General features: G+C 38.4%; 1 protein-coding gene across 3 annotated transcripts; it reads right to left on the minus strand.

The window, feature by feature from the left end:
• Positions 1-17,139: 17,139 nt before the first annotated feature.
• On the minus strand, positions 17,140-147,726 carry CTTNBP2 (cortactin binding protein 2; the record flags this gene model as incomplete). 3 transcript variants are annotated; one of them, XM_084230951.1, is made up of 24 exons in its annotated part: positions 17,140-17,385; positions 21,391-21,492; positions 22,378-22,510; positions 23,468-23,531; positions 25,769-25,954; positions 26,315-26,520; positions 28,416-28,594; positions 31,549-31,736; positions 31,875-32,027; positions 35,863-35,962; positions 36,045-36,131; positions 43,671-43,750; positions 45,338-45,433; positions 47,537-47,812; positions 51,087-51,204; positions 57,926-58,177; positions 62,892-63,042; positions 64,867-64,966; positions 66,356-66,559; positions 68,072-68,111; positions 72,625-74,121; positions 86,525-86,749; positions 134,008-134,115; positions 147,646-147,726. In XM_084230951.1, 24 exons carry the CDS (start codon positions 147,724-147,726, stop codon positions 17,140-17,142), a joined length of 4,872 nt encoding a protein of 1,623 aa, XP_084087077.1. The 3 variants fall into 3 exon arrangements, with proteins under 3 accessions (XP_084087077.1, XP_084087076.1, XP_084087075.1); XM_084230950.1 differs by lacking the exon at positions 68,072-68,111 and having other exon boundaries at positions 72,462-74,121; XM_084230949.1 differs by lacking the exon at positions 68,072-68,111 and having other exon boundaries at positions 72,462-74,121; positions 147,631-147,726.
• Between the last annotated feature and the right edge of the window lie 140,632 nt (positions 147,727-288,358).

Raw genomic sequence — 288,358 nt, forward strand, 5'->3', positions numbered from 1 at the left:
TTGAGATGTATTTCAGGCAGGTTGTCATGTGATTCACTCATTTCAGACCAGCGCAACTCTGGTTTTTAGTATATTTACAGATTTGTGCCACCATCACTACAATTAAGAACGTTAATCCCAGTGCCTCCTCCAGTCCTAAGAAACCACTAACCTACTTTTTATGTCTACATATTTGTCTTTTTGTCAAAAATTTAGTGTTCTGTGGAAAGATTTCTTAAATGTTCTCTGCTTGCATTTCTCCCTGTTTTAATTCCTTGGTGTGAATAAACAAACACTGAGTCTTTTTCTGTGCACGTCTATTGGCAATCATAACTTAACACACCGTTTGCTTCAAAATGAAGACAGAACAAAGTATAATTTTCTAAGTTTACTGCTGAAGAGGGAAAGAGCTGCATGACAAATTAGTGAGTATCTTTGACAAGCTTAGGTAGGACTTTCCTTTTTATACAACATGATCAGATAAGGTGTGGTATAGTAGAAAGCTGCATCAGTCAGAAATTCCAGTAACAGAAGTTTGACTCACACGGGCATTAAGAAAGGGACACTTATTGGCTTATATGAGTCCAGGGTCTGTTGGGCATTGCCAAATTGAGATGCTTAAATGCTACTATCAAGGCTCAGTCTTGCTCTGTGTGTTTGTCTTTGTGTGGATTCCATTATAAGGCAGGCTTGCTCCCAGAAGTGGTAAGGTAGCTGCCAGAAGCTCCAGGCTTATCCTCGATGTTCTCAAACACCTTAGTGGTGGGAAAAATGCTTCTACTTGAACCTGAACCACAGTCCTAGAGTTGAGTGTCTCTTACCCTGATTGACCTAGACTAGACTAGGCCACATGCCAATTCTTGGATGGAGAGGGAGTAAGCTCTCCCTGGTGTATTTGACAGAAAAGGGAAGGAACTGCCTCCCAAGGAAAATCAGATATATTACCAGAAAAGGTGGTTAAGGGGATGGATTTGAATCAGATGAAAACAAAGCATCATGATTAAAGAGTGTGCAGCTTGAGTCATAAAGCTAGGCTTTAGTCGAATTTACCACTAAGTCTTTTCATTACCTTAAGCAAATCAGTTAATCTCTGTAGGCCTTGGTTCCAAATTCTGTAAAATTACAGAGTCACATAAGAAGTCCTCAGAGGTCTGTACTAGTCTAAAATTCCAGTTCAGTGATGAATTGGCTAGATATTCTGGTATTAAATATGTGCGACTAAATCTGATTTTATAAGATCAATACAATGCTTTCATGGAAATGCATCATGTCCTGCAGCAGATGTAGTGCTTTGGGGCCTGATAGGTTGTGTGCTCTTCGATTCTGAATATTGCCTAGAAGACTGGTAGTTTACAACCACATTTTTTGAACTCTCCCACTGTTCATAGGACTTTAAACCTGTGCTTTTCAGAAGAGGCCATACTGGATATCAAGCTGCTTCCAGTAATTTCCTTATAACAACCCTTGTAGTGTTATAGAGAACAAATGAATTCTTGAAAATAGCAGGAATGAATTAGATAAAATGAAGGGCCTCCCTGGTGGCACAAGGGGTTAAGCGCCACACTATGAAGCAATCCGCAGCCTCTGCAGCATGAGTTCAATCCCTAGCCGGGCAGGGAGCTATCCACATGGTGCAGGAGACCTCTCCTGTCTCGCCCACTGCTCCCACAGTAGTGCGTTTCAGTCAGTCAGCCTGTTCTATTCCCCACTCTGTCTCTGGTGAATCCTCTTACCCCCCCACCCCACCCTGCATCTCTGGCCTGTACCCCAGCTCTTGTATGCAAAAATGAATACATCTTTAAAGAATTAGATAAAATGAGATGAATCAGGTTGCTAGCCCAGTTGACTCTTCTGAAATGCTAAATTAAAAAAAATCACATGTTAGGAAGTACAGATCAAAAATCTTAAGATTTTTGAGTGTCATTTCTGACCCTCAATATGGATGGCCTGGCTAGATAGTTTGAGAGGAGCAGGGATAGACCTTGGGGCTAGGTGGAAAGCTCTTCATGCTGGGTCTGGCGCATGAATTTCCTCAGAGATTCTTGTTTTAAGCCTTTAATTAGGTTTATTGAGTTCATGTTGATTGACAACACTGTATATGGTTTAGGCGTATGGGTTCACACTTCCATACATGTATGTTATCACACAATACCTACCACCAAAAAGGCCCAACATTCTTCCAACATAGTCCATTGGGCCATCTCTCCCTTTTGCTTCCTACTTTCACCCTCCCCTTCTGATATCCCTAGTTCTGCAGTGAGCTTTCAAGGGTTTGTTTTGGTTTGGTTTTGCCTGTTCCTTTATATTCCACAGATGAGTGAAAGCACCCAGTCTTTCTCCATGTGACTGATTTCACTTAGCATCATTCCCTCCAGTTCTATCCATGTTGCCACAAGTGGCAAGGTTTTATCTTTTATGTAGGTGAGAAGTATTCCATTGTATGTGTGTGCATGTGTGTGTATATATATGTATAATATATAATATATATTATATATATATGGCACATCATCTTTATTCATCTGTTTTTGAGAATTTAGGTTGTTTATATAGCTTGGGATTGGCAAATAGTGCTTTAGTGAGCACAGGAATGTATATATCTCTTTGAATTAGTGTTTTTGTATTCTTCAGGTAGATACTTTAGGAGTAGTATTGCTGGATCATATAGAGGTTTACTTTTAATGTTTTAAGAAAATTCCACGCATGCTGGACTAATTTACATTCACACGAACAGTGAACGGAGTTCCTTTGTCTCCATACCTTTGCCAATACTTGTTGTTTCTAGTCTTTTTCTTATGGGCTATTCTCACAGGTGTGAGGTGGTATCTTGTTTTGATTAACATTTCCCTGAAGACAAGTAATGAGTGTTTTCTTCACGAGCCTGTGAGCCATCTGTATGTCTTCCTCAAGTGTTTATTTAGCTCTTCTGACCAGTTTTTGATTGGGTTATTTGTTTTCTTTTTGTTGAGATGTACATAGTAGGTTTACAGTATAATTTTAATTTTTAGTATTTTTGGGGAGTCAGAATTGTTTTGACTATTTGAGGTCTTTTGTAGTCCCATACATCCACTTGCTGGATGTATGATGAGCAAATATTTTCTTGCATTCTGTATGGTGTCTTTTAACTTTAATGATAGTTTCTTTCACTGTGCAGAGTTTCAAATTTTAATGTAGTCCCATTTATTTTTATTATTGTTTACCTTTGTAGTAAAGCCTCTACAGACATCTGTGAAAGCAATGTTGTGGATTGTTTTGCCTTTGTTTTCTTCAGTGTGTTTTATGGTTTCAGGTCTAAGATACAAGTCTTAGATGCATTTTGAATTCATTTTTGTATATGTTATGAGAATGGTAGTGTAGTTTCATTCTTTTGCATAAGGCTGTCAAAATTTTCCAACAGTGCTTCTTGGATAGATTTCCTTTCTCCATTTTATGTTCTTGGCTCCTTTGTTGTTAATTAACTGTCCATACAAGTATACATTTATTTCTGGTTCTTGTATTCATTGATCTGTATGTCTTTTTTTGATGTGTTTTTACTCCAAATCCATAACCATTTTCAATGTTGTTGCTTTATAGTATAATTTTAATTTTGGGTACATAATACCTCCATTCTTTTTTTTTTTTTTTTTTTTTTGAGTCAGAATTGCCTTGGCTATATGAAGTCTTTTGTAGTCTCATCAAGTTTCAGTAATGTATGCTCTTTTTTCCTTAGAGAAAGTGATTGGACTTTTGACAAAGATTGTATTGTATTTATATTGCTTTGGTAAAATGACCATCTTAACAGTATTAATTATTCCCACCTATGAGAATGGAATATCTTCCCGTTTCATTGTGTCATCTTCTATTTCTTTTAACAATGTCTTATAGTATTCATTATAGGTCTTTTACCCCCTTCCTTAAATTAATTCCTAGGTTAGGTACTTAATTCTGTTTGATATGATTTTTAATGGGATCATTTTCTTGATCTCTTTCTTTCTTTCTTTGTGAAAAGGAACTCAATGGTTTTCTGTGTGCTGTTTGTAGCCTGCCACTTTATTACTTTTAATAGAATTTTTAATGGAGTTCTCAAGATTGTTTTCTATATATATATTATAATGATGTCAGCAAATGGTGGTTGTACTTTTCCAATATGGATTCCTTTTATTTCTTACTAGCTACAACTTTCTGTACTCTGTTAGACAGTAATAGTGAGAATAGACATCCTTGGAGGATGCCTTTCCTGGAGGAGAAACTTTCCATTTCTCACCATTGAATATAATGTTAACTGTGGGTCTGTCTTTTATGGTCTTTGTTATGTTGAGGCATGTTCCCATTTTAGGACTTCAGCACCCCACTTTTATCAATGAACCGATCAACTAGACAGCACAGCTGCAAGAAAACAGTAGTATTAAATGAGGAACTAGACCAAATGGGATTAATATATATTTATATGGTATAGCACCCGAAAAGCTGAATATACATTCTTGTCAAGTGCACATGGTACATTCTTGAGAAATATCACATTGGGTCACAGAATAAGTGGAGTAAACAGTGGAAGTAAAAAGAAATTAGTAAGGTATGCATAGCCTTTGCTATCAAGGGCGAAAAAGCATTTTTAGGCTGATATGAAATATTTGGCACAATTTTTACCCCTCAACTTTCCTGAACTCAGCCAGGATTAGTTGGATGAAATGATCTTCACAGAAACTCAATACTCAGCCTATGTTTCCTTTTTAAAAAAAAACATTTATTTATGCATACAAGAACTGGGGAACAGGCCAGAGATGCAGGGTGGGGGGAGCGTATGTGTGAGAGGATTCACCAAAGACAGAGTGGGGAACAGAACAGGCAGATTGACCGAAATACACTGCTGAGGGGAGCAGCAGACGAGTCAGGAGAGGTCTGCTGCACCATGTGGGTAGCTCCCTGGCTGGGATCGAACTTGTGCTAAAGTGGCTGCAGACAGCTTCATAGATTGGGTCTTAACCCCTATGCGCGCCACCAGGGAGTCCCAGGCCTGTGTTTCTTTTTCTTCCCTCCCTCCCTCCCCCCCTCCACTCTGAGCTCCCACATCCTCCTTCCTTTCTGTCTTACCTTTCTGGGTTATGATCTGTTTTTTTCGCTAGCTTTGTTGCTCCTCAATTCATGTTCCATCACTGGTTTTTCCATTACTTCCCTCCCAACACCATGCCCTTGGATGTCACTTGGCATTAAGAGCTTCATATCCTTTATCATAAGCGATTTCCTACTGAATGTAGGGATTCTGATTCAATCCCTGAGTATTTGGCTGGGCGGGGGTCACTGACACTATTTGAGATATTTGATTAATTATGCACTTGAGGCCACCGAGGCGGGCGCTCAGACCAAACCAACCAAAAAGTGTCTTTGGGGAAAAAGAGAAATATCACATTGTATTTTTAAATCGTGTCCACGCTCGTCTCCAGCCCCTGCCACAGAAGAAAGACTGGACGGGCGTTCCTGGCTGTGCAGGCGAGTCGGCGCCCCCAGACGGGAGCCCCAGTGCGTATTAGCACCTGCTGGCAGCGGCTAGGGCCACCAGGGCTGTAAACTCGAGGCCCACTTGAGTGCAGGCTCCCAATGAGCAGATGCCAGACTGCGTTGTTTACCCCTCACGGCCCTCTCAGGACATGAGCTACACCTGCGGACACCGAGTTTATGAGGCGTTTACATCATCTCACCATTGCCGAAGCAGACGCGCTCCCTCCAGAGAAGTACTAGTAGCCTTAAAGCCAGGTGGTGAGAAGGGCCTCCCCAGCGGCCTAGCGGGTTAAGGCTCAGTGCTACAGTGCTGCTGCTGCTACGGCCTGAGTTCAGTACCCAGCCCAGGGAGCCAACCCACGTAAGGTGCAGAAGGGCCTCTCCTGCCCACTGCTCCCCTTAGTGCTGTAATTCAATAATGTTCACTCCTCGAGTCGTCTCTCCCTCCCTCGTGTGTCTGTGTCTCTCCTTCCCCCCTCTCCCCCAAAACAGGTAATCCAACAACATTAAATATGTAGACCAGCTCTAAGAAATGTGTTGGAAACATCAGTTAGTTGAAAGAACTGAAAACAAGGGGAGCCTGTCAACTTGGGAGCAAGTGTTTCATTAAACCAATGTTGTCAGCTGATTAAAAATACACACAAACCTATGCTTACAATGCAAAAAAAAAAAAAAAAGTATTTTCATTCTAAATCCAAAATCTGATCCGGAAAAGTTAGGTCTCACAAGTCATCAAGGGCAGAACAGGGGGTCTTATTACTTCAGTTTCTGTGTCATTGTGGCACAAGATACCACAATATATTTAGAAAGGGCAGTTCAGAACAAGGAAAGAGGCTAGAATATCTTGTCTCACCTCAAATTCCATCATACAGGTGCTACACATTACAGTAGATCCTGTCTTTTCTCACAAGGCCAGTTTTTAAAATTCCAGAGTCAATTGTCAGATATGTCTGAAAAACTGGTTTGACAAAGCCAACTCATGCTGCTTTAAAAAAATATTTTAGTGAAAATATTATTATATTTGGACTTAAACACCCTTTGAAGGGTTTATCAGGAAGAAACTATGTTGCTTGGCTCAGAGGCCCAGAAACCAAATTAATTTGATCAGTTTTTTTTCATTCTGATAGGGACGTATATGCCCTAAATTGCTATAAAAAATTCGGCTCTAACCCCAAGAAAGTCAGGTATCTGGATACTTTTCCAGTTCAGGGAACAAGGCAAATGCATCAGAAATTTCTGGCTGAAAGAGAAGTCATGTGTTTAAAGAGGCTGATTTGTTTTAAAAAAAAATTCCTGCTGAAATTTTGGTTGGGATTGCTTTACATCTCTAAGCTTGGAGGAATTTGACTCAACATTGAGTCTTTCTAGTCAGTAACATGAAGTAGCTTTACATTTGTTTAGGCTTTGTTTCATTTGTTAGCAATATTTTGTATCATTCAGTGTATATTTTACAGTCATGTCTTATTCCTAATTACCTCATATATTTGATGCTATTGAAATGATACTGTTTTCCATTGTTTATTGGTTGAATCTAAAAAGCCAATTGAGAGGGGCGGAGCAACATGGCGGCGAGGAGACGCTGCGAGTAAGATCTCCCATTAAAAAAAGTTAATAGGGAGGAAAAGCGACAGGTCCCAGTGAGAACTGGGACACGGAAGATAAACGGACGACTCCAGCAAACTGCCCAAAGAAGAAAGTGGCCATAAAAGAGGACCAGAAGGGAGGGAAGCGCAGAACCCTGCTCCCCTCCCCCGCCCACAGAGGCGGCACTCTCCGACCGGCAGAGAGGAGGGAAACAACAAACCAAAACGGCCAACAAGAAAAATGGACGCAGCAAGTGGGACTGTGAGTGGAAAGGAACTATTTCAGCCACCACACCCCGTGAACGGGAGCTGTGGAGAACCCTGCAGGATCCGCCGTGGAGGTGAGCTCCAGGCGCCATTAAAGAGAGCCCCGCCCCCCAGGAGGAGACCAGCACCAGCACACAGCCCTGGCTGCCCGGTAAGCTTGGCGGAAAGCAGCTCGCTGAAAAAGCAGGCGCGGATCCGGATTGGATCACAGCTGCCCAGGTCCCCGCGCCTGTGACCTAGGCTTGCGGGGAGATGCGCGGAGGCCCTCCCTGAGTGAGCAGGAACAAGGCGCCCGGGCAGGGGAGCGGGATTCAAAAGGCGCCATTCCCGCGCCACTGATCTGGGCTACAGCCCGCGTCCTGGAACTGAGGGCTTTGGAACTGAGACCCGGGGCACGAAATTAGGGGCGTGGGTTCCCCACGACGGTGGAGCACAAGGCAGACACAGCACCCCAAAGCCGTTGAGGTGTACCCTACCATCCCCGCTCTGCTCCCTGTCCCACGGGGTGGAAAATCAGCTCCCCAAGGGCTCTAGGAGAGATCTCTGGCGCCACCTAGCGACTTGAAGCCAGCACAGGCTCCTGAAGGAGCTAGTGGCCAGCTGGGGAGTTAGCCCACACCGGGCCCCTTCCGAACAAGTAGTCTGAGCCCACAGGCAGAGCGAGCACCCACAGCCGGGGCAGACCAGGCGCGCAGAAGAGTGTGCCTGAGACCAGACGCGCAGGGAGTGTGTCCCACATCACCATTTTAGAACAGGGACATTTCTTCAGTAAAGACTACCTGCAGAAGGCTTCCTCAGGAGCCAGAGGTGAGCGGGGGAAGTTCGCCCACGCCAGACCCCCTCTGGCCTGCAGTCCAAGCCCAGAGGGGGAGCAGGAACCCACCGCCGGGGCAGACCAGGCGCACAGGGGAGTGTGTCCCCACATCGGCATTTTAGAACAGGGACCTTTCTCCAGTAAAGACTGCTTGAAACTGACAGATGACTCCTGGAGGAACCAGAGGGGAGCAGAGAAGCCCACCCAAGATGCCGGCCAGTCCCAACAACACAGTGTCCCAACGCATACGGCAAATTAGAAAACAGACAGTAGGGAGGAGAAGAACCACACGCAACCTAGCAACTCTCCAGAGAAAAAGCACACCACAAAAAGAAAACCAGCCCCCAGATTGCAACGACAATAACTTGGAAGAATTTCTGAGCCTTCCAGAAAGAGAATTTAAAATTGCCATGATTAAAAAACTGACAGAAGACATAAAGGAAAACAATGATAAGGGAAAAATAATCAACGATCAGAAGAATGCAATTGAGTCCCTAGAGAGGGAAAACAATGGTCAGAAGAAAGAAATTGAGTCCCTAAAGAGGGAAGTAAAAGAAATGCAGGAGATCAAAGAATTAATGGAAGAACTAAAGAATTCTGGGAAAAGCAATGAAAGCAGAATAGATGAAATGGAAGAATGAATAAGTAATCTTGAAGACACAGAAATAAAAAGAACCAAAACAAAAGGAAAGAGAAGTACGAAGGAAAAAGAACGAGGAAAGACTTCGGGAACTATCTGATTCCATGAGGAAAGGAAATATAAGAGTTATAGGAATACCAGAAGGAGAGGAGAGAGATGTAGGAACAGAGAAAATATTCAAAGAGATAATTGAAGAGAACTTCCCAAATGTGAAGAAGGAGCTGAAAATTGATATACAAGAAGCACACCAAACTTCCACGACGAAAGGAAAAATACAGCAAGACACATAATAGTAAAGCTCCCAAGAATCCAGGACAAGGAAAAAATAATGAAGCTGGCAAGAGGGAAGAAACAGATAACATTCAAAGGAAAACCAATCAGGCTGACATCAGACTTCTCCGAAGAAACACTACGGGCAAGGAGAGAGTGGAGGGACATAGTCAACAGACTCCAAGAAAACAGATGCCAACCAAGAATACTCTATCCCGCAAAGCTCTCCTTCCTCTTTGAAGAAAGAATATGGACCTTCCCAGACAAACTGAAACTCCGGAATTTCATTGCAACTAAACCCCCACTCCAAAAAATACTACAAGGAGTCCTAAAGCCAGAACCTCAGAGGGACGAATAACAATGAAAGAAGGCCAAAAAAAAAAAAAGTTATTAAAAGAATAAATAAATAAAATCAAAGGAAAGACAAACACAATGGCAAATACAGCTGCTAACATATCAATATTAACTCTAAATGTAAATGGACTAAACTCTTCAATAAAAAGACATAGAGTTGCAGCCTGGATTAAGAAACAAAACCCAACCTTTTGCTGTCTCCACGAAACACATTTAGCTACAAAAGATAAAAATAGGCTCAAAGTTAAAGGATGGAAAACAATCCTACAAGCAAATGGACCAAAAAAGAAAGCAGGAACAGCTATACTTATATCAGATAAAACAGATTTCAAACTCAAAAAGATAAAAAGAGACCCCAATGGTCACTACATTGTGATCAAGGGGACAATACTTCAAGAAGAAATAACACTCATTAACATATACTCACCAAACGAAGGAGCACCAAAATATATCAGACAACTGTTGTCCTCTCTGAAAACAGACATCAGAGAAAACACATACGTAGTGGGAGACTTCAACACACCACTATCAACAATGGATAGATCAACAAGACAAAAAATAAGTAAAGAAACCAAAGCTCTAAATAAGGACCTAGAGCAATTGGGCTTAACAGACATCTATAGAACACTAAACCCCAAAAAAACGGAGTACACATTTTTCTCAAGCACACACGGATCATTCTCCAGGATCGATAACATACTGGGGCACAAGACAAACATCAACAGATACACCAAGATTGAAATCATATCAACCATCTTTTCTGACCATGAAGGCATCAAACTAGAAATAAACCATAAAAAGAAGGCAAGGAACTTTCCTACCTCATGGAGATTAAAAACCACACTACTGGAAGACCATTGGACTAATGAGGAGATCAAAGAAGAAATTAAAAATTTTTTTGAATTGAACGACAAGGAGGACACCAATATCCTAAATGTATGGGATGCAGCAAAAGCAGTAATAAGAGGAAAATATATAGCAATAGAAGCTCACATCAAGAAACAAGAAAGAACGCAAAGAAACAACCTAATCTCGAAGCTCAAAGATCTAGAAAAAGAACAACAAAAAACCCCAAAACCAGTAGAAGAAAAGAAATAATAAAAACCAAAGCAGAAATAAATGAAATTGAAACTAAAAAAACAATCCAAAAGATCAATGAAACCAAGAGCTGGTTCTTTGAAAAAATCAATAAAATAGACAAACCCCTAGCCAGGCTCACAAAGGAAAGAAGGGAGAAAGCACAAATAAACAGGATCATCGGTGAAAGAGGAGAAATCACAACGGATACAGCAGAAATCAAAAGAATAATCAGTAACTACTATGAACAGTTATATGGAAACAAGTTTAACAATCTAGAGGAGATGGACAAATTCCTACAACTCTACAATCACCCAAAGCTAGATAAAGAAGAAATAGAACACCTAAACAGACCAATTACAATTAGCGAAATTGAAATGGTAAAGAAAAACCTCCCCAAAAACAAAAGCCCAGGACCTGATGGATTTACAAATGATTTCTACCAAACATTCAGAGACGAATTAGTGCCTATCCTTCACAAACTCTTCCAAAAAATTGAGAAGGAAGGGACAATACCAAACACGTTTTATGAAGCCAACATTACACTAATACCAAAACCGAACAAGGACAACACAAAAAAGGAAAACTACAGGCCAATCTCCCTAATGAACACTGATGCAAAAATCCTCAATAAAATTTTAGCTATCAGAATCCAACAATGCATCCATAAGATAATTCACCACGACCAAGTAGGATTCATTCCAGGGACACAAGGATGGTTTAACATCCGAAAATCAATCAACGTTATCCAACACATCAACAAAAAGAAATATAAAAACCATATGATAATATCAATAGATGCCGAGAAATCTTTCGACAAAGTGCAACACCCATTCATGATAAAAGCCCTTGAAATTCTTGGGATACAAGGAACATACCTCAACATCATAAAGGCCATCTATGACAAGCCAACAGCCAGTATCATTCTCAATGGTGAAAAGCTGAAAGCAATTCCATTAAGATCTGGAACAAGACAAGGATGTCCACTCTCACCACTGCTTTTCAATATAATACTGGAAGTCCTAGCCAGGGCAATAAGACAAGAGAAAGTCATCCAAGGAATACAAATAGGAAAAGAAGAAGTCAAACTATCACTATTTGCAGACGATATGATATTATACATAGAGAACCCCAAAAACTCCACAGAAAAGCTAATTCAACTCATCAATCAGTTCAGTAAAGTGGCAGGATACAAAATCAACACGCAAAAGTCAGTAGCCTTCCTATACACAAACAATAAATCTGAAGAAGAAGAAATCAAAAAAACCATCCCTTTTGTTACTGAAACAAAAAAAATCAAATATTTGGGAATAAATCTAACAAAAGAGGTAAAGGACCTATACAAAGAAAACTATAAAACACTATTAAAAGAAATAGAAGAAGACACAAAGAAATGGAGAGACATCCCCTGCTCATGGATTGGAAGAATAAACATTATTAAAATGGCCATCCTTCCAAAAGCAATATATAGATTCAATGCTATTCCAATCAAAATTTCAATGTCATTCTTCAAAGAAATAGAACAATTATTGATGAAATTCATATGGAATCACAAAAAAACCCCGAATAGCCAAAGCTCTCCTGAAAAAAAAAGAAGGGAATGGAGGCATCACACTCCCAGACTTCAAACTATACTACAAAGCCATAATCATCAAAACTGCATGGTATTGGAACAAGAACAGACATACAGACCAATGGAATCGAATAGAAAATCCAGAAATAAACCCATAGATTTATGGTCAACTAATCTTTGACAAAGGAGCAAAGACTATGCATTGGAGCAAAGAAAGTCTGTTCAATAAATGGTGCTGGGAAAACTGGGTCGCTACATGCAAAAGAATGAAGCTTGACCACTACCTCACACCATACACAAAAATCAACTCAAAATGGATTAAAGAACTAGACATAAGACCTGAAACCATAAAATACATAGAAGGAAATATAGGCGAAACACTACGGGATTTGCACATCAAAGACATCTTTACAGACACATCACCCAAAGCAGTGATAGTGAAGGCAAAGATAAACAGCTGGGACTACATCAAATTAAAGAGCTTCTGCACAGCAAAAGAGACAATAACAAAAATAAAGAGAAACCCCACCGACTGGGAGAACATTTTTGCACCCAACACTAATGATAAAGGACTGATCACAAAAATCTGCAAAGAGCTGATGAGACTCAGCAACAACAAAGAAAATAATCCAGTCTAAAAATGGGCAGAAGAGCTAAAAAGAAACTTCTCTGAAGAGGAAATGCAAATGGCCAACAGACATATGAAAAAATGTTCAACATTACTTGTCATCAGGGAAATGCAAATCAAAACTACCATGAGATACCATCTCACACCAGTGAGAATGGCACATATTAAAAAAACTAGCAACAACAAATGTTGGCGAGGGTGTGGAGAAAAAGGAACTCTTCTGCACTGTTGGTGGGAGTGCAAACTGGTCCAACCACTATGGAGAGCTGTGTGGAGATTTCTGGACCTACTAAACCTAGAGCTTCCATATGATCCAGCAATTCCACTCCTAGGTATTTACCCAAAGGACACAGAAACATCAATTCCAAAGAACACCTGCACCCCTATGTTTATAGCAGCACTATTTATAATAGCTAAGCTTTGGAAACAACCCAAATGCCCAAAAATAGATGACTGGATCAAGAAGATGTGGTACATATATACCATGGAATATTACTCAGCATTCAAAAAAGATAAACACATGCAATTTGCAGCAACATGGATGGCGCTGGAAGGGATCATGCTCAGCGAAATAAGCCAAAAAGAAAAAGAAAAATACCGGATGGTCTCACTCATAGCAGGAATCTAGAAAACTTAAATAAGGGACCAGGAAAAAGAATAACTATAAGAAAGTGAAAATCAAAATCAACAAAAAACTATGAACCAGAGACACTTTTAGGGGGGCGGGGGCGGGAGGGGAGGGATTGGGGTCAGAATGGGGGGGCTGCAATTGTATGGGGAATATAACAATAAAATTTATTAAAAAATAAATAAATAAAGTCTTAAACTAAAAAAAAATAAAAAGCCAATTGATTTTTGTATACTGACCTTATATCCTGGCCCCTACAAAAGCCACAGTTCTCGTAGTTCCTTCGTAGTTTTTTTTTAAAGATGTATTTATTCATGCATACAAGAACTGGGGTACAGGCCAGATGTGTGGAAGGGTGAGAGGATTCACCAGAGACAGAGCAGGGAACAGAACAGGCAGACTGAAATACACTGCTGGGGGGAGCAGATGGGCAAGACCGGAGAGGTCTGTCATGCCATGTGGGTATCTCATCGGCCAGCGGGGCTCGAATCCACACTGCAGAGGCTGTGGACAGCTCCACAGAGCTGAGCTTAACCACCTGCGCCACCAGGGGAGGCCCCCTTCGTAGATTTTTGTGGTAACGCCAATATTGCATTTCATAGTGGTTTTATCAATTTATATTCCTGCCAACAGTGCATGAGGGTTCCCTTTCATCACATCTTTCAAAATTCTTTGTTTTGGTGAGAGCCATTCTAACAGGAGTAAGATGATACTTCATTGTGTTTGTGATTTGTAGCTCCCTGATGTACCTGTTGGCCATTTGTATGTTTTCTTTGGAAAAATGGCTCTCTTAATTCCCCTGCCCAATTGAATTTAATTTTCACTAAGGATTAACTGCCAACAAAATATACTTATTGTATTAATGAAAATTTGACCATGTCTATCAAAATTACTTTTCATGACAGTCTGGTTATGAGGTCTCTACTTCTTTTCTTTTGAGGTAACATAGGCTTGTAACATCACGTGATTTGGATGCATGCCCCTCTATGACCAAGCACCACAGTCTTTCCTCATCGTCCATTGTGCCCCTTCCTCACTGTTTTTTCCCTTCCTCATCTTGTGCACTCGATTCCTCAGTCAGTTTTCAATGGCTTGTTAATTTTGTTTTATCTGACTGTTTCTCTATATTCCACATATAAGTGACACCAAATGGTATTTATCTTTCTCTTTTTTTTTTTTTTTTTTGCCTAGTATTTTCTTCTCCACTTGTATCCATGTTGCCCTTTTATGTAAGAAACTACAAAATGAGTTAGTATGTTTTAGAGAAACTCAACTTTAAGCCAACAAGAGGAATGGGGAAATAGCTCATGTTTTAAAGTTACTGATTTCCAATGATAGTCCTAAAAATTGGCTCTTCATAGAGCTATATTTTAGTCTGATTATGTGTGTATTAGTATAATGCAGCTACCAGAATTTATTTGTGAATTAATTTTTTAAAGATTTATTTATATAAGCACTGGGTACAGTCAGAAGCATGGGAGGGTGCGAGAATTCACCAGAGCCAGAGAGGGGAACAGAACAGGCAGATTGACGAAATACACTGCTGAGGGGAGGAGCGGGCACAGCAGGAGAGGTCTGTCGCGCCATGTGGGACCCTCGCAGGCCAGCCAGGGATCAAACCAGCACTGTAGAGGCTGCGGGCTGCTTCACAGCCTAGTGCTTAACGACTGCGCTACTGGGGAGGCCCTATTTGTGAGCTGATTACATCCTGAAATGCTAGAATGCCACAAAAGTTCTGGGGTATTTATTCACTAATTTTCTGAACGAAAGATGTCATTTAATACCTTATTTATTACTCATGGAGAACTCGTAGGGTGGCAAATTCCCATTTACTACTTAGAAAATTGGATCCAAAAGATTAAGTTGTTTTAGGCGAAATAGTTATGAAATGGCAGTACATAACTGAGCCACGTGGCTCTTCACCATTACCCCAGAATTACCTCCACCACTAACATTCCATATGGTGTCGACTTTCAAAATTTTTGGCTGTGATCCACAGAAAGGGTTATACTTTACATCACAACCCACTGTGTACATTCATACATCTGTATAATGGAAACAAAATCGTCACAAGCAGTGTTTACTTTTAGACTGTGATATTGTGATGTACTGGCATTTCCATTGTTTTTAAATAGTGATGCCTCAGTAAATTAATGACTTCTTAGTAGGTCTGTACTTGTATTTAGAAAGCCTCTTATCTAAAAGCCCTAATTAAACATGCTTGTAGTCTGCTTTCCAATTATTAAAAAAAGTGTACATGCTGGATTTTATGCAGATCAAAGCTGCATTGGTGATTTTTCTCTGGACCTTGAGTACACTAATGGAATCTATCTTCAGAAAAACTAAACACAAGGCCTTATCACTAAGAAATCTAATTATATATAATCTAAGCAGATGTATGAAGGAAAAACACATCATAACCACCTGAATCTAGGTACGTGTCTTTGATTCTGAGAACATTGTTTGGTTCCCAAGATTAATGTCTTCTTGTGAAAACAGAATTTGAGTGCAGCTCAAAGGAATGATTGTTTGCGCCTTAAGGCTCTTTCCTCCAGCTTCTCTTCTAACCCCATCCTTTGTCCCTTTGCTCAGTCCCCTCATCTCAATGCTTACTTCCCTGTGCATTATTACAGAACTGTATACCCCCAAGACTGGCCTTGCAGTGATGAAGTTGGGGAGAATGCTCTTAAGTGTGGAATTGTTCTTCCTGATAGACCTACTTTCCTCTGTTTTTCAAGTAGACATTTTGATCGTTAAATGTAGCATCAAACACGTGTGTGTACTTCAGTGTGAATCATTTTTACCAAGTAAAGGTTTTAGTTCTTAATTCTTAGACATGTAAATGATACTTGGTATAAAATAACTTTGGGTATTTATGGAAAGAAGGTATTTTGTTCAGTGAACATCTAATTCCTAGTTTCAGTTACACTTTGCATCAAGAGTGAATCTTTCTGTGAAGTTTGAACAAATGTTATGAAAGTTACAGAAGATACAGCTACGTTTTCATTAATTCAGTATTTTATTTGGTGTGAAAGCATCTTATTTGAGTTGTATAAGTAATTTCATTAATTTTAGAAACACTTCTGTTACCAATTTTAGTTGTGCTACTAGACTTAAATGGAAGGCATTAATGAATTTATTGAAGCATATATGCAGTTATTTTTTATAGCCACTTAGGTACAAAACTTTTGTAAGAAAGATAAACACTTTTATTGCATTATATAATTTCATATTTTACAACTCATAATGCAAATTCATAAGCATAAATAAATGTGATGCAACCAATTAGCAATGTTAAACATTAAAAGATTTTAAAATGTAAAAACTAGAATTTAACAGGCAAAATACTTAATATGGCTTTTATGGAAACTAAGGTAACTATTTAGAAGTGACTTGTTATTGCCCCATTCTAGTTATTCATGTGAACATAAAATTATGATTTCCATTTAAAATGGTACATATTTTAGCCAATGTTGTACAGATTTTGTAACATAATGCAGTTTGATTCATGGACTTTAAATATACATATGTACATATATAGTTATAGATATACAGTACACACAATTGTTTTAATACCCCTGAACATGTTGATTAAAACTATTACAAGTTTTCTATTATAAAACTACTTGAAAAGTAAGCATAACTTCTTGATTTTGAAATTCAATCCTACAGAATTGGAAAAAAAGCAACAAAATGTTGGTTTATAAATACATTCTTTACAAAAAATTGAATAGTGGTCCCGCACTCATACGTTATAATACAGTGAAAACAATTTGTTTCAAGGTATGTACATCTCGTTGGTTTTTGTGTGAAATATACAGAACTTGTTAAGAATGAGAATATTGTAGGCAGGCCTATTTGTGAGGTTTTTCTACTTCATTTTTGCGTAAGTTCCAAATCTCTTCTTTTGAGTTGTTGTTTAATTCGATTTGCCTTGTATTACTGCTGCTGCTGCTTCTTTTGGTGTTCTGGGAACACTGGGTGACTTTACTTCTAGGAACAGGAAGAAAAGATTTAACTCTTGAAATACCCAACTCAGTCTTTGATTTATTGTTGCTGCACTCGTTGGTAGTTTGTTGGCTGCTGAGAGGACTCACCTCCTGTAAGAGAAATAAGACAGTTCACATTTCACACTGCTGTCAACTTCTGTCTCTCAGTCCCAATTCTGCCTCCTTTGTGTCACTGGGCTAGCACTAGGAGTTTCTTCCTAAACACAAGTTCTCTGCAAAGTCAAACAACAGAAAGAAGTTGAATGAGTAACTTGCTATATAACCACTATTCATTAGGGCCTTCCTGATGTCACAAAAGTGCAAGATGAGCAGTCAGTGAATCTGGGATCTCCTCACCAACAAAACCTTCACCGTGAAGTCCTTGGCCTGATGAAATCACCAAATTCACCGAGTATAACCACCTATTTGTAAGTAACTCTACAAATTATAATACCTTAAGTAAGTCATAACTTTTCTGCTTTCTACTTTAAACAGGTAAACTAAAAATCAAGCTATTAGTCAATACACTTTTTTGGGTGCTTGTCCTACAGCAGAGGACATTCTTGCCCTGATAGTGCTTACTAGACTCCCATGAAACAGTGTTATGTGGCTCAAGATATTCTATCTTGAAAACTGCATGCTTTCAGGTTCCCAGAGTTTTATAACTCTATCACCTGGTCCGTGAGGAAGCGAAGGTGATCTGCCCACTGTCAAAGTGGTGAAGCTGGGACAAGTGTGCTTCCCCCTAGATAGCACAAAAATTTCTGATGCCTCTGACCTAGTTAACATTACTTTCCCTTTAAAAGACTGAAAACTAGAATTTACCAGGCAAGATAATTAATATGGCATTTTATGGAAAGTAAATGGTTGGCCTCAGTTGAAGACATCAAACAGAATATTGTCAAGTGGAATTTAGTCATGGGCTGAGTAAGGTCAATCCCAGCAAATTCACCAGCAATTAACTACCCGTCTAGTTAATTGCTAGATGGTTATTTTGCCATGGTCTTTGGACTCACTCTGCACATCCACAGGAATATCACCAAGGCCCAAAGGGAGGAAAAGGAGATATGCGGGGTGTGGTCTGCATCATAAAGGTAAGGGAGAGAGAGCATCCTCATGGCCTAAGGAAGGATATGCCCACATCACATGAAGTTCCAAGAACCCCCACAACAGCCAAAAGTGTGGTTGGGGGGTGGTGGTGGAGGCTGAATGTAGATATGTGAGGCCAAGTCCCTGGAGGTGAGACCCACACATGGAGAAGGACTTTGGCTTAGTGATGGCCACAGCAACTCAAGTCTGGGAGTGTGGGAACAGAGGCAGTGACTGCCCACACAATGTTCCTGACACTCGAGCAGCCAAGCATACAGGTTTGGAGGTTTCTTCCCAGTGCCGGGAAGAGAAAGCATACTTAGCACGTCCTACGCTTAAAGAGTTCTGTTAACCACTACACTGACTGTGTTGCTGTACACATTAAGCTCAAAGAGCACTCATTTGTCTGGAAGGCACGACTGCTAAAGTTTTAATGGTTCAACCTTGAATTGTTAAATCAGAGCAATTCACTAATCCAGCACTGAGCAGCCGGAAGCTATGAGAATACTCTAGGTGGGAAGGTAGAGGGGAGATGACATTGGGGATGGCTGTCTAATAACAGTGACAGGTGAAGCATAAGAAAGGCTTTGTGGGAAGGTGGGGTGTGAGAATAGTATATTAATGCAAAAAGTTAATTAAGTGAAAGTATTATCAGCCTTTCTGAAGATGCATTTGTAAAGAAAGGAATGTGGTAGAGAATGAGGGTGACAAAGTGGGTCTAAACTGTGGCTGCATGTGAGAATAATCAGGAGCTTTTCAAGTTCCCAGAACCTCTAGGGCACAGAGTCCAGCAGTGGGGATAAAAAGAAAAATGGATTTCATTATGCAACCCAAGGTGAGTGCTCCAGGGGAATTAGTCTGCATTACATGAGAGGAAAACATCAGTATCTGCTCTTTCTACTGCTGATTTAAATGTATTTGTATTTTTTTAATTTAGAAAGCTAATGTACCCCATTACTAAACCCAACCTGATTCCCTCCCTGTTAGGGCAGAAAGGAGTTATATTATGGCAAATGGTAATTCACTCATTCTCATCTTGTAAGGCCCCTCTTTGGCCAAAAAAGAAAATGATTTCAGCTAACCCAGAGATCTCTGACCTCTTAAGGGAGTTTCTTCCCGATAACAGAAGAAACTGGGCATTTAACCAAGAAATGCTAGTTGAGTTTCATCAAGTGGATGGAGAAGGTATGAGTCTACTATGAATCTTTCAAAGGTTGGGAAATGAGTGCTACTTTGCCCTCTGCTGGCACATTCTGAGAAAACAACTTCTAGCTGTTGAGGAAGGGTATCCCTCAGTAAGTTCAGGGGAGAGAGAAAAAGACAGCAGTTCTAATATCTACACCAAATCCCACATTTAAACAACCCTATCATTCTTTTGTAAGAGCCTTGGGCTCTTACAAAGAATAGGACCCATTTTTTCGAAGTTCCCTTTTAAAACAAAGCTGTCCCAAGCTGATCCCACTTTCAGTACTATTTTTATGGACAGTACCTTATTGTAGCAAACCCAATAGGGTCATGTGATAGAAGTTTCCATTAGTCATTTAAACAGTGGTTCCAGTCACTGCCAGTCAACATTTTTATATAAGAAAGTGGGGGCCCTTGAGGCCTCACTGGTGACGTAGGGGTTAAGTGTCAGCCCTATTACCCCCAAGGCCTGAGTTCAACTCCCAGCCAGGAAACTAATCCACATACGGTGTGGCAGCCCTTTCCTGTCTCACCACTGCTCCATCCTTGCACCTCTGGCCTCCACCCCAGTTCTTCTACACAGTACCCCTTAATGTGATTTTAAAGTTGTTGTGATAGGCACAAAAGATGCTTATGTGTTTTTGTATGTGATCATAAGCCAAATTAAAAATTCCTTTTTGGAGGTTCAAGAGTAAAAAAAAAAGTGGGGGATCCCTTCCTCTGATAGATACAAATTATGCTGAGTCAAAAGTTCAGGGATTGCTCCTAAGACATGTTCTAGCCAGAATTTGCAATAGTGACCCTAGGTCATCTCCCCTTGAATGCTCTCTAAATTGCTCTTTGTGCTTAGAAACTGTTCCCAAATGGTGGGAGGGGAGGCAGACATTGTGATAGTTAAGCCAGAAAGGTCACACTTTTCTTCAGATACCATTATATAATTTTTAATCAGAAGCTCAGCCTTGCCAACCCCCACTGTCACCCCAGCCCCCACAACACAGCTCGCGGAGTTTCACATATAACCAATCAGGACTGAAACCTAATAAAGCAGTGAGAACAGGGCAGTGGTGCTCAGGGCTGTCAAAGTATTAATCCTCATCTTATTACCTAATAGTCTTACCAAGCTCACTGCATCCCCACCCCCACCCCCCGCCCCACAGGCCTGTGGAACCACCATGGGAATGAATGAGAACAGGATGTGAACCACAAACCACATATTGAGTACTTCTGTGAAATCTGCATCCTCACAAAATGTCTGCTGGGTAAGAAAACATGTTATTGTTTCTGTTCACTCAGGAGTACCATATAGGGCTGTCTCTTGACATTTATTAACCAATCAATCATGGAAGCTATTTTGAGAGGGGGGTAAAGTCTATTGGAATCTTGGCTCTTCTATCACATTCTGATTTTAAAGGGAAGACTTACTGGAGCAAGTTAGGAAATGAAAGATAGAATGTTTTGGGCATGTAAAGGACCTTTATATATTCTCATTCCTTTGCTGAACTTAATTTTACAAAATGCTGGAAGTCGTAAATTTCCTCCAATACATTTAGCTAGATTAAATTTCATTATTTCTATTCTTATTATATACAGCAGCGGACACAACAGAGGACCTCTTCAAAATTTTAGGCATCAAGTAGGAGGGAAAGGAGTGCTTTCCCTCTGTCATTCTTTCAAACTGTTATCCCAAACAGTCATCTTTCTAACCTTGATTGATTAAATTGTTTAACTATTTTTAAACTGTAGCTAAAAGTGAGATAACTGTGTAATTCACACTGAAAGATGTGTGAAGTCAATTTCACAGCAGTCTTCCTTTATCCCATTTTTGAGGAAAGGAGTACTTACTTTTTGTGACACTGGCATTCTTGAATTATTAACAGTTGCTGAAAATGCAGGGTTGTTTCCTGAACTGTCAAACCTTCTTAAATCATCCCTGGAATCAGCAATCTATAAAATACAGAATTTATCAAGTCGTTTTCCAGTTGCAATGGGACATACTCTAGGCACAGCTTCAAAGTCACTAAAGTCAGGAACACCTCACTACATACCCTAAAATCTTGCATTATTCAGTTGGAGAACCTGAAGCCCTAATTCCACATGCAGGAGAAATAATCTCTAAGGGAAGGGGGTTTATTAAGGTCAAGAGCAGATAAACCCTATAGGGGAAGAAAAAAAAAAAAGCACTTGGCAATGGAAGAAAGGATTTAAATTTTGCAAGATCGTAGCCACTGGAAAAATAAGGTAATGATTAAGTGTTTCATTTGCAGCAAGGTCAAATAAGATAGTCCATTCTACTTTGTCTCACAGATTATGACTGCTCAAATATAATAGTTGAGTCAAGAGGCACCTGCTCCAATTGTAACTACCTTTTTACCACTCCCTTTCAAGTAAAAGGCATTTATGAAGGAAGTTTGGTGAAAGTTGCTACAGCTACTGGTGTGCCAAAACAGGTTGGACGTGATGTTAATGCTTTCTTTGAGATCTCTGGTCCCTACTTCTGTATTTTGATCTCAAATTTCAGTTTATAATTGTACAGACCAATTATTTGTAAGGACAGTTGTTGCTCTATGTATAATGATCTTACTAACAGATGATTGATAATATGAAAAGAGGCCGAAGGCAACTTAAATTGAGGTCTGTACAAATACTGCCCAAATGTGATGAATATATTTTTTGCATTAATGCAATTTTAACTTCAGGGTTTTCAGAGGAGTATGGCAAAACAAGTTGTACTAAACAGAGGTTTGAAGGCAAGGTAAGGGCTTCCTTTCCTTGTTATGAAGTGTCTGTGTTGGGTGCAGCCATTCAAAGTCCACCCATTGTACTGCTCACCTTGCTTATATCAGATTCAGATTTGCTGGAGCACATACTCTGAAGTTCCTTGACAAGGTCTGTTTCATCATCCGAACCCAGAGAGAATCTCTGATCCAAATTCAAGGTCAGTGATAGGTTGGTCTCTAAAGATCTAACACAAAGTTCAGAGCAGAGTTTTTCAAAATGAGAGCAACGATCCAATTCCCAATATAGAAATCTAGACAGTTCGCCTTTTGGGGGGTGTCAGTGTGGGGTAGGAAAAGCATGTTTAGTGTCTTATGAAGGCATTCATAAGTGTCATGTAATGTGACAACCTGTTCCCACACTGGGAGAGGCTAAACTACTAAGGCAGTAAAATTTCCGTAAGATTTTGAGAATCTTGACAAAGATACCTGCTTTGACACCTAGCACTCCAGTCTCCTTACTCTTACCTTTCCTATTTTGTCTCAAGGCTAAATAAAGCTAAGACCCTAAACACTGTGGCATAGGGAACAAATAATTTTCAAAATTGATCTGACTGACCACTTAACTGGCCAGGGTCAAGTTTTCTTTTTTACCTTAACACCTCTGTGTCCATATTCCCTTCTCTACCGAATCCTTAAATGACTGGGAAAGTGACTGGGAACAGTGGGCCTGGCGAGAAAGAGCATGTGCTGCAGCTTCCTTCTTTCTGTAGTTTTGAAAACCAGGGTCCTCTATGTTACCTGCTAAGTTCTAGGCCCCAGTCTGTAAATAGGGACAAAAGGTCCCCGTTGTAACTCAAACTGATGATGAACCCAACCAGGCTTCATACCTCAAGACTTCTAAGCTGAGACACTTCCGTGGGAGCAACACATGAAATTATCATGTCAATATTTAGTACTTTCTGTAAACCCAGGATTAAAAAGTTACTGAAAGCCTCTTTAAAAATTCATAAATGCAAGATTTCACTGCTTTTATGCAAATGTATTAAGTTATATTAACCATAAAGATCTGTCTGCTTTGGTTTCATTCCTTAGATTTCAGCTTAACATGAATCATCCCTATTGCTTTTTAAAAATAGTTGCAAAAACGAATCATGAGATGTGTGTGTGGTTTCCTACGTGTTAAATCTGAAAAGAGAACTTACTTTTGTTTTGACAGAGAGGTATTCTTGTTACAGTTCGATTGTGATATGGTCTTATTTTTCATACCTGTTTAAAGAAAAATAATTATTTTCAACAGAATGAATCATTGTCCCAGTGCAACTTAAACTCTGTATTTAAAAGAAGCAGACTTTCATTTTGTTTTTGGATTAAATCCACACTTAAGTTTTCCTCAGGGTAGCAGCTCTGGATGTAGCTTCCTGCCCGGCAATGCAGGAAGGAACCAACTCCCTCCTGTGTATTTATGACTGAAGTCACCACCCAGAGCTCAATTCTGAAGTGCTGAATTTTGCCTTTATCATGGCCCCTCTTCTCGCTAGTCAAATCTCTTTCTTTAAGCTTCAGTTTTCAAAGTGCCTCAAGAGCATTTTAATATCTGCCTTTTGAAGATGGTAATTTGTCTACTTTTGTTTGCCTTCCAACATCACTGACCCTGTAAATCAAGTTTAGTTTTTGATCTGTGGGCGCCTACAGTGCAAGTGACACTGCAAGCATACTTAATAGAAATTTAACATTTAATTGTTTGCGTTACATAGAAAATGGAAAGAGCACACAAAAGCCAAACAATAGTAATGTTTGCTATCTATACACACAAATAGGCTTGCACTGATTACATAAAATATAAGCCATTTCTGATTCCTATAAAATGTCTATTTTTATAACTACATTTTATAAGCGTTTTAAAACATTAGCTGCTTCTGAGCGAATCGTGAAATTGTTTGAATATTTCTAGCACAAATGATCTCTAAAAATGAAGTAAATTGAATTTAATATATTCTCATTAAAAGCAGATCATCAGAGAAGTCTCTAGCGTTTTCACTTTTTTACCCACACTTTTTTTTTCACTTTTTTTCCCCCTGTAAATACAGGGACTTGGGCACAATTATCCAGAAGACTGTAACTAGAAACCACTGACTTTTCTATTTTAAGTTAGGAAAGGGCTGTGTCTTCACCAAGCCTTCAATGATTTGCATGGAATGAAAATGGGTTCTAATTTTGGTGTAATTGATAATAGTGTCAAAAAACAAAAAAAATCAATCCATATATTGTTGTAATAATCCTATATCAAAAGCAATTAATTTTTTTCTCTAATAGTAACCCATGGTTCATTCTCCTAATCGGTTTAGATTTTATAAATCTGTTAAAGGCAATATAAACTATGATTGCACATAATTTTTATTAAGGTTTCCTAGAAAATAGCAAATAATTCTATGAAATAATGAAAATATTAATCATTTAGTTTTTTTTTTACTTTTTAGCATAAGGTTTTAGTTAGAGCTATGTTTATCATATTGCTATAAATTCACATTTATTCTATTCATATTGTCAATGCTATTTAACTCCAGAAAGAAGCTGATCCTAAATGTTATAAAAACTGATCCATTGGGAAATGATTGTGAAGAACCTGGATGGGTGTCTAATGACCTGCATGTCCATGAATACATGTGCCACAAGGACCCCATATTACCAGCAGGGGATCTGGAGCAAGCAGGGGTTCTGAACCTCAATTTTGTTCTCTGTAAATGGAGAGAATTCCCTTGAGTTCTTTTGCATACTCTCAAGGCTTAGGGTCTTCTGATGAGGAGTCTATGTTTAATATGAAAGTACATTAATGCACAAAAGCAACAGCAATTCTTGGAGACTTTAATAGCAACCCCATGCTAAGTTGGCCTAAATTACACAAAATGATTCGTAGGATTCTCAATGCATAAAATTGTTAATAAGCCAAAAGGAATAGGTTTAACATAATGGATAGATTGATTAGAATAAAACCTTCCTATTCCTTTTATATATGACGTTCTCCTTCTATTTCAGTAACTAGAAGGGCGGGATTTTGGCTGAATGCACAGCTCTATTCCCAATGCTTATAATAAAACCTGGCATACACCGTAGATGAAACAGAAACAAATAAAAATGAAAGGCCTTCAACTAAATAGTATAAACTGTACACATACATCTAAATATTACGTTTGGCACAGAGAGGACATATAGAAGGGCAGAAATGTGCCAAAGTGCAACTCATATAAGTTGTGACCACCACAAAAATCTAAAATGACAATCAATACCATAACTTAATTTCAGAATTCTATAGTGAAGGACTATTTTTCATATAGGGGGATCCCAAATATTTTTGGAAATGTACTTACCATATTTGTGTACTCCATGAACATGTGCACTGAAATACTCAGAATTTTGTTGAAAGATGAAAAGTACCTTTTATATTCAGAAGACAGACCCTGGATGCCAGTGTACTTGTAGGTGGCATGCCAACCCCCCTCCCTTACCTTCCTGGCTCAGGTCCGGCTTGATCCAGATAGGGGAAGAGAAACGGCCAGACTTCTTGCGAGGACTGGTGCTCACCTTCCTCCAGGCACCAGGGTCTGCTTTCTTCTTGCTACAGCTGTTGTAACTTGAAACTATGGACAGAGGGAAACTTCCTCCTTTGAACTCAACTGTATGCTGGTCTAGTTCTGAAATAAACCACATTTTGTCAAAACGAAGACATGGATCATGCAGTTTCTTAAAGTCGAGCAAAACCCAACATTTCCAATTCTCAAAGACATAGTTTCTTGCATTTTTCAAAAAAAGTCATGGGGTCTACCTAATAGCAAAGCAAGGGTTTTGTGAGTCAGCTCAAATTTTACTTGGAGATCTGCAATTTAAACATGAGCCAATCATAGAAAACCAGTTCTGGTGCAAGGTTACAAAATGGCCATTCATGTTCAGAAGATTTCTCTAGTTACAAAGAAAAGGCAGCTCACTAAAAATAAATTCAAACAGATAATACACAAGGGTGTGAATTTCCTTCCCTCCCAGGTGAATGCACATACCTGCTCTCTGGAGGGGACAGTCATGCAGAACAGCTTTATTAAGCAAGATGCTGAGCGCAGCTTTCACCACAGCCTGCTGTCCTTGGCTAGGGTGTTTTTTAACAACTGTTTGTGCGAAGCCAGACTGTCTTTTCACAGAGGCTCTGGACAATATTGCTTCTTGAACTCGGGGTGCAATGACCGCATTCCACAGCTGAGACATCCACCTGGGGGGAGAGAGGCAGATTCCCAGTTGGGACCAGGCCTTTTGCAAATCACACTTGATACTACCATGGGCAAAAAGAAGTGTTTGCATAGATGTTAACTTGTTCAGTAACTTTAGAATTTATCCAATACCAAAGGACTTTGCCTCAAATATACACTGCCTTTCAGATGAAACTGTGATCTCTTTTACTTTATCAAGTCCTTGAGAACAGAAACAATGTTTGCATATTTGCTGAATGAATGAATGCATGCATGGATAAATACATGGAAAGCAAGGTTAATTTACAGATTGTAACTTGGAAAAAAGACTTCTGGAAAGTGTGTAAGTAGCTTAACCTTATTTGCCATATTTCTGTAAGACACACAATGTATTTTAGTATATTTGAAAATGGACCATACCTTACCTCAATGGTAAATTAAATCTGCCTGCCCCATGGCAAGGGCTCAGTGTTGGCATAAGGTGGGCTCAGCTTGGCGGGGCGGGGGGCAACCACCCATTGCCTCAGTTGGACTCTTTACACTAGTAGCTTATAGCAGTGGGACTTTACCCCAAGTTTGCAGCACCCAATGCCAGTGACAATCCTTTAACAAAGACTACACTTTGTTGCAGCACTGGGAACAATTACTGTGGTTAAAGGTTGTAGAAGCAAGCTATTGAATGCTGGCAGAAATCTTTCAAATACTATTAAAACTCTCACCTCTGTATTAAGTACCTATATTGCAAGTTGCTCTGTTAATGTCTGGTGATACAAAATTCAAGGAAAAGTGAAACTAGAATAAGGAAGGTAAGTTGTAAAAATAGTATGCTACATCACCAAACACGCAGTTTAGCACCTAAAGGCGCTAAAGGGTAAAGATGATAATCAATTGTCAGTGGCATTTCTGTCTTGTTCTGGACTATCTTTTCAAGGATGTAGGGAGCAATAGGATCCTTCCGGAGCAGAGGGCAGATCTGAGTGAGATAAAGTAATGTCTCCTTCCAGGGCAAAGGATTTGCCAGTCCTTCTAGAACACTAGGGAAGCTCTAAGCTCTGCAGGTGCGATGCAGACAGGATCTCCCTGGGCATCCAACATCAAGGTGAAGCTCAGGCTGTTGTGCTGAGGGATGAAATGCTGGCCTCAGACCTGACACCCTGAACGAGCAGCAGGAAAACTTGCTAGGTTGCAAATGGGGTAAACATCTCAGGGCCTCTAGTTCATGCCCGTGATGGCTCTGTACAGGGAAGGCCAAAACTGGCTCCTAAGAATCCTGAAACTATGGCTGTAAAAAAGGATTCAATTTAATCAAATACTGAAGGGGAAAAATGGGCAAATACATAAATTCATTTCTGGCAAGAAAATGCTGTGTATGTTCTAAGAGTATACTTTTCCTTTTCTCTCAATTAACCGTTATTAAGTTGATAGTTTGGCTTACAATATAGAGCATAAATTATTGTGTACCTTGTTTTTCAAGAGGATTTCTGCCCAGGATGTCAGAAAATGCAGAATCAAATCTAAAAGCTAACCACAAAATCCTCACTAGGTTGGATGGTGAAAAATTTTTTTCCTCCTTTTAATTTCCTGATTTTCTATTTCATTAACCTTATTGAATGTATGTTCTCATAAGCTACTATAAAGGAAAAGACAGTAAGTGTGTAAGTCTAGGCAGCTTTCCAATGGAACAATGGAGTAATATGGGGGGTGAGTCAGTTGTAGGATACCTGACAAAATTTCTCATATGGGCCTTGCCGAGGAGACACCTCCCAGCAGGCCACACATGACTCTCCAACACACAGGGCGCAGCCATCCTCTGACAGGAGGTGGCCATAACGTAACCCCTTGAGCTTCCTCACTCTCAAACACCCCAAGCGGCCAATGCTCTATTTTAAATAGGCAAATAAGGAGAGATGACACTTACTTCACAGTTGCATGGGCGTGGCCTGGGACGACAGGACAGGACAGGAAATACTTTGGCCCGAGCAGTGCTTCAGGTGTGCCCAAGCGGGCCAGGCAGGCATTGAGCTGGTGCCAGACGGCCAGGGCCCAGTCGACTGTCTGGCACACGGGGTCGCAAGGAGAAGGCAGCTGACCTCTCAGCTACAGAGACAGGGGAGCGGAGCACAGGAACTAGGCTGAGAATGGTGCTAGTTTATATTTGACATTTAAATCCAGAACACAAAAATGTAGATGAATCTGATTTTAACTTCATTTTCAGAGCTATTATGTTGTTCTACAATTCCGTGTGAGTATGAGATGCAGACCCAGATCTGTAGCTTATTACACGGAACAATGGGTACAGACACAATAGAGCAGATATAGAAGAAATGTTGGGTGAATTCTTAATCAGGTCAAGGAGACATTTCCCTGTGAATATATGGTACTTCACTGGACCTTGCAAATAGATAGTGAACAAAAGTTTCTGAATTAGTGATATAAAAGGCATTTTTATAATCTTGGTAAAAATAGTAATAAATCTGTATGTGACAAGTTCACCTTGTATTCATTTTAATTTCATAGCAATGTCTTAGCTGAAATGTTAACTTCACCAAATGTATAGAAATTTGTCTGAATTGTAAAATGTGCAAATTCTAAATATTATGTAAACATACATGGTTTAGTGGGAACAGTTCTTTAGAATTTTTATAAAATCAAGCCCTTTTTTGGGCAATACAGGGGGGTTCACAAAAGGACAAAGATTTACTCACTATTAGAACTATCCCTCCCATTTTTAAAGACAGCAATTATTTAGCAATCTATTTTATAAGAAAGGAGATGCACATAAACTTTTGCTTTACAAAGTAACTAAGACCGAAGAAACCAGTGGTTGCTGGTGTGTCCTATGCCAGGGGATCTATTTTGGCCTCGAAGACAGGAGAGGTCAGTGCAAGTGGCATCTGTTATAACTTCCCCCCTGTTCAAAAAGGAATATTTCTATTTCTCCTTTTCTGATACTCTTCTAAGTAAAAATGAGATCATGTATTACAATGACTGATAGGTGAATATTTCCTACTAATGAAAGTATAATTATTTCTTATCAAATCCTTGTCCTGAAAGAGCTGTTTCCTTATATCCCTGGATGAAACTGGAAGAAATTGAATCACATGGCCATGTGCTGCTCAGGGCCCCCAAAGATTTGATCCCACTCTGCAGTTGAAGGTTTCTGATGTTTTGCAGTCCCCTTACACACTCACCCTGGAGTCCATTTTTAATAGCCTACTTGAGATGACTTGTGGTAAACAAAAAGCATTAAGAAAAGCATTACCTATTTTCCCTCTTTCTAGTCTACGTAGCACAGTCCACAGCGCTACTCTTGAACACAATGGAGAAAAGAACAGGCTTGAGGCTTGTAACTCTCCTTTCAAAATAAGGGAAATCAACCCTTTTCAAATTATGCATAGCAAAGAGCTGGAGGGAGCGTATGAGGGAAGAGCATTTTGCTTGAAATGGTGCCGCATCTACACCATACAACGGTACCTTTAAGAAGATTGGCGTGGCCCCTGCACAAGGGTGGCATATAGATTCCTGGTCTATCTCCCATTTTCCCCTTAGGTAAAGTAAAGATGTTGGGTGATTAGCGGTCAATGCAGATTCATCCTTGGTCAAAAAATGTACCATTTTTGTGAGATTGCTAATGGGGACTGTGTATGTGTGGAAACAGATGTGTGGGAAATTTGTATTTCTTCAATTTTATCATATATCTGAAACTGCTCTTTCAAAAGTGCGTAAAAAAGGGTACCTTTTGTGATGGTGTGACATGTAGAAAGATAATGAAGTGAATAAAAGTTCTCTGATTATAAAAGCTGCAGACCTGAGCACCTTCATCTCCACTTTCTTCCTACTGTTTGAGCTCACACGTTGGCTGGGCTTTGGTCAGAAGCATATTTCCCAACACCCAATGACTTTCACATCGCTTGGGATAGATTTTTCTCATTAAATTAGTAATTCGGTTACTCAATTCACCAGTGTAGACACGGGTCACTGAATTCCCAACGCCATTTCCAGCACTTCCCCCCCTCACCCAGCAGACATAGAATTTTGTTCAGGTACTTGGTGGAGAACTATGATCTTGGAAAGGAGCTTTGCTCACATGAAACCAGTTCTGGCTAATGAAACACTAAGGGGAAGTCTTATGTTGCTGGGAGTTTCAGAAAAAGATGCTTTCCTTCCTGTAAGGAAACTAAGGAAGCCAAAGTGCTCTCTCGCCAAGGCGCCCACCCTCCTTCGGGCCCTTTGAACATGTTTGTGTAAGAGAGGGGGTGCTCATGTCCTGCAATCTTTAAGGGAGTTCAAGAGACTTCCCCCCAAATCCAGGGGTCTGACATCAGAAAGATGCTGACCAAAGGTCAGCAACACCCACCAGAGACATCTGGTCATAAGGGCGGGGACTTCTCTTGGTGAAGCACTGGCATTTGGGTACTATTTGCTGCTTGAAAATACTGTGCTGATACAACAAAGATAGTGTCCTCCAAACGTGGCCCTTAGTATGGGATTAAGTAATAAAATCTTGCTAAATTGAGTTGTTATTTTAAATCCAAACTGACACTCAGCTCCTGGCCCCATTCAAGAATATTAAATTAAGTAGTGATTGGCTATTTTGATGAGCACTAAATGAATTTTGGTATTTGGGAGACGACAGAAAAACCACTAAAAGATGATTCCTCTTGAAAATGTGTCAAAATAGAGAATTCCATGCTTTCATGTGACTATTTATACTTAATACCACCTAGGCTAACAGTTGTATGTACAACTACCTTGAGTGGCTGGATGATGTTGTAATAAGGCAGCAAAGTCTTTTTTTCTTAAGAGTGCTCAATTTTCTAATCTAGCTTTCTATAGTACTTAGCACTTGGGGAGACTCCACAAAACCAGTTCAAAATAGTAAAACCTATGGTCTAAAAGCAATTAGAGGTTTTATGTGCATTGTTTTACTTAGCCCTTGAATATGCAAAAATGTTTCTTGCCCGAGGCCATGGGGTGAAGGGTCGAATTTTGCCCAGAGCTGATACTACAGTGCCCTCTCCTGGCAGCAGGCCGCAGCTGCAGCAGGTTACCTTATTCACGACCTGCCTCCGTAGGAAACGCTGCAGTAATCCGCGCATGGGCTCGCCGTCCCAGCGCAGCTGGACCCAGCGGAAATGCTGCTGCACCAGCAGGTCGGAGCCCTGCAGACAGGCCTTGGCGATGGTTCCCATCAGAAAGCAGTTCTCGTGAAAGTAATAACATTCGGATGTTCCATTTCCTAAGACAAACAAAAGCACACCATATTAGGGGACAATGGCAAAATGATGGGAGAAGCCTAACTCATACTCTGGGGAACAGCGAGATTAGTCTGCGCTCACAAGCATGCTTCTCAGCACGCGTTCTCCTCTATTTTTACCTTTTTGAAAAATATAGGGGCTCTCAGTGCTGCGATTTTCCAGAGGTGCCAGAAAGTCTCCCAGTAACTCAGACAATGAAGATTTTTCCAAATTCTCTAAGATGACGATGATTTTCTTGTTGACAGGAGACTGTTTCACTGGGATCAGACAGGCTGTGGCATAAAGGAAACCCAGTGATTAAAGCTTTTGCAAAGACCTGTACAAATTGGCAAAAACAAAAATGTCTGAAGATGTATTAGTAAAGGTGAGACACAATGGGAAAGCTCTAAAGTCCCCGGGGCACTCGACACTCTGGTGAATGGTTTGGCATTATTTCATACAGCTGCAGACACACACATGACAACCCATCACTGTAACGGCTCCCCAGTGGAGTAAACCCCAGTGTCTACCAGTGATGGCGAGGGTAGTCTGTTCACATACTCGGTATGAAAGTGAACAAATTCCAACTGCAAGCAGCACCATGGGGACTCATAGCACACTAAGAAGCAAATCACAAAGCAATATACTATTTTCCCGTTCAGTTCAAAAGCAGCAACACTAGATGTGTAACTTAGGGACACACACATAGATAGTAAAACCACAAAATAAAGCTAAAACAATTATCACAAAAGATAGACATGTGGTTACCTCCAGAAAGGGGGAGGGACTCATGGGTACCTTCTGGAAACAGAATATTCTATTGTTTTTCTTGGTCAGTGATTATATGGTTATTCTGTTTACAATTATTCTCCAATCTGTATATGTAGGCAATATTTTCATGGGTGTATTTTTCATAATACAAAAGGTCAAAAACCCTTAAATTACCTTGGACTAAAGTTTCAGAAACAGCAGTAAGGAAGGATCAGAATCTAGGACTTCATCTTATTTTACTGGTGCTCTCAGGAAAGAGGGAACTGAACTGCCTAATCCACAATGGAAGATGGAGAGTGAATGGGAGACGATTATAGGAAGGAAATGAGTCAGCCACAGACAAAAAGTGGTAGATCCAGAGTGTCAGGTTGGGAGTGACAAAGTCCAAACTCTGGGAATAGTGGACATCTTAAAGGAGGGAAATAGGACGAAGGCCTGCTTTGAGCTGTCACTCTGATGAAGAACTGACAGGAGAAAGGTAACAGAAGAACATTCCTACAAGCTCTTATTACTGAGGGGAAGGCGAGAGGTAACAGGCCCCTCATCAGAGCCAGCACAGAACAGGAAGGTGTTTGGAGAGAGCAGCAGGACTCGGTGGGGTGGCCGGCGGTACTGAGAGGGAAGGACAGGAACCATCGCAGACAACTAAAGAAGTTTAAATATAATGAACATGGCACAACTTTAGTTCAATCTAGATTCTTTTATACTCTTTAAGGTGACCCCAAGTACATGGTCACCCCTTTGGGCGTGGAAAGCTGTGCATCCTTTATAATGCCCCCTTAGAACACGGCTCTGCAGGGACGGTGCTGAGAGTGCAGATGAGAAGCAAGGAGCGAACCTTCTAAGAGCCTCCATTATGACAGTGCTCTGTGACCACATTCTCCTATCATTATTACAACTCTACTGCAAAAAGAAAGTTCACTCAGGAATTTAAAGCATCACTTTAAAGTTCTGGCCTGGGCCTCCCCTGGTGGCGCAGCGGTTGAGCGCTGGGCCTTGCTAGCGTTAAGTGCCATGTCATTCTTTTTATAGTTGTTTTTGTTATTTTTAAATGACTTTCTTTTCTTGACTGGTTACACTGAGTCTCCATATACATTTTAGAGTCTTAAAGAGAAACACTTAACATAGCTTTGCTGCTCTTCCCTCTTATATTTTTTGCTCATCCACTTCTTTTATTCATACTCTGAGATCTAGGAAGCAGATTCAAAGGAATTCAACACTGACTCATGGGAGATGAGACAAATGGAGGAATCCACACTAACGCTCAGGTTGCTCACTTGGACAAGTGTATTCAAGGTCTTAGGATCTTCATTTGACTCTGTTGTTATTAGAAAGAAAAGAATGACAGCACCAGATAGAAACACCCTTTCATATTTAGAGATGATACACCATTTCCTACATAAGTAGTCAGAATGCAGCCTTTTTTTTTTTTTTAACCACAGTCTGTAGTTCCAAAACCACATTTTTCAATTCCTGTTCACTTTCCTTTATGTCCTATCATCGGTTATTCCTTTAAAATCAACTCCAGCCCTCTCTAATCTTCGCTCTTTCTACCTCTGCTCCAAGCAAGTTCTTCTGCTTACTGACACAGAATATAACGTCGCAGTTTCTGTCTTTCCCATGCTATCGACTGCATCAGGACATTCACCCATTCATTCAACCGTTACTGGTAATCGTGGAAGGAAAAATCCAATAGCCTATACTACTGTCCCCCAAGTGGCTCACGATGTAATGTTGCGATCAAGACAAAAGCCCAAATGATGGCCTCTGTGCCTTGAGTTACAGTGGGGGGGGGGGGGCGGGCGGGGGAACTGAGGTATAAAAGTTTCCTGCTGCCCATTAGGGGAGCAGTCATATCCGGAGGGAGCACAGAGGCCTTCATTTGAGGTCTCCTTAGAGCATTTAACAGGGTCCTTTTCTGTAGTTCCCAGAAGGCCAGATCTGATTTTAATCAGACTGTACAATATTGTACTTTGCATAGTGCCTGCCATGTGGTAGTTATAATGTGTGTGTGGGCTGGGAGGAGTTTGTGTGTTTCCTCTGTAATTCTAGATGAAAAGCTGCAGCACGAACAAAGACAGTGGAAAAGCAAAGGACACCCAGGGAAGACGCGCCATCTCTGGCTGGGGCACAGGCATCTGTACGAAGGACAGTACACGGGTATCCTAGCACAGAAGGTGTTGACTTAGTTCAGTGGTCAGTGGAGGGGGGGTGGGGATGGGAATCGCAGAGAGTGTTTAATTGGTAGCCAGTGAAGGGGTAGAAGGGGTAGAAGCAGAAGGCAGAGCAGCCATTTTCAGGAAAAGTAGATGAGCTCCAAGAAAGGCGGCTTAATGGAAGATGGTACCCGTGAGAATGGATGGAAAAGGAGACCAGTGTGTGAAGATATGATCCCAGGACTGACTGCAGGCCAAGGCTGAGGGGGTCCATGAATGAGAGGACCTGGTGGGCGGGTCTTTGTGTTCTTCACTGCTTTAAAATATGAAATATTTGACACCATTGAGAGAACAAAACCCCAAATTTTCACATTAAAACCTGGGTTTCTGGCTTTTCCTAAAGTCACAAGACCTTCTGTCAGCAACATGGCACTGGAGCTGAGCGGCTGCCTCATGTAGCGGGAGATAAGTTCCCCTCCTGCACAGCCCCATCCAGCCTGCTTCGCCCCCATGTGCCTTGTTGGAATTTGTTTCCAAGCCTGGGCTTCAAGTAAGTGGGGCCAAGGAACCTGTGCCACTCACCAAATTGGGAAATGAGAAAGAGGAGCTCTGCTTTGAGGTGCTCCCCATGGATTAGGGATGTTGAGCTGGACACTTTTACATTCTTCCTGACCTAATTCACTATTCTCCAAACTTCTGTAGTTACTAGCGAGAAAAATTATTTCAGCATCTTTACATTGGGATATAAGCCTAGTAGGGTTTGTTGTTTTCTGTTGTTGTAATTATGCAACTAAAGTGGGAAACAGAATTTCAGCACAGGGGAGATTTTGAAGGGGTGGTGGCTGGCAGTGAGGAAGGGCAGGGTCAAAGGCCTGACAGGCCGAGGTTGAGTCCTGTCCTTCTGTGTCCTCACATGGGGTTCTGGTGGAGGGTGCTCGACTTCTTGCCGCAAGTGTTTTCACGTGTATAAGTCAGGGTGTTTGGACTAGCATCTACCAGGGTCAGAGCTCAATAAATGTTAGCTATTACCAGCAACGGCAACTGAAGAAACAACTTTCTCTAGCTCGCTTTTGCTCGTTTCCACGCAGAGACTGGCCCAGGCAGTATAGCAACGGTCAGATTCTAGTGGGGTTCTCCTGCCGTCGGAATGTGCTTCTATACAGATTTGTGGAATCCTTGGGCCCTCTCCAAGTGATCTTACCGCTAGTGATGAACAAGTCTACTAGCTGTTCCTTGGAGAAAGCAGCATCCACTTCGGCTCTCACTATCTCACAGGGGAACCCTGCAGCCATCTGTCTGTGCTGTGATAAGAGAGCAGAGTGATTAGTTCTACACACTTTTGAATTTTCAAAGAAAAGGAGAGGGCACGCAAGCAATCGATACCTTCATGCAGAGTGCAAGCTGATGTGCTATGTAGTCTTGCAGGCTTCCTTCTGGGCCATGGAAAATGACATTATGATATTGTTCAACCTATTAATAAACCAGAGAGACACGTTAGGTGAAAGTGCTAAGGAAGAGAAAATAGTGGTGGGTTAAGTGTGAAACTCCCTTTCTGGTTGTCCTTAGTCTTTAAAAGATTACTGTTTTAGGGGCAAGTTTTATTCATTGGGCACTTGAAATCTTTCATTTTAATGTAAACAACTAGCAAATATAGTCTTCATATAGTATTATATGCTTTATACAGTATTTATATATTTATAGCATGATCTGACATTTCATGAAAAGCATTTTCTTCTCTTTTCTAGAATGAGGTTCAGCAGTAGCTGGGAAACACAGATTGCAGATGTTCTGTTATTTTCCTTTATGCTCCCCACCAGGTGCTCTATAGTTTGAGTTTTCCAAATGCTTACTTTACTTTCTAGTGGCTAAAACAGCAATGAGATTCATTAAGGAAATTTCAAATACAGAGAAACTTAACGAGCACAATAAAACTCATGGATAGTATCAGCAACCTTCTACCTTTCTTCTGTACACAGGTGATGTGTGTGTTCATGTAGTTCTGCAGAAGGATATGAGTATAATCTTTTTACATGGTGTATGTCAGAGAATATCTTCGATTTGACTTTTTACATAAAAGATATCGTGATAAGTATACAATTCTTCAGTCAGCTGTCTTTATTATGCAGTTGGTGTTTCAAAGAAATCTGGCTATAGGCTGGCCACTTTCACTTTGTGAAAATAGAAAATCTGCTGCCTGCATGTCCCGTGGAGTGATTATATGACACACTTCCCAGATGCACTACAGGCTTGCTCACCCACCGAATTCAGGCTCAGCTATTTCTGGGAGCATTGCTCTCCTACAAGATGGGAAGGACCTATATAGACAAGGAGTGGAGGAGAGCATCATGGGGCTGTAAAAGGCAGAGACAAAGGAGAAAAGGTCTCTGCCCAATTTTCTAACCATTGTAAATCTTGCCTTAAAGAATCATTAGGATGATCGTTAAGAAAAGGCTGAGAGTTTCTCTACCTGGTTTCAGGTAGGTCTCAAATAAGTGGGCCTAACATTTCTTGCCCCTAAAAATAGAAATTTTTTTCCTGATTCTTGTCAAAAGGAAACTCAGTTCTATTTTTCTCTATTATTGTGAGGTTTTATATCACTTTGCAAAAGCACTTTAGTGGGAAATTGTGTGTTAGGTACTGCTAGCCAGATGCAATTTTAGAGCAGAATGTTTGAGCACTCCAACTTAATCCCAAACTGCCATGACTTATTGAATAGAAATTCTCTCACAAGGAATGGATTGTTTCACACCAGTGAAATAGGATACAGATTTTCAAGATTTACTGAATATTCTACCCCTGAGACTTTCAACTAGCATTGCTATTTAATCTTGTCTCACTTCTGAAAACAAGAGTACTCTGTTCATTATAGCTATCCTGTCCAACTACCTACACTTTCTTAAGATTGATTTTGAAATCATACAACGGCAAGAGACCCAGCGTTATAGATAAGCTGTCTTCAATTTCAACACTCCGTTTATTTTCAGATTGCAGGTTCTTATAACATGCAGACAGGAAGCATTCAATTTAAAATTTCATTGAAAAGGCCATTCATCAGCAGCAAGCACTTTGTATTCTTAGTCTTACACCCTTTCTGTAATAAGGTAAAATATAAATAAGCATATTAAGAAATAAAAGGAAAAACAGGTTTCTTGATCATTCCTTCATTCTAAGGCATGCATTCTTAGTAGCTTTTCTTAAGTAATATCAATTTTTTTGTTAATGGGATTTTTATATCTCATCAAATGATGTAGTAGTGTTGGTTACCATTGGGATCTGAACAAAAAATATTAATTACTTGGAGTCTGTTGCTCTTCTGAGACTGGTAAAGACATGTAAAACCATGCCAAGAAACATATTTATCTGTTTAATGCTAGCAAACTCTGAGATATAATACATACACCTATTCCATGCTTCCAGTGGAGGGCTCTGAGATAGAGATAGACAGATATAGATAGACAGACAGACAAGTCTGTAGGTAGAGAGGCGGGCAGAGGTGGAGGGGATATTTTTAGTGTCTCGAAAGGCAATCTGTTCTTTGAAATAAAAGGTCACACTGAACTTCTAATAGGTGAACTGTAGTTACCAGAATTATGCACAGTGCAGTTTACAATGTGACATTTTTGCTTAATATAAAGTGAACACTGGTCATGTTGTCACAGCTGGTACCAATCCCTTTTATTCTCGTATCTTCACAGTCTATTCAGGAAGCTCTTATCACATGTCAATGAGTGCTTTGTGAGGCAGATGGATTCTGTGTTAATGGAAACAATGATCTTCACAAAGCGCTTTTTCTGTTTTTCTACATAACAGTTCACTAGAAGAGTAGTGGTCGCTGCTATGATCAGTGTGGCACCTATGATGTGTTTCCAGACTTGTGGCATCATTTTAACACAATAAACCTCAGCTCTATTGTTTGGAGTTTTACTCATTAGTGTCTGTGGGAAGCATCCCCTGCCCAGAGACTGTTAGGCAAAGTTGTGCTGATGAGGTGAACTCAAAAAATTATGGAAAAGTTCTTTACTGAGGGCCTCCCTGGTGGCGCAGTGGTTGAGCGCTGGGCTGCGAAGCTGCCCGCAGCCTCTGCAGCGCCGGTTCGGTCCCCGGCCGCTGGGCGAGGGTCCCACATGGTGCGCAGACCTCTCCTGCCGCCCGCTGCTCCCCTCAGCAGTGTACTGCGTCAGTCTGCCTGTTCTGTTCCCTGCTCTGGTGAATTCTCTCACCCTCCAACGCTTCTGACTGTACCCAGTGCTTATATAAACAAACAAACAAACAAACAAATAAATAAATAAAAGTTCTTTACCGAGCCAATAAAATTGAGAGTGTACAGCTTATAGTGTCATGTTTAATAGTTAGGACTTTCAGTCTCACCTTTTATGACACTTGATTTTAAAGAACGAATGTATTTGTCATTATAGTCCCAAACAACAGTTGCTATCAACTCATATAAAATCTCCCCCAAACAATATTTGCATATCCAGCATCAGAGAAACAAACTGGAGCACTTCATGGTAGAGAGGATTGTAACCATTTGCTGAGGTCCCTTTTTTTAGAATAGGTATAAAAGAATGGGAACTGAAGAGAAATTAGAGCATATGTGTGCTAGTTGCGTTCACACATATACATATACATACACACACACACACACACACACACCCCTTTTTAAAAAATTAGCTTCCACTGTAAAAACTAAGACCAGACTTGGTTATTAATAAAGACAAGCCCTAGTTTATTAACACGGGCATAATACTTTGATATTGTCAATCTTGAAAAAATGAACTATATAGTGTAACTCTTGGTTGTAAGAGTTCTCCCCCAGCATTCAGGCACTGTCCCTGCTCTACACCCACTCTGGGCAGACACTAATACCATGGAGCCAAAGGATACACCTGCATGGAGCCACATCTTTCTCATAGCAGAGAAAGCCACTTCCTCCTCCCACCACCCCCATGTCCCAACCCTGAAAAAAGTCCAAGCAGAATTGCCAACTGATGAGGCGCCGATAGAGCTTTTGTGGGCTGGCTTAGACCATCATTCACAACACACAACAACAACAACAATGCTTTTGTGGGAAAGCAGCAAATGTCTTTTAGAGATGGATGAAAAAAAGTAGAATCTCCTCGTGCTGATTCTTAATGATTACTACATATTGGCGTAGACAGTCAACAGGCAGAGAAAATCACGAGAAATGATGTCCTAAGGGATTCACAATCCTATTTTAAAATAGGGCTCAGCTCTGAGTGACCCATTTAAGTATTTTCTAATGCAAAATTATTAATAGCTACTGAATTATTACACAAGTCACTAATAAACTAACAGAATTTCAAACTGGCTCAGTGAGATGATGCAAAAAGTTCGACAATTTTACATCATTAACGAGTCAAAATGCAATGAAATTGTTACCTTATTAGCTCAGGGATGAAGAATGAAAATTTACTGGTATTACTGTCACTACTTAAAGTATTAAAAAAAAACTCTAAGAAAACAAAATACTTAGTTTGAACTCTTCTCTAGATATGGTTTTCTGCATAAGGACTTTAACACATGTATTTTATATAATAGACTTATGCACATAATAAAAACTAGTCACTGCAATTCTTTAACCAAGAGGTTAAGCACCGATATCAAGGATGACTGATGATTATATGGACGAGAATGGAATTCTGCCCAGACTCAACTCCGGAGGCCCTACTATTCACTGAGGACCTTGGGTAAATAGAGGAAATAGGTGTGAGCACCTACAATGATTAAATGAGGCAATCCACATGCTTAGAACACATCTTGGCGCATAATAAGTATTCAGTGCAAATCAGGAATTACTTGAGTTCCATATCTTCTGTACATGTTTTCAACCACTCAGACACACATCACAGTGAGCCTATGGTTACTGTGCCACTGGACTAAGTCATTTTCTGCCTCAGGTCACACCAGTGGCTTCCTGAAGCACCTGCGATAAAATCCAGGCCCTTGTCATGGTCCTGCTCTCACTGCTGTTGAAACCCTGGACACCTGCCATTCTCTCTGCTTCAAACACCTTTCTTAAAGCTGATGTCTTCCTTTCTTTTGGTTCAATGATGGTCACTACAGGAAGGTCTTCACTAAGAACTCTGTCCCAAAACTCTGTCTTCTAACTCCTTATCTGTTTTAATTTTTTCTCTAAACTATAGTTTAGTGCTGGCTCTCACATATGTATTTATTCATTTGATTTTTATCTGTCTTCCCCCACAGGAAGGCATCTTTAGTACACATAGCTGTAACCTAAGTTTCTAACACATTACCTGCCTTTAAGGGGTGCTCAATTAACAGTTGTCAAACCACTGAATTAAATAATTAAGGTAAAAATACTTGACACGTGGGCTAGCTCTTTAAGGGGTTTATTATCTCCTATGAAGGAAGGCCCTTGCAATCATTATGCTAGTGTATAGTCTGACTCACTTGAAATTTTGAAGTGATTACTAAAATGACTGATACTGATACTCGCTTGTTATCTTTATCCAAAGGTTGTTAAAGGAGTCATCTGTATATGTGCATTAAATTGACAAAAGAGCTAACACCTGTGCTAATCTAGTCTAGTTTGCTGGTCATTGTCGGATGGTCATTGGAATCTTCTAACTAGGACAAATACACAAACCAAATGTATCTGGAATATTCGATATATCCCTGTGAGTAGTAGACATTTCATTCAACCAACCTGCTCAGCTAAGGCTAATCTGTAGCTGTAATTTAGTAGCATTGCCTTCCTATTCACTCTATCATCTAAATAGTGAAAAGCTCTGACAACATGGAGGAACTGGGGGCAATGATGCTTACGAAGGAAAATTAAGTCAGGAAGAGAAAGACCAGTACTAATGATATCACTTAAATGTAGACTATAGAGAAACAAAGGGTTGGCTAAAGCTGAAGCAATACGAAATCCTAGAAATCTGGCTGCAGAACTGAGACTACCAGAGAGGGATAAAAGGGGGAGAGGGAAGTGGGGAGGAGGCCCAATGGCCAGTGGTAGCAGAATTTGGGGATCTTGGTGGTGAGTGTGGTGTGAAAGGGGTGATCCTGTACCTCTAAATCATATGCAATGTTGGAAAACCAATGCTACCTGAATTAAAAATAATAAAACACTAAAAATGAAGAATAAAGGGTAAAGTTCTCAGCCAGAACCTTGCCTGCTACAGAGAGGCAGAGAAGGGAAAAGGGAGAGAAAGTGGTTCTACCAGCTGATTCTGCTACAGCCTGAGGCTCACATTGCTGAAAACCAGTTGGTTAAACTTCTTCAACCTTCACTAGAGAATGAAATAGCTTCCCTTCCCATTTATAATACCCTGCAGGCATGCTTTGATGCTTTAGGGAGAGGGGAGCAAATCCCAAAGAAAAAAAGTGAAAGCATCAGCTTTAGAAGACAACATTTCTCCCAAATTGTAAGGCTTTTGAATATGTCTGCTACTGTGGCTGCTTTTACGAAGCTCAATCTAGACTCTGAGCTTAGCTATAAAAGCAATGAAATCATTTGAATACTTCTTTTCATCAGCAACAAAGACACTGATTCAGTTAATGAAAACAACTTTTGTAAAGGGTCATAGACAAACCCATTCATATTTTTTAAGGCTTTCTAAATTAAAGTAGTGGGCCCTCCCTGGTGGCGCAGCGGTTGAGCGCTGGGTTGCGAAGCTGCCTGCAGCCTCTGCAGCGCTGGTTCGATCCCCGGCTGCTCCCCGGCCACCGGAGGAGGGTCCACATGGTGCGCAGACCTCTCCTGCCGCCCGCTGCTCTCCTCAGCAGTGTACTTCGGTCCTTCTGCCTGTTCTGCTCCCCACTCTGGCTCTGGTGAATTCTCTCACCCTCCCGCACTTCTGACTGTACCCAGTGCTTGTATAAATAAATAAATAAATCTTTAAAAAAAAAAAAAAATTAAAGTAGTAAGCACAGTGGTTGTTTACTTACTGTTTTACACCAGCAACATTAGTTTCAGACATATCTCACACTCTCTCTCTCTCTCTCTCACACACACACACACACACACACAGAGTGAGACACACATGGATCCATCTGGGACTTGCACAATTCTGGCTTCATCATCACAATCTCAGTGACCTTGGACATATTACTTTTATTTCTCTGCTTAGTTTCCTACTCTATAAAATGTATGATTATTTACTACATGGGGATGTTTTGAAAACTAGGACATGTATAAGCTCTCTGCATATTGCTTTGTTCATAGTATCAGACAAATACAAAGCATTATGCTTACCATTTTGCAACTAGATTTTGTTGCTTGATGATCATACTTCCCCTTTTTCCTTGAAATAGCAGAATTGCTTATTATTATTAGCTCGGTGCATGATTACAGAGCAAAAGATCATACCTCCCAGGGAGGCCGGGACATGTATTAAAAAGTGACCCACTCCCTGGAACTGAAGGCACTGACCCTGCGGCCCCTTCCCTTAGGCTAGAACCTTGCTGTGAGGAAGTGACTCTTTTTGATCAAGGTCATACAAGCAACAAAGGACATCAGAGGAACCCCTTTGAAGGAAGGTGCTAAGACCCTGGTCTGGTCTCCTTCATCCTCCCTGATCTCTCACCTGCTGGGACTTACATATTTGAGAACAATGTGTCTCCTGTCCAGTCATAATTGGTTTCTGTTAAAATAGCCAAATCAATAGTCTAATGCTAGCATGTTTACTCAATATTTAAAGTTTTAAAGCAAGGCATTTTAGTATTTACCGGCATGCTCTTCCGCACTGATCTATTACTGGATGTCATCTTTCTTAGACAAAGACAACCTGCTTTTGCCCAAATTGTAATACTTACAAGTCACAGTACTGTCTGGGTGTGGGCAACCAAATATCTGGATGACAGGGACAGAAATCTGATAGAATGGCAGCCAGGGACGCTAATGGGGTCAGAGCACAGGGAGCAGAGGGTGCTCACACTTTTCTATTCTAAACATAAGAATGGGTGACACAGTGTTCTAGTGTTGGGGATGTCAGTGTGCGATTCCACTGGGCAGTGCCCACCTACCAGCCTGAGGTAGTTCTGCAGCATCTGAAGAGGGATCATCGATGCATAAGTCACGCTACTGAGGCAGCCTTCTTGAGGTCCTGGAAGAAATGAATACACCGAAAGAAAATTGGCTCTTCCTTGTTAAATATAAATGGTCAAAACACAATTGAACCTGTCAATAAAAAGCACATTGTTTGCTGACTTATGGAGGGAGAGTGCACATTTGTCCAAGTAGCAACAGTTTGCCTTTATCATCTTGAAAACACTAACACTTGGGTACTTGCTGGTAAGCAGACACTGTTCCTGGCCTCCCAAGAGTTCCCCAGCTGCCCCCTCCTCCCCTGGGGAAGTCAGCCATCTCCTGTCAATCATGGCCAAGCCTCCAGAGCCAAGCTCCAATATATTGGAGCTGTTTCTTGCTCTGATCACCATATCATACTCTTTATAAGCAAATGTCAGAAATTATCTCATGCCTCAGAAAGTTCTGGCCTTAGCCAACACAGCACAGGTCTGGGTCTCCTTTAGATTCATTTCCCAACTCTGCCCAAGCTTTCCAACTATTGCCATTCTCTCAACGTACTGCTTACACCTAAAGGAATTCTCTGGGATGGTCTCACACTGCCCCCAAGCCCGAAACTTCAATACATTCAAATATTGAAATAACACAGTTAGATGAAACTGATTTTTTAAAGACTATTTCTAAGAATGGAAAAATACATGATGAAATCAGTAACTTTTTAGAGCTATGGACTGAGAAATTGAGATTTCCTGCATTACTTACTAGCTGTATAAACTTAGACAAGAAAATTAGTTTTTCTGAGCCTCGACTTCCCTGAAAATGAAGGTGAACTGAAATCTCAAGGGATTGTTCTGAGGATTAATGAATTTATACTTCTTATAAACAACATCACCTACAACTGCATAGTAGGTGATCACTAAACATTAGTTTATAATAATTGTGTTCATCATATATGGTACTTAACAGAACATTTCTTTTAACTCCGTTTCCGTCACTCTTATCAGCATGTCAGTTTGGCCTCTGGTTTTCCTAATGAAAGACACATTCTGAAGAGAGAGAATCTGATTGCAGGAACCAGTGATCAGGAAAGACATCCCCACAAATGTCAGAAATATGACACCTGATTTCGCCTTTCAATCAAACGTTGCAAAGGCCATCATGTTACTTAGTAATGGGCCTTCAATTTGCAACGAAGGAGAATACAAAACCAAGCCTGCACATTGAAAAACCAGCACAGACCTTCCTACTTCAGACTGGGTTGCACCCCGTCAATACAATGTAAATTGAAAATATCTTAAATTGAAAAGCAATTAGTATATTGCGAACACAGGTGCTTAGCCTAGCTTACCTTAAAGTGCTCAGCACAGTTATGCTAGCCTTTGCTTGGGCAAAATCAACTCACGTAAAAGTCTGTTCTAAAACAGAGCAGTGAATAACTCCATAACCTATTGAATAGACCTGGAACTACAGGTTGACTATGGTCTATTGTTAGCCCAGGAGAAGATTAACACCCGAAGGATGATTTCTACTGAATGTGTATTGCTTCCATACCAGCCTACGGTCAAAAAATTTTTCAGTCAAGCTGTCCAAGTCAGGGGCCATTTGTACGGTGAAACGATCCTAACACCAACACTGTCAGGGTTACCTCAGTTGGGAACATGTTTACCTGACAAAAACACAGTGACGTGCTCTGCTTTATTTTTCCTCATAAAGTCCCACGGGGATAGGGTGAAGCTTTGACCTACTGACCATGGCACATTTCCTAGTTGAAGAAAAGAAAAGAAAATGTCAAGAGATGTTTAAAAGTCAAATTTCTAATAAAGGGCAATGTGTGACCTCCTCTGTGAGAATCCCATGGAGTCCAGACATTAGACTGTCAAAGAATATGTAAAGGGTCACACCAGGGGTTAACTCTCTAACACAATTTTAGTTGAAGATGAAGAGGAAGGTCTTCAAACTATCAACCTCTCCAAAGCTATCCTTAGAGTGACTGAGAGAATAACCTGAAGGGTGGAAAAAATCCCTAAATATTTCTAGGGTAAGCTTTCCAAGAGAGAATCTGATCATAACCTTTCATGGTTCCTCCAATACCTGCTTCATAAAGATCTGAGCACTTTAGATGAGGCCACTGGGCCTTCACAATATGGTTCCTGTCTCCCTTCCCAGCACATGTGTAGATTCCAAAAACTCCAGCTCAGAGTAAAGCTGGCCTTCTCAACCTGGGTCTCTGCTCTTTCTTGTTCAAAAAGGGTCCCATTTCATAGATGTCTTCTTTAGGGAGGGATTAGTAACAGGTACATGTTTTCATCTCTTTCCCTTCCACAAGTCAGTTCTTAAATACCTAGTATCACATGCCCCAATCGACGGGCATGTCTCACCCCGAACTCTGCTTATCTGCTGGCCTGAGTTGCTTTAGTTTATCAATACACTAAACTTAACTTACATACAGATATTGATAACAATGATGTTAGTGTCACCAGTTATCAAGCAACCACAGCTGGACTCTAACTCTTTTACCCACAAAACTCAGTGTTTTTTTGGGGTCACAAATGGCACTAGGATGCCCCACATCTCAGTGACAAGCATGAACAATGGCGACATCCGTCTTAGCAGCCACTGCTTGGAGGCACAGTTCTGTGATGGTGGCGGGTACCCTGTGCCTTTGCCAGATTGCAGATGAGCTGAGGAGGGTTGACAGCGCAGAGTCACTTCCTTTAAAACATGGCTGTGCTGACTGTATCAGCTCCCTCAGCAAAAGCACACCTGAGCAACATGCTGCTGTGTGAGTAAAATGGGTTCCTGAGAATCATTTATGACTTATTTTCTCAATGTAATTATCTAATTACATAATAATTCTTCTGTAATAATTATAGCAATTTTAATGATTTTGCCAAATACCCAGGAAATTAAGTTGCCATGAATAATGTGCTTTGAAAATTAGTGGTAATATATGTTTTGAAGGTGAATTAACACGTGATTGAAGAGAATAAAACACTTTTTGATAGAATAAGGTGATTCATTAATAACAAGGCAAAACCCACCCTCACCCCTCATCCTGGACATTCTTTTTGCAACCTTATGCTGTTAAGAGTACACAGAATTTCCCAGCAGACAGAGGGGGCTTTGACTGCTGACTGCTTTGCTCATTAGCTGTGTGACCTCAGGCAAGTCATCTTGTAACCAGTTCAATTATCTATAAAATGAGCCTGTTCAAGGGGCTCGCTGAGGTCTCATATTTAAAGTGCCAGCAGCAGATTCTTCACAGATGTTAATTCTCCTGGGTTGAGGAAAGGCGCTAACCAAGGACAACATTTATAGTTCCCCGCTATGTTCACCAGAAAGCAACCTTTATCTTTTATAAGATTTCTGATGTCTGTTTCATGGGAGTCTGTCAAACAGATAATCAGTCACCACTGACTCTTCCCATGCTGGAGTCATCCTTTATCACCCGTATAGCTCGAGACTCCATCAGGACTCCGTCCTGGAGGTGAGGTGTTAATGTACCACGGCAACTCTGGCTAAGCTCAGGCATATATTTGGAGCTGTCTTCAGAACTTGTGCATTCAACAGCTGCAGTGTGGCTATTTCCTTGCATTTACCTAGAATAGCAAGTGCAATCACAAAGCCTCATCAAGGGCTTTCATGTTCTTTACTTTCTGAGTATTATTTGAGGCACAAAAGCATTTATACACTACCAGACGACATTATAAATGGCTGCACTCTGAATACTCAAGGTTTTTAGCATCAGCAGCTGTCACAGGCGAGCTCTGAATGTGTTTAATCAATGAACTAAGTATCAGGTTATGTAGCCCATAAACATAAACCCAGATAGTTAGTGTTCTCTTTATCACAGAGCTGTTGATACCTAGCGTGATGGATCGCACGCTGCTTGCACTGAGGCCAATGCTGGAGTCAGTGGTGTTATTAAACGTCACGTCTTCCAGACGCCACCATCCATCAGAAGAGATTGCTTGGAAGTGATTTGTCAGAGCTTGACTCACTGCTTTTGAAAAATCATCCCATGATGTCTGTTTGCGGATATTTAAAACACATATTGTGTTTTCGCATTCAAAGTCATCAGACCCATAATGGCCTGGTTGAATCTCACCCACTGAAATCCTTAAGGGTACTTTAAGAGCATCTGTTGGAAAAATAAAAGTAATAAAAGTTAAAAAAAAAAACTCTAATAGAAAATAACAGCAAAACTCTATTTAAAATAAGTAGACATAGACATTTTGAAAACAAATCAAAGGGCAGCTATCACATTCCCTTAAATAGCATGAAGTGAATGTTCCTATCATGGAGTAAATGTTGGTTTTCAAACGCGTTATGGTTTCATTGCAATCATATTCTTGATAATATGGAACTGTTTCTCTTCCCTTGTATCTTTTTTTTTTTTAAAGATTTATTTATTTATTTATATAAGCACTGGGTACAGTCAGAAGTGCAGGAGGGTGAGAGAATTCACCAGAGCGGGGAACAGAACAGGCAGACTGACAAAGTACACTGCTGAGGGGAAGCGGGCGGCAGGAGAGGTCTGCGCGCCATGCGGGACCCTCCTCTGGTGGCCGGGGAGCAGCCGGGAAACGAACCAGCACTGCAGAGGCTGCGGGCAGCTTCGCAACCCAGCGCTCAACCGCTGCGCCACCACGGAGGCCCCAACTTCCCTTGTATCTTTGACCTTTTCTACTTCATTGACTCCTTGCCTTCAGCGAGGTTCTCAAGTTCTTTAAAAAATCTGAGAAAGCTAGAGCCTTCCTTTGCCCCTGAATTCTCTATCTCTATCACCTTTTTCCCTCGCTTCATAGATAATGATAGGCTATCTGATGAACCAGGCAGGTGACAGCTGTAAAGGTCAGTGCGCTTAGGAGTGAGCATGGCTTCTGACTCACAGGCCTTGGTGTGAGCCACGCATCTGCCTTCTACTTGCTGTGTGTACTTGGAAAATCACGTCCATAGCTTTGTATCCCAATTTCTTCTTCCATAAAAGGTGAGGAACATGCATTGAATTGTTATAAAGATAAATGAAATAATGTTCAGCATGGATTTGACACACTATCTGTTACAGGGAAGGTAGGGAGGGATTATTTGGTAAATGGTACTCAGTTCAGTAGACGTTCTTAAAAGAACTTTCCAATCTCTTTGTGACACCACTGAGGGGTCAGGACCCCATGAACATCTGTTCTCGTGAACTGATTTATATGCTTACCCGAAATCACTTTGCGTATTCCCAAACTCTTCTCTGTCTGCTGAAATCATTACTATAATTAGTAAATTAAGTATTCTATAAATGGATGAACTATGAGTTACTATTCCTATGAAAACCAAATTCAACACTTTAGAGACACTGAACAAAAGAGTTGCTAAAACAGTCATCTAATGAAATATGGATGAGGTGACTACATAAAATTAGAAAACATGTAATTATCTCTAGACAGATACTGCCTTTAGTTTGCTTTACAAATATGTTTAAGTCCATAAGCACTAGAAATCATAGGTTAGAGCATTAAAGGTATAGTTTGTTCAAGCTAGAGTAAGTGGAACTATGATCAGCAGAACCATACCACAATAAGGACCTCTACCTGAAAGTTGTTGACATGAATTACCTCATATGTCTTAAATATCCTTTAAGTGACCAGCTACAAATAATTTTATTTTCCAATTGTCAATTCTCAATCACCATCTTATTTACCAATAGACACAACTGATCTCTCTGACACCCTCCTATTGAATTGTGTCCTATCTCATTGGTTATTTTTCAATGTTACTCCTTTGCTGCTCCCTCCACTTTTTCAGTAATTCTTAATGACATAGTGTCTCAAGGTTTGTTTATTTTTTCTATCTGTGTCAACTTCGTTAGTGATCTCATCCAGTCCCATGACTAAAGACTGCTGACTTTCAGGTTTTTATATCCAGTTCATACTCATGTCTAGCATTCTTGCTGACCAGACAGCTCCACATAGATGCCCTAACAGACATCTCAGATGCATACATCCAAAACAAAACTCCGGATCTTCATTAGCAAAATCTGCTTCATTCATAGCCTTCCCAGATTGATAACTCCATCCACCCAGTTGTTCAGGTTAAATATCTTGGAGTTATCCACGGATCCTGCCCCCCTTCACACTATACATTCATTCCATCAGGAAGTTCTGTTGGCTCTACCTTCAGTAATATCCAGAACCCAACCATTTCTCACTTCACCTCTTACAATCCTAAATTGAGCCATTATCATCTCTCACCTATCTATACACTATATTAAATGGGCTCACATGTCTTCCCAATTCTTCTTGTGATTTCTCATTGAAGTAGCCAGTGAGATGGCTAAATGTACACCAGACCTTGTGACTCCTACATTCAATCCTGAAATGGCTACCTTAAGTCCATATAATGGCCGGCAATTCTCAACAAGATCAGACCCCATTACTACCCCATCCTATTACTGCTCTGACTTGTTATCCAACTTCTCTTCTCACTCATTCTAACCCAGTCACTCCACCTCCTTGTAGTTCCTCAGACACCCAGGTATGCTCCTACATTAGGGTTCTATCTACCCAGTGTTCTACCTGGAAAGCTCTTGCCCAAGATATCTATGTAGCTGCCCTTCTCATCTCTTTCAAGTGTTTGCTTAAAGGTTTCATCAGTAAAGCTTCTTTTCACCATTTAAAAAACTGAAATCCATCACCACATCCCAAATCCCTGTCTTCTTCAAGGCACATACTACCACCTCATGCACCATTTAATAGATTATGTTTATTATTCATTTTCTGTTTAGACAAGATATAAGGTACAGTAGAATTACTGATAGTTCTAGCTAACTGAACAGACTGGGAGATAATTTTGATATGAGAGGTCACATTATTTTGTACAATCTAGCACTTTCTATTCATAAACCCACAAATGAACTTTTTATAAAATGTGCTGAGGCGCACATACTCTCAGAGCTGCAAGGGACCTGACAGATCATCAATTATCTTCATAGACAGGTAGGCAATTAGACACTGAGAGAGAACCAGCCTGCCTAGGGACAGACTAAGAGGAAAGTATCCAGCCATGATTTCTCATATTCTGCTAGTCTTATGTCTAGAAGCTCATGTAAATCTAAAGAAAAGAGCAGTAATTTCAATATTGTCCAGCATCAGTAAAATACAAGATCTCTTGTCCAGCATCAATTACACTGTGCCCCCAAACACAAAGATTTGTTACTTGGAGAGTAACTGACTATAAAAAGCCAGTCAATATAGAAAATGAAAGAATTACTACATTTATGGTAAGAAATTTTTGGTAATAGCTTCAGTTCCAAAAAGGCTAAGAAGAGAATGAGAACACCGTAATTGCAGTAATATTTTCCCCATCACCCCAGAGGTCGTAGCACTGTGGCTGAAAGACAAGCAGGAAGCTGTGCACACACTTACGTAGGTTCTCCAGCAAATGCTTGCAGTCATCAGTCGCCACATCATGCGCAGTCCGATGGCACTTATCTCTTTTTTCCGGCTCCAGCCCTCCGTGCCTACACAAGATTTCTAGGCAGTCCTATAAAGACAAGAGCTCTGTTAACATGCGTCCAAAGGAATACATTTGAGCGAAATACCTAAAGGAAATATCAGTTGCCTATAGCAAGCAAATCAGGAATTCTCAGCTACAAAACTGACTTCAATTTCAACAACCTAAATATCTGGATAAATCTAAACAATATCTTGAAATGAAAAGTAAAGAGTGTTTCATGTGAGTCAGAGATTCAAAACATTGCTCCCGAGAACAGCCTCTTAGACTTCAACAGAAAAAATATAAGCTTACTAATCACTCAGTTTGCAGAGTGAAATAAAAAAAATTGAATTCTGCAGACAGTATTCTCTTATGTAATTTGGCAATATAAAGCAAAAAGACTTTTGCTACAACCCAAAGTTTCTTGCCGTCTTCTAGACCATGAACTGCTTTCCTAAGTGCAGGGCTCCAATTTCAACCACCCAGTCCCAGAGTGCTTGTAATCACATTTACAATGGAGATTTATGCTGTCCTTTTTATAATTTGAAAAACATGAACATCACACTGGTTAAGTTTTTAGATAAACATGCCCAATAGATATTGAAGTTCTATTTTTCAGGAAATTTCCATTAAAAAATATCAGTAACCTATTAACTGAAAAATCTCACACACTTTTCCAAAGTAGCAGTTAGTCAACAAACATGCAAACATTTTCTAATAAATAATGGCACAGCAGAATATTACATGAGGACATTTCCCTAGGAACTCTGCTATAGCAACGTTTAACATGTCATAATTTGTTTACTGATTTTCCACAAGAATAAGCACAAAAATGAATAAACCAGAAACCATGAAAAGCAACAACCAAAGCAAGCAACATCCTTTCATCGTGCGCGCGTGCAAAGGCAAACAGCAAATGCAAACACGCGCGCACACACACACACACACACACACACACACGTGCGCTTGGGCTGAATTCCACTTCTGACAACACAGTAACCCAGTCAATCTGGAAGCCTTCTCTAACTTTTCTGTACAACACCCTGTTTTCTGGTTTTGTAAAACACACTTTTCCCCTTTTCTATTTAAATACTTGTATCAAAGTATAATAGCCACATAGATCAGTACACAAAGAAATGAGCCTCTGCAGTGCCGGTTCGATCCCCAGCTGCTCCCCGGCCACCGGAGGAGGGTCCCACATGGCGCGCAGACCTCTCCTGCCGCCCGCTGCTCCCCTCAGCAGTGTACTTCGGTCCTTCTGCCTGTTCTGCTCCCCGCTCTGGCTCTGGTAAATTCTCTCACCCTCCCACGAATATGACTGTGCCCAGTGCTTGTATAAATAAATAAATAAATCTTAAAAAAAAAAAAAAAAAGAAATGTACAACAACATGAAGGATCACAAGAAAATGAACAGACTGGACTAAGAACTTTGGAAGCCTATGGCTCCACTGCTAACCCATTCTCTTCCACGAGTATCCGCTATTCTTTTTAATATCAGAGATGGGTTTAGGCTCTTTGTGAACCTTATATAAATGGAATGATTCTGCAGATACACTTTTGTTTTTGGCTTCTTTCTCTCAACATAGTGTCCATAAGACTGATCCATGTGATGGGAATAGCTATAGCCATTCTTTTTAAAATTACTGTGTAGTAGCCTATGATAGGAATATACCATATGTGACTGATCAAATCAATGTTTGATTTACTTATGTTCTCTTATTATGGACATTTGAGATTTACTACAAACATTCTAGTGTAGGTCTTTTGTTTGGCACGTGTACACATTTTTGTTGGGGTTATGGACCCACATTGGGTTGCTGGGTCCCAGGATATGTATATGTTCTACACCAATCTATACTGCAAAGAGCTTTCAAAAATGATGATACCAATTTCAACTCCTCCAAGAGTATATGAGAGTTGCTTCAATCGCTCCCAAAACAAACTGTAAATGTAATCATGAGTTGACAAGTAAGTACAGGCAATCCCTAAGGGTCAAAAAGAAAAACAAAGAGTAAGCTGAAACCACCAATTAAGTGAAATCTGAACAGGAAACCAGTACTGGTTTGAGGGTAAAGTTGATAGACTCATTTTAGATACTGGCGGGATAAGAGACAAGACCTCAGGATCCACAAAATGGTGGCACTAAAACAGAGGACTCCAGAATAAAAAAAAAAGTTGGCCTACAAAGGGAACTGACTTGAACGTTAGATTCTCACTGTCTGGGCTCAGACTGGAGAGATCGCCTCCAATGCCTGTGCAACATCTGGCTGCCATGGGTCTCGGGTTCAGATTAAAGAAATCACTAAGCTAAGTAATTAACTGGAAGCAAAGTCAAATATATAAATCATAGTTTCTATCAAATTCTTATTACTTGTAAATCCATATAAAGCATAAGATAATGACAAGCTCAGAAATGTTGATTGAGAAATTAAATCGAGTAAGAGGATTAAATAGAATGCAATCTGAGCACTAAACTGTGAATTCCCAAGGTTATAGGAGACAAAAATAACATATTTATTATATAAGTTATTATTTGCTAAAAAAAAAGGGCTAAGGCCTGGATTCTAATCCTGCCAATATAAATGATATGATTTTACCTACAACCTTTGGTAGCCATTTATTTTTCTGTTTCAATTTCCTTCCCTGTGTTTCATAGGGTTGTTCTGCAGTTTAAATGAAATGATGCATACAAAGTTCTTATATTCTTGGGACATACTAAACTGTCAATATTTATTAGTGGTTATTATTATCATAACATGGTCATCACCAATTAGATTTTCAAATATTCATTTAATAGTCAGGTGCAGAGCATATTAATACATATCAGCGATTTCAATATAATCAGAAATAATAAATGTGACAGAAATATGCAGTATTCTTTGATATTTCTGACCTTCAGAGTGTATTTTATCTAATATTTACTGCACTCAGGTAAGTTAGTGGGCAATATAAGTAATGACTTTCTCTTTAAGGAAACTGAGGAGTTTGGATGTTTCTCTGTAGGGTGGCAACTTGGGAAGCTCTTCTCAAGGTACAAGGCCATGATCAGTCAGGGAAATGCCCTCTCAGCTCTGTTCTGAAAACCAAGTGATGCATTTGGAAGAAATACTGAAAAGGAGAAGGAACATGGAGGGAGGCCCGTGAGGAGAGAGGCTCTGTGGGGCACAGTATACACCAAGGTAGAAAGGTATGATTTTTTTTTTTTTTCCCAAAGTGGAAAGGGAGAGTGAGGCATGCAAACAAATGGTAAAAAAACAAGCTCTTAAGTGGAGTGTGGAGAAGTACCCTGGGAAAATCTAACCTCTGAAAGTCAAGTTTAAGCTGAGCTGTTTTTGAGGTAGGGCAGGACAGGGAGAAGAGGCCATTTGAGGTAATGGGAAAAATAGGTGCAAAGACAGGGAGAGAAGAGAGCACACAGGACATCTGCATAGAAGCCAGAGTGCATGATTAGAGCATGGACTGCACTAGGGGTGGAGACTGGAAGTATGCCTGAGGAGGGAGACGGAGGCCAGATGAGGAAGGGACTTGTCTGACATGATAGAGGTCTGGCATTTATCTTGCAAGTGACAGAGCTTGGAAAGATTTAGATAAACAGACAATTACATGACCAAGGCCCCCTATTAGGATGACCCCTCCGGGGGCAGTTCTAAATAAGACCACTGCAGGGCCCTGCACTAGCCCACACACACAGTTCCTCTAATAAGAAATCTTTTTGCGTAGGAGTTTTAATACCAGAGATGCTCAGATCCAGAAAATCTCCTTAACTGTTTCTGCTGTAAGAACCTAACATGTCAATAGTCACTAAGAAACTTCTATTTATTCATCCTAAATGATAAAAACAAAGGTTTATCTTCAGTGACTAGTTCTCTCTAGAGTGAGTGGTCTCAGGCAGTTTTAGAGAGAAGTATTTATATTACCCAATAATGAGATGATGATTTGCATAAATTGCTTAACCACTGGGGAAAAAAGACTAAGGGGCACAGAAAAAGCACTGCTTTAAGAATCTGATCTTTATGAATTGATGTTGGAGAATTAGTTGCTCTGTTTTCTAAGACTCAGTGTTGTCATCTGCAACTGGATGAACTATTGTCCCTTCAAGCTCTGAAACATGCCACTTCTTTACTGAAAGGCAGGTGGAGATGGAAGCAGTTTTCTTTGGCAATGATGGCACTACCACTCTCTGGAGATTGGACAGATACATGCTACTGCAGAGAGGAAAAAGTTGTCTTTTAACTTCCACTTGAGGTGAGTGAATGTAGAGTCTTTTCTCCACACAATGATTATCTCAGCATTGTAATTAATTTTTCAGAAAACTGAGCTTAGCAACTTAGTTATAAGTGGACTGCCTTTCTGGAGAATTGTTTCAGTCAGGTTCTAACATTGCATTGGGTAAATGATGCAAAAATATTTTCCAATACCTTTGACAAGGAAGGGAGGAAGGCAACATGATAAAGCACAAAGAGTAATGAAATCAGGCAATCTGGGCTTCATTCCCAACGTCTATCTATTAATTCCCTCCAGAGTTTAAATGTCCTAATCATAAAATGAAGAGGTTAGGCTGCAAGATTAAGTATCCACTCCAGGGCTTAAAAAAAAATCTATTATTTGAATCTATTATTTTACTGAGCAGTGCGTGGATATTGTCAATCATGCTCACTTTAAAATATTTCTCTTGTTGAAAATTCATTATGCTTAATGTAAGCATAATGAATTCAGAGTCACACTACATGCCAATAAAGGTCAGATTTCCCTTTACTCAGTAATGACAGAGAATCCATGTGTTCCAGGACTCTGGGAATCAACAATGATACCATCCTGGATTATAGAAAGCACCAAGACTAATAGAGTTTATAGTCATGGAGCTGAGCAGCAACATAAGGGCTTTAAAGCACAGGGCAACTCGCCCTGGGAAGCAGTTTCCTTTCTCTGGCATGGAAAGTTCGGCAGCTGAACGCTGAATCAGTGATGCCTAGGTTTTTCTTTTCCTGTTCCCCCCAATCTCCCTGTCCCCAGGCTGAGCTCATGTATGACCCACTCTATCCTGTATCCTAAGAGATTTCTCTTAGGGGGGTGGAAGCAGTCACAAACCATCCCACCCCATCATCAAGTGAGATTTACTAGCTTAGATTAACTCTACATTTTCATATTTAAGCATTCACATTTCCCATCTTTGCCTCCAAAGAACATTTAGGTCAAAAGCTAATGCATTCCATTCCAATCAACACATATATTTTTAGTTTACACAATTTTTGTAGGTTATTTTTTTGTTCAAAGTTAAAACGAGAGAAAAACTAACACACAATACCTCCATATTGAACCGAATCATGCTTTTTTTTCTCACTTTCTTTTTAAACCAAACTCCGAAATGAACAGCTTCTGCTCTCGATCACAATAACAGGAAGTTACTCAACCAGGAGTTGTGAATGCACATTCCAAGCTATTCCCAGATAGCTCCATCTGGATGAACATATCACAGCACTTCAGCCCAGCACACCTAAACCCATACCCAGCTTCTCAGGCACAATGAGCCTCTTCTTTTCCCTTTCTGGGAATACCACTAGTGTCCTTCTATCCCGTTTCCTCATTTCCCATATCTAATCTGTCTTCTAGCCTGGATTTTTCTGGTCTGTGATAGCTGTCATTATCTTCACCACTCTTACCAGCTTCACCTCGTCTCTCTCCTGGCCATGCCTTTCTTTGTAATCCCAAATCTGTGTTATTGCAAATTCATCAGTTTAGACTATAGAGCGGATTATTTTGCCACTTTGTGCAAAATTCCTTTCACGACTTTACTGACCAGTGAATGAAACCCTAACTTAGTATGTCACTGAAGGCCCAGACTACTGCTTCTCACACTGTTAGCCCAATGGGAGCTGTGACCCACTTCCCGCTTCCAGTCTCTCTTCCCACTGCTGTCGTCATTGAGCTACTCTCTCTCCCAGTGATGACTGGCAAGTTTAACACACTCTGCTGCAAGGTCCCAAATCTTGTCGCCTCCAGAACGAGCCATTTCTGAGCCCACCATTCTAGCAACTCTGCTCTTTTCATGCCTCAAAAATAAAAAGTTGCATTTTATACTGGTGCCACCAGATGTTTATCCTTGTTTTAATTTTTGTGCTTATCTTAGCCTATCCTTGTCCTGATCCTGTACTGCTGACTCTGTGTCCTGATCCTGTACTGCTGACACTGCTGACACTGTGGCATAAACAATCCTTGTGAATGTCGGCAAACACAGTGTCTTGCACTCAAGAGCACTCTAATAGCCTGCTATTACTAAAGCATAATATTGTAAAAGTGCTTTAAATAGAAAGAGCAACATGAGTGAATGGCCTACTATATTAGGATATTTTCTTAATAATCAGAATCTTTTCCTACTCTGACTGGTGAGTGAAATCTAGTGCTCCCTCATATAATAGTAAGATAGCCTAAGTGAAGGCCTGCATTGGATCCTGGCCCTCCTTCTCACGAGTAGCATGGTCTTGATACAAACTCAATAATCCGGTGAACAAAATCACTATCAAACCTTTCTTTATTTGGGATAAAAGTGCTCAATCATGAATCATGCTCACTCACACATCTGTTAACAAACTGCAAATACAATTTTGATGAAAAGTCTTATGTACTTGCCATAACTATCTGCTGGATAGTATAAAGTCAGTTTATATTGGTCACTAATCATCTTATTCAGCTAAGTGCACACGTCAATAGTGCACGCCTTTGCCTCTCAATGCATAACAACTATGTAATGATGCTAGCGGCTACCACACACCTTAAAGCCTTTTGAAGCAGCAATGTGGGCAGCAGTCCAGCCCTCTCTATTGGCGTGGTTAATGAGGTCTGCGGGAATGACAGGCTCAGACGTGATTTCAGAACTCTCTTCTTGATCCAAGTCAAAGACACCTGGCTCGAGTTCCCCTGCATTCAAAGGGTTTGCACGAGCTGGTGCTCTATGGTACAGAAGAAGCTTGAGACTCTCCACATTGCCAGTGTCCACAGCTGCATGAACTGGTGTCCAGCCATCCTGAAAATAAAATCCAGGGAGAAAGGGTTGAGAACAGTGTAATTTAAAGTTCTTGAGAGGCCTGCCTGGTGGCCTAGGGGTTAAGTCTCAGGGCTACCACAACAGCAGCATGAATTCCATCCCTGGCCAGGGAGCTGATCCACATGGCGCGGCAGACCTCTCCTGTCTCGCCTCAGCAGTGTATTTCAATAGATCTGCCTGCTCTACTTCCCACTCTGTCTCTAGCGAATCCTCTCGCCCCCCACACCTCTGTCTTACACCCCAGTTCTCCTACTCAAAAATAAATCATTTAAAAAAATTTCTCTTCAAAAATGTTCTTGGGCATGGACCACTGAGCTGGGAACAGCAGGCACTCCATCCTGGAGATCACTCAGGAGCTATGCCAAGTGATCTGAGCTCTGTCAGTCATTGCATTTCCTACTCCCATGACTCATGTTTGCTGGTGTGTAGGAATTCCCACCTGACAATTAACCATTCGGTGTGAGCAGGTATGGTAAGTGAAATCCTCTATATTACCAGAGAGAATTTTAGCCTGAGGAGAGCTTTTAAGATGTATATTCGAGTGTATTGTTATTAGTGCAGTACTAGATGAAAGCTATTATATGCCAGTTTTACTTAGAGGATGGAGTCCTGACTCTAATGATCCTAAAATTTTATGCCACTGGTTTCAGAAGAGCAGAGTCTCGATAATAGTAAAAAGGCAGACATATAGGGGGAAAAGCATCAAATAACTTCATGGGGATGTCTATGGGGCTCTTTGGGTGTTCCATGGTTGCAGTAGGATATGAATAAATGCAAGCTTAGGAAATGCTCCAACTAATATCACCGGGCCCGCTTTCTAGGTTGTATCCCTTTGATGCCTCCATCAACCTGGTAGGTGTGGCAGACTCAGAACTCTCCTCTATGGCAGTGGGTCTCAGGAGTGGTCACCTAAGTGAGCAGTGTCAGAGTCACCAGGAACTTGTTAGATATGCAAATTGGGGTGATTATCACCCCAGACTTACTGAATCAGCAACTCTAGGGGTAAAACCCTCCGAAACTGTGTGTTAACTAGCCTGCTAAGTGATTCTGATGCACTAAAGTTTGATAAGTGCTATACTAGGAAAATCTTATTCCCCCTCTTTTTTATATAGAAACGGGTCTGCCTTCTTCTACTCAGGCACTAGTCATCATAGGATTTTTATGATTTTCATCCAAAAAAACCCCTAGGCGTTGTTTTGGTGATTTGCATTTTGGCTCTAGTTTATTTTTCTACCTTTATTCTACTTTGGCCTACTTTTCCATATTGCTATACTAAAAATATTTCAGAGAGCTATAGCACACTTTTAAAGAAAATAATAGGAAGAAAAGAGGGAGAAAAACAGACAGTAAGTGGTAGCAGTCTACAGTTTTGACTGAGTCATCAGGTCATTTGCTAAAGCTGTCCTGACAGATGGCTTTTTTTCCTGGCTCTATATCCTATACTAATGAAGTCGACCTGGCTTAGACCAGACCACAGAGCTGGGTAGTAACCAGAATACCGTTTGGTTCTAGGGTGAGCTCAGCTAGGTGAAGCATTTCATGGCTGGTTCTCTATTGGCCTGGAGAGATCTTTACTTGGCTGGATATCAGCCTTACTCAGGTATCAAAGGTCTAAGAGCTTTTGTCCTTCTCTAAATTACACTACAAAAGCCACCTAGGAGTTCCTGAAAAACTTTATTATAATTTTTCATTGAGGTAACACTGCTTTCGAACACAATATGCATTTTAGGTATACATCATTAAAGATCAACATCCATAAATACTACATTAAGTTTAGCACTAAAAGTCCAATTCTAACCTTCCCCATATAATTGACTCCTTTTACCAATTTACCCACTATCCTCTCCCCACCTTGTCTTCTGGCTATAGTCTGACTATAGTCTTAATGTCTAAAAGCTTATTTTTGTCTTATTTAGGTAATATGTTTTATTCCTCTGTATCAATCATCCATCCTCCTTTGATTTCTTATTGAAAAATCATAAGAAATAATTATTCCCTGGAGATCCTCTATCAATTACGCTGTTTATCTCTACTTTAGAGTCTCTTATGTTTTTAAAAATTTTGTTCAGCTCATTATCAACTAGTTTGAGTCATGGATGTTCTCTAATGAATTAGATGTGATTTATATTTTTATGTTTCACCAGTTATTTTTCATTCAGGTTAATGATATAAAATTCATTTTTCATATGTAAGGTTGAAGTATATAACAAACATATTTCTTAGATGAAACATAAAATAACATGAAATGTAATGGTGAATTATTTTTTAGATTGAAAAATTAAACAGAAAAGACTTTTCCCCAAAAAGCTCTAGCAACAGAATTCAATGGAAAATGTTTGCACTTAGCTTATATAATGCCATGTAGTACCACAAATTATTGGTTCTCTTTGGGGAATTATTTAAGAAAAACAGGATCTAAAAGTAATCTGCAAAATACATAATGTATCTTTTTTATCCTAGAAAAATTTTAAGGCTGTCTTCTGTGAAATGCATATACAATACGGCTAATTATCTACTAATAGAAGAGATCCTAGCTACAATAATCTTTGGAAATTAAAAAAGGGGGCCTCCCTGGTGGCACAAGGGGTAAAGCACCGCACTATGAAGCAATCCACAGCCTCTGCAACATGAGTTTGATCCCCAGCCGGCCAGGGAGCAACCCACATGGTGAGGCAGACCTCTCCTGTCTCGCCCGCTGCTCCCCTCAGCAGTATATTTCAGTCAGTCTGCCTGTTCTGCTCCCCACTCTGTCTCCAGTGAATCCTCTAGCCCCCTGCATCTCTGGCCTGTACCCCAGCTCTTCTATGCATAAATAAATAAATCTTTAAAAATAAATAGTCTATACTTGTTTTTCATCAGGAATACGTTTTGGAGGGTGGTGGTTGTTACACCTTTAACATTCTGAGAAGCTGCAGTTACAAAAATCAATGAGCCTGAGTCCAGTGAAGGGTGGATCAGGGTGGAAGCTCCTTAATTCCTCCCGCTGTCACTTGGGCCCTTGTGAGAGATAAGCATGTCAGTGTGTCTGTGAGTGTGTCACAACACAGTGAGAAAAACCAGTTTTGGAAGGCTTATTGAGAAGTGTTATTCTTATGCATTTGTGTGTGGCTGAACCGGATGTATTACCCCAGGTCTCTTCTGTGTATCAGATTCTAAATTCCTTCAGTTCCTAAATCTCTGACTTCACCTGTGCACTTTATACAGGAGACGTTACAACCGCGTGGTGCGATATCAACAGTTGCATCAACACGTCAGGCTTCACTGTGGACTTCTACATACAACGTTTCAAGTTCTGAGGCAAATTAGGCAGAGATCCCAGATTGTGAGGTGCTGTACAATGTTAGCGATAACAAGCCCCAGTCCTAACCGAAACAGAGAGCACAACTAACTCCCCTCTAAGTGCCAGCAATGGGCACCAAACTTGGTTTTGTTCACATATAACACAGCTCAGAACTAGTACCGGTGGCGGCAGTGATGATGACAAAGCCCACGGTCACAGCTAATGTTTATGGTCTGCTTAGAGTTATCACAGGCACTATGCCAACTACTCACAGAGATTAGCTCATTTCATTTTAATACCCCTGAAAGTGCTGTTATACTACTGGCCTCATTTGTAGAGGTGCCCACAAATGCACAGAAAAGTAACATTACTTGCCCAAGGTCCACAAAGTTTTGTAGAGGCAAGGTTCAGGCCCACCAGGTTTGATTTCAGAATTTGATTTCTCAACCATGAGATACTTTTCTATCATCCCATGACGACCTCTGTCATAGTTTATTCTATAGTTTTTAAAAGGATATAATGCACTTCGAAAGTATGTCCAAAATTACTCCATTTCCCACCATTTCCACCCCTCAACCTTGCTCCAAGCCACCCTTTACTTCTCCACTGGGTTAAACAGACTCCTGACAGGCTTCCTTGAATCTGCTCTGCCCCATAGTTTATTCTCAGCTCTGCGGCTAAGTGATTCTCTTGAAAATGAGTCAGTTCAGGTTCTTGCTCTGTTCAAAACCATCTAAGAGCAACCCACCTTGGTGGCCCTCCCCAAGGCTCTTTGTGGCTGGCCTCTGCTACCCTCACCTCCAGGGGATAGGCTGAGGGTGCCACCAACCTTCCAGTTCAGAACTTTGCTCTCACTGTTCTTCAGGCCTGGCACTCTGCCACCCTTGTCTCTTTATGGCCCATGTCCTCACTTCCTTCAGGGCTTGGCTCAACTGCCACATTTTCCCTAAAGACCTTTCTGTAACTCCTCTAAAGTTACCCTCTCTTCCCAGTACTCTCATTTCCCCAAATCCATTTATTCACAGATTTGTTTAGTGCTCCATGTCCATAAGGGAAGCAAGAGCCATGAGGGCAGGGGCTGTTTGATTGCTGCTGTCTCTCCTGTCCCTACTATAGCTGATGCTCAGCTAGTATTTGCTGAATGTACACAAACCTCCACCTTCACTATGTCCCCTGGTTCTGAAAATAGTCAGGACACAGGTGTTCATTTCCTGTTTTATAACTAAATCATCTGAGTTCGAAGGATAAGGGCTGGTTAAGTTAATAGAGAAGGTTTTTAATCATCAGATTCAAACAGATTGTCCATACTTGATACCCTAAAACCAAACCAACTGCTGTTTCAATATATTTTGCCTTTTTACAAGTTTGCAGACACAATGTAAATTATGGGATTACCCATAAACTGATACTCACTCTGGTTTTCACACTTCGGTCAGTTCCAGATTCTAGCAAGATTTTAATGCATTCTTTATTTCCATTTTTACAGGCCAGGTATAGAGGTGTCTGTCCTCCATCAGCAGCATGATTAATGTTAGCGTCAAATGCAATTAATAATTCTACACACCTAAAAACAAAATTATGATTAATTACTAAGACCTGGCTATGATTTCTTAAGTACCAACTGACCAAGATATTAAATACAGAATACAATGCCAAAACAATCCCATATCTTGATATACATTAGTTATTTTATTTACATATATGTAAAAATGTATGTGTGTGTGTGAAAATATAGAACAGCAAATTTGATCAAGTGCTAAAACCTGGCTTATAACACTTTTCTTAACCACCTTGGAAAAGTGAAGTCCTTGGAATATTTTTAACCTTTTAGGATGAATGGTTTAATTGTACTTGACATATATATTATTTGTGATTCAAAATAGTTTGAACCCTGAAAAAGAGTCAGGCTGCTGAGTCATTGAGCTTTTCACTTGAAAAAATAATTATAAATAGTGCAGACAGCAGGGCACCAGGTGCCTCTACTATAAAAGGCGGAAGGGGGGCAGAACAGAGCTGCCTTGGGGAGAAAAGACTACAAGGCGTCCTAGCTCCTGAAATGGGCTAGTTGAGGGGGGAAAGACACAGCTAAGCAGAAACTCATTGCCTTGAGAATCAAGAAGGAAAAAAAGGGGATAAATTGAAGATTTCTGGCCACTTACTAACTAGCTAATCACCTAGAGATTAAGTTTGAATGATTAAACAAGCAAAAACTTATTTTAGAAGGGCTAAATCATAATAAATTAAGTAGCAATTCTTATTATCTTTGTTCTTTGACTCAGATGCATTTTTTTCCTTGGCTTTCCTTGGCAACATTTGATTTGTTTCCATACATTTTAAAAATAATTTACATACTGATGTGTATTTCACATATATTTAAATTAATCAAGTCCCTGGTGTCCTTCCTTATGTAGAGCTCTCCAGGCCTCCATTCCCAGGACTGTTAGTAGCCAAACAAGTGTCCCAGTGACAGTAAAGACAAAAGCAGAGCTCACAAGAAGAAATCCATTCTGGAGGACTCAGGATAAGGGCAAAGAGTAACAGCAAAATCAGTCTCTCTGGTCCTCAAAAACAAACTGAGAGTGATGAAATATGCATTAGACAAGCAGGAAAAAAAATAACACTATGCTTTCAGAATGTATTTTAAATTAAAAAAATTAGTGTGAATCTAAAAACCGATATTGTAAGGACCTGAATTTTAAATAACATTTCTATCAAGATAGTAAGTTGAAAATAGTGTGTATTCCCCCACAACCAGCTATTTTAGCACACAGGGAGCAAGTTATCTCTGTTGTAAAGTGACTCAATTTTTAAAGTCATGCTTCTGTTCAACTAAGTCACTGATGAGATCATTGCTAAAGCTATATATTTTTAACTAATTGACTTTGCTATATGTGTATATAAAGTTACTGCTTTAGTTTTTTTCTTTAAAGATAAATCAAGGTGGGATTTAATAATCAATAAATTGCTACTAAGATTATTACCAATAACTTATGTTTCACTTTTACTGCCACTTTAAATAAAAAGGTTTCACTAAAATTGAAAACTACTTTAAACAGGTGAATTATATCTCAATAAAATTATTATTTTAAAGGTAAAAATAAATAAAAAGGTTTCTGTGTGTGTTGGAATGGTGGAAAATAGAAAACACCAGTCTTTAATAGTCCATTACATTACCATACATACTTTGATATACTATGAAATAGACTGTCTTCTAAGAAAGAAATTCACTTTGCATTTAAATCCCCAAATATGTTTCATTAAACCGAATTGCCAATGGATTATAAGTAGTACTTTATACATTCAGCCAGAGCAAAAATGTGTGCAAACTATAAAGAGGCTTTTTTAAAAATAGGGAATTTAAAAAAAAAGGATTAAAAACAGTGCTTACTTGAAATGTCCCTGAGCAGCTGCAGCACACAAGGGCGTGAAGCCATTTTTATCAGCAGCATTGACTTGGGCTTCTGCGTTCAGCAGCAATCTCACACAGTCTGTGGATTTTAATAGAGAGCCACTTAAATTCCCCACTTAGAGTTATGATGAGCAAATCCTATACAAGTTGGAGAGAGAGGCTAACCCCAAAGGACCACTCCCAACCCATTCAGTTCATAGCTCCATCACAACTGATGTGAAATTCCACAGGCTGTTTTATATGCAAAAAAGCCTCTTTTCCCCAGGACTTGGAATACCCCAGACTTACCGACACTTTTTTTTTTTCTCTTTGGTCTATTGAGAAGAGTGGCTGATAAGTGAAGGATTGTCATGAGTCAAAAAAATGCTTTACCAGATTTTCCCACCAATAACATCCAATCATGTGATTGGATGGAGAACCAAATTCATTTCATAAATGCAAATTCAATAGCATTCTTTGCATTTAAATAAATTTTTACTTTGTAATGTTCTATTTAATCTTTAATATGCTTTCTTGTGATCAAACTAATTCCAAGAATGCGAAGAATCCATAGTAATTTATGACTGTGACACATAAATATCACTTAGACCTCGTTTCTCATTTTATTTACTAGATTCAATTTCTCTGCATTAAAGATTATTACTATAGTGTTTTTAAAACAAAGAATTCCAAAAAAACTTTTAAAATAATATGCTATCTCCTTAGCTTACCAGATATTCTATTTAGTTCACTCAAACACAATGAAGTTCTGAAAACTTCCAGCTAAGCCATTTTGAATTTGAATAAATTTGAATAAATCAACAATCACAAAACTTACTTATGCAGTCTTACTTGACTTTGCCTTTGCAGTCAAATCATATTTTTTTTTGCAATACCATATGTTTTAGTATATTTGACTACAGGATTTGCATTTTAAGGAACAAGAATAATTCCTATCTCTCATCAATAAGTCTTTTATAGCTGTTTGTCTCGTTTCTCTTAAAAAAAAAAAGGTAACTATAAATTGTTCCACATACAAAACAACTTTAGACCCATAACCTTTCCTAAATACAAAAACTTTTCCTCACTGAAACAAATGTCTTGACTTTAGACACTTCAGTAATCTCTAACAGACAAATTAGGGCTACTTTGTCCTGACCAAAGTGATCACAGATGGAGGACTGTTTTCTAAAGCACGCTTTATAGTTACTAGACCTAAATTTTCTACAGACATAATTACATTTCCTTGTGCATAAAACATACACTACTTCTTACTGGCTGCAGTGAAATTTTACATTACTTTTGAATTTTTTTTTAATGCTCACAAAAATCTATTAAATCTCATGGGGGGGAAAAATGTCCATTACTATATATGAAAGGAAATTGAAACCAAATGAATCTTTTGCTCATAACAATGGTCTCAAGTGCCTTTGACTCTCCATCCTTTGGCAAGCAGATATAGAATGAAGTCAGTTTCCATCCTCTTTACCTGTATGTCCATTCTTAGCAGCAGAATACAAGGCAGAATGGCCATCTTCACAGGAGTAATTAATGTCCAGTCCTTCTTCATTAAGCAGCATTGATAATAAAGTGACATTTCCCTGGGCAGCAGCTTGCTGAAGAAGGGTGGGCCTGCCAGCCAGGGGGGCAGGACCACCACTCATTAGCAAAGGGGTTAGGGAGGGTGACCAGCCTGTGGGTTAAAGTGACCCTAGTTAGATAGGAGCAAGGAGAAAAGACAGATTACCTACTCCTTTCTGAATTACACACACAGAGACACGTGAACACGTATCCTTAGAGGATTATGTGGTTGCTAACATTATCAATCGTTAATATTTACTTAACACAAATCTCTATTGTTATGTCAGATCTTTTATCTGCTACCAATTTAATTAACATACATAGTAACAAATTATTTTTAGTTGTCAGTCTTACACAGATAAGGGTTAAAGTGGAGATTGGCTTTAAGGAAACTAAGATGGCAGTCTCATTTCAAAAGTCCAATTTCCTCAAGATTGTAAAACAATTTGAATTTTAAAATTATGTATAGGACTCAATTAATTTCCATATCAATCTGGAAAGCTACACAAATAACTGCAGGTATAAGACAGAAATTGTTTTAAGAAATCTCCCCCTTTAAAGCTTTCCAAGGTACATATTTCACATAAACCATTAAGAAGGACCAAATACTGTCAAGGAATCCATTTACATTCCTTAAATTCTCTTACTTGGGAATAGAAATAAAGCAGGGAGAGAAAATCACTAATCAGTCTCAAGAGCTCACAGAAGTGCAACAGACAGTTGGATTAGAATATACTAGCACAAATATTCACTGCAAAATTTTGAAGACTTTATCATCTGGCCATCTTTACAACATGTGTACCAGAAACTTAATCAGTCAATAAAACGGGACACTCTACCATATGGTTTTAACAAAAATCATAAAAGTTATTATAGTTAGATATTTCTCATCAGTATTTAGCAGCTTTAGAAGAGAATCTGTTAAGTATGTGAAGTCGACTGCAAATAGCATGGAAAATTTTCTGAATTCTTCCTTGATCAAAAGGCTGTAAAAACAGTAAAGTAAAAATGTTTATTTAATGTGATTATATATTTTGTGTATTATGCTTATATACAATTAACTTTCTAAATAAGTCATTTACTTTCCTCCTTATGGAGACCCAAATACCATAAAGTAATGCTGGTGTGCCTATGGGGAGTACAGGTGTACATTCTCACTCTTTGGGGTAACTTTCTACCTGTATCAGCATTCTCTCCAGCAAGACACAATAGATTGATCTTTTATACTTCCTGCACACTGATATCAGTATAAAATTCTAAATATATATATATATATATATGGGTGTCATATTAATATGTAAAAAATTCTTATAAGTGAATCTTAAATTATTGACCTTTATTTTAATAAATATTAAAAAGGTCTGTATCAAAGGATTTCTCAGCATTTTAACCATTCTTTAAAAAGAGGCCCCAAAATGTATAAAATTAGACTTCTTATTAAAAGCTGGATAGTACATATTTTCTTAATTATTTGGGTCCATGGATAATTTAGTGTTTTTACCCTAAAAGACTGCAATGACATAGAAAATTCAAATGCTTATACAATTAAATATTTATCTAAGGTCTGTATTTCCCACTGATATTAGCTCTTCTTACAAAAAGAGTATTTTTACTTCATACTTACAAGAAGGCTCCTCTCTGGTACATTTTACCTTTTGTATTTTCTTAAAAACAAACAAAAAAAAAACAAGCCCACAAAAATTAAATCAGTACTTATTAGAAATGGATGATAAACAGAGAAATTATAAACACCAAGGTTTAAAACCTTGACTGCAAAGCAAACACAAAGGCAATGTGAAGGCATCGCACTGGTCCTCTGTGGAATAGGAAGGAATCTGGCTCAAGCAAGGTGGTGTCTGCCTGTCTGTCTCTCTCTTCCACTCTCCCACCAATTCCCTCTACAGCAACCCAGCCCTCTGGCTACACTCATTTCCCCCACCTCCCTCTATCTCATCCAAAGAGTCTTGGTTATTGATATCCATTAAAGAATATCAACAAGTATCTATTAAACTGTTTGCTATTCTTTGGGGATTTGTTACCATTTTTATTTCTTCACTATAATTCTAGGCCTTACATGCACTATAATTGTAGCCACTCTAATTCTAGGCCTTCTAATTGCCTTATATGGAAATACTCAGTTATGGATATTTTTGGGAAACCCTACGTTAAAGCTAACCTATCTGCAAGATAAAATATTTTCTTCAAATCATTTTGCACTCTTTAGACTCCTCAAGAGTTTCAGAGTTCACAGTTAAGCAACGTTACAGCAGAATGTATTTATTTTCTTAAAGGATTGCAGTGTGATTTTAAAAATTTAAGAATTTAAAAATTTATTTTACAAAATATTCTTTAAGTATAATATCTCTACTATCACTTCCAATTTTCTCTAGCACATACAAGCTTAAGTTCTTTCAATAAGTCCTGCTGTAAGTATGGGAAAATATAACTTCACTCTGAGACTACTGCTCATTTGAAATTCCTGACAATGATAACATTGGTAATATTTAGTTAACTGGTTAAGTAATGACAGAACAGACCTGATGTCATACATGTTAGAAAACGACCATTCGGCTTCGGAGTGACGTATGCAATCGTTAGTCAAGGTGAGCATCTCCAGAGCATGCAGTGAGGAAGGGAGCAGACAGGGCGTGCAAAGGCAGACGGGAAAGGAGCTGAGAACAGCTTCTGGCATCAGCTTCAGAGTGTGGAGCAGGTTAATGTCATAGCTTAGATCATCTCATTTTCTGATTTAGCCTTCAATCCAATTATATATGGATGTTCATTTTCAAAATATATATTTAAGGGAAAAAGTCTGAACCAAATTACATAAACTCCATTAAAAAAACAAAACAAAACAAAATAGAAAAAAAAAAGTTCCAAGGGTATGGAAACTCAGTTGCTTGCGTGATTTCTGATTTAGGTTTCTGTTCATCTAACTGTTAAAATGTGTTTATCTGACCAGTTCAGGGGAAACAAGAAATTCTCATTCACTTGGAATTTAAAATGTTATTTAAAATGAACATTTGGCCATAAAAGTTGCTTAAAAAGCTAAGGTAATTATAACACCATTCATTAAAATGGTATCTCTGATCATTCCAATTTTCCCTGGTGCTTTAATTATAATTGTATGTCAGGTATCAGCTGACACAGAAACAAAGTTTAAAAGATCATGGAATCTAGAGGCTCTCCAAGGAGAGAGAGGTAGTAATCTGTTCTAAAATCCAAAAGCCAAGTTTAACAAATCTTTTACTTTGGAACTAATAATTTTTTTTTTTTTGGTTTGTTGTTTTCATTTTGAGATGGGAAATTAATGGCTCAGAGAATTTGCTGTTCAAGGTGACACTAGCAAAGGCCAGAAATGGACTACCCTTGCCTTTTTATATTCAATCCAGTGCTCTTTACATCACCGAAATTGTAACAGATGTCTTAACAGGTAGGAGGCCGATGTGCTCTGTCCCTATGCACTGCTCTTACCAACCACAATGGCATTAGTGGCTATTTAGAAGATTAATACCCTTCAATGAGCTTATGATCTGGAGAGGCACAAACTTACCCAGGCACAGATAGGTTAAGAAGCAGAATGAAGAGAGTGCTGGTGCACCCTAGTTGCAAAGGATATGGGGTAAAAGTAAGGCAATCTATGTGGAAAACAAGAGTTGAAATCCTGCATCTTCTTTGGAAAGTTTAGGCTGACCTACCCCCCCAGTTGAGTTACATACCTCCATCATGTAACTGTAATAACAGATTGATTCCCCAAACAGACTAGATCCTCAGTAAACGGTTGCTGAATGACTGACAACTTGCCCTGCCTTAATTTCCTCTAATAAGCCACATCTTATAATCACAACACAATCCCTCCAGAGGCAGTCCTGTAGTTCTGGGGATCAGACTAGAAAATGAGGAACCAGTTTCATGGATAGTCAGGGGCTACTTCTTTGGCCTCACTATTTATACCCTTTTGCTCTCTGGACATTAGCATACGGTATTTTTCAGAAGGCTTATAGGTCCTTTATTCAATATTCTTCTGTATCCTAGGCAGGACAGTCTGGTGAATATATAATGGACTACGAAATCTGTCTTTAAAGGTTAATTTACAATCTTGCTGGCAAAAATGTTTCTCAGTCATGGATAGTAGTTTCAAAGCTTTTCCACAGAAACCAAAGGGTATTAGCAGTTGAACCCCGGACCATAGTAATTATCAATGTAACAACTGGCAAAGCATGAAGGAATCAAATCAAAGATGGTCTGGTATTTTTGAAAAACTGAAAAAATTTATATATCCTGGGAAGGGTTTTCTGCTTTATAATCCATGCATTTATGTCAACAGCACTGACACTGCTCCTATTTATTTATTTATTTTTTGGGACTTGTGCTGTGAGACTGTTTTAAGACATTACAGCACATTCTCTGGTTCTTCTGAATGGTGGCAACCCCCCCACTCCCATCCCTTTGAGAGAGAACTGAATTCACAGGAAACAGCCAACACCATTTTAGGCTGTGAGAAGGGCTGTCCCGTTCAGGAAAAACTATGGGATGAAAACTTTGGGATAAAAACTATGGAATGCTGAATGCTGTAAAGATATCACAAAATAATACTAACCTCAGTTCTCAAGGGAAATGTTCAACATTACACAAATTCATCAACAAGATTTCTAAACAAAAATTTCAACACTCCTGAAGCGGTAAGATCACCTTTATGTATTCATCAGTCACGCGATCCTAAGTGCAACACCAAGCTCCTTTCACATATTAGGATACTCAATACTACCCGCCACCCTTTCCCACTTAAGGCCACAAACTCCATATTAAAAGAGAAAACTTGCTCAAGAAAAATCAGCAAAAATCTTCAGCTGTAAATGAAGACCCAACACAGACCTTACTGACATCCATGACCCTGCTGTTTCCCCTTCCCTATTTTGCCCTCAAAATATGAACCTAGACTCTCAAGCAGCTTAATTTCAAGAAGACAGCATATAATTACTACATAAGTCCTAGTGTGCTGCTCTCATTACCTGATAATTAGCAAGCACACTACCACCTGTTTTTCTCCCCAACTAAGTTTTAAATAGCACTGGCCTGAAAGCTTTAATTCAAGTTTCTTTGCACTGGTACCAATAGTCTGTGCTCTCCACTAAGATTTCATGATCAGAGAGACTCCTCCCAGGTTTCAGCAGAACTTTGAGACTGTTATGTTACATTAGAACCACATTTACTCCGCGATGACCAATCCAGTTGGGTCAATAAGCATCACCCTCTCGTCTAGTACCTCAGAACAAAGGGAGAAAGTCCAATTCCTTCTGGACCTCTTTGTTCAAGAGCCCCAGATTAAGCAACTTCATAAATAATATCTGCAATGGAAACCTTTTCTCATATACCCTATGTGTTCTGCTCCCCACCTCTGCTCCAAGTTGGAAGACAGCAACTTGATCAGAGGAAAGGTTTTGAAATAAACTAAAGCTAGAACTAATGTTTATAAATAGACAAGTTAAAACACAACAGCAAACTCATATTAAAGCTTAGACTATCTCCATTTCAGAACATCTGATCAATTTGCTCATCCAAGGAAGACAGTGGTGTTCATGCTACATGAACACATCCTTTAAACTGTCATCTCAGAAGAGACAGAACACATACTGTCTGTCCGGTGATGCCATGCTAATATGGAAGTCTTGTGAGATAAATATTTAATAGAAAGGGGTAATATTTCCTCCCATGGAAATGCTTTATTCTCTCTAAATTAATGTCTCCATGTGCTCCAAACCACTACTTTCAGATTATTTTGAAAGAAGAAAGCACTTAGCATAATGAAACCACAATTCATTTAGCAAGATGAATCACCATACCCCGGAGCCTTCAAAGAAAAATTAAAAAAAAAAAAAAGAAGAAGAAAGAAATAAGGGGAAAAAGTATCAAATGAAAAAAAAAAGTTTCAAGGCAATGTGAAGGAAATTAAGGCAAAAGTGAGAGGACAGACCGCATTCTTAAAAATGGATATAATATTTCAATCCCTTTACCTGATGCTGTTACCAGGAGGCTGTCTGAGGCACCTGTTCTACAGGATGAGGCACTAACAGGACTTATGGAAGAGCAAAAGGCAATGGCGGTGGGAATGACAAGGGAACTTTCTGAACATGCAGATTGGTTCAGTCCAGGGGTTTCAGCAGGCCAGGCACCCACCTGAGACGTGGCCAGGGCTGAAACGGCACAGCCTGCAGGTGCCACAGTTAAATCTATGGATGGTTTTGGTGGCAGCTGAGGGGAAGATGATTTAGGGAGATTCTCCTCATTTATTACCCTGTTCCCTTGTGGCAAATTGGAAGGAGGCGAAGCTACAGTTTTGTTATCAACTTTGGCCCCTGCGCTGGAGGCCCTGCTGCTATCCATAATAACTTTGAGTTGGGGGTGTGGGGGAGAAGGAGTTTGGGAGAGCCCTGGCTTTTTTGGAGGGATAGGAGGCGGGTTTCCTCTGTCAACTCGTGTTACACCAGGAGTCTTTAAACTGGTCCGACCCACAGGAGGGTAGGGGCCAACGTCCCCCGTGGGGGACGCTCCAGGCCTTGGGGATGCTCCTGCTTGAGGGCCTGTAAATCTTGACAGTGCTTGGGTCACGGTATTCCGAGCTAGTTGTTTGGCCACTAGGTTGTCACGACTTGTAGGGGAGACATCTCTTGATGGAGGACTTTGGGTGGTATTTCCATTTTGGTCTGGGTCATTATTAGCATTGCCCTGAAACCTAAATCTTGCTGCTTGGATGCGTGGGTTTAGACCTGGATGCAGAGCTGCATTGGCACACGGTGATTGTAAACTGTGCACAGGTGGAGCTTGTGAGTAGCTCTGGGGAGCTGTGCCTGGCGTTTGCGTGGCAGGAGGGGCGGCGTTACTAGGAAGGGGTGGTGTGCTGCTTGTTACATCTGCTGTTGAGCCAGGGCTCGGTCCGTTTTCCTCAACTTTGTGTGCACTTGGAGGTGGAACGGCGGGCGGGGTAGAGCCCGTCAAGTCACTGTGGGAAGCCTGCCTGTCAATACCTGGTCTCACCAATGCGGCATTGGGGCACACATTCCCTTTTACATTTGTAGGAACTAGGGGGCTGCCTGTGGAAGGCTTTAGAGGCACCGTCAAAGGCGACTTCTTCCCAGGGTCAGTGCTTTCTATCACTAGGTCTGTCTGGCAAGCAACAGACTTGGTCATAGGTCCTTCTGTTCCCACTGATATGGAGACCAAACGCCTATCTTTTGTCTTCTGGGGGAGAGACAGGCTTGGTTTGCTGTCATTTCCTCTTTTCAGTTGCTCAATCATTTTCTTCATCTTGTCTATCTCCTCTTTGAGGTCAGTGGTATGTGCTTCTTCTCGGTGCAGCTTGGCACGAAGCTGTTCCCGTTCGGTGTCAAACTCAGAGAGTTGTTTCTCCATCTGAGCTTCCATGTCTGTGCTTCTTTGCTTCTCGGCAGAGAGTTCCTCTTCTAATGCACTGGTCTTCTTCTTTTCCTCTTCGAGTTTGGCCATTACTTCTTCGAGCTTCTGGGCCTCTTCTATGACTTTGCCCGAGAGCTGTTTGCATTCCTTGACCAGCATCAGGACCACGTGCTTGTTCTTGCTGCGCTCCTCCTCCAGGCGGGTGGTCAGCTTTTTGTGTTCCTGCTCCAGGGCTTGGAGCTGAAGCTTTTCCATCTCCAGCTGAAAGAAATTCACAGGAAAGTCCTGATTAATATGCAGAGAATTCTTTGTAGCCAAAAGAAGGGCTTTTGTGAGATTTTTATCCATTTTTTGACAATTACATGGTTTGGGTTATTACAAAATGTGCTGCAACATGAAAGATATTAAAGACTCAATTAAAATGGGAAAATAGATGTAAATGATCTCACAAAAAAATCTAAATCACATCAGAGGATTTTTAAAACTCTATTAAAGTTGACTTCAGAAAAGAACAGCAATTGGATGCCTCAAGTCATAGCAGCCAGCTCAGAAAGGTCTGCTTTGGTTAAAAAACAAAAAACAAAAAACAACTCTATATATACATATATGTACATATATATATATATATATATAGAGAGAGAGAGAGAGAGAGAGCTCTATAAGGGAACTGGTGATATAAAAGAATATTGCTTCCAATTTACTTAAGTACTCTTTCAGTAGAGTATAATTTAAAGTGATGGAAACAGAACTTCAGTTAAACTTTTAAACCCCTATATTAGCTAACTATATTACTTCACTTCATTTTTTAAAATCTCCTTACGATGGGTTGCTGTACAAATCATAAAATCTTACATGAAATTTCTCTAAAAACTGTGAAGAGCTGAAAAAGAAAAAAACACATTAGAACTATAACCAATGTCAGTGAACCTGAAGTTTGACCTCATGTCCTACTTCAATTCCACCGCTCGCTGAGATCCCACACATGCCTCCCTGGTATTTCTTGAACATTCTTGGACTTGGTCCTGTCTCAGGGTCTTTAACCTTGTTTTTCTCTCTGCCTGGAATTTAACCACTCCCTTCACATAGGGCTCCTGCACCAGGGCGACCAGTTGGAGCGGGAAGGGAGGTCAAAATTCAGCTCTGTCTACTCATCAGGAAGGTGCAATCTGCTCTCCAAGCCACAGGCCCCCTAGGGTATATGCTTCCGCCCCCCCCCCCGGCCCCCCCCAAAAAAATTCCTAATTAATGACTGTAGAAGCAACTTTTCAAAACCTTTATGTCTCTGATGGACTTTTCTAATATACATAAGATCACTCAAAAGCCTGAGAGGCGGGCCTCCTTCATTTCCTTCAGGCCTCTGCTCAGCCTTCTCCTGCGCACTGAGGCAGCCTACACTGCCCTGTTGGAAACAACAGTCCTTCCCACCCTTGCACTCACAGTCCTTGCTTAGCACCTTCTGGCTCCACTGGAACCTGACTCCAGGAGGACAGCGATTGTGTCCTTTGCCACTGTGTCCCCAAAACTTACAGCAGTGTCTGACACACAATGGTGCTTAATTAACTGTCACAAATGAAATTATTGTGGTTCACAGAAACAAGAACCTTCCAAACAGAGGGTCTTTTTGGTCTTACAGCCCCACAGATGCACTATTCTAAATATTATTGGGGGTTTTTCACTTCTCTTCAGGGGAGTGTCTGCCACCAGCTACTCATGAAGGACTCAGACCCCAACTGGGCTGCAGCAGTGAAGTCAGTCCAGATGCATCACCTTCCCAACCAGAGGAACATTCCACCGGTGGTCATAAAGTGCTTATCTCCATAAAGGCTAGGGTACATCTAAGGACATAGAAAGGACCCCTCCTACTGCCATGTTAAATATAAATGAACTATCAAGGGAGCCAGTACTTATTTAAGTCATTTTTTCATCATCAATAACAGAGAAAAGAGATACTGCCATGATCCATGAGCTTAAGGATGTGCTCCTCTCATCACCCTGCTGCAAGAATCCCTTACTTCATCTATCTCTCCCCCAACCCCGGTGGAGTCAGCTATGGGATGGAAAGGAGCGAAAACCCTGGTGCCCGAGGAAGAGTCAGAGGTATTATTCATTTACTTTGGGGTGTTCCTGCCTTGAAGAAGTTCAATAGGTTTAGGATGGGTCCTATAAATAGGTAATCAGGAATATAGATAAGTCCCAACAATAACAAGAGATGATTACTTATGCGCATACACTATTCCAAGATAAAAAAAATTGGGGGGTAACTTCTTAAATAGGCTAGGGAAGATCTGGGGAACAACAGTGTGTCATCATGCACAGGATTTATATATGAATATATTAGTCATCTGGGTGCCAGCCAGAAATTTTTACTTATTAATAAAGCACATTTACCTCCTCCAAATGCATTGGATAATAGGTAGCTCTTGGGAGGTATACACAAAGACAGTTTCAAGATCTATATTAGCCCCCATTAACTTTTTTTTTTTTTAGCAATTTAAGAAAAAGCACAAACTAGGTCCATTTTCAGCTATTTTTAAAGTATGAATTTCATGATTCACCCCTGAAGGCAGAAATATAATGTCTTGTAGAACTTTAAGGACTGCCTGCATTTTTCAAAGCAAATAACTCGAGGCCAAGTTAGGAATTTCCCTGATGTCATCTGGTTAATCAGTGTCAGAATCATGTTATCATTCAGGGTTCCACTTGTCAAACTTTTCTCAACACACCATACATCCTGCACATGAGATTTCTTCATGGTGGGCCACCACATTTTTTTTTTTAAGATAACCTTCATCCTACACTTCAAAATCACACTGTAAACCAGCTTCCAACAGATCAAATCAACTAATTTCATATAGTTATACAGATAATTATATTACTATAAAAGCACCCATAATTCTTTTCTATCATTGTGCTCCCATCACTCATGCTTTATAAATCCTCTGACTTAAATGTTTTGTAATCTGACCACCAAAAACAAAGCAGAGAAAAAACCATACAATTACGCACCTAACAAAGTCTTGACTCTAAACTCAACTGAGTTCTAAGTTCCATTTACTGCAGGGAAAGTTAGATCTCTGCCTAAAATTTCACCCAAAGACTATCCTACTGATTCACTGTCTACTCTAACAGATTGTTCTATTAAGAAATTCAGATGCACTGCCTCTACATCCTGTCTCTTCCCTCATGCTTTTTTAGAGCCACACCAACCCATATGTCCTTCCCTCCACTCTAAGGGAGAAAGGTTCCATCTGTTAAAGGTCAGATGTGCTTCAGCAATTAACTTAATGCTCTCCTGTCACTTCAGAGACTTGCTCCATCCGTTATCACTGTGCTTTTTATAAATGTTCAATACCTTCCTTTCTTCTAGTTTTTTCTAATCAGTATACAAACATGCTCCCATACTTAAAAAATAATTTTTATAATAAAATATTCCTTGATAAATTTGGCTGAGACAAAATTATTGTTCGAGAGATTAAGAATTATAGGGAGAAGCTCTGACCTCTTAGCTGTGTGATCTTGGTAATAAGTTTTCTCTCTAAAGATCAGTTCTGTTGGGTTCCTTTTTCTGCACAATAGGGCAATAATGGTGATTACAGGATTAAATGAGGCAAGGCATGTAAAGCACACACCATTGTGTCTGGCAGTAACAATTCATAACATAATAGCTATTTTCAAATGGGTCACTATGCACAATGTTTATTCCTCTGAAAACACATGAAGAGGCAGAAAAGGATCTAAAGAATCAATCATATTAAACCAATAGATGGATGCTTTTCTAAGTTAGACAGGGTTATAACTCAACAATTACAAAGTATAACAGAGAAAGGTCCACTACTGGTTAAGTAACTTTTATTAGACTATCTCTAACAGATATCTCCATATAGACTATCTTTGATAATTATAAACCCTTGAAAAAATACAAAAAAATAATTATTTGAAGGCTTTGGAAAGCAATGAAAGTGGTAGAAATAAGAGAGAAGTACCCCCTCCCATTGAAAAGGAGGGTAAGACTTGCCCTTGCATAGCTTTTCAAGTGAAGGCAGTTCCCTGTCCTAACAGCAGTGGCAGCAGAGACTCAAGAACACAGCACCCATTATACACCCATTTGGAAACAGAGCTTGGAACTGGGCTGCCACAATTATCCCTAGCAGCATTCTTGGTTGATTCTTGAATTATCTGTTCATGGGGGAGAATCTGTAATGAATCACACAGTTGGCTTCTGAATGGTGGAGAGAAGTGAACAAAAATTTCAGCTATTGCCAACTGCATGGTGACAGAGTTTAGAGTATAAATCTAACCAGATTATTAGAACAAAATACATTCTTCCCAGGATAATGAAATCTAGAATCTCTGCATCATATGCATAATATCTAGCATGCAATTAAAAAATGACAAGACAAATAATTTTTTAAGGAATCCACAGTAAAGCGAAACATGGCCACAAACACTGGACCTACGATGATGCAAATTGTAATTAGTAGACAAAGACTTTAAAGCAGCCATTTTTGAGAAAATAAGGTCACAGCATATGGGGGATTTGGCACAGAAATGGAAATTTAAAAGAGGAAAATGTAGAAGTGAAAAGTGTAATACATAAAATGGATAAAAATCACTCAATGGGCTTAACAGCAGATCTGAGAGAATAAAAAGGTCAATGAATTTGGCAATAAAGCAAAATAAATTATTCCATTTGAGGAACACAATAAAAATGGTTAAAATAAAAAGGAAAAACACTTCAGTGACTTGCAAAACAATATAGAGTGATCTAAATCCTACATAACTTGAGATGCAAAAGGAGGAAAGAGAATGGAGAAAAATGTATTAAGAAAAAAGGGTCAAAAATTTAACAAGTTTGGTAAAAAAAAGAAACAGTTACAGATCCAGGGAGTTCCCCAATACCAAAGCAGAATAAACATGAAGTCACACCTAGCCACATTACAGGAAAATTGCCAAAACCAAACAATTTGAAAGCAGAAAAATATAGCTATATTACATACAAACTGTAATATAAATTATTATGACTGAATTATTATCACTAAATGCAGCAAAAATTGCCAGGAATAAAGTAAAATAATATCTTCTTTCATTCAAGTATATAGTAGATATATATCTGAATAACACTATAAAAACCACCTGACCTAATTGATATTTTCAAACATAACACCCCAAAACTACAGAGATAGTCTTTTCAGATGCAGTTGCTGAGCTTTAAAAAGCAAAAATCTGTTTCAAAAGTCTAAAGTTTCACAAGATGTTTTCTAGCCACAGCAGAAATTATAAATATAGCTTATGATGTTAAGAACAATCCAAAATAAAAAATTAAACTTTTTAAGAAAAAATATCACAAAGGAAATTAGAATGTATTTTGGGCTGTATAAAAATAATACATCATACCAAAATCTGTGGCGTGGGGTGAAAAGAGGATATAAAAGTAGCTCAACAGGAAAAAGAAAAATACCGGATGGTCTCACTCATAGCAGGAATCTAGAAAACTTAAATAAGGGACCAGGAAAATGAATAACTATAAGAAAGTGAAAATCAAAATCAACAAAAAACTATGAACCAGAGACACTATTAGGGGGGCGGGGGTGGGAGGGGAGGGATTGGGGTCAGAATGGGGGGGCTGCAATTGTATGGGGAATATAACAATAAAATTTATTAAAAAAAAAAAAAAGTAGCTCAACAGGGCCTCCTCTGGTGGCACAGCGGTTGAGCGCTGGGCTGCGCAGCTGCCTGCAGCCTCTGCAGCGCCGGTTCAATCCCTGGCCAGTGGCGAGGGTCCCGCATGGCGGCGCATATCTCTCCTGCCGCGCCTGCTGCTCCCCTCAGCAGTGTTAAAAAAAAAAAAAAAAAAGGTAGCTCAACAGAGGATAGAAATTTATATCTTTAAATGTTCACATTAGAAGAGTTGTCTCAACTCATCTAGTTTCCTTAAGAAACTAGGAAAAGTTAAAGAAATGAAATAAATCAGAAATGAATGTTAGAGAAATTAACAATGTTAAAGTTGCCTTTCAACTAAAAGATTAATGATACTTTTAAATAAACATTCAGAAAGTCAGATTAAGAATATATAGAAAAACACAAATTACAAATAAAAGGAATAAAAGGGGACATAACTACTGAATATTAAGTAGATAGCTACAACTTTGGGGCAATAAATTCAACAAATCAAATTCTCCTGAAAATATACAACATTTAGAATTGACGTAAAATGGCACAGAAAGTTAGAATGGCTTAATATCTGTTTTAAAGAAGCTGAATTCACAAGCATAACCTTTCCTCCAAAGAAACTCCTAGCTCAATTGGCTTTACTGGTGACTTGTGCTAACAGTCACAAAAAAACAACGCCAAACTTACATTTATCTTTTCAGAAAACAGAGGGGGAAATGCTTCCGGTTCTTTTCATGAACCCAGAATTACCTTCATATCAAAACCAGTCTTTTTAAAAAAATATAGTCACTCATGACCAAACTCCTTATGTAAATGAATCAAACAACATGAAAAGTAATAAAAGGTGACCTACTAAAGTTTACCTTAGGAATCCAAGTTAGTTTAATGTTTGAAAATCAATTCATGTAATCCATCATTATCAAAACAATACAGATCAATAGAAGGATATAAACCATTTTACAAATTTCAAAACCTTTTCATGATAAAAACCTCTCAACAAATATTGAAACCTCAGTGAGATACATGGTGGGGTCTTCTCTCTGTCTGTCTGTCTCTCGCTCTCTCTCACACACACACACACACACACACACAGCTAACATTATGTTAATACTTAATGGTGAATAGATTATTTGCTCCCCAAGGAAAGAAAAAGGTAGTCAAGTTCACTCTCACTGTTTCTATTCAACATGTGCTGGAGGTACTAGTCAGTGCAAATGATGCGGGAGGGACAGGCCATTTGAGAAGAAAGAATTAAAATAGGCTCTATTCACAGGTAACATGTTTACCTAGGAAATCATATGCCACTTATGAAACAACTAATAAGGGAGTTCAGCAAGGTCACAGGATGCAATGTCAATGCACAAAAATCAACTGAAATCCTATAAGCTAGTAACAAACATTTCAAAAAAAATTAAAACGTGATTTAAAATACAAAATTCTTAGGAGTAAATCTAACAAAAGACAGACTACCGCCCTGAAAATAAAGTGACATTAAAAAGAATTATATAGATCTAATGAAATGAAGAAATATACTATGATCATGGAAGACAATTTTGTTAAGATATTGATTTTTATCAAATTAGTTTAAAGATTCAATTATATTTCTATGCCTGCAAATTGATTTCAAATGTTTATGGAAATGGAAAAGTTTAGAATATCCCAAATTTTTGTAAGAAAAAGAAATTTGGAACAGCTACATGTAAGGGTTATTACAGCAAGACTGAGCCATGAGGAAAAGACCAGAAATGTGTTCAGTGGTTGCCTCAGTTGGGGAAGAGTTTTGTGGGGAGGTACTCCTGGAAATTTTCTGCGGTGCTGAAAATATTCTGTATTACAAGGGGTACTGATTATACAAGTGTATCCACTTTAAAACTCATCAATCATACACTTAAGATACATAACTTTCATTTCATGTAAAACTCTCCTTGTGGTATAAACATTAATGAATTCCAGGTTTGCATGTTTGTTCGATCCAGGGGTGTGGATTAGCAATTCTGAAACTCATCTCTGTGTGTTCTAGGCTTTAATAAATATGCAAATAAAATATACTAAAGTAGAGTGAAAGTCAGATTTATTGCTGTTGGAAAAGTTTTAAGTAGAGAAAGGACAAGAATGAACCCTATGGTTCTGAATTAGAATCAGAGGTGTCAAAATAAGAATGAACTCATGGTTTGATGCAGAGAGATATACAGATAAATAAAATACAATTTATATATATTTGTGTGAATATATAAATATGGACATGATAAATATACATAATTCCCTACCTCTACATTTGTTTCTAAATGCCACTGCTCCTTTAAAAGGAAACTCATTCCCCACTGGGAACAATATCTAATTCCAGTAATTGGACAGGGAAATTATGAGTCCAGAATTACTTGCTCCAAGAAAGTAAGGAAATGCTTAAAGTGTGATGGGGGACCTATCAAAAACAATTAGTTTTAAAGGGCGCATGGCCAAATCTGGGACAATTCTGGGCAGTCCTCCAGAGACTGTGGACCTAATGGGTAGGGGTAGGGATAGAGGACCTCCCCCCGCACCTGCAATTCAACCTCATACTACTACATACAAAAGTGCCAAGACTTCCTTTATACAAAGATTACTGCAGTCCAGTTTTAACCTACTCATAAACACATTCACATAGTGGCTGAGGAAAACTGTGCATGGAGCAGTAGCACCAAACCCTTTTGCACAAAGCATGGCTCATGTGGGCAGGGTTCGGAAGAACACAGCTCCACTGGTAGTGAGCAAGTGGGTGGCTGCTCCAAGAATAGCACCCAGACTGGGAGCCCTGAATGGAGAGGCACCAAACAAATGTTTTTACAGAATGAGAGGGAAACTACGTAGGTGGGTACAGAGCTGCAATGTAAAGGCAATTAGATCTAATTCAATGTGGAAAACAGAGAGGAAAGCAATTATGGCCATTTGCAAAATGAGAAAGCCGAGTGTATGTTTGTCACAACCACAAACTGCTCTTATGACATTTAACTGTATTCCTTATTAGATCCTCCCAAATCTATTAACACTCATTGATTGCATCCTTGTCTCCTCTACCTGGTCGCTCCCCCGAACCCCACTTGGCCAGTTGTGGTAAACAAGTATATAACAATAAGACATATTCAATCCCCCATCCCCATAGGGGCTGTAGCTACCAGTCAGGAGTGTGGGCTCTGGAGTTCTCACCGGCCTCTTCCTCTGGATCTAGTTTCTAGAGTCGGAATGCAAGACGTGGATCAGGCCACCTAAATCCGTCTCTCCTCTCCTCACATCTCAGCTTAAAGCCACAGCACTCAGTCTCCAGATCCCTTTAACACTGACTCTGCAATGCTCCTGGGATTTAAAATGCATTCTGAAATGTAACACTGAATTATACAAAAAAGATTTAGGAATAAGTTGGAATCATTCATATATAAAATCCTAAAATCTCTTCTTAAAAATGTTATTTTAGATATTTCTCTACCATGCTATCTTTGAATCAAGTGTGGAAAGCAACTTAAAATGAAAATGTATTTATATAAGTTATAAAGCAACCATTATATAACAAAGTAGAGAGTACGGAATACAAATGAGAGAACAAAAGTACAGTTACTTATAATAGGAAGAGGAGACATAAGAAACAAATTGAACGGAATGATGATTGTTCCTTTCTAGACCAAGTAGCATTTCTTCAGTTTTCTAGAAACTCCTAAGATCTTAGGAGAATCCTCCACTTTATCATTTCCTCCCCCTGCAAGGTTCACTATGCCCAGCAGTTGCTTTGTCTGTTTCTTGTAGCTGAGGTTGGACATGGGGCTTAAGCTTGGCCAATCAGATGCACCCCACTTAGTACAGGCAATGAGAGATGCAAAGGAACCGGGTCAGAGGAGGCACCCCTGGAGACCAGAGCAGTGACGGTGGGGTGCCTTCTGGTGCTGGGAGTACACAGTATCCAGCTGTCATCAGTGGAAACATCGCCCACTCTGCCTAGCTCTGCAGCAAGCATTCGTCTGTGATGCTGGCTGGAAAGAGCGAGTCCTCTAGTTGTCTCAGGCATGCTCTCCCAGGCTGTAGTTCAAGCAATAAAAGGTTTTTTCCTACTTTCTCAATGAATGTTGACTTATCTCACAAGTATGAATCCTGTCTGATGCATCTTCGGCCATGTGACTGACCTCGTTAAACTGAGCTGCCTCCTAGAAGAAGCTGCAATGTTTCTATTTGGTTTGATTTGGTATATTATTTATTTTTGTCTAGAAACACTCAAAAATTATTCCATTTAAATTAGTAACAGGACTTCCACACACAAAAAGTAACCTACCAAATCATACCAAATAGGAAGGCTCTACTTTGGATAGCAAGGGAAACTCTTCTAACACACAAAGTTATGTTTAGATTTTTCATTGGTGAAAAACACATTGTTCCCTTCTGGATTTCCTAGTTACTGTTTTGGCTTCTTACTTTTACAGACTCTGCTCAAATTAAAAGGTCTTTCCAATTTCAGGGTTAGAAATTATACTTTCTAAGTATGAATAAAATGACCGGAGAAATTTGAGTAGAAATTCCATTAATAGATGATGCACAAGATAATAAAAACCCAAATATCATTCTGCCCTAGGGTACTGTCTGAAAAGCAGGAGGACAGTACCAGGGGCTAAATTCCCCACAATGGTTACTCATTAGCTTATTCAGAGTGGCTTTACAGGCACAGTCCATTTGCCAAATTGACTCTTGCCCAAATTTTCCTGGCACACAAATTACCGACAGTTAACCCTCCTATTAGTAGTCTCAGCAGGACCCAATGCATGAATGAGCACAGAGCTCTTCTGCTTCGAGAGGCCAGGGCAGTGTTCAGGCCCAGTGTCTGAGAATTATCAAAGAACTATGCCTGGTGTCTGATAATAAATGCTCGAATTGTAAGTAATTCGGTCTCCACTTTCCCTGACTTTTGCTCCAGGGGTTGTTTAAAAGAACTAGATTCATTTAAACGATGACCCTTTTTTCCTCTCCCTGATTTTAGATTTTTAAAGCTGCAATTTATTTTAAATGCAAGGTAATTAAAGATGTTGGTTGAAAATATTTACTTGTAAAAAAAAAAAAAGAAAATATTTACTTGTAGAACAAAAGGTGACGGGTAATTTTGTTGCTTAAAAAACATGGCTTCTGGCTATTCTGAATATTTTCTTTGGAAGTAAAGACACAGAAGAGTATAAATTGTAACTCTTCTCACATGGCACAAACCACCAGAAACTACCTTTAACGAAAAAGAGTACCCATGCACCCATGCTATCGGAGAGCCCTTCCACTTAGACTACACAGCCAATGAACTGGACCATAAAGGACTTCTGTATCATTGTTGTACATGAGAGACAGATCACTGGCTCATTTCATATTAGTCTACTAGGACTCATAGGACAGAAACAATTTCCTTTTATTTCCAGCCAGGTTGGAACTAATCCAGTCATTCAGAAACAAACAGGATATAAGTTGATTTAAAAAAAAAAATAGCTAGATAATAAAACCTTTGATTCAACAAGAAATGAGTTTCTTCTTTTTCCTATGAGAGAAATAATGGATAAAAATGTGAAATTGAAGTAAAATTTAGGGATGCATACATTTTTTATAAATTAAAAGAAAGTTTTGATTTTTGGTAACTCAGCATAAAACCCACCAGAAATACTTTATTATGAAATAGCTCATTTGACAGGTTAAGAACATAATTGAAATGTATCTCATCCAAGAAATATAAATGAGCTTTAGTGACATCAGCTGAAATACACTGGCTTTTGCGAATGTGGTTTGTGGGGATTTCTGAAAATCTCCAGAGACCTTAGTGGTTGTCTGGAGGGCTTTGTAGAGGGTTTGCAAAGTCCAGAGTAAAACTGTTTGATTTCGTCTCACATCCATGGAAAGCATTCTATCCTTCTCTACGAAGAGAAACTAAATGCCTTAGTTTCCTACCAGGTGACATACTGAAGAAAAGGTTTGCTTTTATTCAAAACCTGTACTAGAACAGTGGCATGCATATGTTAAAGCAAAGACATAACTACAGGGAAAAAACACATATTAAGTGACAGTATCATAAATATTTAGTGTATTCAGGATAATTATCAGCCAGGTGTTAAATGTGAGCTAGAACAAACTCTCTGAAAGACACAAATTGAAGAAACATTGCAATAATAATGGTTGGAAAAGCATATTACTTCTAATTCTATTAGAATTATCTTCTCTGACTTCCTCACTCTCTTTGCTGATAAAGAAAGCCAATCATCTCTGCAGCCTATCAGAAGGACAACATTTCAACTATTATTTCCTTATGACTGCAGTTACGTGTTTATCACACTTAGGGCTCTTTGAAGGGTGTACTCACGTGCAATAAACATGTGTGTGTTGGTAGAGGAGGTAGGGAGAGGAGGAGGTTGGTTTAAATGAAACACATGTGAGCAGGAGCCTGTGGGTCTGCATCAGACACAGCCATCAGCCCCCAGAGGCGAGTTTGACATGAAGCAGGACCTTGAGCTGACACACTGGGAGATTTCATATACTGTGCAAACCTTCATTCTATTCTCTGCATGCTATTTTCATTCTCTAAAGAAGCAATTACAAAATAATTTCTAATTGCAAAGAATGTGTGAGACAGAAGCCGGCTAAAGCTGGGGGTGTCACCACATGATTGGGGTTCTGGCTGCATTACTGGATTACCCGCCTAGCAGTTAAGCAGGTCTTGTGTAGCTAGGAAAGAAGTCCAAAAAGAAAAAAAAAATCTGTATTTTAAAGCATCAAAGTAACCATTATAGGAAACACAATTTCTTTGTCAAACTTCCTTTTAAGATTACATATTATATTTGAGTTATACTTGAAAATGGCCACCAGAATCTGTCAGCGTGTTGTACTTCTAAGTAGTTATCCTTCTCGAAATTATAACCTTTAAGAATAAAAAAAAAAAAAAACCAGCCTCAGAGATGGTTTCTTCATTCTATACCATACTACGGAGAATGTGACAGTCTAGAAGTCTCAGTACCTTCTTTTGTCGGCTCTCAGCAGCAGCCAGCTGTGTAGACATCCTTTCTTGCATTTTTCTGCAGTGGGCCATGACTGCTTCAAGGATGGAAAGGGGGTTGGTACAAACTGGCTTCTTCTCTTTATCGCTGGCACCTGCTTCATAGTCTCTCTGCAGTGCCAAGAATGGGTCATTTAAATTAAATCTCCCATACCGTTCCTGGATAAACACCTCCTTCCTGCGAGCCTAGAATAAAATCAGAAGAATGCATTGAAGAAAGAAATGAAAATATACAGAAAGATGTTTAAGGTTTTGTGACTATTTTTTCAAATGGCATTCTCACCATTGTGAGTAATGACTTACACATGATATCCAGACAGTGAGCAAGGCCACACTCAGCTGACCCCAGTGTGACACTTGTGGCCAAAATGACCCCAATTCCTGACTTGCAGGCATGCCATTTGGCCTACTGTTAAGTATTCCTTTGAGAATATTGTCTTTCAGCATTAAAGTCAACCCTTGAAAGCTGACCATTGATCTGAGGCATCCAGGAGGAGAAGGGATGCTGCAAAATGGGGGGAGAAGAGCACAATGGACTATGATGGGAGATTATGGGTGTTTTGGTGGTGGGAGAACTGAGGTAACCACACCTGAGAGGAGAGTGCCCATATTGTGCAAAATTAACAAGGATGTAACACAATGGTACTTCACTAAAATACATGTATTAAAAAAAAGTTTTTAATGTCTCTCCAATTACAGATGATAGTGTTCCCCCTATAATGCTCATTCCTTCCAGGAGCTCTATTTTACATGCCATATTTGCTAATTTAAAGTAAAATCTGATATGTCCAACAATTAAAATCCTTTTTAGTACCAATTCAAAATCATCTCTCTGTTGATAGAACTTGTATTTCATAGAATATTTTCATGGTAAGTCATTAAGTCATACAAAATATAAATTCTTAAAAGTTTAGTATAGCTGGAAAGAATATCTTTTGATATTCTCTAAAGAAGAAAATGCTTTGTGCATTTTATCTCAAAAAAAAAAAAAACAACCCAACAGTCACAGTTTATGAAGTTTGGCCAACTACAAAACTCTCTAGAAATTTAAGAAGTTGCAAATATCTCCTATCCTTGAAGGGCACTGAAATATAGTTCACACAATCCCAGGAAAGAACATAACCTCGTTTTACTCTAAATGTCAGTCCATCAGCATCAAAGTTAATTGCACACCCACATGGCACTAAAAGTAATTTTCTATAATTAGCACACAACAGTATTTGTATAAAATGGAAAATGGTAGTAGAAATATATTGAAAACTAGCAACGTTTTCCTAACTCAGGTTTTGGAACAACCACTAGAAAAATATATTCTGTGTCACTGCCAAGGGAAAAACTAAATTACAATAAATCAAACTTAATTGTCCAAAGTATTTTCTAAAGAAATATTACATATATTCCCTCACTTTGAAAGCAACTGCATTAAATAACTAAACATTTCCATTTTTAGATCAGTCAGCAAGCCAACAAGTAGATAAACACAAGTGCTATGACAAATGGGAAAATCCAACATTTCTTTTCGATTACCAAATTAGATTCAGAAATACGATTTTCAGAGTCCAGTTTCACCACTAAGGTTAAGCTAGTTGGCAGAGGATCATTTTAAACTTAAAAGCAGTAAGATTTATAAGTTAAAGAGCAGTCAGTATTCCTAGATTGTTCAAATTCAATTATGTAATCAATACATTGACTAAGTATCACTCATGATAAGTAATCAAAAGCAATTTCATTTTGTCCTTCACTTTTCTCTTAATTTTTATTGAATGTAGTAGTTCTTTCCCTACTCCTAGTGAAAATGTGGGGCAGTCTCATGGCTTGTCTCATTACTTTTACTTAAAAGTAAAGCTATTTTTTTAAAGATTTATTTATTTATTTTATACAAGCACTGGGTGCAGTCAGAAGGGCAGGAGGGGGAGAGAATCCACCAGAGCCAGAGCAGGGAACAGAACAGGCAGACTGACTAAGTACACTGCTGAGGGAAGCAGTGGGCGGCAGGAAAGGTCTGCGCACCATGTGGGACCCTCGCCCAGTGGCCGGGGGGCACCGGGGAGGCTCCTTAAAAGTAAAGCTATTTCTTAACCACACATGTGATTCTTAAGTCAGAGCAAACTTGGTAAATGGGTTAAAACTAATTTCCATGTAATGTAAGAAATAAATACAGTTAACATCAACTATTTCCAGTTTAGAAAGATTCTAGGGTCTAAACTCTTCTTTTTTTTTTTTTTTTTTTTTACTAGTATCAACATTTTGTGTGTTTCTTTTTTGTTGTGCTTGGTTTCACTTTAAAATCACTAGCTATAAGTTATGAGTTTGTTGTAGGTTCTAGGGTATTGCATCAGTGTTTCCTGATGCTGCTCATCACCTTGTGCCCATGTTTACAAGAAAAGCAGCAAGTATTACAGGCAAATGACACCATCTCTCAACTCACTGTCAAATGGCTCAGGAAAGAAGCGTGTATGGAGAAAGAAAACAAATGGGGCAAAGTGTTGACATATAGAGGATTGAGGAGGTGGTTAATGGGGAGAGTCTGTGATGTTTTTGTAAATCTAAATTTTTCAAGATGAAAATGTCAAAATATTTCAGAATCTGAAAAAATAAAATTACAGGCTAGCTTTAACTGCTAGCCACACTGTGGCATTATTAAAAGTGGGCAACTTATTTTTCTGTTGAAAATGTTGTATAACAATGTGTGTAGAGTCATAAACAAAGTTGCCAATTGATTTGCTTGAAAATGTGAACTAATACTTAACTTTCATGACAAAGGGCAAGATACATACATTAGATTCAATTAAGAGTAGGAATATGGGTCTGTATTTGCTGTTAATCAGCTAAGCAATTATGTCCGTGATAGCTTTCATTTTCAAAACTCAAGATATGAAGTAGTCTGATGTGTTCTCTTAAATACCTTATGCTTAGACTAAAGTTCCTAAGTCACTGAATGCGTAGGTAAAGTGAATGTCAAAGACCACACATGCACATTAACATTACAGTGACCCCTGGCCCCATGCTTGTTTTCAGAGATACCCAGTCATAGATTTATTCTATGACAGAATTTGTTTATATGCTACATATATGCAACATGCATTTTTTAATATCCTTGTCTTATATTTATCATCAGAGTTTCTAGAAATAAGTAATTCTAAGACTAAAATTGTGCTTTTTATAGCTTCCTATCAGGTTTATAAAGAAGAGTGCAGTGATCTATCTTGATTCCATTGTTAAAAGTCACAGATTAAAGGAGAATATGACAGGAAGATGCTACAAGTAGAATCCAGAGTATTCATGATGTGGAATAGAAATGATTCACTAAAAACTGATTTTTAAAATCTATTATTAGAATATAATACATAAATATACCAATTAATTTTTTAATTATTACCAGGGAACAATAAAAATTATGTTTATCAATACATTCTATCCCAAGAGGGTGAATTTACCCATTTAGGGAAAAGAGAATATAAGTAGATCCAATTATCCAACTGGCAATTTTCAGTGACTTGGAAATTTCAAGATTCAGCAAGTTGTTCCCCATACTGGGCTGCTCGGCAGAGGTGACATGCTCCAGTGTGTGCAGGGGTGAGGCAGCCAACACCAGTGTGCAGAGTTGGCAACCCATCAGTTGGGGTGAAATGGGAGACTCCTAGTAAACTAGTGACATGCTCTAACAAAGGGCGCATGAGATTTTTTTTTAATATTTATTTATTTATTTATACAAGAACCAGGTTCCAGGCCAGATTCGTGGCAGGGTGAGAGGATTCACCAGAGACAGAGCGGGGAGCAGAACAGGCAGACTGACGAAATACACTGCTAAAGGGAGCAGCGGGCGAGACAGGAGAGGTCTGCCATGCCAGGTGGGACCCTCGCCAGCTGGCCGGGATAGAACCAGTGCTGCTGAGGCTGCAGACAGCTTCACAGTGCTGTGCTCAACTGCCTGCGCCATCAGGGGAGGCCCGGGTGCCTGAGATTTTTAAAAATTACCACTTTACCAAACAAAATGCAACTGTCAGGACCGTAGCACACCTGGTTAGTAATTTCTGAATTATGGGAAGAGTACAGTCACTTTGAGCTGAGTTAAGCTCTGTCTTCTAAACATTTTGCTTTGAGCTCCTTTCAGGGGGGTTGGGGGATCTGTTTTATTTGGCGGACATCCTTCCACCCCATCACAGGGCATAGAGTGGGTGTGTCATGCATACTTGCTGAATGGATAAATGCTGCCTCGAACAGACTTGGGAAAACAAAATATGTAACCCAGAGCTTTTTGAGAAGGGAACTTAGACCACATTTCCTTGTTGGAGGAAATAAAGTCTTGGTCATGACAAAGGAAACTACAGAGGGAGTCAGACCTCTCTATAGAACTAATTCCAGAGCAAATGATGACCAAGGATCAGTTCACCTACAGGCCCGGGCAGAATTAGGGGACCTTAGGAAGGACTCAGTTGAGTCTCCAATCTAAAGCAAGGTAAGTACAGTTTTAGGGGGTGGCAACTGGTTTTATTTATTTATTTATTTATTTTTATAAATTTTTTTTTTTTTTAAGATTTATTTATTTATTTATACAAGCACTGGGTACAATCAGAAGCGCGGGAGGGTGAGAGAATTCACCAGAGCCAGAGCGGGGAGCAGAGCAGGCAGAGGACCGAAGTACACTGCTGAGGGGAGCAGCGGGCGGCAGGAGAGGTCTGCGCGCCATGTGGGACCCTCGCCCGGTGGCCAGGGATGGAACCGGCGCTGCAGAGGCTTCAGGCAGCTTCGCAACCCAGCGCTCAACCTCTGCGCCACTGGGGAGGCCCGGGTGGCAACTGGTTTTTTATGGTTCATGATTCTTTGTACTAATTACATCCCAAACTTGGATAGTATATAATAGATGTTCGTTTACCACAGAATTGTTAGAGTAGCTTTCCTAAAATGGAAACCGACTCAGTTGTCTCTCCACTTAAAGCCCTATGTCATACGTCATATTCACTGTAAGCACCCTTTCTCCCCCATGCCTTGTCTATTTGACTCTCTCTGGTTGGAACAGCTTCCCCTCATTCCCCCAGGAAACTCCCACAAACCCCCAATCCTTACTGCCACCTCTTCTTTTGCCAACCCAAAAGTTCAGAGTTAGTTTAATCTGAATTTAGGAAAGCTTCTAGAACCATCTGAAGTCCCATAACTTTACCCAGTTTTCAATTGTTAATGTTTATTCCCTTTAACGTTTTTATAAAAAGAATTACCTTTCTTAGGCCATCTTTATCGCAGTGCTCATTTTTACTGTACTACCTTCCTTTAGTAAAGGCAGATCAACACTACACATGTTTTAATATTTAAGAAAATCATAGAACAAAAAAAAAAATTGGTAGGTTTGTCATGCTGGGTATGAAGAGGACTTCCTCTAAAAAAGGAAGAGCCGAAAGTGCAGATAAATTCTCAGTTTATGCACCAGAATTACTTGAAAATTAAATGCACTTCAGGGAAATGAGTCATTATGAAGACAGACTAACTTCAATTATAAAAACAGACTCGAAGGAACACTTAAACCTAGCTAGTTTAATAAAAAAGATATATTTTCACCAGAATGTGAAGTTTTATAAAATCTTATTGAGAAGTCATAAGCACAAAGTAATAACAGCAAAGGTAGTATTCCTACCTTTGCTTTCATGGTTCAGTAACATCAACTGACCTAGGCAGGACTTGATTAGCAGTAATGAAAGAAAAACATTCAACTTCTCCTATAGCATGTAACCCTCTAGGATAAAAAAGAAATACTCTAAAATGTGCACTGGGGTCACAACTGAAACATAAAACATACCAGCAATTCATTTTAAAAAATAACAACAAACATCACTAAAATTACTTCAACTTCTGAAAAGCAGCAATGAGTTAACATTTAAAAAAAAAATATACCAGTAACTTTTATTGAGAGTTATTATCTATTGCTGCCCACCCTTTTAGGCACTAAAAGATGATTATGACTATACTGTTTTGGAATGTTAGGAAATACTTCAAAAATAAGTACTGTTTATGGCACTATTCAAACCAATGCAAGGAAATGGGATTAAAAATAAATATGAAATATTATTAAATTTAGTATGTTCAGTATGTATTTTAATACTAGACCATAAACTAGTACAATTTAATCCAATTTAAGGATTTTTTTTGGTAAGGGTCTTCAGAGAATATAGCATTAAAATGCAAAATACAATTCAACAAAAATGATTTCTAAATATACTTTTCCCAAAAAGCACTGATCACCCAAAAATTTATTCCAAACCCACCAGTATTTAATATAGCTCTGACAGAAACAAGCCCATTGAGGAATTCTGTCACAGCTCTAGTCTACTCGTCATAGCTGCCACTCTTGGTGTCAGTGGCACAAAATGATATAAATCCACAAGGGATGGTTGAAATAATGAGCCCAGTCAGACAAAATGGAATCAATGAGTCATTTCTTGGGGACAAACACAGAAGTATAAAAACACTCAGGGGGTTCAATCAACTTGATATTCAAGGATTGAAAAGTGAAATGGAAATTGCCTCTCCCCAACATCTTCAAATAAGCAACTCAACCCCATGCTTTGCTAGTGAATAGAAAAGAGATGTCAGAACTAGACAACCCCTAGATTACTGGGTCCAATTCTCAGTGAACTGTTTAAAGAATAATCAATGGAACAAGGACAGAAAGCAGGACTGATTATAAAGAGTAGCGGAAACCAAGATGCTTAAAAGAGAAGACTTAATGTATCGTGACTGTGACTGCACATTCAATAGCTGAAGGCATTTCGTGATTAAAGAGGTATTTGACTGTTTACCTTACTCCTAAGGAACAGACTTAGGCCCTTATGATAAAGAAATTTTAAGGGTCAAAGGTGATCGAAGGTACAAGAGTTTCCATTGGATTGGTGTGACAGCTGTCTCTCTCTGGCTGTGTTTCAAACAGGCCAGAAAGACCTCTATGAAGAAATCCTCACATTTCAGGAAGGACGTTAACGTTTGAACTATCAGACTCCTCTCGAACTATGAAATACTATTAATTCAATATCAAGAGGGATGGAAAATACATAGTTTGTTTTTCCAAACAGCAACATAAGGACTTATCTATCCAGTTCTAAATCTCCATCTTAATGGTGTGCGGGTCAAACAGACCAAGAATTAAAGAAACCTAAACTTAAGAGCTCTTCTAAGAAAGATGTGAGTTGACACATTCAGGCACCCCCCCACACACACAGTGATCACAAAGCCTCAGATATTCACTAGCAAGAAATAAAATATAACTATCTGGCTTATAAATAAAATGTCAAACAGTCTGAATAGCCTATTCCAATAAATACACTTCAGACACTACTTATATGTGGGACACAATCATGGGGTGTCATGATCGCCAGGCAACCGTGAGGTAGAGTATCAAAAGAGAGGCTAGTTTTTCTGCTCTCTCCTCGCACCCTCACATTCCAACCTTTCTGCCAGCTACAATGTCCTACATGCTCATGGATACATACAATTATCTGGATGTTCATAATTGTCATACCAGGAATATACATAATGTAAATTATGAGTCATATATTTCAAGACTGACTTAGATTTAGTCCCTGAGGCTAAAATGCGGAAGACATATTTCAATAAACTGCCAATTTTCTCTCAGAAAAGCAGACCATTCTAACAGGATTCATGGAATGGCTTGGTTTCATCGAGGTTAGCTCCAGAAATAATCTCCAATCTGAGGTCTCCTAATCCTTCATTCTGACTTTGAATGCTCTTACATACACCGGCACGCATCCATCAGTGCTCATATGCCATAGATGCAGCCCCATGCTCATCTGTAAAAATAAGATTATCTTATTCCCTAACTAGATCACAAGTGGAACACAAGTGTCACACTCTTACACTGTCTCACTCAAAGCAGACAGTAAATTACCAGCAACTTTAAACTGAATCACAGTACAGCCTCACCATTTGTCTTAACACATCTCATCAGGCAGCCACCACCAATCCATCAGAACTGGGACACAGATGAACACACCTGCCATCTCTGCCCTGAGCATTTAATTGCCTTGGCTTAGCTCTCTCTCTACCTCCACTAGACAGTTAAAAGCATGCCTGTATGTCCTTAACTTCAACAGCTATTAGGATGAATACCCCACATACCAGTTATTTACGATTATAAAAGTCATGGTTTCCACTTAGATTTTAGAATCATAATGCCAATTTCTATTAAAATGCCTTCTGGGGGCCTCCCCTGGTGGCGCAGCAGTTGAGCCCTGGGCTGTGAGCAGCGCTGGTTCGTTCCCTGGCCGCCGGTGAGGGGGGAGGGTCCCACAAAAAAAAAAAATGCCTCCTGGTATTTTGTTTGGATTTGAGTAAGTCTTCTTTATAGTCTCTCTTTTAAAGTTTTCAACACAGAAGCCTCTTAGGTGTCTTCTGTTAAATTTATTCCTAGGTATGCTTGGTGTTACTGTAAACTTTTAAAATATTTTACTTTCTAATTGTCTTCTGACTAGCATAGAATTCAACTATTTTTAAATAAAAATTGTGTTTTCTGAAAACTTTATAAACTGATTAATGCTAATAGTTGCTTTTGAAGACTCCCTGAGATTTACAGATATAGATATCTACAAAAGTGATTGTGTTACTTCTCCCTTCCTGGTTTTTGTCTTATATGTTTTCTTAGGTTCTTATAGTCTTATTTTGCAATGGTTAGGACTTGTAGAATAATGCTGAACAGAAGTGCTATAGGCAGGTACCCTTTTAGTCAAACAAAAAATTACAACATCCAATTATGATGATTTGGCTACATATTTTATGCAGCTTTACACTTTGAAGAATTTCGCCAATATTCCTTTGGGTTGTTGAAATTTTTCAAATATTTTTCTGCATCTATTAATATGGGTGTGTGGGTTTTCTCCTTTATTTGATTAATATAGTGCATTACATTGGTGTCTGAATAATAAACTATCTGGCTATATTATACTTTGGAATTCAATTTGCTAAAATTTTGTTTAGGTTTTCTCCATCTATAGTTATGAGGAATATCAGAGCATCAGTGTATAATATTCATTTTTTAAAATTATCTTTGCCAGTTTGGGGGTCAGAATACAGTTAACCTTTATGAAATGAGTTGGGCTATGATGATCCCTCCTGTTTTTTCTGAAAAGGTTCACATATATAAATTTTATTTATTTTTTGCATGTTTGGTATAATTTTACCAGTGAAACCATCTGGGCCTGGAGTTACCTTCTGGTGAAGGCCTCTTATAATGAATACACATTTTATAAGGAGATATGGGTCTCCTAGGATTTTAATTTTTTCTTCTTGATAAATTTTTAGGTTGTATTTTTCAAGAAATTTACTAACTTCATTCAAGTTGTTGATGTTGTTCATAGTATTCACTTTTTTTTTTTTTACTATCTATAGGGTCAGAAGAAAGGGTCAATTTCTTTTTTCATCCTAATATGGATTTGTGTTGTTTTGTTCTTGCTCGTTCTAGCTAGGGGTATGTCCATATTGTTGATTTTTCTCAGTGAGTTAGCTTTTGATTTCATTACTTTTCTCTATCATCTATTTTGTATTTCATTGTTTGCTGTTCTTAAACAATTTTTTTCCTTCTCCTACATTGTGTTTACTTTCCTCTCCTCTTGTTTCTTAAAGTAGAAGCTTAAACCATTGGGTTTTTTTTTTTTTTTTTTTTTTTTTAGATCTTTCTCCTTTTGAAGGTCAGCATTTAAAGTTTTAAGTTTTCCATTAGCACTGTTTTAGCTGTCTCTCAGAAATTTCAATTTTTTGGTGCCATATAGCAAAAATTATTTTCTAAGTCTTCATATTTTTTTTTCACTCGTGAATTAATTTTTTTCAAACATTTCTACATACATGTAGTTTCCCTAAATAAGTTATTAGCATTGATTTCTCATCTAATCCCACCTAAGTCACTGAATATATTCTATATGATTTTGATGTATTTAAACGAAGAGTCTAGCAGATGATCTACCTTAGTGAAAGTGTCATGCTCACTTTAATTTGTTTTCTGTAATTGTTGGATATAATATTCTACAAAATTCAGTCTAGTGATGGTATTATTTCTGTTTTTCTGTGTTTTTAGTGAGTTTTCCTCTAGTTACTCTATCAACTACTAAGAGGTCTTAAAATTTACTATGATTATAAAACTGCTTATTTCTTACTTTAACATTCTGACAACTTTGCTTCCTGTATTTTGAGACTCTTACTAGTCACATAAACATTTATGTCTTTGTGATGAATCATCTTCTGTATCATTGGAATTGTATTATCTCTGTAATACTGGATCTATTTTTTGCACCCTCTATTCTCTTTCCTTTCCTTTCTATTCATAATTTGCCAGTACAATTGTTTTCATTTGTGTTACAAAATGCTACCAACCATAGCACAGAACCCTTTCCATAATCATTTCTAAAATTGACTTTGCTATGCAACTAGCCATTCTACATAAACTCTGAGTTTATTTATCAACCTCTAAAATAAATAAATTATAACTTTGACTGGAATTATGTAAAAGTTAAAGATGCATCAGAGAAAAGAGGGCTTTTTCATAAAATTGTCTTTCCACTGGAAAAAGATTTTTTGTGTTCTTCATTAATTAAATTTTACTTTACCTTAGAAAATTTAGTATTTACAGGTCAATCAGCAAAAATCTGAGAATAAAAGATCCTTTTTACATATCTTTGGCATTATCCTGATTTTCCTAATTATCTGTGTACCTATTTTCATATTGATTAAAATCACCAAGGCAGTAAAAATCACCTGCTGTAAGAATCACCTTTGTTAACTCTGCAAACTCAGGTTTGGCCACTCAATGGGTAAGCCTGTCATGGTTCTAAGTACTGTGATGATGCAGCCAACAGTCAAAACTAATAACCATTTTCTCGCTCCCCTTTATTTTTATGCTACTATTTGCATACTTGTATGCTAATTTCCAACTAGGTAAATCTTCAAGTCATTTAGTTATTTTTCAAGCAGTGTTTGGATGGGAGCATTCTACATTCTTGCCAGTCTGAGGGTGATTTCTTTTCCTTATCACATGCACATCCCACTTTACTTGGTTAAAAACATAAATAGTATCTATCATGCACTAGATACTATTACATCACCTGCTGTACAGAGGGGCCAGTTCAAGACAGGTGGATTTTTCTTGCTGTTTGGTAAGTCTTCTGATTTTCTGCCAGATGAAATCAATTCTTTTTCTAACATTAAATATGATAACACCAAAGATTATTCCCAGTATATTCCTGGCCTGGAAACTTTTTAACCCAAAGATTCTGCCTCACCTTGGTTGTAGAAGCTATTCCATTTGTTCAAGTCTCTTCAAAAACACATATTTTTCTTTTTTCATGACTTTACCAATATGGCTTAATAATCTTCAAAATTGTTTTTATTGAGGTAACATCATTTTAAAACCACTGTATATGATTCAGAGATAATGCTCACATCTGTTATGATGCACGATACCACAACATCGACCGTCAAGGCACCATGGGCCGCTGGGCCTCCCCACCACTTCACTCTACTCCCCTCCCATTATGGTGACCTTAATTCTATGGTCGTATTTCTAGGGTTCAGAAACATTAACTTTTCTCCTGGTGGATCTCTACTTGCCATCTTCCATGTTCAGGTGTCTAATTCCACTTTATCTTAATTCTTTCCTCTGGGTTCTGGGAGATCTTCTGAAGCTTTTCATGGATTCAATTTTTTTTATAGTGTCGATTTTCACATGACTCCTAACATGTGCTTTATTACTTGCATTTTAAATTCTCATACCCATTTTTAGGTAGGGAGTACTATCCACACATTCCAGATAAGAAAACCGAAGCACTGAGAGAAGAGGGACCCGTTCGAGGTTGTACAGCTAGAAGCGGTGGAGCTGGACTCACTCTCAGCAATCTGCTGCTGTGATCTGCGCCCCACTCTGTGCTTGCCTCCCCCTCTTCTCTTCCCCTCTCCCCCGGCCAGCTTCACAGCCAGCCCTCTCTTCATCACAATCTGGCTTACCCACCATTCAGTCTCACTTCAAAGCTCATGTTTCATTCAATTTTAAGACATAAAACAGATGCTATCTAAAAATTACTTTCTAAAATTTACTTGTTTCTCATAATAATTTTGTCAGATGTAGGTTGTTCCTTTGCATTGCAAGTGTTATCTTCCTTGCTCTATGCTGTAAAATCTTTCATAGACCTTATGGTTTCTTTTTCTTCTGTTTACTCCATCTTTGAAGCAGTAGGAGTCGACCCAGATCTGGTGTTTATCCATAAGCAGGGCAGGTAAACTCTCCCCAAACAACTTTACTCTCCATCTGGTTTCCATTAAAATGTTTCTCTAATATCCAAACCCTGGCTGGTTGCATGACTCCCTACTTACACGAGAACAATAGAGCACCTGATCTGGATTTTGTTATTGTTTTGAAAGTGCAGTGAAATAATGCATGGGAGGCACTCCCGGCTAGATACTGGACAATAGCAAAACATAACAGTGAACAGCTACCATTTCAGTAATGAGGACACTTTGGAGCATGTATTTTTTTGCCTACTTTTATATCTTTCAGTTTCTCACATTAGAGAAATGGGAAGCTGGGAGTCAGATGCATGAGCCATTCATTTGCTGAAGTACTTTATATTAAGTTTTTAAAGCTTTGAGATACTGAGTAAATTGCTAGAATTTTCCAATAAAGTAAATAGCCCCATCAAAAAACTTATCAAAGTTTGTGACATTATAGTGAACTAACAAACTAGTTTCTGTTAAAGAGAAGACTTAGGATATCACTAACAAAATATGCTTCCAGTGATTACAAAAAGCAAAAGTTTATTTAGCCTTGATCTTAAAATAAGTGTTTGGAAAAATGTGGCTTCTGTAGAGTGGTCTCTTATTGTCCAGGGAAGCAATCATCACATTGTGGGGACTAACTATTCCTGCACCAAGCACACAGTAAGGGGTTCAGCAGGTACCCAATCGTGTGTGCTGGACCAAAATCCAGTTTTATAAATTCCCAGACAGGGTTTTCCACCACTTGAGTTATGTACATCGTTATGAGGCCCAGAGGCATTTATCTGGCTTTAACCATGTATTTATCATCTAGAACTTTTGATTCACCATCTTGATCAAACATCCTGGCTAAAGTGAACATATCAACAGACATCAAAACAAACAGGCCTCAAAAGAATGCAAGGTAGCTTTCTTGAAATGTTTCATTATTTCAGGAATAATATAGTTTGCCAATATGATAATTCTGGAAATGCTTACTTATTTGAGACTCGAGAAAAAAAAAAGTTGAAACAGCAGTGGCTGTGGGAACAGTGGGAATGGAAGTACCCCCACACAAAAAAGATTTAAAAAGGGAAAAACAAAGAACTAAAGGCAGCCTCTTGTCTACTGGGGATAAAATAACAGATAATTTCTGTGGGCAGAAGTTGTGATTAAAAATTTTAAATACACTCCCTTTTATAGCTGCAGGAAACATAAGTTGGCTTGGTTAAAAATAAACCTCCCTAGGACATTAAGACAGAATGGGGAGACAGTTTTGCTCTCGGTGCTGCACCTCCTCCCTACTCCCGACAGAACCAACCTCGATCACTGTGGAGTAGCTCACCAATGGCCTAGAAGAGCTGAGCATCTGGAAAACATAAACAGAAAGATCGTACCATTCTCACCTTCTACCAGCTGAAGATGACTCACTCCCTACCAACAACAATCCAGGGAAAAGGAATGTCAGTGGCTTGAAAGCAGTCTTTATTCAAACCCTGCCAGTAATTTTACCACCATTAAATGTTCCCCAGTCACTGAAAGAATGTATACCTTTCAAAGCAAACCAGAAAAAAGCTGTAGCTGCCAGACCAGGATCACTGCACAGATCACAAGACCAGCCGGGGAGAAAGCAGAGTGCTTGGAGGGGAACCTCATCCTATGCCTGCCTTGAGGGTGTGTGCCCCTCACATGGGTCTGAAATGGTGGGAAAGGTGCCGACCATGGGTCAGACAGTCTCCAAGCCAGAGGTGCAGGGACCCTGGCATGATAGCTGAGAGCAGGAGTCTAAATTTGGTTCGAGGGACCAATATCTTAGCGGGACAAGTGTAACTCACAGGAGTAGGATATGAATCATTTCAGCTCATGCAATTTTGTCTGCCTTTATTGTATTTGACTTGGAACAGTTTTATAAAGTGCTCAGTAAGCCATCAAGTGTGGTGGGAAGGTTGGTTGTTATTACTAATATAAAATCAAATCGGTCACTTATCACAGGTCTGTTTGTGTTGGTTCACAGTGGTGAAAATGCTCAACTATTTATGTTTCTGCTAGACTTTTCTTTTTACATTACATCATTTGTGCAATGAGAATTCACCGAGCGATGCCTGGCATCGCCCATTCTTCTCCAATGAACAACTTTGCGTGTCTTCTTTATTCTGCTGGGCAATTGTGGGCAGAGCAGGAAGGGGGTAGTGCATCTTAGTAATGGAGGCTGAATTATAGAATACTGTAAACACGTGCTATGCCTTATGAAAGAGTAAGATGTGGTGTCTCCTCCGAAGGAGTTTAAGCCAAGATGAACGGTAATCATTTCCTGAATCTCCAGTCTGATTTACTATTGGCTGTGATCAATTTCTGAAAAGAGCAAACCTGAACTATATTTTAAAAGTCTATCCTTGTAAGAATTCATTTTCTCTTCACCAAGCTCTGCCACCCACCTTCTCACTAAAAGTGGAGCAAGAGACTGAAAGCCTTGGTGGCCTCCGTCCAGATGACACCACTCTGTGTAGGTGGCACATGACAGTGCTTGCTGGAATTTGCAGCAGGAAGGAGACGAGGTCCCTGCCAGTCCCACCCACTCTATCCTGGAGCTGCTACTGCAGGCATCTGTTTCTGTCCTTTAATATACTTAATCTCCCATTAATATTCCTGGAGGACACAAGGGTTGTAAGAATAACAAAGTTGGTTAAGACAGACGGTACTAAGGTCCTCAGCCTCTTCCTAAAACAGAGAACTGGACTCTTCCCTGACTACTTGGCTCTGGAGGAAATAAACAAATCTTGGTCAGTTTTAAAACTCTGGTCAGTTACACAGCAGTTTGCTTCATCAGAACTGAAGCCCAGGTCACAGTCCCACAGCCAGAGTAGACAATGCCACCACTCATGTCAAAGGTGATCACTTCTGTTTCTTCTGAAATCCTGTGCTTGGTATACAAGATGACGATGATGTCAAACTTCCCAAGACACATATGTCCCCCAGAGCAATGGGACTAGAAATGGGACATCCATGCAAGCTTGTTCACCCATTCCTGCAACTGCCTGTCTCTCCATATGGCTTGGGTAGGAAGGACTTGGTATAACTTAACTTCCCCAAATAGGATTCATATCCACAGCCCTGGTCACAATAGCTCCTCACATGATCCAACCGACCTAGCGATAGATCAGATTTTATACAGCATGAGCCACCCCAGTACATATGAAGCATCCTGATAAGTTGTTTGAGCCAAACGGGGATAGAGGCACTTGTAAGATACCTCTAAATAAGATCATGCTTGCCAGTGAGTGCACAGACTATGTGGCCAGGCACAGTCTTTTTTTAAATACTAGTACCAGGCACACAAGTACTGGCAATTGTGTTTTTGAAGTAAGGGTAACATGGACTTGAGATTAAACCTGCCATCCATAGAAACTATTCCTATTCCACTACATATAAATAACAGTAACAGGTGTCCACCAAAAGTCACCAAGTCAATTTATACCAGGAAAAATCTTAATAGCCCATTTCCAAAATAATTGTGAAGCTGGTTAGTAAACAGCCTTAGTTCTACTCCTATTTCTCATGGAAATGACCCTTAAACACAGCAGACCTTTTTATCATACTCATAAGCAGCATAGATTGTGCAATCAAATTCCCTGTATCAGGGAGGGTAATCACTGAATAAACACACATCTAAAAGGCGATTTATATTACAGTGTTTTTGCTGTAATTCTGTAGAGCCGCAAAATTGACAGTGGGAAGCCAACAGCAAGGGCTGCTTGGATACTTTTTTAAGGTCAAGAAATTCACCAGCTCCATATGTGAAGAGCCCCCCCAAGGGTTAATAAACCCGTTAGCCAGGGTCTGGAAGGATGGGAGACACATCAAAACACATTATGCTTCTGGTATTTCTAGTTAATTTTCTCTCATTCTTCAAGTGATTTGGAAACAAGAGAGAATTATATAGGCCCTGGAAGACCTGTTGTCCTCAGAGCTGATACATGATTCAGGAAAAGGAGGGACCCGGGAAGGCATTAGTGTCACTCAACCAGCTGGTAATTTTTCCAATTAGGTGACTCTTGCTTTTTTAAGAAGACCTTGTTGGTAGAAAGAACTGGACTCTTCCCTGACCATTTGGCCTGATCTATGACTTTCGTCCCTCTATTCACTGAAAATGCCCTGAATAAATGCAAAATAATCAAAATCCACCATTTCTTAATACCCTTTGCTCCAACAGCCTTCACTAGATCTCCCCCACATTCCAGTCCTTGGACTTCACCATGACTATATACAAAGACCTCAGCACCTTCTGTTTCCCCCAGTTTATCTCCCACTCCTCAAACGCCTTTTCTCTCCATTCAGGGAAGAAGTCATAATGCTTCACCCCCAGAGGCTTCTATTTCTTCAAATCATTATTTCTAAATATTGTAAAGTGAGGCTGAGCAGTGCTAAAGAAACAGCATATTTTAAGTCAATACCTATTTGAAGTCTCCAAACCTAGGCTGGGTCCAAGTTTGCCAAAGACACTTACTTCTATGTAGGTGACAGGAGGCCTCTTCTCCCATGTCTACGTCCAGGTGATCATTCTGAACTTTCTCTATACTCCTAACCCATTCTTATCCTGCTCGTGATGTTCAACCCTGCTTTCCACTCCATGCTGTAATCTTATTTTTATTCTAGTACTCTCAAAATTCTGTTATTACTTTTCTCAAAGGACATTGTTTCTTTGTCTTTCTCTAAGATTATTAATCCTACCTATGCCTTGTCTTCTCACTCTACTTCTTTTTATCTCTAAACAAACAGCACTATATGACCAAAATTACTTTTTCCAGATCTTAAATTCAACTTGCTAAATAAGATTCCTTGGGTGTTACAATAAACCCATAAAGCTCAAGCACCAAACTGACTCTTCACTTTCCCACAAATACCTTTTACCTCATATATCCCCCTTCTTCTTCCTGGTGTGGAACCACTACCCTGCTCCCCCAAAATCTGAACTCCCCACTTCACCTCTCAAGTACCCACTGCTAACCTGTCAAAGTCTATCCTGGTTACATCCAAAATATTGCTATTTCTCCTCCCCTTTCTCTCTGCCACCAGTCTTACTCTAGCCCCTTGGCATTTCACACCAACACTGGCAACATTTCCCCTGCTCAGTGCCCCCATCTCCAGACATGACATTCACCAATCTTCCTCTTTGCTAATGAGGATGACCCTGAGAAGCAGGTCTGAGGTATGACTGCATCACTCAGTCTGTCAAGAGCTCTTTATTGCTTGACAAGACAGCTCAAACTCTCATCACAGTCTTCTATCATCTGACCCCTTAGTTGCTCTCTACTCAGTTTTTTGTTGTTTTTAAAGCTGAAAAATACACTTTTTCTTTTCTTTTGGTTTTTTTTTTTTTTTTTTTTTTTTTTTTTTTTTTTTTGTTATTCCTACACACAACATTCTTTCTGTAATGACAACTTCATTATGCCTGACAGGTTATAACAAAATAAAGTTATGTGTATATCATATTGGATTTTTTAATTTTTACCAGCATGCAAATGTTTCCTACAGAAATATAGAAATAGTATATCATCCATAAGCCTCCAACATTATTAACATTTTGGTGTATTTGTTTCTTCTACATGCTTTTCCCCTGAACCATTATAAAATAAAATATAAACATTAAGATGCTTTAAACTCATTTTTTATATGCTGCTACCTCCCCTCCTCCTCATTAGCTCCTCACTTTGTATTAATTAATATTCCTAATTTTCTGTTATCTGGGCCGTCACAGACTAGTGAAAAGAATGTTCCTTTCAGAGATAGCAAATGACTCTCCAGAGTGTGACTTTCATATGCAAACAGACCATCTAGAACCCATATCCCCCTCCCCTCAACACATCCTTTGTCTATCTAGCTCTCCTCTATCCACCTCTCAAACATCAAGTCACTATTCCCCAGCCCCAAACTCCCTAAGGCCACATATCAGACAAGAGGGGCGGTCCCTATATCCCTGAGTCTTCTGAAACTATTCAAACTAACCAATCCTACACCTTCTTACCTCGAGTTACCCATTCCTTGCCATGGACATCATCAAGATCAAGACTTTTAACCCATTCACAGCTCCTTCTGCCACACTAAGTGACCTTGGTGCTTCCCCATGTGGCCCGGCTTGGCAATGCTGTGCCTTCTGTTTGTAGGGATCTGAGTATACAAATTCCTTCCTTTATGATAGTCATTTCCATGTCACCTTACCATATCTGATCAAAACAAACCCTGGGAACATTTTCAAACAAACTTCAGCTATAAGACTATAAGGCACTGCGTATACCATGCTGTTTCATGCGGTGTGTGTGCAGCTGAGAAACTGTATTCTCTAAGACCCAGTTTCTAGTTTATCTTTCTCTATGAAGTCTTTCCTGAACAGCCCAGTGCAGAGTCCCTTCTCTTTGTGCCACCACTGTGCTTTATATTTAGCTCTCAGCTGGACATGTGCTTTCCTACTAGAACATAGTGATTTGCTTGAAAATCTCTCCTTTCCATCAAGGCCCGACTGGGTACTCTAAGAAAGGACTGGAGCTTGTGTTTGTCATGAGCACTAAGCCCAGCACACAAAAACCATTCAATGAATTCTTTATGAATTAATTCAATGTACATCAACAATGTTAGTATGAGTAGTGCTAATGACCCACTTTGCTGCTTGAAGTGGAACTTTAAGATTAAGAATTTCCAGCTGGAAGAAAGATAACCACTAATAACCATAGACACAGCTTATTCTTAGTCATTTAAACTATCCTCCTCCCATGCGCCCCCATAAATATAACTATCTTTATATACCCCATAAATATAACTATCTTTATATACCCCATAAATATAAATGGTGGTTCTGTTAGGGGGAAATGATGTCCTGAGCTAATCCCATATAGGCTTTGTGGACTCCACCCCCACTCCAGACTAAAGCCATCAAGACATTGGGAAAGACAAACCTCGTCACCACCAAATGGAGGGTGGCAGGGACCTGAGGGTGGAGTTAAGCAGCCAGGTTGGGTATAAAAACCAAACACGTGGGCCCTGGGGTGGCTCGCTGTTACTCGCCTCCTGGCTTCACGGCTCCTGGCTGGCGGCCAGCTCTCAGAGTGCCCTTTGGGATTCCAGATCGGCGGATCTGGTAGGACGCATTTAAAACTTTGTCTCCCACTTTTCTCCCTGAGCTGTACATTTCCTCATTTCCCTTCCCTTGTAAATAAACCTTTTATTAACCTTTCGCGTGTGCCTGCAGTAGAGCATTGATAAGTCCTTTTAAGTGCGCGGGTGAGGACCCACAGTCAGGCACCCCGTTTTGTATCGGGGCTGCCCTATAACAGTTAAACCAGTTAAGTATACTGATTTTAGAGTGTCTATCCACATACAAATTTAGCTAAGGGAATGTGATATAACCCTAGAATCCAAAATACAATACCTCTAAAAACAGAGAATACAATCTAATTCCAAAAAGGGAAATTAGCATAAGTTCTCATTTATCTCCTACTTAAGATTCTTTTATAATTCACTCCAGTTAGCAAATGAGATAAGGCACAGATCTAAACAAATTCATCTCTTTTCTTCCCCATGAAAAGGCAATTTAAAATTTCAATGCTAAGTTGTTAGAATTCTAGATAAGTACTTAGTTTAAGGAAAAGAATATCTACCTATGTCAATTTATTAAAGAACTATAATAACATTAACATTTTTTAAATGAACAAACATCACTTATTAAAATGTTGATAATAAACTTTTCCATCTTAACATTCGGAGACTTCTCATTTAGCACATTCAGTTGCTTTCAGGAAGTGATGAGTTTTTATGGTGTTCTTTTTTTTTTGGACACGCAAACAGGAACACACAACTTTTTTGGCCCACATGGAAGGTACTAGGGTTGAGTTTACTTATGTTCTCAAAACAAAGTAATTCTTTTTTTTTAATCTTTATTTATTTATTTTAAAGATTTATTTAATTTTTATATAAGAGCTGGGGTACAGGCCAGAGGCGTGGGAGGGTGACAGGATTCACTAGAGACAAAGCAGAGAGCAGAACAGGCAGAAGAACGAAATATACTGTTGAGGGGAGCAGCAGGCACAACAGGAGAGGTCTGCCACGCCATGTGGGAATCTCCCTGGCTAGCCGGGAATTGGACCCGCACTGCAGAGGCTGTGGACAGCTTCACAGAGCTGCGCTCAACCCGCTGTGCCAAACAAAGTAATTCTAACCGCTCAAAAGCTACCCAATAAAAAGGTCCAGGTCCTATTGTTTATTTAGCAGTAACTCTTGGAAATGCCTCAAAGTTATGCAGCAATATTGTAATTTTCTCACTCTCTTAATTGCCAACATCAATAGAAGGACATCAGCTTACCATGTTCACGTTTTCAGGTGAAATTCTAAACCCAAGCAGGCCAGCTGCCAAGCATGCATGGATGTTCTAAAAGCCAAGCCTCCCACAGCGGGTGGCTGAGGTTGTAGCTGCTGTGTTGCAGAAGCAATCTCCTGAGTCCCACCACCACCAAGGTCAGACACCAGTGTATCATGCCCACATGAAAGCCAGGCCACATAACTCACATGACTCATTTACTTAACACTAGAGTGTCGGGTTGAGGATTCTAGAGATATAAAGTCACATAATTCAGAACAGAGGCTCTGGTTTCTAACTGCCTAGTTTTGAATTTTGGCTCTAAAATGGCCTCGTCCTGTATTCTCTGCCAAGTTGCTAAGCACCTAAGCCTCCATTTCTTGTGTGTCGAATAGAGATAATAGCATCAAAGTCATAAGCTTGTTGTAAGGCTGAAGGAGATAATGTACAGTGCAGAGCATGGTGCCTAACTCAGTTAAGTGAGAGGATAATTTATTCAGCACTTAGGAACTATCCAGGATAAGTACAGGCTTGAGGGTTGGTTACCAGGACCAATGTTTCTACTTACTCCTACTACCATTTTTAAACCAAGCCATGTTCTTGAATTATTAGCAAGAACTGCTGCTAATATTTTTGGACTGCTTTTTAATTCAGTTTTAGGTTCACAGGAAAATAGAGAGGACAATACAATACAAAGATTTCCCATAAGTCACCTGCCCCTACACGCCCCCATTATCAACAGTCCCCATTAGAATGATACATTTGTTACAGCTGAAGAAACTACATTGACACACCACCCAATGTTTACCCTAGAGTTTGCTCTTAGTCTTGTATATTCCACAGGTTTGGACAAACGTAAGGCATATACCCATCATTATAAGATCTATCATAGTTAGTTTCACTGCTGTATATATCCTCTATGTGCTACCTGTTCATCACTTTCTTCCTCCCACCCTGTCACAGATCTTTTTTGACTATCTGTTTTGTTGTTCCAGAATGTCATACGGTTGGAATCATATAGTATGTAGCCTTTCACATTGGTATCTTTCACTAAGTAATATGTATTTAAGATTCCTTCATGTCTTTTTCATGAATTCATAGTTCATTCTTCTTAATGTTGAATACTATTTTATTGTTTTCATGTACCACTGTTCATTTAAACACTCACATACTGAAGGACAGCTTAGCTGCTTCCAAATTTTAACAATTATGATTACATCTGCCATAAATCTGTCTGCAGGTTTTCTGTGGACATAGTTTTCAGCTCCTTTGGGTAAAATACCAAGAAACATGATTGCTGGAGTATAACGTTTTATAAGAAAACCTCCTCCATGGGCCTCCCTGGTGGCTCAAGGGTCTAAGTCTCAGCACTATGAAGCTATGGTGGCCATGGCAGCATGAGTTCAATCTCCAGCCAGGGAGCTGACCCACATTGCACAGCAGACCTCTCCTGTCTCACCCACTGCTACCCTCAGCAGTGTATTTCAGTAAAATCCACCTGTTGCACTTCCCATTCTGTCTCTGGTGAATCCTCTTATTCCATCCTCCGCACCTCTGGCCTACACCCCAGCTCTTGTATTAAATAAGTAAATCTATAAAAAATAAAAAAAAGAAACCTCCAAACTGTCTTCCAAAGGGTTATCACCTTTTGTATTCATCAGCAATGACAGTTCCTGTTGCTTCACATTTGTTGTCAGCATTTTCAATTTTGATCATTCTAGTAGTTACGTAGTACTGCTAAATTTTTATCACTTCATGTTTTCTTTACAGAACTGAAAAGAGTGGTTTTGAATACTGAGAAGGTAAGTAAATGCAACATTTATAGAAAATACCCTACATCCTCCAATTCTACCAATGTTGTACTCTGCCTGAGTAGTTAACCTGAAGAAATCAGAATTGATAAATAGAATGGGAGTGAGTTCTGGATGACATAATTTGTGACATAATTTAGGTTTCACTATACCTAAAAAGTAATTCCTCCTGTACCTTTTCAGTTAGATAAACCCAAATCTTTTTTAGTAGGTGCATGATTTTTGTCACTTGTAACCAAAACATTTCTCAATAAGGCACTGAATTCCATGCTCTTGTAGCGACAATACTACCAATGATAACAAAAATAGGTACTTGCTAACATCTGCCAGCCTGATAAACTTGAACTACTTTCCTCACTATCATGAGGGCTCACTAACAGCATCCTTTTCAGATTCATACTGATTTCTACTTCTTCTCTAAATTTAGGGACATCCTGACTGTATTCTTTGCTTTTACACTCTTCCTGTCATTTGCCCTAATCAGTCTCTATTTAAGGAAACACCAACTGCTTGGACATAGACGGCCTAAAGGCCCAAGAAAGGTGCATGGACCTGAAGCTGTAGCCCAAGAGGTCCTTCCACATCTGACCTCCATCTCAGCCTCACCTCCTCACCTTACCCCACACTAGCACAGCTAAGCCTAGACAATCTTCAGAGACCATAACATGAACAAATCATTGTTTGGAATCACAAAATTTTTGCTATGGTTTGCTTTGTGGCAATAGAGAACTGAACTATAAGTCTAAGAAATACAACTTCTAGTACAGAAGTACTAGACTCCACCTAGAAGTTAGTATCATTGAACAAGATGCCCAGTAGCACTCAATAGCCTAGTGCTTTCTACATATCTGCCCATGCATAGGTGTTCATATTTGATGTTAGCAACCACCTAAGGTGAAATGGAAAGGAAAAAAAATCTAAACTAAACTAGATTCTGAGTTCAAAGATCAGAATTTTTTTTTTAAAGATTTATTTATTTATTTATTTATACAAGCACTGGGTACAGTCAGAAGCGCGGGAGGGTGAGAGAATTCACCAGAGTGGGGGAACAGAACAGGCAGACTGACGAAATACACTGCTGAGGGGAGCAGCGGGCAGCAGGAGAGGTCTGCATGCCATGTGGGACCCTCGCTGGTGGCTGGGGATTGAACCAGCGCTGGAGAGGCTGTAGGCAGCTTTGCAGCCCAGCGCTCAACCACTGTGCCCTCAAAGATCAGAATTCTGCCACTAAGACCAGTGAAGAACTAGCTGACTGAGATGCAGTCTCTCATCTGGTAAAATGAACATGCTATAAAGAATGCACACCACAAAACATGAACATGGACTCTGTTGCTGATATTAAAAAGCCTAATACGCTACCTGTTGTCTTCTTGGAGGAAATAACTGAGAAAGCCTAAAGGCAATTCTACTCTTTAGGCATCACTCATTAAAGAACAGAATTTAAAAAATTCACTAACAATTTTGCATTCATTGCAGGTCTAATTTTTTAAACAATGCTAGATATTAAAAGGATTTACAGATCCAAATTCTGTCTTTAACCAGTGAGTCAGCTTGGGAGATTTGAAGCAAAAAAATCTCTAAATTCAACTCTATTTTCATAGGGTTCAATTCTTATATAATCACCTTGGATTTTGCCTTTGCAAAATGTAAATGGTGGCATACAAAATATTCAAAGAGATCTGAACTAGAATAAGATTTCGAGACTTACTGTTGTTTCTCTAGGCTTGTTCTTATCATTCTTTTTAATAATAAGCAGTTATGTCACAGTTGGGAACTACTGTGCTATTTTATTTAGAATTTCTTTATTTCTTGAAATGGTTTTCAATTTTTGTTTAATAATGCATATGAATGTTCCAAATGGAAACCTTTAAAGAAATCCTCCAATATGTAATTTCCACAGGTTTATGGTCATTTTCCAGAGAAATTCATTAAAATTCATTTTACAGTTTTCCCTAACCAGCCTATCTAAACTAGAAACCTACCTACTACTCTGAGTACAAAATATTGCCACAGTTAATAACTATTTTCAGTTTGTTCCCCTCACCCCATCTTCCTGTCTGGTACATCATAAGTGACAGGTAACTATTAACTACTACTATTTCAGTTTATAGAAGTAGCCTCACTGAATTATGTGAGAATAATAGCTGCTATTTATACTACGTTTGTCAAAGTGGTAAACTGAGATTTAAGGTCTGGGAGACATTTCTTAAAGTGACACAACTAATAAAGGCAAAATCTAGATTTACTCCCCAAGCCCTGGATTTGTACCACAAAACCTAGCTGTTTAGTAAAATCCCCTAGTAACAGGTAAAGGAATCAAGATAAGTAAAAATCTTCACCACCCTGAAAATGTGACAAATCATTATATTTAATGTTAGTAGATTATTCATTTTTATTTAAATTTTCCCTCATTAATGTGTTTTTATGAGCATTTCAGTCTCACAGCTAATTTCATAAAAATGTTACTTTTGTCTAATGAAGAAATCAGGTAAAACCTTTGATTTTAGGAGCTATACAGCCATGGCAGGAGCCTGGAGCTTAATCCTGGTTTTAGTAACTGCTACAGTCCTGACCAGATGCAGGACTCTGGACATGCCTCCAAGTCCCACCTCCACTTTGGCATCTGCAGTGCTATTACCTCAGGATCCCATGAGGAAGTTAGTTAGCCAGGAAGTTAATGAGGGAACAACAACCCCCAAACATCAAACATTGTGGTGGTAGCCTCAGGACGCAAGAGTCTCCCTCATCTCTCTCCAAGGATAAAGATTTACTTCTACAAAATGTCAATGAAATGATTTTGAAATGTTTACTCCATCAAATGCTTTATGAGTATAAACTATTCTATTAACTGTTATAGTTGATATAGCTGTATTTTGAATTTATAATAATACAATATAATAACAGAATAGTAAATTACCAAATAATCAAATCTGATTGAGCTAAACTTCTAAGTAAACTTCTGAACTTGACCAAATTATTTTCCTGGCTCTGAAAGATTCACTTCTCCAATTTATAAAAAAAAAATCAGTAAACACACAATGTATAGTGTATATATACATACAAAAAACTACACACACACACATACATGTTCATGCATTCCATGAATATTTAGGTCCTGTTGTAAAGATTACAGAAGAATGAAAAAAACAAAATTGTAACTAATTATCACAGCTCTATAAAACTCATGGCTTTGGAAAACATCTTTAGTTCTACAAATAGCCTAAAAGGTAATACTTTATCTTTTGTGAAATGCAACACACTCAGCAGCAACCGGCCCCTCTGTCAAAAGTCAGGGTGTAGCACAGATGTCTGATTTCTGTCAGCATCTCCAGGGTCAAGTTGGGATCAGGCATATCACAGGATCAAAATCAAAAATCCTTTCTGTGCACCTTCCAACATCCTGCCAATGGAGGTAAGCTGTTTTCACACCCCGCACAGTCTACAAGCACCTGTTGGGGAGCTGCACAGTCAGCTTGCTGTGATGCAAAGAGGACGTTCTTTCTTTGGAAAGGAAACTGGGTCCCCCAGGAGGGCAATTATTTCTAGCATTAATGGGAAAAGCTTAGCTTTCTAGCAGGAAATCTGAATTGTGAGGGCAAAAACCACTTAATCAAGAGACTGCTCCATATGGGCTCTGGAGGAAGAGTGGTCTAGGTAGTGGGGGCACAGTGCAACAGGAGCGAGCTATATTTTAAAAACCCAATTACGAGCAGTAGTAGTTCTCCAACATCTTGGTCTCAGGTCCTCTTGAGACTATTAAGGACTGAACACCCAAAGAGCTTTTGATTATGTGTGTTATAACTATTGCCACTTACCTTCTTAGAAGTTAAAATTGAGAGAATTTAAAGCTATGCATTAATTGACCTGAAAATAATATTATACACCTTGCATGTTAACATAAATGTTTTATGGAAGAAGTTACTATATTTTCCAAACCAAACAGAATGGCACTGTTTGATATTCCTGCAAGATTCTTTGAAGTTCTTTATTTGATCTGTTGCAAAATCATAGATCATGAAGCTTCTGAAAAACCTCAGTGCACACTCATGACAGAATGAGAGTAAAAAAAATAAAACGTCTATTAGCAAAATTGTCTTGAGCTCCTGGACAATTTAAAATCTTGGGGATTCTGGGTTCCCCAAGTTCCTACAACTTCTGAGCTGTTGGATTAGCTCTATTTCCTCTTTCTCTATTTTCCTTTCACTCCCACCCTTTAAGTCTTCTGGAACATTTCATCCTTGTATTAGTTCTGCAAGTAAATATGAAAAGGCCTCATACTCCTTGTGCCAGGAAGTTAATGAGAGAACAACAACCCCCAAACATCAAATATCATTGTGGTGGTAGCCTCAGGACACAAGAGTCTCCCTCATCTCTCTCCAAGGATAAAGTTTCATATACAAAGCTATGGCCTTTCATTTGAACCCCTTTTCCCCACTAGAAATTGCACATATAAGAACGCAGAAACACAAGTGGAGGAGGTGAATGGCTTGATGGAAGCATGATTATATGCCACAAGCAGAAAGTTAGACGTGCACTGGAAAGGTCAGACAAAAGATTACTTTTTGCTCCATGACTGTTGAAAAAATGATGGGGTACTACAAAGCATAGAAAGTTAAATATAAAAAGAAAAAAAAGGTCACATAAAAAAAAGCCTCATAAAACTGGAGGTAGTTGCCTTTGGAATCTACAACCAGGATAGCAGAGGGCAGGAATTCTACTGGCAAAGAAGAAACCAAAGGCATCAGCTCCCCCTGACTTGAAGGAGAAAATGGGGAAGGGATCTGGGTTGGACAGTTTCTCAAGTGTTCCTCCAAATTTCACGGCACCATCAACTAATTTCATGAACCATCAAGTAATCTCTACATATGCTAAAGTAAAAGGAAAAAAAAGCATATGGAAAAATACTTTATGATCATTAGACATAGACTCTCAAGTAACAACAGAACAAAGGAATGCATAAAAACTAGCTTTTCCAATGACTATTATCCTCTATCGATGAAATCAGAAAAATATTCATCTAAAATCAGAAAATGGCCATCCCTATACATGGAAAAGGTAAAAATGAGATACAATACATGTCTATGTCTATCAATGTTCATTATTTAACCTCCTTGATTTAAAGATGCACCTGTACTTAAAGGGATTTTGGATTCAATCCAAAGCTGTTCATTCAACAAATTGTAATAGACTCAGGTACAAGAGAGTAAGACCTTCTATGTTGGAAGGTCTTTCCTTTTACTCTGAAAGTGACAGCAACCACTAGGCAGAAGGTGACATGATGTGACACCTGTTTTAATAAGATCACTCTGGCAACCCTATAAAGGGGGAAACAACTAAAGAAGTGAGGGGCCAGTCAGAAACTATTAGAACAAACAGCAGAAGATGACACAATGGCAGAATAATGACTCCAAAGATGACCACCTCCTAATCTCAGGAACCTGTGAATGTGCTGCCTTACCTAGTAAGGGGGCTTTTTATGTCATGATGATCTTAAAGATCCTGAGATGGGAAAATTCTATCAGAGTATATGGGTGGCTAAAAATAATCATGTGGGTTCTTGGGAGAGGGAGACAGAAATGTGAGAGAAGGAAATATGACTACAAAATGAGAGGGGTGGGGAGAGGGAGAGAGATTGATTAGAACATACTACATGACTGACTGAAGATGGAGGAAGAAACCGTAAACCAAGGCATACAGGCAGCTATTAGAAACTAGAAAAGATATGGAAATAGAACCTCCAGAAGAATATAGTCCTGACCACCCATTTTGGACTTCCAATCTGCAGAACTGTTTAAAAAAACTGTTTCTTTGAAGTCATTAACTTTGTGACCATTTATATAGCAATGCTATAGACTGAAGGCTTGTGTGCCCCAAACGCCTTATGTTGAACCCTGATCCCCAGACTGATGGTATTTGCAGATGGAGCCTTTGGGGGGTGATGAGTCATGAAGCTGAAGCCCTCTTGAATGAGATCAGTGGAACCCAGAGGGTTCCTTTACCTTTTCCACCATGTGAGGACATGAACCAGGAAGTGGACTCTCAGTGAGTCTTAATCTTGGACTCCCCAACTTCCAGAAGAGTGAGAAGTAAATGTTTGTTGTTAAAGCCACATGGGCTGAATGTTTTGCTATAATAGCCCCAAAAGATTAAGGTAAGCAACTACTATAGAGAGATGTCATGGCGATGGTGAAAATCAACCAGGTTGTGGGTATATCTTACAGTTAGATGCAATGAGTTTGACAGAAAGGGGATGTGGGGTGTAGAAGAAAATGAGGAACCAAGTCTTAATACAAGGTTGCTTGTGTCCTGGCAAACAACTACAATGGATTGACTTTCAGTTGGGAGAGTGTTAGAAAAAGCCTGAGTAGAGCAAGTTCAAGGGTGAAGGGAAGAAAAAGAATAGCATCATCTAGCAGACAACTATTTCAAGGAGTTTAGCTCTCAAAGGACAAAGGAAAATGCAACAACAGATAGGAGACAGGTCAAGTTGAGGAAAAACTTGTTACCAGAGAAGGCCAGGGTTAACTACTGAAGAGAGGTCTGAATAATTGAAGAGGGCAGAGAACAGATCAGCATGAGCCAGGAATATGGACAGCCTGCCCACAGAGGGAGGACAGGTGAGTCTGTGGGTGCGGCTTTTGGTGAGCTGGTTGATATGTAGACTATGGTTTCCATGCTTAGTGCAATTCAAAGCAGCTGAGAGTCAAGCAAAGAGAGTAAAAAAAGGTCTCAGAAGAGAGAACTAAGTGTGAAACAATGAAGCAGAGCAGGTGAATAAAAGAAATGATACAACTGCCAACCAGCATGAAGAGTCAATAAGAGGAAATGATCTTGCATATAAATGAGATGGGTCAGCAAGGTTGGGTGGGTTTTCTCCAGCTTGTACAAACCTATTGGTGTGAGTACAAGGAAGGAAGAGAGTAAAGTTATCTACAGGTATACATCAGGTTTTGCCAAGTGAGCAGGGCAAATGGAAGGAATTGGAAGTATCTGCCAAGGAGAAATTGCAACTATTGTTCATGTGACCTAAATGACAATAAATAAAAGCTACACAGGGGTTACAAACCACAATATTGAGTATCTAGTGACATGTTCAAAATAAGGAGAAAATGATCAGGGTCCACTAGTTACCAACTGGTGTGTAATTTCATTTTGAGAGATACACTAAGTCCTTGCTGTCACAAAGGTTCTTGGAAACTGGGACTTTAAGTGAAATGACAAAACCAGGTCACTAAATAAACTTCATTTAACATTGGCTATGTTTTTTTCTTCTTCTCATCAACATTTTAACAAAACAGCATCACTCAAAAATCTGTGTATTTATTATGTATGTTTATTAATGCTGAGAAACTATATTTGAGTGATGAAAAAGTTTCCCTTTTTGTGCCTTTCAAAGACATTCTATAAAAAAATTAATTGTCTTAATAGGGGGGAATACATGCTACTTTAGATAGGATAGTTGACATAATTACAAGGAATTTTAAAATTTAAAATTTAAATCACAGGTATTATTGTGTATGCAGGGGTCACCCTAACACCCAACAGGTTCTACCAACACACATTAGATGACACAGAATTTTAATAGCAAATGTATTTGATTGGGTTGTGCGTCCATGTGGAAGGCTTTCCAAGCTGAAACATGTCTGCAAGATTCCCTTAGGAAAGGCGCTTTTCAACCCATAAGCATCAAGATGCTATAAGGGATGTCATCTTTGGCTCGCTAAGCATCTTTTTTACTCACTGGTACCTGTGTGGTTTCTGCTGTTAAATATTTTGAGTGTCATCTTTGCCCATAGCTAACAGAAAAACAGTTGAGTATGTAAAGAATTAAGTTTTAGTTCTTTGCCCATATGAAATATAGTATACTCAAAAGGCTATAACTTATGACTACTAGAAACACTGATATTTAAAATGCTTGCTAAAAATGGAGATTATATAACTATGTTGAATAATTTGGTTACAATTATGTTATGATGGTAAGATTATAGGTTCATATTAAGTCAGTAATTTAAAAGTGAAATGACATTTTCATCAAGAAAAAGTAGTTTAACTTTCTGGACTATACATGGCACTAAAATTTAGTAGGAAGGAGAACAGAACCATGGAGAAAGCTACATAGGTCCCACATATCATACAATTTTTTAAAAATGAGATGAATTTTAAAACAATCACAACGTTATCTATGTAGTTTAGACAAATGTGAATGAAGAGCAATCTGAGTAGTCTACTGAGCAAATGGCTATATTTTACAAAGTTGATACAAGCTTTCATTTGTCACAAATTTTTGCTCCATTATTATTGCTATATGGTAATTATGATAATCTTCACTCGCTTAAAAATATATCAAGATTAAAAAATTAACTCCTTCAACAATGACCTTTTCCCTTAACCTGATATGTTTTCTCACTACTTTCAAATACTCTCATTTTGTTAGGGGGAGCCTTACTTGCTGTGAAGCCAAAATGGTGGTGAATGTTTACAAGAAGTCTACTTGGTTAGTTACAATTTAAAAATAAACTATCCGCTTAGTACCACAGAAAGTCACAACTAAATCCTATAAAAATCAATATACAACTCCCTGGCAAGGAGACCCAAAGAACAAAATTTTAGATTACAGTGTTACCAAAGTGTTGTAACATTTTAAACCACTTGCAGTGCCAGAAAACAAGGTGGCACAAACTGGTTTTCAAAGCCTGAAGAGTAGAATAAGGGGAGTTGAAAAGTCCAAAATCAACCATGTGGAAAACTGATAAGCTTTCAAACTGATGAACTTCCAAACCGAAGTAAGTTGATCAGATTTAACAGTTAGCAAAATGATTGCAGTGCCCCGGGAAAATGTATGTCAACTAACTACAAAAGACACTCATAAATTTGTAACAAAAATATTTGTATTATAGGCAGCCATCATACAGTGAGGAAAAATGTTATAAATCAAAATTATCTGATATCAACTCTTGCTTTCTTTTGGAAACCTCAATGTAACTGTTCATGTCTTTATTCCATGTTCAACATTTTACAGTTCTGGCTTTGCCTAACCATATTTGAATACAGATGATATACTTGTTTAGTCTGAAAAAAGGCATACATAAACTGATTAAACAGGAACCATTAATAATGAGATCATACTGGCAAATGGTTTGAAAGTTGCACAGCCCAACTGTTTGTTTAGAAGATCTACAGAATGTCAGACCATCAGTGAGCCATGCTTTTAAACTCACATTGGGATGCCCATCTCTTACCACCCCCCATTCCCTTCACATCCACTGCAACTTCTTCACCTAAGCATTCTCCTTCTCGCTGTGTTCACAGTTTGCACAGTCACCCACTTAAACCCAGCAGCCACATTTTCAACGGCTCCTGTTGAGAACAAAGCCAGATTTCATTACCCAGTACCTCTAATTTGAAAAGACACAAACATTTTAGATCTCAGTACAACAACCTTGCCATTCCTGAGGAAGTAACTGCCACAGCTTCTTCCCATGTGAACATACAGATAATTTGCCCTGTTCCCGTTTTATTTTCACTCTCAGGAAGCTTAGTCTCAACCTTTGCTTCAACTCAAAGGTTCAATTTCTTTTTTATGTGCTGGGTCTCAGTTAAGGTTTCATTTGAAGACAAAGTCTTATGACTATATTCTATCCTAGTCCTTAATCTTGGATTTCTATGTATTTTTGCGTTTTTTTTTTTTTTGGGGGGGGGGGTCTTGTAAGCTACCTCAAATCCTCTGTGGAACAAGCAGGGGTGTAAGTAATGAAAACAATTATAACACAATATCAGCTTATTGCACAGGGATTTTAATGTCTTAGAATTTATGTTCTGTTTTAATCTGACAATTCAAGTAAGCTTCTTTAAGTGCTATTTCCATAGGCTTCTTTGAGACTGTGTCTGCGCTGAGGCATTTGGTAATGGCTTTTGGAGGTGTCCTGAGACCATCTTTTTCTCATCAAAATCTCTTTACAACTTAAACCAGCATCAGCCACCAATTTGCTGGCCTTTCTGCTTACTGAGCAGAATGCCTTTCCAGCTTCTAGAGACTTTAATCAGCACCAAGAATTTTAAGTACACCCTGATGCTGTGTTATATAAAACACACCTACTTTGCAATGACTGACCATCCCTCAGAATCAGAGTTCTCAAACTTGAGTAGGCACCAGAATCAACTGGAGGATTCATAATGACAGATACTTTGCTCCACCCCAGAGTTGGTATGGGGTCCCTGGGGGAGTCATCTAAGACTCTGCCTTTCTAATCAGTTCCTAGGTGATACTACTACTAGTGGTCTAGAAACCACACTGAAAATGCCTCAGGTCATTCCATTTACCTGCTTAAAAACCTTCAGGGACTCTGTCTTAACATATTAAGCACAAAGATGCTTCAGTTTGGCATTCAAATCTCCTTGAAGGAGCCGTTTCTATCACTCCATCAGTCTGCAAGCCTATGCCCCAGGCCCACTTACCTCAATGTGTCCAGAGCGCACACAGATTCTATGCTTGCTATCTTTCTGACTAAAATCTACTTCTTGTTACTCTAGTCATCAATATATTCATTCTTCAAATGATACTAGGAATGCCACTTCTTTGCAGAAGCCATACATGATTCATCATTTTAGAGCTCTTCTCTGTTCTAACCTGCCTTGCTTCATAGTTAGCAATTACTGCAGTTTTCTCCACTACATATGTAGGTGAGTGGTGAAGAAGGCAGATTTGGAATTACAAAGGTCTGAGTCCAAGTTTTGGCTCCTTACCTATCAGTTGTGTGACACAGAACACATCACTTAACCAAAGTGACTCTGTCATTCAGATTTTACAAAACTGATAGGTTCTATTTCCTATCTCTTAGGAAGCTCACTGATGGACAGCAGCTTTACTTTGGGACCCTGATGCTGTGTTACATAAAACATACCTACATTACAATGACTGACCATCCCTCAAAAGTAGAGTTCTCAAATTGACTAGGCACCAGAATCACCTGGAGGATTCATGATGACAGATACTTTGCTCTTCTATCAGCTGTGTGACACAGAACACAGCACATAACCAAAGTGACTTTGTCATCAGGATTTTACAGAACTGACAGGTTCTATTTCCTATCTCTTAGGATGCTCACTGATGGACACCAGCTTTACTTTGGGACGAGTAAGTAAGCTGCCCACAGGGAGGAACCCAGGCCCCCAGTCCATAATCCCCACCGACTTCCCAGCAGTCAGCCAGCACAGGAGGGAGTCATCTTAAAAACAGAGCTTCCAACATCTTCATTGCCTCTCTCCCGCTGTCACGTGATATGCAGATGGTATGCTGACCCCACCAAACCCAGCCTAAATGGCATATTTGTGAGCAAAATAACTACTGCTGTTGAGGCCATTAAGTCTTGGAGTGGTTGGTAACATGGCAATATTGCATCATTTCTCCCTTCTGGCATTGGGAATCACAGGTTAGGACCATAAAGATGTTCATCACAAGATTTACACACTTTTGGAGTGAAAATTCTCCCAGGGGATCTCTTCTTGTGAGCAAACACAGAGCTCCCTGAGAAAGAATTCACTTAAATGCAAGAGAAAAACAAGCTTAGCTCTCACCTGCCTAACCCTCCAGAGTTATGGCAGAACACTAAGCAAGGCCTTAATAAATATAAATAGAGCTCAGAAACAACTATAAAGTCAATAGTGTAAATAGTCATGCCATTTTGTAATCTCAGAATGCTAAATAGAGGAAAATAACATCACTTTGAAAAATATGAAATCCATTGGGCCAACATCTGCATGTAAGGAAAGACTAGGAGACAGCACAGCAACTGATACACAAAAAGAAACAACTTTTGGAAGGAGCTGCACAAAACTGAGAGGCACAAAAATAAGTAGGGAAGGAACCAGAAAACAATTATTTTCCTTTCATAAAATATATTAAAAATAGTATATGCTACATAATTAGTGTGCTTATTTTGACTATGTTTACATGGTCCTCCACAGTGGGTCTTAGAAAAGTGTCAGTTACGGTGCATAACCTTAGTGTCCAGTACTTTCCTTTTGCTGCCTTATCACAAATGGTACTTGTTAAATGGTCAGTCTCTTTCCCTAGACAGTAAGTCCCAACAGTACAGGGACTGTCCAGTTTATACTCTCTCCCCAGTGCCCAGCAAAGCATGTATGTTATATGAGAACACAATAAATATATTAACGTTCAGTGATTATTAATAAGTATGTGTTATCTAAGTATGAACTCAATGGGGGCAAAAACACAAAAGTCTTAAGAGGGAAAGTTTATACTGTGGCACTGACCGGGTACAGCTTCAGAAATAACTGGTTGCTGTCACAAGTTAGGAAATGATACATAGAAGCTCGAGGAGTTATTTTTATTCACAATCTTCTTTCCATCTATTCAAGTCCTTCCCATATTCCCTCACCTATATTTAGAGTCATCACCCAAAATTTAGTTTTCTAGAACCCATGCTTTCATAAAAGTTCATTGAAACTGCTCTCTTCTGTCAATCTACTTCCAAAAGTGGTTAACAATCTCCCTTAAACACATTTTAAAATCATATCCTTTCCCACCTTAGAGCCCACAGTGAATCTCAGTTATCAACTGTTTGAAATTTAAACTCATTAAGAATTAAATCCACTGAAAATCCTATTAAGGATTTCTAAAATTCTTTCACTGTCTTACATACCATCCCTCCAAAGGAAACTCACATCTTATTACCATGCCCCTAACAGGCATAAAAATTCATGGAATTTTTATGTAGCCATGCAGAGATGATATTAAGGTTTCTTTGCAATCACATCAGTGAGATTTCATTATTTTGTGAAGACATTCCAGAAGGAAGCTCATTGCAATGTTCAGAGTGTCTACCAAAGAGTTCTCTTAAACATTGAAAGGAATTATTTAGCAGTTTATTTAAAATTACCTGACAAGGGGTTAATATCCTATATAAAGAATTCAACAACAGCGTCTCCCCGATGGCACAGTGGGTTAAGCTGTGAAGCTGTTGGCCACAGCCTCTGCTGTGTGGGTTCGATCATGGCTGGCTGGCGAGAATCCCACATGGCGTGGCAGACCTCTCCTGTCATGCCCGCTGCTCCCCTCAGCAGTGTGTTTCTGTTATGTGCCTGTTCTGCTCCCTGCTTTGTCTCTGGTGAATCTTCTCACCCTCCCCTGCCTCTGGCCTGTACCCCAGCTCTTGTATAAAAATAAACCTTAAAAAAAAAAAGAATTCAACAACAACAACAACAAAATCTGATTAAAAAGTAGGCAGAGAATCTAAATAGACACTTTGCCAAAGAGGACACACAGATGGTCAATAGGCACATCCATCCTCCTAACCCCTTATTATTGGGAAATGCAAACCAAAACAGTAAGATATCACTAAACAATGGTAAGAATGGCTAGTATCCATAAGACAAGAAACAAGTGTTGGAGAGGATGTGGAGAGACAGGAACCCTTTGTACAAATAATGGGAATGTAAGCTAGTATAGCCAGTATGGAAAGCAATGTGGAGTGGCCTCAGAAAACTAAAAACAGAAATTCCACATGCTTCAGTTATCTCACTTCTGGGTATTACCAGAAAAATTCAAAACCACTAACTTGAAGAGATATATACACTCCCATGTTTGTTGCAGCATTATTTACATTCCATTATTTACAACAGTCATGAAACAGAAACAACCAAGTGTCCACTGATAATTGACTGGAAAATGTGTAATGGAATACTACTCAGTTATAAAAAAGGATGAAATCCTGCAATTTGCAGCAACATGCATAAAACTAGAGGGTATTTATTCTTAGGAACATTAGTTAGATGGGAAGGACAAACAACATATGATTTTACTCATGTGGTATACAGAGATCAAACAATGAACTAAAAAAACAAAAATAAACTTTTAGACCAATTAGTGGTTACCAGAAGGGAAGGGAAAAAGGAGTGAGCAAATTGGGTAAAAATGGTCAGTTATAAGATGAAAGATAAACTTGGACTTCTAGTGCTATCTTAATATAGTATAGGCATGTTGATTTTTAATAAAGCATACCTGAGATCTGTTATAATATAGTAAGTTACTTTAATAAAAAGTAAAAATTTTAAAATAACCTATTCAATTTTTTGATTCAGACTTTGTAAAAGGTAACCTGATCCTTCTAACAAGTTCAATAATACATCTGTATTTTAATATACTAATTATTAAGAATATTGAACACTCCATTGAGAGTGAACTGATCACTACCCCAGCTACATAATCCACCTTTACAAATTCCCTGCAACACTTACTGATTGGAGAAAAACATCAACGGATTACAGAACTTGAGGAAATCAGCACAACAGCCTTTCATGGAAATTAAACTGAATTCCTATTTAATCACTCAGTTTACCACCTGCCATTTTCTCAGATACAAATTAAAAGAAAAGCAAGTTCATCAAAAACAAATAAAAAAAAATGAAATGTAGCTACAAAAGACTGACTTAATAATGACTGAAACATGGGAAGCTGATTAGGCCAGTTCCTTATTGAATCCTTAGGGTAAACCTGGAACATCCACACATGTTTCAGCATGTTCTCATCCAGAAGATGCTGTCCTAATTATAGAAAAGTACAAACTTCTCTGTACTTGGCATGCTAATTAGTGAGGGAAAAAACCATTAAGAAACCAATGATGCTTTTCTACATTATCATAATTGCCATTCAATATGATCTCAGAAGTCTTGAAGGAGTTACTTCTGTTTATAATTGCCTGCAGCCAATTGGGAGAGAAAATATGAATGATTTAAGATAGAAGACTGTGCAGCAAATAATTTCTGTGTAGCTTCCATTTCTGTGCAGCTTGTGATACTTACAATTGATTACAGGTGTGTGGGAAATGTTCCAGGAATTCACAGCATTTAAAGAAAAATAATCCATGAATGACAACTTCCAGCTCTAGAAAAATTCTTAGTTTCACTGACATTGTGTTTGAAGTCGAGGTATAGTAAGAAGCCATGGTTAGGGGTCAAAGAGAAAATAGCTTATTTATTCTGAGTTTGCTTCCTCATTCCTAAGCTGGGGTACTGTCATGATCTCAGGGGATTTCATAGTGGTGACAGGAGATAATGCATGCGAAGTGCCTGGTACATAACAAATACTCAACATTGTTAAATCCTATTTCATCTCCATGTTCTGCTCAAACTTTAGCCTACTGGAAATAGCAGCAAACCTCGGGATGCCTGCAAAGCATGAGCCAAATAGAAGCAATGCCTGTTTCCTCTATTTTAGTTTGTGTGCTGCCTAATCCACAATCATGGGGTAGAGGAAAAAGGCTGTAGGAAAAAAATTATCTCAGTTTAGTTTAGTTTAAAATGATTGAACTCTCCCTCTGTCCTTCACATTCAGAGGGTTGCAAACAGAGGTGGCTGCAAACAGAATTATTGATGTAAAGTTTAAAATGACAGCAAAATGCAAAGACATTCACATAGTAAAAAATATACCACCTAAATATGGAGACATGGGATAAAGACTAGCAAGCTGATGTTTATAATAATTCACAGGTGTAGCCTTTATCATGCCATTTCTATACACTCAAAAAGCCATTTTTAAAAATAATTAACTATACATATTGTATCATACCCAAGACTTCGAAACATTTCCTAAGTTTCTAAGTCCTCTTTCAGGGAGGAGGAGTAGTTTTATTTCAGAAAACCCTGGTGTCTGGACAGCACCTGATGAGTCACTTCTTTTTCTCTCCAAGTCACTTTCACAACTGGGTACTCAGTCGCACAGTGCCAGGCATGCCATGGAGACAATACTGTTACCAGCCCTGCCCAGCCCATGATCCTCCAAACTGACTTCACATCACTGCTTATTTTCCCACCTGCCTTAGGCTTACAGTGAGGATAAATTAATAGAGTACATTAGCTTTAGTTTCCAACTGGCAATTCTGACTTAAGGATTGGATTCTACCCTCAGGAGTAAGCCAATGCCTACTTGATGAGTCAGGAAGCAGACGACCAAGATCTGTCTTGCAGCTTTCAAAATTTGAGAAGGAGACAGTTCAAGGGGGAATATTTCTACCAAGACAAATTTAAATTCAGATGCAAATATTTACTCAAGCACCTACTATGTGTCAGACCCTGGGGGAAGTGCTGTAGCCTATTATCTTGTTTACCTTACAATTCAAGCAAGTCTATGACTATACATTAAGGTCAGAGAGAGATGTGGCATTAAGGCATCCACCCATCCTCAGTCATGTAGGGACTTAAAGGTTGCAAAGTCCAGACATCAGTACATATATAGCCCTTCCCCTTTCATTTGGGAGGGGGGTCTCAGCCTAAAAATTAATGCCTAGGCTTGAATATACAAAACCATGTCTGATGAATTTTATGGGTAAGCTAAAGCTTCCCAAGGGTTTATTTACTATCTGCAAAATTTTAACCATTCAAACCTAATGCTTACTTCGCTGAGCATGATCCCTTCCAGCTCCATCCATGTTGCTGCAAATTGTATGAGTTTATCTTTTTTGATTGCTGAGTAATATTCCATTGTATGTAAGTACATCTTCTTGATCCAGTCATCTATTTTTGGGCATTTGGGTTGTTTCCATAGTTTAGCTACTGTAAATAGTGCTGCTATAAACATAGGGGTGCAGGTGCCCTTTTGAATTAAAGAAAAAAAAAACAGATGATCTCACTCATAGCAGGAATTTAGAAAACCTAAATAAGGGACCAGGAAAAAAGACTAATTATAATAAAGAAAAAAATCAACAAGTAACTATAAACCAGAGACACACTACGGGGGCGGGGGAAGGAGGAGAGGAGGGATTAGGGACAAAATAAGGGGGGTCGGAATTGTATGGGGACTATAACCAAAATGAAAATGCATACATTGTGCAAAAATGAAAAATGTAAGAATTATATAAAATATTAAAATAAATTAAAAACTAATGCTTATAGGAGACACAACTCCACTGTGATACAGGTAAGGTGTTGAACTCCAAGAGGCTTTGAGCATGGTCTGTTTTCCACAGAAGAATTTCACGAGAAGGATTCAGGGCTGTTGGAGAGTTTGTCAGTGCTGGCCTTTTATTATTGTAGAGGGTAATTACGTGAACATAAGCCTCGCAATCTTTCACTTAATATAAGGCAACATGAGGTATTAGGTCAGAACAAATTCAGATACTGTTGAAATATATTTTTCAACTCACCAGGTTACTTTTAGGATGATGTGAAGCTGTGTTCTGCTACTTTATGTGGAAAAATGTAATAGGAATTTGATTTTATAACAGATATGCTTTAGAAATATATAGTAATCCTAATTTCAGAAACAGGCTTTGAACAATAAAATTTATTTCATTTAAAAATCTAAATGGAGCTGAGGTGAAATTAATTGGAAAAACTGTATCTGAAGATACAATTTTGCCTTAAAAAGGTCTAGAAACATCTTAGTCTTATTTTAGATGCACAACATGTTAACTAAAAACTTAGCAGTTTGAAGAAAATCACTGTTCAGTACTAAGAAAAATAATGAGGAAGCCCATTTTTTCATGCCCTTTCTAAGGGCAATTAATTATGAGTATATGAGACATTCACTTTTCTAGACAAACACAGTGAGTCTTCTCTCACTCAGTTCTCTGGCAAATTTGTCTGCCTAGTAGCTAGAGTAATCTTTATTTCTTCCCCTAAAAATGGTGATAGATTCTAAAATTTTGCATTAAATACATTAAATCATTTAAAATGTTTAATGCAAAAAAGAAAATGCAATATAATTGTGAAATTAGAGTGATATTTAAAAAAAATGCAAATCAAGTCACAGGCACCTCAAGCTTCAACACTGCAATGCCTACCCACCTGGGGAAGATTAAATCCAACCTTCCCAAGGCCTTCACCTTCTAGCATAGTCTGGCCCCAGCCTCATGTTCCACCCAATCTTGTGCCATTCTCTCTTGCTCTCTGACTTCCTACAGTTCCTATAAATTGCCAACTTCCTCTCCCAGGGCCTTTGCATATGTTTTCCCCTTTGCCTGTAGATTTCTAACTGGGTTCTCAGTATCCTAGAGAAGCCATTTCTGACTCTATCTTTGAATAAATGGCTACATGGATCCCTTCACTATGTTTAAGTACCAGGTTTAGGTACCTTTTCAAATCTAGGACATATATATTTCCTTTCTATTTCATTTGTTCAACTACTCAGATAAAAGTAGAAACCTCCACATTTTTCCTTCCAAAATAAACAGCACCAAAGAGATGGCAAAATTTTGAGAGCACTGCTTTAGAGCCTTGTTTCCTCTTCTAATCAATATTCAGAATTAATCACAAATGTGACAAAGGAAAATCCCACAAGAACCCATGACTTATAGTTGAGCTACTGAGTACTGAGCTGGTTTAATGGTTATCAGAATGCCACAAAGGAACACCCTATATTTTCAGAACAGAAGGAACTGTTACTTGAACTGACAGTCCCCAAAATTATAATAATCAAAGTGCACAAAAATATATTCCTGGTTTCATCCCATCTGTAATGCTGAATCTAACCTGTACCCAGTATGGATCAAATGGTGCATCACCGAGCTGGAAAAGCTTTCCGCCTCACAGACATCTGATCATTTATTAATAATATTCAGTAATAAAATATTGCTCAAGTGACTTTATTGCTTATTAAATGAGTTGGAAATGGAAAAACACTTTGCTTTCATGGCATTATCACCTTCATTTCCTGATACCTAAAAAGGCATTATTTTGCCTGGCGTTCTATTTTTTTTTTTCCTTCACTAATAGTAAATGTTCTTTAGGGAAAATAAAATTTCTCAGAGGACACAGCATTTATATTTCCTGTGTTTGTCCTACTGAACAAAATATAACATTATTTAAAAACTCATCAGTTCTTTGTATTTTTACAAAAACTGGTTTGCTTGCAGAAACATCACATCTGGTCAACTGTCCTCTTCCTTTCTCTAGACATGGAACAAAGGCTTTATCTCAGCAGACAGGGAAGGAAACAATTTCTGTTTTCACCAATTCAGCTCTGTTCAGCAAATTAATTCATTCATTAAAATTAGCAGCACAAAAAAGGGTACGTTTTGGTCAACTGCTTGTAACCATAGGAGAATTCTGAAATACAAAAGGCAGCATGTCTTACTTAGCTGAAACCAGAATGTTATTCTTTTATCATTATCCAGCAGACATGTCCTATGAGGAAAAACTCTCCCAATATTCTGGTGCATATCAGTAGATGCTTATAGAACTAGAGTGGAAGCAAAATGCTATTTAATAATAATGCTTTCATTTATTTTACTAGAGTGCCTTTGTTCTATGTAAAGACTCCAGCACTGAGCCATATAACCATAGAGGTTTTTTAATTTATAAAATAAAGCATTCAAGTTCTGCCTAAGAAACCGTAATACAATTAAAAAAAAAAAAGTGGTATGTTTTGAAAGAGTCATGAAATTGTTAAGTGGGCATTTTTGGATTAAGTTTTAGCTTTGAGGGTAAAATATTTCATAAGAAAATCATTGTATCCTAAGAAAATGTATTTGACTCATTAACTTCCTCACATTTTAGCAAATACGGTTTTTAGCATGGTATTTCCTTGACAAGCATTATTTTCTCAAGTAGGGGCTATTGTGCACCCCAATGGGAGATCTTTTTGACTATCACAAATAGAGAGGGGCATCTTTTGAGTAGTCAGAGGTCAGGGATGCAACTAAGATCCTACAGTGAACAAGACAATAATAAATACCTGATCCTGAACACCAATAGTGCTGAGACTGATAAAAACTGCTTTAAATAGGCAAAACCATTAAAAACATGTTTTAAAATGAGTTTCAAATCCAATGAACTGGTCAGGCTTTCAGAAAGATCCCTCTGGGCAAAATCTGAACATACTGATTCAGTCTGAGAAAAGTAAAAACATAGGCCCAAATGACACTACTCAGAACAATTAATTTTTACATCTATAAAATCAAGATATACAGTTTTCTAAATGGAAACAATTTTGGCCTAGTAATAAGCCTCCACTTACACGCACTTCCAACTATCAACTTTTGTGGCCTGGTAGACAGCCACATTCAATATTTAGAGAGGAAAGAAGGAGGGGAAGGATCTATTGTCTTGTTCCACACTCCAGGCCATCATATAAGTTAAAAACAAGGGACTACATTAGGTTATTCAGGGTCCTCACTGTCTCTATGGGATAAAAGGTAACAACGCGCCAGCTCCATCCCCAGTCTCCCTGACAGCCAGTGTGTGCTGCCCAGAGGCTGCTTGGCTTGTCCCTCATGTTGTATCTTGCCCCCTTTTCACAGGTTAGGGTGTGCGGTGGCACTGACTCAGCTTCAGCTCTGAAAATTGAGGCTAATCCGAGGAGCAGTGCAAGATAGGTATTATCTGGGTTGCCGAATAACTGCTGGCAGAGGGCTGCCACTCCGATGCATATGAAAAATAAACAATATATTTTGGGTCTCCTTGTTACAGTTGTTTGCAGAAGGCAATTCAATAACTTAATTTCCCCCTACCCAAACAAGTACTATAAATGCCTAGATAATACAGCCATTCCATACTGACTATAGAAAGAAATGCCACGTCTGCAATACCAGTGATTCTTGTGTGTCTAATCTAAAAGAGAAAGAAGGTATAAAAGAAACTTGGAAGTTAATTGCTCAAGGAATTCATTGTTTCAGTGACATTTGTGTAAACTTATGTTAACAATAGCAGGCTAAACCCTTTAAATGTAGGCTAAAGTACATGATTTTGACTTAGAATTTTATAATTATGGCATTTTCATCTTCTCACTTTTGTCTCCCTTTGACTAAGACACTCATTTTAAAAAGACTAGTAGCAAGAAGGAAAAGGCAGTGAATGCCAGAAGATTCCACAAACTAAGCAGTTAGCACTGAATCAATGCTCTCTGGGTAAGCTGTATATTCAATTTTTGGACAGTCAATTCAGTTCAATTCAAAGGCTCGGAATCTATCTTAATTTTCAGAAAATATAGCTGCTTCTCTCTGAGCATTCTCTATTAAACTTCAAAATAGTTTCCTCTAGACTCTATTTGACATATATTTAATATAAATTGTTTATATATATATGAGCAGTATAAGTTGTTTATTAAAAAACTTTAAATTTTTTTTTTAAAGATTTATTTATTTATACAAGCACTGGGTACAGTCAGAAGCGAGGGAGGGTGAGAGAATTCACCAGAGACAGAGCAGGGAGCAGAGCAGGCAGAAGGACCGAAGTACACTGCTGAGGGGAGCAGCGGGCGGCAGGAGAGGTCTGCGCGCCATGTGGGACCCTTGCTGGAGGCTGGGGATCCAGCCGGCGCTGCAGAGGTTGCGGGCAGCTTCGCAACCCAGCACTCAACCGCTGTGCCACCGGGGAGGCCCAACTTTTAAATTTTTAATATGATAAAAAGCTTTAAAAATCTCCAAATACACCAAGTCCATGCATGCCACATTTGTGACCTACTTTCTACAAATGAACAAATGAAAATCACTGAGAAAAAATATTTCTTATGCAATCCAATTAAATATATTTTAGTTAGGCAGCTTTAGCCAATTCAGATTTTCCATCAATATCACTATCCTTAAAACATAATTTCCCCCCAAAAAAATTAGTGTCTTAAACATCACATCTATCATAAAGCCATGCACCATTTATGTTGGAAAATATTTTTACCTTAAAACATAAAAATAGTGAAAGCACCATGATTTATAATATAATTTCCTAACATCTTTTTCCCAAAATCATATTTTTAGATTATTCTAAAATATCTAATACCTTTAATTCAATGACCTATGTAATTTTTCATGACGAAAATCAAGTGTCAGGATAACATGATATAAAAAAGTAAAATAACATGGTCTGAAATATGTTTTCTTTATAATAATTTTTTTTTTAATGTTGGATTTTTCTTTTTGCATAAAAGAACTGGGTTATGGGCCAGAGGTGTGGGGAGTGAGAGGATTCACACGAGATAGAGTAGGGAGGAAAACAGGCAGATTTACTGAAATACACAGTTAATGGGAGAAGTGGGTGAGACAGGAGAGGTCTGCTGCGCCATAAGTGGGTTAGCTCCTTGGCTGGGGTTCGAACTCAGGTCACAGTGATGATAGCGGTGAGACTTAACCTTTAGGCCACCAAGTAAGCCCTGAAATATCTTTTTAAAGTTTCTAAAATTCTAAAGAATTTGATTATCACAGAATAGAATCATTTCTAAATTTTAATGAAGTTTAGGATATAAAGTAGATATCTTTACATCTGGAAAAAAATCATAATTTGTATATTATGTTTAGCATAATTACTATATTCAGAAAAATATCACTTTTTACTTTTAAGAAAATATACTTCTGTTCCTTAAAAAGAAAAATGTGTTTCTGTTCCAACTGAATAGCAACATACTGATTACTATGTTGGGCAGATTTTGAAATAAAATGTTTCAATCCCCCCACTGCCAAATTTCATGGGGCATAAACCAGTCACTAAATTGTATCTCCTATTAAAGGAAAAGTCAACTAAATGATCCATCTGGAATCAGGGAAATATTTGACTAGTGTCACTAGTCCAGTGAATGTCCCCAAGAGTTAGTCAATCAGTAAATCACCACTGTGAGTCTATGACAACTATGACAGGTATGTGGCATGAAAACTTACTCTTAAAACACAATCATCTAAAAATCAATCGGTCACAACTCTCAAATTTCAAAAATGACAAAAAGCTCTGAGAACCTCCAAAGAGACCAAGTTTGTGCATGCCAAGGGCCTGAGACAAGTCACAATCTGGGCTTCCTTTTTTGTTTGCTTATTTTAATGTATAAACAAAGGACTCTGCTCTCAGCCAGTGGTTCTCCAGAGGGGCAGTCCCCTAGGCAGTGTAGTTTGGAAAGAGGGAGAGCATTTTCAGTTTTCACAATGACTGCTACTTGGGGTTAGAACTAAGACTTTGTTACACATGGAGGAACTGCCCCAAGTCTCCAAAGTTCAAATGTCCCTCCAATGATTCCTTTCCTAAGAACCTTCAATAGGACTGAGCTGAGAGGGTAATTCCTTTTAACATATAAACATGTTTTAGTTCAGTTTTAACACACACTGAATTTTTCAGGGATTCACCTCCATTACATTGTGTACATTTGTTTGGAACTTCACTGACAATCATTTCACCATTTTGGAAAAATCACCTGAGCTGCAGCAAATCTCTTCCTGTATCCGAGTCAAAGCTATAATCAGAATTCTTCCATAATGACATCCATAGTGAGACCATAAGTAGGTGCAAATAGCCACCTACTTTAGCATGTCTCCCGCTATAGTAACGTCTGAGCATTTACACATTGAAAATGCATAGTATTTTATTATCAGTTATTTTCCTCTTTATATCACAACTAAGGCAAGGTCTTGGTTATTTTTAACATCATCTAGTAAAATATGCACTGATCCATGAATTACACTGTTAAGATAGTGAAGGGTAATGCAAAATATTCCAAGAAAATGAAATGCTACATCTGACCAGGATGCAGGCGGCTGACTTTCAGAATGTCGCATTAAGCTCCTTGGAATTCCAACACTCCTTGATTTTATGAAAAGCATTCAGTTTAACAAGTCCTGATTATTTGCAAATCTTTACCTCTCCTCTTATGTTTAAAGATATTGCAATTAAGTTAAAAAGAAAAATACATGATTGCTATAAGCAGTATCTTTTACAAAACCAGGTTGTTAAAAGCTCAAATGTGTGTGAGCAGTAGAAATTGTCATTGTGATGCCTTTACAGATGAACAGAAAAATACCTAAGGTAGAACTACAGCCCACGTATCTATTGGGTCTCAAGAGACTATGCACTTGCACTTTCCTTGGGGGTGAGGGTCACAATTGTTGGGGATACACTGCCTTAGCATTTCTCTCACCAACTTCTTTCAAGGAAATATACATTGACAAGCAATACAAATGGTCTAAATGAGGAACAGGAAGAACACTCTCACAAGCACTTTGGGCACATGCCTGCTTATCGAAGCTTGTCAATCAAGACACACCACCTTCAACTCAACAATGGTTTGCAGATGGCAGAACCACACTCCAATTTCTTCTGAGGCTATCATTTTCTCCCATCAAATTGATGGAATAATCACTGTCTCCACTTTATCAACCTCCAGGTGGTAAAAGGTACTGAAGTCATTATTTCTGGAACTTTACCCTTCCTACACACCTGGATTTTCAGCCTGGTCACCTTCCCTACTATGGCTGACCATCGACCCACATGTCCAATTGGGGACACAACTTTTAGATACCCCACAGATTTTCATATAGTAAAATAAAATCCTTATGACAAAGCTTGAGAAAATATTCCCTACTATATCAAATAATATTACATATTTCCTATATAATAAGTAGATTCCTTTTGACCAAAAATCAGCAAACACTTCATTAAATACACAGTATTAAATATAAAAGAGGAAAAAAAACCTAAGTTTGACTCACATACCACAAGAAGTACAAGATTGGGAACAATTTGAAAATTTTGCATTAAGAAGGTTTAGCAACATTATATATTTTAAAGAAGACAACAAGACTTTGAGACATTTAAATAATATACTGGAAGGTAATTCTTAAATTATAAAAATTTCAAAATCAGATGAAAAATAATAAAACGATTTGAGAACATATATATTTTTGCAACATTAAGTTTTTGACTCATGGGTTTCTGAAAAAGAAGAAACCATTTAAAATTTCTATAGAAAGGAAAAATCTCTATTATCAGCAATATCTTTTATAAATGAGCCTCTTTTTCATCATTGCTCTCAAATATGTGTAGGATACCAAATTACCAATTTTCTGAAAAATTGCCCTTAACAAAATAAACATAAAAGGATTTCAAAACGATTACAGCTCAATTTTCAAGCTCCCCACATTAAACACTTTAGTCTCAGTTCCCATTATTTCAATGACCATTCAACTTTAGAGTTTGTTCAGATTTATAAAGGTCATGGGTTGGTATCTGAGGTAAAAGGCATATTAACACTTCTGTGACTTAAAAAAAAAAGAAAACACAGCTTTGACATTACCCCTTTGAAAAAGGAAAATGACCCCACATTGGGACTAGAAGGTTCTTACCCGAAGGGCCTCAATGACTAGGTCTCTGGCTTCCAGCTCCCCTTCCATCACACTGAGGAGCATCCGAAGCTCTGATTTACTGAGGGTGTCCACGTCAAACTCTTTTTTCTGTAACACAAAATTTTAAAAAGCAATGAAAAAAAAAAAAAAAACTATTCCTAGAAACACTATACACGCCCTAAAAGCATGCAATATATTATCTTTATCCCAGGGGTTCCACAAATTCAGCAGCAATCAATCCATGCCCTGATCTTCTAGGAGGAGGGTAAAAACCATGAATGCCAATCTCCCAAATCTTTTCCATAGTTGCCTGCACATCTGGATGTACAAAATCTCTTTAAACTACACAACACAAATTATAAAGTCCCTGGACTTTGTATCAAAACAGGCTGGGTGTATGTTGGAGAGAAGGTGTGAGGAAAGTGTTGGAATGTCAGGAAAGCAGCAATGTCTTCCTAGAAGGGCCCCAAACAGAAAGGCTCCAGGGAGGTTGTTATGAATTCCAGGACATCCAATAATAACAGGTCATGTTTATAGAACACTCTGCAGCAAAGGCCACCAGCTGGCAGTCTACAGCCAAATCTGGCTCACAGATGCGTGTTACTTGGGCCACAAAGTGTTGTTTTTTTTTTTTTTTTAATTCAGCCAGCATTAAAAATCTGAATATATTAAAAAAAAAAGCCAGATCCCCAAATTCTCTACAAAATTTAGATGAATAGGTAATTCCAGATTCACAGGGCACTAACCAGCAGCATCTCCTTTGGAATACATTCTTTAATTTTTACCTTCTCTACCCACCTCACACATACCCCACCCCTCCGCTCATGGCACAGACACATGAACTTTTAAGATACCTGATATCCATTCACATTTAGTCATCTGGCCATAGGCCAGTCTGGAACCCTACTATATGGTTATCAAATGGTTTTATAAACATGCCCCTACAGCTTCTTGGTATCTTTATATACAGGGTAGGCTTGGTGGAAGCTGAGACAGGAATATGTGAGCCTTCCAGGGACCCAGCTACACCAGTGCCATTGGCACCAGGGTCCCGGGGTGGGGGGTCTTAATCCTCATCCATCATCCTCCCCTGTCTTCTCTGTGTTACTTTCCTGGTGACTGCATCCAGTTGACATACACTGACTCACAATTTTTGGTCTCTCATACCCTCTTTACTGGAAAGAACTTTTACAAAAAGGTCATCTGATGTCTATCCTACTGATGAAGCTGAATAGTCAGTTATATGGTTCACAACTGGGCCTGGATAAGTACACAGCCCTTGGCTGTCCTCCCTCACAACCACGCTGCCACACTCTTCTGTGGAGAGACTCAATTGATGGAGTCAGTCATCATCAGAGGGAGCAGAATACACACTCATCCTCAAACATCTAAGAACACCCACTCTCCAAAGTCATTCTTCAGGACATTCCAGAGCATAACTGCCTATGTACATTGCACCCAATGGCTTCCAAAGTATTCTCAAGAAACCGAATCTAATCTGTAAGACAGTATGATCTCTGTATCTCAGCTGAGAAACCACAGCTCAGAGTTTGTATCTCTCAATTGTAGGATAATGTGCCCAGATCACACAACTAGGAAATAGCAAGAATACAATCATGTTCTATGACTTGTCAGCACACTTCACCAATATGGAGACAACATTCTAGAGATGGAAGTGTCATTATATCTACCTGAGAAGTGGTTTAGCGCCTATGTAATTGGTCATGTACTATCCTATCCTTGTGATGACACAGAAGTAAACAAAGAAAAGCCCATGAATGGTTTTCAAACAGGCATAGTTAGAGCTGATCATTTCTGTTTCAAAGGCACCTTCTAGATGGAGGTAATAGTATAAAGGGGGAAGAGACCATAGTGAGCTGGTTCTCCAAATAAATAATTTAAAAAGATCTTCTGGCGCCTCCCTGGTGGCACAGGGGTTAAAGTTTCAGCATGATCAAGCTATTGCCAGCCACTGTGGCATGAATTGTGTCCCTGGCCAGGCAGCTAACCCACATGCTGCAGCACACCTCTCCTGTCTTGCCTGCTGCTCCCCTCAGCAGTGTATTTCAGCAGATCCGCCTGTTCTGCTCCCCACTCTGTCTCTGGTGAATCCAATCACCCCCAACTCTGGCCTACACTAGGCCAGAGGTGTGCATAAATAAACCTTAAAAAAATAAAAAGATCTTCCTATTAATATTCTTTTTTAATTAAACACCTTGGAAAAAGTTAACCAAAGAAGTGAAAGACCTCAACACTCAAAACTATAATACATTGTTGAAAGAAGTAGATGGCACAATGAGATGCAAAGGTACTCTGTGTTCCTGGATTAGAACAATTAACATCATTAAAATGGCTGCATTACCTTAGGCAATGAACAGATTCAATGCAATCCCTATAAAAATTCCAATGGCATAAATTAAAAAAAATGAAATAAAATTCCAATGGCATTCTTCACAGAAATAGTGCAAAAAACAAATCACAAAAAAATGGGGGGAATACAAAGACCCCCAAATAATAAAAACACTTGAGAGAAAAAAAGTGTAGGTAATCATACTCCCCAACTTCACGCTCCACTGTCCTACAAAGCAGTAGAATTGAAGCAGCTTGTGATTGGAACCAAAACAAAGACACACAGATCATGGAACAGAATGGAGAACCCAGAAATAAAACCACACACATATGCACAACTAATTTATGACAAAGTAACCAAGAGCTCACAATGGAGCATGGAAAGTTTCGTCAATAAATAAATGGTGCTGGGAAAAAAACGAACGGTTATATGCAAAAGAATGATACTAACACTGCACACAAAAATTAAACAAAATAGATTAAAAACTTGGATGCAGACCTGAAACCATAAAATATATAGAGGAAAACTTAGGACATATTGTAGTACCAGCAAGCACAGGGCAGGTTCTCTGTGGAAGCTAGCAGATGGATAAAGGAGAGTCCTGAAGTGCTCAGTGTCTTTTCTGGGCTTTAATGCTCTTTCTACACCAAATGTAGGGCAAGCCCGTGGTCTGGCAAGGCAGGGAGGCCAGGGGGCTAGGAGGCTGGAAGGCTTCCCAGCCCCCGGCAAATGTGTACGCGTTTCTCCTTGCCTGTGTTCCTGCCACTCTGTAGTCACCCTTCCCCTCGTAGCCATTCAGCTCAGCTGTTCTTTAAGAACTTATAATCACTTCACACCAATCATCTGTTCTAGTCAAGTCACGACGGCGCCCTTATAGCCTCAGCCTCTAGACCCAGGTGTGCCCAGACTCTAGACCCAGGTGTGCCCACCTCTGCATGCCTGCACTACAGTCCAGGTGCCCACAATCAGGCACGCGGGCCCCAGCCCACGCTCTCAAGCGCCTCCTGCACTCACGGCCTCAAGTGATAGTCACAGAGGCCAGCGGCGCAAGACCTGACCAATCTTCATTTACCGTACACATATGCTTCTAGATATCAGCCTTAGAAATGTGTTTGGGATACTCAACTCCAATGTCAAAAGAAACAAAAAGCAAAAATAAACAAATGAGTCTACATCAAACTAAAAAGCTTCTGTGCTGGGAAAGAAACCTGCATCAAAATGCAAAGACATCCTACTGAATGGGAGAAGATATTTGCACATCATGTATCTGACAGATGAGTGCAGGAACTGAACTGAATTGTGGGAATTCCAGAGCTGTTGTCCAGAGAATCGCTTGTTGTATGTGTGGGGAACTCCCTTCCTCATATTGGTAATTGGGTCCAGGAAGCCAAAAGAAACGCCTTTACTAATCTTAAGAGGCCCTTGTTTAGAAGGTTAACTTAGAGATGTTCCCTGTGAATAATAAAACCCAATATATAATTGACCCTTATACAACACAGTTTGAATTCCACAGGCCCACCTTACACCTGAATTATTTTCAATCCTCAGTCGACACTCATAAATTCAACCAATCAATAACAAGGGTGAACTATCAATACAAACAGTCATATTTTGGATTTTGCAGTATTGAAGCCCCTCATTTCCAGCTAAGGGTCAGCTGTGCTAGGGCTCAGATCCTGCCTCTACTACACAGTGGTGTCACATAAATCTTACAACCCCTTTACTCTCAAATACAAACATGCACAAGAATCACCTGCAGACCTTGTAAAGACAGACTGCTGGTCTCCACCCTGAGGTTTCTGATGTAGATCTGGGGTAGGGGGTGGCAAATTTGCCTTTCCAACAAGCTCCTGCTGCTGGTACCAGTCAAGAACTACAGGAAAATCACCTCTGTTTTGTCATCTACACAACAGAAATTCTAACATCACAATGTTCATGTAAGGATTAAACAAGAATACGTAAGTGAAGTAAGTGCTAACTAAAGCCGGATGATTGTTATTATTAAAGCTGAGAGCACCCAGATGTTTTATGGCGGGAGGAGAGGGATATTGGCTATGAGCCTATTTCTTTGAAAATCTACGAACCCAAGTCCAATAAATTCCATTTATTGGCGATGATGAAACACAGACTCTTTTATCCTGGTTTTTCCCACTGAGGTAGGAGAGTAAGCTGCAATTCTTATGTGCTTTAGAGGGTAATGTTTTATTAATGCTGCTGCTGGTTGTTCTAAAGATTTTAATTAATTGTATATTTTATTGTCCTAGTTTCCCTGAAGCTTCATAAGCAAAGCACTCTCTTTTAAAAATTAATACATTATGTAAGACACTGCCAAGATTCTGATTCATGTTAGATTCAGGAAAGCTTGTCCTGGTTCCATCATCATCAACATCACAACATGTGATGTGACTTGCAACCAACACTTACGCCTTTTAATAGAGCACCATCAATAAAAAGAGGAAATTCATTAAAATAAAAAAAACACTGCTATAAGAGTTCTTGCTAAACCATAAATTATATTACACAGAATGTTAAAAAAATCATAATGTGTGCAGGGGTGTATTATTTTAAATATATAGTGTCTGTTTGCCAACTCTCCCCTACACCACCCATTACTGTTTCCTCAATAAAAACACTACTTCCTGGCCTTCAGCAACAAAAATATTATATTTTCAAATTTCATTCTCTGATGTTTGATGTTTTCATGCCCTATTCTGACAAAACAGGATCAAAGAAAGTATTTGAAAACACGGTAGCGATCTAAAAGCTCCAGGTATTTTACAAATAAATTCAAAGCATTTTGGTATTTTTAGAAAAACGAAGATGCCCAAAAGCAAAAATTCCAATAAAGGTGACATTCATCTGACCTGACCTACATATGGTACAAAAGTACTTAGATATAGAAAAGGCAATTATTAAAGTTTGCTAGTTAAGGAGCAATATTGTTCTAAATCTGTATTTTCAAAACCACTTTATTGAGATATGACTGACACACAAAATGCTGTATGAATCTGGAGAAAAACCATCACCACCACCTAAGCCATATATAAATCCTTACCTCCAAGTTACCTCCTGTCCTTTATATTTGTGATAAGTGTTATATTTTAAAAGACTAACTTAATAATCTCATTTTCAAAAGACAGAAGAAGAGTATAGATCCCAAAGTCACTGCATACAGAAAATATTAGGATTTCCCTCAGTGCATCCATGCAAATAAAGCCCCACCCGCAAAATCAATCATAGCAGAAATGTTCATAGATTAAGCCTTATTATTACTGCACCTGTTTTTCCTAATTAACAAAGGAAAATTCAGATTTCATCTTTCAGCGATGGGGAGGGAATAGAAGAAAGAAAAAAAACTGCTAGATTTCAACTCCAACAGCCACTCCTCTGCTTTTCATGCTTGATACTTGCCAGGAAGAGTATTCCAGGAAAAGCAATTCTAAACACCTAGTTACGAAAATCTGGCACAGGCATCTTAAACTAATCCAGAGTCTGGTCCTCAAATACAGCACCTTCTTGGGGACATAAACATATATAAGAAAAGAGGAGACACAACCCCAAACTCTTACTGTTTGACACAGCAGTTTTCAACAGTTCTGAATTAGCTGGAGCAGGTACGGGGAGGGCAGTCTTCTGGATGTTCTCATACAGCCTCAGAGAGACAGGGTGGGAGAAAACAAGATAGAACCTGGCTGAATTAAGTCATCTTAAATTGCCAGAATGAATACAGGCGAACAAAGTTCCCTCCACTACCAAGCCTCCCAGCCCTGAAAAAAAATAATAAATTATCTATAATCTTAGGTTGATGTGGGGAATTCAATGTAACATCAGGTAAAAAGAGTCAGAAGGCCCTTACCTGTATCCTTAAAGAATTAATGGGGTCAGCACATTTGGGTTGCTAAAACGTCTTTAGGAGGAAGAGTCATAATGGCAGTAACTAATACAAATGCTAGTAACTAATACAAATGCAGTGGCCAGATACCAAGAGCATAGCAGGCAGTTGCAGATGTAGTGGGCTATGCCTGTATTTGATCCATGAATTTACCACATGGGAGGGAGGTGGGGCACTAAGAAAGCAGATGGAATTCAGGGATGTTGGCTTACCCCTTTTGATCTCAGAACAAGGAGAATTTTGTACAAACTGATTTTTGAAATATCTTCCAGTCCCCAAATGTCCTCATTTCACATACCACCAGAGTAACTGGATTACTGGACTGAGAAAATTTAGGTCATTCCCTGAAGCCACTGAGAAATATTTGAGGAAAATTGATTTTGCCTATTTGCTCAGAAGTTACAGAAATGTGTTTTCCTTCTAGTTTAATAGTGCATGCTAATAATTAATAATGCATTTTGAACTTTCTATGTAACCAAGAGTTATGCTTTGGGGGTGAACAAGAAGGCTCCAAAGAAGGGGAAAAGCAATGAAAATCAGCTTGAAATTTCAAGGAGAAAATCAAATTTGAAGTTAGCATGATAAATCCAACTTTCTAGGTATATAGAACATATTAGGAAAACCTGAATTTAGCCAATTATAAAGATTTTCATGAAGTATGTTTTCAGCTCTCAAACATCTCAGATCTCTGAAATTATATATTGCTTTGAGATCATTCCTCATTTCTCTCTACATGGAAAGGCAGAGTTTGTGCTTCTTTTGACCATTCTTCTTTCTCCTTTAACTTATTTGACTTCAATTGCTCTTAGAACATAGCTCAAATCCTACGTTTCCAAGACTTCCCAGGATCCAGAAAACTCTGCTGCTCTCAACTCAGTCTTCAAGTCTGTTCCATTACTTAATTAGGCAATCAATCATGCCCTGTCTTGTGTATTTCCTCATTATATTAAGCTTATCTATATTAACTCTCTATTTTCTCACCCCTAATAGACATGTCAGGACAGCAAAAGTATTGCCTTTTAACATCATTTTACTTAATATGCAAGGCCTCCTCCACCTTTTGGAACAAAATGCCTAATTCATTCAGTATAAAAAACACAAAACATGCAAATGACCTGAAAATGATCTATCAGTCTTCCCAAAATACAATGTTAGAACAGACTAAAATCATTTCAAGTGATCTAAACTAGGGCAACTTGAACCTTTAAAGCAACATACTGCAAACCTGAGGTCAGTTCTCTGTGGCCATGCACCTCACATCAAACATACTACCTGGGGTCTTTCTTGCAAGACAAGCAACTCAGTGCATTAGAGAGAGATAAAACATGTTCTCAAGCAGTAAACAGAATGTCAGCAAGAAAACGTGGTAATGGACGTAACAAATTTTAAGTATGAGAAAAATGGAATGAAAAGCAGAAAAGAAGCTCAGACAGGGGTAACAGCCCCTAATAACTCTGTACTACAATCTCCCTTTATCCTCCTTTTAGTCTCCATTTCCTGTTTGGGGAAAAAAAAAAACAAACACAAAACACATTTCAGATAAAACACATGCCTATTTCCATCCTATCTCAGCTTTTCAATGTTTTATCTGTCCTACATGGGAGATGGATCATCTCCATATGCAAGCTGGCATCCAGCTCCGATAATTGTCTTTCAAGAAGCTTATAATGCATTAAAGAACATCACCTCAATTATCTGTAGGTGGCAAATGTCAGCTCGCTGATTTCCAAATGAAGAGGCTGAGACATAGATGGCTACATGGTATTCTCATGGTCATAAAGCCCTTCTATGAAAGAACTCAAACCTTTGGAATTGTGTTGCCTTTTCAAGGAAACAAAAATGTCAAAACCAAATCATTTACAAACAAGTATCCATTTCACATAGCCCAATTAACTTGGCTGCACTGCACTTACTATTGTATAATGACCTTTTTGAATTGAGCCTCAAGCTATTCCATGGTTCCCTAACAAGTTTTTCTGAGAGTTTTTTTTTCTAAAATTAGAATTTCTCCATGAATAGCATCATATTGTGCACATTAATAAGATCATTATTTCTGTACAAGTTACTTGTAATGGGTTAAAAGTTTAAAAATCTTTTACTATCAAAACCATCATCATTATCTCTCTTGTAGCTGTTCTCCATTTCTTAACCTAGCCAAAGATAAATTTCCTATTTGCATGTTATGTAAGTCTTCCAAGGAGCTCCTATAGAGAAAAAACACAATCAAATACATTAAAATATTGTCTCCTTTTAAAACAGAACTCAGAGGTGTTTAGGTGGCAAAGTATGTGAGGACTAAAGGAACAGAAGCTCCTCCATCCTTCCTAAACACCTTCAAAGTTGAATTTCTGGGCATTGCACACTATTCCGAAGCATTGCTCACCCTCCTTCTTGACCAATCTTTTCTTTTGTTCCCCTTTCCAGTTTCTAAACTTCCTTGCATTTCTCTCTTGACTACTCTCAACTATCCCCTCCCCATCCTAGTGGGTGATATGACCTTGACTGTCCTTGGAAGAATCCAGGATGAAGAGCTGCATTTACCATCCCACTAATACATCCTCAGTCCCAATCACTGTTTTGAAGAGAGAAAAATCTAAAGGGAAAACTAATAGTGTTATAAATTAAATATTTGATTTTAAATTTGCACTTGTATCTGAAATGTCTTTGAGAAAACAGGTTGGAAATGAAGTATGTAAAATGAAGTCAAATATACATAAAATGAATATAGAGATAACATGTATATAAAGTGAAAATGAAAATCAAATGTGAAAATAAATTGTATAAAATACAAAAATATCCATATGTAAATGAAATATAAACACAAAAATGAAATAAAATGATGAAAATGAACATATAAATTAAAATTAAAAAGTAATTCAGGATAATCTTTCTGAATTAAGAAAAGATCTATACCATCTACCATGTCTATTTTTACTAATCATAGGTCATTAGCTTCACTACAATATGGTAACACTCAGTTTCACAAGTAGCCAAGCAACATTATGTATCATGATACAAATTGGTCAAGCCACTATGGAAAGCCGGTGTGGAAGTTCCTCAAAACATTAAAAATGGATATACCATATGATCCAGTGATTTCATTCCTAGGAACCTACCCAAAGGACACAAAAACTCTAATTTGAAAGGAAATCTGCACTCCTATGTTTTTTGCAGCACTGTTTACAATAGATAAGACATGGAAACAACCTAAAAGCACCAAAACAGATGACTGAATCAAGATGTGTGTGTGTGCAGACACACAGACACAGAGAATGGAATACTACTCAGACATCAAAAAGATAAACTCCTGCCATTTGTGGCAACCTGGAAGGAGCCAGAAGGGATTATGCTAAGCGAACTAAGTCAGAAGGAAAAAGATAAATGCCAATGGTTTCACTTACATGAGGAATATAGAGAAACGGAACCAAGCGTTAGGAAAAAGCCAAAACTTACAAACTGACCATAGACCTGAGGCACACAGCAGGGGAAGGGAAGAGCACAAGGGATGAGGGAGGTGGATCACAGATGCTTTGGTGGTAGAACTACAGGATTACACCTGGGGAGAAAGTAAGTGCTGTCCACAAGGCACCAACGATGTAAGAGATCAAAAATGTTTTCTGAAAAGTATAATGATACAGCTTCTATGAGTGTTCTCATTTAATAAATATTGGTGAAATACTATGTGCCTAGTACTATGCTAAGAAGCCTTTTTCTTTACAAATAAAACCCACACGGCTCTTCTTGAAGGATTGTCTCCCAGCAAAACTTCACTGTCCATATGAGCAGACATTCGTAAATGGCTAAGTGCTAAGTTGGAAACATTTTCTCACCTCATAAAGTTATTTGAAATACAAGAGTATAGAACCAACTGACAATCTAGCTGAGGCATGGATTCAATCTCAGAGAGGACAAGTGTTTCTCAGACAAAATCACTCCCATGAGAATTATAAAAGTAAAGATAACAATAATAAAGTCTGAAAAATAGGTACAAACAGAAATGTACAACCTTGTACTTGTTAAGAAAAAGCAAAACACTGAAAGCAGTTATATTCTAATCATTGGGGTCCATTTTAATCTCTTTTCTCGAGCTCTAAGCTTGAGAAGCACATGGTTGAGACTGTGTCTGAAACCTCTACGTTCATCTTTGAAAACCCCCAGATCACCTCAAGGAATCCCAGGAAGCAGTAGCACTTGCACACAGCTTCCTACAATCTCCCATCCAAGTCCTTCTCGTAGCTCAAGGTCCAGCTTCATTGCCATGCTGATGTGGCATATTTCCAGATTCTTCCACTAGGAATTCCTTCCAGATTCCTAATACATGAAACCACTGTCACTGCATAGACTCCTCGGTGTATGTCAGTTTCTACCATTGAAATGTGTTGCTTTGGGGCAGCAAAGAAGTTACTCATGATGCCTCCATCTTGGAAAGTGCCCTGTCATGTGTGTTAAAGGTAGATTATTTGCTACTTTAAAATTATGCTGTGAAACTTTCCATAGTCTACAGCTGCCATGTAACTGTAAGTTCATTTTTTTTAAAGCTTTGCCAAATTAGCTAAGAATGTTTACAATCCATTTACATTCAATACTGTCACCTGGGGACAAAATTTCAAGGTACTAGCTGTTAACTTATTTAAAATAACCATTGTCCATTTGTTTTTACAAAACCATTGTCCAAGTTTTTCTTGCAAATTTCACCATGACAACAAATTTTATATTGACTTTTTATATATGAATTGATTCAGAAAAGACCAGAACAACAAGAATGTTGGTCTGCTTCCCAAATAAAGCTCTAAAAAGATCTCCATTTTCCTTCACTCTTAAGTTCTTTGATGAGGATAAAAAGCAGGAAGATTTCTGTTTTCCATACTCTTTTATCCGTTAGGAGTTATTTTTAGAGTTAAAAATAGCAATGTAGCCTATAAAAGTCATCACATTTGGCTGAAACGCTGAAAATAACCCAGATACCCAGCATGGTTCACAGCAAGACTATTAATATGATGCTATTGTATAATGTAGCTGTTACCCAGCTTTACACTTGGGATGCTTTCAGGATTTAAACAGCTAAGAACAAAGATCACAAACTAAATTTAAAACACTCCACGAAAATCATATTAAGCTGAAAAACTATAAATTAAACTTGTTTCTAAGCAACAATCTAAATAGTCAAAACTTAGTGAAAACACTCACTTTCAAAAATAGCCTACTGCTTTTGGAGCCTTTATTAGCTCACTACTGCCAGATGTACATATAAAAATGCACAGTATGTAAACTAATTTGGAATAAAGTAAATCTCTTAAAATACAAAAAAAAAAATAAAAAGTTCTCAGTTGCCATGAGCCCAAAATGCATTAAAATGCCTTTAATTTTTTAATTATTAAATAAGCAAACTTATTTATAATAAGGAAAGAAAAATAAGCAGGACAAATATAAGTCCACAATCTAACTTTTCTTTAAAAAAATCAGCCTATAGATTAAGTGAAAAGTAAAATAAAATGCTCAGTTTACTGCGTAAGAGGCTATGACCAAAAATTTATTTAGACTTTTTTTTTTTTTTTTTAAAGTACACCGTTAGATTAAAAATCCCTGCTGCAACTCTTTGGAGCCCCAAAGGGTTCTATGGCCATAACAAAGGAGTTTCACTTTCACAGATTTTCCATGACTGCTCACGTCAACCAGGGTAAAAATACCACAGCCACCTATCTGCAGTTAAAACCAGACGCCTGAAAATTGTCAACAAAAAGGGAAAACTGACCTTGTTAACTATCTAAGTAAATAAAACTACAGATCCACCCCAGACCTTAATCAGATGTCGGTTATTTGTTTGTCAGGTGATTGAAAATACTGAGAGTAGGAGAAAGAAGCCCATTCCAAGTAGAATTCAACAAATTCAACCTTCCTAGAAAACTACACTCATTTTCTCTCTCTTCCCAGCTTCTATTTCCCCCAACCTTCTCCTTCCCTTTCCCCTCCCCCCTTCTTTACCCCCATTTCCATTTCGTGGAAACGAAGGTACCCTATCATTTCAACTTCACGGAGAGGCTGTGGTCTTAACAGCTCGCTTCTTCCTGGAGCCCCAAGGAGCGGGGCTTCGCCGCCGTCACAAATCGGCAGGTTCCACCTGACATTGTTCGCATTTCGCATGCACAGAACTGTCAGTTTTCCTGACAAGTGTCAAATCAAAAGTTGCCAGTTTCACACATGGAAAACGGCAGCCCTGCGCCTCTGTTTTCCCTTGTCTCCCTCTCTTTTCAGTCTCCTGCTCAGCTCCTCACACTGAAGCAGCCTCCTCCACATCTCTCCTCTCCGGCCCCAGAAGCTCTACCTCCACCGGGAGGAAGTTAAGCAGCTCTGACCATCACACCTGGCCCGGTTCGTGGCTCCTCTGCACAAACTCGGCTCAGGTCAAGAGAGGACCCGAGGCGTCCTCGCTCTGCTTTCTCCATCCCAGCAAGAAATTCGGAGGGAGCAGCAGGATCGCGCCAGGGGTGGGGGGCGCTCCTAGAGCTGCCTTTCTTTGCAGATCCTTGCAGCTCCAGCGAAGCTGCTACCCAAACCCTGTAAACGTTTCCACCCAGGAAATGTGGGGCTAGACCTCCCCCAAGGTAGGGGCTGGAGAGCATAGGTGAGTCTTCATGCCCCGGGATATTCAGGGGGTGAAAGTGGAGACCAGCGATGGATGGAAGCTCATTGGGCTTCCAGACCCCGGAGATGGAGAACAAGGTGTGGATACCAAGTGTTGAATCCCTCCCCTGCCCCCCATCGCCCCTGCATCTTGCAAAGAACGAGGACAGCACACCACCACCAAGAGACCGGGCAGCAGGCAGATAAGAACCCCCAAACGCCGGCACTCAGCGGCTGAGCGCCCACAGCTGGGCTCCGAGCCTCTCCCCAGGGCCCGGAGGCACAGGGCGCACACAATGGGCATCCCCACACCTGCTCGGCGATGACCCGCCTCCCCACTGCTTCTTTCCTGGGTCCCCTGAGAGGTGCCAGGTACCCCCAAGACGCGCGCCCGCAACCACGAGCGCTGCGAGAGGCGAACAATGGGGGTGGGGGGGTCAAGTTTGCCAGAAACACACCACCCCAGTGCTGGCCCCGGGTAAACCCCACCGCAAGGGTCAGTGCGTGCAGGGGTCGCACAGAACGCGAGAGGAACCCCGAGATCCGGCTGCACCCGAGGCGCTTCTCGCGAGTCTCGGAAAGCACAAGCGGGCTTCCCACTCTGGGGGGGCCGGCTTGACCCCGGGACCCGGCCTCCGCCGGCGGGGGCACCCCGAGGAGGGAGCACCTCGAGGAGCCCGGGACTGCGGAGCGGCCGGGCGGCGGGAGCCGGTTCCAGCCAGGACCCCCGGCCGCCTCTCCACGCTCCCCGCGCCCACCCCGGGGTCTCGGTTACCGCCGGCTCCGCCGTGGCCCCCGCCGCGTCCTCCGGGGCGCGGGAGAAGTCGGGCTCGCAGCTCGCGCCGTCTGTCGCCATCTTCCTGCTGTAGCGGATCCGAATGCGAGCTCGGCGCGGCGGCTCGGGGCGCAGCCTTCTGGGCGCGGGCGGCGCTTAACCCGCTGCGGGCCGGGGACGCGGGCGCTCGCTCCGGGCCGCCCCGCGCTCCCTCCGCCTCCCGCCGCCCCCGCGCCTTAACCCGCTGCGCGCCGGGGCGCCGCCCGCCGCCTCCGCCGGGGCCCGCCCCCCGCCCCGAGCCCAGCAATCGCCCCGCTCGTCTGGGTACGAGAAATGGGCTCAAGGCCGGGTTTGGGCTGCGGCCGCAGATCGGAGCATCGAAGCCCCCGAGGGAAGTTAAAAAAGCGACCAAGAGCGATTCGCCGCGCACAGCCCCAGCAGCCCGGCGTGCACCGACCACCGGATGCAAAGGCTGGTCTTCTGGACCTCCTGGATCTCAGTAACATCAAGCCCTATCTTCAGCTCCATCCATCCCACCGCTTCAGCCCCGTCTATCCCACCGTCAGGAAGCACAGAAGACACTCTTCATTTTGTTTGTTTTGCAAGACTGCTGCTGGGACTTCACCGTTCTGCTGTATATGTCTGGCTTTATTTTATTCTATCGTTGCCTCTCATCTTTCTCCCCAAACCATCAGATCCCACATCAAAATGTGTCCTGCTGAGCTTTATTAAGCTGCAGCTGGCCACTCAGCCCAGACCCTTCGAGACAATCTCTTTTCCGAGAAAGGGGCAGTGGACACTTTTTTGTCCTTTGGCTCCAAGTCTGAGATATTTTTGAAGGCTAACTAAGAAATGTTAAGTAGTATAAGTACCGTTGCTTTTAAAAGGAAAAGCTCTACTTTCAAGAGAATTTAAAAAAGAATTATCCCCCTGTGGCTGGAACACACCACACACACACACACAACTTCTAAAAATTGATTTTATGGGAATTATAGTCCCAGAAGATAGTTCTTGAAATGAGTGAGTTAGGCCCACTCTTCATTTTTCCCTTCCCACATCTGATTCAGTTTCTACCCTTTCCTGCCAATTCCCAGAATGTGAAAATCTATCACCTTATCAAGACCATATGGTACAGGCCTTTCCAAATCACCAGATCCCTAAAATGTGTTGAAAGCACAAAATCAAATGGAGGCATTCAAGCTGTGTCTCAAAGAAGTAAAAATCAAACCACAACCAAATCCTGGACTTGAAATTCTGGAAGATGAATGACTGGAATGTTTAGTCCCAGGGTTACAGATCAAAGCTCATTTTAAAAAATGGCGGATGCTTAATGAAAGGTTTTGGCAACGTAATTGCTTCACTTCCAAATGGGATGTAAATATGACATAAACCAGGGCAGAGAAAATCTTTTCTGCAAAGACTTTGAAACAGATTGATCAATAAATTGTAAAAAGTTCCCTCTCAGAAGAGGTTTATCTCAAGAAAAAACTTTCACCTGAAACCATGAGGTTAAGGGTCACAGATCTAGCAATCACCTCCAGGTTAATCCTGTAAAGGGAGGTGCTCATTTACTTTTTTTCTTTGCCTTTACTCTGATAGCTACTCCCTGTCTTAGATCTATGGTTTCCATCCCTGCTTATTATAGTGCTTTCATTTCTCAAATATTCTCTTTGAAATTGTTCAATATCAGAATAACTAGATTTCTTATAAGATGAAAGAAAAGCATTTGACAGTAAACATAGATGCTGAACTTATAACAATAAAAGATGTAAGGTTACAACCAAAAGCATTCCTTGTTCTTTCCAAAATGTGTTTTTCACACATTACAGGCAATGAAAATTCTTGATACTTATGCTTAATACTGATGCTGAGTGTGAGGTAAGTAAAGTATCAGGCTTTTCCACCCTCCTGCCATAAGATTAAGTGCATGCTTGATGGCAGACACCTGGAGTAGGGTGTGGGCATGCATAGGTGGGTACACCAGGGCTGAGAGACTTGGCTTATAAGGGCAGAGTCACAGGGACGCCAGCAGAGCAAAAGGAAGAGAAGGACCAGAAGAACAAGCGAGAGAGAAAGAAGGAGGAGCACACCAGAGAGTCCAGAAAGAGTGAAGAATCTCTGGGGGCTAGGAGGCCTGCCAGCCTCCTGCCCCTCCCCCCTCCCCCTACCTGCCAAGTACCTGGTAAAACTCAATAAATCCTGAAAAAGCCACTGAGGGCTCCAGGACTCCTCCTTCACCTGACTGCATGGAATCATAGAGATCCTGCCTTGCACGCTACATTGAGTGACTAGCCAGAAAAGTAACTGCATCTAATTAAAAAAAATTAAGTCTCAATTTAAAAAAGTTCATCATTGGGAAGAAATAGTTTCTATTAGGCTAAATACATTGAAAGCAGAATCATCTCAAAAGGAGCAATTCCTGAAGTTTCTTCCCTCTCACCTTTTTAAAAATATATTTGAAAAATAAACAGCTAAACAAAATCACAGGACAGCACATTTTCAAACTGCCAAAATCAAGGAGCTAGACAGGAGAATTGAGAGCATTTTGTCTCTATTTTAAAACAGCCACTGTTGAGAGTTAATGGATTGTCCCACCAGGCTGCACAGAAGCAGCACACAAGTAGTTAAATCCTTCACCAGCAGCCTAGCCCTGCTGCTTCTCCACCTGGAGGACACTTTAGATTCTCTCCTGAGAATTAGCCTCTGTTGAGATTGCAAATTAACTCTTTCTGAAAGACTCTCTACACAAAGACAGGCTCTATTAGAGTCAAACCAAATAGATCTGAAAGGGTAGTGACTTGATGGTTCCAGGAATTAAATCTTTTGAAGCTTCATTAAACAACTGAATGAATGTAAAAATAAAAGACATCCATTCCAGGACTGGACTGAAATTTTCTGAAATAAGGAAGGAGAGATGGAAGTATTAGCTGGAGAAAAGAAATTCCTTTAACAAAAATGAATGATGAATTTTAAGCAGCAAATTTCTTTTAGCACTAAAATGGAATGAATCCAGTTATCCCATCTCTGGGTATTTATCCAAAAATTACAACCGCTGATTTGAAGATATGTCTGCACCCCCACATTCACCACAGCATTATGCACAACAGTTGAGAGTTAGAAACAGCGTAAGTACCCGCTGGCTGAGGATTAGACAAAGATGTGGTATATATACACAAAGGAATACTATTTAGCTATAAAAGAAAAAAGATGAAACCCTGCTATTTGCAATAATTATGCTTAGTTCATTAAGTCAGACAGAAAAAGACAAACATGGCATTATCTCAATCATATGTAGTGCACAAAGAAATAAAACATATGAATCAACAAAATAAAACAAAAATAACCTTAGACTATAAGATCAAATTAGTGGTTACCAGAAGGGAAGGAAAAAAGGGGTGGTTAAATGGAGTAAAAGGGGGTCAATAGTATGGTCAAGGACGGCATTAGAATTTCGGTGGTGAACATAAGGTAGTACATGCATAGCTGTTGATTAATAATGATGTAGACCTGAAACTTACATAATGTTATAAACCAATGTAATGTCGATAAAAACCACTAATGGAAGGAGAGAGAATGAATACACTGCAAAACAGAAAGTTACTCATTATAGTCTTCTCCTTCGAACATAAGGACATGAATGATCCACTGACAAAAGAGTTTGAGACTGATTATTTTCTGGGACAAAGGTGTTTGTGATTAGCCGTACACACTTTTTGAGATTCTCTTTTAAGAAATGGATTGCTGTGGACAGGAACGCAGACTGTGGTTGGGGAGCCAAGTGGTTTTCTGATGAAACCATAGCCTTGGCCTCATCAGCCACATCCTCCAACCCACTAAACCAAAAACCCAGAGAGTTATACATAATGATGCAGCAGGATGCTTCCTTCCAATGAAAAGATAAAGGGATACACACATATCCTAAAACAGTTTCTTCCATGGAATAAGAAAACTCTTTATTTTAGTCAAATAACAACATTTATGTTACCTCCAAATAGCAAACCATATGTTATCATGTATGAGTATTGCCAAATGACAAAATTACTGAGTAGCAAAACATTTCTGACTATATCCATAAGGCTATAGTTACACAATTTGAATATTCCAGACCATGCTGATCCCTGTCTACACCATGGCGACCAACCAAGGAAGCCCCAAATCTTGACATCAGGAATTTTCACAAAATCTAAGTGCCCTGTATCTATCACATGTTTTTGAAAACAAGACATTGCCAGAAATGAGTTTTCATATGATCTAACTACATTCCCTCATAGTCAACTTGTCATTATCTACATATGCTTAGGTTCTTTGTGGATTTCACTCAGTCAATTTAATCCTAACCTAGTTAGCCACTCCTGTCAACAGCCTATGATTTTGGAAGGCCTCCTCCACCAACTGCAGTTCATATATGCCAAGGGAATGCACATTAATTTTACCTAATCTAAAGCAAGACATAATTAGGAAATCAAAACTGGTAGGTAGGAAGCAAATCCAAGCACAGGATAAATATATCATTATAATCACTCCTAGCCCCTTTTAATAGCACCTCTAGCTGGGAACCACATTGGGTGGTTCAATTGCTATAGTGGTGTCCAAATATCAGATTGTATTGAAGGGTTAAAGGCTCAGTAAGAATATTATTCCCTAGTGAAGTCATGCTAAGAACAGAAACTGGGGCTAATATAGAACAATGAAGCAGTGTTGGTACAGTTCCATTGAATGCTTCAAAAAAATTTAAACCATTACTTGTTGGTTTAGACTCTTCTCTGCAGAAGTCATTTACAAGAGTAAGTTTTAGTACAGAAGAATGTTTTAGTGCAGAATCATTATGGAAAAACAATTTGAGCAAAGGAATCTGGCCCACTGCTGCCCCTCATCCACCTGAATTGAAAATGGATCTGAATATTTCAGTTTATTCAGCCTCTTTAGCAACCCCACAAGTCTGCAGTATGCAGTTACTAGGCAACCACTAAAGCAGGGGTGTTTATGCCATTAGGCATTAATTATAGTGAGCTTTATTTTTCTTAGAAAGTTTAAAAACTATATAAATAGGTTGTGAGAGCAGACCCTTTTCTCCTCTGATTAGGAGTATTGAGTTAGTTATAAAACCAAAGATGTTCACGTTGGGGTATATGTTGTTCATTTCTACAGGAAATTTGGTGTTTGAAGAATTAATAAGGACTCTAAAGGAGATACCTTCAATTTAAATATGCAGATAGCTATTATGATGGATTCCATGATCATATACTCACTGATACAAAAACCAAGAAAAAAGTCATAAGTGTATAGTTCTCTAATATAAAATTGTGAAATAAACTGATACAAGAACATTTCCCAGCAAATCATAATTTTTTTAGACTTATATACCAAGTTAATGAAATTAATCTACCTTTAAAAGATATAAATTCCTTCATACACTATCCAAAATCCCACTTGATGACAATAGTTTTTTGTCCACCAAAACATTTTTAACTGATTGAAATCACTGAGTTCATTTAAAATTACTTCAAAATGTGATGCCATTATTTAAAAAAGTAACATAAACATATATAGCAGAAGCTGTTTAATTAACCAACAAATACAAAATAAAATTTAATTCATAATTTTTATAAAACAGGAAATCAATGCTAAAGCTGAAGGCTAAATTATATTTATGATTTAAGAAATGAAAAAAAAAGTGCTGGTGTTGCTTTTCTTTCTAGGGAACATGAAATCACTTATCATGAAATAACAAAAGTATTTCTGACAAATCAACATTAAGGTTAAAACAGTCTAGCATATTTTATTCTGGCATAGAAATAGTTGAGAACTGAAAAAGTTTTATGCTAGCAATATATTTTTTTCCTTATATTTTTCCAATATATTTTTCCAAAAGTAGCTACAGACTGGCCATAACCACCAGAGTTCCATTATCATTAGATGATCACTTAATGCTCATAATGTATCACTTTTAGCATTAATATCTTCTTTGTTAAGAACCAGTTTTGTTAGGATGTATTTTACCATGATTTTTTTCCTCCATTCAATATCTACTATGGACCTCATTCTGTCAGCTTTCAGCCTACACTTTCTAACCAATGATCATGCAAAAGGCAAGATGCCATCTGGGTCCAAGACACATTTGTTTAGCATTTTCTGCTTGGATCAGCCTTCCGCTACCCCCACCCAGTATAGTCATATATACACATTTGAACTGTGGTGCTGAAAAACTCCATTCCCAGAATTTAAATCTTAAGGAAGTGATAGGGGAGGAATTAAACTGAACTGGCTCAAGACCCCCTGAGTTTAAGCAATGGATAAAGATACTCTCTACACAAATACCACCTTGTATGTTTCTATATCCTGTAAGGAATCATTTTGACTGCTACAGAAACCAATGAAAATGAAACCATACATTCAAACAAGAGTGGTAAATCATGAAAGCTTCAGCAAGAAAATATTTTCATGAGCTCGTAAATCAAAACATAAGGTCATACTTTGAATACAACCCAATTTATCAATCCTTTTCTTGTATGGTTAGTATTTTGTGTCCTGTTTTTGAAATGTTTACTTAGCTCCTACCCTCTTAAATGCTGTTTTCTATTGACTTCCTTGAAGTCTTATCCTGCATATGTGCAGCTTAGAATTCAAACTAAAACTTGAGAGGAAATCATGTACAGATTTATTGGACTCTTTTTCATAAGTTTCTTCTTCTCTGGGACTTTGGTCTTCAAGTCCCACATACTTGGGCAACTTCTAGCCTAGTAGAACTCATCTTTGTTTCCCAACTGCCCCCACCACCGTCTGAGCCCTTTTCTTGAGTATCTGGGCTCCTCAACTTCTGCCTAGTTTGCGGCTTGCATGATTTCCAACAATTGTTTTATATAGTTGTGTCGTTCACTTTCACCTGATTTCAGTAAGAGGATTGGCCTAACACTCGCTACTCTGTCATGACCAGAATTGAAAATCACAAGTGCTTTCTTTTATATTGTTTATAAAAACAACTCTTCCGAATATTCCTTTCACTAAACAGATTGTATTCAGGGCAGTATTTATTTGTTTCCTCAACCTGATAAAAGGGATGGATCCAGTTTAAGACTCTTCAGTTACCACTGGCAAGTCAGAATGCCATTACTATCTGCTATCTCACCTACAGTCAGACAAGAAAAATACACTGGCAACAAAGGATGATGTTGGAGAAGTACCATAATGTAAGAACCGTAGCACCAGTCTTAAAAATGTAGCAATGGTCTTCCTATTTCTAGGAAGTAACATGTCTCAGAGGTTTCAGAAAAATGAGAAGAAATTAAAGATTTAATAGAGGAGAGGAAGAATAGAGTGAGGGTAGCCTGGGGCTCCCTTAGTAAGAGATTGATGGTTAAATGGATGTTTTTCAAAAGACAAGGCATCTTAGATGTGAAGATGTGGGAACATTCTGGGAAACTTTAGCAGGTTTTCTGAACTTGAATTGAATGTCAATTGAAGATTGGTGTGAGAATAAGAACATTTAACTCCAAGTCTGCAATACCTAGCATTGGATCTAACACATGGCATGCAGTCAATAAATATCTAATCAAGTTAATTCAATGGAACCAACAGGTGAATAGATAGACAATCAGTGCATTAAGTAACATTACTCCTCACTTACATGTTGTAACATTGGTTGCTTTGGCATTGTGGTGAAATTCAGATTCTTTTAAAGAAAATAACTGCTAATGCATAAAATAAAACATAAACTCATAAAAGAGACCATTTAAATTCAAATCTTATAATCCAAGTTTGCATTAAAAAGTTTGTAATGTAGATCCCTATAACAATTTATTGAGATTTTAAAATATCTCTAATTTCTATTGACACAAAGACTCAGGAACAGCTGGTCTATTATGGACTGAAATTCATAATTTATAATGGAAGTAAATGCTAATGATCAGTGAGAGGTTAGTGAATGTGGAAAATATATAATTTTTATTTTCATGGAAATTACTTTCTTGAAATTTATCCAAGAACCCTATAGTCTAAGGATCTCACTCTATAACTTCTATAGATAGTCTGGAAGTTCATACTTGTTAAGATGAGCTTTTCTGCTCAGTTTCAAACATTTAGTGATTCATGTATATATAAATATCTGTATATATTTTTATATATTTTATTTGAGGGAGAGGACGGATTGAAATTTAAATGTGATAGGCCAAGTAGGATATACTGAGAAGGAAAGAGCACAAAGATTCCCAAATGCCACTCATCAAAATAACTCAAATCACAAACTATAGAGTAGTGGCAAAGAGCAGGTTGCATGACTAAGAGCCTCTTTCTAGCTGTGTGACCTTGGGCAAGTGCTTCTCTTAGTTATCTCATCAGTTAAGTGGCAGCCAATATGGCTCTTGCCCTGCATACTGGGTTGTTGAGAGGATTCAAAGTGAATTTCTAAAAAAAAAAAAAAAATCGATTAATATCTTGAAAGCACTTAGAACAGTGTTATCCCCTAGTGAACTCCTAGTAAGTTTCAGTACATTACTATTTTCCTGATCTGCACACAACTATTATACACAATGAACAGACCCCTAACATTTATGAAATTTAAGAAAGAAATAATTTATTGAATTTGATAAAATGATTCTACAAGAACACAACAGTCCTAACCTATTTGTGCTATATTTTTAATTTGTGTACATTTTTACTTTTAAGACCAATATTCCAAGATTTTAGATTGAGTAGTTAAACTCTCCATGGTGCTTTACAAAAGTCATAACAGAGAAACTGGGTGGGCTACAGAAGTTTAAAAATCAAACTAATTGTCACGACTTTTAAGGCATTCCTCTTTTCATCAAATGAAAAAATGAATTCTAATTAACAGTACATACTATGGGTTCAACAAACATCGTTAGGGGTTATGTAGAACTGGAGTCACAAAAGCTAATCTAATCCAGGTCATTTAGTCCAAATCCAGGCTATTCCAAGCCAACAGGAACCCAGCAAGCAGAAGTGTGCTTCCTTTTTTGAGTCATACAATGTTATTTTTTAAAGGAAAATCCTACCATATAATAATTGGAGAAAGATAAAATAAAACAAAAATTGGAAAATTTCAGGCCTCCCTGGTGGTGCAAGGGATTAAGACGCAACCTATGAAGCTATTCACAGCCACTGCTGCACAAGTTCGATCCCTGGCTAGGGAGCTACCCACACGGCGCAGCAGACCTCTCCTGGCTCACCCGCTGCTCCCCTCAGCATTGTATTTCGGTTGGTGTGCCTGTTCTGTTCCCCGCTCTGTCTCTGGTGGGTCCTCTTGCCCCCCAGTTCTTGTACGCATAAATAAACAAATCTTTAAAAAAATTGGAAAATTTCATATAAAAATTTGGCATTTCAACCTCTCACAAATCCAGAGCATCTGAAACCACTCACACACATTGAATTCCTTGGAGACTCACATTGAGGCCTTTTGAGACTAATACCCACCCTGTTTTATTTTCCTTTACTTCCTTGTTTTCCATAATTGCATCACTTGCTTGGGGTTTTAACTTCATAATCCTTAATGCAAAACACTGCAGATTATGTGATTCCAGCAAATTTCAATGCACCTTATTCAATAAAAAAGGTGGAAGACACTTAGGCTTAAAAACACATCTAAGTCCTGGCAATGTAAGTATCTTGTCATCCATCCATCAAAATCCATGCTAACAACTCATAAATCCTCTGAAAAAAGGTTGATACAAGCATCTGTTATAGACTGAATTATGTCTCCCTCAAAATTTATATATGTTTAAATACTAATCCCGGGTATATGAAAAAGTGACTGTATTTAAAGAAAGAATCTTTAGAGAAGTAGTTAAGGTAAAAGAGGTCATTAGGGTGGGACCTAATCCAATGTGTCCTTATAAGAAAATATTAGAATACACAGACACAGAAAGAAGACCACAGGTGAGAGAAGATGATCATATACAAACCAAAAAGAAGTCTCACGAGAAACCAACCTACCAACACCTCAATCTTGCACTTTGAGCCTTCAAAACAGTGAGTGCTTAAGCCACCCAGTCTGTGGCATTTGGTTATGGCAGCCTGAACGAATGACTGTAGCATCTGTTCTGAATGAATTCCTTCTTCCTCTGCTCTCCCAGAAGTGACTTTTAGATCATCCAGCTCATGTCTAGGATAAGAAGCTATTGATGGATTTGAGGCAATGTGGGGTGTTCTGGTGCTTCTTAATGCAAGTGTTCTGACATATGGGCCTGATACATGCAATTCCCAAGTTTGTCACAAGCAATTTATCCCTAATAACAGACAGAGTACTGAAGATTTCTTTTGGGTACTGAAAATGAGATCAGATTCAAGGTCATTTTTATATTATCTCAGTCACTTGATTTTGAATATGCTTTAATGAGCTTGGGAAAAAGGATTTATAGCCAGCCCACCCTGAATTACACAATGCTGGTCACATGTCTTATTTATAGGCATGCTGGGCCCTACATGCAAACCTTTTCCATCAATGTGTCAGGGCTCAGAACTGCCCAGACTGTACAACTCCAGGGGGCTCCACTCATTTGGTGGGCTCTAGAAATGGCAGCCCATGTTGCACTGAAGCCTATGATGGCTGACTGAGATTTTAAAACACAAATTGAAGCTTCAAATGCAGGGAACTTGGTAAATAAGGACTGTTTGACCTGAAGCAAGGGACTGATCTTCAGTGAATCTTTCTTGTCTTTATAAAATGGGAATGCTCACCTCAATACTTACTTCACAGGGTTGTTGTAAAGATTCAATGTGATTAAAGTGCACTTGTGCCTCAAATGCTGAAGAATACTGTGACCTTGAGTTACTTTCTAGTCCTCAGATTCAAGGATACTTTCAGCTGGACATCTGCATCCTCATCCTTAGGAATCAAGGCCCTCAGTTGGGTTAGACCATGTTGGAACTTCTATGCTATATACATAGGCATTTCTGAGATCTTCATTCAGGAATTGCCTCTGGGGTTAAAGTATGGAAGGCGTTTCTCTTTTCCTCATTACCACATCTTTCTTTTTTTTTACAAGTGAAATTTCCCCTGTCAGAACACATCAAGATGCCATGGTGACAATTGCTATAGAAATGCTAGATTTAGAAAGAAATGAGATGATTTCAATTGTTTTCTGCTACTCATGTTCAACAGCCTAAACCAAATCCATGCCAACCAAATGACTGAAAATGACCTCCTACCCTAAATATCTTGACCACCATGTGCTCCAAAACCTAAAACTCCCACTTCCTAAGACCGTTTAAATGTATAGAATTAAGACATTGCTGGGGACACAAAGTGCAATAACATGAATAGAAGATTTTTGTTTATTTGTTTAATAGGTAATTATCTACTTGACTATGGATCTCAGGTCATTAAATTATTAATAATCAAATTATGTAATAATTAATTACAAGAGTTGGTCTGTAGGCTGGTTGAGTAAGAGTGATCAGTTGTGTAAGATTTTAGACAATGAGAGGGACTTGAGTTAACGAACTCACAGGCTCTCTCCAACTTAAGGGGAAACAATTCTTTGAATTGGCTCAAAAAAACTAAAACTCTCAGGTATCAGAGAAGATTTCAAGAGAAAGAAGAAATCAAATGTTCATATGAAATATCGCAATTGCAAAACATATCTATAAATCCAATCTGGCTCTGGCTGCCAATGTCCTGATCGATGGATGTTCTCAAGCCAGGAATCATCTGAATTTAATATACAGAAAATTGGGAGCATGCTAAAAATGTGGCTTCCCCAGGTATCCCCACTGAATAAGTCGTTAATGGAGGCTAAAAACTGCATATTTTAATTAGCAACCCAGAGTCCACCTTTTGGGACAAACAGCAGGTAGGACTCACAAATCTGTCTTTGTGCACCGGGGGTCTAGTTCACAACCTAGCACAGGAAGTTTTAGAAGTGAATGAATTCTTCCATGTCCTAGTGCTATATCATAACATTGAAGTTGATTTAACAAACTGTTTGCTAAAGACTGTTGACTAAAAATTTACTAAAAGTTGTATTTACTCGTTTTCTTCTAATTATCTTCAAGAACCAACAAGGGTCCCAAGGTACAAGATACTAAGCAAATACAAAAAGACAAATTTGGATTGGGCCAGGGAGAAGAACAAGGAAAATTCTGGAACATGGAACTCCATGTAGGGTGGGCAGAGCTAGGTCAGTGGTGTACATAGAGTGACCCCACAGCAACTAAAGGGCTCAGAGTGCTGAGAAATGTTTGAACACATCAAAATAAACTTAAATGTTTTACCACAATAGCAAGATTTGACACAAAGGAAATAATTAGGCTCTGAAACTGTAGTAATTACTATTTATCTTCAAGTACTTTCATTTGTCAAAATGATAGCAGCTAATAAAATACATGGATGGATTAAGGACAGATAGTAATGGTGATCTCATAATCAAAATACAACCAGTACTGATATTTTAATTCAAATTCTAGATTTTCCTAATTTAATTTCCCTTGTAACACTGTTATATATATCTTATCATTTTCTTTCTTTAAAGTGAATCACAAGATTTCACTTATTGCAAGTATGCAGCAATATTTTCTGCTTCTCAGGAGAGGGATTGTGAATTTATAATTAATATCGATTTGGAACAGCATTGTGAAGAATATTTAAAAGGATTAGATTTTCCCCTAATTAATTACTTTGAGGGCAAGAATAATGAAATAAGAGGATATAAAAAAGCAATACGCAGTTACATTCAGCATTTTTTTTTTCACTAATTATACGTCATCCCTGTTCCTCACTTTATTTCTGTTCCTCACCAGGAGACATGGCGTCTCCTGGCTCACCTGTCTTAAGGACCTGGCTGCCTGGACCCTGAAAGTTTCACAGGGTCTCTTATCTTTTTTTTTTTTTTAAAGATTGATTTATTTATACAAGAACTAGGGTACAGTCAGAGGCTCGGGAGGGTGAGGGAATTCACCAGAGACAGAGTGGGGAGCAGAATAGTCAGACATCCAAAGACACTGCTGAGGGTAGCAGTGGACGAGGCAGGAGAGGTTTGCCATGCCATGTGGATTTCTTCCTGGGCAGCCAGGAATCGAACCCACGCTGCAGAGGTTGCGGGCAGATTCATAGTGTGGCACTCAACCCGCTGCGCCACCGGGGAGGCCCAGGGTCTCTTATCTTTACTCCAATAGCTCTGTCCTCACTGTAGCACACTTGGAATCTATCCCTTTTTGTCTTGTGATTCTATCTGATTATTCTAATATAAGTATTGGCAAACTTCTTCTATAAAGTGCCAGGTAGTAAATATTTTAGACTTGTGGGTCATATAATCTCTTCTGCAATGACTCAACTCTGCTGCATGCGATGTGAAAGCAGCTCCATGGGCTGGGCCAGATTTGTCTTGCAAGTCATATTTTGTTTACCTTTGTTCTAATAGAAAATTATGTCCTTTTTGCATTATTTATAATTTTATCTTGTTTTTGCAAATATATTACATGTTCCTTAAAGACAGAAAAGTTTATACACTGTTTTTTGATATACCTATAGAACTTAGCTACAAGATGTTGATTATTACAAAAACGTTTATTACAAAAATGCTAAATGTTTACTCATTAGCCATAGGCTAATTTGAGTTTTGTATGTGTAAGGGAAAAAATTTCTCAGAAAACGACTAGTTTTGAATGGAAGGAATCTTGGCTGTTGACCATCCTCTAACTGAATAGATGAAAGCAAGGTTCAGATGGGCTTGTAATTTTAGCTGTGCAGGATGTCACATGTTATCCTTTCAAACATAAATAAAAGTCTAGTGATCACAACTTTATTAGCCTTCTTTTTGACATCTAAATAAAATGATGGGAGCTTTTATCCCTCATAACCCTGGTATATCTATCCCCTCCTTTATATTTCTAAGGCTTTTCTAGAGATATTTTCAGCCCCCTGATGTTATTCCCTTCCCTGCTGCTCTGCATCCTCACCTTTTGACCTGCTTGCCCTCACATCTCCCAATCATGCCAAGGTTTTCTTTTTCTGCACAGGGGTGGATCTATTCTCAGGGTTTTTCTTCATAAAAAAATGTTATACCCAATGCACTTTTGAATAAATGTGAAAATCCAATCCATGCTGATTCAGAAACTCATCCTCCTAACCTTACTGAAATTCACCAACATTTGTGTTTTCCCTTCAGTCAAGAAGATGGTAGAGGATTTTATATTGCATTATAAAAACAATCGTTTTTCAAAATATAAAGCTGCATTGTTATGCTGACTGTGCTTTTTCTCACTACAAACACCCTATGCACACTGACCAGATGTCCAAAAATTCTGATTTCCTCCTCCAAACCCGCGACCCCATGCCTCCCCTGTAAGAATCGCAGTTCCCCTGTGCTTAAGGAACTGGCTAGAGCTCTAGTGTTGGCAGCAAACTCAGGGCACATTTACAGAGTGACAAGTCTCAGATGAGAGAGAGCAGACAGATAATGGTAACATTCTGCTACTTCTGGAGTCATATATGATGCAGGCAGCCAATTTTACATAGTTCATTAGAGAGAAGTAAAGCACCTTAGCACCCCTGCTGATAAAGATTTGATGCTTAAAGTGATCTCAGAGTATGTGCACAATCAAAGACCTAAGAAATCCAGCAAATGGCCATAAGGGCTCTCATCTAAATAAGCCACACAGATCAGTGATAACAGATCAGTGATAAGAATAATGATGTGAGACTCCCAATTGGATTAGTGGAATTGTGGGGAAAACAAAAAGATGGCCCAGAACAAAGGGTGTACTCTTAACTATGTCTGACTAAGGATGATCATTAAATCCTTATAAGGATGAACTGGAATAAATAGTTTCTTACCACATATCATTCGTGGCTGTCAAGTAATATGATATCTGAATAGATTTCTCATTTTACAGTGCAAGTTCCTTAATTCTCAACTAATCCTTTTGATGATTCATCAAGGTACAGCATAGCCATCTAAATTGGGGAACAAAACTTAGTCATAACCTTTCACCTTTAACAGGATTTATATAACATCTCCATGTGCTATTCCATGTTATGCTGAACATACAGCCTATATAAATCTTAAATCTCAACCAAGTCACTATAAATGAGCTTTTTTATGCAACAGAATAAAAATGAGGCAGAATAATGTTTTGTGTTTTCTAAGTAAAATTAGTTCATGCAGGAAGATGCATTTCCTGGCCGTCCACATTGTTTGACTGGAGTCAAGTGACAAGTACTGGTTACTTGACTATAAAGAGAAATGACACACAACTTCCAGGACAAATTATAGAGAATGGCTGTGAGCGCTCTTCCATTTCCCAGGGATTCAGAAGTCAACAATTCCATATGGTGTAGCTCTAAGGTAGAGCCTTGAGTCACCACCTGGATAGGAGGTGCTTCAAATTGCTGCTGGGAATGAAAAACAATCCTCATTGTGATGTCACTGAGATGTGGACAGTGATTTATTACTATAATATCGCTTAGCCTATCCTGACTAACACAGAAATTAAAAAGGAGATGGATATATTTATTCTTTTTGAATATGGATGTAATTTTTTCTTTTTATATGAATAATAAGAAAATAACTAATTTGATATTTAAATTACTAGTAATACTAAGGAAAATTATAAAAATAAAATGCAATTAAAAGTTTGAATTGGGCCTCCCCGGTGGCGCAGCAGTTGAGCGCTGGGTTGCGAACTGGTGATCTCAAATTCTGAATAAGAGGAGAAAAAAATAATTTCAATTTAACATATATGAGCTTCATATTTAATATATGGCCACCCTGCTTTTAAGTCTTCTTCCAAATTACCTTGCATGTCATTATCAGAACAATCTTTCTATTTATTGGTAAGATTTCCAATAAATGACTTATTCTCTCTCTTACCTTTAATTATATCCAATGGCTTCTTAATGCCTATGGTATCAAACAAACTCTTCTGCTCTCCAAAATCTAACCCTCTAAGACAATCTTATTTTCTACCACTCGGTAACATCTTTCTGTGTCTTTCAGATAAAATGTTTCACTCTTTTCTTCATATACTGTACTAGGGAGAATTACATTTGCGTGCAAGTGACAGAAAACTTAACTATGGTGGGGTAAGCAAATAAGAGTTAAATGTAAAGTCAAGCTTTACATTTCTTCTTTTCATTAGGCATTATCCAAACCTTCCAATCACCATGATCTCTCCTTTCTCTGAACACATTTTTTACACATAAACACATCTCAGTTTTTTTTTTTTTTTAAAGATTTATTTTTATTTATTTATACAAGCACTGGGTACAGTCAGAAGCACGGGAGGGTGAGAGAATTCACCAGAGCCAGAGCGGGGAGCAGAACAGGCAGACTGAAGTACACTGCTGAGGGGAGCAGCGGGTGGCAGGAGAAGTCTGCGCACCATGCGGGACCCTCCTCCGGTGGCCGGGGAGCAGCTGGGGGTCGAACAAGCGCTGCAGAGGCTATGGGCAGCTTCACAACCCAGCGCTCAACCGCTGCGCCACCGGGGAAGCCCCATCTCAGTTTTTTTTTAAACCAAAATTATGTTCTACTTATGTCACATGTGTTTGTTGTCTTTCTAACAGATACTTAATTTTTTAATATTGTCTTCAATATCTTCTTTTCAGTGTCTTCTACAAAATAAAATCTCTTTTAGGTAAAAGTCGATCACCTACAAAAGATACACTCTTTAAGTATTTATTTGATAGCTATGTTTATTTCATAGAGTTAATTAATGACTATTTTTAAAGCTGTTTACATGAATTGGGGGTTTACAATAAGGAGACGGAGCCCTTCAATCAAATAAAGCTTAACTTTAAGGTTGTACCTTATCGATGCTGATGCATTAAACACTTAATAAGATAAAGTTACAGACTTAAAATTCAATGTCTTTTCATGTCATAGAATTTTTTTTATTATTATTTGGAGGCTGATTACTTTGTTTACAGGGCTGTAAGAACTTTAATTCACATATACCATATAAGCAGTCTCCTTACTGACAGTTTCTAAAAATGTGGATTTTATTAATAAATTCATGGCTAGGAATTTAAACTGGGGCTTGAGTAATTCAAGAGGTTGGAGCATTTGTTTTTTTTAAAAAACAATTCTTCACATGGTAAATCTTATTTTTCTCTCTGCTCTTCTTTGGGTTTTCTAAACTAAGAATTTTTAGATTTGCCTCTCCATGTGGAATATATGCTTTTTTCTCACATAGGTATAATTCTTTCCCCAAACAAACTATTGAATAACATGAATACTGTTTTAATTTCTTGGGTAGAGATTTGAGTGGTGCATATAATTTATAACAATAAACTCACAAGGGCCTCCCTGGTGGCACAGCAGTTGAGCGCTGGGTTGCGAAGTTGCCCACAGCCTCTGCAGAGCCAGTTCGATCCCCGGCTGCCAGGCCAGGGTCCCACATGGTGCGCAGACCTCTCCTGCCACCTGCTGCTCCCCTCAGCAGTGTACTTGTCAGTCTGCCTATTCTGCTCTCTGCTCTGGCTCTGCTGAATTCTCTCACCCTCCCGTGCTTCTGACTGTACCCCAGTGCTTGTATAAATAAATAAATAAAAAATCTTAAACAAAAAAGAAAAAAATAAACTCACAAGATTGCAAATGTAAGGACACTTTTTAAAAAAAGGTAACAAAATGAATTACTGCTGATTTAAAGTGAGTGTAAATATTGGGTACCAAAGAATATTACCAGGCTGCCTCATCAACACAAAAGTGCTCTTAAGGGGATACTGAGAATCTGAAATAGGAGAAACACAGGACTAAGGGTAGGTGATCTGACATTGAAAGGACCAGAAAGGATAGGAAGAGATGAGAGGACAAGGCCTTCACAGAGTTCCATTCTTGGCCTGCTTTCCAGGGAGTAGGCTCTCATGTTGAGAAATAAAACATGTATCTTTTGATGTTATGCCACATCAATCACGGATCTTTATATACTGATTAACTGCCTCTCTCAGCAAGAAGGACTAGCCTGCTAAGCTAGCTCTCTCAGCATAACAGAAACCTGTCTTGCAGCTCATGAATTAACCCTTCTATTGCCAGGTAAACTATATTTCAGGATGATGGAAACAAAGAACATATTACAAGCAATAGGATGGCTACCATAGTCATTATCTTCTGGCTAAACTTATGCTGAAAACTCTAAGACCATTCCCTAATAACCTAGAAAGACTGCTAAAAAAAACCAAAAAACCTCAAAGATGGCAAAGGATTTGAGAATTAACAAATCAAGAGCATTCCTGTACATGTCAGTGGCAGTCTGAATTCATCTGAGAAGTGCAAGAGATCAAAAGAGATGTGGATTCACAGGGGACTATTGCATGCTTGATGTTTGGGAGAACTAAGTTATCTAATTCACATGTAGGCTTCTATTACCTTATTGTGCCTACAAATCACCTGGGAGCTTATTAAAATACTGATGATGAGTCAACACAATCCGAGTCCTGAGATTCTGCATTTCTAACAATCGCCCAGCGACATCCGCTACCTATGTTGTCGCTGCTGGTCTGTGGACCACGCTCCACAATAACAGGGTGCTAGAGGATGCTTAGTTTTAACTCATGAATCTTAACCCATGTTCGAAAGTAATTTTGTAACCTCATTCTCCTTAAACATGGGGTCTAAAATTCAATGTCTTTATAATTCCACAATCTCTCCTGCTCTGGGCCTCAACTTTAGCTATAAAATTGGTAGTGGCCTTCTGAGGTGTGATCTGTCATTGGCTATTAGTAGGTAATTAGTGGACTGCAGGTCTACTTGTATTCTTTTCAAACAGAGGGCCTGCTTTATTAAACCTTATATACATTCAGACATCAAATACTACAAATACAGAGTGGGAGAAGACTGTTCATTACATTAAAAAAGGTAGCTAAGCATATGAGTTTTTGATTTCTTTGGCATATGTAGAACATATTTTAGGCAAAAGTACAAGAATGAATTTGCATGCAAGAAAGTATTTGTGGTGTTAAGCAAGTAACTTACTCAGTTCTGCCACTTGGATTGATGCCCAAACAGGGAGCAGTAATGATACCTTACTTTTGCATATTTAGTTACAAGGCACTGCCGCATGTATTATCTCTTTAATCCCTATAATAACCTCCTGATGTAGGTGTTATTCTTATTTAACAGATGAAGAAACAGAAACTGGGAGGTTCTGTGCCTAATTTCCCAGTTAATAAGTAGCAAACTTTGCATTTAAAGCCAGATTCTTGAGTCTACTTCTCTTTCCACCATCACATATACTCTGCAGTGGTTCTCAGACTTGGGTGCCTGTTGAGATCACTGAAAGAGCTTAGAAAATTCTGGACAGCTGGGTGCCATGCTCAGAGTCAGAGATAGGTAACTGGCCTGAAGAGCAGCCTGAGCACCAGAATTTTACTAAAGAATCCAGATGAATCTAAGGCATAGTTTCTCAATCTCAACAGTACTGACCTTTGGAGACATCTAATTTCTTGTGGACAAGGCCTGTCCTGAGCCTTGTAGGATATTTACCTCTCTCCACTAGAGTTTAATAGTATCTGTTCCTCTAGCTGTAACAACCAAATATCTCCAATACTGACAAATATTGGTGACAAAAAGACCCAGTTGCAAATCACTGCATAATCTACAAAGTTGTGAATAATCAACTGATAAAAAGTTCCATTATCAGCAGTAAGTTTATTTGTTCATTTCTTAATTTACTTCCTCCAACTCATGTCTAAGGAAGTAGAACCATTTATCATATTTGCCTTTTCCCAATTACATCAAATTCAGGAGCCAAACCTGACAAAGTATTTTTGGAATTCTATATTTATTTGATGATTATCTGATCTAAAGGAGAAGAGAAAGTTCTATTTATCTGTAGCTTTTTAATTCACTCAGTTACACTTTCTTAGTGTTAGCTACTCAATGGATCAGTATTTGCCAATTTTGTGTGATGATAAGAATCACACACAACATCTATGTGCTATGCTTGTTGGCACAACAGATCCCTAGGCCCTAACCCAGAAGCACTGAATCAGAATTTCCAGGGATAGGCCAGATGACCCAGATAATTAAAGAAGTACTCCCAGTAATTGTTATCAAGAAATTTAGGGAAAAATTTGGTAAGGCATGGGGGATGCAGCGATAAATAAGATACAGCATCTCCCCTTAAGGAGACATGTAATCAATGCTCAGAGAAGCATCTTTCAGAGAAGGGCACATATAAGGGTTATCTGTGTTAGAGAAACAAATGAAACTGAGTTAGCAAATGGTACAAGGTATAAAAGTATATTGCAGGTAGAGAGGCAATAGGAGAAAAGTCCTCCCAGTTTCAGTTTCCAGTTGTTTAGCCTATAGCCAGGCACACAGTAGCTGCACAATAAATATCTTTTTTTTTTTTTTGTCACCATCATAGTGCTCTCTTACCAATGATTCCACACATACAGTATTTTCCTCAAGTGGGCATGAGACAATTTTACCTAGGCTAGGAGATTGCCAAAAGATTAACATTTTGTACCACACTTAAGTTCCCCATACTCTCAAATTTAATTCTTATATTTTCCTTGGAATTAACTCTGCCACCCTTGTTTGATAATTGTTGACTTAAAAATAATTATTCTATTGCTCTGTAGAAGCTAAATTACTGTGTGATTACTGTGTGGGCATAAAAGGACTCAACAATCTCCTACAGAGCATTAATGGGAGTATAAATAATATTTCTAGACTGTGCAGAATAGCTATCCTAAACTGATGATAGCATGGGTATTGCAAGCCAACTGAAGATTTGGGGATATCTCTGAATGTTCCTCCTGCTCCTAATGCTGCTTCCCAGGAAATCTGATATGATGAGGCTGGTTATAAGAGACCAATTCAGATGTAATGTCCCAGAATGACTTTTTACAACCACCCACTCACCATTTTCTTTTTCCTTCTTTCTTATATATTTTTTCATAGCACATAGCATTCTCTGACATTATTTCTCTTTATTTGTTGTTTCTCTTTTCCCTATTAGAGTACAAGATCCACCAGATTAGGGACATTATTAATCTTATTCACAGTTGAATCTCCACTCCCTCAAAAGTTGAATCTCCACTGCCTTTACAGGGCCTCCCCTGGTGGTGCAGCGGTTGATCGCTGGGCTTCGAGGCTGCCCACAGCCTCTGCAGCACCGGTTCTATTCCTGGCTGCCTGCGAGGGCCCCACATGGTGCGCAGACCTCTCCTGCCACGTCCACTGCTCCCCTCAGCAGTGTATTTCGTCAGTCTGCCTGTTCTGTTCCCTGTTCTGGCTCTGGTGAATTCTCTCACCCTCCCACACTTCTGACTGTACCCAGTGCTTGTATGAATAAATAAATCTTTAAAAAAAAAAAGTCCCTTATACACAGTAGCCATTTGCTAAACATCTGCTGAATACCAAATAGGGTATATGTTATGTAGAACCTTGTTTTTCTCCTTCATAGACTCAACATGCACACTCGTCATCAGCACAGACATTGGGTTCAGGAAATTCCAGAAATGAAGAACCCTCATTGTTATAGGGTTGAACTCTTTCTGTAGTAGTAGTAAGACTAGAATAAATGAATGGTTAAGATTATTAATCCTGCAACACTTGAGGTAATTAGAAAAAGACAAAGAAGAAAACCCACACAGCAGTGACAGGGAAGCTCTTTGAAATAGTTGGTCAGTCTAGGTGAAACAAAGGTCCTTGCAAGCCAAGAAATGTGGGTGTCTTGTCAGGAGACAGCAGAGAGACATGGGAGCACAGTCTAAGGGTATAAAGTATGCCCAGAAAGGCCAATGGAAGCCATAGATGAGGCCCTATCTCTTGAGTTCATGTTTGTTATCAGCAGTAGGTATTCTACTTTAGAAAGTCACTGCCAACTTAAAAATGGATTTCACATTATAAAAGGATGGTTTGCTGATACCACCTTCAGACTAAAACCTGCTTTGTGTTCAGATACAGAGGCCTGATTTTTGCAGGACGGTCCTTGTGGATGCCCTCAAATACACCTTTTCTATTAGGCCACATGCAGCTGTGGAACAACTGCATAACAACTTGTAACTCAACCAGGAACTGCGTATATGATCTTAGATACAGCCTGTGTATATAATAGTTCATACCACATAGGTTGGTCTATCTGCCCTCTCTGATGTTCACACAATGATGAGATTACCCAACGACTATTTCTCAGAATGTACCATGTCTTTAATGCAACTGTAGACATGGCTGCTTCACCTGCCAATCCAAGTGACCGGAGTGCAGCTTTTAGGCACACCTGAGCTACTTTGAGAAGTAGTAACTGGCCTATGCCTCACTGTTTAGAAGTGTTATGCTGGCAGATATCAGTTACCAGCAATCACAGAAAGACTACTTCATGTTAGATCTTTTAATTTATCTAAAATTTATTTTTTAAATACCAAATTATGTGCCAAGCACTTCTCAAATTAAGGGGAAATACAGTGAAGAAAACAAATGTTACCTCTCATGAAGGTAAGAAAAAGAAAATAGACCAAAAAACCCCATAAAAACCAAAAAACTATGTCAGGTGATGGGCAAGTGCTTTGAAAGGAAATCCAGCAAGGTAAGAGAATAGAAAGTGCTGGAAATGGAGGCAGAGATGTGAGCAATTTTTTTTTTTTAAATTTGGATTTTTTTTTAAACTTATTTATTTATTTATTTATACAAGCACTTGGTACAGTCAGAAGCACGTGAGGGTGAGAGAATTCACCAGAGCCAGAGCAGGGAGCAGAGCAGGCAGAAGGACCGAAGTACACTGCTGAGGGGAGCAGCGGGCGGCAGGAGAGGTCTGCGCGCCATGTTGGGCCCTCACCCGGCGGCCAGGGATTCAACCAGTGCTGCAGAGGCTGCGGGCAGCTTCACAACCCAGCACTCAACCGCTGCGCCACCGGGGAGGCCCGATGTGAGCAATTTTTATAGTGAATGAGAGAATGCCTATCAGTTTCTATGGCTGCTGTACAACAATGTGGTGCAAAGCACCACAAAGTATTATCTATAGTCTGAGAATACAAGTCTAAAATAGATTGGCTGCATTCCTTCTAGATGCTCTAGAGGAGAATCCATTCCTTTGACTTTGTAGCTTTTAGAGGCTGCCTGAACTCCTTAGCTGTACCTTCCTCCATAATCAAAGCCTGAAGGGAAACATCTTCAACACCCCCCCCCCAACCCTGTTCTTCCTTTTTATTAGGACCCTACACTTGCATTGAGCCTACCCAGTGAGTCAGGACAATCTACCCATCTCAGCATCCTCAGGCTCTGAGAATTAGGACATTAACATCTTTAGGTTAAGGTATATTCTACCTCCCACAGTAGGACTCTCTGACAAAGTGACACTGCGTCAATGCCCTCTGATGTAGATACCAGGGGATGAGGGTTCTAGGCATTGGGTGACACACACAAAGGCCCTTGGGGGAGAGGACTTGGCCTGCTGAAGGCCTAGGAAGGAGCCCAGTGTGCCTGGAGTGGAGTGAGAGGGGGCACGTAGGGCAGAAAAAGATCAGAAGAAGTAGCAGCAGGCTGGGTGAGGTATGCAAGGGCCCAGTGGGCCATGTCAGGCCCATGTGGATAACCTCATTCAATTCTCACAACAACTAGGTAAAATACCTGCTATTAATTCACCTCATTTTTAAGGTTAAGAAACGGAGGCTTAGAAAAGTTAAGTACAACTGACCAGACCAGATAACACAACTTCCAACTGGTAAAAAAAAAAAAAAACAGGTTTTATCTTGGACTATGTGATTCCAGAACCTTCACAAATGACCCTTTGACCAAGCTGCCTCCTCACATTCTGATTTTTGAAAAGTCAATAGTGAGCTGGAGATGATGCACCTGTTTTAGAGAAGTGATGGGATCCACTGATGTGGATAAAATATCCGTGTCCTTCTGAGTCATATTTCAAGTGTGACTCAGAAGCCATATTGGTGTGACAGAAAGCAGGAGGAGCAAAGTCTGGACAGCTGCCCTCCTACCAATGCCCCAGCTGACAACAAAATTATGGACTGTGGCAGCTTGTATGTAACTAAAATTAAGCCAGGTAACCTTTTTGTCCTTCAGATTCACTATCTATCAAGGTAATACAGAGTTGCAAGTGTACCTGCCATAGGAAAAAGAGAATCAGGCTAATATGAATTTTCTAAGCCAACAAGTGGGGCTTTGTGTCATTAGAAGACACGCTGTGTTAACAAAAGATTATCCAAAGCTTTCTCCAAAGTAGTAAATTCCTCTGCTATGTGTGTGCCCCAAGTGCATGTGCACACACATGTTTTCTGACACTTGACTGACAACTCTTTTTTTAAGAAAAACACTGATTCCCAGAAGTGCCTGTATTTCACATTGCAAATATTAGTTCTTTCCCTCTAGCACAGAGATTTTGCGATACTCTCTGTAAAAGACAAGGAAACTTGGGGTGATTTTGCAGGTTGTTTCTGAGGGAGTCCTGGAAAGGATAAAAGGTTCCTGGAGATCTTTTAGTCACAGAGAAGTCTTTTTTTCCTAAATCCAGTGCCCAGGGAGTGCAGTGCATTTAGAGGGGGTGGGGGAGTCATGCCCAGTGTGGTTGGCATTATTGCTAGAACAGTCGAGCCACATGGACTATTAATAAAATTATATGTTTATAGAAAATTGGGCAATTTAAAAGCAGAGCTCTGTGTTCCTTTCCAAACACCTTCTCTGTTGTTTAGAATAGAATTGTTAAGCATGTGAGGTTGATTCTTTAGTTTCCAGTGTTCACAGCTCCCACTCGTCTTTGAAAGTTCCTTTATTGCATCTACTTACAGTAGTCAAATTGCAACCGTTAAATGATGTACATTAAGAAGAAATGTACTCCGGTGGCTGCTTGTGCTTTTGTCATGATATTGGGAGCTGGGGATCCTAGAGAGGTGGGCATGGTTCATGAGCTCGCGGAAACAATACAGGGTACAGAGTGTTAGAAATCATAAAGCATCACTCTTAATGTGATCCATGTCACAGTTCCCTGCTTGCCATGTGGTGCTCCCCACACACCCTTGCCGCCCCTACCACCCCTCCCACTCTTCTTGACACATTCAGTAACTCTGGAGAAGGAGGTTCATGTCACCAATAGTGAAGTTCCACCTCATGTCTGACTTCCCCTGACTCCATCCTGCCCCAGACAAGTGCTTTCTGAATCACAGAGCTACCAACAAAAAGAAACACAGTCCTGAACAACCAGCACAAATCCAGGTGATGTCTAAGTATCCCAAATGAAAAATGTTACCCCCAAGTCTCTGCATTGAACTTGCACAAGCAGGAAAACCCCACCAGGAGGAACCCAGAGAACATGGCCTTTTGTGAAAGATATCCAGGCGTGGCATTTCCTTATTTGAAGATATTCAATGATGCGGTTATTATAAGGACAATATCTCAGTTTTCAGATATTTCAGGTCCATGAAGAAAGCAGAGCATGCTACTGTGACTTCAAGGACTTAAGTGACCCCTGTCCAAAACTTATCTTGTTATCTGGCTGCAACACTCAATGGAGCCAGCACTGCTGCAGGGAGGAAGGCCTGGGGAAGGAATCAGGATGCTATAATACCTTGGTTGCTTACTAATTCTTTTCTTCACTTACTAATTCTGTGAACTTGGTTAGCTCCTTTACCTTCATGTCCTTATAAGGGAAATGAGCATCATGTTTCTCTTATTGGTGGCTGCGAGGCACAAAGGATGTCTTGCATGGGAAACTAGATGCGATTCAATAATGGAAAAATCAAAATTAATGCAATGACCTTGCACTCACTTCAGTTACTTTGTTCTGTTTCAATGTGGTAACCTCTTTTCAGATGAGGTTTATACAGCTTGTCAGTAATTGTTTGAAACCAAGATGTTAACATTTAAAACTGACTGGCAAAAATGTTGTAGAATTGCATTATATATAAGAAACAAAACTACTGAAGTCATAAAATAGGTGAGTTTTCAAAACGATGGGGCTATTTCTTAGCTGATCAAGGAGAAACATTGAAATTGAGTGGGGGTTTGCCTATCGTACTCAGAGTTAGCTAGGTATTCTGTTTGTAAAAATGCTGGTTTCTTCACATGAAAGGTAATTTTTCTTAGAGCAAGACAACCGTATAACTCCCCACCAGTCATGATTTCAATGCAGCACAAAATTTGGCACGTGGCATGAGTAATATGCTAACTCAAATTATTTTACGCCACACTGAGATGCCTGAAGGTATGAATGCTATAAATTCAGTTTCACTATATTTAGCCCGAGCTGCTCTGTGAGCATTGCCTTTCTCTTCTCTTCATTCATTCTTTCATTTCTACTTTTTCCTTCTTTTTCCTCCTCACTATTTCTCCCTCTCCCTTTTCTATTCAAGTTGCCATCTTCCCAAGAGCAAGAAAAGCTTACATTGGTAATATTCAATCAGATAGACAGCTTTAGTGTGTATATCAGATCAAACTAATATACCTTGGTCAAACCCCTTGCTAATAAGATGGATTCTGTAATGATGGTCCTGGAATATACTATTAGGTCGTGTGCCCTACAGGGAAAAGTTCATTTAGGCATGTTTGGGGAAAAAGCAAATATCTGTGTTAAGAAAAAAATGTGGCAAGTGCAGTTCTCTATTCAACTTGCTATCTTGAGTTGAAGAAGAAAGCTGGTTGACATACTAGAAATACGCCCAGGTAATCTAGCAAACAAGACATGCTGGCATTGTAAATTGGTTGAGTGACCTTTGAGGGGAATCAAAATGCTACATGTAGCTCTAATTGAATATTTTTCACTTAGTCTTTTGAGACTGATAAGACTGTGAGAAGACAGAGGCATATGTAAACTACATCTTTACCCTTAATATTATTGTGAATTTCTAGTTTCCCATTAATTAGAGTGATCTTCTCCACATGCTCATATTGTCAGAGAATAAATAAGAGAAATGTCTTAATGATTGATTTATTGCAGCAGCACAAAATGTTCAGTGGTTGATAGTTCAGACCTTTCATATCTTTTCTGTTTTCATGACCAAGCTTTCAGAAAAATAGAGGTGGACAATTCAAATTAGTTTTCCTAGGACTAGGAAACCCCAGTTGCCATTTTAGTTACTTCTGCATTTCTAGCCCTGAAATTGTATATATAATTTGCCCTCCAAAAACACAGAACTGGAGGAGCATAAATCTGATTCTTGAATTTGGGGGATGCAATTCCAGCATCAAAGGATTTTTCATATTCTCATCATATCCTTGAATTCAATTTAGAAAAAAACTGAATGTAACCAGCTTTGAAAAGAAATGAAGTAGATTCTTTAGTTTGATAGTTTACTTTTTGCTTTTGTCATGAGGTGTATCAAGTAGGTGGGGATTTCGAGAGTCTTAATCTTTCTCAAATTTCCCATAAATAACATATATCTAAAGGGATTTTAGTAGAAAATATTTATCCTAATTAAAAATAAAAACAGATTTCATAATTTATGGTGAGTTGTTTTTTGAAATGACTACAAAAATACATCAAATAATGCAGACAAGTGTTAACAGAAATATTAAGCTCATAAGGAATATTTAAAAATATATGTGGCCCTCCAATTAAGATGAGAAGTCTGTTTTTGTCATGTTGGTCACATAATAAAGATCAAATATTGAGCAAAAAATGTATTGGTACTTAAAATTTTACATATGTTTTCCTGGTAAGATTGTTTATATCCTGTAGGCTAAGAACAGTCTTAGGCATTTGTATTCATTTGTTACCAGGCAAAGCACCTCAGTCAATCAGTTTCTGATAACTTTGAATGGCAAAATGGATTCTGCTATCTCCCATGATTCCTGGTTGTCATCTCCAGCCTCTTTTTTCTTGATCTCAAGGAATGATAGGTTTGTTTCTCTCTCTTTTGTCCTTCTGGTCTTCTAGTTTCTGCCTTAGCCATTCAATGTTGGGTCAAACTTGCCTCAGGGACTTGAAAATCCCTGAGTCTGGCCTATGCCTCTCAGTTCTGGCTCTGAGTCTCCAGAACTTGTGCTCTGGGAATGAGACCACTGATGAGCTGGTTGGAGTAGCAGCAGTAGAACTGAAGAACTAGGTTCCTGAGTATCTTTCAGAAGCTCTGTGACTTATAGAGTGGCTCACTGAAGACTTTGCTTCCTGTGTCAGCTGGGCATCCCCACACACATTGTACAACTCACTTCATTAAAGGGCAAGCCATTACTCAATAGCAAGTTCTTCATGCACTGACAAGGTTATGATGGATCTGGTGTTACATAAATGTATTTATGAGCTCCAGAAAGAACACATCTGCTTCCTTCTCAACGCTATCATTCAGATGCTCCTTGTGCTTGGCAAATCAACTTTCTCATTTTCATTACACCAAAATTAACTTTAAAATTTACTTACACGAGGAAAAACTTTGTGAATCACAATCAGATTTATGCTCCTCCAGTTAGAAGTGAATATATACTCACTGTGATTATTTAACATTGAGTAGAACCATATATTATATTCCCCATGTAACTGCTTGTTTTATGGCTGTATTCATCTATTTTTCTTAAAAGTTAAATAGAATGCTTAGGGTTTGATCTAATAAACAGTATGTAATTTTCCCAATATTTTAACCTCTCCCTCTTCTTTGGACTTTTATCTCTGATCCAAAACAACCTTCTGCTCATTCTTTGTCCCCTTTGCTCTTCTCAAACTTCTTACTCTCTTCATTCCATCCTGCTAACATTTCTCACTTCCCACAGTCTGACTTACCATCATTAAACCCTTTCTGTAGAAAACCAACAATGGTCTCCAAGATAGCATCCTTTAGATAATTTTCAACTTCCTTAATTTTTCTGAAGCATCTTAGGGGTTCCATTCAAGTTCCCATAAGTTCCTTTTCCTTATGTATTCATGCCCATATCTATATTAAGAAGGGTGCTCCAGAGAAATGAAACCAATAGGATATACAGAGATAATATAAGGTTTATTATTGGATTTGGCTCTTTCAACTATGGAGGCCCAAGTTCACAGCTTACCACTTGCAAACTGGAGAACTAGGAAAGATGGTTGTGTAATCTGGTCTGAGTCTGATGACCTGAGAACTGGGTGGCCCAATGGTGTAAGTTCTAGTATTAGTCTAATTGTCTCAGAATCAGCAGCACCTGAAAACCAAGGGAAGGAGAAGTTAAATGTCTTCTCTCAATCAGAGGGTGAATTTACCTTTCTTCCACCTTTTTATTTTCTTAAGACCTTCAATGAATTATGTGATGCCCATCTGCACTGGTGAAAGTGATCTTAGATCATCTTAGTCTACCAATTCAAACGCTAATCTCTTCCTCACAGACATACCCAGAAATGATTTATCAGTTATCTGGGAATTTCTTAGTCTGACACAAAATTAGTCATCATAGCATCAAATGTCACATTAAGTGTTCATGATTTTCAGATTTATAGCTTTGGTCCAGACCTCTTTCCTGAGCCCCAAACTTTCTATTTCCTTCTCAGCCATCTCTGCTTAGATATTCCATAGTGGTGGTACCCCAAACAGAATTAATCATCTTATGATTCTACATCCTGATCCCATAAATCCACTCCTGAATTTCTTATAAAAGACATTTTCTTACCCCAGCTGTCCAAGTCAGACATGAGGGTATCATCCCAGATTACTACTTTTTAAAGTCCACATTTTGTCAGTTCCTGTCTCAAATAATTCTCATTTTGGTTCCCCATTTCTATTACCAGGGCCACCTGTGTGGCTGATGATCTTCTTGTCACTTGCCCATTATATTTGTCATAATAGGCCACCTTCTTCACAAAACTGCTGAAATGACATTTCTAATGTGAAAATCTGATCCCTCCTTCTACAGCTCAATATTCTGCAGTGGTTTTTGATTTTTTTCAGATAAAATCTAAAGTATTTTGCTTGATAAAGTCTTCCAACATCAGGAGTCTCTCCAACCTTCACTCCCACGTATCTGTGACTTCAGTCACTCTCCCCACTTAATACTGTACATTCCGGGAGTACTGAGTCACTCAGTTTTCCCAAACATTCCTTGATCTGTGCATTGCTAGGCTTGGGGCATGTCGTGTCTTGCTTTCCACATTTTCAAGGCTCAGTTAGGTACTTTATATGAAGGTTTTTTTTTTTTTTTTACCTCCTGGACACATGTTATTACAATATTACTATACCTGGTTAACACATCATAACCAAAATGTTGCTTTTTATCTGCCTCTGCCTCTCTATAGGTTGTAACTTTCCTCTCTATAGGTTGTAACTTTCCTATAGGTAGGTTATGTGTTTCTATTTCTGTATCACACACAAGTGTTAACACATAATAGGAACCCAATAAGTGTTTTCTCAATAAAAGAAAAACTGAATGGATAAATGGGTAAAATTACTGAAATAGTCAAGGACTTGGAAGCTATGTGATACTTTCTTTTTCCATTTCAAATTTTATCTTGATTCTGTGTAGACACATCATTAATTAAATTCTGAATGCATGACAAGCCTTATAGAGCATGATTATATTTCTATCTAAGATGAAGATAAAAATATTTGCATGTAAATGAGACAATACCCATGTTCAGAGAAGCACTCTCTCTCAATACGCCAAATAAACTCCATTACCTGTTGGGAAATAAATGAAATCCACTGCAATAATGGGTTTTCAAGCCAATTTTCTAGGCAAGAGCTCATTTCTTTCTGAAAGTAAATATGCTTCCCAAGCCTCTAAAATCAGCTATTGCTTATGTGTACACATGCATATCTCATTCAGGATCTGTGAAGTTTGAAATGAGCTCTAAGTGTGAACAAGACATCTGTAGGTTCCACAAATTCTGTTTGCTCAAATTAACAAGCAAGGCTTTAAATTTCTAAATAACTTTAGTTATGAGGGCACTTCATATTTGAAGCATTTTCTCTTGTCTCTAAATAGAGAACTATTTCTTAATTCTCGAAATTGATGTAGAAAGCACTGGAACAGAAAAATGTCCTCATTCTTTTGGCTTTAATTCTTTTATTTTTCCTTCTTCATTCATACCCTCCCTCCTCAGTTCTTAAGTTGCTGATGGCTGATTCTAATGACTTAATATTTTCCTGTATGAGGCTCAACAGTAAATTTAATCAAACTCAATCCTCTTTACAAACTAATGAGATGGGCTTTATTATTGTTATATCCATGTAAGGAAACTGATGCAGGCAAAGAATAAGGCCTACAGATCGTAATTATTAAAGCCAGGTTTGGAACTCAGGTCTGATTCCAAAACCTTGTCTATAAACCTTTGTGGCCTGTCTTATCCACAGGATGATTAAAAATTGTGAGAAAGTAAATTACTCTATTTCCTTTTGAACCCCCTTCAAGGTCTGTTTAACAAAAATTGTCCACATCTCATTAATATTACATTGCTTTTCACATGTACTTTATGAGGTAGAAGGAGATACAGCTAGTCAGGTTGATTCTAATTTGTGAGATTTAATACTGAGTTCAGAGGGACTAAATGCTCCAAAGAAAAGTAAGGCAATAGAAAGGGAAGTTTTATGTTTCTGATCATCTTATTGAGAAATAGAAAAACCCAAGAAAATGGAGAAATTTCAGGTAAAGCACCTCTGGCAAATATTTCTGTTTGTTACAACTGTTTGCCTCTGCTGTTGTAATGTGAGAACAGCCACAGGCAAAACCTAAATAAATGACTATTTTCCAATAAAACTTTATTTACAAAAAACAGGTGGGGGGTCATACTTTGTTGACTCCTGCTTTAAAGTTATGTTCCTTACATTGTGCTATCAACCCAGATATTTGGAAATACCTAGATGATTACAAAAATGTACAGACTGATAGAATTTTAGTTCTAGCAACATTATTTTCATGCTACACAATATCATCCCAATGTTTAACTGAATGTTATAAGAGTTCAGAGAGAGGTGATCTATTTTAACTCTTGAAGCAGGCTGTCTGGCAATTTCTGGCATCAAACTGTGAAGGCTTACAAAAGCTTTTGATAGCTATGGAACTGTGTTCGTACAATTTGAAATTGCAATCTTGGCTGGGAGGATTTAGAATCAGACTTGAATATGGATGGATGATGCAAATAAAGGTGTTGTAAACCTTTGCAGTGATATACCAATAAGCAAAGCTGGTCACAGCAGTTTCATTGTCTGAACTGATTAATTGCAATTTTCCCCTTTAAAAACAATAGAAAAAGGAAAAACCAGACTCCAACATACACATTTCAATTTCATGGTTCCTTATTAGATATTTACTTTATTTTTAGGATGGCTGGCCTATTTTAAGATGGTTGTTATTTTAATTTTCACATGACTATAGACTGGTAGAGAAGTATATGGAAATAGTTTTTGAGTTGGGAGCTCCACTCTGCCACTTTATAACAGTGTGTACAATTTCTTAAACCTCTCTAAGTCCATGCATAAAGCACATGACATGGGCCTGGCACAAATAACTTCCCAATGAATATATGCAAAAATGATCATGTGCCTCTTCTCTTTGATTTCCTCTGCTTCAAGGTATAGATCTCAGTTCTAACATTGGCTCCATCCAATACTAAGGTGAAAGGCTTATAGTTGATTCAAATAATTGACTATAGTCTACAAATTGCTTCATCTTTATGATGATTCAATACCAGCTGGTCTCCCCACCTCAACCCCCAGCCTTTCTGTGATTGAAATGAAAATGAAATTATCTTCTTATGCCTTTTTGGTATCATTAAAAATAATTTGTATATAAACCCATTGTAGCACTTGATAATTATGTTTAAAGGAAACATGTGTTAAGTTATTTGCGTTACTTTGTGGAGGGGGTGGGGGTATACTAGGGGAGGGAAAATGTGCTGCTTCTGGGTAATAAATACAATGCAGAAGTAGACAGAAGAATCAAGCTAAAATTTCTTATTTGTCCATTTTACTAACATTTCAGAAGAGAGAAGTATCGGCATACAGCAGAAACCTGCACATGTTTTGTTCACTTTATCTCTGTCCTAGAACTGGGGGTAGATGTTTTCAAATCCTTACATCACAACTTTAAATTCCATCAGGTTGAGAGAGAGACAAAGAGACAAGTATATAAACAGACAAGCTTAAAAGGCAATGGCAGGTAGCAAAAGGTTATTCAGGAAATAGGGTGATATATTTGGAAATACAATGCTTGTTATCCTCTGCTTGCCACTCCCAATCCAATCTGTCACTCTCTTGTCTGGTCTCTGATTGGGTTCAGCTAACAGGAAGCACTACCAGAAGACTGGAGGGTGGCAGGAGAGAGAGACTAGGTTATTTGTTCCCCCAGTTCTTCTTTGTTTTGACCTCGAGATGGTGACAGATCTGTGCGCCTCTGTGACTGCAGCTCCAGGGTGGCTGTTTCCCAACCTAGCAGCCCCAGTTTTCACCTGGCTCAGGCAGCACCTTTTCCTCTCTTTGCCTTTGAAAGGTGGGAGGGGGGCCATGGCCGCTTCATTAAATCATATTTGTTTCCTTAATCTTGCTCATACCTCTCTTCCTTAAAGTGTTTTCATTTGGTTATTTAGAAGTAAATTGTGTTCTGTTTTGTCCTTGACTGATTTAATCAGTAATTTGAAGAAGGCCTAATTGTAATAAAATATTTGAAATTTTACTTTGATCCCTCAAACTCTCTAGATTATGCTGGATATATTCAATTACTTCAGATCTTTCTCCCCAGCAATTCTTTCATCATTTTAATCTAGAGACTAAGCCATGTTCTAAAAAGTGAAAGTCTACACAGATCTACCCTTTTCAGAGAGAGTAAGGGGCTGGTCCCACTTCTATACCTTCAACCAATCTAAACAGTTTACTGTGTAAACCAACTCTGATGTGAATAATGCTTTTTCATATGTTAATTCAGAAAGAGAAGCTGCACTGAATGAAGAGACATTTTGTCATTCTTGCAGTGCAATCATTCCCATTCAAATGTGGATCCCAGAGTCCAGACTTGTAAGACTTTCAATCTATGACACTTTATATTTCCCTATGTCTTTCTATCTCTATCTATGTATCTATGTATCTATCTGCAAACCTATATGTACTTTGACTATGCACTTAACATGAATGCATATATACCCTTTAAACCATGTGTTTTCATATGTAGCTGACAGAACCTAAATACAGTGTTCCCATGAAAATATATTTCTAATATAAAACTAGGCCCTTCCAAATATAGGCATCATCATGAAAAACAGAAATTCCAGGCCATAGAAAAAATCATGTAAAGGGACATTAGGCAATACTTTATTAATAAAAATGACTTCTAGCATTGTTTCTTAAAACTTCATAATAATTCTCATCAAAACACTTTTTACATAAAAAGAAGGTAACCACTGGCCCTTCTAAGTTGATTAGACAGTCAGCCTGAAAAGGAGAGCTTGTTGATGCTGTCTGTGGCCACCCCTAGGTCTCCCATTGCTCCCGTAGGCCCACGGCAAGCTGCAGGAAGAAGTTCAGGCAGAGCAATTATACTGTGTTGCTTAGGAGAATGAGAGTTTAGCAGTTAAAAGATGTGCTCCTCAGACTGAATGAATATTTGAAGTGGTTACGTAAAAAACTTTGAGGAAGACAGTGAAGTCAATGCCTGAAAAATACAATCATCTCCAACAGGCTGGATCACTCATGCTCCCGCGGGGCAGCTGTGGATGAGGTCCACAGAACGGTGATCCTCAAAGAGCTAAAGGGTTAGTTACACCAACCCTACCATTACAAGAACATGGATGGACCTAGATGGATTTATGGCTAGTGAAGTAAGCCAGACAGAGAAAAACCAAACCAAACCATATGTTCTCACTCACGTGGCATATAGAGAAAACGAGCAGATGAACTAAATAAAACAAAAATAAACGTATGGGCTCTAAACCAACTGGTGGTTACCAGAAGGGAAGAAGGGTTGAGAGTGGAGAAAGTGGGGCAATTGTCTGGTAAAGGATAGAATTGGACTTTCAGTGTGAACTTTATGTGACTACATATGTTGATTTTGAATGATGCACACCTGAAACTTATATAATGTATAGTGCAACATTACTTCATTTTATGTTAGTAGTGGTTGAAAATTTTCCTGGGTCTCTATCCTAGCTAACATTTGAATTGTTATACTTAACGTTTTATATATCTAATGGATTTGAAATGGATTCTCTAAGTAGTTTTAATTTTCATTCCCCTAATGAGGTATATAAATCTTACATATTATACACAAATATATACAAAACATTGGTATTACATTTGTAATTTACTTGTAAATTACATTTGTAATCTATTGACATATAATACAAATTTGTAAGACATTTGCATTCCTTAGGTTGAGAGTCAAAGTCTTTCTATTTTTTCTGACTCAATGACTTATCCTTTACTTTTTATTCTTTTTTTTTTGTGTGCGTGGGACCCTCGCTGGCGGCACGAACTGGCGCTGCAGAGGCTGTGGGCAGCCTCGCAGCCCAGGGCTCAACCGCTGAGCCACCAGGGGAGGCCCTCTTTTACTTTTTGTTCTATAAGAATTGTTTAAATATATATATATATATATATATATATATATTCTGGATCATAATCCTTTCCAGATTACAGGTACTGGAGATATCTTTTATAGTTTGTGACTCATCCTTTTATTCTCTTCTTGGTGATCTTTGATGAACTGAGTTCTTAATTATGAGGCAGTCAAATTTGTCAATCTTTTTTTCTATTAATTTGTACTTTTCATCTTATTTTAAAAACCTTTCTCTATCTTAAGATCTTAAAATTATTTTGCAAAATGATCTTGTAAAAGTAATTGTAAAATTTGTATTTAAGTTCTTAATACACTCAAATTATTGTGTATGTAGTATGAGGGGAAGATCTGATTTCATTTTTCCATTTGAATGATTTGGTCCAACATGATCATATTACATAATCAGTTCTTCCCAATGATGTGCAAAGTCTGAGCTGTCACATATCAAGGATTTTTGTATTTCTGGTCTGTCCCTGGCTTCTCTATCTTTTCTAACCATGGTACAGTATCACGTTAAGAACAACTGATTTTTTTTTACTAAGTCTTTATGTATAATAGTGTAAGTCTTTCCACTTTATTTTTTTCTTCTTTAGGAGTGTTTAACTATTTTTCATTCTTTGCCCTACTAATCCATGATAAAGAATTTTCAAGAAAAGTCCTATGGAGATTTGATTTGAAATGACATTGAATCTAAATATAGAAATAGGGGCCTCCCCAGTGGCACAGCGGTTGAGCGCTGGGTTGCGGAGCTGACCGCAGCCTCTGCAGCGCCAGTTCAATCCCCGGCTGCTGGGTGAGGGTCCCACATGGCGCGCAGACCTCACCTGCAGTCCGCTGCTCCCCTCAGCAGTGTACTTCTGCTGTTCTGCTCCCTGCTCTGGCTCTGGTGAATTCTTTCACCCTCCTGCACTACTGACTGTACCCAGTGCTTGTATAAATAAATAAATCTTTAAAATAAAATAAAATAAAATAAAGTAGAGGCTTATTCAATGGCAAACTGCTAAAGTACAACATCAGTTCTTAAACTTAAAAAAAATATAGAAATAATTATCATCACTTCTATCATGTTTCATTTCCCTATTTGGGTGGGTATATTTATTTATGTTTAGATATATTGTATTTTCAAAGAAGTTTCACAATTTTCTCCAAAAGAGGGTTCTCTTCTTTCTGATTTTATTACATTTTTCCCCCTAGGCACTCTGTTTAATTGCTATTGTAAAGAATCTAGATTTTTAAATTACATTTTTCTTACTGATATATACATTTTGCTACTGATATATAAGAAATACATTTGACTTTAGCATATTTTTTATTTAGCAAAACTTGCTAAATTGTACTAATTTTGATAATAGAGCTATGGAGCCCTTTGGGTTTTCTTCATTTTCATACACCTTTTATATCTATGCATTTACTTTGTTATTACTTTATACTGACTAAGACCTCCATGAAGTGTAGACTTAGGTGTGACTAAGTGAGGTAATAGTGAGCATCTTTGTATTTTTCCTGATTCTAAAGTCACACTAATGATTAAAAATAATTTTTGTGATATGCTTTATATCCTTTCTTAGGTTACTGATATACCAAAATATTCTAGCATGCATTAAAAATTACATTTGCCAAATTTTAATACTTTTTCTGCATCTTTCTAGATGGCCATGTGGTTTGTCTTCTCTAGTCTTTAATGTGGTGAATTACACCGACTGATATTTTGGAATTTTCCTTTATATATACATATATATTTAAAATTTAAATGTAGATAGGACCACACTTTTTTGCTATGAATTATGCAATGTACACATTGCAAAATTCACTTTTTTGGAACACAGTTCAACGAATTTTGACAAATCCATAAACTGGTATAACCGCCATCACAATGAAGACAGAACAATTACATAATTACACACCCATCCAACATCCCTCTCCCATTTCCAACCTTTATAGTATAGTAAAGGTTATACAAAGATAGTGTGATATCCACTCCTGACCCTTACCCACTAAAAACCATCTGTACTCTGATCCTAAAGTTTTACCTTTTCTAAAATGTTATATAAATGAAATCATAAAATTTATCCAACCTTTCAAATATCTAGCCTGAGTCTAACTTTTTTATTTTTGTTTCACACAAATACATTCAGATTTATGTACATTTTTTCTTGCATATATCACATTTCATTTTTATTGTGGAAAGAATTCCATTGTATGAATGTAGCACAGTCTAGTTATCCACTCCTCAGTTGAGTTGCATTTGTGTTTTTACTCTCATTTTTGATGATTATGAATGAAACTTCTATAAGCACAAATGCACAGGTTTTTAAGTGAACACTGTTTTTTATTTCACTTGGGTGAATAGCCAGGAGTGAGATTGCTGGGTTGTATAGAAAGAGCAATGCTGGTTCCACAAGATGAGTTGGGAAGTTTTTCCTCCTTTATTTTCTGGAAGAGTGTTTGTGGAGTTGGAAGATTTTCTTCTTTTAAACATCAGTAGAATTCACCAGAAAAACAATCTGACCTGATATTTTCCTTCTTGGGAGGCTGTCAACATGAATTAAATTCCTTGAATATGTATAAGAATATTCAGGCAAAACACTAAAGACTATTCATAGAGGTTTCTAATTTATATCTTTTAAGGAAGTGGTATATTTTATCCAAGTTATCAAATGGTGGTTATGTTGTTCTTACATTCCCTTACCATTCTTTATAATGTCTTCATTTATTCTTGTTATGGGCAATTTGTGTCTTTTCTCTTTTTCTTGGCAAGTTTGACTAGAGGTTTATTAATTTTATCTTGTCAAAGCAACAGTTTTTGGTTTAATTGATTTATCTCAATAGTTCATTCTTTGTCAATTGATAGCGTTTTTTTATACTTCCCTTCTTGTTAATTTTCTGCTTAATCAGTTCTTTTACTCATTTCTTAAGATGAAAGCTTATTTTTTTTAAAGATTTATTTATACAAGAACTGGGATACAGTCAGAGGCATGGGAGGGTGAGAGAATTCACCAGAGACAAAGCGGGGAGCAGAACAGGCAGACAGACGGAAGACAGTGCTGAGGGGAGCAGTGGGCAAGGCATGAGAGGTCTGCTGCACCTATTTGTCTTTTTTTTGGTTTTTCAATCTGAGTTTTATTGCCGTAAAATTTCCTTTTTCTGTGCCTCACAGATTTTGATGTGTTGTATTTAATGTTCATTCAGGTAGGGCCTCCCTGGTGGCGCAAGGGTTAAGATGCAATCTATGAAGTAGTCCACAGCCACTGCAGTATGAGTTCAATTCCCTGCCAGCCAGGGAGCAGACCACATGGCGCAGCAGACCTCTCCTGACTACCCTGCTGCTCCCCTCAGCAGTGTACTTTGGTCACTCTGCCTGTTCTGTTCCCTTCTCTGTCTCTGGTGAATCCTCTCACCACCACCCCCACACACACCTCTGGCCTGTAGCCCAGCTCTTATATGCATAAATAAATAAAATCTTAAAAAAAATAAAGTTCATTCAGGTAAAAATATTTTTTCATTGAGAGAGAGAATATCTCTATAGCTTATAGGGGTCCTTTGTAGTTCTCTAATTTACCCCACCCTTATATCAAAAACACATGATAGAGGAAAATAATATCAGAAACTCACTACTATGATATCGGTAATTCCTTAAGTATTGACTCTGGTTTACAATATTTAAACTATACTTAAGTTTCTATGTCATTGGATAGTTCCTTTTTGTATAATGTGCAGATTTTTTACTTGTGAATCAATGGGAAAGATAAGGAATGCAGTATACTTGCTCTAAATTGGTAAGATTTGGAAGCTTGCCACATTGATTAAATTTGAATGTTAAACTAACCTTATGTTCCTAGGATAAATTGCAATTGGCCATGATGTATTATTCTTTATATACATATATTAATATATACATCTATCATATATATCAATATCTGTATCTAGTTAGCTAGCTGGACATGATATGCTAATATCTTGTTAAGGATTTTTGCATTTATGTTATGCTTCCCTTCTGACATTACTACTTTAACTTCATTTTTGTCCCCTAAAAAAGTTTTCCTTTTGTGTCAGATCAGAGATAAATTTAAAAGATGTTTCTTTTTTATAGTTTACCTAGATAGAATTTTTAATTATTCCAATTAGGATGATTGTGCATGGCATCTAGTCTATCAACCTACCAGAAGCAGAGCCCATATTGTTCATTTTATGTTATACTCTCTCCTCTCTTATTTTTATGGACTTTCTGTTTATTATGTCAAGTAGCAAAATAGCCCTAGAAATTTCTTTATATAATAAAAAGATTTCATATTTGTCCAGCAAACTTCAGTTTAAAAGTAATTTTCAAGTTCATCCAAATAACTTTGTGAGAAGTACAAAATTTGTCTCTACATTCGAGAGCAATACATGGATTCACAGAGGTTTTCTTTTTTTTTTTTTTTTTAATAGAGGCATGTTTTTCTTTATTTGTTTGCTTGTTTTTGTTTTTGTTTATACATGCACTGGGTACAGTCAGAGGGGCGGGAGGGTGAGAGAATTCACCAGAGCCAGAGCGGGGAGCAGAGCAGGCAGAAGGACCGAAGTACACTGCTGAGGGGAGCAGCGGGCGGCAGGAGAGGTCTGCGCGCCATGTGGGACCCTCCTCCGGTGGCCGGGGAGCAGCCGGGGATTGAACCGGTGCCGCAGAGGCCGCGGGCAGCTTCGCAACCCAGCGCTCTACCGCTGCGCCACCAGGGAGGCCCCACAGAGGTTTTCTTAACTTGCTCAAGAAAGGTATCATGTAGAATCAGAATTATCATTTTGCTCTCTTTCTTCTCTACGATGTTGTACACAGGATGGTCAAAGAGAAATTGCATCCCACAGACAAATCTGGGTAAGTCAAGTTAAGGGACTGGCGATGGGGAAGCCAGTGGAGTTTCACAGATGTTGATTTTATAGATCTGCATTGGCTTCATGTTCTTTGGCTAATTCAATTTAAGAGTCCCGGAGATATTTGACCATGAAAATGTTATACCTTTCATTTAGTCTGCTATGCTCAGTAAAGGAGTTTCTTGGTTCAACAGTCTGGATAATTGTATTCAAGACCTTAAAAACTTGAGAAAAGTAGAATTAGATATTCATAAAATGTCTTTGATCTGAAAATACCAATCAGGGAAAGGTGCTGACTTTACTTCAGACATAGGAAAAGCTTATTCTTGTTGAAAATCATGTTTGAAATATGATTTGTAAGTCATATTTTCTTCTATCTAATGATAATTGTGATACAATAAAATGTTTTTAATTTGAGGTAATATGTGTCTTTTTTTCTTAAAAATTCAATATAATATCCAAACAAAAAAATGTTATTAGACAGAGTTTAGTATCAATAATAATCCTTTGTGAGTTAAGTGGTAGTGTGGATTTCCTCACTGTATTCATCAAATATGCCTTAATACATCAAAAATACTAGCTTGAGACAAATAGTACAGATCTACTTTTTGTCTTAGTTGGTACTAATTACCAAGTGCTGTGACACTTTTGAATAGAATTGAATGAGTAGCATCAGTAAACTGTACTCATCAAAAATGGCATTTCTTTAACACAGTTATCTCCAATCTTAATTACTTGTGTTATGCTTTCTATTAGTCAATTTAATGATGCCTAGAAATTTTCATGTACATCTTGACCCAAATTCTACTACTAAGCTTTGACTCATGAAATTTAGTGACTGCTATATGAATAAGCTCCTCTATAGTTAGAAATAATTCTCCAAATTCCCTCTTCTAACTTACAATAATTACACCTACAATTCTACATATATTCACCTTCTCTTCAGTGGAACACAACCCACAAATTTCTTTTTAGTTATTACTGTCATGTCTGAGTCCATGATGTCTGTTTAATGCCCATTCTTCTCAATTTGATCTTCATATGGTTCCTTGTGAAACCTGCTACGATGTTCCAAATGAGAAATTTATCCACTCTTAGTGTATCCAATATACAAACAGATTACTGGTTAACAAAATTTCCATATAAAAAAGATTGTTGCATAGGAGTTGGGGCAGGGAAGCCACACATAAAAGGCACTGTATTTGCCTGTTGGATTAGGAAGTGGGCTACCTCTGTTGGTAGATTTTCCTTTCTGGCAATGAGTGATTTATTGGGTTAGTCAGTTTGACTGGTCTAACTACTCTCTATTAGAAAGATATAATTTTCTTGTGTTCTATATAGTCTTAATCATCAGGGACTTTCAGGAGAACTTTTCAGTGGGAGGCTCTGATAGCAAACAAAACCAAACATAAAAGTTCAATAAGATAGAAGTTTATATCTTGCTGACTTAATAGTCCAGGAAGTTTGCAGTCTTGTCATCTTCAAAACCCTGTTTCCAAAGTTGTCGTGGTTGTCTTTTGCACCTCTGTCAGCTAGAAGGATATAAAAGCATGAAATTATAGGAGGTTTTCATGAGACAGGTCTGGAAAATGGAGACTGCAATTGTTCTCATATGCCACTGGAGATAACCTGGTCAAAGCACTGTAATTCACTGTAAGGAAGTCTAGGTGTGAGCCTGAAGAAGGGAAAAATGTCCTGGAAAGCTAAGCATCTTGACTCCTTCGTAGTGCATTGCCCTAGGCAGGGAGCAGTTATGGATTCATTTTAGCCAATTCTGCTTGTGTTTTCTTTCTTTCTTTGTGGATCGTGGTGGTGACAACAGATCTTCTTATAAAACACTAGAAAGTTATATCATTTTTTCATTTTTGCACAATGTATGCATTTTCATCTTGGTTATAGTCCCCGTACAATTCCCACCCCTCTTATTTTGACCATAATCCCTCCTCCCCTTCCCCTGTAGTGAAAAATGCATACATTGTGCCAAAATGAAAAATGATGCAAAAATATATAAAATAAAAATATTAAAATATTAAAAAAAAACACTAGGTATTTGTCTTTTTTTAGAGCTTCATTTGCTGGTAGTTAAAACCACCAATCTTGCTTGCTGCTTCAGGATATTTGAAACATTATCCCTTCCGGACAATACCAAACACGTTCTATGAAGCCAACATTACAGTAATACCAAAACCGAACAAGGACAACACAAAAAAGGAAAACTACAGGCCAATCTCCCTAATGAACACTGATGCAAAAATCCTCAATAAAATTTTAGCCATCAGAATCCAACAATTTATCCATAAGATAATTCACCACGACCAAGTAGGATTCATTCCAGGGGCACAAGGATGGTTTAACATCCGAAAATCAATCAACGTTATCCAACACGTCAACAAAAAGAAATATAAAAACCATATGATAATATCAATAGATGCTGAGAAAGCTTTCGACAAAGTGCAACACCCATTCATGATAAAAGCCCTTGAAATTCTTGGGATACAAGGAACATACCTCAACATCATAAAGGCCATCTATGACAAGCCAACAGCCAGTAGCATTCTCAATGGTGAAAAGCTGAAAGCAATTCCATTAAGATCTGGAACAAGACAAGGATGTCCACTCTCACCACTGCTTTTCAATATAATACTGGAAGTCCTAGCCAGGGCAATAAGACAAGAGAAAGACATCCAAGGAATCCAAATAGGAAAAGAAGAAGTCAAACTATCACTATTTGCAGACGATATGATATTATACATAGAGAACCCCAAAAACTCCACAGAAAAGCTAATTCAACTCATCAATCAGTTCAGTAAAGTGGCAGGATACAAAATCAACACGCAAAAATCAGTAGCCTTCCTATACACAAACAATAAATCTGAAGAAGAAGAAATCAAAAAAACCATCCCTTTTGTTATTGAAACAAAAAAAAATCAAATATTTGGGAATAAATCTAACAAAAGAGGTAAAGGACCTATACAAAGAAAACTATAAAACACTGTTAAAAGAAATAGAAGAAGACACAAAGAAATGGAGAGACATCCCCTGCTCGTGGATTGGAAGAATAAACATTATTAAAATGGCCATCCTTCCAAAAGCAATATACAGATTCAATGCTATTCCAATCAAAATTTCAATGTCATTCTTCAAAGAAATAGAACAATTATTGATGAAATTCATATGGAATCACAAAAAACCCCGAATAGCCAAAGCTCTCCTGAAAAAAAAAGAAGGGAATGGAGGCGTTACACTCCCAGACTTCAAACTATACTACAAAGCCATAATCATCAAAACTGCATGGTATTGGAACAAGAACAGACATACAGACCAATGGAATCGAATAGAAAATCCAGAAATAAACCCACAGATTTATGGTCAACTAATCTTTGACAAAGGAGCAAAGACTATGCATTGGAGCAAAGAAAGTTTGTTCAATAAATGGTGCTGGGAAAACTGGGTCGCTACATGCAAAAGAATGAAGCTTGACCACTACCTCACACCATACACAAAAATCAACTCAAAATGGATTAAAGAACTAGACATAAGACCTGAAACCATAAAATACATAGAAGGAAATATAGGTGAAACACTACGTGATTTGCACATCAAAGACATCTTTACAAACACATCACCCAAAGCAGTGATAGTGAGGGCAAAGATAAACAGCTGGGACTACATCAAATTAAAGAGCTTCTGCACAGCAAAAGAGACAATAACAAAAACAAAGAGAAACCCACCAACTGGGAGAACATTTTTGCACCCAACACTAATGATAAAGGACTGATCACAAAAATCTGCAAAGAGCTGATGAGACTCAACAACAACAAAGAAAATAATCCAGTCAAAAAATGGGCAGAAGAACTAAAAAGAAACTTCTCTGAAGAGGAAATGCAAATGGCCAACAGGCATATGAAAAAATGTTCAACATCACTTGCCATCAGGGAAATGCAAATCAAAACTACCATGAGATACCATCTTACACCAGTGAGAATGGCACATATTAAAAAAGCTAGCAACAACAAATGCTGGAGAGGGTGTGGAGAAAAAGGAACTCTTCTACACTGTTGGTGGGAGTGCAAACTGGTCCAACCACTGTGGAAAGCTGTGTGGAGATTTCTGGACCTACTAAACATAGAGCTTCCATATGATCCAGCAATTCCACTCCTAGGTATTTACCCAAAGGACACAGAAACATCAATTCCAAAGAACACCTGCACCCCTATGTTTATAGCAGCACTGTTTACAATAGCTAAGCTTTGGAAACAACCCAAATGCCCAAAAATAGATGACTGGATCAAGAAGATGTGGTACATATATACCATGGAATATTACTCAGCATTCAAAAAAGATAAACACATGCAATTTGCAGCAACATGGATGGCGCTGGAAGGGATCATGCTCAGCGAAATAAGCCAAAAAGAAAAAGAAAAATACCGGATGGTCTCACTCATAGCAGGAATCTAGAAAACTTAAATAAGGGACCAGGAAAATGAATAACTATAAGAAAGTGAAAATCAAAATGAACAAAAAACTATGAACCAGAGACACTTTTAGGGGGGCGGGGGTGGGAGGGGAGGGATTGGAGTCAGAATGGGGGGGCTGCAATTGTATGGGGAATATAACAATAAAATTTAAAAAAAAAATAAATTAATTAAAAAAAAAAAAAAAAAAAGAAACATTATCCCTTCCGCCACAGTTTTAGTCTGTTATTGACAGCTCAGGGGGCACTGCCCATCCTCTTCTGCATCTTGCTTTGGTCTTTTCCTCATTATGATGGACTACATTTGGGGGGTGGGGTTAAATGTACCCATTGTCCAAGATGAGCCCAACATCTCTTGTAACATGGTGAAAGGAGAACGAGCTTTGTCAGGTAGAAGTCCTTTCTGGACATTTAGGAGATCTGACTTCTCCATTCTAGCTGTGCATTGACTGAATTTTGTTCAGTTAACAGCTTCAGCATCAATGAGGTCTCTGTTGATATCCGATGGCACAAATCCCACCCACCATCACTAAACAAATAAAGAAACAAAGCAACCAAAAACACAGAATCACTAGAAAGCAGTGCAGTCACAATAGCAATATAACTTGAGATTCATGTAACACAACAATTTCTAGAAGCCTCATTAAAATAATAAAAAGAAATGAATGAAATTAGTTTTAAAATCTAGGTTATTTAAACTGGTATAGCCAACATATTATAATTTTGCTTGCATTCATTATAAAATACTGCTCATAGGTTACTTCACATAGTTTTTTTATATTAAGACTTTGATGTCTCATGTTACTATAGACATAAAGAACAAATCAGTTTGGACTAGCCACAAACTGCATGTGGCTGCATATGTTAGACAGCGGCTGCACATGCAGTTTGTGGCTACCATGTTAGACAGCAAAGCATTGGAGCACATGAGGGTGACTTAGAATTGCAGGAGTTGCTTAACAACCACCTCTTCTTTTATATAGGATGGCCTCACTTTTGTGTGCTTCTTCTCTGCTTTCTCGGTATGCCCAGACACAGAGCTGCTAGTCCTTCTGGACGCTCATATTCAAAGCTTCGCCATCAAGGAGAACACTTCTTTTCATCTCAATATCACTAGTCTCCTATCTACTCTAACTCAAGATCCAAAAATTTGGGTGAAGAACTTTTGCCCATTTTCAGGCCAATCAGGTAGTCTGTTGAGGCAAGGTGACTGGTCTAGCTTGATATGGGGATGGCATTCTGTGACTGACAGCTTCTGATAAAAACTATGACTAGAGTAAGGAAGAGTCCTCTAAATGATGAGGGGTTGCTATAACAAGAAGAATAAAGGAGGTGCTGGGTAGATAAACATAATAAATACTATCACTCCTAAGGAAGATTAAAAATGACTGTGCAGTCAATGAATCTTTATTCTTGGATGAATGTAACACTTGATGAAGGTATATGTGCCTGCTATGTATTATTCACTGTGCAGTTTTGAAATGTCAGGAAAATGAAACTGATAACTTTATTTAATAAGTAACTCCTCAACCTATTACACACACTTATTTTTGTTCCTTTAAAAATTACCAGAAAGTAGAACACACTGATTTGGTAGTTTAATATTAAGCCATAAAAGGTTGTGCTCCTAACTAGGAATGAATGTGTGGAATGTCTAAATCAAAGAACAAATTGTCAGGCATCAGTAGAACTTTTAAAAATATAGTCATGATGATTATTTTACAAAAAGCAAAAGATGTCAGGATCCCACAAAACTCTCATAAGCAAGACTCTACTGATTCCAGAACCTCACCAATTACTGTCAGTTCACATAATCTTTCCTGGAAAGATTGACTGATTTATAAATAAAACCTTGAATCTTTTCAGATCAAGACACAGAACAAAAACTACTCTGGTTGCAGTGGCAGGCGATCCTTTTAAGGTTAAGGATGATGACTGTTTATCTCAATCTACTGTGTCCCATCAATAGTTTTCAACACTATGACTATGTGATGTTAATGTTCCTCTTAAATGTTATGGCTAATATGAAGGAGTCTGCTTTCTCCAGGGTAAATGTTGGTAATGATTACAGAGAATATCTTGAGAATTGGTGGAGTTAAAAAAAAAATCTCATATTCTTTTTCTTGAGTTCTTCCTGCCACCTCCCTGCTTTGCTGGGCAGTAAAAAACAATGAATATCAACCACAATATCTTGTTAATCACTAGATCAATAGTTCTCTAGGTAAAGTGGGTATCACAATCTGCCAGATGCCATTTAAAAATGTTTCTGATGTGGCCCTATCACTAGTGGCTCTGACTGACTATATTAGGTGGGATTTAGGAAAATGGGTGCATAATAAATGTGCAGGTAAGTCTAATATAGGTTACACTTTCAGAAAACCTACTTTAATTCATAAGTTCTATCAATAAAATTCTCCATTCTGATCATGTATGGTGGAGTGAAATAAAATAACCTGAAATGATAGTTCCCTCTTGTCAGGCTCCTTGAAACTTTTTTAAATCAAGGTGTTCACAGAGAAGGCAGGCCCTGGAGGAGCTCCTGGTGTCTCTAAACTCCTGAGATGGTATATAACGTCTGTACACATGTGTGCTTTTCTGGAAAAATGCATCCCTAACTGTTATCAGATCTCAAAATTCTCAAGCATCGCATTAATTGCTCCCCACTGACCACTCCATTAAATATAAATCTCCTAACTTGGCATTTAGGACATATAGGTAACTCTCATAACTTGCAGTAAGGGCAGGACAGGGCACTGAGCGCAGGTTTTCTATGATCCAGCAGACCGGGTAAAGTAGAAGTCAGAGTCCTCAGTGGCTTTTGCAGGTTTTTTATTTAGATTTACCAGGCGTATGGCAGGCAGGGGTGCTGGGGGGCCAGGAGGCTAGTAGGCTTCCAGCCCCCAGCAAGTCTTTACTCTATCTGGGCTCTCCGGCCTTCTCTCGTGTTCTCCCTGCTTCTCTCCTGCTCCCATTCGTTCTTGGCTTCTGCTGGTGTCCTCATGATGCTGCCCTTATAAACTCAGTCTCTCAGCCCAGGTGTACCCACTTCAGGTGCCCGCCATCAGGCATGCATTCAGGACCACAGGGTTCCCTCATCTATCCTAATGGCGGGAGGGCAGAAAAGCCTGATACTTTTACCTTACCCTACACTTGCCTTTCTAGTCTTTTCCCCACTCCTCTGCTTGTACTCTAGTTCTCATCAAAGAGACTATGACTGTTTCCTGAGTTTGTTCCCATATCTGCATTAGTTCAGGCAGTTGTAACAAATTACCATAGACTAGAGAGTTTAAACAGCAAACATTTACTTTTCACAGTTCTGGAGGTTGGGAAGCCCAATACCAGGTGCAGGCAGATCAGATGATTGGTGAGGGCACTCTTCCTGATTTGCAGATAGAGATCCTTTTGCTGTATCCTTAACCAGCAGAGAACAGTGAGCAAGGTAACTTGTCTTCTTCTCCTTTTGTAAGAGCTTAAATTGCATTCATTAGTTCTCTATCTTCATGACTTAATCACTTTGCAAAAGGCTCCATCTCTCAATACCATCACCTTGAGAATTAGGCTTCAACATATGAATTTGGGGTGTGTGCACACATTCAGCTCATAGCATGCACCTTTGTCAGTGATGATACTTTCCACTATGATTCCCCTTTTTGTTGAAACCCACAATCTTCCTTTTTAAATTTTAATTCTCATCTGTTGAAAGAGGTCTTCCCATTTGGGTATGATTGCTTAGTCTTCTAAGAACTCAAAGCATTTGGTTTAAATCTGTTTTGTATTATAGTTGCTTCTTATTTTATGCTTCTTTCTAAGTATAGCAGAATTGCTTCTTAATCATGTCTGTAACCATTCCTACTTCCATCCCAGAAAGTCTTCCACATAAAGAATCTAAATAAATATTTATTAAGTTAAACTAAACAAAGTGGTCACTTTTGGATGTTAAACATTTACTTTCATAAGCAAAAGATTTTCCAACTCTTTATTAGGAACAAAGAACAGAACATGTAAGTGGGTGTGTGTATGTGTGTTCAGTGGTGGAAAATCATTGTCTTTTGAGAATTAATTTGTATCAGACAACAGTTAGTGCAGATGTAAGTAAATATTAATGTGAGGCTGATATTCACATGATTCCAAAATACTCGTTCCAAGGCAAGAGTTACGTAAGACTACATTGCCAGGAGTTAAAACTTTAAAGTCAGAGTTAATGAGATATAATTTACATATAGTAAAAAACACCCCTTTTGGAAATACAGTGTAAGTATGGATAAATTTATACAGCAGCAGTGTAACTATCATGATAATCAAGATATTGATTATGCCCATCATCCTCAATAGTTCCCTTGAATCCTTTGGAGAAGCCCCAATCCCTGCTCAAAGTCCCCTGGTGCCCACTGACCCTGTACCTGGTATGTATATTTTTTAGCCAGTTTTCTCCAGGGCAAATGCACAATGTTACAGGAATGGAACTGTATAGTATGTCATGAAAAATCCTGGTTTGTTTTCCTTAGCATAATGTTTTTGAGATCCAAGGTAACTTAAAGGAGTGGGCATCACTCTTGTGCATACTCTGGTACATTATTGAAAAACTGTATATTTTCTACAGTTTGGTGATGACATACATTTCTTAAGGCTGCTGTGGCAAATTACCCCATCTTTACATGCCCTTTTCCTCTTTTCTATGTATCTCTCCTCAGTTTCTTGTAAATACTTGACAAAGAGTTCAGCTAGATGATCTAGGATAATCGCATCTCAAATCCTTAATTTCATTACATTTGCAACGACCCCTTTTCAAAATAAGGTCATCTGGAACCACAGTGCTTCCTGCCCTTAGTGGATAGCACATGGTTGCAGTTGAGAAGCTCTATTGTTCAATTTCCTAAGTACAAAATTTTGAAATTCCAACATCTCTCTTTCACTTTATCCATCCCTCTATCATCTTCAGTCCAGAGTGGCAATATGTATGTTTATACAAGTCTCAAACAACTTTGGGGTCACCCATGTATGCCATGAGGATACATGTCATTAGACAGGAGGGCACGCCATGGACTTTTGCGAAATCCTAGCTCCATCCCTGGATTTAGTTGAAATGGATCCATGAGTCACATAGCTAATCTATTTAGCAAAAGTTTAGACAGGTAAACCCTTGTAATTCTCTCCAGAGCACACTTTCCCAGAATTGAATTTCCCAACTTTAGCATTTTTGCAGTCTGGATAGGCTAAGTATCTCCCAAATTACTGAGCTCTCATTTCATTTTGGGTAACAGTTTCTTCCTCAAATTATTTCTTCCCACTCATACTTTGCTATAAACAGCAAGAAGAAACCAAGTCATGCTATCAACATTTTGTCTGCAGATCTCCTTAGCTTAATATGCAAGTTCATCACTTACAGGTTCTGTTTTCCACACAACTGTAGAACACAATTCAGACTTACAGTTTCTGCCACTACATAACAGGAATTTTTTTGCTTACAATTTCCTCCTAGTTCTCACTGCCAGTGCCTTTCACACTTGTATATCTACCAATAGTTTGTTCATGTGTTGTATGGATGCTTTAAAAACAATAGAACCTTCTATCTATAATTCTCTTTACTTCTAAGAGCTCACAGTCAGCATCTTTAAAATCTGTATTTGTAACAACAGACTACTCAAGGCCATCTAAGGTTTTTATATCACATGGATCAAAATTCTTACTTCTACTCATTTTTCAGTTCCAAAGTCACTTTCATGATTGTAGGTATTTGTTATAGCAGCTCTTCTGTATTAGTACCACAGTCTGTACCATTCAGGGTCTTTTTTTTTTTTTTAAGATTTATTTATTTATTTATACAAGCACTGGGTACAGTCAGAAGTGTAGGAGGGTGAGAGAACTCACCAGAGCCAGAGCAGGGTACAGAACAGGCAGACTGACGAAATACACTACTGAGGGTAGCAGCAAGCATGGCAGGAGAGGTCTATCACGCCATGTGGGACACTCACCAGTGGCCGGGGAATGAACCAGCACTGCAGAGGCTGCAGGCAGCTTCGCAGCCCAGCGCTCAACTGCTGCGGCACCAGGGGAGGCCCCCATTCAGGGTCTTATCAGAGAAACAGAACCAGCAGGAGATATCTGCTTATCTAGCTAGCTAGCTAGCTATCTGTTTTTTCTTTCCTTTTTCATCTGCATATCTAGCATAAGATATATTAATATGATAACTTAAAATCATTTAAGTTATAAGATATGAGGGAGAAGAGTGAATATCACCCAGGGACTTGGAATTTTTTTTATCACAATCTCAGCGTATTCAGGATAAGTTGTATCTTATTGGGTGGAAGTATGACATTTTTATTCCCTTTATATGGAGATAAAACAGGGTCTAAGGAAAGGTGTATGGATGCCAGTTGACAAGGGAGGGGGGCTGTGAATATCAGTTTTATTTGTCAGTTATTCCACCAAACACTAGTCTGCTACTATGAAGGTATTTTGTAGCTATGATTAACAGATACAGTCAGCTGACTATAAATAAAGACCACCCTTAATAATCTAGATGGGCCTGAGCCAATCATTTGCCTTAAAAGCAGAAATGAAGCTTCTCTGAAGAGGATATCCTGCCTGTGGACAGCAACATCTGCCCTTGATGGAGAGTTTCCAGTCTGTTCTTCCTGATGGTCTGCCTTATGGATTGTGACAGATTTCTTCCTCACCATGATAGTAGTTGCTACAACTTATTCTCTCTTAGAGGCTCTTCTATAGCACTCCACCTTTCTCTATGCCTCCCTTCTAGTTGTAAGGGATTTCCTACAACTCAGAATGAAAAACAAATGGGTTAACAAATGTGAAAAACAGAGGTGTTTAAACATTCCAAGAAAGTTACGAAATCTTAACAGTCATGGTCCTTGATTTACAGTCCCTAGCTCTGTCTGCAACAAGAACAGGATTCTTTAGGGTTTTTACAGAGAGGAGCTCACTTAGCACCCCTTCTATTCTCTTCTCTAAGGACTTTATTATTCAATTGGAGGATATGTCTTGGAAGACCAACCCGCTCCCCTGTTGAAATGTGATTAAATCCCTATTTCTTTCATGTCTTTAGCTAACAGGCAAATTTATATGGACTTTAAATTGTAACCAGCTTACAATGGCTAATAAGTAACATTTTTCTAGTTCAATATATGAATATATTTCAAAATATCAATATTCAAAGCATGGGCTGTGTTTAATACCCAAGTTCATCATTGCTGATTGAATTTCTAACACTTCATCTATTTAGGATGACTGAAAGGAATGTTTCAGAATGAATGCAGTTGGTATCATGAATGCCAAGGAAAGTAGGCTGATTAAAATGTCACTAGAGAGAATGGTCAAAATCTTCTTAGTTCTCTGTCTCTATATAAAGAAAGATAATTTTATTGCAAAGAAATAGATACCAAGAAGACTTTGTTAAAAAGAAAAGTAGTACTTTTTCATGATATCTTCCCTGTATGGGCTTCAAAGATTTTTATTGACAAACTTAGTGATATCGATATCATAGACCAGTAAGAATGAACATATTCTGATTTTGTCTTCCCCATTCAAACTCAACAAACAAAAGTGTGCACAATGAGCTGGAGACTTCCGGGATTTTATAATATAGACAAATTGGATGTGTCATCCAAATGTGAATATTTTTTATTCGACTTTTCTTTACTAACTATGCAAGTGTGCTACTGTGTTCATGGTGATTGTCCAAGATCCAGTGAATATCAGTTATGAGATGACAGATATCGCATACCGTTCTACAGAAGAACAGGAGACACTGCACAATTACAAAAATGTAATTTTCTATTTTTAAGTCTTATGACTGCCTCTAAGTCCCTTGCTTCATTTCCTTCCAACAGCTGTCTTTGAGCCTGGAGAAAATATATGTGTCCAAGAGAAAATAAAGGTCAAGACTTTCAAATGTTCTTCAGGAAATTGTATCACAGGTCCTTCATGTGGATCATTTATTCTTTATTTTTAAACCTACATACATAGTTCATATCCATGATATGTAACCTTCATAACCTTGATTTGTAACTCAGTTTTGCTGCTATGATAATGGCAATGATTAATATCCCTCAAAATGTTTAAAAAGTTTTGAGCAGATGCTTATGCCTTTTGAATGTTTAATTTTTAAGGATGCGCACATGTGTACAGGGTTCTTTGTCACAATAACATAAATCAATTTATTTCAGACTCATCAGGTATTTATACCTTTCTGACTCTGGGAAAACATGTAACCTCTATAGGACTCAGTCTCTCCTTTATGAAATGGAGATAATAATATTTAACTGAAATAATTGATTGGAATTAACTGACACAGCAGAATCCCTGGCACATTATTGGCACCTTTAACCTGTGTCACTGTTGTCAATGTAGTTGATAAAATTATTGCAGTTTAGTTTCATGTGCTGTGATCTCCTGGGTACATGGCGTGGAAAAAAATAAATGAGCCATGGCACTTCTCTCGAGTAACTCCTTGTCTAGCAGGCGAAAAGCACAGAAACAAATGGCTATGCTCACTGTTACACCTGCAGAAATTGAGGCCCGGTATAGAGTGTCATGGCAACCTAGAGGAGGGAGTATTAACTTTTCTGGAGTTATCAGGAAAGGCTTGGAAGGAGACTGACTTTCTAGCTGCATCTTCGTGAATGGGAAGAAACCTTCTAAGTTATACCAGAAAGAGCAGGAAATTTTTGTAAGTAAGGAAATACTACATATGAGGTGTGAATGAAGATGGAACAGACACAGAACAGCTGGCAGTTCAAGAGGGCTGTGGCACAGAGCGCCTCTGGGGTTGATTGGAAAACAAGGCATATATTATGCCATTATTTATTGTCTATTTCTCTAAGTAGAATTTAAATTTTATCAGGACAAAGACTTACATTGTTTTCTATCTATAACAATTACCCAAGTTTGTGAAACATGGGATAACTATATATTGGTTGAACGGTTATTTACCTATTAATTACTCGATTTATTTCCTAACTTTTTTTATCCATTTTCCATGTACCTCTGTGCAACTTTGTTAGTAACTTTGAAACTATACTTTTCTGAATAGATCTGTTATCTCCCTTATAGATTACAAGCTCTTTATGAAAAAGATCAATGTCACGGATGCTGACAGATAGTAGATATGAATAAATGTTTGCTAAACTTAAATACCATTAGATTATGTCCTGTTTCATTACAGGACACATATGTAGGCAATGTTAGCCATAGGGAGAGAAGATGCAGCAGGGAAGTTAACCCTCCCTCACAGCTGTGCTTTGGAGGTTGCCTGCTCTTGCCTGCTTACAGAGAAATACAATCTGCATCACACATGCAGGTGTTTTAGACAACAGAAGGCCAGAGTGAAACATGGGGGTGTCTTTAGGTAATAGCTGCTAGGTAGCTATGTCTTTGCCTACATTGAATGAGTAACTCAAAATGTTTTGTTCCAGCAATTTTGATAGATCCAACACATTTTGAATGCCCACCTACACACATTTTTGTGACTAAACCTTTTTATATAAAGAAAACATGTGACTCTAGTGGGGCCTGGTAGAATGATTTAGGGAGGTCAAAACTAACAATACATCCAATGTCCATGAACTCCCTTTACAGAGAGCTATTTCTGGAATTTTTCACACATTGTCCTCCCTTTCCCTCCCTTGAGTTGTGGCATGGTGGTTATAAATATGTGTGATCTTCATCCTCTAGGATGAAGGGTGATATGTGTGATCTTCACCAACTAGATGTGGAGCTTTTAATAAGCAATAAGTTCTAGTCAAAAGCAAACATGAACCTAAACCTTACTGGCTAAGATGATCAGCTGTTCTCATTCTCTTTAAGTCTAGATTTAGTTCTAGGAGGGCTGTAGTAGTATCAAACTTATGTATTATTTTATCTCAGCCCCTAGTCCAGTCAAGTACACAGTAGGTATTGAATGAATAGTTGTGGGATAAAGAATTGACTCATTCCCTATCTAGTGAAATAGTTTGCTATCATACCAACCCATCATGATGCTTCTGTAGATTCTTACACACATAATGTTTTACAAAAGCTAGCTCTATATTTATCATGGTCTGATACTCTGTGTGTGTGTATGTGTGTGTGTGTGTATGTCTGTCCTAGGTGGGATGCAACACAAAGACTGGGATGTGGTAGAAAGAATACTAGGCTTATATTCAGTTTGAGTTCCCTCTCAAGCACTCCCAGATGTATCACCTGAGTAATTCCATGAACTCAACTACCACATAGGAACAGCTCTTCTTCTCCTGTCTTTCTAAAGGTGATGTAATGGACAGTGCAAATTATCAGGCAATATATCAAATTAAATTACTGTTATCCCCAGACTAGAGTCAGGATGGGTGAAATGGCTGTGCTTCTGGAGCCTTTCTAGCTACTAGACATCCCATCACCCTGACCAGTGGTAGCTCTCAGATAAGAAGGCCATGCTCCTTACAGCAGGTTCAGCTCCTACCAGAGCGATAATATCACAATGATGGTGCATCATGTGTACAAGAATGGCATGTCACATACCCCTATAGTGATTTGTCAGATTGTCATTATATTTTTAAAACCTTTGGTACCTGTGTACATGTTGCTTAGCAAGAAAACTTCAGACTAACTGTGAGCTCTTCTCTGCTGAGGAGCACTTTAAATGGACACTCAGCTCTGAGAAATGCACGCAGGGCAAATCTATGTTATCGCCTTACAAACTGACTATGAGTGGTGTCGGCAGCTTCACAAGGCATATAAATCCAGATGTGACAAGCCAGAGACAGACTCTCATATCAATACATCTTTGGGCTACAAGTTGAAATGCAAACACCCTTCAGAGAGTCAGTGGTTAAGGGTTATCAATCACACAGATATGCATGCATACACCTGCTCTTCTCTGGTGGGCGGCTAGAGCGGTGAAGAGCAGAAGGTGCACTGAGTGCTGCAAAAGGGAAGGAGGGTGAGTGGAACCAAGGGTCCCCGAAGCGAGAAGAACGTGCAAGTGGAATGAAGGGTCCCTGAAGGGAGAAGAATCATAAAAAGACCATCCTGGGAGCATTAGGAGATAAAGTCTATTAAAAACTAAAATATGCTAAGTCTAATGATTGTGCCAACAACATATTAATTCACAGGCAATTACAAACTTACTTTAAAATTTCTAGGAAAGGGCCTCCCCGGTGGCGCAGCGGTTGAGCGCTGGGTTGCAAAGCTGCCCGCAGCCTCTGCAGCGCTGGTTCAATCCTCGGCTGCTCCCCGGCCACCGGAGGAGGGTCCCACATGGCGCGCAGACCTCTCCTGCCGCCCGCTGCTCCCCTCAGCAGTGTACTTCGGTCCTTCTGCCTGCTTTGCTCCCTGCTCTGGCTCTGGTGAATTCTCTCACCCTCCCGTGCTTCTGACTGTACCCAGTGCTTGTATAAATAAATAAAATTAATAAATAAAAATAAATCTTTAAAAAAAATTTCTAGGGAAAAACAGCATGTTCAAAACATTTTGTTCTATATTTCTAAAAGCAGAGGAGGAAGTTAAGTGGTATCACACATTTAAATAGTTCATTTCTTTCAATACAGTTATTTGGTTGGTTGAAATTCCTTCCTGCTCTTTAGTGTAGAACTAGAATGATTTATTTATAAATTATTCTTATCTTTTTTGAGGTGTACACTGTAGAAATGATAGTTAGGTGCTGCCTAGATGACTAGAACATTCAGGATCACCCAGGTACCTTTGATAGTCTTCACATTGGAGGATATGAGTTTTGATCAGTCATCCTGAGTGTTTAAGAGGATGACATAATTCCCACCACAGTTCCTTTTTTAATTTTCATTAAAGAGAGCAAAAAGAACCATCTGAGTCTTGGGCCTCCCTGGTGGTGCAAGGGGTTAAACACCTTACTATGAAGCAATCCGCAGCCTCTGCAGCATGAGTTCGATGCCCGGCCGGCCAGGGAGCAACCCACATGGCAAGGCAGACCTCTCCTGTCTCACCCGCTGCTCCCCTCAGCAGTGTGTTTCAGTCAGTCTGCCTGTTCTGTTCCCTGCTGTCTCTGGTGAATCCTCTCACCCGCCCCCCCCAACATCTCTGGCCTGTACCCCAGCTCTTGTATGCATACATAAATAAATCTTTAAAAAAAGAACCATCTGAGTCTTAAGGATTTGCCTTTTATTCAACATTTTTTCTGGTGCCCCTTGAAATATATTCAATCTCTGTCAAGTTGGGTCTTAGAGGATTTATATAGCTCTTGGCAAGCTGTGTTAAGAATACACTAGGAAAAGATGTTTATCCATGCAAGAATGGAATGTCATAATTATAAAAATTTAGCACTTTGATGAAAGAGAAAATAACAGAATACAGAAAATAACAGAATGGGAGGCACATTTGGGATCATGCCCATAAAAATCAGGATACTATGGGAATCATATCAGCTGGATGCTTAGGTAGAAAGAATAGAACCCTACCATGCTAATTCAAACAGTAGAAGAATGTATTAAAGAATATTAGGCAGGTAGGAAGCTCTCTGAGAGATCAGAAAATGGACTTCGGAAGCTATGGAGCCAGAAAAAAGCGCTCAAATCATACATTAAGGTTAATTCATCAGAGACCTTGCTTCTGCGGCTGTTGTGGCTACTCAGCACAGATGCGAAACTTGCCTCATTGCTGCTTGGCATCTGATTCTAGAACTTCCATTACTGCTATTTCTGTAAACCAGATGTTTCCATGTTCATCCTTTTCAGATAATGGATTTCCTTTGGTACCTGCTTCCTAATGTTAATTTCTTTCTATATAGAAATCTCATGCTATTATATGTGACTATTTTTATAGTAGCTTCAAGAAAGGCTCTGAAAGGAGATTCTGATTTCTACCCTAGGGATGTGGTATGTGATAAAGGAAAAACCCAAATTTCCACACTATGGAAATCTCCCTTTCCACTTTAATCTCCCTTTCTAAAAGAAAGGGAGATTAAAAGATAATGGTCACCTCCATTACAAAGGAACACAACAAAGAGTTTTTTACTTGTTCTTTCCCCTCAGCTAATGCAGGACATCGGTCCCTAGCAAAGATACCTTTAATTTTTTGAGAAACCTCCAGGTGAATGTCTTCCGTGATCCTAAACAAATGTAGACTATTACCACATGTAGATGAAATTGGACTTAATGTCTGTAACACTTCTGGTAATATATTTCATTAGAAGAACGTCAATGTGGTCTTGATTACAAAGTCTCACAGAATTTCTAGGAAAATATATCTTTCAGTTTTTAATTACAGCTAGGTCTGTGTCTTCATCTCTGGCCTGCTGTGAATCCCAAGAGCTCTGGACCCTGTGCAAAATCTAAGTGACTATAAGCTACACTTATAGTAGTACTGCTCCTGCCCCATTACCATTGAATTTTACAGCTATGCCAGTCTGCTTTTTTTTTTCTTAAATTTACCTTTTTTACCCAAAGATACCTCCAGTACCTCCTGCAAAAAGACTTCTGGATACTTCTGCCCCCAGATTTGCCAATTTACCAGGATATTTCTCAATTCCTTAGACACTATCATATTTTTTCAATTTTTGTATATTTGAAAAGTCTTAATTTCACTTTATTTTTTGAAAGAAATTTTACTATAGTATCCGAAATGGCTAATTTATGTCTTTCAGTTATTTAAAGTTATCATCCTATTTGCGTCTAACTAAAGAGTATTTCTGATGGCAAGGCTGCTGTCATGCTTACTTCACTCCTCTGTACATAAGGTGTCTTATACTATTTTGATTTGTCAATAGTTTTTAGTAATTTGAGTATGATATACAGTTATACCATTTTTTCATATTTCTCCTATTTTTGGTACCATGATTTTCTTTCAAACATTAGGATGAAATAAAGACATTTCAGATGTGCAAAAGCAGAGAGTTTATTGCCCAAACACCTAGTTGGCAATGGAAGATGTTTAGCAAATAATTTTCCAGGAGAACATGCCTAGATTAGTTGTACTTTCTAATTTGCATGGTGTAAACAATCCTCTCTGACAAAACTCATGCTACCAACTGGTCATCTCTGAATGCAGAGTAGGGAAGAAAACAAATATTTGGCTCTTGCAAGGGAACCAGCTTCAAACATCATTGCTTGCGCTATGAGAACTACTAAGTGAAGTGATTCAGGTAAAAGGAAATTGGATAGGATGAAAACCAGAAGGAATTTGGATCTACATAAAGGAATTAAAATCTCCGGAAATTAAAAAAAAACACATGGATAAATACAAAATAATTTTTCCCCCAATTTCTTAATTCAAATTACTTAAAAAATGGCTTACTGCCTTAAGGAAAAATAAAAATAATGTGTACTATAAACTCCAGAGCAGCCACTAAAGAATTGCACTGATAAAACAACAATGGAGAACAAAAGTATACATTAATTCTACTACTTCATTACTTGACTAATCTCCTGAACCCACAAAAAGGCAAGAAGAGAAACAAAACAGTACAAATAAAATACCTAAATTCACTATATTGCTTAAAAAATGAAATTTAAGTATTCTAACCAACCACTCCAATTATAAGGCACAGAGTGTTAGATTGCATTAAAAAAAAGACCCAACTATATGCAGTGTTTAAAAAAGCCATTCATACATATGTTACCATCTCATACATAGTTCAAAAGAGAGACTTGTTCAAATGACAGGGGCCATGATAATTTGTACATACAAAATCTTAACATTTAAAAAAACTATATAATTCATGTTTTCAAATTAACGGTCAGTTAATGCATGCCACTTGTAAGGAGTTCAGCTCACCAGTGATGTGGGGGGATACAAAGGAATATAGCATATAATCTCTAAATTTAACAACAAAATGATTCTATTTAAAGAAGAATGAAGTAAATTTACAGCGTTCTGAATTTGGAATCAGGAGATCTGGGTAGGTTGTCTTAGTTCAATGTTTTATTAGCTGTGGGGTTTTGGAGAAGGACACCTCACTGGGACTCAATTTCTTTTTCTGTACAATAACAAGTTCTCCAGGAAGATGGGGAGTCATTTTTCAGAATTTAATATATTTGTGAGTCCATCTGACAACACTCCCAGACTCTAATATCTCTCAGGCTGCTGGGAGGTTCTACACAACCTGTGTATATATTTTGACAAAACTCCCCAGGAATTCCAGTGAACACTCCCACCCCATGGTCTACCCACCAGTTGAAGATCACTGAACTAGATCACTTCTTTTTTTTAAGATTTATTTATTTAGCACACAAGAACTGGGGTACAGGCCAGAGGTGCAGGAGGGTGAGAGGATTCACCAGAGACAAAGTGGGAAAAAGAACAGGCAGATTGACTGAAATACACTGCTGAGGGGAGCAGCAGGTGAGTCAGGAGAGGTCTGCTGTGCCATGTGGGTACCTCCCTGGCCGGGGATTGAAATTGTGCTGAAGTGGCTGCCCATAGCTTCGTAGGTTGCATCTCAACCCCTTACGCCACCAGGGAGGCCCCTGAACTAGATCACTTCTATAGCTCCTTCCACCTATGACATTTTATGTCTTTATTTTGATCAGAATTAAAATGTGGATGTCCTTCAAATTGCAGCCACCTAGTTGGCCAGCACTGACAAGCTCTAGGTTTGGCTCCTTGGCATCTTGCCATTTTCTTTTGATTGCTGGATTAGCAGTGGCATTCTATAACTCTATTCCTATACCTACAAATATTTCAGAGTAAACACATAGCTCCAGTAAAGAATGCACCACAGATGCACATATTTATTTTTCTTTGTTGTTCAGTCCAATGTAACAGAACTGCTCAGGAACTCTTCAATGCTGTTTTGGTCTAAGGTGGCTGGCATTGATCTGTTGTAAAATCAATGAGGTCTGTGCTTTGGAAAAGAGAGCACTAAATTAGTTTTACTGGTTCACAAAACTGGAAAGTAGGTCACTGCCCGACATTCCAGTAATTGCTGCTGGCTCTGCGGCAGACTCAGTGGCAGATACTGAGATGCAGGACAGCTACTTGGTGCCCTGAGGTCAGAGGGAATGAGGCCCTGAGCTTCCAGAAGAGGTGAACCAAAGCACAGTGTTCAAAGGGGTGCAAAGGACCTCCACACTCAGCCTTCATCCAGGGCTACAGGAAATAATTTTCTGCCACAGCATATGGTTTGTCTTAGTTTTAATATGTCAGAGATGTTTCCTTTAATTATTTTCCCATTACTTTCTGCTTTTTTTTAAAAAAAAAAGACTCTTACCCATCCCTCCCTTGAGAGTGCTTGAGGATTCTGTGTTATTTCATTTTTAACATGTTGCATTGCAAAAGACTTAGAGAATTAAATCTTGGCAGAAAAAGAGGGGGCTAATTAAGTAAGAGTGGGTCATGTTCTAATTTCCCATTCTTAGTCAGAATAAAGGTCCTTGTAATTATAAGGCTTAAGTTAAAGGAGTAAAAAATTTTGCTCTAATAATTATAAATGTCACCCTTTCATACAGAGGTCAAAAAGAGAAAAACTTGTATAAATCCATGGAGGGAATTGGTGATTTCAGAGGGAAAGAGGAGGAAGGGAGAGAGGAATGGCAAAGCATCCCAGACAGGAGTGACGGAGCCTGCTGCTGTCTCTCCGCGGCGTAGAACGCATCTCTCTGCGGCCCTGGGCGGAGACCTAGACTACAGAGTCATCAGATCTAGATCTTACTGAAATCAAGAAGCAGGAGATATATTTCCCCCCCTAACTTCACATGTCCATTTCTATCTTCATTGCCTCAACTCCCAATGTCTTCCCTGCCATTCTCTTCTTTTCATAATCCCAGGAAGCCCCATTTTGAGATTTAACTCGTAATAGTATATGGAGTTGGATAATACTATGGCTCAGTTGCTTTTAAAGATCAAAAAAGATGTTAAGGTAGAAGAACCTCATTCAGCAGTTGTGAAGTCAAGCCTCAGTTTCAGTTAACCCCAATAAAAAAGTGACCCTGAAGTATCCAGGCAGCAATCTTAGCTTAGAGTTCAATGTGACTTATGTGTCTTCTGGTGGAAATGTTCCTTCTTTGGAACCAGGACCTACAGACACAGAGTTCAGAGTTGTGGGAGTGGGGAACCTAAATCCACCCTGGGCTCTAGGGAGTGATGGTAGTCAGGGCACACCCACTTATACTTCTTGGGTCATGGACCCATGTATTCTACCAACTGAAGACACGATAGCATAAATAATTACTGATTTAGAGTGTTCTTTATCCTGGAGGAAGATTATCTATACTGGCGAGCACCTATGAGCTAGTGCTCCCTCTGTGACTATATCAGGTTAGTCCATGGCTCCATGGAGCTAGTACTTTTGGATGAAGTATGTGACACAGTCATGTGCCCAGTTTTGTGTTTCTTTTTTTTTCTTTTTAAAGATTTATTTATTTGTATATACAAGCACTGGGTACAGTCAGAAGCGCGGGAGGGTGAGAGAATTCACCAGAGCCAGAGTGGGGAACAGAACAGGCAGATTGACGATCCACTGCTGAGGGGAGCAGCAGGCTTAGGAAAGGTCCGCGCGCCATGTGGGACCCTCGCCCGGTGGCCGGGGATTGAACTGGTGCTGCAGAGGCTGCGGGCAGCTTCGCAACCCAGCGCTCAACCACTGCACCACTGGGGAGGTGCAGTTTTGTGTTTCTTTTACTAAGTATTTCCCTTAGACTGATGCATTATGTGAGATCACACACTAGTGAATACAACACTCTTTAAAATCTTGGGCAGGTCCTAGGGGCAGGAATTGGAAACCCATGCCAAGAATACTTATCTATTCCCATCAAACAAATTGTCCCATCCAGACTATGAGACTAATATAGTCAATTTGCTTCCAAGTTACTTGTTAATGATGATGCTGTATCAGGGACATTGAGTTGGTCTCTGTTGATTGTCGGTTGGACATTTGGCAATGGTGATCATAAATCAGTCAAGGTGAGCAGAAGTGGATGCCATATTGTTGGGCCTTACTATATTTAGCTACTCTATTCATGCACTCATTATGCTAGTATTAAGTGAGCAATAATAGGTAGGCATTATCAAATGACTGAATCATTTTGTCCACATGGTTATTTAACGCCTCTTCTGTGATAGGTGCTTTCCAATAGATATTGCATGTGATACAAAAATCTTCAGGCATTTTGCCCACTCCAATTCATCCATAGGCCTCCTTGTCTCTAATCTTAAATCCTTCTCTTTAAGTCTCCTTACGGCTGACATGGCATTTTCTACTGCCCATGCATCTGGATATATTACAACCTTGAGGAAGTTCTTTTTGTTCATAAAGTGATTATCCAGATTATTCAGGTACACCAGCCCAGGTGCTACCCACTGACCACACCCAGGTCAGGATATGCTGCAGCAACCATTCATTTTTTATTTTTTTACCAACACACCAAGCCCTCAACTGTCATACTACTGTGTCCATTCTTGTGCTTCCTTTGCATTTTGTTAGCATTTGCCTCTCTCACATCCAATGACTGGTTGATGGCAGGAGTAAATGCAGTTGGGGTCCTTTTCACCAATGTTGGATAATTCTGGAACCTAATCATAGGTTCAAAGCTACTGGTAGGTATGGCTGATATCATCACTGAGACTATGTCACAACAGTTTCTTTCTCTGTTCAAGTGCTTCTTTCTTTCCTCTACAGGTACTGACCCCCAGAATATTCCTAATGGAGTATACCAAACTTTTTGCCATAGTCTGCTTCCCAGAGAGCCCAACCTGAGGCAGAGAGCAAATATAAGATGGTGTATTACTTGGGGCGACCACATCAATCACCAAAAAATTCTCTTTGCTAAATCTTCATAGGAAATTTCCAGAGAGATTGTATGAAAAGACTGCATCTCAGAATAGTCCATGGTGGGTGGGTAGCAGAGAAATAGAGGGGGAGATGAGCACTTTATCTGCTGGTTATGGTCTGCCCCCACTGGGCAACAAAAACTGAACTTCTAAGTAGGGTCATTCAGCAACTATAGATGACCACTGAGAAAGCCAGATATTCTCTTGTCCCATACAGCCAGTCCCTAGAAGGGCTCTAAAATCTGTAGTGGTGCTGGCAACAGCCATCAATAGTGCCACTCTAGTCAGAAGGGAGAGCAGGTGACTGAGTAGACCAGGCTGAATGGCAGTGTGATGGAACATGAACTCGATTGTACAACTAGTAAGGGCATATACACACATATATCGTTTTTTTCTTATGCATATATAGCTTTTATTTTACAAATATAGTCTTTTTTCTGATGGATATATATATATATACACATATATATATTTATCCTATTATGAAATATTTATTCAATTGTGGGAGAGAGAGAAAAGTGAATAGGGAGAGTAGCAGGTAATAATAATATATCAAATTATATGCTTATACAGTGGTATAGATTAGTGGGAAAAAAAAAAAGGAAGATCTGCTTTTGCAGAGACATTTCCTCCTCCAGTTACCCCAAAAGCATTTCAGCTTACTCTCCCTTTCAGCAGAGGTGAGAGTTTGATGGCTGGGGTAAACTGGATTTTCCCAGGCTGGAAAGAAGTCTTAGAAGTCCGGATATTGAAAGACACTGGAGGAGAAACATAATCCAACTTACTCACTTTTCAAGTTAGGAAGCACATCTAGGGAAGGAGAATGAACTGTGTTGGCTTCTGATTTAAGAGGAAATGATTAAGCAAGAAGTGATTGTATTCATGTCAAAATTAAGTGGTATTCTCATTAAAACTTCTCTCATAGGAAAGGACAGGCATGGGTGGAGACAACATTTACTGAATCCCTATTATGTTCCCTGGATTTCACACTCATTATTTCCTCTAATTAACTGTTTAATCTTCACAAAATCCTAGGAGGTAGATATCATTATACTTATTAATTAAGAAGTTCAGTAGCCTGTACAATGCCAGAGTAATAATTAGCGGCTCCTAGAATCAAACCCCGACTTCTAACCCTAAATAATAGCCCTAAATAACATCATACTCCAGAAGTGAAGCAGTTGAAGATTATTGAACTCAAGAACAATGTAATCATATTTTCATTTTAACATGCTGTTTCTACTTCCTTTTCATTCTAAGTGAGTTAAAACATCAAAGATTAAAGAACAATGGCTTGCCCCGAGTTAATAAAAGCTTAACTTTGTTTGAATCAATAAAACACTCATATAAATAGGAGTAAAAACATGCAGAAAAGACATTTCCAATCTCTTCACCACCTCCTGGTCAGAGGCACCAAATCCCACCCCCATCCCCAAGTAAATGGGGGCATTCTGCTCCTGAGACTTCAAGTTTTCTTTGAGCTCCAAAATAAGCAAAACTATAAAACAACCACTACAGATTTGCATAGTCTTTTGTTTCTTTAATGCAAATCTTTAAAATGTCCAAGAAAAGAAATACCAATGGGGGTGGGAGGCAGATTCCCTAAAATACTGGCCAAGGCAAACACAGGAAGTGCAGAAGCATCTGGAGATTGGAGCAAGTCAGATTGCACCTTCTGATCTCTGCCTGTGGTGCTTCAGATTCACTGACTTACAGTGGCTGCCTGCACAGCCCACAGGGAGCCTAGATGTGATTGGCAGAACAGTCATAACCCATGTTGTTACTTGGATAAAGAATGAAGTGGTCTCTCTAGACCCAACTATCTGACCACTTACAGGGAACATTCAACTTTTCTTATAACTAAGTCATTTGCCTTTTTCTCCCTCCCCATGTAACTCCTTCCCTCCTTTCCGTCCTTTCTCTCCCCTGCTCTTTCCCTTCTCATTTACTGTGTGCCAGGCATAGTTCTAAGTACTTTACATATATAAACTTAATCCTCATCCAACCCTGAGAAAGGTATATTTGTTATCTTTTCTTTACAGATGAACAGACTGATACACAGAAAAGTTAAATGCATGCCATTCATCACATAGTCAGTATATTTTGGGGGCCAGGGTTTAAACCCAAGTAGCTTGGCCCTAGAGTCCACACCCTAACCACAATGCTATTCGGTTATCAGCCATAAGCTGCACATGCTTGCTATTTCCCAGTCTTGTTTAACCATGTGCTGATTTGCTTACCAAATTATTAAAGAGGCTTGGCCCAACCAAAGCACTTCAGTCAACTTTTAGCTAAAAAAGACAGTTGCAAGGCCTCCCTGGTGGCCTCGGGGTAAAGTCTCAGTGCTATCACTGCAATGGCCTGAGTTCAATCCCCGGCCAAGGAGCCAACCCCCATGACACAGCAGACCTCTTCTGTCACACAGGCTGCTCCCCTCAGCAGTGTATTTCAGTCAGTCCACCTCTTCTGCTCCCCACTCTGCCTCTGGTGAATCCTCTCATCCTCCCACCCCCGCACCTCTGGCCTACACCTTAGAGTTCTTCTACGCAAAAAATAGTTGCAATGAAATTGCTGGTTCCTGATAGCACTACTTTACTTTGGACTGCCTAGGGTTACACTTGTGTAGCTATTTCCTTAATTCATTTATTCTTAATCTCTAGCCCGAGCTCATCTGTGTCCTTCCATGCCGTAGCCATACTGACGTCCCACTGCACTTTCCTGCCTCTGTGTTTTACCCTTGCTATTCTCACTGCCTCTCAGCCCTTCCATCTCTCCCATGGGGATATAGCCCATTCTTCTAGCCCTTCTGTTCCAGCCCTTAAGCAGCAACTTTATAATGGCTTACTTTTGTGTTCTAGATTGAACCCTTGAGGGTTATAGCAGTGCTCTGTTCTTCTATGTCTCATTTCCCACAGGACTTCATAAAGACACTAAGGTAAGTTAACTTAGACATATTTTACCAAGAAAAGTTTGAATGTGAAGACAACCTAATTAAATGTATTTGTGTGATACTGTGAGTGATAAGAAATATATATTTGGTCATTCAGATGACCAAATATATATTTCTCATCTATATTTGGTCTTCCTCTAGTGTTCTTGAGTCACAATTCCCAAAACCTTCAGAATCTCCTAAAGTGTTGGAGTGATACAGGTACCTATTGTTATGTGAATGAAGTGACTTCTGGAAGCACCTAAGGATGTGGGCTGGTTACCTAGAGAACCAATCAGGTTGGGCTTTCCATCCTACCCTAGACCTCTGGGGAGGGGTGAGGGGGTGGAAATGAGTTCAGTAGAAAACAGTCAAAGATGTCATCAATCACGCCTCAGTAGGAAAGCCTCCATAAGAACCAAAAGGACAAGTTTTGAGACTATTAGGTTGTGGTATCCAAACACTTCCATGTGCCACTGTTCTGTACTCTAAGCTCCACAAAGACAGAAAGTTGTTTGGGACCTTGCCCTATATATCTTTTCATCTGGCTGTTGATTCATACCCTGTAGCATCTTTTGCAATCAACAGGTGATCTAGTGAGTAAATGGGTTTCCTGAATTCTGTGTTCTCAAATTCATGGAAATTGAGGAAAAGCTGGAGGTAGCTCTGATTTATAGCCAGCAAATCAAAAACACAGGTAACAGCTTGGGCTTGCAACTGGAATGTGAATTGGAGGACAAGTCTGGGAAATAGCCCTTAACCTGTGGAATCTGATGCTACTCTAGGTAAACAGTATAATTGAGTTGAATAGATATCCTGCTAGTGTATGAGAGTTGCTTATTGGTTTGGGAAGCTTACACACACACACACTCACATTGGAATTGGATCCACGAATCCTTTTTAATCTGGTATTTAAAAACATTAATAACTTTTGGGGAGAAAAGAGAGAGAGAGTTGTCCTGGGCTGAGTTCATAATCCTCTTACTAAGACCTTCTACCTGTAAGTCAAAAATTATATACATAAAGGTAACACAATGAAAAAAGGACATGACAAAAATAAATTTATGTTATTGTGTGCAGCCCATTATAATTTGTTATAAACTTTCAAGTACCTATGGGTCATTCCTCTCTGTTGCCCCCATGCCTGGCACAAGCCCTTAGCTGGAAGAGATGCGCATCCCTCCTCCTAGACTTTTGAGGTTAAGAGTGGTTTCAGTACAAGCTAGTTGAAGTTTATTTGGGACCTAAAGAAGTGCCACAGAGAGATGATCCACAACTCATCTGACCTTATGGAGAGATTCCTCCTTCCACTGGACTGAGTATGGGCTAGCTAGAGTGTTAACATTACCTTACAAGCAGGGGCAGAGACCCAAGCATACATAGACTTACAGCTGTTATTTGTCTAGCACTTTGTTGTGCCAAGGGAAACATGTAATGAGGATGCAGACAGAATTTGGCTAGAAGGGATAAGTGCTCTTTGGACTCCTTGATGTTCTCTCCCTCATCTGGTAGAGGAAAACCAACTAGGGAAGCAGGACAGAAGAGAACATATTAAATAATGTGGACAACTGAATCTGTAGCCTAGTGGGAAGGCAGGTGGATACCAATATTTAATTTAATTTAATTTAATTTTCTTTATTAGAAATCAGTAAGAGAACTAACATGTAATTCACAGCTAGAGAATAATAATAAAGAAGACAAAAACTAACATTATTAAACTAGTGGTTGACTTTTAGACTTCCACTAAAGCCCACCCAGAATACATTGAAGGCCTATTTTAAGATAAGAAGAGAATTAATATTCTATGATAGGAAATTCAGTGACTAATTTTTCTCAAACTAAAGAATGTATGAACTCTATTCACTCTCATTAACCAAAGGTAATTCAGGTTCACATTTCCTCATCTACAATTTTCAAAACCAAAAGTTTTTCATAACTCATTTGGTAGCAATATTGGATCAGAACTCTTTTGGCAGTAAAACCTGATATGAATAGATACAAATTTGATTATATTCTTTACTTGCCCCACTTAGTGTAAATCATTTATACAGTTCTTAGCAGAAAAATGGATGTGTTTAATCTGGGCGCTGCTCCAGATTCGGAAGAGGGTGTTGACTATCTGCCCTTTGCACCTTTCTAATATTGACAAACTCTGCCTTCCAAAATACCTCTGGTTCCAAAGTCTTCAGGTATTAGATGATGGACTTGTAAATAGATAACAACAAGCCTGGAATCCAGGCTTGTCAGCCCACAGAGAGACCAAAATCCTCTGTGGCTACCAATCATCAGCTTAATGCTTTGTCCCTATTACCTGTACATGAAAAAGATGTTTCTTTAAATGTAATGTGAATTATTATCTTGCTTTTAAAAAATTCTAAAGTTAGTAAATATTTCTAGCCTTCTCCAAAATAAGACAAAGACTTCTAGTATCCTATAAAAGTGTCTTCTCACAATTTCCATATGAGGTTTGCCTAGAATTTAGTTCAGGCCCATTTTCACCCTTCAGAAACTATTGTCAGTATATTTTTCCCATACAACACTTAACTGAATTTATATTTCAAAAAAAATTTTGTTCACTGTTGTGACTTCCAGCTTCTTTTAGAATCCATTTAGTTGTTAGTCTTCATATGCCTGATAATGTATTTATCTGACCCTCTGTCACGAATAAGAGTTAGTCTTCCTTAGCACTTTGACTATATAGTTTCATTACCTTTGACATATATTTACTTCAGCTTATGAGAAGCAGGTGTGCAATCTAGTGTTATTGTACTATACATAATCTATAAATTCTCTAGTAGTTTTTCATATTTACATTTGATCTTTGAGAGTGTGCAATTTTACCATATGTACAGCTGTCTATATTTTAAAATTTATTTACCTGAGGGGGGTGGGAATTATATGGGGAATATAACCAAGATGAAAATGCATACATTGTGCAAAAATGAAAAATGATGTAAAACATATATATATATAAATTATTTACCTTGTTCAGTATTTGTTAAGATTTTTTTCAATCTGAGAATTCTTGCCTTTCTCTAATTATTGAAAAAAATTCATATACTATTTTTGCAAATATCCTCTCCCTCCATTATTTCTTCTTATATCTTGGAGCTTCTCAATCTAGCTTCCTTTCCTCAATGTCTCCTTCACATATTTCTTTTCTTCCGATGTTGTATTCTGAGTGTTTCTCTTTATTAAATTAACATTGTTGCAATTCAGAGACACAGGATCAGACCTTCTCAGATAGCTTTCTAGTGACCACTTTCATTTTTCAATATCAAATTTACTCTTTAATTCATCTTTTATGGTCCTTTCTACTGTAAGTGTCTTTACATTTCTATTATTTGCAGTTGCTCTCTCTCATATGTTCTGTTCTTGCTTGATAATGTTCTCTTTCCATATGATATGCAATCCTATTATCTCCTTGAGAAATGTAAACATACTTTAAATGCTATCTTATTTATGGTAAACATACTTATTTCAAATGCTATGCTATTTATATTTTATCATTTGTGAACTCTTCCAATGTGTGACTCTGTCTCATACACACAGCAGGTATTTCCTTGTATATGTTATAATTTTCAATTGTGAGGTTATCTTCCAAAGGACCTTATTTTTATCTTCACCTCTCTATATGGTGTGGTTTCATGGCTGCTTCATCAGCTCTCTGCGTTGTTTATCCCAATTAGGCTATTGGTTAGGGTAGGTTCTTAAATTATTGGTTGTTATTGCTGTTTTTGTCAAATGACCTCATAGAAAACTCAACAATATCCTTGTTTCCTCTCCCTATGTATACCATAGATAGGTATACACATACTATTTTATTTGTAACTATAGGAAGTTGATAAGTTCCATAAAACCCAGTCACTCGTCCTGTGGGAGCATTTAGATCACTGCTTAATAACTCTGGGTGAGACATTTTGGAGGTTTTTATCTCACATAGGTAGAAAATTCTATTTAACTCTCTTGCTATATAGTAACAGTTTCAATGATCTTGAAAAGTATTGTTTGCTCATGTTTTCATTTTAGCTTTTCTTATAGGTGTATAACTGTAGCTCATTGTGGTTTGATTTGCATTTCCTAATGATATTGAATATCTTTTCATGGGCTTATTTGCATGCATACATTAGAGAGGGTATAAAGTGTCTGCCCCTTATTAAAAAGTCAGGTTGTTTGTTTTCTTATTATTGAGATTTTAGAGTTCTTTATACATTCTAGCATATACTCTAGTCAATTATTAACTATATGATTTACAAATATTTTGGTGACTTGTCTTTTTATTCTCTTAAAAATGTTTTTTAAAGAGCAGGATCTTAAAAGTTTGACAAAGTACAATATTTCAATGTAGTTTTTTGAATTGTCACTTTGGTATTGTATCTAAGAAATCTTTCATTAACCCTAGTTGGCAAAGGTTTTCTCTTACTTTTTTTACATTTTGTAAAATGTTTTACAATTTTAGACCTGTGGTCTAGTTAATTTTTAGAATTAACTATAGTTACTATGCATTTTAATAATATTAAAAATATTTTTTCTCCTTTTTATATGGAGCTGGGAGGAGGCTGGTTATGAACTTGTTTACTCCAGCAGATTGATCCTTAATTGGTACTATATTATACAGCATTTTCCTTCAATAGTTCATTTGCTTGATATGCAAACTAATTATATATAGGCTAATTGGCTGGTTTCCAATTAAGAAAAGGAAATGACTGGCCATGCATGAAGTGCTGGTTAATACAAAAAAGTATGTAAATCATTCTCCCTACTCTCAACAGACTGTCTCACTCTCCCAAATAACTACATTGGGAAAGTTATTTGCATAATGAGATCAAACCCATTGATATAAAAATACATTATCAAGGGCCTCCCTGGTGGCACAGAGGTAGAGCTCTGGGTTGTGAAGCTGCCTGCAGCCTCTGCAGCACTGGTTTGATCCCCGGCCACCGGGCAAGGGTCCCACATGGTGCGCAGACCTCTCCTGCCGCCTGCTGCTCCACTCAGCAGAGCACTTCGTCAGTCTGCCTGTTCTGCTCTCTGCTCTGGCTCTGGTGAATTCTCTCACCCTCCCGTGCTTCTGACTATACCCCAGTGCTTGTATAAATAAATAAATAAATAAATAAATCTTTAAAAAAATTATTAAAAAATACATTATCAAATATATTTTTGTAATTAGGTAGCATCTATCTCAATAAATCAGAGCAAAGGTGATCATTAAAAATATGTCAGCTCCTCTTAAGTTCATTCATATTTCATTCACATGTGCCTCTAAAGGGCAATACTAAGAAACAGACAATAGAAAACCTAAACAAATGCTAGAAAACTGACTAGAATTGAGGCTACCAGGCGTGTAGGACTGGGGAGCAAATGTTGAAAGGGGCCCAATGGACTATGGTGGAGGACCAAGGGTGCTCTCATGGTGGGTGTAGTGCAGTAACATACATGTGAAGAGGTATGAAACTATACCTCTAAATCTTATACAGTACTGTAAGTAAATATTATCTCAATAAAATATTAAAAAAATATCAGCTCATGATGGCATCTCTTCAAAACATATTGATGAGAAGTAAAATGAATATACATGTTATCATGGAAAAAGATGTATAACAGGTTACCTAATATTGTTTTGAACATTAATATATTTTCCCAACAACAAACTTCCAACACTGAAAAATGCAGTGCTGGTTAATACAGAAAAGTATGTAAATTATTCTCCCTACTCTCAACAGACTGTCTCGCTCACCCAAACAACTACATTGTCTACAATGTCTCATTGACATTTTTCAAGAGAAAATAAGAACAAATTTCTGTGTGACTCAGAAAAAAGAGCTACTTTAATAACTAATAAATATTTTTACAGGTGGAAAGGGGAAAAAGAAAACAAAAGGACTTTAGCAATCATACCTCAAATACAGATTCAAGCCCAGTTTGAAAAATAGAGGTCATTTTGATAACCCATTATCTTTGTTATAAAATTCCAAATCATAAAATGCAAGTCTTAAGAAATAGTTTCTCCATTTTCATCTTTCTGGAAAACTACCACTAACATTTTAAACTATTGTTATAAAATGTACTTAACCAATATTTCTCTTACAATAACAACTATATTTAGTTGGGAAAGTGCTTCAGACAGAATGTAAGACCTTAAGAGGCTTTTGATATTGATAGATATTTTAGATAAAACAAGACCAAAAATTAACTTGTTACTTTGGAGACAGAAGGGAGGGGAATGAAAGAGAAAGAGTAGATGTCAGCTAGAAAGGAGACAATGATGTATTCCCTAATAACTTCTCCCCTTATTCAAAGTCTTGAATCTTCAGTAAAATGAGCACACAAATTACAAATTTTGTATTACTGAACATGTTGTGAAACTGATGAAGAAACCAGACCTTCATCCCGGATAAATATAGAGCAAACAGAGGTAGCATGTGCAGATGGCACATGCCTGGCAGCAGAAGATACTGAGCTAGCACAGGAACAAGCACAAACAATAGGGTTTCTCACACAGGGGAAACCGTGGAACTTGCATTTGGACCAAATATAGCCAGAACCCTACAGATCAGGGGGCCCCAGCGGGTGTATCATCTGGGAAACATGCATTATACTGGTATTAAAAAATAGGCAGATTTATATTGACTAATATAAAAACATATCCTTAAAAATTATTAAATGAAAAAGCAAGTTGTATAACAGTGTCCCAGTTTTCCAAGTGAGCTCACTGGAAGTTGAATTCCACAAAAATTTATTCTAAGAATCAGATCTGTATTAAAGATGAGTTCAGACACAAGAAACCAGTTCTGTTGTACGGAACCATGTTGAGTCCATGTGGAAAGGCAGTGGGAGAGGGTGAGGAGAGTCAGAGAGCAGTGGAGGAACCAGTAGAACAGACCCTTCAAACAAAAGTAGGAGCAGCCAAGGCTACATCATTTGCCAGCACAGGGACAAATGGAAATCATCCATTGTTAAAATTTTTTTAAAGAATTCCAACCTGGCAGCTGTGCAGCATTAAGTCACGTGAGGGCCCTTTGAAATGTCTGTTCCTGCGCTACCACACTGGCTCTGACAAAAAAGACACAATCCACAAATCCTCTGCCTTACTCTGTTTCTCTTTTTCATTTAAATTCTCTCTTTTGGGGGGAACATCTCTCAATCATATGATGAGATATTAAAGTTTACTTGACCTGGATCTCCTTACTTCACATCTATTCTTGCCTTACAACCAGGCAACTTGGAAAGCAGCTCTTGCAAATTCTCTTCATGGGAATCACCTAAGCAAGTATCTCACATTGTCTAGATATAAAATCTTTCATACACTGGACACAAAACATGCCATTCACTCATTATTTTGCATTTCTAATAAAAGCAAAATCTTACCTGATTGCTATAGGAGCCATGTGGTGAAAAGAGCAAGGGTTCCTAGCATACAGTAGGTTCTCAATACTGCTTCAAGGATCAATGACTTCATAAAAATTTCCAATTCTGAGTGTTCTTGGAGAAATAATTTCACATTGAGAGGCTTTGGCTTCTTTTCTGAAAAATAATGAGATAATTACCAAGTGTAAAAATGTCTATGTGATTCAAAGTGTGGAAAGATACATTTAAAGAGAAGGAGCTGAGAGGGTGGGAAGGATGATGCTCACAAGTGTTTTCTCTGTTGTGGAAAAGTGATACATGTGCTGTCGGAAGAGGAAAAAATTCCATAAACACTATTTCTCCATATCCAACATAGTCAATTAGTGTAGGGATTTATAACTTCCATATAAATACATTTATTATTACAGCTGTGTTATTAATTCATTCTACAAGTCTAAATTCCCACTATGCTACTTCCATGTGGAAAATATGGCTAAGGAGATTAAGGTGTGACTTTATCTAGTTCTACAGAGAGACTATAAATTGGGTAAGAATTGAGATCAAGGTTTGTAATCCTGTGTTTTAGTTTTTGGGAAGAATAAAATGGACTCTCTTCACAAGTCAATGTGTACCCCCAAGCATAAAAAACTATTTCCAGGGCCTCCCCTGGTGGCCAGCAGTTGAACACTGGGCTGCGAAGCTGCCCGCAGCCTCTGCAGTGACGGTTCGATCCCCAGCCACCAGCGAGGGTCCCACATGGCATGCAGACCTCTCCTGCTGCGCCCGCTGCTCCCCTCAGCAGTGCATTTCGTCAATCTGCCTGTTCTGTTCCCTGCTCTGGCTCTGGTGAATTCTCTCACCCTCCCGTGCTTCTGACTGTACCCAGTGCTTGTATAAATAAATAAATAAATCTTTAAAAAAAAAAAAAAACTGTATTTCCAAAAGAAATAGGAACAGAAGCAAGAAAATGACCAAGAAAACAAGTGGCTTTTCATGGTATTTAGTATGGAGCTTAAATACAAAGTTTCCCTTGAAATGAGGCTTTATTTATTGACAAATAGAAATCCAGATCTCAATCATCATTACTATATTGGCTAATCCAGAGTCTCTTGGAAATGTTAAGATTCATTTCTGTGTCTTAGAGAAGGAAAATTAGTGACCTCCTCATTTGCAATTAAATGTCTACTTAACCCCTTTCTCTTCAGAAGTAGAGCCACACCAATGAAGGATTTTCCCAATAAGGCTCACAAATTTAAAGAAGTCTAAGCAAATGTAGAATGCAAGTTCATGGGCTGTGCAGAATAAATCAAATTACTAGAAGTTTCATATCAACCAAATAGCATTTTTTTTCACCTGCGGTCATTCTGAATTATGAGTGAAAAGCATGATTTGAAGAAGAGAATTTTGTTTGGAAAAATTAAATGCATTAAAAAAGAAACTAAAAAACTCAGTGAGGTTGAAAAAAAGTTGAAAAAACTTTATTCAGCAGCAAAGTAAAACAGACACAGAGTCAATTATGGCTAGTGAAAAACATCCAGACCTGAAGTTTTAAAGATTTGAATTGCAGCCTCATTACTTGCTAGCTTTGAGCCTGTAGACAAGTTTTAAAATTATTCCAAGCCTTACATTCCTCTATCCAAGGCTATAACAATCTGTAGGTCACGAGGGATGTTGTAAAAACCATACAGTAGAGCAGTGTAATGTTTATATTTGTGTTATACAAATAATGTGCATTCTCCCATGAAATTAAAATACAGAACAATATTCCCTCTTCTACGCAATTATTAATTTGAGAAATGAATTTTGTATACTATTGTGTTTATTTTACAGACATTACTTTCATATGTATTTCATATGATTCTAAGGGTTTGTTTGTAAAACACCATACATACTCTTCTTTATTGGCTAAGGAATTTTTTATGAATTTTTATCTACTGTGCTTTTCTACATATGAAATGACTTCAGAATACAATCCATACAATGCAATTTCACTACATGTGGTAGTATTTTACACATTATTGAGAGCAAGCAGGTGTAACACACTATTAGTAATCTCAACAAAAATAAAGACAACAACAAAAGAAAAACAAACAAAAATCTCACATAAAGATATTCTCGAATTAGGCAATTTTTCCTATTGCCTATTTTTATATTTAGAGTGTATTGTCTTTAATCCTCAAACAATAATTTCTATTCAGTTAAGTTTCTATGGGTTTAAAAACAGTAGTTTTAGTTGAATGGAAGATACTTAGTAGCTATACAAGTAGTTTCTAAGTAACAAGCTGAGTTTAAATCCAATGAATATATTTTTCTTTTTTTTTTTTTTTTTTACAATAGATGGACAGGCAAATTTTTTTCAAAGTTGTTTCATGGTGGCTAGAATTTCACTAATAATAATTTATAAAATAACTGCTTATTCAACCAAAATTAATACATATTTGTTGTATAGAATATACAGAGAACTTTAAGTTATAATTTATGAGATGTTTAAGTTGCAGAAATTTTAAAGGTGATTTTCATTCCTTTTTACAACTTAGAGATGGAAATGGTAAAAGGTTAAGTGATTTGTGTAAAGCCAAGCTTTTATCATCGAGAAGATGGAACTTGAAGTAGGAAAGTCAAAAGCCAATGAGAACATGTCAGCAAAGTCAGAGCAGCTGAAACAGCTTGAACTCTAGCCTTCCTCAGCTCCTCAGAAATAGGTACTCTGATTGGCCCAAAGTTGAAAAAACTTTTTATTTCCAACCTTCATTTTTCACTCAAATATACTGATCTTTTAAGAGAATAAAGCAAAAAAGAACCTCCTCGTGGCACAAGGATCAGTCTCAGCACTATCAAGCTACCGCGAGCTACTGAATTGTGAGTTCAATCTCTCGCTAGAGAGCTAACCCACATGGCGCAACAGACCTCTCCCGTCTCACCTGCTGCTCCCCTCAGCAGTGTATTTCAGTATCTACCTGTTCTGCTCCCCACTCTGTCTCTGGTGAATCCTCTCACTCCCCGCACCTCTGGCGTATGCCCCAGTTCTTGTATGCATAAATAAAAAAAATATATCTTTAAACAAAAAAATAAGCAAAAAATAAAACCAGAACTTTACATAGCAAATAGTTTACAGACATGTAGACATGAACATCTAATTATTAAGTACATATTATCTATGTAAGAAATCCTTGCCAAATGGAAGTATCCAATTTAGATGTACCAAATATATACCCATATAACTGATCATTACTCTTTCAAAATAATGTAATGAATACATATCACGCACACATACCACACACACACACACAGAGACACACACACCCCAGTCTACTTAACTAGACTCTCAAATAGGGAAGAAAGAATTTAGAATTTTCAAGTTTTTCCACTCCAGCACATACATATTAATGCCACATATAAAGAAAATGATTCTGCTACAGATTTAAAAATAATTAGTAAGTGATATCATTATATATTTCTAGTTTGTTTGTATTAAGTTTCCCCAGAATAAACACATAAGGGTCATGGAAATCATAGGAGGATATGAACTCTGTTTCTGCGTTTTCAATAGCATTTAGAAAAATGTTGCCTAATATACTAATAAGCATGAAAGTATAATTATATGTTTGCAATCCAAACTCTTGATTTTATTTCCACTTTTGGTGGACTGAATGATTTTCTTTGATTTGTTTCTCTGTGATCACATCGCCCTCTCAGGTATTTACTTAATATAGCCATTATCCTGATAGATTTTAGTGTCCTTATGGCCTGCAGAAACATGAAAAAGTTTCATGTGATACAATCGTAGCTGTAAATCCTGCCTCCATCACTTACCAGTCAGATAACCTGGATCAAGATACTCATTTTTTGAACCTCTGTTTTCTCCACTGTAAGTGAATATATCGCATGGTTTACGGTAAGGATTAAATGAAGTGTATAATGTGCTTAAGCATTTGCCACTTAATAGCTCTTTGTTTCTAAGACTTCAAAAGTTTCTCATTTTCCTCAGAGAAGGAATATCAACCTCAGAAAAGAATGACTTCCATGGAAAAAAAACTCATTTGAATAATTACAGTAATCAGCCTTATTTGTTTTTCTCTATCTATGTTGTGTTCCCTTTACAATACATTTTATATATATTTTTCTTTTTTGTTTCCAACATTTTAATGCAGAATTGGCCAAAAAAATATCTATTTGGGTTGTATACCATGCTTTAAGGTGTATAAAGTGATGATGATTTATTAAGCATATACATTGTAAAATGTACACCACGATCACATTCATCAATTTATCTATTTTTTTATGTGTTTATGGTGAGAACACTAATGATTTAGTCTCTTTCAAGTATACAGTACAGAACTATTAACTATAGTCATGATGCTATACTTTAGATTCGCAGAAATTTTATAACAAAAGTTTGTACTCTTTGACCAACACTTCCCCATTTCTCCCACTCTTCTCCCCCCGTCACCCCCACCCAGCCTGTGCATCACCTTTCTGCTCTTTGGTTCTATGAGCTTGACTGTTTTATACTCTATTTATAAGTGATATCATACAATATTTGTCTTTCTGTGTCTGGCCTACTTCACTTAGCATAATAATATTCTCTAGATTTATCCATCCTCATCCTGCCACAAATGGCAGTATAGTCTTCCTTTTCATGACTGTACATGTATACCTCACATATATGACACAGTGTATTTATTTTCTTTATCCATTCATGTATTGATGGACACTTAGATTGTTTTCATGTCTTAGTGGTTGTAAGTTATGTTACAATGAACATAGGAGTTTAGATATCTAAACTCTCATTGTAGTTTTGAGTTTTCCTAATGATTAAATATGTCATATATCAGTTGGCCATTTGTATACCTGCTTTGGAAAAAAAAAAAATCTATCCAGGTCCTTTGCTCATTTTTTCATTGGCTTATTTGTTCTTTCAGTTATTGAGTTGTATGAATTTTTAAAAAAGATTTATTCATTTATTTATACTAGCACTGGGTACAGTCAGAAGTGCGGGAGGGTGAGAGAATTCACCAGAGTCAGAGCAGGGAGCAGAGCAGGCAGACTGACGAAATACACTGCTGACGGGAGCAGAGGGTGTGGCAGGAGAGGTCTGCGTGCCATGTGGGGGATCATCGAACTGGCGCTGCAGAGGCTGCGGGCAGATTTGCAGCCCAGAGTTTAACCACTGTGCCACCGGGGAGGCCCGAGTTGTATGAGTTTCTTACATATTTTACATTTTAACTCCATTTCAAATCTTTAATTTGAAAATATTCCATTCCTTCTTGTGTATCTTCATTTCACTGATTGCTTCTTCTGCTGTGCAAAAGCTTTTTTGTTTGATGAAGTTCTACTTTTTCATTGTTGTTGCTTGTACTTTTGTTAACATATCCAAAAAGTCATTGCCAAGACCAATGTCAAAGTGATTTTTTTCCCTGTGTTTTTTTGTAGAATTTTTACAGCTTCAGGTCTTACACTTAAGGTTTAATGCATTTTGAGTTAGTTTAGTTTGGTGTAAGGGTCCAATTTCATTACTTTTATGTGAATATCCATTTTCCCCAATGTCACTTACTTAAGACTATATTTTCTCTGTTGAGTAGTCTGTGCATTCTTATCAAAGATTAGTTAACTATATATGCATGGGTTTATTTCTAGACACGCTGTATATTTTTTCCCTTTAAGAAGCTTTGGTTTCCTATTATGGATATGAATGTTCAGTGAGAACCTGAAAGATCCAATGAAATCATGATATTGTTTTTTCCAGAAAGATGATTGGCCTGGATTCTCTCTACTGCCATTTCTTACTGTCAAAAAGGAGTTAGAAAGACATTTTTTTTTTTAAATAGAGGCATGTTTTATTTATTTATTTGTTTGTTTGTTTGTTTGTTTATACATGCACTGGGTACAGTCAGAAGCGCGGGAGGGTGAGAGAATTCACCAAAGCCAGAGCGGGGAGCAGAGCAGGCAGAAGGACCGGAGTACACTGCTGAGGGGAGCAGCGGGCGGCAGGAGAGGTCTGCGCGCCATGTGGGACCCTCCTCCAGTGGCCGGGGAGCAGCCGGGGATCAAACCGGCAGGGCAGAGGCCGCAGGCAACTTCGCAACCCAGCACTCAACCGCTGCGCCACCAGGGAAGCCCTAGAAAGACATTTTTAAAGGAAAAAAATGTAACCACTAGTTACTTGCTATGCAGTTTGAGTAACCACCCTGGGGCGGGGGGCAGTGTCTTCATTTTATCGAGTCCTACCTTCATTCAGGTCCTTAGTGGCTAAATAATTTGCTGTGTTCCTCACACAATCATAAACAAAATCTGACTCAGTCATTTAGGCTTCCAAAACAGAACTGAGTAATGATAAATGCAGATGGGAAGTGACATTAAGCTTTTATGTTGGTTCACAAACAAAATACAGTAAAGAGCAAGAAGTCAATAAAACATCTAGGCCTAAAGGGTAACAATGTAGGCCAGTGTGCAGAGTGCCACTTACTCGCCAGCACATGCACAGGGGATAGGAAGAGTGACTGCACAAAAGAGAGGCCAGCTGAAAGGACAGCTGCTTCTGTGGCTTAGAAGTAGTAGCACTAATCTGACTCAGTGTTGCCATACTAATTTATCTTAATTTTGGTATTACTCTAATATCTATATCAGAGGTAATGAGTTTTTAGTGTGATGGGAAAGAGCATGAGTCAGACAGAAACAAGCTTCAAAAGACTTCTCTGATCACACTAGCTAGAAATGGCCTTTGTTTTTTCTTCTCTGATCTCTTGCATTAGTTTTATCACTTTCCTAAAATAGGAGTGATTTGTGCTATGCTTTATCTTTCCTCCTGATACATGTATTCTTTGAGAAGAGATGATGATGTTATGTTTATTTTTCTATCACCCACACATCCGGCATATTTCTTTATATTCAATAGCTAATAAAAACTATGATATTAGTGTATAGATAGATAAGTGAAAGCAGTGGTTTGTACCCACTCAAAAGGCTGAATAAGAGACAAGAGTCACTAAGAAAATACAAAACCAGTATTGCTTAATTTTGCCCCAAGGCACAGGGTTATTACAAGCCTGCAAAACCTTTGTTACCAGGCCAGTCTTGATTCTTTACTTCTGTTATCAAGTATTTCATGTCTTTAGCTTTTCCTTGTGCATACATTTTTTACCCTTTTTCATTTTCACTTTCTCATTTTTGATTGCTTTAGAAGTTAGTTATTTCAAGTTAAAATTTTGAGGAAATTGAACAATTGCTACTTTCTTTAGATTAGCTCATAAGCCAGGAAGCTTTTTTTCTGAAGTGTGTATAGACATCTGGCTCCCTGTCAAGGCTTGGTCATCATTAACATTGATAATGCTAATTGTATTTCCTTGTGGTATCCTGGTTGACAATACACGATACAATTAATCATAAGCAAAATGAAAGCAAATTGTGGACAGACTAATTCTTTTTCACAATGGGTAATATACACTGATAGATGATTTTGGTTAATGAGGAGCTCAAATTACTTTATAAATTTGATCTTCCCCTTATTGTAAGCAGCTGGTAGGGATTTGTTTCCCTATCTTTGGTGAATTTGAGGTTCAAGATTGCACAAGGATAGAGTCAAGACAGGGACAAACTTGCAGACTCCTAAGTTAATAGAATCTATCTCCTGGGTCATTTGTCTTCCTACAGAAACCTATTTAGTGCCTCTGGTAGAAGGACAGGCACTCATCAACCACATGATAAATGTGATAACAAACTTGCAGTTCAGTTATGGGAAACAGAGGGACTAAGTGGATCCAAAGCTCTGCTCTCTGGTTGTGCCCTTTAGAAGGAACCAGAAACTCTCTTATTCCTCTTCCCCCTACATTTTGCCAGAACAATACAGTTTAGACAGAGAACTACTATCAAAGAGATCCTAACTGGCTTCAAGTGCCACTTATGACTTGAATTCATTGCGGCCTACACAGGCCATTGATTTCTCTCTAATATCTGCTCAAAATATAGAAAAGAGAATATGATGTATATTGTCAAGGGCATAACAGGAATTAGGGAGATAATGTCATTTTAAAAGCATTCCTTTTTGTTCTTTGGATACTAATCTGAACAATGTTAAAGGGAATTACAAACAAGATGAATAAAAGCTGAACAATGAACTTTCAAAACAAAATATTTCTTCCCATAAATATTCCAGAAGTATCTGAAACAGTATTATGTCACTGTTTTGTTTCATATTTTTCATCTGTCAGCATCTTTATTTCTTGTTTGTTTTAGAATTAAAATCCTTTTCAACAGAAATTGGAAATCACATTCTTTCTAGCTGGGAAATATTGCCTACCAATTTATTTGTTCCATACATATATTTATAAAAAAAGTTTGATTCTGCAAACTGTGATCTAATAATTCTTGCTTTGCTAGGAAACAATTTAATCACAAACTTTGCTTATTAAGTCTCCCTCAGGACTGACATGCATCATTACCTTCTCAGACTTCATGGGTCATATGAAGATCCTGGAAGAAAATTTACAGTGCCCTCAAGCTGCCACTACCAGATGAAATAATTGCTTTTAATTTTGAGAACGAACTAAAGCATGGTCTCTATTGATTTCTTAAGTAATACTCGGTTTAACATTGGGTTATTTTTTCCTTAAGTCAATAAATGAAAAATGAAGTAATCCTTGACCAAGCCTGTGTTCCTATAATATACAGGATTTCTGTCTTCCAGTGGCATTACACAGGCAGTTTCTAAGGCTGACTCCCAGGTTCTGCTGTTAGAAGAGGAGGTTATACAAGCACATAAACAAAGCTGTTCTGTCAGCCAAAATACCAGTTAGGCTGTGTTTGCCATGGCATAAATAAATGTTCCCTTCAGATCCAGTCAAAGTGAGAAAAACAAGGAAATTACAAAGAATGATTTTAATGTTAAGAGGACAGGAGGTTAGGAAGCATGAAGGAAGTTTTAATTGTTTTACAAACATTTCTAGTAAACCACCCTCAACAGCTGGGCCTACATAATCACCACGAGGATGTTTCAGAGGAAAGTATCATACAATTGGAATAAGAGAGGCAGGCTACATGGTTCCTCAAGAAAGCTTTTAGGGATATTACCAGAATAATGTAGACTCCAGCAAAGCATACAAGTTTTCCTTTTTTAATCTCATCAGGTGAATTTATGCAAACACGACTCCATTCTGAAAATAAACCATTTCTTTTAAAATGACATTTTGACTAAACACAGAGCCAGACAACCAAGGGTGACATAATTTTCCTAATACTCTAGAAGAAATAGCTTACAAAAGCAGAAGATACATATATATTACATATATATAGAGATACATATATACATGCATACATACATATGTATATATGTATGTGTATAGTAATTTTTAATGCTATTCTAAAAACTATAGTTATATCAGTGAATTAAAGGAGGTACTTCTTTGCTATCCTTTGAATGATAGAGATATTTTATGTAATAACTCTAATTTGCCTTTTCTAGTACAGGGTCTTTGATACTGACTTGAAGAACTCAGGTTCAGCCATTTCTCCATTAGTCTAAATCTGATCTTCATGAATTGTTGCGACAGAACTTTGCTGCTGCTTTGCGGCGGGAAGGCAATGAGGGACAGAGCAGTGGTGGAGCAGGTTTGCCACGCAAGGCTCTGCTACTGGAGCAGAAGCTCTTGTGCCATTAATTGAAATCATACAGGATAGTGAAAGCTGATCATGTAACAATGGTATGAGGAACAGGGTCCAAACGGTGGGATAGGAATGGGGGACAAAGTTTTATGAGCGAAAGGGAAGGGGACATCGTGTCAAAAGACATTTGTATCAGCAAAGTATGATGTTATCACAGGCAGAGTGATCCCAAGATCGCCATGGAGATAGTCACGTCATCAGGTCAACAGCAGCCTAGGCATTTCTGGGCCTGCCTAGTCATATGAGTTATACTCCGTAGGTAGTCAAGGAATGTTCTGCTGTGATTTGTAGATAGCAAATAGCTCACAGTTGCCTATGAATGGCCAGCTCATACTTGACGCATACCATTGTCACTTGATCGGCTTTTACTAGTCTGTCTGATTTCAGTAAATGGCACAAGAACTTCTGCTCAAGCAGCATAGTCTTGACTTGCAAACCTGCTCCATGACTGCTGTGTCCCTTATTGCCTCTGCAAAGGGGCAACAAAGTTCCTTTCACAGCAATGAATATGTAGAAAATCATGCATCTACAACACATTTCAATGTAAACATTTTCCACTATATGCCACTATATGCCACTCACCAACATTTCCAATATTTTGACTGATAGTCATTTTTTAGTGATAGTATATTTATGTATAATATATAGGACACATACGTATTATATCATTTATGTATGACATTTATATCCCTATATATGTGCTTATATCCTGGTTTATTTCATGAAGACCTTTGGTGCTAAGAGTCAATGCATGCAGTAAAGTTTTAAAACAAAAATAATGACAAGGAAAGTCTAAATTTGCATAAGAGATGTGAAAGGGCTAGGGAGAATACATCATGGCTAAGGAAACTACACCTTTCTATTCAGTTGTTATAATGTAGTTGTGAGCTTTATCATGACAAAGGAAAAATTTAAGTAGAGACAATGAAACTGTTTTATATGTGAAAGTCAAGAAATAGGTACAGGATGTCTTCAGCAGGAGCACAGCTTCTATTTAATAGCTCCTTAAGTATTCTCTCATGGGTTTTGGCTGGGGATACTAGTAACATTTGTGGATCCTCAGGATCATCTATACAACAAAGCCATGATTATTAATGTGTCCTAAGGAAAGTCAAGAGTATAATCTCCTGCTTCAATTCATGGAAAAAAGTTCTTCTTAACATGTTCATTGCATTGAAGACAGTGTAATCCATACACATGGAGTTTTCTTGGGTGGTTCAATCCAAGGATAAATAAAACATACTGTGTCTGTAGTTAAATAAGCAGATTAATTGCATGATTGTACCTGCAGTTGTCTAGTGTTGACAGCAATAGCTATGAACTAATGAACACTTAACCAGGCACTTTGTTTACAATGCGATATCCATTTATTATTCTTAAGACTGGTTTTTTTAATAAATTATTTTATTTTATATAATTCTTAACATCATTTTTCATTTTTGCACAAGGTATGCATTTTCATTTTGGTTATATTCCCCATACAATTCCCAACCCCTTTTTCTGACCCTAATCCCTCTTCTCCTACTCCACCCCCCACTGTAGTGTGTCTCTGGTCTGTAGTTGCTTGTTGATTTTGATTTTTACTTAATTACAATTAGTCTTTTTCCTGGTCTCTTATTTAGGTTTTCTAAATTCCTGCTATGAGTGAGACCATCCGGTATTTTTCTTTTTCTTTCTGGCTTATTTCGCTGAGCATGATCCCTTCTAGCTCCATCCATGTTGCTGCACATTGCATGAGTTTATCTTTTTGATTGCTGAGTAATATTCCATTGTGTATATATACCACATCTTCTTGATCCAGTCATCTATTTTTGGGTATTTGGGTTGTTTCCATAGCTTAGCTATTGTAAATAATGCTGCTATAAACATAGGGGTGCAGGTGCCCTTTTGAACTAATGTTTCTGTGTCCTTTGGGTAAATAACCAAAACAAAGAGAAACCCCGCCAAATGGGAGAAAATTTTTGCACACGACACTAATGATAAAAGACTGATCACAAAAATCTACAAAGAGCTCATGAAACTCAAAAACAACAAAGAAAATAATCCAGTCAAAAAATGGGCAGAAGAGTTAAAAAGAAACTTCTCCAAAGAGGAAATGCAAATGGCCAGCAGGCATATGAAAAAATGTTCAGTATCACTTGCAATCAGGGAAATGCAAATCAAAACTACAATGAGGGCCTCCCTGGTGATGCAGTGGTTGAGCGCTGGGTTGCAAAGCTGCCGGCGCCTGCGCCGGTTCGATCCCGGCTGCTCCCCGGCCACCAGAGGAGGGTCCCACAAGGCGCGCAGACCTCTCCTGTCGCCCGCTGCTCCCCTCAGCAGTGTACTTCGGTCCTTCTGCCTGCTCTGCTCCCCGCTCTGGCTCTGGTGAATTCTCTCACCCTCCCGTGCTTCTGACTGTACCCAGTGCTTGTATAAACCAAACAAACAAATAAATAAATAAATAAAAACATGCCTCTATAAAAAAAAACAAAACTACAATGTGATACTAACTTGCACCAGTGAGAATGGCACATATTAAAAAAACTAGCAACAACAAATGTTGGCGAGGATGTGGAGAAAAAGGAACTCTCCTGCACTGCTGATGGGAGTGCGAAATGGTCCAACCACTATGGAAAGCTGTGTGCAGATTTCTTAACCTACTAAAGATAGAGCTTCTATATGATTCAGGAACTCCATTCCTAGGTATTTACCCAAAGGACACAGAAATATTCTTAAGACTGTTTAATATAATCGCCACTACTTTCCACTTTTGTATTTTCCCAAATGAGGACAAAGAAGCTAGAGAGGATTTGATATACCTACCAAAGGAGTGTGTGTGTGTGTGTGTGTGTGTGTGTGTGTTCAAAATTGACAAAAGTCTTCCCAGAGGGAAAATACCAAGCACAAGTGGTTTTAGAAATAAAATCTGCTAGAACCTCCTGGTGGCCTAGGGGTTAAGTATTAATGCTATTATGGTGACAGCTTGAGTTTGATCCCCAGCCAGGGAGCTAACCTGCACATGGCACAGCAGACCTCTCCTGTCTCCCCTGCTGCTCCCCTTTGAAGTGTATTTCAGTAAATCTGCCTGCTCTACTCCCCACTCTGTCCCTGGTGAATCCTTTCACCCTCACCCGCCCCCACACACCTCTGGCCTACACCTCAGTCCTTCTAGGCAAAAATAAATAAATAAAATCTTTTTTTTTTTTTAAAGAAAATCTACCAAACATTTGAGGAGGATAATTCTAATCCTGGCATGAAAAAGAAAACATTCTACATTTCATCTTATGAGGCCAAATAACTTGATGACAAAGTAGATCAGGATAGCCTGAGAAAAGACACTTAGGTGCCACTATTACTTATGAATATTGATCCCCTGGTTTTTTGGAATGAGTTATTTTTATAATTTTGTTTTATTAGTGATATATAAAATTATTTTGCTAGTGACATAATATAATTCAAGTTATATCATTAGTGCTTGAAAAGTTTAAAACTGTTATCTTTCTGGTAAACACTTGATCATTATACAGTGCACTTCTTTATCTCTAATAATGTTTTTGCCTTAAGTTTTGTTTGTATATTATTAATTTATTTCATCAGTTTTATTTTAATTAGCACTTTTCAGGAATACCCTTTTCCCACCATCTTCCAAGTTTTCTGTGACTTTATGTTTTAAATATGACTCTTACATGCAAAAACTAGTGGGATTTTTCTTTTTTTTGAAATCCAGTCTGACAATTGATACATTTTAACAGGAGAGGAATGACTCCATTAACTATATGTTGATTAATCTCTACAAACAGTACACATTTTTTCTTTGTCCTGTTTTTCTTTCTCTTTTTCTCCTTTCTTGTATCCTTTTAAGGTGATAAGTTTTACTATCACTCAATTTTCCCCCCTCTACTGGTTTCAATATTTCTATTCTGTATTTTATTCCTAGTCAAAACCTTGAAATTTTACCATGCTTACATAAGACTTCAGTTACGTATTTCCCTTCTCCTAAATATCTTCCAGACTCATGAATATTTAACCCTACTTCCCATATACTCTACTTTTTAGGTTTCATGCTATTTTGTTCATTGTTTTATAGTTCTTTGCAACTTAAAATAAAGTGAAAACTCATCAAACTACCACTACTTAGTTGAACATTTCTTTAGATTTTTTCTCATCTTTAGCATTTTCTTGGTCAATTAATTCTTTTCTCATCTGAGAATTTTCCGGAAATATTTCTAACATTCACCCTTTAGATTGTTCTTTGCTGAGAATATATTGGTAGTAAACTGTTTTTCCTCTTCTAAAATTATCTTTCTTTTATTCTCTATTTTTTGAATGTTTGTTTTGAGTATACAATCCTAACTTGAGAGTTATTTTCTTTGAGCAAGCTGATGCTATTAATACTAATTATCCTGTCTCTGGTTTTCACTTTTGCTATTGAGAAGACAACCCATTATACCAATACCAATTATTTCTTCTTTTTCTCTCTGGCTGTTTTTAACGTCTTTTATTTTCTCTATGGATTCACTGTTATATTTTGATATAGAGTTTATTTTTATTTGTTCTTCTTTGGATTAGTTAGGTTAACACAATCTAAAGATAACCATGTTTTTAAGTCTGAATAGTGCTCAATCATCTTTTGAAGTATTTTCTCTTCCCTATTCTTTTTTATTCTGTCCTTTGGGAGCTTCAATGGAAGATAATTTAGGCATATTCTCCATATTTCAACATCTCCTTCATAATTTTTATGTCTTTTTCTTACATGTTGTGTTCTGGGGAAACTTTAGAATCTATTGCCTAGTTTGTGATTGTCCTTTTCAGCTCTCTGATTTCCCGTTCTGTTGTCCAAGTTTTAAAATGTTAAAGATTTTATTTTTCATTTTAAAAAATTCTATTTGACTTTAAAAAATAATAATCTCTTGCTCCTTTTTCAGGGTTTCAATTATTACGTGTCCGAAGCACATTACATATGATTACTTCATGTGCTTTATAAAATAATTTTGAAATCTGAAGTCTAAAAATGTCTCATTCTGACATTCTTTTTTTCCTGATTCTTAGTGATGGTGCTGTTACCTGGTATTAGTTTTAGAATTTCGTTTTTTACTATGGTGTTAGAGTTACTGGGATATTATAGGTGGGAATATTTTGAGGTCTGCATCAAGGAAGCATCTGAATAAAGAAAAGACTTGCCTTTGTCTCTACTAGGATAGGTAGGTACTACAAATTTGGTATACTTTATTGTAATTTTATTATTGTAATTATTGAATTCAGTTTGTAGAGGACAAATAGTGCAATATTGTGTTCCAACACCTATAATGGTGTTGCATTTTCTTTTTTTTTTTTTTAAAGACTTATTATTTATTTATTTATTTATTTATTTATTTATTTACACAAGCACTGGGTACAGTCAGAAACGTGGGAGGGTGAGAGAATTCACCAGAGCCAGAGCGGGGAGCAGAGCAGGCAGAAGGACCGAAGTACACTGCTGAGGGGAGCAGCGGGCGGCAGGAGAGGTCTGCGTGCCATGTGGGACCCTCCTCCGATGGCCGGGGAGCAGCCGGGATGGAACTGGCACTGCAGAGGCTGCGGGCAGCTTCGCAACCCAGCGCTCAACCGCTGCGCCACCGGGGAGGCCCTGGTATTGCATTTTCAAGGGATATATGTGTGCCCTTGTTCTGAAGCTTAGACTGGTAAGGCCCTGTGGGCTGGTACTGCTTGTGCTTTTTCATTCATATCTCAGTCTTTTTGGGAGATCTAGTCCTTGGTGGGTCTCTGTTTTATATCATAAGTCTCAAGCTTGAGTCCTCAAAATACATACAAGACCTTGCCTCTAGTCCCCATGTATGACCATTCATCAGAGGATAAGCCATGCTCCTCTTCAGGGTTGCATGACCTCAAGGTTTCCATAAACTTCTCTTGACTTTTCCTGCTGCATCACATTCTTCTGTCAAAGGAATTTTCTTACTTTCTTACAAATACATATGTGACTTTTAAAGGATGTTTACAAAATATTTTACATAGCATGTTAGTTCTTGACAAATTTTCAAGATTTCTAGTCCATCTTAATGTTGAAAACAAAAGTCCAGGTACATTTTCTGAATGACACCTAGTGGGGGTGGGGTGCCTTTCAACTTCAGGCTTGATAAATTTAAGACTGGTTAAGACCTATAATGAGTTTTCTAAATGTTTAAATTAAATGTAAATTTATACAAACAATTAAAAATATGCAGAGATTACTAGAGAGGAATCCTACAGAATTATGATATCGGGGAACTCTTAGCCAGGAGTGGCTGAAAGATTTGTTAGCTATCTTTATGGTTCTAGAGTAGTCATTGATTTTCCCTTTTAATAACCCCACTGATGGTTATTTGACTTGCTGTGGACTTCGCAGTCTTGATAGCTATAGCAGATTCAATTTTAGTCTCCAAAGCTCTAGCTATTCTGTTGCTTTTGTTCCTTCACATATTAGGCATATGCCCAAGGTGAACTAACTTGTAAGTGCCTCATATTTCTAATTCACTTTATGTAAATTACTTTCCATGTATTACAGTGAGAAGAATTCTAAAGGTGAAAATAATTGTAAAGACTTTTTGGGTTTTTGATGGGAAATAAATAAGGTCATGAACTGAACCTGGGGAAACGTAACAGGGAACTGTAGTTAAATTTTGGGTTAAAAAACCAGGGATTTTCTCTTTTTTATCTTAAAAATGTGACATCTGTTTTAGTTGGATACAGGTTCAGTTGCTATAACTGGGAGACTGTTAGACAATCACATACCAGCTAGAACCCAAGGTCTTATTACTAACAGAAATGGGAAGAATGGCTATTGGTAAAAACCTACAGACTCTGAAGAGGGTAGTGACATGATTTCATGCCAGATATGTAGAGTGTAGCTAGACCATGAAGAATATAATGTTTAGGGCCTCCCCTGGTGGTGCAGGTGGTTGAGCGCAGTGCTGTGAAGCTGTCAGCAGCCTCTGCAGTGCCGGTTTGATTCAGGCCTGTTGACGAGGGTCCCACATGGTGAGACAGACCTCTCCTGCTGTGCCTGCTGCTCCATCAGCAGTGTATTTCGTCAGTTTGCCTGCTCTGTTCCCCGCTCAGTCTCTGGTGAATCCTCTCACCCTCCTGCGTATCTGGCCTGTACCCCCGTTCTTGTATAAATAAATAAATAAATCTTTATTAAAAAAGGAATATAAAGTTTAAATAGTTTAGCCTTTTTCTGATAGTAAACCTATCAGAAGGAAATAGTGGAGGGATTTAAGCAATAGAATACTATGTTCACATCATATGAAAGAAATAAAATATAACCACCTTTCAGAGAAAATAAACATTTGAAATTGTTAGAATTACATTCAAATCAATGTTTTATGCTCACATGTTGTTATATGTAAAGCATATAATTTCTGCATTAAATCACTAAAATGTTGATTTGGAAAAAATATTTTAGAGACTTAGTGAATGGATAAAAAGATTTTTTGTGAAATGCTGGCTTCTATTATCTGTCTGTTGATGTCCCTTAAAAGAGAATACCTGACATTTATCATAATAACTTAAATTCAATTTAATACTCATCTTTATTCTTAATATTTCTTTGGGTCATTTCTCAAGCAATAGATGTAGTTAATTGGTTTAATATAAGAAATTAGATGTAATTTTATATGCATATTCCTCTGCAAAATAGGCAAATTGTTATTCATTAGTTCCTAGAAGTTTCCTAGGGGAAAAATTGACTTATATACATAGTGTTGTTAATGAAAACTTTGAAAGACAGTCAAGATTGTGATTTTCTCCTAATAATCATTTTTGGCATTTTTAGATAGGCTTTCTAAAGATGATTTTAAAGGACTTCACTGATGTTTTGACAAAGTGTCACTTCACTTATTTAATAAGGAAATTAAGATGTAGGGTATATATATCTCTAACATTCAACATGCTTGAGTTAGCTATTTTCCTGTCTGCTTAGGTTTTGTTTTTATTAAATATTAGCCAATTACTGACATGGCAGTGCCTAGTTTTTGTTACTGATAGACTAAAATTATAAGATTAAATTTCATTGCTTGATTTCCATTAGGACCAAACCAGATGGGCACAATTCCATCATTTTCAGGAAAGGAAATTATCATTCAATTGTCATAATTGGTAGGACTCATACCCAACCAATTTTATTTCTTTTTAGGACTGGGTGATGAGCCATTGAGCATGCAAATAATTTAATTCCATTTCTGTGACATTCAAATCAATCAGAAGACATGATCTAGGTCAAGTGTTCCTCAAACTATTAGACTGAGTGTTCAACATTCTTTTTTTATTTAACATCTGATTTCTGTTCCACTCATTTCTTTCCATTCTATCTCCATGTCAGCATAATACTCTTTATCCTTGTTTTCAGGCATCAAGTTCTTGCCCTCTCCCAAAATGAATCTAGTTTTTGCAAGGAAATAATAATCATAATTTAGGTTTAGGAGCTGTATTATAAACAACATAAAGGAAATAGGATAAAGATACATTTGACTTCTTAACAAATGGAAAAACTGGACAGTCTGGATTTTATTAAGTATTATGAAGCACTGCACCAAGAATTTCAATATAAAGCTTGAAATATTAAAAAAATGAAACAAAGTAGATACATAGCTGAATGAAGGATTTAAACTGAAGCTACTAAATTCTTTGAAGAGATTCCAAGTGAAGATTTATGAAGATTAAATGGTTTATTTTATTCTGAGAAAGATGGTGAATTGGCCCAGTAAGAGTTCAAGCATTTTATATTACCTGGACTGTTTCTGCCACTTGGCACTCCTTTCAGACCTCTCCAGAGATTGCTTATGCTCTTTAGTCAGAAGAGCAATTCCAGATTTTCTCCTGTCTCAAAGCTGAATCCTATCTACTTGTCCCGGTTCTAGAAATCGGGATTTATTCTTGCTTTCCAACCAGATGAAAGCTATCAGCTCTGAACTTTATTCCTGCTTCATCTGACTTCATCTGTCTTGCACTCTATGCTCATAAAGGATCACAAGATATCAGCTCAGCCCAGCCTGAGGGTCTGGAATAGAGCCCCCTTCAAGTCAGAGGCAGTAGCTCAAGCTACAGTAAACTAGGTTATACCAGGGTAAATGTGCTGTTAATTCTGTTCTCACTTTATGGCTTCTGCTTTGCTCTTCTAATCTATAGTAGACATTGTGTTACTCACAATAACTTCTCCATATCATCCTTGATTATTAAGGTTGTATCAAAACAACTGCCCTGTTGCCCAACTCTTGCCATTTGCTTTTAGATGCTGGTAAGTACACTGACACTTATCCCCTGCCCTAGACTCCCTATTCCTGAACTCCAATCTTTTCTCTTGCTACATCTCTGGCAGCGGTTATATGCTGGATCATTGCCTTTTCTTGTTGCCATAAGTTCAGTACCCTGCTCTACTGTCCTGTGTAGGTTTCCTCCCTCGACCTATACCTGCTTCTGGACCTGGTCCTTGGTCTAATCTCTAATCTTGTGATAAAACCAAGTCTCACCAAAGTGATGAGCTCTGTTTTGAAACACTGTTTGCTAAAAATGTATTCTTCGAACTTTTCATCAAGTTTTAGAGGAAAAAGTGGTTTCACATCTTTCCAAGGCCAATTCTCAGAATCCTTAAAACATAAGTCTTTAATTCTCTACAATCTTACTACTTTTAGCTCATCTAGAGTTTTGATCTCTTAATGGTTTCTTCTCTTATTCTTATTTTTTTTTGTGGGGGGGAAGCAGGGGATTTTAATTTTGCCATTAAAGAAGTACTGGTTTCCCAGGCTTAAAAGAAAATAAAAGCGTATCTAGATCTTACTGTTAACATACAACCATTATTCTGTGTTCTTCTTCCTTATCTATATAAACCTTTAGAACAAAGGGCCTACAGAAGCTGCTAATCATTTCTTACCATCTACTCCCCTTTTACTCTCAGAATGCAACCTGTTCCTCTTCCTTAACAACATTTTTGAAGTGTTTGGGATCCTCATCAATAAATTTGGTAGAATTTTATTAGTTATGATGATTCTCGATCTCTCTCTGTAATAATATTAATACCTACCATTTTTTAAAAGATTTATTTATGTATGCATACAAGAGCTGGGGTACAGGCCAGAGATGCAGGGGGGTGAGAGGATTCACCAGAGACAGAGTGGGGAACAGAACAGGCAGTGGACCAAAATACACTGCTGAGGGGGTGAGACAGGAGAGCTCTGCCTGGCCATGTGGGTTGCTCCCTGGCCGGTCGGGAATGAACTCGTGCTGCAGAGGCTGCAGATTGCTTCATAGTGCGATGCTTAACTACTGGTGCCACCAGGGAGACCCAATACCTACCATTTTTAAGTAGCTATTATATGCTATTGATTAATGAACTTATTTTTCCCCAACAGTGTCAATTTTTATCATCTTAAGGATGTCTATGTTAAATGTGGAATTCCCCACAAAAATCAGTCTAGCAAGTGATTAAATACTGGCTTTGGCTTTGCCTTGTTCTGTTTTCCCATCTCAATGTGACACCCTATATCCTGAGATTCAACTTCTGTGCCGCTTGGGGAGGCCATCCTCCTCATTTAGTAATGTGACTTTTTCTTCTCATCTGTACAGCACAGTTAAAGGCACCAATGTAAACCACAACATAATATGAACTGACCTTTGTAAGCCCTAATTACAGAGGCCTCCTGTCTCATGAGAGGTCTCAAATCTCACATATGATAGGCTCACTTCTCTCCATTGTAAATTGGAAATGTACTTAGCCAGAAGATTTCCTTCTGGGGACTTCCTGTATCATTTATGCGTCTTAAAAACAGAATAAAAAATAATCTTAATATCAACAAAGGCAGACTTATATTAAACTGCTCATATGACCATAGAATTTTATATTTCCCTTGTCTTTAATGTCCATTAAATTATCATCACTGTGTGTTAGTGTGTTGAAAACAGAAGACAATATTCAAAGTGGTTTCTGTCTTCCTGACTAGATCACAATGTACATAGCTTAAATATTTGTAAACACCCAAATGTGCAATGGCTGTTTCTTTCAGAGATACACACACACACACCACACACACACACACACACATATAATGGTCATATATAATATATATATGATTATATATATTATTGTTAGAGAAAAGGAAATTAGCTGTACCACTTACAAAATGCCAGCATTATTTGTTTGCTTAGTCTTAAGAATTTGCAATTAAAAATCACCTCAAAATAGTTCCTTTTTCAAAAGCTAAGATTTATAGGGTTTAATGTTTCTGATATTATTCTTTCTTAACACTATGCCCACAAAATTGAAATTTTATACCATTTTTTTAAACCACTCCTTGGGAGGTATAAAAGTTGACATTGCATTGTTTTCAAACATTTTAACTTATTTTCATGCTTTTACTCATGACCATCTCATCTTTGGCCCAAGCTTCCCTTTCTAATTTTTCCAATAGGTTCTCTTTTCCTAAGTCAGTGCCAAAAGAAAAACAGTACTTTGGACTATTTTAGCCTTTGTTTAGCTCATTCAAGCCAGGGCACAATTTTCATAATAAATGAACCACTGCTGTTAGAGGAGCAAATCATTTCCTTGGCAAATTTATTTCTTTGGTGAACACAATTTAGAGCTCTGTAATACATGCTATGGGAAGACAAACATGGAGGAACCCAGGCCTCCCCTACCTGGTTGGTAAGAGGAGGACCATTTGGGCTTTGAAGGTATGGAAAGACATGAGTGATAACTGTAGAAGAAAATGCAGCCACATGGAAGGATTTACATTTAAATACTGTGTGGGGATATTATATCCTGAGATATGTATAGGAACAGATGAATGTTATTATTGGGTGATAATAGTTAAGAAATACTTTCTGTAATAAGTGAGCTTTTAACAAAAGAAAGGGACCAAGCAGTTTCAGTGGAGAAAGAAGGGTAAAATGGCATTTCCAGGCTGGGAAAAAGCATACACAGAGCCTTAAAGTTATATGAAATAAAGAGCAAATGGATTCAGTAGGCATGAGCAAATAGGAGAAAATTAATTATGAAGCAGAGGAGGAATATGGGGAGAAATAGATGCCTAGTTCAGTCTTAAACAAAAGCTAGGATGAGATTTGATTCAAAAGACAAAGGGAGGATTCTGAGGATGAAGATAAATAACTTTCCACTAGTCTTATCTCATTTGTACATTTAGACCAGGAAAGCTTAATGTGTTAGGGGCTTTAGAGAATCTGCCCTCCTAATATTTGAGAACAGATTAGAAACTTGTGTGCAGGAGCTTGTGTATATTGAGGTTGCTTAGATACTGGGGGGTTAAGTGATTTGTACAAGCTCAAATGGCTTCAATAAAGGTCAAATGCTAGGACTCAGACTTGTGACTGATGATTTTCTTATCATGTCATTCTTTTTCACAAAGCATTCCTTGATGCTATGGGTTGACAGAATATTGAACTAAATAGATTACTGGTCTGGTCCAAAATGGCATATTTTTTTGCTTTATGTCTTTGTGATAAAGTCTTTTATAAACTTCTCCTACCTCAAGACCCTCCACATTAACATTGGTCTCATACCTCTTCTATTCATCTTCTAACCTGAACTAGAATACACTTTATATGACACAAACTTGAATGTAAAATCCTCATGTTTAAAATCCACCAATGCTTCTCCTCTACTTGCAAGAGAGCTTCCTTACCTATAGGAAGGCATTGGATAGGGCTGCCAGATTTAGCAAATAAAAGTATATGATATTCAGTTAAATTTGAATTTTAAATAATAGACTTTAAGAGAAAGTATATGGGGGACATATATATATTTTTTAAAGATTTATTTATTTATTTATTTATACAAGCACTGGGTACAGTCAGAAATGTGAGAGGGTGAGAGAATTCACTAGAGCCATAGCAGGGAACAGAACAGGCAGACTGACGAAGTACACTGCTGAGGGGAGCAGCAGGCATGGCAGGAGAGGTCTGCGTGCCATGTGGGACCCTCCCTGGAGGCCAGGTATCGAACCAGTGCTGCAGAGGCTGTGGGCCACAGCTGCGCCACCAGGGGAGGCCCGATATACTTATATTTTAATAATTCATATTTTTCTAAGTCAAATTTAACTGGCTGTCCTGTGTTTTTCTCTTAACTCTCTATATAAAAGGGGCCTGATCCCTGCCTTATTTTCTTGTCTCTGACCCACCATACTCCTCTGGTGCCCCACATTCCAGCCAACTTCAGGGCCCCCAGATGTTATCTGACACCAGGGTTTCCTCATATTTTGTTCTCTGCCACAACTAGTTTCTGCACTTACCCAGACCTTGAGGACCATGGGGCAGGAGAAAAAATAAAGTGTGACCTGCCTTTGCTCCTGGCATAGCCTCCACCTGCCAGTGGCTAAAGGTCCTGGGGAAGAGCAATGGATATTTCAGGCCTGGTCTTTTCAATCTGAGGCTCTGGACTCTTTCCAGATAGCAAAGTCTTGCTTGCTCCTAAAATAACCTCCCATACAGCTTAATGGGTCCACTTTGACTTGGGGCTCCCCCAAAAAGGAGCTCAGTTCCCTTGGTGGACTGATCATCTCCACTGTGGTCCCAGCCTGATGCATGTGGATCATCCATGTAAACCTCCAGCCAGGTGTTTACAGGTGTCCCTTTGCTACCTGTGCCAGCCAGAGCTCTCAAGCAGAGCTGCTTTCATAAACTATGTCTCAAATGATGCTAAAGCTCTTGCTAAACTAGTTTCACTTCTTAAGCCTGACCATGTTGTCACTTAAAGGAATCTAACCCTTGGATGAACTACTTTTGAACAAAAATCTACATAAGGCATTGAAAACGTTTGAACTTGGACATGTTGATAATAAACCAATAATTTGTATATATATATATTTAATGTATTATGAGGAATAAGAATAATGAGTTTAATCAAGTAACTATTTGTAAGATACTGAATCTAAGATAATCCCCTCTTTGGGAGAAGAGCTCATTCTTGAGATCAAAGGGAAATCTTTGAGATGACGTACTAACATTGATAGAAAGTGAGTTTCCAGCATGATTTCTCTGGATAAATAAGCAAATGTTACAAAAATTTGCTGTTTTTTAACCAGTATTCTACTAGGCATCTTGGAAATTGAAAAAAAAAAAAAAGAAAGAAAGAAAGAAAAGAAAACAAATCTGCATGCATGTGTATGTAGAAACTTCTTTCCTCAGGCCACATAGTCCCACAATTAAATATCACCTCAAAATAGTTCCCTTTTTCAGCTAGGGTTTAATGTTTCTGATATTATTCTTTCTTAACACTATGTCCACAACATTGAAATTTTTTTAAAGATTTATTTATGCATACAAGAGCTGGGGTATAGGCCAGAGGTGTGGGGGTGAGAGGATTCACCAGAGACAGAGTGGGAAACAGAACAGGCAGATTGACCAAAGTACACTGCTGAGGGGAGCAGCGGGCGAGTCAGGAGAGGTCTGCTGTGACATGTGGGTTGCTCCCTAGCTGGCCTGGGGATCGAACTTGTGCTGCAGAGGCTGCGGACAGCTTCATAGCTTTGTGTCTTAACCCTTGCGCCATGAAGGAGGCCCACAACATTGAAATTTTATACCATTTTTTTCAACCGCTCTTTAGGAGGTGATTTAAAAAAAACAACACCTTTTTGTTGTTGTTCACTTTGTGCTGAAATCGCCACAGAAAAATATTGTAAAGCCCTTCTTTTCAACTTTACAACTCATTTCAACATCACAATAATTATTACGAAGCAGAGGAAGTTATGTCACAGTCCAGGTCAAGTTGTTCTCTCCTAAATAGAGGTGCAGAGGAGAAAGTGAACAGTAGCTGATTAAAGCAAGTAGGCCAGGCTTGGGCATGGGAGAAAATGAAGGGCACCATAATAGGAGGTGAATTATCTGAAATCAGCTTTTGGTTCCAGCATTGAACAACTTTGTAAAGAATTACTTCTGCAGAACACAGTTAACATGAGGAAACATAGCTGCTAATTCATTCACATCCTTGAATTTTAAACTTTTTTTGGTTTATAAGCTTGATAATAATAATACAGAACAAATACATATGTATAAGGACAGCCACATCAGACTAATTGACACTGCTATTATGTAAGACTCCTTAGAGAAATCTAGATTTGCAGTTAAACTAAAAGAAAAAAGGAAAGCCTCATTTTTGAAAAAGGAGGACAACTACTCTTGAAAATTCTCCTAGTTCTCTTTTAGCACTTCATGCCTGACTCTGTGCATGAAATAACTGAATGTATTTCCTGTGGTCCATCAAACTGCTTTCCACAGCTTGCAAAAATTAAAGATATTATTGGATTGAAAACAAACACTGTGCTCATTCTGTCAAACAGTCATGATGTGCCATGCTCAGAAAATAGGCTGTGCTCATTTTCATTGATTTATTTCAAAACTTCTCTCAGTCAAAGGGTCCTTGGAGGTTTAACAACTTTCTGCTACATACTGTAGCAGATATATTTGGCAGAATTGGTGAAATACAGCCACTAACATATAAATCCAATGCCTTATCAAGAATACAATTAAATTGGTGACAGGACCTAAAAATCATCATTTAATACCATTACTTTCAGCAGCTTTTTCATTTGACATGGATGCTTTAGTGATTTAGCGCCATGACTGTGAAATGTCAAGAGGATTTATTGATATGAAGCAGATCAATTCATATTAGAAAATGGGAACAAGAACTAAAACATCTGTTTTCCAACCTATGAAAGTTTCCTTTTATAAGTAGAGAGGACTGAATATTTAATTAGCACCCTCACTATCAATATTAGAATTATTTTTCTTAAAATATATTATAAAGTAAAAGGCAACTGTGTCTAGGATTCACGGGAAATAATGAAAGTTGTTACATTATGGACAGCAATAGCTCCAGTTCCATCAAGTTTAAATGATAATTTTATCAATTATCAAGTATGGAGTACATTTCTAAGTGAATTCTGAATTCTTTAGAGAAAGGAAAAAAATAGAAATACCAGTTTATTGAACTATATCTAATATAGTCACAATGAATCCCTCCTGCCATGTTGTTGGTTGTTTCCATGGAAACACAGCTTACAAAAATAGCTAATACTATGTTTTGCTTGGGAAATCAAGTTTACATGTTTCTTCCAGCACAATTACTAAAATTGGCTATGAGAGTTATCACTGGGTTTAATATTTTTCTAAGCAAATGTGATAAATGCATTGATATACTTACTCATAGCACGTGAGGAGCACAGAGGAGGGTCACCTAGCTTAGTACACAGAAGAGCTCCTGAGCTATCTTGAAGAACTAGTTAATTGAAGAATGAAGTAATGGCTGAACAAGCAAAGAAAACAATAAAGGAATAAAGTATTAGAGAAAGAAGTAAGAATCAGATTTTAGGTTTCTACATTGTTTCTCATTGCCCACTGAGAATCTTTACCTGGAAAACAAGAAGTGTCTATAGAGGATATCTGTTACTTTTACAAGCCAAGAGCTGCTCTTTATGAGTGTAACTGTACCCTGACTTTTCTTGGGGAAACATACACCCCCCACATTGACTACCAGGTGTGGGTGAATCAAACAATCCTACCTTCATGAACATGCGACCTAGGTCTGGCCAATCAAAACACTTCCATTATCATAATTGCTTTAGGGGTTGAATTAGTTCCCCTAAGGAAATTCTGCTGAAAAAATTTACTACAAACTTAGTAACAAGAGAAGATTTATTACCTTATAGTCCTGAAGGTCAGTAGTCTTAAAATCAAGGTGTGAGTAAGGTTATATTCCTTCTGGGATTTCAGGAGAGAATTTCTTTGCCTTTTCTAGTTTCTAGAGGTCACCTGCATTTTTTTGCTCATAGCTTCTACCTCCATCTTCAAGGCCAGCAGCACAGATTATTCTTTTTCTCTTATCACTTATTCGGCAATCCTTTCCCCTATGATGACTGTGACCCTCTACCCTGTCTTCCTGTTATGAACACCCTTGTGATTACATTGGGCTCATTTGAATAATGCAGGATAAGCCCCCATTTGAATGTTCTTAGCTTAATCATATCTGCAAAGATCTTTCTACCTTGCAAGGAAAAAGTCACAGGTTCTTGGGATTTAAACATCTTTGGGGGCTGTTATTCTGGCCCCAAAGGGATGTCTTTGTGACGTAAGATAGGTCAGTAAGATTTAGCTCCTAAATTTAATTGGAAATATGAGGAGTGAGATGCCCTCTTTCTGCTACAGGACTAAAATGGCAGAAATTTTAATTCTGGAGTTCCTTGTATTCATTTTGTTAGCACTTGGGATGCCTGCCTAACAATAAAGTCAACAGAAAGAAAAGGTAAGAGTACCGAGGGTGAGAATCCTGGTGTCATTGTAAGAGTGGCTGGATCTGACTGCTTCTGTGCCTGTCCTTTCCAGATACTTGAGCATGTATATTTTTTTCTATAAGCCAATTTGAGTTGCATTTCTGTCAGTGAAGTCAGGATCTTGAGAAATACAGTAATGATTAAAGCTTTTAAGCAAAGGACTTAGACACTTTAATTTTTATTTAACTAATAAAAAATAATTGTACTGACATGGGAAATGTCAGAAAAAGAACAAATCAGAAGCAAAAAAAGATGAATTAGGGAGGGACTTCACTAGGTAAGAAAAGACAAAAACATAAAGGAAGTCAGTGGCAGTGGCATAGAGAAGAAATAATGAATTTAAGTGACAGAAATCAAATTGCTAGGGTTTGGTGGCTGATTAGATTTAGGGAGTGAATCCCAGTCATTTTGTTGCATGACAGAGTGAACACTCAGTTCAGGGATGGAGGAGTCGGGTGGGCCAAGTACATGAATATAAGAATCATTATGTAGGTAAATAAGTGCAATTTTAGATGAAATTATTTTGAAATAATATGGATTTAGGAAGGAAGAGATGTGAGGATGGAATTAAGCAAAATTCTTACAAGAGATGCTGCAATCATAAAAAGCAACAGAGGAAAGACAGATAAACTATAACAATGCTGTCATAAAGACAAGAATGGTAAGCAATGAAAAAGAACAGTAAAGTTGTCAAGCAGGATTTCAATAGAGAGCCATTCATCATATTTTAAGGTCAGATCCAAACCTCCTCCACTTTGAAGTTTTCCTTTACTCTGTTAAATAGATCGAGCACCTCAGAGTTTTCAATGACTCAGCGTAGCAATGAAAGAGTCTGCCACTATTGGAGGACTGGCCTGAGAATAGAACACAAGCAATGCTCAATACTATAAATTTATAATCAGTAGTTCAATTCAACAGACATGTATAACACTTGTATGTTAGACACTGTGATGGATATTGGGGGGAAATAGACTAGTAACACACAACTCTGAATTTCAGGACTTGTAAGTGAATCAAATTGTTCCCAGATGATGCCAAGAATACCAGGAAGAATACTGGCATAAAAGCACAAAGTTATGAGGAGTCAGAAGAACCAAGGTTTGGGAGTGGCTACCTTTCCCACAGGTGACCCTTGAGTGGATGATAACAAGAGTGGACAAAAGGCAGGGTATTGTATATCATGATGGCAGATATGGGCATTCTGTCTTGCTTATCAGATTTTCATGGAAAATCCATTAGTGCTATTGTAATAGTTTCCAGAAACTTAGTTAAACATTTCAGTAGATTTCTTGTCTCTTCAATCTCTCCTTTTATTATTAACTCTTTCCTCTCATGATCCAACCTTGGTAAAGTCCCTCCTATCTTTAAAAATAAATAAAATAAATAACAGGTAAAACTTATTCCCTGAATAATTAACAGCTAAAGAATAAGAAATTCCACATTTTTTATTCTACATCAAATTAATTTCACTTATTGATGAATGGAGCGCTCACTCATCCAATACCATTCATAATGTGAAGCTCCCCCCTTTAACACCAGACCCAGAGAGTTGAAGATCCTAATGTTACTTTCCTCGATCCCTGCATTCTATTCTCAGGCCAGTCCTCCATTGGTGGTAGACAATTTCCTTGCTGAGTCAGGAGAGTTCACTGCAGTAGGAAATCTCGGTACTACAATGCCGGCAAAGGGAGGTAATTATTGAAATTTTCTTTTTTCCCTTCTCTACTCTCTGCACCCACAGAATGGTCTGTTGTCTTGAAACTGAACAGGCAGGTAGTGGAAAACTGAATAATTTATTTGGCCTGTTTCACTTAGTATATTTATGCATTTTCTTTGCTTCAATATACAAGATGGAATGTAGGTTGGACCCATTCATACCTTTGATTTGGGCATAACTATTTGGTGGTTGACAGTATGAAGCTCATTTGTTTTTCTCTTTGTAAGTCTGTTATCTGTTTGTAAGTCTGTTATCTGAAATAACTATCATTTCTATTCTCTGATGCATCTAATATGAGAGGTTCAGATTCCTACAAAATGAAATGATTCTTCCTTCACAGCTTGGCAGAAAATGTATTGGCAGTGAAATCACCTCCAATGGTGAAGTTAAAGGTAGAAGACTCATCCAGAGTTCTTTCCAGAGCTCAGAAGTAGAAGAGAAGATTGAAAATACTCCCAGAAGTAGACCTGAGGGAATGACTTCACTTTATTACATCCCAAGTATGATTTTCATTCATATTTCTTGCATCTTGGTCTAAGGTGCAAATATCTTCTGGACATCAAGAGATAAACATCTAGAAAATCCCTAATTCTATTCATATAGATGTCCAAATTCTTCCCACAATTTATGTTCATCACTGGGGATTCATATTTTCTAGAAATTGGCTGCCTTAGTTTCCTCTCTGTCTATGAAGAACCTATACACATAAAGGATTTTGTAAGCTCAAAAATCTATTAGGGATTAGAAGTAAGGGTAGGGTAGGAATCACAGAATAGTTGACATTAACACAGAACAGCCTACACCTTGACTTTGACTTTTTCTCTCTTTCCATTTCTCTTCTCTCTCAATTACTTCTCTGGAACCACATCAATTTCTTCCTTTGCCTAATGTCTAGTACTGAAGCATTTAATTTTTGAAGAGCTCCCTCTCTACCCTAAACACTTTATTCCAAATACAGTGATCTAAGAGGAACTTGGAGATTTTTTTCTCCTTACAATAAGCATTTCGTTTACCTCAAAGTAAATTTATTTTGAATACTCTGAGTTGATTGTTTCATATCTTTCCCTGACTCCTCACTCCCCCCCCCCATACTTTTCATTGAGAAAAACAGAAGCCATCACTAGGAAATTCCTTATCTTCCAAGGCCAGTTTTAAAAATTTATTTATGTTGGCATTGATTTTTGTCTTCTTTCTTCCCATTAGGATGAGAAAGTTTCTTTTTGCTCACAAAAGCTAAAAGTTCATCATGTTCTCTGGTTCGTTCCTTCTTTTCTTCCTTAAGCCTTTTATTCTGTTATTCTTCCTTCCAGCATCACTAATTTCTGCATGTCAACTGGATATTTCCCATCAGTGTATATATATTCTTGGATTTCCCATCTTAAACAAAAATTGTGAACTAATGTGTCTCTTCAGTCACCACTACACTTCTTTATTCTCCTTTACAGACTATTGTTAAAGCCTTATTTATCCTGTCTCCATTTTTCCACCTTCAATAACTCTATAACCTTTACAATCCACCCTTCTCCTTCATTTCACTACTGCAAAATACCAAAGTAGCAATGATGTCTATACTGTAAAATGCAAATGGATATTTTGATTGACCACTTCCTTCTTTTAATACAAGTGTTACCTTGGTTTTTGATTCTACATTTGTCTATTTACTTTTAACTCTTCTGTTTCTCTTGTTCAGTCCTCTTAACTAGACCCTTACTCTCTTTTCATCCAGTAATACAATGGGTTCCACAAGGCTTAGCCTCAACCCTCTTATCTACTTTCTTCCTATGTAGTATTGCTCAGTCCTGTGGCTAAAAATACCTGCAGGCGCCTTAATTCTTTTTTTTTTCTATCCAAACTCCCTTTCTTGATCCAGTTTCAAATATCAAAATGTATATTTGACTTTGATGTAATAGGTCATGTAAGAGTAGATTTAATAGGCAGTTGAATCGACAAATGAAAAATCTGTGATAATCACTATCAATCAATGTATCAATTAATAAAGATCATAATGTATGAACAGTTTTCTCTTGCAGAATTGAATGAGGGTGATCTGATATCAAGACACTTCCCTCTACTAAGACCTAAGGGTAAATTCCACCAGCTCTCAATAAGAAAAGTATGTTATATCACAGAAGAGTAGCAAGTAATGTGATTTTCTGAACTGCTGCCCTACCAATTTTCTTTTTCAGCCTCCTTTATATTGCTCAAAACACTGTAGCACTAGGTGTTTTGACAAGTGTGCTATTTTCATTTCTATGACTTCCACCTCTAATTCAAAGGTGGTAAAGAGAAGAAGCTATTTATTAGGTTTCATCGGTAACAGATTAGCACACACATTCAGTTTTCTTGAATTTCCCAGCGAGTGGGTCACAAATGGCCTGCCCAAACAAATGAGGAGATGCTTGCCTTTTCCTGTATAAGCCTCCATGTATTACATGTGAACAGTCTTCTGTTAGAAGCCCAGCATTGCTATTATCAGCACCTCCTCTCTGGCACCATCTGGAAACCTCACTATTCTCGGAAAGCAAGGTGCATCCTCTCCATTCTTAGATATTTTATCATGTTGCAAATACTCAGGCACCATGGGGACTGTCATGATTGCTTTGCTAGAGAAGAAAAGATATTCTACTCTAATTCCAGTGTGAAGTTGATATATAAGCTAGAAAGAAACAATGATATTAGTTCAAGCTGCTCAGAAGTGAATTATGCTTCCCCTTGGTAAGTGTCTCTAACAAATAAACCAAAAACTGATCCTGGAGGTGGATGCTAATTCTATAGCTCAGACTTCTTTCTAGCATTATTCTCTATAATGCATCACTCTCTCAGGCCCCAGGGAGAAATAATGCTGCATTCTATATTGGCCTGAGGGCTGTGCCTACAATCTTCCTTTGCCAGGAGTGCCCTAGAGAGCTTTCCTTCCAGATCATAGGGGCCTAATTGACGCACAATCCAATGGCTTTCCTGCAGGGGCAGCAACAGCAGGAATAGATTTGAAGGGCACTGTAAGGACTTGCTCCGTAAAGGTGCCCTCCCTTCTTTAGTATGGGCCTTAGTGGCTATAAAATTCTCAGTTATCGTTACCCCTTTAAAAGGTAGAGGTATAATGCTCTGGATAGATTTCTTCCCAACCACTTCCTTTTCTGGTTTCTTAGTTTTCATCTTTCCAAGCTTTTTGAGGATTAACTTCATACAGAAAAATCACTGCAAAATCTTGAGGAAAAAGGATCCAGACAGAGAAAACAAGATCACAAATAAAATTATGTGCTCTGCTCACCCAGTCTGGGAATCAGGAAAACAGATACCCTCATGTTGCATGACAGATGGAATTTGTCCCTGCTCTTAAATAGGCTTTGTACCTTCAATGTGGTGAAAGAGTGGGTAGTCAGTTACTATTATGAGAATCCACTATGGAAACTGATCCTGTCACTAGAACCCTTTTGAAATGATAAATAAAGGAACATATTCTGGAATCATAGTATGCAAATCAGTTATCTGTTTATTTTGATAGAATTTATGGAATGATGAACACCCTTTCCATCCATTTTCAAGATGTCTTTCCACCTGGGACAATCCTGATGATAAAAATTTCCTTTCACACCTTTGTATGGAGACAAAAAGGTTCCTATTCTATAAAGGATAGAGAAAAAGAGGGAGGGGCAAGTGGTAGCACCTTAATCTACTCTGTCATTAGAGCCTTACCAGAAACTGTTTATTACTTTAATCCCGTCACCTGGATGAGCTCTGATGCTGAAGAATCAAGATAGTTCTGGAAACACACATCCCAAGTAGGAGAACTAGATGCTACATGAAGATACTGAATGCATAATCTTAGGTTTGGTGGCTTATGGGAAAGAAAAGGTGATGTCCAAAGAGTGAAAGAAAAGTCACTGTCTATTCCTAGTTTATTCTCTATAGTAAAAGTAAAAGTCCAATGCCAACTATTCCATTCCTCTGATTATTTCTGTGACTTTGCATCATCTGAGGGTGAAGACAGGCATGCTCTAAAGGACTCCTGCCTACTTCTCAGGTTTTGTTTTACAGCCCTGTTACATGCTTTTAAATACCCTATACATTGTAGAGTCCCTTACAATTCTGTTTTAGATAAACTATTGTGGAATTATTTGATTGATGTCTACTTCTATAAATGCAAGCTTCCTGATGGAAATTACTCTTTTTTCAACATTAAACAAATACTTATCCACAGAAAAATTGTGAGTAAATAAGTCAAGAAAAAAATACATAGGGCCTCCCGGTGGCACAGCGAGTTAAGCGCAGTGCTGTGAAGCTGTCCGCAGCCTCCATAGCACGGGTTCGAGCCCAGCTGGCCAGGGAGATTCCCACGTGGCACGGCAGACCTCTCCTGTCTCACCTGCTGCTCCCCTCAGCGGTGTATTTCAGTCAATCTGCCTGTTCTGCTCCCCGCTCTGTCTCTGGTGAATCCTCTCACCCCCCGGGGCCTCTGGCCTGTACCCCAGCTCTTGCATAAAAATAAATAAATCTTTACAAAAAATACATATTTGTAAATAAATCTGTGTAACCACTTTTTGATACAAAGAGGCAGTGATTGAGACACAAATGAGACAAAAATCCTGTTTTTTAAAATAAGGGGTAAACATTGGTTTACAACACTGTATATGATTTAGAGGTATAGGATCACACCCTCTCAAAAGTATGTTCTATAAACAACAGCCAAAAATCTTTGAAGTGCCAACCAAATAATTTCAGTTAGTGGCTTTATGTTTCAATTCATTTTCCCCCCTAGATAAGATAATGACTCCAGAACTCCAGTCAGACTTTTAAGATTTAGCTCAAGGAATAAATCACCTGGCACTCCCCCATGCCTCAAACACACACACACACACACACACACACACACACACACACACAGCAGTTGACTGCTAGGCTGCGAAGCTCCCTGTTGCCTCTGCAGTGCCAGTTCGATCCCCAGCCAGCTGGCGAGGGTCCCACATGGTGCGCACACCTCTCTTGCCACGCCCGCTGCTCCCCTCAGCAGTGTTTTCAGTCCATCTGCCTGTTCTGTTTCCTGCTCTGGCTCTGGTGAATGCTCTCACCCTTATGTGCTTCTGACTGTACCCAGTGCTTGTAAAAATAAAAAAATAAACCTTTAAAAAAAAGTTTCTTAAAGAACAGATATATTATCAGGAATGATTGTACTGTGAGAGATTGGGCTGAACTCAAACAAGTATTTAATTAGTTACTTTGAATTTTTGAGTCTATATATGTATACATTTTGAGTCTATATATGTATACATTTTTATGCTCTTTATAAATCTCTTTAAGATGAAGAGAACTTGGGGGTCTTTATGGGGTCTTTTTGGTTAGATTTTTAATTCCAACCAAGGAGACCCAATGGATTGGGCCATGGACTGAAATGAGTGGCCTTGTGACCATGTGGTATATCTGTTTAAGCAGACAGAATAACACATTCAGACCTAATTAAAATCTTCAAAGGGTCTTCAAAGGGTAGCAGTAAATACTACATATTTCCCTTGTTTAAAACACTAGCAGATGAATTCTTTTTCTCTCCTTAATGAATATAGGATTCCCATCTGTTATCTTTATAAAAATGCACTGTGTAATGTTGAAGAAAAAATAGAATTGAAAAGATTGTGTCATTCTCTTCCTTTCTCAGTAAGCCCTTCTTTTCTAGAACCTGTGTGTGTGAGAGAGAGTGTGCATGTGCACATGCGTGCACCTTCAAATCTCCCCTCAAATCCAGGGGAAACGATTGGTCAGTTAGTGGCCACATGATATCTGGTCTCCCCTATTTCAAACAGTTGGCGACTGATACCAGAGCTTGGTTCATGCAATGCTTATCCTAAGCCCCTCCTAGTTTGTCTTCTTGTCCTGGAGAGGCTGAAAACAATAGGCCTAATTTCTCAGGGTTCAGCAGCATGCTGAGGATCCTATCATGCAATCATGGAAGCAGGCATATCTCCATGCACTCTCATATGCAAGAGTCTTGGCAGTGGAAGTAAGCAACATGAGGAGAGAGTTGCTTTTTAAGCAAACAAGTATGGGGGGACCTGGTTCTTTTGTGGTAGCTATAGTCCTAAGGTCTGACTCCAGCATTTTGGGTGGCAAGCAGTAGACAATGAGGGTAGCAATAACTGTTCAGCAATAGAATCCTGAGACAATTAGGCATTTTCATCCTTATTGTGTTTCTGGCTGGCAATATACAAACTTGTTTTTCTGGCCCTCCCAGAGGCATTTGTGAGCTACCTGCATCCTTTAACAAACTAACCTGTAAGATTCCTGATTTTTCTAATTAACACTGCATGGGTTTTTAACCAAGGAGGATCTATACCTACTGATACACTTTGGCAAATACTTGCCTAACAGCCATGTCCCCTTTTCTTTTTAACAGATCTCTGTTTTGCAGGTGGTAACAATATCCCCAGCTTCAAAATGACATTTCTTAGTTTCACTTACAATTATGCATGGCTCTGGATATAATTTAGCCTAAAGGATGTCAGATTTGCAGCTATAAGCACCACTTCCTTTCTGCTTCTTTTCTGCCTGAAATATAGATGATTTACTTGGAGATTCAGTATCCACCTTAGGACCATCCCAGAAAGAGCAAAGAGTCGTAGAAATCTTGCCATGACACCCTTGAGCCTCAGTATCGAAGCCCACAACAAACACCAACATTACCTCTGGGCATCTTGTTGCAGGAGAGGACTCATCCCCAATGTCTATTTCCAAACACCACGACATTGGGGGTATTTGGGAATTTTCTGTCTGCCTGTTTAAAGACTTGACATATGAATTTGGGGTGAGACAAATATCCACCGCATGAGCAGCTTTAATAAGACATACCTACAGGTACAAAGGTAGCCTTGTTGTCCTGTATTAAGAACCTGGGCTAGATTAGCAAGGAACCCCTCACTTCCTTTCCTCTTCTTTAGGATCCCACACTCAGCTTTCAAAGACCAAAAAGGGAGACAGGTTTCAGTTCTCTTCATAAAGACTTTTTAGAGAGACTATATTGCCAAGGTTTCCCGAATATCAAATACATTTAATTATAGATAAAGCATTCCTGGTCACTTTGCATGTTCAAGCAGAGACTAAATGCCTTCTGGGAGGGAACATGCAGGGAAAAATAAAATATCTGTGTGTGATCTGAAAAAAAAAAAAAACAACATAAGTTTTTCCAGTTTTGCAGTTCTTGGATTCTGGATCAGCCTCGGTCTCTTAAATGCTTTGCATTGAACTACCAGGAACTTGTTTGTTCCACTTACCCCCTTCCATCTTTACGATGAGTATCTCCCCCTCCAGGCCATGCAGCCTATGGGTGGGCTCTTTCTTACTGGTTCAAAGAAATGTTTTGGGAAGGAAATGAAACCATGGGGCAAAGATGAGCAGATTAGAAAAGAGTGTGAATTGTGAAATGTGACCAGTGAGAGCAGAAAGAAGGATATTGAGTTAATTAAGGTAGGAGTTGGAAGGGAGTAAAAAGTTGAATGAAGCTTACTTCCTAGAAAAGATACTGTTTTAGAGACATGAGGACATGAGGACCAGGTGAGCATTCTGCTTAGCCTGCTGGGGAAGGTCTGGGAGAATGGCTTTAGCCTGATGCTAAGGAGAACGTGATAGGCAGAGAGTCTGCATTCCTCACACCCTCAAACTAAAAATGATTGCTCAAGGGTAGAAAAGCACAATAGGGTAAAAATAAACCACACCACATCTCACAGCAAGAACCTGTAATATGCTGACTGCAGTCTGATACCTTGGGGTTTCTCAAGTATACAAAAGTAGTTTCTTGCACTCCAAATAGCATGGCTAAGTGTAATGTTCTTGATGATTCATTACAAAGACAGGGTTCTGAGGGGATCTGGGGACAATGCAGTGTTTCCAGACCTTCTGGCCTGGCAAGTAAGAACATCAGCCTCCTGGGTAAAAGAATTCTAGCTGTCTGTCACCTGCTCTTCTTGACCTGCTCAATTTTGTTATCTCCAGCAAAAATCTTTTGGTGGACAGTCTACGTGTTGTTTAAGGTGAAAGGTGTCTTGATTGCATTTTATGTTCCTTAACCTCTGGTTCCTGAGGTCTTGGTGTTTGTTGAGTGTTTCTGATAGTGGCTAAGAGGCATATTCCTCGGTTGTGATCAGGCTACTTTCCTACGAACTAAATCACAAATCCCAGAAATAGGTTCTCCAACCTGATTTGCCTTCAACAAAGCAGCTGATTACAAGGGAAAAAAAGAAAAAGCATACCCTGCTTTGACTTTTCTTCCTCTTTGCTGGCTTTGAGGCTTCCTGTGGTCTGTTGTCTTCCCACCCCTCCAGTTCCCTATCTTGACTCAAGCTGCTGAGGAACTTTCTGGCAGGGCTCAGCATGGAGCACCCCGCTCCCTGCATTTTATGTCCAAGGTGATGCATCCTTCCTTCTGTGGCAGATGCTGCAGAGAAATGCTCTCTTAACAGTTTGCATAAATCAAAAACTCCTGTGCTTCTTCTCTTACCTCCCAACTTTACCAGTACTAACATCAAGCAACCTCACAACCTAGAGAACTGTGTGTGGTCACATATCCAACTGGCAGTCAGCAAGATCAGACTCAACAACCCCAGGCCTTCAGAAATATTAAGGTTTGTTTTTCCTACAGGTAGATGAATTCTTATAGAAATCATCTTGATCCTTGCCTTCTAAATAACATATAGATTTAGGCCTCTTCCCCCAGATACTGCTGATACTTGTAGTAGGAAAAATACAAAAGACAAAGGGATTTTCTGATATATAATGGCAGTTCAGCCATCTTTAAGTTGAATATGGGCTAAATATTATAAAAATTGAGCACCTCTCAGTCAGATCCACCTCCGAGAGCCACAAAACCTCTTCAGAAGTCGCCTACGGGCCTCCCTGCAACACCACTCTCTGAGGCCACCCTCCTCTAACACCTGCCTTTCATCCTGTGTCAAGGAGTGTTCCTTGCTACATTCAGGTATGGCTTCAAGTCCCATTTTATCTTAGAATCCCTTACAGACTATAAAAAGAGAAATGTTATTATTAAATGCTTAAATAAGACAAATTCCAGTAATCTCTGCTAGCAAGAGCTATGGAAACACAATCACTCCATGTTAAATTTCATCACATAAATGTGAGTATCATTCATGCTATGTTAGTTGTACTCAGAGTTCCCTTAATTTATACTGGGTCTCCATAAGGCAGAAATGGATAGGGGAGGGTAACCAGACTTAATTCAATTTCATAAATATATTTAAGGTCTCCATGCATGGTAACATCCTTGCATAGAATCATACAAGAATAATAGCTAATAAGTAATTTATGATGAGAATCTTATTTTATATTTTGCTGGGAGGTCTTTAATTTTTGTTACGGTAGTTTCTGAAAAGAGAGAAGAAAGTAATTACTATTCTCCCATCACAAATCAGGATTTTATTAAAATTTCAAACTATTATATTTCAAAGAATTTCTAAATACCCATCAAGTATTTTCATTTAAATTGGGAAAATAGTGGAAGTAAGCATTACTTGTGGAATGGCACATTTCATGCTAAGACATTCTTTTTTAAAGTTTCAAGAAATTAAAGACAATGACAAAGAAAACCCATGCAAACAATAATTCCAAATCCTATCCATACTTGGTTCTAAAGACAGAAACTTGGACTGATTGAAAACATACTGTTGGTTCTTAATCTATCCATCTCTGTTCATGGCTGTGATCATTTAGCATACTGTGTATATGGGGGGGGGTATTTTCTAATAAAATGAGCCAATATGGGGCCTCCCTGGTGGCACAGGCAGTTAAGCATCACTCTGTGAAGCTGTCTTCAGCCTCTGCAGCGCCGGTTTGATCCTGCCCGGCCAGCGAGTGTCCCACATGGCGCAGCAGACCTCTCCTGTCTCACCCACTGCTCCCTTCAGCAGTGCATTTCATCAGTATGCCTGTTCTGTTCCCCACTCTGTCTCTGGTGAATCCTCTCACCCTCCCATGTATCTGGTCTGTACCCCAGTTCTTATATAAATAAATAAATAAATCTGGTGTTGCTCAGACAAAAGGCAGGTTGCTGCCTCCTTGTGTGATTGAGCCATGCCAAGAAAGGGCATCTGCTATGGCTTGCGTTTCAGACTACGGCTCTACAGCTTCATAACTACACAAATTTGGTAAAATGATAACAACAGTAGCAGCTACCACTGAATTTTACTTGTAAGCACATATCATTTATTCACCTATGTAATCTTCACAACATCTCTGAGAAATATGCAGCAGTCCTGTCCCCATTCAACAGGGGAATAATATGAGGGACTCAGAGATTGGATAATTTGTCTACCACCACAAAGGCAGTAAGTTGGGGAGTTTCTGAATACAAGTTTCTTTTACTATAAAACGGGCCTATTGTGAAGATTTCATTTCATTTACACTGTGAGCCTATTGTGAGGATTAAAGAAATCATAAAGGTAAAAAAATTGCACAGAATAGGTGCTCATTAAATACAGATATTATGGATAATTCCTTTAGATTAAAAATCCTACTACCCTTCTGAGAGGACTCCATAATGGTCTCTCCTTTTCTTTGGAGGTTGTTTATCTACAAAACTAAGAAGCCAACTAAGAACCAGGAAAGAAGAACAAAGCAATCACAACAGTCTAATCAAAATAAGTGATCAAACAATACTCTTGCTCATTATCCTAGAAGAACCCAAAGAAGTCTTGCTGAGAGCTTATTTACTCCAAGGGGGCCCTGATTCTAAGGAGCTTGGTTAGAAGACTTTCCAACTCAGATGATTAGAAATGCAAATTAGAAGAGAAGTCTAGTAGGATCCAGATGTGAGAGTTGAGTCTGGCTGCAGTGGGGGAAAGGGATGCACCATAATACCAGTCAAAAGAACCTAAAATGCTCACCATTCTGCATTGTGAGTAGGGCAGAGTGCCTACAAACAGATTACCAGTCCTCTAACAAGCCTGGCCATCAATTATCCTCTCCTGTGTCCTGTTCATACCCCTCATACAGCCTCTTTTGCCCTGGACTGTGGTCCTTTGTCCTTAGTATCTTCATCCTCATTTAACTTTAAGCAAGAACATTATTGTCTTCATCTTTGTGTCTGAGTCTCTCACATAATGGAAACTCAGTATTTGTTGAATGGCTATTGATTCAATATATTATGAATGGTTATTGATTCAATAAAAGAGACAGAGATAGGTATTTGAATTCATGTTTGCAAAGATAAGAAACAATGCAGAGGATGTTGAGAAACTTTCTATTCAAAATTACTACACCTTTTAGAAGTTTTCACTTAAAACAGGTAAGCTTCAATAGCCTGGAAAATTAACGGCAGTATGAAGCAGATCATTACCTGAGGGCTCTGGATAAAGCAGGCATTACTCTGTCTACTAACCCCTGGTGAGAAGACAAGAGCAACCACAAGAGGAGAGGGACTGAGTTCTTAATGAGCACCTGAGCAGTCTAGTGGAGGAGGAGAAAGAGCATACAGGAGACAAATTATGAACATGAAGATAAAAGTGACGGATGGCACGAGGGTGCTGAGGCCCAGCATTTGTTCTGCCCTTTTCCCAGAAAATGAGTGGTATTTTAGAGAAAATTTGGAAGATTGATTTGAATTACTTTGGAAAGTGGCATCAACTTTATCCATTTGAAAAAATGAACATAAGGCAGGATAATAAAGTGGGCCAATAATTCATCAGATAAATCGTGAGACATCTACACTTCAAAGAAGGGTGTTCTCACAAAATACAGAGAAAAGATCTTTGGCTGACAAAGGACTAGACCTTGAAAGGCTCTGGGAATAGAGAACTCATAAGTATAAAGACTGTTTTTTTTTGTTTTGTTTTGTTTTTTTTCCCCAGAGCTGAGGGGAAGGAGCAGAATTAGAAAAGAAACAAATAAGTGGGTATCATGGGTAGAGTGGGTATCTTGGGTAGATGGGGGTGAGAGCTGAAGTGGAATTATGAACTGCAAGTCCAGAAATTGGGCATAAAGAGAAGACATATCAGATTGGTTTGGGGGATCTGAATTTAGAGGGGACCTGTACCCATCTTACAATGTGGAATCAGAGAAGAAGCCATACCCCTGAGGAGGAATATATAGATGATATGATTTGGCACACAGGAATCAGCAGCCCCCTGAGGCTCTATCCCCAGCCCAGAAAGAAGGCTGCTTCCTGTGTGCATATATTATAGCAGATGAGAGTTAAAACAGCTACCAAGATTTGCATGACCTCATACTTAACACATACAGCTGCATGCCCCATGCCCTTGAGAGGGCCTTGATAGTGAGCTCAGGAGAACCCAGATCCCAAGCATCCTGGGATAGAGTCCTGATATAACCCTGCGGCAAAACAGATGGGAAAGATAAATCTGAACCCAAAGAAAGATAATGGGCCTTCTGTACCAGATCCAAGCACCTCTGACATGCCAGAACACTAAAGAAGGCCCCAGAATCAGCCAGAACCTCAGTGTAAGCGATTGTCTCAACTTTGTGGTACAATGGGAGCTTCATTGATGGCCTTGGCTTCATTGATGGCCATACCTGCCCAAACACCCACCTTTTGCCAATCAAGATTGACCGTAATTTAAAACCCGTCATTAGGAACACCTCCCTAGCACTGGAGCCAATGTCTTCTTGCTTTGTTGTGCTTTTAGAGAATAGATTTTATTTTTTTAGACTTAGAAATAACATCTGAAAACACATATTACATAGAAGAAAACATGCAGTAGACTCCTGGACATCAGCCTCAGAAACGTACTTGGGGCTTAACTCCAACAACAAAGAAAACAAAAGCAGAAATAAACAAATGGGTCTATATTAAACTAAAGGGTTTTTGCATGATGAAAGAACATATGGCTACAAAAACAAAAAAGGCAGACTTGGGGCTGGATAAAGATATTTCCATATCACACATCTGAAAAGGGGTTAATTTCTAACATATATAAAGAACTCACAGAACAACAAAAACAAACACCCCAATCAAAACATTGGCAAAAGGCCTAAACAGAAATTTCTCCAAAGACACACAGATGGCCCAAAGGCACATAAAAGAATGTTCACTATCACTTATTGTAAGGGAAAAGCAAGTCCAGATCCAATTAGATACTACTTTAGCCCTGTGAGAAAGGCCCATATAAAACAAAACAAAACAGGAAATAACAAATGTCAGAACATTCATTCATTGTTGATGGGAATGTAAATTGGTACAGCCTCTACAGAGATTGCTCAAAAAAAGTAAAAATGAAAATACCTTATGATCCAGTAATACCCCCTTGCAGATATTTATCCAAAGAATATGAAACACTGATATGAAAAGGTTTATGTACCTACCCCTATGTTCATAGCAGCATTACTCATAATAAAGTCATGGTACCAACCCAGATGCTCACTAACATGTTGAGAGAAAGAAACTGTGGCATATATACCATGAACTGTCCCGGATGAGTGAAGGATGAGTGAAGAATGTGCACATATTTAGGTGTGAAGTCATTCTCCCCAAATTACATCGTTTTGTAAATGAGTGTGAATCAATTAAATTTTATTTTAAAAAGAGGATAGAAATAGCACACTATTGATCTGTTTGAAATATCAGAGACAATCTAATCCACACTGAAAGGTCACCCAGAGTTGATTAAATTGGGGACCATGAAGTGAGCGGAAATGTGTGACAGTGAGAATGGACGTAGTTTTGAGTCTATGCCCCTCTGGGGTTATTTCCTTCCCATGGAGCCGTGACCCTCCTCCTGCCCAAAGATTCCCGTGGCTTTGGATCTAAACTCACCTCCTCTGATGACTCTGTGACAGTCCACAGCAGGAGAAAAGGTCACTAAATCGCTGATAACTCCTCACTGAAAGCTCATGGAAGAGCCTCTCGCTCACACTTGCATTCCTCCCATTTCCATAATCAAGAATTTCATTCTACTATTCGGGCAGCTGCCTGGAAATATAATAAGGAGAATTTAAATAAACTGAAGGCTTCTGGTTCAGCCCATTTTCTTTTCTTTTATAAATTTGGTTTCCGCTGCTGTTCATTCACATTTCATACCCTTGACAGACTATATTTAGTCTCCATATTTTATAGTTTTTAGAGGCATGAATTAAGTTTCACAGGCAAAATGAAACCTGTGAAATTTCTCTTCTCCCAGGGCGAAAGAAGTCCCCCTGCACCTGAAGCAATCTTGCAAGTTGTGCTAGAAACAAAAATAATGTTTCACCAGTGAACACAGATTTATGTGGCCTAGAAATTGTATTGCAAATAAAATTCTAGTGGTTTACAGAGCTGCTGCCTTTACAAGATAATTTGAAATAAACCAAATCAGATGACATTATCATGTTATTGCCCATGATTTCAGCTGAGAAGTCTTGCTACTAGGAAAATTTGTGCCAAAAAATCTGAACGTAAGAGGATATAATATAGGCCGGAAGTAATTGCTGTATTAATCAATTTGGACTGTTACAATCAAAATAACACAGATTAGGTTTGAACAACAAAGGTTAATTCCTCACAGTTTTGGACACTGGAAGTCCAAATTCAGAGTGCTAGCTTGGTCAGGTGTGGTAGAGGGGAAAAAGATAGGGAGAGGAATAGGGTAGGGCAGAGGCAGAAGGAATTGGGGGTGGGGGGAGCAGAGAGAAAAAGGAGAGGGAGAATGAGAATCTTCCTCTTCTCATAAAATCATCAATCCTTTCATATTAGAGCCCACCAATTAGACTTCTTTCAAACTTAATTACCTCCTAAAGACCCAATCATATTGAGGGTTATGGTTTCAACATGTGAATTTGGGACTGTGGGCACAGTTCAGGCCATTGACAACACCTTGTCAGCAAATTTATCCCTTTAGTGTAAGAATTCTGGATTGTGAATACATTGTCTAGTATTCTCACTGCTTTTAAAACTTTCAGCATTTGCTAGAGAAGTGGGAAATCAGTAGTGAGGAACCTCTGGGACCTATGGTGTGGAAGCAAACTTTCTCTCATCGGGAAAATGACAGTAACAAAGGCATTTCAAGGCTAGTGAGTCTAAACACTAGGCTCTTTCACATCTTAAGTAGAATATTCCCTTGAACACAGGGTCTCCCCTAAAGTAAGCTGCTTATGAATCAGCTAGAGTCACGCATAACAGTAGCAGAGGCAAGCAAGCAATTCTTCATACACTGCTTTAAGATACCCTCTTATAAATCTAATTCTTCTGCCAACATTGTATTGGACTGCATTCTCTCTTTTTATTCTCTCCTATAACTTCTATACGCTTTTAAAGAAATCCACAGATTAAGATTTAAGATCTCTATTCAGTTTGGGCCTCTTCCATCCCCCGCATCATCTGACCCCAACATCAAGACTGTTTTGTACCCTGATAATTAGAATCTTAGGTATTATCTCGACCTAAATCCTACCTCATGCATCATCTGAACACAACACAATCTTTCCTTCTCTGAGTTTCTGTAGCACTTAATTTCCTGTTTGTAAAATTCATTTGGTGATTAACTGTTAAAATAGTTTTTCGCAGTCTCACAGCTAGTCTCAGGTACACACAAGTTCTCAAAGAGAATTTGTGTATAGCTGTGTATGTGTGTGTTCTACATGCAGTAGAAAAGAAAAGGTCATTGGAGAATGATGTCATCACTCAGCACACAGTCATAGACACTCAAAAGCACCCATGCCGCAGAGTCACCTGACAGTGGCAATTTAGCTTCAGTAAAACAATATCACATCTCATATAAATTGATGATTGTTAATTGGAGTATGAGGCTTTATTTTTACATATTTAATTTATACATATTTACATATTTAATTTTTACATATTTAATTGTTTTGGTTTTATAGCTGTGTGAGAGCCATAGGCATATAGAGTGTACCTGGTTTATATTTGTACATATTTGAGGTACATTACAATATCAATAACTTAAATTGGCCCTGGAATTACACAAGTTTTTAAGTGATACTATAAAATACTAATATATTTTAATTATTTAATAGAATACTACATTATGACACTTTTTATTGTGGTGTTAAATGGCTATTTCAGTCTTTAACTATTTAATTATTTCCATGTGTTACTGCCTTGTTGCCTCAAATAAAATATAAATTTCCACAAAACAGAAATGAGCCTTTAGATCATTTATATCCTCCTTAGCATGTAGCAGTCATGAGGACACAATTAATATTGATTTTAGCTCTTTCATCAGCCAATTTCGACTTAATTTACCATTTTAAAATATTACTAATTTGCCTACTGCCAAACATATATAGTTATAATGCAATGCTCTTCCAACAAAATATGGCCTATTTTTAAAATCTACTTCCAAATTTTTTTTAAAAATCTATTTAGTCTTGTTTCTAGTATCTACTATGTTTACAGGTAAATAATAACTTACCTTTACTAAGGCTGACCTCATTGCCAAGAACTACTCAGCATTTCCTATACATCATCTTACCTCATCATAATAAATGTGGGAAGGCAGGGGGGAAAATGAACACATTCCTTCTGGTTATGAATGAGGAAGCAAAGGCACAGAGAGCCAGTGATCATACAACTGGCAGAAGTGAGATCCTCACCCAAGTAATATTAAACACAATGTCCCTCCTCATACTGTCTGCTCTGGGATAGGAAAGTGAAAGTTAGTGCTCTGTTACTACCCTGATACTGTAGATCCTTCATCAGAAAAGTGAAGAATGGACAGGGAAAATGTTCCCCTTCACTATTCAGGAAGGTATGTGGCTACATCATTTATTGAACACCTACCACATAATGTCTGTCATAAAGATGCAAATTACAAAGTATAAGTGGTTCAAGCCTCACTTTCAAAATGGACATGATTTCAAAAAGCAATTATTTTGTTATTTATTTGATCTTCTACTCTTATTTTGCTTGGAATGGTGCTTGGCACATAAAGAGCATTCATATGTGCTGAATGGATGAAATCCTCAATCTCTGTTAAACTTAGAAATATTCTCCCAGTAGTTTAGATTCATCTTTCATGTGAAAAAACTCACTTTATTGTCATTATCATTTTTTACTAGTTTAAAAAATCCACTAATTCTCAGATCATATTTAGATGCCTGTCAATGGGCTGTGACAAAGATGACCTAATATTTTTATGATCTTAATGATGCAACCTATTTGGGCATGATGGATTACTGGAATAATGACACATGCTGCCTGCAGGCAATCAATTTACTTGTGGTCAGTAGACCTTTCAAAACAAATTATTGTCATTGCATTATTTTTTCTTGCCTTTTATCTTAGCTGTCAAAAGAGTGATCTCTGACAGGGTCTCTCATTCCAATGTGTTTGCAGTACATATACTTCTTAATGTAACAAATCTACTTCCCTCAGATACTGAGAAGAAATTTGATTTCTCAGGAGATTCCACTTTGTCCCTACCCCAGTGATAGTTGTTCTCTTGTAACTCTGCAGTCTAGTGTCACTTCCTGCTAATGATCAGTCTCATCCCAGACTAAAGAGGGAATAACCTCAGAGTCATAAGAGTGATGTGTGAATAAGTGCATGAATTGTAGTCAGTTCTGGAGAGTTCCTGAGACTCATCCTTCTACCTCTTTCTTCAACACACATTTTTTAAATACTTAACATGGTGAAAGGAGCTAGGAGGTGGGAATAGAGACATGATGGGAAGAGGGAGCCCATGCTTTCAGGACATTCACATTTTGGAGAGACATGCCAATAATGGTTAAATGGTGAGATGAGCACCATCATTCTATAGGTATTCACACCCCATGGTGAGGGTGTGGTAGGTGTGAAGAGGTTAAAGAAAAAAACTATTGATTTGTCAGAAAAGTTGAAAAACACTGAAAAAATGCCTCAGGACTTTTCTGGACAACCTAACAGTTGAGGATATTTGACATCTAGCCCCTCTTCCCTCCAGTTTTATTGGATTTAATTGATATAACATCGTATAAATTTAAGGTGTACAACATAAGAATTTGACTGAATGTATATGTTGCAAAATGTTTACCACATGAATCTAGTTAGCATTCATCACTATACATTTATACTTTATTTGTTGTGATGAGAACTTTTAAGATTTACTTTCATAGCAATTTTCAAAAATTCAATGCAGTGTTTTAATCAGACTCATCAAGTTACATACTACATACCCAGAATTTATTTCTCTTATAACTGGAAGTTAGTAGCATTTGTATACTTTCATGCCTTTCCTCCACCCCTACCTCCAATCTCTGGCAACTACAAATCTGACCTCTGAGTTTGATTTTTTTTTTTAAGATTCCATATTTGCCTCTCTCTGTCTTATGTTATCTAACAGTGTATTCAAGGTCTATTGGTCTGGTTGAAAATGGCAAGATATCCTTCTCTTTTATGGCTGAATTACTTACCATTTTATATATACCTTTTTTTTTAAATCCATTCATCTATCAATAAACACAGGCTGTTGCCATATTTAGATTATTCTAAATAATGCTCTAACAAACACTAGGGCACAGATTTCTTCAGGATATCGATTTTGTTTCCTTCAGAGATATACCCAGAAATACAATTTTTGGATCATATGATAGTTTTATTTTTGTGAAACTTCCACATTGTTTTTTTAGTGACCATATCAATTTATATTCCTACCATACACCATAGTGTACAAGGTTCCCTTTCTCCACATCTCACCATCACTTAATATCTCTTGTCTTTTTCATGAGAGCCATTCTAAATGTTTGCGGTGCTATCTCATTGAGGTTTTGATTTGCATTTCCCTGATGATTAGTGATGGTGACCAGCTTTTCATATATGTGTGGGTCACTTGAATATTTTCTTTGGGAAAAATGTCTATTCATGGATTTTGATCATTTTATTTATTCTTTTAAAGATTTATTTATACATACAAGAACTGGGACATAGGCCTGAGGTGTGGGGGGTAAGAGGATTCACCAGAGACAGAGTGGGGAGCAGAACAGGTGGATCCACTGAAATACACTGCTAAGGGGAGCAGAGGGCGAGACAGGCGAGGTCTGCTGCACCACGTGGGTCACCTCCCTGGCCAGGGATCGACCTTATATAGCAGTAGTTGCAGATTGCCCATAGTGCTGAACCTTAACCCCTTGCGCCACCAGGAAGGCCTGGTTTTTGGTCATTTTAAACTAGACATTATTTTCTTTTTTTTTCTCTCTTGAAATATAGGAGTTCCTTTTATATTTTGGATATTAACTCCTTATCTGATGTATTGTTTGCAAATATTTTCTGCCATTCTGCCATATGTTGCCTTTTCATACTGTTGATTGTTTCTTTTGCTGTGCAGAAGCTCTTTTGTTTGATATAGTTCTGCTTGTTTATTTTTAATTTTGTTGCTTTTAGTTTAGGTGTCATTTTAGGTTTAACATTTAAGTGTTTAATCTGTTTCATGTTAATTTTGTGAGTGATGTAAGATGGGGGTGTTAGAGCTTTCATTTCAGTTATTTACATGTGTGCATCCAATATCCCCAGCACTATTTATTGAAGAGAATGTCTTTTCTCCACAGTATTTTTGGCTCTCTTGTCAAATATTAGCTGACCATATATACTCAGGTTTATTTCTGCGCTGACAATTTTGTTATGACAAGTTCCTGAAGTCTGTTTAGAACAGTAACCACAGTGAGTGGTGAGTATAAACGCCCCATCTGCAAGATCATCTTTAGAGAGCATGAAACCTCACTCAGAGATGGAGTGAATAGCTAAACATGCCTGTGACTAGCTTAATAGCTATTTGATGTCTTGTGTGCTGTTCTTTTTCAATATGTATAAATTCATGTAAATTCATTTTAGCATATGACATTTTATTTTCATATAGAAATGTGTTAAAGTAATTAGCCTCCCCCATTTTGCAACCATCAGTTTCCTCAAGTAAAATGTATACTCTAGGAAAAAATGACAAATTCTTCCTGGGAATTTTTATACTTTTTGGCACAGGAATGAATACTCTTATTTTAAACTGAAAGAGAGAAAAAAAACCTGCAAGAAAAGAAAGAGATTAACAAAATATTTCATTCAGTACTAAGAGAATATGATAATCCCCAAATATTGTTGAGTAAGCTAATCAAGCAGTATAAAATCCAGTTGAAATCCATGGATCACAATTACTCTGGCAGAACATTTAAGAGAAAGTTTACAAACTGTAATTTTAAAACACAAGTAATTTAAAAAATGCAAAGCACTGACTTAACACTTAACCCTTTGACAGAGAATAGAGAAGACTGGAGAAAATGTATATACCATTTACCAAAATGTGTCACAAAGTTACACTTTATCGAATTAAGTTTGGTCTAAATATATTTTCTCTCTTCCAATATTGAACATTTTGTATAGGTGGTTCCAAGTTTTGATTATAATCTTGAGACTTTGAATGTTTATTATAGGAACTACATAAAAGTATTGGCTATAGAAAAAAAGTTTAGTTGAATGTTTAAACCATTGTCCTAGATGGCTAATCTTACCAACTTTAAGATGCTTAACCTGCTGACTCAGGCTTCCCTGAACTGGTTCTAATTAACTAAAGTGGTAGAAAAAGTATGAATACTCTCTAATAATCAGAAACACAGTTAAAGACACTCTTGCACATAAACCATAAATTTTATGAGTAAAATAAGGTGAGTTTCAATGATTAACTTTAAAGCAAAATGCAAAATCTTGATTATCCTCTAAGCCCTCCAACTAGAATGCAATAAAATCCATTTATCATATGCCACTTGTTCTCACCCCCAGGAGTACCTTCTGATAGCAGTTCCAGCAAATTTCTGCAGCTGCTCCTCCTTCCTGCCCTATCCTGTTAATGCATCAGCACTCACCCAGTTACTTAAACCAAAGCTTTTTTTGATTTTTCTCTATCCATCAATCATTCACCACTCTCAGTGGTGCTACATGCTGCTCAGCCCAGGGGATTCTTTTGGGCCTTACTTCCTGACCTCCTATTCTTGGCTTTCCACTGGTCAGTTAGTGTTTTGGAATTCAGTAACCTCGAATGAGTTTAGTTACTAACTTCAAAATTCCATAAGATGTGACAATTCAGAATCTGTCCTCCTGCAAACCCCTCATTCTCTCCTTCCTCCCTGAAGTCCATAACCAGGTCTGCAGGTTGGTGCACTCTAATCTCTGCCCACTGTATCTCTTCCACTCAAGGGAGAGAAATTAGGGGAATATCTCCACTTGCCAGCTACTCCCCATTCTAATCCACAGCTCACTTGCCACCAGAGGTATCATATCATTCTACCACTGAAAGCAGTCACTGAATCCTCATTGTCTAGCGCGTGATGACATCTATAACCTCATTTAGCAGCACATTTAAGCCCACTGCAACTCGGTTCTGATTACTGTGTCCCCTACATTCATGTCATATTAGATTTTCCCAAACATTCATTATCTTATTTACTATTCTGTGAGTGGTTGTTCCATGCCAAGCATTCCACTAGGGATTCTAGAATAAGTAATTTTGCCACTCTAGAAAAGTAATATCTAGAGAGGGCATGGAGAAACAGATAAATAAAACAGTGATGAGAGCTATATATAATGGTTAAGAGGTAGTTTAGGAGTGTATCTAACTCAGATTGGGAGCCTCAGGTAGGATGAGTTTCCAGAAGACATGTGGAAAAGGCAAAACCTAAGGATGAACATATGCTATGCTAAGAATTTACTACCTAGTTTCTCTCCTTCAAAGGACCTTTTTTTCCCCAAGAAAATTCACTCATCCTTCAAGGTCATTCCTTGAACCTTTTCCTTACCTTTCTGAGGCAGTTCAACTGTCTCTCACCTATGGCCCCATAGCACACAACCCATTATTCCACATCCATGTTACTGCCCTTACCCTATTTTCCCCACAGTGACTGGTGAAGGTGGTTGCCCGCCTCTAATCTTGGAACTACACTGAGAAAGAGAAGGTGTCCTAATCCACCTTTGTTCCCAAACACACCTGACATGTAATATGTGTTCAACAGAGCTCCTATATCCCTCAAACATGGTGTTGTAAACCAACATTACCTGAATAAAGGTACTATAAAAATCAGATAAAGAATAATTGAAGGAAAAGGATGACCCTAACTCTACATTGACATTTGAAAGTTCATTTTAAAATAGGTAAGACAGCTGTAGGTCTATAACACATTCAGGAATATCTTTTATTCAAATCCTTTCACATTTAGGAAAACAGTACACAAGATCAGATGATAATTATCCCCTAAGGAAATGAGCAAGGGAACAACTCATGTTTTGATACATTTTCTAGCACTCAGCTGATTCAAGCAATATTACAATAGCTGTTAAATTCTGGGCAGTTGGACAGTTTGCCATTCATACGTTTCAACTCTAAATGGGGTCCATACAGACAAGGTACTCACACTGTATCAGTATAGATTTGGTTTACAGGAAACACCCTGAAGTCCCCAGCCATGCCAGCCTACAGCAAACCTCCCCATAGGTATCTGGCCCAATGGCACTATACTGATCTTCACCCAGGGCAACTACACCCAAGTGTATGGCCTTTGACATGGCAAGAAAGCCAACAGGATTCGACATGGGAACAAAGGATAAAGGAACTACCCATTATACCAAAAGTTTAGCATATATTTTGTTATTTATAAAGGTTGCTCCAAATAAAATCAACGGCTGATTTCTCTACAATTTCTGAATTCACATTCCTGAGGGGTAGAATACATGGACTATTTTGGTTACTAGCAAACTGAGGATAACACAATATATAGTACCCATATATTTCAGCACCACATGTTGTTTCAAAATTTCCTCTAAAATATTTAGAAAATGTTTCTTGTGGAGACTGGCAGGCTATTGTTTGTTTTGCTTTTCCATCTGGTATCCAATTAATATACTAATAACCACTCTAATTTCTCTTGCTATGATATTGATCTTATTTTTCCTTGTGGCGTATTTATTTTCACTCAGGGACTGAGAAAATACCACAGATTGGAAGCAGTATTTCATTTATAGCTACTACAGATAAAGCACTCCATGAGCTGTTAGTGTTCTGTAATGGGGATATGGCTAATTCTAACTCAGATTTCTCCACACGCTGAACATTCTTTTGCTAAAAGTCAAAAACTTTATATTGTTGATTTTATGTTTATAAATATGTTAATAGGGCCTCCCTCGTGACACAGGGGTTGAAGAGAGCACTATCAAGCTATTGCCAGCCACTGCACCATGAGTTCAATCCCCAGCCAGGGAGTTGACCCACATGGCGTAGCCGACCTCTCCTGTCTCACCTGCTGCTCCCCTCAGCAGTGTATTTCAGTAGATCCACCTGTTCTGTTCCCCACTCTGTCTCTGGTGAATCACCCCCTACACCTCTGGTCTGTACCCTAGCTCTTGTATACATAAATAAATCTTTAAAAAATAAATATGTTAATAAATATAAGCAATATTTTAAAGCACAAAGAGAATGTTAAGAGAGGGATGATCTAACACTTTCAGATATGTGAGTGCCTTGGGTGGTAGGTTTTCTCCCTTTCTTATTTTTAATCTTGTTTATTAGTTAGCTCTCTTAGTTCTAGTAGAAGTCTCTGAGCTTTGCTTTAAAGTCTCAGGAGGATTTTGCAGGTGTGAAGCTGGAAATTTAAGGATAAGAGAGAGGTTAGGAATGTTCAGAGAAAAGTCATTTCAATTGTAGGCGAATAGACTAGAAATAAACTCATCACACTTGACACAAAGCCTGTTAGTAAAGAGAAAGTGTAACTGTCTGATAGTAAGATAGTAAAAGCAAACAACTGTGATATCGCTGGAGGTTATGGCCATGAGTTATACTTCCTTACTAACTCTCACACAGGGTCTTGTGCTGCATCAGGTAATTACTAGGTCGTTGATAAATCTTTGTGGATTGATAGAAAATGGTTAGCTTGATAGATGGATCAAATGTTACCAACTCAGTGAGTTCTTCCCTCCTTTAAGCTAGTCTGTGACATATAACCTAAACTATTGTGACCAGCACACCCCAGATCTGAGTAAATGCCACAATAAATTTGAAGTCTATCACCACTACTGGATGTAGCCCTAGAAGGTAGCCTCTGCTGACAGAAAGTCGGAAAGCACTGCTAGTGCTTTCTTGTTCTGGCTGAGTAGAACAATACCTTGAAATCAAGTTCTTTAGTTTTCTCCTCTACAATCCCTAAAGGCTAGGGATGAAATGCTGAATAAAAGCCTGGACCCCACTTTCCAAGATTTTTGCATACTGCTTTAGAAGTTGGAACCTGGCCACACCAGATGCTCATGAATATCTGCAGGATTGAAGTAGCCGAGGAGACATCTACTTTCTATCACTTAAAATATCATGATTATATCTTTTTTAAAGATTCTTACACATGGAGTTTGTTCGAGACATTCATCAAAATACCTCGATTGAGTTTTCCATTAAATTTCACATTTTGTTTTGTATGCTATTTGATATAAGGTAAGAGCTGTCATGAAAGTAAATGCCCTTTCAAACAGCCATTTAGATTCAGACATTCAAACAATCATTTAGATTCAAATATCACAAATATAATAGCTGATAATTATGGGGAATAGCACTGTAAGATCAGAATAAAATATGGATATGAAGTAATGAGGTCACTTTCCTGCTCATAAAATTATCTCAAATGACATTAGTAATAGGAATTCACATTTTGAACACTTAATGAGCACCAAATGCTTTGCATGCACTATTTCATTTAATCCTCATATCTACCAAATAATTTATATACCATTTCTGTTTCCTTTTAACAAATATGAGTAGAGAAGCCAAGAGATTTGCTCAATATTACATAAAGGGGCAGATTGGAATTCAAAGCCAGATGTACCTAGGACCAGACCTGTGTGCTAAACCACCAAATTGACTTCCACAAAATGGGGTCCATAGATGTTCTGATTAATACCTAATATCACAAAGGCATTTTCAGGAATAATTCAGACTTTCCAAGTGGGGATATACTGGCTGTGGTATCTTGATTAAAAATTAGTCCAAAATACATAATGAAGAATCAATACAAGCATGGCTGCATGAGGTCAAAGGGGCAGCCTATAACTATAAGTTGGAAGTATACACTCAGTAAATAAGCATGGAAGGTTAATGCATTATTTTAGGGATGTTGATGTCTGTTACCTCTCATTTTATCAAAGAAATTTACATTAAGAATGCAAGAAAAAGGGCCTCCCTGGTGGCACAGTAGTGGAGCACTGGGTTGTGAAGCTGCCCACAGTCTCTGCAGCACAGGTTTGATCCCTGGCCACTGGGTGAGGATCCCACATGGTGCACAGATCTTTCCTGCCGCCCGCTGCTCCCCTCAGCAGTGTACTTCGTCATTCTGCCTGTTCTGCTCCCCACTCTGGCTCTGAATTCTCTCCCCCTTCTGCGCTTCTGACTGTACCCAGTGGTTATATAAATAAATAAATAAATCTTTTAAAAAATGCAAGAAAAGATTGAGAGGAAAGAATAACATAGCTTTCAAAGTAACATATGATCAGCATTAAGATTAGGGAATTAATGTCACATTTTTCACTTTTCCCTATTTTTCAAAGAACCTGATAGGATAAAGAATGAATATATAGATATTACTGTGCAGAGACTGAGTTTAACTATTGTTTTTGTTTGTATGATGACTATCTTAAGGACTGCCAGAATTTATGAGCTCTTGTATGGTCAGTGGTTTGTTCAATCATGCCTGTTTTTTAAAGAAATTTGAAGACTAACAAAAAGGTTCGTAAAAACAAAAAAACAACAATAAAGCTCAACAGATTTTAAAATATAGATGAGATTAGGTAAATGTTCCTTCTCACTATCATTAGATGAAATAAACTCTTTGAAAGGTACTTGTGAATATAAGCTTGTAAAATAATTCAGGGATGACTTTTAAATGCATTGTGTGTGTGTGAGAGAGACAGAGAGACAGAGAGAGAATACAGTCATGGGATTTGTTTTATTTGTTTCTATCTTATCAGTTATAGGAATGCTTTTTTTTGTTTGTTTTTTTTTAAAGATTTATTTATTTATGCATACAAAAGCTGGGATACAGGCCAGAGATGCAGGGGGTGAGAGGATTCACCAGAGACAGAGTGGGGAACAGAACAGGTACTGACCACAGTACCCTGCTGAGAGGAGCAGAGGGCAAGCCAGGAGAGGTTTACTGCACCATGTGGGTTTCTCCCAGCCCAGCCAGGGATCAAACTCATGCTGCAGAGGCTGCAGATTCCTTCCTAGCGCAGTGCCTAACCCCTTGCACCATCAGGGAGGCCCAGGAATGCTTTTTTGAATATAGATTTACTACCTGCAGTTATGTAAGTAAAGTATGGTCATGAAATACATAATGCATTCAGGTACTTTTTAAACATACTTTTAATTGAACATATTTTTAGTGGCAGAAGAAAATTAGAGCTGGAATAAATGATCATATATTGCTGAATCTTTGAAGATGAAAAGCTTAAAAGGGAAAGGCAAATATTTTGTTACTAAATATGTTACTCCAGGTACTTGAAACAAACAAAAAAAATCTTGAGGATTCAAAATCCTCCTGGGTTTTTCTGACTGCTTCAAACTCATAAATTTTAATTTTAATAGACTTGGGATGCTATTTTGCCATTAACAAGATAAAAATCTTTTCTTCTGAATTGAATCTTTTATTTTAAATAAAAGCAAAGCCCCCGATCTCTATTTAAAGCTGTAAAAAAAAATCCGAAAAACAGCTGTTTATTAAGACAGTGTATAACTTTAAATCCCGTCTTGGCTCTGGCCACATCACCAGCATATCATTTGGTTATTGGATTTAATTTAATATTTGTAGGTAGTAGCTTACATAACTCCAAGCATACCACTCTAATTTCTTTCCTTTTGAATAGATTTCTTTTGACAGATTTATACAGTTGTGTACAGTTTTAGTCTTTATTATTTGCTTCTAAATTAGCCTGTCAAATTGGAAAACATGAAAAACATTTGAAAGAAAAACAGTAAGTTGTCAAGTAGTATCAGTAATAGGCTCAACATATTATATTTTAAATGTTAAAAGTAAATGTGTTCATAGAACAATGATATAGAAATATTAAATTAACTACTATACCTATTATTTTATTTTATTTTTATATTCCCCATACAATTGCAACCCCCTTATTTTGACCCCAATCCCTTCTTTCCCTGCCCCATCCCCCCATAGTGTGTCTCTGGTTCATAGTTGTTTGTTGATTTTGATTTTTTTCTTTCTTATAGTTATTCTTTTTCCTGGTCCCTTATTTAGGTTTTCTAGATTCCTGCTATGAGTGAGCCCATCCGGTATTTTTTTTTTCTTTCCAGCTTATTTCGCGGAGCATGATCCCTTCCAGTTCCATCCATGTTGCTGCAAATTGCATGAGTTTATCTTTTTTGATTGCTGAGTAATATTCCATTGTGTATCTGTACCACATCTTCTTGATCCAGTCATCTATTTTTGGGTGTTTGGGTTGTTTCCAAAGCTTAGCTATTGTAAATAGTGCTGACTATGGCAAATTTAATAGGTGGAATTATAGGAAATATTTACTTTCTTCTTTGTGATTTTAAAATTATTTTCTAAGTTTCATATAAGAACAAGTGTTACTTTAGTTAACAACAGAAAAAAAGCACTAAATATTATTTTTTAAATGTGGCATCAAGAATAACAGTTCAGGGCCTCCCTGGCAGTGCAGGTGGTTGAACACAGCGCTGTGAAGCTGTCCACAGCCTCTGCAGCATGGGTGAAATCCCAGCCAGCCCGCGAGAAACCCACATGGTGCGGCAGACCTCTCCTGTCTCACCCGCTGCTCCCCTCAGCAGTATATTTAGTCAGTCTGCCTGTTCTGTTCCCCGCTCTGTCTCTGGTGAATCCTCTCACTCTCCTACGCATCTGGCCTGTACCCTGGTTCTTGTATAAATAAATAAATCATTTAAAAAAAGAATAAAAGTTCAAATTAAATATGTTCAAATATCTGTTAAGATCTCTTGCTTGTATTCTTCCTTCTATTATAGACCAAAAGGATCTGTACAAATAATTCATAGACTTACGGAGGTTAAGGTTTTAGAGTCTGTATAGTACAGAGAGAATTCAAGCATTGGGTGGGTATTCAGTTATGGACTTATTAATATTCGTTTCAACTAAGAGTCCAGAATTCAGTGCTAGGTTGGTAAGCCTACAAATAATTTAAGTGTTCTTTATACTTTATGAGTTCTATAAAACCTGAGTTTTCCATGTTTTCCCAACTCCTGTTGTTTTTATTCTCATAAATATTATACTCTTACTTGCCAGTCAGTTCTATCTCAGAGATATAGAAGCTACCATACGTACTCCATGCTGACCTGCTTAGCCTTAGGACCACTGCCCAGAAGTTAGATTCAGAGGCAATAGTCTCAGAAACCTTTTGGACCATCTCTCTAATTTCTAGGTATTACAATTAAAAATAAAACATTAGCTTCTATTTCTCTTCTCCACTGAATCCAATTTCTCTTGCTCTTTCCAAATATTCATAGGATGCACAGAACTTATTAGTCACTTATTTCCTTGTGGTAGAGTGTATAAACTGTTCTTACTCCCCATTCCGCCCTGTCTCTCTGCATCAACCCTCTGCCAGGTGATGCTGTAGTCCTTTCCACATCTCATTGATGGTGGGCTGAATTAAAGTGGCTTATTTTGCCCAAGGAAGTTGGACAAAATTGTATACATATATATAAGAAGCCGGCTATATTTTATAGGAAGACAAAAATCTGGGCCCTTAAAACTTTTCATTTTTGGTAGAGGAGTTATTTCAAGGGAGGGCTCTAAAGGTTGAGTGGAAGCTGCCCTTTTCAAAGAGATATTTGCATGTATAAAGGAGAAGCTCTTTTCATATAAGGTATCCCCCTGTAAGACATAATATTATCTCTTTTCAATAGAGAAGACAGAGCTTTACCTACCTTTGTTTACTGTGGCTTCTTTGGTAAACTCCCTAATTGACCTTCCCTGTTCTCTGCCCTCCCTGTGCCCTACCTTCCTGTCTCAGCTTATTTAAGCTGGTGTCCAAGATGGTGTCCAGACCCAGCTTTTCTGGGTCTCTCCCATATTCATAGGAGATATGCATATTTTTATTAAACTTCTTTTAATTTTTCGCTTATCATTCTGTCTGATGTTTATTTGCCAACCTAGAAGAATCCAGATGGGTACTGAATTATTTCCTCTCATCCTAGCAGTTTCTAATTGCCTCTTCTTCACATCTGTTAGTGCAATGAAAAGAACATGCTCCAGGTAGCCCATTGATCAAAGAGAATAGGATGAAAGGTTTGTGGAGCTGCAGCTTGGCACTATTGCTAATCTAGCTTCAATCAGACAACTTGTACGTATAAGACCAAAGACAAGTAATTATTTTTGTTTGCAGTCACTGTTCTGTTATGCAGCCATTACTGTAACAAAAGTTGACTGATACACTCCTCAATTTTCTAGCTTTTTCATACTAAATAGTTAAGTAAATGCAATCATTGAAATTATTCAGTGTGGTGATTAAGAGTTCAGGTTTTGGGTTAAGTGCACCAGGATTGGCATCCTAGCATTGACACACCAATCAACATTTACCTGTCAACCTTAGAGGTTTCCTCTATTGGATGAGGACCATAAGATGCTCTATTTTTTGAGATTATTATGGGAACTGAATGAGATTAATGCACTTAAAGTTCTCAGCACAATGGTATATTTTGTAATAGGAATAAAATAGCTGTCAACTGTTACTGATATTGGCCTGGATCAAACAAGGAATGATCAAACAAGTAGGTCTGGATATATATGTAAAATAAAAATCATATCCCATGCTATTATATCAGACCCAACAAAAAAAATGAATCAAAAATGAAGGGGGGAAAGCACCAGGTAAGAAGGATTAAGGGAAATGTAGCCTAGTATTTTCTGAAACCAGTACTGTACAGCAATGGCTGGATACTATCTATCTACAGCATTCATCTGAGAAAAAAAAAAAAACTTGTTCTAGGATCCATTATTATTTATAACAGCACAATGATTAAAATGAACAGATGGCCCAATTATTTCTGCAATTGCAATAGATGAGGTGTTTTTATTGGAGGAGGGTAAGTTTGGATCAGCTGTCCTTATATACTGATGAGAAAGTCAAATGAAAACTTTGACATGATAGGGGTTAACAACAAACAACATCCACAATCTGTTCTTGGTTCACAGAAATATGATAATTTTTCTTTTGCAATAATTTCTGTTTACTGATTTATCAAGGACATCTGTGCTTTAAACAAAGGTTGAATTCTTCTCTGTCAATCATTTCATCCTAATTGAACTTTGGGAGAGTTAAATGAGACAATGCGTGTGAAAAGAATTTTTTGAACTGTAAAGGTCTGTACCTGCTGGCTAATTCAACTTAAATTGAACTGTATAAGGGTTTGGTATGCTTATATTAATTATGGCAAATTGTAACCTGTCAAACCTGGAATGAGAACTCGCTGACAAAAATGAAGGGGAATTAGCAGCTGGTTGGGGGTTAGGAGTGAGGAAAAATCCTTTTCTTCCAGAACCACTCACTGAGGAGTGAGCAATGAGAACAGAGAGGAGGGTAAACAGAGGGAAAGGTGTGACTTGGAAGTTCTTTTCTCTCCCACATACGTGTCTGCATGAAAGAGAACAAACTACCACATATTTCAATGAAATGAACAGAAAACATTACTTGCCACTTGTACATGAAATGCTTCCTATTATTTCTGCAGTCTCGTTTCTCTTTGTAACACTAAGTCTTAAAATGCCTTAAGGATTAAGCCAACAACAAATGACCTAAGCTCAGGACACAGTTGCTCCCTTTCTTCTGGCCCCTACCTGACACTTTGCACTATCTCAAAGACAATATGCAGTTCAGAGAGTAGTGGCATGAGGAGAAAAATCAGCTTGCCAATTTTTCACCCTCTTATGGTGCCCTAATAAGATGGGGAAGAGTCAAACATGCAACTGTTGGCTCTGTGATAATGGATACTTCAGATTCCCAATCCACTAAAAACGGGTACAGTGTATCTACTTTCTGAGGATGTTCTGAGTACCTCAGAAGATAATTCATGAAAAGAATTTACCCCAGTGCTTGACTGATGTGTTCGTTTAATATTAGCTATTATTATAGTTACTCAGTATAAGAATATCTGGGATGGCGTGGGGAGAGGGAGAAATAGCAGAAATAATTGTGAGCAGTTCCATGGAAAGGCCATAAAATACATGAAATTAATTCAAATTTTATAAAAATTGAATTACAGACAGGTTAACATTCCTTTGCATTATGAGGGAAGAAAAATAAAAATATGGCATGGTGAAGAATATAGAGAGAATGATAAAGTTAGTGGGAGGAAAATACCAGTCTTCAGAACATTAGAAGAATTTACTATTACGGAATTAACATGTTTATTACATACCGTTCTCATCTATTTAATAATATAACTGAAGATAACTAGCGAAACAGGTTATGTTACTACATAAATTTAAAAGAGCCAAAATCTATTTTTTAATATTTCAGCCCAGGTACCCATTTACCAATTCACAGATTTTAGTGATATCTTACTGTTAAGGTACAAGCTTGTACAACTGAGCTAATGAAAAAATTTTGAGGCTCATCTATAAAAAAAAGCTTGGCACAAATCCAAATAAATAATTCTCAAATAATACTGCACTGTATGAATCTTTATGAAGTAATTTTAATAAACGAGGTCCTGTCATATCCATGCAATTGATTTTCAAATATATTTAGGACCATGAATATTAGCAGGGCCCACAAAGCGAATTAACTCTAGCCCCCACTTCTAATAAGAAAATCTTTGGTGTTAGATTACTTACATCGCTTGCCAGAAAAACACAATCAGATCTGGCTTGGTCTTCCATTTCATCTTCTGTCCATGTGGGCAAAGTCTTTAAGAATCATGGAGCGGTGCCATGCTGAAATGAGTTCATTAGCTTGTCTGCCCAGCATGAGTTCTCTGAGTCGGGGCCTGTGTCTTGCTGCTGCATATATTCCTAAAACAACCATACAAAATGAAATCAGATCCAGACCCAGGGATTCCAGTTGCCCAAGCCAGGCATGAAGATCACCCAGGTCTTGGTCACAGCTCTGTTCACCCGCTGCTTCCTCATTGAGGCAGAGGCAAATGGCCAGGAATGTCATCATTTCTTAGCCAGGACTCCATAGCATTTGGGACATAATTGTCATAGCACTCTATTTGGGAAATCTCTGCACTCCTGTTGTGAAAATAGGCACCCTTATTCTAGAAATATTTGTTCAGGGCTTTCCTAAGAAGAGCTGAGGATTATAAAGATCTTTCACACAGACTTTTATCCCTCATAGTTCCTTAGAACTAAAGGATAAATTTGAAATATGATAAAAAAGAGGCAGATAAAGTAGAAATAGGAAAGATATCAGGGATATCCAGATATCCAGTGCTCAAATTTAATTTTAAACTCCTTGAACTTAGATGTTAGATGCAAAGGTATATTATCTGTTTTCTTCTTTAAAATTTAGTGTTCCCTTGTAGCACACAATTTTTATCTGAAATATTTTATGGGGGGGAAATCTCCATAGAGTCAGTTTAGAAATAGAATATATGGACAAGGAGCAGAGACAACCAGAAATAATTCCTTAAGAGTGACTGAATCTTCTGGCCTAGCTCCTATCACATCTATTGTATTACAGGCAGTTATTATACTATTTACATGGAAATGCAGTTCCTTAAAAGATTTGTGTAACCATTAATAATTTTGTTATTATATATGATACACTTAAATTATTCTTGTAATTAAATATAACAAAATATGAGACAACTAGCTGTGATTTAATGGTAGCAGAAGTCTCAGGGAAAGCTATTACTAGAATGATCCCTTCCATTTCAGCAAGTTTGATTTATAAAACTCCTATTAATTATCAAAATACTTGGTGACCAAAGCAGGAATCACTTTCATGTGGGAGCCCTGTATATTTGGTTAGAATTATCAATTTTAGAACTTGGAAATTACAGTGAATATAACGACTCTTTCGTTTTCATGAAAGCCAAGAGGTTGGATTCACCATACCTATACACTTTATTTTTTTATTGTGGTAACATTGGTTTATAGCACTATATATGATGTAAGGGGTGCACACCACTCCAGATGTATGGCACCACACCACACTCATCAAGGCATCCACTGACCTCCTCCATAGTCCATTATGCCCCTTCCTCTCCTTCCTCCCCACTCTCTTCTTATCCCCCTGGTAGCCTAGATTCTGTAGTCATATTGCTAGGGTTTATTTTTGGTTTAGTTTTTTCTGTTCTCTTGGTTTTTTTTCTCTTTCTGACTTATTTTGCTTAGCATACTCCCCCATGGTTCCATCTATATTGTTGCAGAAGGCAAGATTTCATCCTTCCTTTTTTTAAATAGCTGAGTAGTATTTCATCGTGTATATATACCATATCTTGTTAATCCATTCATCTGTTTTGGACACTTAGGTTTTTTCATAATTTCAATATTGTAACTAGTGCTACAATGAACAATGGAGTGCATATATCCCTTTGAATTAGCGTTTCTGCTTTCTTCAGGAAGATACCTTGGAGGGAAATTGTTGGATTGCATGATAGATCTATTTTTAATATTTTGAGAAACCTCTATATTGTTTTTCATAGGAGGTGGACTAGTCTACATTCCCACCAACAGTGTATGAGAGTTCATTTTTCTCTACATTCTAATTAACATTTGTTACTTGTCTTTTTTTATATTGGCCATTATCACAGATGTGTTGGTATTTCATTGTCATTTTGATTTGTTACAGTGATTGCTGCATAACAAACCAGTGGCTTAAAACAAAAATAATCATTTTTCCTTGGTCTTATACCTACAAGTTGCCTAATTGAAGCATTAGTGCCAAGCTGCAGCTCCACAAAACCTTCATCCTATTCTCTTTTTTTTAGTGTCTGAAGTTTGGAACAAGTGAGTAAAAAATATAAGGAAATTAAATTACATGAAAGGTTAAATATCACCTATTTGTGTAGGGAGAGATAAACTACCATTTTCTTATAAAGATAATTCAGAAACATTAGTAGTAGCATTTGAAGAGAATTGCTTTCTTATCTCTTGACCAAAAATACATAATAACCATGGTAACCAATGGGACGGGACAAGATGTCTCCTAAAAGGCAGAGAATAGAACCAAGCATCAGTTGGGGGAGTTCTAACCACCCATAAGGGATACTTTCAGCTATATTTATATGAATTCAGGTGACTTTTAGCTAAGACTTCTAAATTAAGCAATTTCAAACACTGGGCATAGTAGCTGCCCACATTAACTACCCATTTGTGGGTTTTGTGTATTCATAATAAATGATTTGAAAATTTTTATTAAATCACCTAGTCAAGAAAATCTAACGAGTTTTGTTATGTAAAACAAAATAGGAGTGAAGCTAATAAAAATTCTTTTCTTTATGATAATGGTACTAATAATGACAACTTCCATTTATTGGAGATCAATTTTATAAATTACTTTATGTATATTATTTATTCTCTACAGCAGCATCACATGCCAGTATTATTGGCCCATTTTATAATAGAAAAAATTTAGTTCTAGAGAGGTTAAGTAATTTATCTATCATCATATAGCTTACAAATAGTGGAGTTAAGAGGAAATCTTGCAAGAATCATGTCCTTCAAAATAAAAATAAAATTTATACATCATAGATGTGAACTGTGGAATTTCTAGACTAGTATTCTTTCTCAAAGGATATTAGAATCTCTGTGGGAAAGATGACTGCTCCTCTGCACAGCACTGCATTGCTCTCAAAGATTTTCAGTATACAGTCATGTCAATCCTTGAACTTACTCTCCAACTTCTTTAATTTCTGGTATTTTTCAGCTATATTGTTGGGTAATACACATTTCAATGTACTTCCCAAATGCTAGGCACTATGCTTATTAATAGACATAGAAATGCATAAGGCAGTGTCTGAAGTAAAGAAATTCATAGTATAATGATAAAGATATATATATATATATACATATATATAATCTCAGTATAATATGTAGAAGTTGTATAAATGAAAGAGGTGTTTGCAAAGATGGGGCTGGTGAGGGAAGCCTTCACAACAATACTCTGAAGTAGAGCTAGTGAGTAGGACTGGCCAGGGGGACAGGAAAATGGCATTTTAAGCTGAGAGAACTACATTTGCACAAGAAAGCACTGATGAAATGGCTTGGTATTCTGAGTGTGTAATAGAACTGCTGGATTGGAGTTGCGCTGGGAACAGGAAGGAGAGAAAAATGAAATTGGAAAACTAGGTATCAGTTAGGAACTTATATACTACTATCATCACAACCATTTTTTATTTATTCAATACAAAGTACCTAGCACTGTGCCACTTCATATACATCATTTCATGAGGAAGCTTACAGTTAAAGAAATTGCAGCTTTCATAAATGAAGTGATTTACTTCAATTATACACCCTGGATAGAGGTTGAATTTGAACTCTGACCTGACTTGTCTCCAAACACACATTTTTCTTGTAAATACTACAAATAGGTGCTTGAAGAGGATTCCCTTACGAGCAATGGGAAACCATCTGAAGACTTCAAAGTGCAAGTGACATGATTGGATTTGCATTTTGGGAGACTCTCTCAGGCAGCATTGTAAAGAATGAACTAAGTTATACAAAAGCAGGAAACCAATTAGGAAGTTTCAATAATGATTCAAGTGAGAAAAAATGAGACCTGGGGCCAGTAATCCTTATAATTGACTGTTCATCTGAAATTCTTTAGAACATAGCCAATACGAAGAGATTCTGAGATGTGGCCTGAGAATGGGCATTTTTAAGGCTACCCCGATGATCCTATTATGTCAGAATAGAGAACCATTGACCAAGAAATGAATGAGAGTGCGATTAGAAATGAAGAGAGAGCTTGAGTGTAATTTAGGAATCAGGGTGAACGAAATGTGGTGGCTGTTGACGGTGTGTGCACTGGCGATGGGGAGAAGGTAAGAGTGAAGGAGGACTCTTGGATGTCTCCTAGCTTTCTAATATAGAGGATTTGGAGATTGTGGCTCCTTTGGCCACAGTAAGAAATTTAGAAATAAGAGAAAGTTTATAATCTCTTGAAGCAATGGAATATAGAGAAGAGTAATTATATTATGTGAAATAACGATTTTAAAAATATGTGTGATCGGGCCTCCCCGGTGGCGCAGCAGTTGAGCGCTGGGTTGCGAAGCCTCTGCGGCTTCTGCAGTGCTGGTTCGATCCCCGGCTGCTCCCCGGCCACCGGAGGAGGGTCCCACATGGCGCGCAGACCTCTCCTGCCGCCCGCTGCTCCCCTCAGCAGTGTACTTCGCTCCTTCTGCCTGCTCTGCTCCCCGCTCTGGCTCTGGTGAATTCTCTCACCCTCCCACGCTTCTGACTGTACCCAGTGCATGTATAAACAAACAAATAAATAAATAAATAGAAATTCATGCCTCTTTAAATAAATAAATAAAATAAAATAAATAAAAATATGTGTGATCAACTGCTGCATAAAACATAGATATAAGTGAAATAATACTACACTCTCTCTTACACCTGGTGCTGACTAGGCCACTTTGCTCCCTCTCCAGGCCATCTCACCATTCTGGTTGCCATAAATATCAGTGAGAGCAGGATGGTGGTGGCAGGAGACTCTCACAAACAGGGGCTAGGGTGCCAAGCCTGATTTGTCCTAGATTCTGGCAATAGATATATTTCACACCTGCTGTTATGTATATGTGGGATAGAACACAAAGTAACTGGAAAATTTTGAAGTGTTCCTCCCTTTACTCAAAGTACATGGGAACAATTGTTCTAGAGACATATATTAGTAATAGAGCTGACACTAACAATTCCTCAACTGAGCCATTTGGGGGTGGGGATAGGAAAAAAAAAAACAGTTCCTCATCTGAGAAGTTCACACTTGCAGAATATATTCCAATATAACTCTGTAAAATCTCTCTGACATGGATAAATGAAAGAACAGATACGGAAGTACACAAAGAAAGAAACTTTGGATAGGTATAGTCTTAACATGCAGAATTTACAAACTGAACTGTTGGTGGTAGCGATAATGTAACAGCGACATTGAGAGTCCTATTTTCAGAGACGTGGTAAGTCTCATTTCCACAAGCCAATTCGTAAAATTTGGAAGAATCATTTTTCCCCACTTGACTATTACCTTGGGTACTTGTACTGAAAAACAAGTAAGAGTGCAGTTGTCTTTATGCAAATGTGCCACTGAGAGGAGTCATATGTGCTTCAACTCCAGAACTTTCAACCTGTTGCTGGTCATAGTCTACTTTCTAGATAGAAGAGTCTTGGTTATTCGAAAACAGCATCCTTGGTTAAGGCAGAGAAGTCTGGTCCCAAATGGGTCATCTGGCTGGTGACATTGATGAAAACATTGATGAAAGATATACCTTATGAATTTGGAATAAGCCACGGATACAAATTCAACAACTGTAGCTTTTTCATAAGGAAGTATTAATCTGAGTCGTGTGGAAAAACAATGACTTTTATATTCCTCCTTAAAGTGTAAGAAGAGTGCAAGGAACAAGATAATTCTGTGAGGAATGTAATTTTTTCTTAGTTCTATCTATTCCTAAGTCTATTCTGATTGAGAGTTCTGTTACACTGAATTAAACCAAATTACTCAATAGTGCTGTTTTTCCAGAACTTCTTGAAGGTCCAGCTTAAAAGTCTGGAACAGCCTACTCAAGTGGGCAGTAGAAGGGAGGTTTCCAATTGCAAGATTGAGTAATACAACACAATAGCCAGTAATCTGTTTTGAAAATACAAAGTATGGTACAATACTTGCACTAGAATAAACATAGAGCTTCCATATGATCCAGCAATTCCACTCCTAGGTATTTACCCAAAGGACACAGACATCAATTCCAAAGAGCACCTGCACCCCTATGTTTATAGCAGCACTGTTTACAATAGCTAAGCTTTGGAAACAACCCAAATGCCCATAAATAGATGACTGGATCAAGCAGATGTGGTACATATACACCATGAAATATTACTCAGCATTCAAAAAAGATAAACACATGCAATTTGCAGCAACATGGATGGCGCTGGAAGGGATCATGCTCAGCGAAATAAGCCAGAAAGAAAAAGAAAAATACCGGATGGTCTCACTTATAGCAGGAATCTAGAGAACTTAAATAAGGGACCAGGAAAAAGAATAACTATAAGAAAGTAAAAATCAGGGCCTCCCCGGTGGCGCAGCGGTTGAGCGCTGGGTTGCGAAGCTGCCTGCAGCCTCTGCAGCCGGTTCGATCCCCGGCTGCTCCCAGGCCACCGGAGGAGGGTCCCACATGGCGCGCAGACCTCTCCTGCCGCCCGCTGCTCCCCTCAGCAGTGTACTTCGGTCCTTCTGCCTGCTCTGCTCCCCGCTCTGGCTCTGGTGAATTCTCTCACCCTCCCGCGCTT

Source organism: Talpa europaea (assembly GCF_964194135.1).
Source record: "Talpa europaea genome assembly, chromosome: 3".
Classification (NCBI taxonomy): Eukaryota; Metazoa; Chordata; class Mammalia; order Eulipotyphla; family Talpidae; genus Talpa; species Talpa europaea.